At 45.6% G+C, this 287500-nt stretch overlaps 3 protein-coding genes across 20 annotated transcripts in view; 2 read left to right on the top strand and 1 right to left on the bottom strand.

Moving 5' to 3' along the window:
• The window catches only part of LOC137539166 (lamin tail domain-containing protein 1-like), a 201067-nt gene extending 152936 nt beyond the window's left edge, over window positions 1-48131 (top strand). Inside the window, exons 4-10 of the mRNA XM_068261667.1 lie at window positions 6758-6944; window positions 13547-13666; window positions 16995-17152; window positions 18981-19093; window positions 32486-32532; window positions 45708-45864; window positions 48022-48131. Coding sequence (XP_068117768.1) covers window positions 6758-6944; window positions 13547-13666; window positions 16995-17152; window positions 18981-19093; window positions 32486-32532; window positions 45708-45827 — 745 coding nt within the window. The 3' untranslated portion in view covers window positions 45828-45864; window positions 48022-48131. The remainder of the gene's footprint in view (window positions 1-6757; window positions 6945-13546; window positions 13667-16994; window positions 17153-18980; window positions 19094-32485; window positions 32533-45707; window positions 45865-48021) is intronic.
• A 26555-nt stretch (window positions 48132-74686) lies between these two features.
• On the bottom strand, window positions 74687-198662 carry LRRC56 (leucine rich repeat containing 56). 14 transcript variants are annotated; one of them, XM_068260291.1, is made up of 15 exons: window positions 156189-156358; window positions 146695-146798; window positions 146106-146201; window positions 140199-140349; window positions 140000-140105; window positions 132452-132512; window positions 125525-125621; window positions 119459-119656; window positions 109862-110033; window positions 105217-105429; window positions 103030-103094; window positions 98875-99005; window positions 96055-96245; window positions 76953-77283; window positions 74687-74984 (listed from the first exon to the last, which is right to left on the bottom strand). In XM_068260291.1, the coding sequence occupies exons 4-15, from the start codon at window positions 140340-140342 to the stop codon at window positions 74798-74800; spliced, it is 1896 nt and encodes a 631-aa protein (XP_068116392.1). In that variant the 5' UTR covers window positions 140343-140349; window positions 146106-146201; window positions 146695-146798; window positions 156189-156358; the 3' UTR covers window positions 74687-74797. The 14 variants fall into 14 exon arrangements, with proteins under 14 accessions (XP_068116392.1, XP_068116396.1, XP_068116395.1 ...); XM_068260295.1 differs by lacking the exons at window positions 146695-146798; window positions 156189-156358 and adding an exon at window positions 198644-198662; XM_068260294.1 differs by lacking the exons at window positions 146695-146798; window positions 156189-156358 and adding an exon at window positions 179476-179549.
• A 17837-nt stretch (window positions 198663-216499) lies between these two features.
• Window positions 216500-287500, top strand: part of HRAS (HRas proto-oncogene, GTPase) — a 125874-nt gene continuing 54873 nt past the window's right edge. For 2 of the 5 annotated variants that reach the window (XR_011024964.1, XM_068261727.1), the window contains exons 1-2: window positions 216500-216732; window positions 255080-255116. The gene's annotated coding sequence lies outside the window, so the exon portion shown is untranslated. Of the gene's footprint in view, window positions 216733-237875; window positions 237912-238331; window positions 238385-246131; window positions 246190-255079; window positions 255117-287500 lie in introns of those variants that run through there. The other 3 variants (XM_068261728.1, XM_068261729.1, XM_068261730.1) reach the window with 3 other exon arrangements.

Here is a 287500-nt window from a genome sequence, read left to right on the forward strand (position 1 = left end):
TGGTGGCCTCCTGTTCACAGAGACAAGACAGAATCCCTTTTATTGTCTCTGCATTGATGGAATACTCAGGGCATACAGGACTGTGAGCACAGTAAAGCCCCATACACACGGGGTACGGCCTTCGCCGCAGCCACGTGGCATGCGCGTGTTGCGGCGACAGGTCGCCCGTGTGTATAGCGCGCGCGCCCCGAACCGTCGCCCGTCGGAGCTGTCGCCAGGCGATTGACATGTTCAATTGCCGGCTACAGCTGTCGCCGCGACTTCGGCGGAACTGTCGCTAGTCCCGCGTGAGTACACGGGCTAGTGACAGGAGACCTACGCGAGTGAATGGAGCATCCGGCCGCGGAATGCTCCATTCACAAACAGCTTCCGCCGCGTCTCTGCCTTTCTGGTGAGACGTGTGGACAGCTGTCGCCGGCAGGGAGCTCTCGCTCCCTGTTCGCGTGCGCGCATGCTACGGGGGACAATTGTCCCCCGTGAGTATGTAGCTTTATGCTACATACACACGGGGGACAATTGTCCCCTGTTGCATGCATACACGCGACCAGGGAGCTGTCAGGGAGCGACAGCTCCCTGCCGGCGACAGCTGTCCACCGTCTCACCAGAAAGGCAGAGACGCGGCGGAAGCTGTTTGTGAATGGAGCATCCCCCGGCCGGATGCTCCATTCACTCGCGTAGGTCTCCTGTTGCTAGCCCGCATACACACGCGGGACTAGCGACAGTTGCGGCAAAGTTGCGGCGACAGCTGTCGCCGGGGATTGAACATGTCAATCGCCTGGCGACAGCTCCAACGGCCGACGGTTCGGGGCGCGCGCGTCTTACACACGGGCGACCTGTCGCCGCAACACGCGCGTGCCACGTGGTTGCGGCGACGGCCGTACCCCGTGTGTATGAGCCATTAGTAGCCCAGACAGTTGTGGTTATGCTATAGAAAGCATTGCAATTATTTGCCTTCAGGGTGGCTGCACTGAAGAGTAGACTTGCCCCTCCCCTATAGAAACACAATCAATTTGCATATGAATAAAAGAAGTATAAATGTCTACCATCCCCTTAGGTAGTCGGCTCTTTAACATACAAACGTCTAGAGAAATTAATGCTAAAAATTTCATTAAAGCAGTTACCAGAGTCCAACCACCTGCAAGTAAATGAGTCCCTCCATGGAACCTATCTTCAGTTTTGAACCTTTTAAACACATACTCCTTTGAGGCACTAAGTGGAGCCTGTATCAAACACCAAACTCTGAGACCGCTTTTGGGGAAATCTCACAGGGAACGGGGCAGTGGCGAAGCTAAAAATTATGGGGCCCCATAGCAAAATTTTCATGGCGCCTTCAGAACTAGGCACTCTTGAGCACTGTCACCTTGTGGATATGAGGTGATTTGACAATTTACATTCCCATGCAAGTACACTGTGTATAGTGAGCTAATGATTGAAATACACAATGAGTTTTTTGGCAGATTTACTTTCTGATCGATTTTCTGATAGTTTTTTTGACCGATTTTCCGATCATTTTTCTGATCGATTTCCATTCATTCCTATGAGAAAATCGATCAGAAAAACAATCAAAATCAGATTGGACCTGTCGGAAATTATCTATCAAGCCATCTATCTGCCGAAAAAAACTGATAGTGTATTAAATTAGAGACAAGGTCAGAGGGTGGAGAGACAAAAGAAAGTTAATAGTAAATTTTATAAGTACCACCTGGGCCCCCTTTTCTCCAGGGCCCCATAGCACTTGCTATTGGCTGCTATGGCTAATGCTATGCCCCTGGAATGGGGTGAATTTGTACACCATGTGAGGTTCCCATTGCAAACAGTCAGCTGCTGTCAGCTCGCTGTCAGCTGGTGTGTGTGGAAAATGCCCACTAAAAAACAGAAACCATCTGTGAAAAACCACAGCCATTTGCTGCTGAATCACGTGTGATCCCTCCCTCAAAGTCCCCTTCCTGGTGGCAATCACTACTACTTGAAGGGTGTGGACATCCAAGCCCACGGCTCTAACCATTTATGGGCGCGCGGACGTAAGCTTCACGTAAGCTCCACGTCAGCTTGGGGGGCTGTGCAGGCGATTGTGCGGGCAGATGGCAACAGATGGGATTGGCTGCAGGGGACAAAAGTCCTCTGTGCCATTTCGTACATGTCCGCCGAGAATATAATCTCATTTATGAATTCATAAATTGGCCACAAGATGTCCCCGCTGAGCAAAAATCCTATTGGCGAACTTTGCACGCTACATAGGATACAATGTGTTGTTACACTGTAACTAGGGAAGTGACGCAGGCTTCTAATTTATTAATTCATTAATCTCCCAGCCAGCACTGTGATCGCAGGCTTCCAATGGAAGCCTGCGTCACTTCCCTAGTTACAGTGTAACAACACATTGTTGCTATAACAACACATCCTATGTAGCGTACAAAGTTCGCTAATAGGATTTTTGCTCAGCGGGGACATCTTGTGGCCAAATAGTAAAATAAACCTACTGCCTTTAGGGGGAAAAATAATAATATTTATGTCAAGAGGGCATATAATTATTAAATAATGGGCTCAAAATTAGTGATGGATGTGAAACTGAAAAAATGCACCTTTATTTCCAAATAAAATATTGTCACCATACATTATACTAGGGATTTAAATTTAACATTGCCATAACCGGGACAAATGGCCAAATAAAATGTGTGGATTTTAATTATTGTAGCATGAATTATTTCAAAACTATAATGGCTGAAAACTGAAAAATAATGATTTTTTTTTAATTTTTTTCTTATTATTCCCATTATAATGCATTTAAAATAATTCTTAGCATAATGTACCACCCAAAAAAAGCCTAATTGGTGGCGGAAAAAAACAAGGTATAGATCATTTTGTTGTGATAAGTAGTGATAAAGTTATTGGGAATGAATGGGAGGAGCGCTGAAATTTGAAAATTCCTCTCGTCCAGTGCAGAGCCGGCCTTAGAGTACGCGGGGCCTGGGGCAAGTGTCATATGCGGGGCCTAAAGGGATAAGTGAAGGCCATGTACCGTACCACCACAGTCACGGGCTTGTCCACCTCTAAAGCAGTATGCCTTATTATTGTTTAAAAACTTGTTAAAGGCCCCTAAGCCAACCAATACAGTAACAATTACAATACGTAATGTAATAAATTTGTACCTGTCCCTCGCTCCCCAGCCAGCCTCTACCTATCCCTAGCTTCCCATGAAACCTAGCACCAATCCCAAGCCAGTCTGGAAGCTCCAGCCTGAGCCCCCTCTAGCTCCAGTCCATGCTTGACTGACCTAAATGCCCCTGGGGCCCTCAGGCTGAGGCTCTTGCACGTCACCTTAGTCTGACATTTGGCAAGTTTCATGTCAGTGCAGAAATTCATTACAAAAATGCAAACGGCATAGTACAGTAAAGCATGCTGAAGACGAAAACCTGAGCAATAAAATGGAGGTTGGTGCAAAATATAAGGTGTGTAAAACAAAATAGGAAAATCTGAGTATTTGTAAATGACACACCGCATAGAACACAAACAGCTAGACTTCTATAGACCTTTCCTTCACCATCACCACCAAAATGAGCATGGTATGGCGGGCATGACATGCGGGGCCCTCTTCATGTGCGGGGCCTGGGGCGATTGCCACACTTGCCACCCCCAAAGGCCGCCTCTGGTCCAGTGGCGTACCTAGGGCATTTGACACCCAGTGCTGGGTATTATAAGACCCCCCCCCCCCCCCAAAAAAAGCGAAGGGGCAGGTGAGGGAGGGGGGGGGGGAATTTCCCCCCTCCCCGCCGCTATCTCTGCTGTCACCCCTCCTCCTAGCGCTGCTCTTCCCCTCCTTAGTCAGGTGTAGGGGGGTCGTGGCGACACCCCCCTGGCTGTCTGGCACCCGGTGCGCCACGCCCCCCTGCGCCCTTAGGTAGGAACGCTACTGCTCTCGTCCATAAGGTGAAAAATACAAGCGGGCTGAAATTGTTAAAATACAGAGTATAGTTTTTAAACTGCAAATATTAGAGAATGATGCAATGTTATTAAAAACGCTATATAACCGAAAATAAAAAATATAAGACCCATACTACACATACAATTCATTATATCATAAGGTTTTCACTTCAGTGTCACTTTAAGCTCTCTATGTGGTAGTTCATCTGGACTAAGGCAAGACCACACATACCTACCAGAGGTAGTCTCACGGTTTTATGGGTTTCAGGAGATTGTAGTACCATCCTTTTCCACAAACCTCTGAAACTACAAATATATGCAGCTTAGTACATTAGACATTAGAAGGCAGACATATTTAACTTGGAAAGAACGCAACTGAGACAAATATCCAGTGATTTATTTCTTATCTCCAGACCTGGTAAAAGGCTCCAGGTCTTGAAAAACACAATAGCTAGCTGGATAAGAGAACTTATTACCTGGGCATATTGTCATTCTAACCTCAAAACACTATCAAATGTAAGTGCTCTCATACCCCAAGGGCCCTGGCAACTTCCTGGGCAGAAAGACCAGGAGCAACCCATGAACAAATCTGTAAGGCAGCTACCTGGGTAGGGCGCTCAAATTTTGTCAAGCATTATAGAGTTATGTTACTGTAAAGCCAGGATCGGGGATTCAACCAGAAAGCATTTTACAGGAAACCCAAAGTGAAAACAAACTGATGAGATAAACAATTGTATCTATCATCCTACTCCTAGGACCTATTCATGCATAGTGGTTGCGATTTGCATTAGGATGTTTAGTAATTTTGCCACAATTGCGTCTTGCAAATCTCATTCCAGTGAATGAGAATTGCAACTCAATCACCTGAAAAATGCTGCATGCAGCACGTTTGCGGAAATCGCAAGTGCACCGCAAACGTAGCAGTGAGAGTGATCCCTTAGGTTTACAGGTGTTGCAGTACTGATGATCAGCAAAACGCAGGCTGAAAGTGCATAAATGGGGCCATACACTAGCCGACCAACCAACCAATCGACTATCAAATTTGATTATTATATTCGAATTGGATGAAAATTGGTGCTGCCAAGTGCATGCCCGACCGACAAAGCGACCAATTTCGGGACAGAAATTGGCTGCACGGTCGATCGCGCATGCTGGAAGATGTCAGGCCGAAGTTGGTTGGTCAAGTGTGCGGCGGTACGGCGGCCGAATGCGAACGAGCGATAAGGCGACGAAACCCCCGCCGCTGCCCCCAAAATGTATAAATGTATGTAGTGTAGTGCATTTATACATTACCTGTCCTGTAGCAGCTTCCGCACGGTGTCCGTCCATCTCGCCAGGTAACAGCTGCATACACGCTAGCAGCGCATAGCGTCTGACGTCATCGCCGGGGACCGGGACGGAGCTGCAGCGAACGGCTGTGTGCAGAGCTGCGGCGAGGGACATGCTGGGAGCTTGGGGCTGGAGGAAGCCCCAGGTAAGTAGCGCTAGTTTTATTAATATTTGCCTGATAACTCCTTTAAGTGTGAATTATTTTGTAAGATAAAACAAAAGAGGGACACCGAGAGCCCAATATGGTGTAGCATGTACTGGTAGTAGAGGAAGAGAGGATAGAGTAAATACAATATACTCACAAGTCAGGGTTACATCTCAGTCAACCACTGGTAATGCAGGTGGGGAGATTAGGCCTGACCTCACTAAGGATTAAGAAGTCACTCTCTATAGATAGGAAAAATGGGTAAAAAACACCCCTCCACCAAGGGTGGACTTGTACAATGTTATAGGTATACAGAGGAGCCAAAAGAATACGGTATCTAAAAAGTTTAAAAATAGAGGAGGCAGTGGTGGACTTACTGTATCTCCTCCAAGCAGACACAAGGTAATATTGATGTAATATCAATAAAGAAGTTTATTTATACTCTCTTGGAGTGTATAAATAAACTGCTTCATTGATATTACATCAGTATTATGTTGTATCTGCTTGGAGGAGGTAAGTGCACTGCTGCCTCCTCTATTTTAAAACATTTTAGATACTTTTATTCTGTTGGCACCTCTGTATACCTATAACTACTGAAAGTGGGAATTAGACCTAAAAATGACTTTTTTTTAGAATCTTTCAGTTTTATTGTCTTGTGTATCAGCTAAGAAAATAATGTTTGATGTTGTATTGTCTCATATGCTGCTGACATAGTCTTTCAGTCTCCCAGAAGCTAAAATATATGAGCTACTGACCATTTGTTTAATCTATCCCCTGCTCTCAGAAGCTGTTCTCTGCCAGAAAAGTATTTTATGGCTGTAATTCCTTATCAGTGAGGGTTACGCTATAGTCCAACTAAGTCCTGACTGAAGAGAAACAATTAGTTGCTTGGCTGAATGTTAACACATTTTGGCAGAAAGCAAAGAAAAGGAACACTGCATAGTTATCTGTATGCATGCTACTGTACATACACTTGTGTATCTCGTCATGTTGCGTCTCCTCGGGTATCCTTTAAGCAGTGACCCCCCCAGATAAATTATTTCCTTGTCTCAAGGTGCAGTCATAGTCAATAGCCCACTTACTTACCCATAGCAGTATTTTGGTAGGCTATTTAGTTTCCTACTCATGGTGATTTTGTTTACCTTTATCTAGTTATAAGGTTAAGCTTTGCACAGTAGAGCCTCTTTTCTCTCCTTATGAACTGACTACATAAGAGGAAGAGGGACATTTATATTTCTTTTATTAATATGCAAATTGATTGTGTTTCCATGGAGGTAGGCCAGTCTACACTCAAATGCAGCTGTCCTGGAGAACTTGCTGAAATACTGTTACCAGTAAGTAACTGGGATTTTCTCTTTATAGCTCTCCGTGTCCTTTGAAGATTGCTGAAGTCAATCCTTTGGGCAGCTTCATCAGATTAGTAAATTCATCTCTTCATGAAAATGTTGACATAAGTGGCTATATCTTGTGGCAGTTAGAAGGAGGACATCCTGTGTCTATGTATCGCTTTCCTCAGGGTTTAACCATTCCTGCTTGTCAGCAAGTTACGGTAAGAAGGAGGTTATTATTCTTCTACTGAATCCTCAGTAAAATGTAAAGAGACCTCAGATAATGGTGGGACAAGTAGGCAGAAGAAGAGTTGTTTTCTCTACAGATGCAGGCAGTATCATAAGCAGTCAAGTCACCTGGGTGTTCATGTGTATGCCAATGGAGCAGAGAGGATGAAAGTAAAGGGAGTGAAATGAGATGCTTTGACATTGGAAAATGCAGGGCAGAGCTGAGCCAGAGGCAAGAGAGGCACCACCCTTGGGTGGTGGAACATTTGAGGGGGCACATTTGAATCAATGAAGCTACTGTCAGAAGCATTTGCACTGCAGAGACACTGGTACATAATACAGAATTGGAAGGCATAGTAACTATAGTGACAAATGTAAGGTGACGAACAAAATGTATATCAAATTCCAAGACCAAAGGGTTGAGAGAACCCTTCCCTTGTGAGCTTACAATCTAAAGGAATAAGGAGGAAAAAAGAGGCGAGTTAGTATACAATATGCACAGTAGTATACAATATGTATAGCTAGAGCAGGGGTCCCCAAACTTTTTTAGTCAAGGGCCGAGTCAACCTACTTTTGACTGCTGGGGGGCCGGAGTGTACATAAAATGATGTAGAAAAACATTACATTGAACCTAGGTAGTGTAAACAACGCCTGAAACACCATTCCCTACACGCAACGCAATTAGTGTTCAAAATACATATTTACAAAAGTCCCCCCAAAACAACCCCCTTTCCCCAGTAAAAGGACTGGTTGAACTCGATAGACATATGTCTTTTTTCAACCAAAATAACTATGTAACTATGTAACTATGACTGCAAATTATCCACCACTACACACGCACACACACTGCTTTTAAATTACCTCTAACCACCCAACCCCCCCCCACCCCTCCCCACCACTACCACAATGTTTTGCACAGGAGACAGTAAAGCATACCCAGGTGACAACCTGCCATACAATTGGGCAGCAATGCCACCTAATGCGGAACTGGATTCAAAGCCAGCTGGCTTCCATGTGGAAACGTGGTGCCAGCACTGCTGCCACATCTATAAGTAACACATTTTGTGTGTTGAGAGCCGGTAAAAAAACCTCAGGGGGGCGCATTCGGCCCGCGGGCCTTAGTTTGAGGACCACTGACCTAGAGGCATTGTGCTTTTGGTTATAACTTTGAACAACTTGGCAGAGGTTGAAGGGGAATACCTAGTACAGTATTTGATTTCAAGTTCACCAAAGCTGCTTCTCCTGGTAAATAACAGCAGGGCAGGTCTTGGGTAATGATATTCTCCTAACATGCAAATCTCCACTGGTATTAAAGGTATTAAATTCAGCCAATCAAAGCCTTCAGCTGATGGCTAACTAATTGACCGCTGTTGACTTTGATAGGCTCAATTCGTTTCTCCTCCTAGGCAAGTGGAAGTTTTCCTGGTAGGAGGATTTTCTTAATATTTCCATGGTCAAACCTTTACACTACTAAATGCTATTATATAGCCCAAAGTGAGAACTAGACAAATTAATTCATCACTTAATACGAATGTACTGTATTTTCTGATGTATAAGACTACTTTTTAACCCAGGAAAATGTTCTCAAAAGTCGGGGGTTGTCATATACGCTGGGTGTCGTCTTATAGGGCGGGTGCTGAAACTTCCGAGCCGGACTGGAGAATCTGCGGTTGCCGAATATGGTGGGGGAGTTAAAAAATGTCTGCAGCCACATCCCCACCGTATGCGTGGACCGTATGAAAGCAGCAAGGGCCATGCAGTACAAGTATGGTAGAAGAAAATCCACTCACCAGGATTCGCGGAAAGAAGTGGCTTAACGCAGTCCCGGTGACGAGGTGAGGGGGCACCTCACTTGGAAAGTGTAAGTGAAGGGCGGAGCAAGCTGCAGGCACCCGAGGTATGGAAAAAAGAGAGCGGCACTGTGCCCAGAAAAACACGCCTCTTTCATCCATCTGGCCTGGCCTTACATCCTATTACCATACCTCCTTCTCTGCCTCTCAGATCTCGCTCCTGAGGACCGCAGTGAAGTGGCGCAGGTGCGCATGTGCGAGATCTTAGATGCAGAGAAGGAGTTAATAGTATACAAGGGCAGGCCTGACGAGTAAAAGAGGCTTGTTTACACTTCCGCTCTGATAGTCTTGGAGACTAGAGATGGCCCGTACCTCCGATTTTCGGTTCGCGAAACGGGTTCGCGAACTTCCGCAAAAAGTTTGGATCGCGCGAACTTCCACAAACCGCAATAGACTTCAATGGGGAGGCGAACTTGGAAAACTAGAAAAAATTATGCTGGCCACAAAAGTGATGGAAAATATGTTTCAAGGGGTCTAACACCTGGAGGGGGGCGTGGCGGAGTGGGATACACGCCAAAAGTCCCGGGGAAAAATCTGGATTGGACGCAAAGCAGCGTTTTAAGGGCAGAAATCACAATGAATGCTAAATTGCAGGCCTAAAGTGCTTTAAAACATCTTGCATGTGTATACATCAATCAGGTAGTGTAATTCGAGTACTGCTTCACACTGACACACCAAACTCACTGTGTAACGCACCGCAAACAGCTGTTTGCATAGTGACGGCCGTGCTGGACTGGTGCGCACCATGGCCAGAGTGCTCTTCCTCACTCAGTGATGTCAGGTAATGTCTGACTGCCTTATCAACTTTCGATGGTTCTTTCTCTACCATTTTTAAAGCTTACATCTATTTTTGTAAATAGTGAAGAGAGGTAGGAGGCGCCCTGGGGGTACTTATAGACTGTTCACTCTGGATATAGTAAAAAGAAAACTTTAATATGGCACTTTTAAATTGACAACGCGTTTCGCGGTAACCACCGCTTCATCAGGTCGAGTGAAGTGCTTAGTAGTGTGAAGTCCCCGGTCTCAGGCGCCTATGCGGCGAACCCAGCAGCGAGCGGGACTAAAATAACTTTACCCGATAGCTCGTAAGAGCAGTAGGCGGGGCTGTGAGTCACTGGACATCAATATTTTTGTAAATACTTGTTCTACTTGCTGTTCAGTACCTGCAACGCAAATCTTATGGAGGGCAAGTCTGCCATTGCGAGTGACCACGGGTAATGGCCGGGGAATCCTGGTTTGATTCCGGTCCGGAGTGGGAGCCTAAGAAACGGCTACCACCCCCAGGCTACCACCCCCACACATCCAAGAAAGGCAGCAGACATTGCTTGCACGTCCCAAGGTAGTGACCAAAAATAACAATACAGGAGGACTTTCGAGGCCCTGCTGTATATTTGAAATGAATTAACTTTAAATCCTTTAACGAGAATCTGTTATGGAGGGCAAGTCTGATGGTGCCTTCACTGCGACTCACCAAGTTGGTCACCTCCTCAAGGAGGCGAGAATTTGTTATGAAGGGCAAGTCTGCCATTGTGAGTGACCATGGGTAATGGCCGGGGAATCAGGGTTCTATTCCGGTCTGGAGTGGGAGCCTAAGAAACGGCTACCACCACACATCCAGGGAAGGCAGCAGGCATGGCATACACGTCCCGAGGTAGTGACCAAAAATAAAAATACAGGAGAACTTTCGAGGCCCTGCTGTATATGTGAAATGAATCAACAGGTAGGTAGGTATATGCAGTAATGAGTATTACAAATCACACAGACAGGTAGTGGACAGGCACAGTGACACTAAGTGCGCTCACTTAGGTAGGTGGGTGCACTGTGAACAACAGGTAGGTAGGTTTGTGCAGTAATGGGTATTACAATGTGCACCTGTCACACAGGTAGTCACTGAATGTGCTGGGCCTAGCAGTGGCACACACACAGTATGAATTAGCAAGGCTGTCTATGCAACACAAGTGTCAGTGGGACACACAGAAAAAAAAATAGATCACAAGAACAAGATTAGCTCTCAAAAGAGCTGTTGTGGGGTGCTATTTTAGCAATAAGAATCAGCCAGGAGCAAGCTAAGAAGCCTACAAGAGCCTAACTAATCTTTCCCTATGAGAGTCTGCCAGCAGCTGTCCCTTCTCTCACTACTGCAGGCACATGAGTGAGTGTAATGGCTGGCGCTGCCTGCCTTTTATAAGGGGGGGAGTGGCTCCAGGAGTGAGTGTAGCCTGATTGGCTACAATGTGCCTGGTGACTGTGATGTAGAGGGTCAAAGTTGACCCTAATGGTGCACTATGGGGGCAAACCGAACTTCCGGAAAAGTTCCCTGTTCGCTGCGATCGCGAACCACGGAAGTTCGCCGGGAACCGTTCGCCGGCGAACAGTTCGGCCATCTCTATTGGAGACAGGGATAGCTGACCAATCCAAGCAGGCTTTGTATACAACAACCAGCCAATTGCCAGTAAGGTACATTGCTTGCTTGGTTGGTTGTTGTATACTGGGTACCACATACAGTACAGCACAAGTATCTGTACCTGTTTATACAGTATAGCACCAGTACATACAGTACAGTATACAAATGTCCAACAGTCAAGAGAGGTAGTCTTATACTGCAAGTATATCACAAAATTTACATTTTAACTGGAAAAGTTGGGGGTCATCTTATACGTTATTCCGTATAAAGGGAAACAAAAAGAACAATATCCTCTACGGTGTGCCACAACACCCACATAGACTTTATACCAATACAAGGATATGAATATGAAAAATATTGAAGAAACTTGAAGAATTTATATGCAAAAATACAAAAAGTCTTTATTGAAGACAACACTTGTGCAAACATTTTCATAAAAGGTATTCTTCAGGAAACATTTTCCATAGCAAAAAATGGCGAACATACAGCAGTGATTAACATCAACATTAGTGCAGTTGTAAATATTGAGGAGACAACGTTGACTTGTTTCGGGATAGGACCCTTCATCAGGCCTCCACATATAAAGACAAATCTGTATTGTTAACACATGTTCTTAAAAGACATCTGGACAAAATGAAGCCAGGTAAGACCACTCATCCAATTTTCAAACACAGGAACTGCACATGGCAGGGAGCTGGAGGAGAATGGCCATGTTTCCTGAAGGATACCTTTTATTATTATTATTATTATTATTATTTAGTATTTATATAGCGCCGACATATTACGCAGCGCTGTACAGTGTATGTATATATATATATATCTTGTCACTAACTGTCCCTCAAAGGAGCTCACAATCGAATCCCTACCATTGCCATATGTCTATATAATGTAGTGTATATGTTACGGCCAGAACCCGAAGTTTGGCCACTTCTAGTTCTGGCCGGCCACTTCGGGTTCTGGCCGGCCAATGCGCGAAGTGGCCGCTGCGCTGCGGCCAATGTTAGAAATGGATTGATTCCTCTGAGGTTAATGTATCTTCTGCGCCGCAGCGCAGCGGCCAAACGTATAACAACTTCGTTAATTTATTGCAATTCAGCCGGCGGCAATGTAACAATTCAAGCCGCCGGCTTTTTTTTCTGCCTCTCTCTCTCCTCTTATGGGCAGCCGGCGGGGACATGCGTGTCCCCGAGAGTCGTTCGTGGCGCCAGGGCAGCAGAGCGGGGAGGCTGCAGACATCGCTTCTGCCAGCACCCGCTCTGCAAGAACGGCAGGATAACCCTGCCGCGACGAACGACTCCGGAGGGGGGACACGCGTGTCCCCGCCGGCTGCCCATAGAAGAGCGAGAGAGGCGGGGGGGAAGGAGGAAAGAGAGGCGGGGGGGGGGGGGGGGGAAGGAGAGAGAGGCAGAGAAAAAGCCGGCGGCTTGAATTGTTACATTGCCGCCGGCTGAATTGCAGTAAATTAACGAAGTTGTTATACGTTTGGCCGCTGCGCTGCGGCGCAGAAGATACATTACCCTCAGAGGAATCAATCCATTTCTAACATTGGCCGCAGCGCAGCGGCCACTTCGCACATTGGCCGGCCAGAACCCGAAGTGGCCGGCCAGAACTAGAAGTGGCCAAACTTCGGGTTCTGGCCGTAACATATACATTGTAGTCTAGGGCCAATTTTAGCGGGAGCCAATTAACTTATCCGTATGTTTTTGGAATGTGGGAGGAAACCCACGCAGCCACGGAGAGAACATACAAACTCTTTGCAGATAGTGCCCTGGCTGGGATTTGAACCAGGGTCCCCGCGCTGCAAGGCGAGAGAGCTAACCACTACGCCACCGTGCTATGAACATTTTTGCACAAGTGTTGTCTTCAATAAAGACTTTTTGTATTTTTGCATATAAATTCTTCAAGTTTCTTTAATATTTTTGATATACATATCCTTGTATTGGTATAAGGTCATTTTATACGCCCAGTCGTCTTATACTCCGGAAAATAAGGTACAGTACTTTTTTTTTTTTATGTTAAAATATGTATATGTCGCTCTTGCTTTCTCTCTTACCCTCTTTTTGTCTTTTTCCTTTATGGACCTCCTTCAAAAATGTTCTGAGAGTGTAAAGGTACCCACATTCATAGCCATGCTGTTCAGTGATATTCCCTGCTCAGTATGTTAGGAATAATACTTGTTATACTGTAACTTGATGTACCTATCAGACATACATCTGATTACAGCATTGTACGATAATTTTTTCATTTGACAAATGTTTGTACTAATATCTTGTTGGAACTCAATAAACAGATTACATATGTGTATTAGGTATAACCTTTCATAACTTTTTACATACATTAGGTTTGGGCATCTGCAGCAAAGGTTTCCCACAATCCACCTACAGATTTGCTATGGAAAGGACGAGTTTACTTCAGAAGTAACATGGATTGCATCACTGTTCTCTCGCGCCCAAACGGTCAGGTATGGAGTATCAACTGTAAATATATATAAATACAAAATATATTGCCGTACTGTAGTTTTATGCCTGCTACACGATGCAATTTTCTGTAAGATTGACGGTCAAATCAATTATTTCCAACAGGTCCGATCTGATTTCCAATAATTTTTCTGATCAATTTTGTATAGAAGTGTTTGGAAAATTGATCAGAAAAATGATTGGAAATTAGATCAAACCTGTTGGAAATAATCGATTCGACTGTCAATATGACGGAAACCTACATTGTGTGTACCAGGCCGAGGCGTCACCAGGGTTGGTGTTACACGGTGCGGAAACTCATGGTGTCACTCCCCTCTTACCCCATTAACTTCCAACTTAACCAGGTACCAACGTTGCTTGTTATAGGGGGATGTTAAGATGATCACCATGTGTCCCTGGTGGCCACTGAACTCCGTTATCAGCTCAACACAGAGCAGCCAGAAGGGAGAAGAGCAGGAGGGAGAAATACATCAGGCGCTGGTCTGTATTTACATAGCCTACTCCACTCTCCCTTAGCCTGGAGCTTGGTGTCACCCCCTCTGCCGGTGACACCTGGTGCGGACCGCACCTACTGCACCCCCCTAGTGACGCCACTGGTACCAGGTATTAGGGTATCAGTGACTAGTGATGCTTGTGTGTATGGGACCTCATGGAGAAGCATGTGTTTAGTTTAATCAGGTGACTAATTTGCATGGCTATGATTTGCTAGTCATGATAATGTGGTAAATAGGAAGTGATCAAAGCAAACCAGAGCCTTGAAAATGTATCAGCTGATCAAACCAATTACCTGCTTCTCTAGGAGTTCACTTCTCATACATACAAGTGTCAGAGGTGCCTGGCTCATCTACTGACCACATATGCTATTGCTCCGTTGTTATTGCCTGATGAAGTGGGATCAAACCTGTGAAACGCGTTGCATTGTCCCCCGGAGTATGCAAATAAATTTGTTGTATTTGACAAACACATTTTTTGTGTCTGCTTGGAGGAGGTGAGTCCACCACTGCCTCCTCATGGTTTAAACTTTTTAGATACTTTTATCCTTTTGGCACCTCTGTATCCATACTACACTATAACATTAATAAAGGCCGTATTAAACAAAATCTGATGTATGTGTGCGCATACTCCAGTTTCCCACAACATTGTTCATTATCAATACTAAAATCCTTTTTGCTTTTATTCCCCTCTTAGATACATACCACACGGCTTTTCTCTGGTATAAAAGAGCCAAACTGAATTCACTTAAAAAATTCTCTGAACAGTTGCAGAAGTTAAAATCCTAAGCATGTGTTACATAACATCACGCATCCCCATGTTCCCTCCCAACATGCATGTCTCTTTCTGTCCCAATTCACATTTATAATGCAGAATCAAGAACACTACATTTTCTTGTGAGGGTTGAATTTCTAGCCAAATATACAGTACATGCAACAGAAAAAAAAGTATGTGGTTGTAGGAAATGTATATTCTCAATAAAATTATTCTAACTTTAAAAATTAACTATAGTATGCATGAAAAGTAAGAACGGAGACAGAATAGCTACTGATACATCAGCAAATGACCACATGATGCAGCTTTTAAAATGAAATATACTGAGGCAGGGAACAGAAAAAGAAACAGAAGAAAGAGAAAAAGACGAGGTAAAATGTAAACTCCTTACTAAAGCCTGATTGATAAAACTGAGTGAACTGCACGGAGTTTGAAATGCACATCTGTGTGCATCAAAGAGTCCTGTAGTGTTACAATGCTATAAATTAAGACTTCCATGTGAGATCAGGGTACTTTCACAGGCATTTATTAATACTGTGAAGGTGAACAAATATCGCTATCATTATTAGAGGCAATATAAGGAAAATGTGATAGAACAGAACAATTAAGCATATTAACCTCCTTGGCGGTAACCCCGTGTGTGACACGGGGTAAGCCGCCGGAGGGTGCCGCTCAGGCCCTGCTGGGCCGATTTACATAATTTTTTTTTCAAACACGCAGCTAGCACTTTGCTAGCTGCGTGTTTGGTCTGATCGCCGCCGCCGATGCGCCGCTACCCACCGCGGATTCAGGGCCCCCCTCCGCATACCCCTTGCGCAGCCTGGCCAATCGGCGCCAGGCTGCGCTATGGGGTGGATCGGGACTCCCTGTGACGTCACGACGTCCATGACGTCGGTGACGTCACGACGTTCGTCGCCATGGCGACGGGGGAAGCCCTCAAGGGAATCCCGTTCAGAACGGGATTTCCTTATGGGCAAGCAGCGCCGGCGGCGATCGGGGCACACGGGGGGACGCCGCAGGGAGGGGGGAAGCATGTAGCTAGCGCTAGGCTAGCTACATGCTAAAAAAAAAAAAAAAAAAAAAAAGGTGAAAAAACCCCTCCCGCGGCCGCGCAGCCGCGGGAGTCATACCGCCAGGGGGGTTAAAGCAACAGTATATGATTATTTCTTCCTGTGATACAATGAGAGCAGCCATGTTCTATTTGTAATCATTACACACAGGCAAGCTGAACTGCATCTCCAGCCCTCAGCCCGTGAAAACTTCACTCTTCCAGCTCCCCTCTGCCTCTGAAATCTCTGGCTAGTAACACCTCTTCCTCCTGCCCAGACTGAGCTCCCATAAGCCCTTGCTACATCTGTCTTAAAGTGTCAAGGCACTGAAGCTGTGGATGAGGCTTGTTTAGTTTATAGGGAATTACAGTATTAAAACAAACAAACAAACAGACAAAAAAAGTATTGGGCTTGAAGAATGCCCTATAAACTATATGAAAGGAACACAATTATGCAAACAGTAAAAGTGTATCTCGGATTCACTTTAAAGGGAACCTAAACTGAGAGGGATATGAATATTTCCTTTTAAACAATACCAGTTGCTTGTCAGTCCAGCTGATCTCTTTGCCTGCAGTAGTGGCTGTATAACACACCTGAAACAAGCATACAGCTAATACAGTTTGACTTCAGTCAGAGCACCTGATATGCATGGGCTCATTCACACCAATGCGCTTCTGTCTGCTTCTGTGTGCTTTTTTTCATCAATATGTAATTAACATTATGTGCTGAAAAAAAGCAGACAGAAGTGCACAAAGTATGAATGAGGCCTTATTTTGGTCACATTATCTGCCATACTGAACTGCAATAGGAATTTTTGTAGTTAGTGTATTCTGCCACCTAGTGGAAATTCTGCAAAGTTATTTCGTCCATTCTGAAGCTAACCATGCATCTACATGGAACATGGGAACTACCCAAAAATGTCACGTTTAAACCACCTCTTATGCTGCAGTATTTCATTACATATATACAGTATATCACTCTTTATCTCTGGCTTCAGCCTGTAGCTTCTTATAAGACTGTGGAGCCCCGCTCTCTGCATACCACTGTAAGAACAAGTGTATCTCAGAATCAGAAAAGCAGACGGTGGCCTGTTGTGGACCAACAACATCAAAACAACTCCAGCTCACCATCAACACCAGCTGCTCTTCTTCCCAGGTAAATCTTCATGTTGTGGTTATGACTGAACTAGTCAGACTTTTATTTATCATCTGGCTTCTTTCTGTCTGCTTACTGGCATAACTGTTCCAAGTCAGAAGAGATATGTAGTGATACTTCACCAAGATGACTTTAGCTATCCAATCAGATGATCCAGAAGAAAAAGGTCTTCTGTGAACATGATTGGACTTTGAATCCACAATATCACTGGAAAACTCTCTTAATACACCATGAGCTTGATTCACTAACCGGCGCTAAGCCAGTTAGTGAGCCTTAATACCTAGTGGGTGCAAACCACGGAGTTAGGTGGTTTGCGCCCACACATCGCACGCAGCGCGGTGCGCCAGTAATAGTGCGCGGTGCGACAATAACGTTGCACTCGCTGCCCTGTAAACGTCACCAAAAAAGGCAGTATCGGGTGCCCCCTGAATGATCAATGCAGGGCAGCGGGTGCAACGTTATCGTCACACTGCGTACTTTTACAGGCGCATGTGCGGGGTGCTGTGCGCGAAGTAGCTTTGCTCGGCTGTTAGTGCGCGCAAAGCTACTTTTGGGGCACTAAGTGGCTTTTCACCCCGGAGCTAACACTTAAGGTGGCCACACACGATACAATAAAATGATCCGATTTTACAGTAAATCGATAAAAACGATCGGATCTCTAGAAAAAATCGAAAGCTTTTTTTTCATTCGACTGAAAAATCTGATCGGATTTCCCGTTTTGATCCGGAATGCCAGATATTTCTCTTCAATTTCTACTAAAGATTGTATGGTGTGTGTTAGATTGTTAATTTATTATATACACACCCTAGCAATTTTCTCTGAGTTTCCAATCATTTTTATCATAATTGAGGAAAAAATTGAACATAGGTGTGTGGTATATTGGTCATATTTTTGAAATGTTACAATCAGTCAGAAAATTTATTGCAATTCTTAAATTGAACAGATATTTAAAAAACTGTATGGTGTGTGGCCACCTTTAGAGCCGGTTAGTGAATCAAGCCCCATATGTAGTGGCTCATATAGGATGAACAGCTCAGCCAAAGCTCTAGCAAAGGTGGCCACACACCATACAATTTTTTAAATATCTGTTCAATTTAATAATTGCAATCAATTTTTCTGACTGATTGTAACATTTCAAAAATCTGACCAATGTACCACACACTTATGTTCAATTTTTCCCCAATTATGATAAAAATGATTGGAAACTCTGACTCTTCCCACTCAGGATTAAGACATCAATCTGTGTAGATTGGAAAAATGGGTAAAAAAACACCACTCCACCAAGGGTGGACTTGTACAATGTTATAGGAATGCAGAGGCGCTAAAAGAATGAAAGTATCTAAACTGTTTAAAAACAGAGGCGGCAGTGGTGGACTTACCTCCTCCAAGCAGACACAAGATAATATTGATGTAATATCAATAAAGCAGTTTATTTATACAACGCGTTTCGCAGGATTGACCCCACTTCTCCAGGCAAGGATGGAGCATATACAAACAGGCTTGTAATTCAGCCATACATAGAATACTTTTAGAATACCCAGATAGCGTTTAGTCAACTCTGACTCCTAGTGACCATATGTACTTCTACACACCAGGGCCCATATGCAATTAACTTTTTCTCTTGAGTTATCTCCTGGGAGATAACTAGGAGTTATTGGTTAGAGTTAGGTTACAGTCCCATTGCAGAGAAACTGTCAGAGCCCTGGATTGTTAACCCTTACTATGAGACAAAGGAACACAGTCAGCCTGTCCATACACGTTTATCTCATCATGTCACTTGTCACTTTAGATACCCTTTAAATATCTATTCACAATTTCTGCTTTATAGGAGGCACAGTATCTCTGCTACAGCCTGTCAGAGTGGCAGAGCACCATGGAGGATGTCTCAGTCTCACCCAGTGAACACTGCACAGCACATCTCTCCCATCTTCAATCATACAGGTATCACTCGATGGATACTGGTATATTATCACATGTATAGATTTCTAATTTGAAAAAAAAAAGAACCAAACAAAACGCTCTAGCTCATACATTGGTGATAAATATGGTAGTCATTTGGAGTAGTAAAATCTAACTTCAAGCAAAAAATATATTATACAATAAATGTAACATGCAAGCATTGCCAGTGTAACCCAATTTATCCGTTAGCACCAGGCACTCGGCTGAGTGGACTCGAAATGATCAAAGATTTATTTGTGACTTAACCGTGGTCATGGTAGAAATGAATCAACCAAATACACTTCAATGTCACAATACACTTTCCTTGCACATCAAAGGTCACATAATACAATCTTCTGGTCTTCACTGCCGTTGCACCGGTAAAAGCTGCGGAATAAAAAGGTTAGTTACACACCAAGTATTTGAGCTACAAAGGTCTTCTCGTACAACAATCCACTTTACAGCATATACAATACACAGTACCGTTGTTGGGCGTGGGCTTGGGGTAAGGGGTTAGTCTACTGAGCAATTCAGTTCAGTTCCTAAACAGTTCTCAGTCCCTTCTAACCAAGCCCAAGCTATATTGCTCAGCAAAACCTTGGGGGAACTCGTGACAGTTCTTGAGATGGTACTGAAACAATTCACAATTCCGATGGTTGGTTTTGAATAGGACGTTCAAGTTGTTCACAGAGCTGTTAGGCTCCTTACTCTTTGTATGGTCACACTCAATTTACTTTACCCCCAGACACCTCCCATTGGGATAGGGCCTCCCAAAATAACAAAATAAAATATAAATCAAATAATCAGAAAGGGTTAGAACAAAATAAAAGTAAATAAAATAAAATATAAAAGGGACCGATGCACCCCTCTATACCACCAATATTACCCTCTCACAATAGAACTTTGTTTAAGTGCACTTTGACGTCAAGGCTGAATAAGCTCTAATTTAGAGTTGATGCAAAATGTGTACTCCAACTTAGTTGACACTGTATTTCGATCAGGTATCACCTGGTTTCTCCTGCAGCTTTAGTATCACAAGATGCAATGTAACTCTTCCTCCACTTATCTTCTTCAATACTGTTCTCTTTAAAGGGATACTGTAGGGGGGTCGGGGGAAAATGAGTTGAAGTTACCTGAGGCTTCTAATGGTCCCCCGCAGGCATCCTGTACCCGTGCAACCACTCACCGATGCTCCGGCCCCGCCTCCAGTTCACTTCTGGAATTTCAGACTTTAAACTCTGAAAACCACTGCGCCTGCGTTGCCAAGTCCCCTGATGTCACCAGGAGTGCACAGCGAAATCACAGACCATACTGGGCCTGCTGAGTACGCTCCTGGTGCCATCTGCGCGGGCACAGGATGTCTGTGGGGGACCATTAGATGCCCCGGGTAACTTCAACTCATTTTCCCCTGACCGCCCTACAGTATCCCTTTAAATCTCAAACCCTCTGTAATTCTGCAGAACACATCCACTGAAGAACTTGTAACTTATCACTTTAACTCCTGACTTGAAACGGACTTGACAGGAACAATGCCTCTCTATATCCCAGGACTTAATGCAAAGCGGTGGCTGAGTTAGCTATGCGGGTACTTTAGGGAGGCTACAAATGTCTCTCAGCAGCAGCAAGGCCTGAACACTCAATGTACTTCTTATAATCAGCAGTAACTTCTCTTAGCACAATTTTGCTGTGTGTGGAAAGCTTTCTCACACTAACAATCTCTAGTAACACCACTTTAAAACACACTCTGTGGCTTGTAGTTGGCCCTCAGGCCTGTACTCATCTGTCTGTGTCCTCCGATCTAGCTCGGGTCTGGGCAGGGTCTGCCGCCTCCGGCCTCCGGTCACTATCCAACCTGCTGCCACTGTCTTCACTGGTCTGCGCTGGTCACCTCTATGGCCGCCGAGTCCCCTCTTACTCTCCAGGCGACTGCTATGCCCTGTGTCTCTGTCCACCTCCTTCCCGCTCCGCACCGCTAGCTCCTTGTCCAAGTCCTGCCCTTCTCCTCACTCTCTCAGGCGCTCTCTTCCAGTCTCAGCCAGTTCCCTCCGGCTACACCCATTCATCTCTGCCCCCTGTGCCTGCGCAATAGCTCTCTGACAGGCCGCGCGGGGCTTCTGGAAAGTTCCAGCAAGTCACCTGCTTTCCATACTCTTGGTCGCTTAGCAACGGTCTATGCAACCATATAGACGCTTACACTCCCTTCTCATGCGCCGTTTTAGTTCCACAAACCTGGCCTCTGAGGCTCAAAGGCGCCACACACTTAAAAATACATTAACACTTTGTAACCCTCTTTTGGGGGGTTACATCAGCAGTCAGAAGTTATATTTCCTCAATCTGATTATAAAAAAAAAAAGAAATTTGATTGGTTAATATAAATAGCATTATTATTACTTATGTTCCTGAGAGGAACAGTACTGCAACATGTATACTTACCTGGAACCTCCCCAAGCCCTTTACCGCCCTCACGGGTTTCTCTGCTGCCCCACGGTCAGCTTTGGTAAGTCTGCCAGTCACACTCCTCGCGCATGTACTGGAAACGCGCACACCCACATTACACTCCCGTGGCCGGTGTCATAACAGCTTGAGCTGCACAGGCATTTTTTCTGCTCCATACAGCTATGTCGTCACGTTTTTTGGTGCACATGCACCCTTAGAACTATGTCAACTCCTAATTGATGAAAGACATGCAATTCACTGCACATGTCTGAATTTCTGCTGCTCGACAGATGACAGTGTTCAGCCCCCACCAGCGACACCTTCACAGACCCCAACACCGCTAGGCTCTGCCCCCCGCTGCCCTTATACAGGATGCTCCACAGTGTTCAGCCCCCTGCCAGCAACATCACAGACCCCACCACCTCTAGGCTATGACCTCCACCCTCATACACTGCCTCTGTGCAATCTATCATCCTGAAAATGTATTAAAACAAATGGCCGGGCGGAGGCAGGCAGGGACGGCGGTAGCCGGATTCTATGATGTTGGCAGGGGCGGACATTGAAAATACTGTGTAGAGCAACAGTATTTGACACATGAGCACTAATTTGTCCATTGCAGAAGACAGATCATCAGTGCATGATGACGTTTCAGCAAAACATGCTGAGCAGCATATGGGCAGCGCACGCTGATACTATACTGACGGTTTCTGGCGCAGGCACAGAACGCTCTCAGCTGCGGGAGCCTGACAGGGCCACGCATGCGTGACGGAGTGCGACTGGCAGAATTACCAAAGCTGACCACGGTACAACACCTCAGCCTGCATGGGGCTAGCCGCTAGAGGAAGCCCCAGGTAAGTATAAAATCTTCAGCACTATTCGTCTCAGGTACAAAAGTAATAATAATGTTATTCATATTATCCAATCAGTTAACGTTTTTTCTCATTAGATTGACATTGCTGGCCCTGCTTGTCTGACTTTCCTATCCTCACTAGTGGGTCTAACCATTAGTGAGGAATTTCTGAGAGCTGTCACCTACTCCCTAGGTGATCAGTCTTTGCAGCTCTGTCTGCAACACTTGCTTCTCAAGTGTCTGCTAGCTGCAGTAGAGTCTTAATCACCTGCTCCTTGCAGCTCAGTCAGTGGTCCCTGCTCCTCAGGTGTCCACTGGCTGCAGTACAGTCTGAATCCCCTGCTCCTCAGGGGATCCCTGGCTTTAGTATAGTCTTAATCACCCGCTCCTCAGGTGATCATCCTTGCAACACAGTCAGTGGTCCCTGCTCCTCAGGTGTCCACTGGCTGCAGTACAGTCTGAATCCCCTGCTCCTTAGGGGATCCTTGGCTGTAGTGTGGTCTTAATCACCTGCTCCTCAGGTGGCTATCCTTGCAGTACAGTCAGTGGTTCCTGCTCCTCAGGTGCTCACTGGCTGCAGTGCAGTCTGAATTCCCTACCCCTCAAGGGATTCTTGGCTGCAGCATTGTCTGAATCTCCCGCTTCTCGGGAGATCTCCTCTTTCATTACTGTCGCACCAAAACACAATTCCACATTGGTTGTCCTGTGTCTAGCTATACTAGTGTTATTGGTGATTCTGCAGATCACCACATAATCAGGTATAGCATCTGTATTGTTGGTGATTCTGCAGATCACCAATAATCAGAAAAATCTGCGTTGCTGACACCAATCGTTACAGAACAGCAGACCAAACATTATGGACGCACTGCGCAGCCAAGTTGAAGGCCTGGTCACCTCGGTGAATAACCTTATCGGGGTGATTGATGCCCAACAGATTCAGATCACACAACTGTCTGGGTCAGTGCAGGTCCTTCAAACGGCTGTTAATACAGTGCGATCCCCTCCAGTCACGGACCTTCGCATGTCCGTACCTGAGAAGTTTTGGACATAGATCTGACTTTCAGAACTTTAGAAATCGGGTGCTATCTTATTTTGAGTTGAGGCCTACCTTGTCAGGAACTGAGCCTCAGAGGGTAACATTCATAAAGACCCTTTTGTCAGTAGATTCTGAAACATGGGCATATAGCCTTCATGCAGAGCATGAGGCGTTATAATCAGTTCAGGAATTTTGTAAGGCCATGGCCATTATATATGATGATCCGGATATTGCTTCCACTGCTGAAAGGAAGCTTAAGACTCTCAGGCAGGGTCGTGATCCGGTGGAGGTTTATGCTGCGGAGTTCAGGAAGTGGGCTGTATCAGCTAGATGGGGAACATATGCACTGTTAGAGTTTTCTGTCAGGTTTATCTGATGCAGTTTCTGATTTGATGTTAGGACATCCTGAGCCCAAGTCCATAGACGATGCAATTTCTTTAGCAGTACGGGTAGAACATCGCTTACGCTATCAGAAGCAAACCCCTGGCAGAAATGCTGTAAGATATGTCTCCTACGCCTCCTCTCCATCCTCGTTGCCTCCGCCTGACCCGATGCAAATCGGACACTCCAGGTTGACGCGGGTGGAAAAGAATCGCAGAAAATCAGAAAAACTCTGTCTATACTGTGCTGAGGAGGGTCACATGGTTCAGAATTGTCCTAAGAAGTCGGGAAACGCTGCCGCCTAGGTGTAGTCAGAGGTAATACCCTAGGCGAGCAGTCTTTACCTCTAAATAATAATCGTCTGCTCCTTCCATGTTCTATTACATGGGAAGCTCAGACTATATCCACAGAAGCCTTCGTGGACTCCGGCTCTGCAGCCAATTTTATTGATTATAAGTTGGGGATTCCCTTACTCCCTCTAGACTGGCAGATTCTGGTCACAGCAGTGGATGACTCTCCATTACAGAGTAGACAGCCTCTTTCCCAAACCCCCTTATTAGTGTGCAATATAGGGGTATTACATAAAGAGAAATTACAGTTCCTTGTCCTGCAAATGGCAACCTCAACCATTATCCTCGGTATGCCCTGGTTGCAACTCCACTCCCCTCAGATTGACTGGGCTTCAGGTCAGCTACAGAGCTGGTCAACCCATTGTCATCATCATTGTTTGGAGAGAGTTGCTATTTGCACTACTAAGATACAGGTTAAAGGAGTGCCAGTACAGTATGCAGAATTCGCTGACGTGTTTTGTCCCAAATCTGCAGAACAACTCCCGCCTTACCGAAGTTTCGATTGTCCCATAGAGTTAAGATCCGGTTGTATGCCTCCTAGAGGTCATCTTTATAATCTGTCAGGACCTGAGAAAGTGGCAATGCAGACTCCTGAGAAAACCTAGCCAAAGGCTTCATCCGTCCTTCCCGGTCACCAGCTGGGGCTGGCTTCTTTTTCGTACAGAAAAAGGACGGTGGGCTTAGACCCTGCATTGACTATCATGGTTTAAATAAGATCACAGTAAAAAATCGTTACCCGTTGCCACTGATTGACGATTTGTTCAGGTGCTCAGGTGACCAATGCCAGTATCTTCTCCAAATTGGACCTACGAGGTGCATACAACTTAGTGCGCGTTAGGGACGGTGACGAATGGAAGACGGCGTTCAACACGCCCGACGGGCACTACGAGTATCTGGTAATGCCCTTCGGGTTGTGTAATGCCCCTGCCGTCTTCCAGGAGTTAATCAATGAGGTTTTCAGGGAGGTACTGGGGAGGTTTGTGCTAGTGTATCTAGACAACATACTGATTTTTTCTCCTAATTTGATAGAGCATCATAAACACGTCAAGTTTGTGTTAAGAAAACTAAGACAGAATTCGCTGTACGCAAAACTAGAAAAGTGCCTCTTCGAGGTCACGACAGTTCCTTTTTTGGGATATATTATCTTCACTTCTGGTCTCTCCATGGATCCAGAGAAAGTCTCTGCTGTTTTGGAGTGGCCTCAACCTGTAGGATTGAAGGCACTCCAAAGATTTCTTGGTTTCACCAATTACTATAGAAAATTCATCAAAGGCTTCTCTTCTGTAGTGTCACCTCTCACCAACCTTACCAGAAAGGGGGCTGACACTTACCACTGGTCGCCAGAGGCACAGTCCGCCTTTGCCACACTGAAAAAATTGTTCTGCTCTGCACCCATCCTGAGACATGTGGATGTCACCTTCCCCTTCATAGTTGAGGTCAATGCCTCAGAAATTGGGGTTGGGGCTGTACTATATCAGCGCTCCGGTTTGCAAGGCAAACTACACAGATGTGCCTTCTTTACTCGTAGGTTCTCTCCTGCCGAGAGTAACTACGATATTGGCAACCGAGAGCTTCTGGCCATTAAGTTAGCCTTTGAGGAATGGCGCCATTGGCTAGAAGGGGCAGAACATACCATTACCGTTTATACTGATCATATAAACTTGGAGTACATAGAGGGGGCCAAAAGACTTAGCCCTCGACAGGCCTGTTGGTCCTTATTCTTTTCAAGATTCAGATTTGTCATAACGTATACACCAGGTAGTAAGAACGTCAAAGCAGACGCTCTATCTAGGTGTTTTGAGCCAGGGACAGTTCAGCCTTCAACCCCTGAGACCATCCTACCTCAAAAGGTGCTGTTGGCAGCTACCGAAACCTGGGAGGACTGGACGGCTACGCTAGAGCCTTATCAACAGGACATTCCAGAAGGGAAGCCTGAGTGGGTTATGTTTGTACCACTTCCTTTTCGCCTACAACTTTTACAATTATTCCATTCTCATAAGAATGCTGGGCATTCCGGGGCAACTCGGACTCAGGATTTATTGGCCAGATGTGTATAGTGGCCTACACTGGCACTTGATTGTAAAGAGTTTGTGAGAGAGTGCTCAGTTTGTGCTAAAAGTAAGCCCTCTCGTCAGGCATCAGTGGGTACATTACAACCCCTACCAGTGCCAAATGATCCCTGGACTCATTTGTCAATGGACTTTGTAGGAGAACTCCCCAGGTCTGAGGGCAAGATGGTAATTTGGGTGGTAGTTGATAGGTTCAGTAAGATGGCTCATTTCGACCCACTGAAAGGACTCCCCTCGGCTCAAGAGCATTCCGGAGAATGTGGTGTCAGATAGGGGAGTCCACTTTGTGTCGAAATTCTGGAGAGCCTTTTGCCATCAGTTAGGTATGGACCTCTCGTTTTCATCAAGCTACCACCCACAGACCAATGGTCAGACCGAAAGAGTTAACCAGTCCCTTGAACAATTCCCCAGATGTTATGTGGCAGATGCACAGTCAGATTGGGTAAAGTTCTTATCATTCGCAGAATTTGCACACAATAATTTGAAGAGTGCCTCTTCAGGATTTTCCCCTTTTCAGGAAGTTTCGGGAAAATCTCCAAAGTTTTCTCCATTACCTGTGGCATCTACCCCGTTTCCGGCCCTGGAGGATTGGAAAAGAGCATTAAAGGAGATCTGGGTCTTGGTTAAGAGGAATTTGGGAAAAGCTTTCCAGATGCTTTAAGAGACGGTCTGTAGAGTGGACGTTTTCTCCAGGGGACATAGTGTGGTTATCTACGCGGCATTTAGCGTTAAAACAACTGTCACCTAAGTTAGGACCCAGATTTGTAGGCCCTTACCCGGTGTCCAGAAAGATTAATGAGGTCACTCATACGATTGATCTCCCAGCCAGTATGAGAGGTGTGAGATCATTCCATGTTTCCCTGTTGAAGCCTGTGGATTCCTCTCCCCCCCCCCCCCCCTGTGATGGTTGACGACCAACCTGAGTATGAGATCGAGAAGATATTGGATTCTCGATTAGTGCAAAATTCTGTACAGTATCTGGTCCATTGGAAGGGGTATGGTCTGAAAGAGAGAACTTGGGTGCCAGATTGTCGCATGCACGTGCAGGAATTAAAGAATGAGTTTCATGACTTACACCCTGAAAAGCCGGGTAGGAAGTGTCCGGGGTCCAGGGGTCTAGTCCTGGGAAAAAAGGTGGGTGGACTCTACCCCGACACTAAAAATGGGCGTGGCCATGCAGCAGAATGTGGGCGTGGTCATGGTCGTGGTCATGGGTGGGCCATAGTCCTGGAAAAAGTAGTGAGTGGGCTCACCCCAGCCACGGATGCCACCCCCCATACTCCCCACCCCCCCAAAAAAGGATATATACAGTGGGATTCGAAAATTTGGCCAACCTTGTTAATTGTCAGGATTTTATTGTACAAATCATTGGTTGATAGATTCGATAAAAAATGTCAGTTAGATATAAACCTTGAAAGCTTTAAACTTTAGGAGACACACAAAGCGTGATATCTGAGAAGTGAAATTAAGTTTATTGGATTTACAGAAAGCGTGGAGTAATTGTTTAAACTAAATTAGGCAGGTGCATAAATTTGGACACTGATGTCATTTTACTCATTCCAAAACCTTTACAAGTATTATTGGAACTCAAATTGGCTTGGTAAGCTCAGTCACCCCTGCCTACATACCCAGGTAAATCCAAATATGAGAAAGAGTATTTAAGGGGGTCAATTATAAGTTTCCCTCCTCTTTGAATTTTCACTGAAGAGTAGCAACATAGGGGTCTAAAAAAAACTCACAAATGACTTGAAGACAAAGATTGTTTACTGTCATGGTTTAAGGGAAGGAGACAGAAAACTGTCTGAGAGATTTCAGCTGTCTTTTTCCAGTTAGGAACATGTTGAGGAAATAGAAGACCACAAACTCAGTTCAAGTTAAAGCTCGAAGTGGCAGACCAAGAAAAATCTTGTATAGATAGTAGCGCTATATGGTGAGAACAGTCAGACATTTCTTTTTTGTGGTGGCCAAGTGTATGCACCAGCACCTGCCTACTTTTGTTTAAACAATTATTGCACACTTTCTGTACATTCAATAAACTTCATTGCACTTCTCAAATATCACTGTGTGCGTCTCCTATATGATATATTTAACTGACATTTTTTATCGTAACATCCAACATTTATGCAGGAAAATCATGACGACTAAGGTTGTCCAAACTTTTGCATCCCTCACTTATTTTACAATATATCTGGAGACAGCAGGTCACTTTTTAGACAATATGTCTGGAGACAGCAGGTCACTTTTTAGACATTATATCTGGAGACAGCAGGTCACTTTTTAGACAATATATCTGGAGACAGCAGGTCACTTTTTAGACAATATTTGTGGAGAAATTAGGTCACTTATTTTACAATATATCTGGAGACAGCAGGTCACTTTTTAGACAATATATCTGGAGACAGCAGGTCACTTTTTAGACAATATTTCTGGAGAAATTAGGTCACTTTTTTTACAATATATCTGGAGACAGCAGGTCACTTTTTAGACAATATATCTGGAGACAGCAGGTCACTTTTTAGACAATATTTGTGGAGAAATTAGGTCACTTATTTTACAATATATCTGGAGACAGCAGGTCACTTTTTAGACAATATATCTGGAGACAGCAGGTCACTTTTTAGACAATATTTCTGGAGAAATTAGGTCACTTTTTTTACAATATATCTGGAGACAGCAGGTCACTTTTTAGACAATATATCTGGAGACAGCAGGTCACTTTTTAGACAATATATCTGGAGACAGCAGGTCCCTTTTTAGACAATATATCTGTAGACAGCAGGTCACTTTTTAGACAATATTTGTGGAGAAATTAGGTCACTTTTTTTACAATATATCTGGAGACAGCAGGTCACTTTTTAGACAATATTTCTGGAGAAATTAGGTCACTTTTTAGACAATATATCTGGAGAAAGCAGGTCAATTTTTAGACAATATATCTGGAGACAGCAGGTCACTTTTTAGACAATATTTCTGGAGAAATTAGGTCACTTTTTAGACAATATATCTGGAGAAAGCAGGTCACTTTTTAGACAATATATCTGGAGACAGCAGGTCACTTTTTAGACAATATTTCTGGAGAAATCAGGTAACTTTAGACAATATATCTGGTTACAGGTCACAGGTGGTCACTTTTTAGACAAAAATATCTGGAAAAAGCAGGAGGTCAATAATATTATCAGGCAATATATTACACTGACACTGGTCTGACTGGTGGGTAATGGTATTATATCTGGCTGGACTGGCACTGGCAGGCAGAGTTAAATTAAGTCTCCTGAGTCCTGTCTGTACTAGCAGGCCTGGCCTGCAAGAGCAAGGTGGTGCACAGTGCACACACACTGTCTGTGACAGTGCTGCAGTCAGTCAGTCCGGGTGGGCTAAGAGAAGACTCTCTGGAGTGGACTGGGTGACGGACGGTCACTCTCAGACTCAGAGTGACTCGTCTCAGGGAGCAAATAGGGCAGGCTAGCTAGCCTAGTAGGTAATGGAGAATCCGAATGGAGATCACAGATCAGATTTCGCACTAGAGCTCAGCTCAGGAGCAGCAGACTGTCTCTCTGTCTGTCTGCTCTGCCTGTGTGGCTAAAATGGCGCTGGGGGCTGCTGGGCTGGGCTGGGCTTAGCCTGGCTGGGCTGGGAGGTAAAGACGTCACGCCGCATCACGCGAGCGGCCGTCATTACTCTCCGGCTCCAGCTCCACCCACTAGAGGAGGGGAGAAGCCGGGAAAGAAATGCCCAGCGTGCTGAGCGGTCATGTGACTAAGCTGTCACATGACCGCAGCGCCTGCGATCACGCGAGCTCAGCTGCCGCTCCGGCTCCGCCTACTAGAGGAGGGGAGAAGCCGGGAGAGAAGTGCCCAGCGCGCTGCGGCTGTTCTGCGCAGTCTAGCCCAGCCGCCAACCAGGAAATGGGGACAGGGTGGACGGCGTTCACGTTGAAGAAAAGGTTTGTGAACGTCGTCCACCCGCGTTCACGCCCCACTCGACCACTGCCGGGGTCCACTCCTCAGGATGGGGGGGGGGGTACTGTAAAGGATAGCGGAGATACCACCGCATGGCCAGCCGGCGTCCTCTGCCGCGCAGCTACATGCTGTTGCTTTGCCTGGTCCTTCTAGTGCACATAGATTGAGAGCTGCGCACGCCAGGCGACAGGACCTTTATGCAAGTAAAAGAGGAGTCAGCTGACTCCAGTAGTGCTCCGGATTTGCTGAGTGACTGGGGCGGCGCTGTGGAGTGCTCTGAGTATATATAGGACCTGCCTGTCAGTTGCTGGTTGTCTGCTGTTGCAAACGCTAACGTGCAAGCGCTCAGACCTTAGTCAGATCTTACAGTGTGTTAGAACCAGCTGGAGCTGGGAATTCACACTTAACCAGTTTCCGTTGATAGCTTAAAGTACTAATTGCATTGTGATATCTGTGTACTATTCTTTAGTCTAGATCCCAGGTGTTGAAACCAAGGACTTCACACCTAGACTAGGATATTGCTATATTGCTACTATTTATCTGTTATGACCTTCTGCTTTCCTGACTACTCTCCTGTTTGCTGATTCGGTACTTCTGCCTATCTGATTACTGTTGCCGACACTGCCTGAACCTTACTCTGAATCAGCCTTCCGTCTTTGTACCTTATCTGTCCGTACGTTGCTGACCCTGCTTGTCTGACTTTCCTATCCTCACTAGTGGGTCTAGCCATTAGTGAGGAATTTCTGAGAGCTGTCACCTACTCCCTAGGTGATCAGTCTTTGCAGCTCTGTCTGCAACACTTGCTCCTCAAGTGTCTGCTAGCTGCAGTAGAGTCTTAATCACCCGCTCCTCGGGTGATCATCCTTGCAGCTCAGTCAGTGGTCCCTGCTCCTCAGGTGTCCACTGGCTGCAGTACAGTCTGAATCCCCTGCTCCTCAGGGGATCCTTGGCTGTAGTGTGGTCTTAATCACCTGCTCCTCAGGTGGCTATCCTTGCAGTACAGTCAGTGGTTCCTGCTCCTCAGGTGCTCACTGGCTGCAGTGCAGTCTGAATTCCCTGCCCCTCAGGGGATTCTTGGCTGCAGCATTGTCTGAATCTCCCGCTTCTCGGGAGATCTCCTCTTTCATTACTGTCGCACCAAAACACAATTCCACATTGGTTGTCCTGTGTCTAGCTATACTAGTATTATTGGTGATTCTGCAGATCACCACATAATCAGGTATAGCATCTGTATTGTTGGTGATTCTGCAGATCACCAATAATCAGAAAAATCTGTGTTGCTGACACCAATCGTTACAGTGTGTGTGTGTGTGTGTGTGTGGGGGGGGTATGACTAGAGGTGTGGGGGGGAGGGGGCAGGTATGACTAGGGGTGTGTTTTAACCTTTTAACGACCGCCTAACGCCGATAGGCGGCGGCAGGTCGTTAGTGGTTTTACACTTCCATGTCAGTTCACGGAGGGTGTCTCCGTGAACAGCCTGCAAGCCTCCAATTGCGGCTCGCAGGCTAATTGTAAACAAGAACAAACAGGGAAGAAATCCCCGCTGTTTACATCATACGGCGCTGCTGCGCAGCAGCGCCGTAAAGGAGATCAGCGATCCCCGGCCTCTGATTAGCCGGGGATCATCGCAGTCTGATAGGCTGACGCCTATTAGAGGTGGTGCAGGACGGATCTCCGTCCTGCGCCTCCCAGGGGAAGGAGGGGAGGGAGGGAAGCACAGGGAGGGCGGAATTCGATGCGGAGGGGGGCTGTGAGGAGCCCCCCCCCCCGCTAAACGAAAATAGCCGGTGGCGATCAGACCCCCCAGCAGGACATCCCCCTAGTGGGGAAAAAAGGGGGGAAGTCTGGTCTCCCTGGCTGTCTGCTGATCTGTGCTGTGGGCTGGAGAGCCCACGCTGCACAGATCAGCGCAAAATGGCCTGGTCCTCAAGTGGTTAAAGATGTCCCTCTTTCTTATCTAAGTTGGGAGTTGGGAGGTATAGTGTGTAAAAAAGGTTGTTACGTGACTAGGAAAAGGTATTGGGAGGAGGAAGTATCCATGTACCAGTGCTGAGGAGCAAGGGGTTTTCCCCATCACTGTGTCTCCCAATAAAGGAGTCGGGAATAACTGGGGCTTATTGTATGTTAGGCTGCAGTCTCGCCAGATCACACATCGGTAGCCATCCTAACAAGGAAGTGCAACTCAATTTCCAATCTAACGCTTCTGTATCATATCTGCCAATTCATGTAACCCTCTCTACCTCCAGCAATGTATGTAAGTACAATTTGTAATGTGTTACACAGCCACAAAATGATTTCATGCTTACCTTTACAGGATTAGCCAGCTCTGGTCCTTCCCCACCATGTGTAACCTGGCATCCGGTAAGTACCTACATACTAACCTTCAGCTTCATCCATGAATGTGTTTCACACAGTAACACTCTGCATCATCCTGCCACAGACAGCTTCAACTTCTGTGTTTGTAATGGAGTCAGTTTCATGCTGAGGTATAATAGACCCAGTAGTCGCAGTCTTCACCACGCCTGGATTTACATCACAGGAGCCTGTAGGCACAGATGTCCTGGTGCCCAAGACTTCGCCCTCCATCAACCTACAAACTCTCGCCGAACCACTGCGCAAGTGTGCTGGCTGTTCCAGCTGTCACTTCTCCCTTACTTCCCTTGCCTGTCAGAGGTAGCTACAGGTGCCCCTTATTATTAGGTAGCCAGAGGTACCCTCAGTATTAAGTTGACCTCATTGAAGGGAGAACTGGTCAGTGGAATGCAGATAGCTGGGTGAGTAACCTCTCATTTACACTCTCATCAGGACTCTGCATAGGAGGAAGGGAGGCACTACAGGAGGGAAGTGAGCAGTCTTCCCATCATCAGATGCTTGTAGGCATGTGCCTACAGTGCCTTATGGTAAATCCAGCCCTGGTCTTCACCTATTGCCAAGCTCCCATGCTGACACACTGTAATCTGGTGCTTGAGAGATGGGGTCTCACTGCCTCAGACAGTCAGCCCCGTTTCTATGGCGTGCGATACGTGCAATTGTCCGGGACGCTGGATTGTGTGGCAGGAGGGGGGCACAGCAGTGGGGGAGCGGACATAATAGATATAACTCACCTTTTTCAGCCGATCCCCCGTAGCTTGAATGTCCTACCTCTCCTGGCGTCCGACACATGGTAACAGCGCCCCGTGATGACGTACCGCATGTCATCACAGGGAGCGCTGTTACTAATGAGACAGATGCCGGGAAAGGATATTGAAGCTGCGTGGGATCGGCGGGCGGAAGGTGAGTTATAACTGCTATGTCCGCTCTTCCCCTGCACATATCTATCTAACCTATACTGCGGGAACCTACCTATCTAACCTATACTGTGGGAACCTACCTATCTAACCTATACTGCGGGAACCTACCTATCTAACCTATACTGGGGGAACCTACCTATCTAACTTATACTGCTCGAACCTACCTATCTAACCTATACCGCAGGCACCTACCTATCTAACCCATACTGCAGACACATACCTATCTACCCTATACTGGCACCTACCTATGTAACCTATACTACAGACACCTACCTATGTAACCTATACTGCAGGCACGTACCTATCTAACCCATACTGCAGACACATACCTAACTAACCTATACTGGCACCTACCTATGTAACCTATACTACAGACACCTACCTATGTAACCTATACTGCAGGCACATACCTATCTAACCTATACTGCAGGAACCTACATGTCTAACCTATACTGCAGGCAGCTACCTATCTAACCCATACTGTAGACACATACCTATCTAACCTATACTGGCACCTACCTATGTAACCTATACTGCAGACACCTTCCTATGTAACCTATACTGCAGGCACATACCTATCTAACCTATGCTTGGGGCACCTACCAATATAACCCATACTGGTTTCAACTATACAGGCTACCCTATACTGGGCGAACCTACGTTTCTAACCTATACTGCAGGTACCTACCTATCTATCTTATTACCTTAACTGACATGTTTTGCAGGAATACTTCCTCATGTCAAAACTGAGTGCCACAGTGGTACAGTATCTGGACTAAGCTTCTCTGTGATTGTGGTACACAACTTTGACCTAAGGAAAATGGATTGTATTCCTGCAAAACATGTTGAAAGGGAGGAGCTGAGAGGAGGCATCGCCCAGTTCTTTCCTGTGATCACAAAGCTGGCCCTGCCCTTTCTGTGCCCCAGAGGAGGTGGAGGGAGGAGGTGGGTGGGGTCAGGTGGCAGTTCTGTGTAGAGGAGGAAACTCCCACTCTGCTGGCAGCTATCTTTGAGTCACATGACTGACTTTTCCAAAGAGAATTTCTCTTTAATAGCTGCATCACTAATGGCATGGTCCCCTATACACCTTTTTTAACAAAAGTATGGAAGACTGAACTATTTTTTGATTATTTTTCAACTGTTTTTATCAATTGGTATATAATTTCTCAATAAAAATTACATATTCTATTATTTTGGTCAGTTTGGTGCTGTTTTGGTGTACTTTCCCTTTTTTGATTTACTATATGTTTATTATCCTTAGCACATTCTGTACCTTTTTCTACAGTATACTTTATATACAGTGGCTGGATAGTGTAATGGTTAAGGGCTCTGCCTCTGACACAGGAGACCAGGGTTCAAATCTCGGCTCTGCCTGTTCAGTAAGCCAGCACCTATTCAGTAAGGAGTTTCTTGGGCAACTCTCCCTAACACTGCTACTGAGTGCGCTCTAGTGACTGCCTCGCAAGCGCTTTGAGTCTGACAGGAGAAAGGCGCTATACAAATACTGAAATTATTATTAAATTATTACTTTTGTTGTTATAATTTGTAAGGTGCTTTTCTGTTCCCCATTTTTTGTGATATCTCTGTGTCACATGACTGCCTTTTCCATAGAGAATTTCTCTGCAATATCAAAATTGTGTGACTACTGTAATAGCACAGTCCCCTATTCACCTTTTCTTTTTTTTTCAAATTCTTTATTTATTCATAATGAAAAAAGATTCATATACAAAAAATTCCCATACACTCTAAAATAGATAATATAACCAACAATCATCTCTTAAGCTCATTCTATAAACCTAGTCAATTTTCCTAACAATATTCGTTCATTATACAATATACAATATGCATATCAACTCTCATTTCTAAATTCCATCAACATCTAAATTCCAGCAAAACAATACACTTCTATCCCATAGATATAGATTCTTTACATAAACAAAGAGAGATGAGAGACCAAGCTACCATACCTACCCAATCATTCACCTCACACTTCCATCTTTATTCACATCCATTCCCTCACACTTCACGACCCGGATCCGAATCCCCTTTTCACAGTGTGCTGTTATGTTTCTACATTTGTATCCCTCCCTCTTGTCTGTGGTCACAGGGCCCCCATTATCCATTTGTATTCATCTAATTTAGTAAATTCTTCCCATTTGTCCCATATATCTTTAAACTGTTGTTCTTTACCTCGCAGCACATAAGTCAATCCTTCCATGCGTTGTATATGGAGGATCTCTTGGAACCATTCAGTTAAAGAGGGTGCTAGATGTGACTTCCAATTTCTCCCAATCAATATTCTTGCTGCGTTGATCATATGACAATTTAATGTTTTCCTATATTTATTAACACTGTACTCATTATGATGTATTAAAAAAGTGGCTGGTTCGTCTATTATTGTTGTATCTGTTATTTTAATTATATACTCTTTAACAGCTTTCCAGTAACCTCTTATCCTTGAACAGTCCCAAAAGATATGGAAAAAAGTACCCTCGTCCTCCCCACATCTCCAACCAGTGGCGTAGCTAAGGAGCTGTGGGCCCCGATGCAAGATTTACAATGGGGCCCCCCAAGCACTCTATACATAACAATTGATACGGCACACCAAAACCTGCCAATAGCAACTACAGTGTCAGAGGTGCTAGAAGGGAATGGGGAGCAGTTTGTTAATGATTACCACTATTCAAAGCATCTATAGAAGTGATTATTATGAGCACAGGACCAATAGAGAACTAATACTGCAGTTAAGGGAGGGCCCTTTGGGGCCCCTCTGGCCCAAGGGCCCCGATGCGGTCGCAACCTCTGCAACCCCTATTGCTACGCCCCTGTCTCCAACAAATCCCATCCACATCCCCATATATCTTATTTAATTTGGTTGGTGTCATATACCATCTAGCAGGCACGTGCAGAGGGGGGTGCTCTGGGTGCCCAGGCACCCCCCCTTTTAAAACCTTCAAAAAAAGGCCCCTCTCGGCACGCAAAATAAGCCACGCCCCCGACCGCGATAAGCCCCGCCCACCCGCGGGAAGCTCCGCCCCCGCCTGGGACACTTTGCAGTGAAGAGGCCCAAACAGGAATCCTAGTGTGGCATACTGACCTCTCCCTCCACCTAGGACCCATACTGACCTCTACCTCCCCCAGCACCCATAGTGACCTCTCCCTCCACCTAGTACCCACAGTGACCACTCCCTCGCCTAGCACCCACAGTGACCTCTCCATCCACCTAGCACCCACAGTGACTTCTCCCTCCACCTATGACCCATACTGACCTCTCCCTCCCCAGTACCCACAGGGATATCTCCCATCACCTAGCATCCACAGTGACCTCTCCCTTACTCAGCACCCACAGTGACCTTTCCCTCCATCTAGGACCCACAATGACCTCTCCCTCCACCAAGCACCCACAGTAACCTCTCCCTCCCCCAGCACCCACAGTGACCTCTCCATCCACCTAGCACCCACAGTGACTTCTCCCTCCCCCTAGGACCCATACTGACCTCTCCCTCCCCAGTACCCACAGTGATATCTCCCATCACCTAGCACCCAAAGTGACCTCTCCCTCCACCTAGCATCCAGTGACCTCTCCCTCCACCTAGCACCCACAGTGACCTTTCCCTCCACCTAGCACCCACAGTGACCTCTCGCTCCACCTAGCATCCACAGTGACCTTTCCCTCCACCTAGTACCCACAGTGACCTCTCCCTCCACCTAGCACCCACAGTTACCTCTCCCTCCACCTAGCACCCACAGTGACCTCTCCCTCCCCAGCTCTAGCAGTGATCCTGCCTACCCCAGCACCCACACTGACCTATCCCTCCCACAGCACTCACAGTGATCTTTCCCTCCCCCAGTGGCTACCTTCCTGTCCCCTGCAGCACCCACAGGGACCTCCCAACCCAAAAACAGCACCTCTCCCATTGCCAGCGCCCACAGCGACCTCTCCCAACACCCAGCATCCACTCCCTCCTCCAGTAACTACACTGACTATCCCAGCACCCACAGTCACCTCCCCTTCCTCCAGCACCCATACTGATCTCTTCCTTCCACAGAACCCACAGTGAATTACCCTTCCCCCAGCACCCATACTGACCTCTACCTCCCTTAGCAGCAACTATGCCATTCACAGCAGCACCCATAGTGACCTCCCCTTCCTCCAGCACCCACAATGACCTCTACCTCTCCCAAGACACACAGTGACCTCCCCCAAAGGACCCACGGTGACCTCCCTTTCCTCCAGCACTCATATTGACCTCTACCTTCCACAGCACCCACAGTTACTTCCCCCCAGCACCCACAGTGACCTACCCTTCCCCCAGCACCCACACTGAGCTCTACCTCCCCCAGCAACCATACTAACCTCTACCTCCCCTAGCAGCAACTATGCCATTCATAGCAGTACCCACAGTGATCTCCCACCCCCTGCACCCACAACAATCCCACCAATATTCAGCACCCACATTACACTCAACCAGTAACTCCCACTATAGCAAGCACCCAGTATTTGCACCCTGCACCCAATACTCACATCCGGCCACAATATGGCACTTAGTACTTGCATCAAATAGCCACATGACACCCAGTACCTGCACCCTTTCACCCTATAGCGGACACCCAGTACTCACACCCACACCACATGGCACAGTACTTGCACCCAGTCCCAACATGGCACTCACTACTCACACCTGCACACCGCCTTCACATGGCACCCACTATCTGCACTCACATAACTAGTACTAGCACCCAAAGTACCTGCACACAGAACCCACATAACACACAATGCCCACCCATAGCTAGCACCCAGTGCAGGCATGGCACCAAGTATTCGCACCTATGTGATACCCAGTACCTGCACACAACACCCACATGCTTCATCTGCAGTAGTTTCAGTTGCACTAAGTGCCCAGTACAAACACCAAGCACTCACCTATCACATCCAGTACTTGCACCCAGAACTCACAAGGGACTGAGTACCTGCAATCAACACCTTCATGATAGTTGATACACACCCATAAAGCCAGAATCCACATGACACCCTGTGTCAGCACCCAGAATCCACATGGCACCCAGCATCTGCCTTTAGCACCCACATGACAACAAATACCCTACTATCCAGCATCCATCACCCATATGTCACCATGTACTCACTCCCAGTACCCACTTGGCACTCAGTATTTGTATCTAAGACCCAAATACCCCCATAATCAACACCCACATGGCACAGTACTCGCACGTCACCAAGTTCCAAAGCCATTATATGCACCCAGTACCCGTCCATGGCCAGGACCCATATAGCACCCAGTACCCATCCTTGGTCTGAACCCATATGGGAGAGTACTCTACCATGGCACACATCCAGACCACACATGACACTCCCTACTCACTCATGTCCAACACTCACATGTCTCCCTGTACCAATTAGCACTCACATGGCACCCACTATTGTTTATCAACATCTGCTACTCATTCAACACCCAATACTGCATAGCACCCACTGCAAATAAACACCCAATACAAACTGGACCTTGGTACCCACAGCAGCTTGACACAGACTGTACTTTGGCATCTCATCACCCACTGCAACTTAGCACAAAGTGAACCTTTGCATCTTACCACCCGCTGCACCTTGGCACTTACTGCAGTTTTGCATCTACTAATGCTTAGCAACCACTGCATATTGGTAACCACTTCTTCTTTGCCTGAAAAGAAGCTTGGGTGCTGATCAAGAGGGACAGAGGTCCCAGTAATGAAAGGTGAGTCTGTGCCTCCACTGTGGGCTCCACTGTGCCCACTCTAACCCACTAACAGTGGGCACCTATCACTGCTGATTTGAGGGTGGTGGCGCCAAAAGAGTTGGTTGGAAGGAGACACAAAGTCTGCTTGATACTGCTATAAAGGTATAAGTATCTGCACCCATGCCTAAAATTGCACCCAGTACTCACACCTGCACAGAGCCTCCACATGGCTCCCACTATCTGCACCAAGCACCCACTTAACCCGTACCCGCACATAAAGTACCAGCACCCATGTCACATCCAGTACCTGCACCCATAGCCAGAACCCACATGAGACTCTGTACTCACACCCAGAACCCACATGGCACCCAGCATCTGCATTCAGCACTGTTGACAACCAATACCCCCTAGCCAGAAACGAGGAGGGGGGCATGTGGGGGAAGATGTTGCCAGGCCCCTTTTTTAAATTTGAGCACCCCCCACTTAAGGACCCTCTGCACGGCCCTGATCTAGAGAGTACCTTATAACCAGATTCCTGTATCCTTGCTGAGATTGAAGTTCTATATGATAACTCTACTATTTTCCTCCACTGCTCATCTGAAAACGAGCAATTCAGGTCTATTTGCCATTTTTGTCTCAATGGGATCGTCTGATCTTCTTTACTCAGTAATTCTCTATAAATTTTTGTCATCACCTTTTTAACCCTCTGCGTTGATCCACACATCTGTTCCATTTTTGTGGGATTTCTGGAGAACTCACCCTTCTTCCCCTTTGACACCACAAAATGATGGAACTGCATCAATTTCCACCAATTTAAATTAAGGGATGGGAATTCTTCCTCTACTTCTGTTAGTGTTTTCCAATCCTCTCCTTTCAACAATGCACCCGCTCTAATTCCAAATCTATCCCTACCTTCTATTCCCCCTGTCTTATCACATCCTAACTTAAAGTCTGGGTTATTTATAATTAGCATGAGTGGGGAGGGGGTGGGGGCGAGAAGATTTTTATCTCTAAACTTATTGAATATCTTTATTGTGTGGTTCACTAATAGGCTTGCCGGATGTTGACTCTTATAGGGAGAGGTGTACCATAATATGTTATATAATGGGAATTCTACCATATTCTGTTCAATGTCTATCCATCTCCTCTCTTCAGGGTTCCCATGCCAATCAACTGCTCTTGCCAAGACCGCTGCATTATAGTATAAATATGGGTCTGGGACCGCCAGGCCTCCCTTGTTCTTAGATTGAGTTATTCTAGTAAATTTTTGTCTTGGTGGTTTATCCATCCAGATAAATCTTGTAAATTCCCTTCTCATATCTGCGAAATACTTCGCAGGTATAGGGATGGGTAGTGTTTGAAACACATATAGGAGTCTTGGCATAACGTTCATTTTTAGTATATTAATTCTTCCAAGCATTGATAGCTTAATCTTTCTCCATTTTAACAGATCTTTTCTTATATCGGTCAGCAAAGAGCAGTAGTTTAGCTGGTATATTTTTTGAATCTCCCCTGAAATTTTTACTCCCAGATATATAAATGCCTCCCCCACCCATTTAAATGGAAAATTTACTTTTAATTTATCAATTTCTATCGATGGTAAGTTAATCCCCATAGCCTGGCATTTTTCCCAATTTATTCTAAAGTTTGAAATTTCTCCATATCTCCCAAACTCCAACATCAAATTTGGGAGCGAGATGTGTGGATTTCGTAAATAAAATAGTAAATCATCCGCATAAGCCGCCACCTGATGTTCTTTTTCTCCCACCTTTACCCCCATTATATCCCTGTTGTTCCTAATTGAATTCAAAAATGGCTCCAAGACAATTGCAAAGATCATTGGTGACAGTGGGCATCCCTGGCGTGTCCCATTATGGATCTTTAAGGGTTCCGAGAGGACCCCATTAACCCTCACCCTAGCTGATAATCCCCCATACAGGGCAAGGATCCAAGTCCTCATGTTCTCCCCCAAGCCAACATGCGTCAATGTCGCTTTCAGAAATTCCCAGCTGACCCTGTCAAATGCCTTTTCTGCATCTGTTGACAACAACATGACAGGGTCAGCTGAGGACCCGACCCACTGCGCAAGATCCAGCGTTCTAATGGTATTATCACGCGCCTCTCTATTTGGCACAAACCCTACCTGGTCCGCATGTATAATCCTATGCAGCCAGGGAGACATTCTGCTTGCCAGTATCTTAGCATATATCTTTAAATCCACGTTTAACAAAGATATTGGCCTAAAGCTAGAACATAAGGAGGGATCCTTACCCTGCTTGTGTATCACCGCTATATGCGACTCCAGAGAATCTCTACCCCACTTACTCTGTCTTCCTCCCTGCTCAACCAGTGAATTTAAAGCCCTTAACCAATGAGGCTCTAGTTCCTTACTAAACTGTTTATAGTATTCCAGGCAAAAACCATCTGGCCCAGGAGCTTTACCATTCGCCAAACTCTGTATGGCCACTCCTAGTTCCCTAGCCGTGATGGGCGCCTCCATTTTATCTATCTCCCTTTGATCTATTTTTTTCAAGCCTGAGCTTTCTAAATACCACGTTAGTTCTTCTTCACTAGGTTTCTTTGTTTTTAAGTTGTATAATTTTTCATAATATCGCCTAAATACTTCAGCCTGGGCTTCACTACTGTGATGTTTTATTCCCTTAGGATCGCATATGTATGGGACATAATTTGCTGTCTGTTGATCCTTTAGGGCTCTGGCCAACGTCTTACCCGCTTTATCTCCATGCTCATAGAAATGTCTTCTACATCTCTGTGCTGCATAGCGTGCCTTTACAAACATCATTGATCTCAATTTCTCTCTTTCCGCCGTCAGATTGCCCAAAATCTCAGGAGTCTGCATATTTTTATGTTCTCCCTCTAGAATAGTTATTTTATGTATGCTTTTCCGCATATCTCTCTCACGTTCCCTCTTTACTCTACTACCCTCTTGAATTAATATCCCACGGATCACACACTTATGTGCCTCCCATATAACTGTAGGGGGGGAGTCTTCCACATTATTAAAATCAAAATACTCCTCTATTTCCCTTTTTATTCTTTTAGCCGTTTCCTCCCTTCCCAGCAAGGATACATTAAGTCTCCAGTTACTGCCTCTTTTTTTCCAACCTGTGTTTCCCATTTCAAGAAACACCGGGGCATGATCCGCAAAGGTAGTTACTCCTATTGCTGAATCTATTCTCTCAGAGAGCAGGTTATGTGAGACCAAAAAATAGTCCAATCGTAAGTAAGTGCCATGTGGATTCGAATAGAAGGTGTAGTCTCTCCCTTTTGGGTGCTGGACGCGCCATATATCTATCAGCTGTGATTTAATCAATCTCTGCCTTCCCCTGCGCACAGCCGCCAAAGAGAGACTAGACCTTCCAGTGGACGTATCGACCCCAGGGTCAAGAGTAAAGTTAAGGTCCCCCGCTATAATCTTAGAGCCCTCTGCAAACCCATCCAATGCTTCCAAAGCTCTGTCCATAAACGAAATCTGAGCCACATTCGGAGCATAGATATTCCCTAATGTTAATTTCTGGGAGTTAAAAATTCCCTTAATATATAATATTCTACCCTCCCCATCAACATAACTTTCAATGTTTTCAATTCTTACTGATTTAGTGATCAAAATTGCCACTCCCTTCGTCTTAGAATCCTGGGAGTTGCTATAATAGATGTATGGATATCTTTTATCAGTCAGTCTAGGATGCACTTGTCCCCTTAGATGTGTCTCCTGGATAAATGCAATATGTATGTGGGCTTTATGGAGATACTGCATCAGCATCGTTCTCTTTTCGGGAACATTTAGGCCACAGACATTTAGGGATATCATCTTAAGTTGGCTCATTTATCACACCATGGATCATCAGAGATAATGCAAGCATTGGGGGGTGGATCCCATTAGTCGTGTACTCATACCAAAACATAGCCCAGCCCCATTCACTCCCCTTCACATTCATTCCAGGTATTGCAAAAGCCAACCAACCATTCCAAGTGGATCACATCCACTCTGTCCCCTATGAGGACACTTGAGACCATATCTCTCCATGGGAGGACCTCCGTGTCCTCCCATAAAACCCATTTTCATGGTTTCTGAGGGTAAGAGTGTACCCACGGTTCGGCCACCCGTCCATCCCACCGGTCCCGCTCCTCCAGCTCACTCCCCATTATTTCTCATCTCCCCCCCCCCGCCCCCACCGCCAGCGGCCGGCAGCAGACCCCCGGGGGCGTGCGCCCGACCCGCGCCGAGACAATTCTCCCGTGCGCGCGCCGGCCGCAAAGCCCCCGGGGGACCGCCCCGCCGGCCCCCGGCGCCAGGCGCAGGGGGGGGGGGGAGCCCAACGAACCCCACCACCACCTCCCCATGGAGGGGGACTGCGGTGTAGGGGGGGGCGGGCCCGCCCCCCCCTCCCGCCCCACGCAGAGCGCCAAGAGACCACCTCCATCACAGAAATCATCATCTCACATATCCCTCCACATTAAGAATATATTATTGTCCATTAGCCAAACATGTGGAAAAAATTCTTATTAATACTTATCAAGCATATACGTGCATATATTATCATATCATCCTTCCCCAACCTATCCCTCCATCTTCCCCTCCCCCTCCCTCATCTCAGTGCACTTATTTTATATATCTATGTGATATTTTTTTTTTTTCTCTATCTGTGCCGATCTATTAAGAATAATAATTCACCCTACAGCATTCCTCTCTTAATACCGTGTTTTCATCCTAATTCCGTGTAGACTATATATTCAATTTGATGCCCATTAATAACTATATCTTTCTTCAAGTGCACCCCTATTTGTTTCAAACCTATTAATCTCACCCTAATCTCAGTGCGCTTATTTATATCTCTACATCATTTCTATCCATATTCGCTTAATAGAGTTATGCTATCAATATTATTTCACCATACAATATTCCTCTCTTAGTATGAAATATTCATCGTGTTTCCGTGCTCATAGTACCTATACATCAACACAAAAAAAAAAAAAAAAGAGAGAGGGAGAGAGAAAAAAACAAAAAAAAAAAAAACGAGAAATAATCTCCCGCTTCAAGAGTCTCCAGGCGTCCCCCCCCCTCCTATCTAAGAATATATTCTCCGGGTTCCAATCGGGCAGTTCTATTGCTGGCAGCTCCATTGTCCTAATCATTTCTGGCAGATCAGATGGATGTTTTAAAGTAAAAGTCACAGGTCCCCTACGTGTTATCAATGAAAAGGGGAACCCCCATCTGTATGTCACTTCAGCTTTTTGCAGTGCCTGTACAAGCGGGCGCAATGCCCTTCTCTGCCTCAGCGTGATGCAGCCATAATGCTTTCCTTATCTGAGTAATAGTGCAAACGGCATATCACATCTCTCGGTTGATCAACGTTCCTAGAAGGCGGTTTTAATGCTCTATGTACTCTGTCCATCAAAACTTGCTGCTCAGATCCCCTTCCTAGGGCGCTATTAATTACTTTCTGTAAAGTGTCAGCCAATGAGTCAGGGCCCACCGACTCAGTTAGTCCTCTGACTCTAATGTTATTTCTGCGGGATCTGTTTTGTAAGTCCTCCACTTGCGTACATAATGTCCCTGTTAACGTTTGTTGCTTCACTTTTTCCCTCTGGATATCCGCAACCTCCTCCTGCAACTTTTTAAAGTCCTTCTCCATCTGTATCGCCTTGTTCTTAATCTCCTCCACCTCTATTCTAATAGATTGGACATCCTGCGTAGTAGCCACTAGTATCCTGTCCATTTGTTCTGTTAGGTCCTGCTTTGTGGGAAGATTTTTTAAATACGTCCACACCTCCTCTAGGCTGTGCCCCTCTCTATCTGCCGCTGCAGTTTTTGGAGAGCCCCCCAGCCTGCTGAGTCTTTTTCTCTGACATTTTGGCTGGATTAACTGCTGGGCCTGGGGAGAAGAACTCAGCTGCTGAGCGCTGTGTACCTTTTGCTGTGCTTGCTGTCTGCTGAGGCGAGGCCGGTGCAGCGTTCTCCACACCCTTCTTACTGTTCTTTCCTGCCATCAGCTGCTCAGTTTAGCAGGACGGGTCTCTCAGTTCCTCCTCCAACAGCAAGGGCATCAGCGGCACCAGCGGCTAATCACCCGGGGGGTCCACCTCACACACACCGTGTCCAGGGGGCAGAGGCAGCGGACACAGAGGGCAGAGGCATCGGCAGCACAGGCAGTAGGCCGTCCAGAGATTCACCTCACGCCAGCATTCACACGCTGCTGCGGAGGACACGGAGGGCGCGGACCAGCGGGTACGTGGACGAGCGTGCCTATGTCATGACGCTCACTCCTCCCCTCATCATTCCCTCATCATATTCACCTTTTCTAACAAGATACGGAAGGGTGAACTATAGCTATAGGGAACATACTGTACATGTCCATTTCAGCATTTTGACACAAGATCCTTTACAATCAATATTTACAAGAAAAATTCTTGTCATTTGCACTGTTGGTCATTTGATTTGAGAGTGTTCAGATTCACACACATGCTGCAATGTTATTGTTCTTTTTTACAGCAGCGGCTGAATACAAGTAGCCCCCTGGTAAAGCTTGTGGCCCAGAAGAGCGCTCGCTCCAGGCATGGATTCAATTTCCTCAGCTATATACCCTTCACATTTGACCTCCTGCGAGTTTAGCACTGAGAAGATCATGTCTTGTCTTCCTGTGCTGAGGGTAAGTCAAAGATTACTTACAGTCCAATTCCAGGAAAATGTTTCTTTTGGTCTTGGACAGTAAAGTAAATGGTTAGAACCTCTTTTGGATATTTACTGCTGTCCTGTGTTTCCATAATTTTCTGTCAGACAGCAAATGGAGAACCCTCTCCATGAAATATACAGATAGCAACAAATAAACATTTTAGCTATATACAGTAATTCTGTTTACCCCTATACCATGGGGAGGCATGAAGTATAGTGGTGGATAGTCCTCTCACCTTGTTACCTCAGCATAGTTCAGATCTAGTTTAGGACACTATCTGCATGGAATTTGTATGCACTTCCATTGTTTGCATGGGTTTCCTCTCACATCCTAATAGCATACAGACAGGTTAACTGGTCCCCATAAGCTGCCCATACATCAGACGGTGTATGGGCAGATCAACCAAGAGACAGATCTCTCTCTGATCGAATCTGATGCTGAAATCGGCCTTGTGACGCTGCATCCACCACTTCACCAGCCCAACACTGTCCTCCCAAAGTTTAATGTGCCCCCTTCAGGTGCCCAGTCCACTATATATTACCTGTCCACATACACAGCTGGCTCCATCCTCTGTTCATACACACATGGTTGCCAGAGTAACGTGAGTGCATGTGTAACGTTGCACACGTGCACGCCAGCAACCACATGGAGCACGTGTATGGACAGAGGACAGCGCCTGGAGCCAGCACTGGACACGGACAGGCAATGTATAGTGCACTTGGCCTCAGGGAGGGGAACATTGAACATAAGGGAGGACAGCGTCGGGGGTTTTGCTGCATTTATTCCTTGTCCCAATATCACTCTGCGTTACAGTCGTGCACCTGACCAACCATAACGACCCGACCTCTTGCAGCATATCAGATCGACATGCTCGGCTGGAAATTGGTCACATCGTTGATCGGGCATGCACTTGGTGGCATCGATTTTCATCCGAGTCGCTAGATGTATGGGTACCTTCAAACTACAGTAGCTACATAAAACTATGTTAGGGAGAGTTAAGCTACCCATACATCTAGCGATTTTGGTGTCCGATCTACCAATAGACAGATCTTTCTCTGATCGATCAGGATGATTCAGGATCAATCTCAGTACAAAATCTTTTGGAAATCGGTCTTGTGATGCCAAGGGGCACGTATGTGACATAACACACGCGCCTCATGTGCAATGCGCCAGCAACCGCCTGGGGTGGGAATCCTTAAGTGGATTGTGGACACCTGACAGAAAGTATCAATGCAGTGGCATGTGTAAGGGGGGGATAGGTACATCTACATTTGGGGGAGATGCGACCGAGGGGGGGGGGGGGTGCTTCCGGCGTGTTTGCAGCTTGCGATTATTGCACACCATTACCCACTCGGGCATGTCAGCCTGAGATTTTCCAGCATGTCCGATGGATACATGTGACCAATTATGGTCAGAAATAGGTTGCATCGTCGGTTGGGCATGCTTTTGGAGGGCGGAAAGTACGTCACTGGGATTCCTGTTGTTCCGCACATGTGTGCTGCTCTGCTGCTCTGCAAACTTACAGCATCAACCGTGGACTTTCATTACTGCATAATCCGCGCGCATCATGCGGTAACGCGCTGCAGACTTTGCATGCAGAGATTTTGCTACTCCTGGCACACCGCGTTGCAGCCCATGAACTGTGTAAGTCTCCATAGACGTGCATGGCCCCTGAGGCAGGGAGGCGCCAGGGAAGCATAGTGCAGTGGACGGATCAAGACCAAGTTGCGCCTGGGGCAAGGTCAGGTTCTGGTGCCTAAAGGTCAGGTTTTAGCGCCTAAACTGCCATTCATTTTGCCTCCTTTTTAAGAATTCAACAAACTGCGCCTGGGGCAAGATACCCGTTCGCCCCCCCCCCCCCCCCCCCCCAGATCAGTCCCTAAGAATTCAACAAACTGCGCCTGGGGCAAGATACCCGCTCGCCCCCCCCCCCCCCCCCCCCCTAGATCCGTCCCTGAGTGCAATGCAGTCTGCAAGTGTGCAAATGGCCTGAAGGCAAATACCTGCTTTCTTGAAAAAAATAAAGTGTACACAAAGCCAAAAAATTCTGTTCCCATAACCCCTCCCCCAGCTAATTTAGCTTGGGCTTACAGATATATAGTATGCATTCTTACAGCGTGTTTTGTCTTACAGGTATGTGTTGCCATCAGTGACATCATGCTAACATCAAGAACAACCTACATATCAGTACTTAAAGTGACTCAATTCTGTGTAGTAAAACAAATTGTAAAAACACTATAGAAGGAGTCATCTCATTATTGCGCCATATCTGACTATCTTTCCTTGTCCTGTCTTGGAGTGAGACTCAGGCTTGAGTGGTAGTTATGCCCGCCCCTTCCTTCCTCACTAGGCTGTTCCTATTGGCCAACTGCAACCACCTTGAACAGCTTTTGCTGTGAGGGATTAAAATGTCAAAGCAGGTAAAAAGGGAAGTGGAGGTGCCCTGGTAAAGATGGTGCCGCCATAGTCAGCAATGTTAATAGCTGCAATTTTGTCGGGAGGTGCCCAATAAAAAAAGTGGGGCCACCTGCTATGTAAATTGTAGCTATAAATAGTGGGGTCCTTAGGGTTAGGCACCGGGGGGACTGGAGGTTTTTAGTGTTAGGTGTGTGCGGAAAGGTTAAGCACCACCAGCTGAGTTTTGGCACCACTGGGGGGAGGGGGGGGGGTTAGGGTCAGGCAGCACCAGGCAGGTCCTTAGTGTTAGGCAGCACCAGGGAGGTCCTTAGTGTTAGGCACCACCAGGGAGGATCGGTTGATGTTAGGCCCGGTTCACACTTGCGTTTGCAGCCCAAACTGTCAGTTGAAACGGATCCGTTGAGGTCCGTTCTGTTCTGGCTCCCTTCCGGTTCTGTTCAGTTTCCGTTGCATGTGTATCCGGTTTTTCATACGTTCTGCATACGGTTTAGATCAGTTTCCGTTTTTTAAACAGATAAGATACTGTATATATACCAGGGGTCTGGAAGGTGTGGAAATGCACTGTGGTCATTGTTGGAGAGAGCCTGCTGTGTGGACGTCATCGTTGGAGACAGAGACTGCTGTGTGGACCATGGATCCAGTGTATTTATACAGCATCTGGCTTGGAATAGCATCATTGCTGATATTTATCTACTACTATGTGGGACGTAAGCGTGCTACTCGCAGGAGATGGTGGGTGCACCCTCTACTAATGAGAAGACAGAGGAAGGGACAGTTCCAGACGCTGTACCGGGACCTGAGAAGACACCCAGAAAAGTTCTACAGCTACTGCCGGATGTCCATATCCCTGTAAGTATCCATACCTAAACACCCCACAACCCCTTTATCCATATCTAAACACCCCACCCCAACCCCCACAACACCATTACCCCTTTATCCATACCTAAACTACACACCCCCACCCTCCCCACAACACCCATACCCCTGTATACATAGCTAAATGCCCCACCCTTACCCTCCCCACAACACCTTGTCCCACAGCAGAAGGATACCAGGATGCGGAGAGCTGTCACACCACAAGAACAACTATTGATCACTCTGAGGTTAGTAAAAACATTTTTTTTTATTACTTAACAAAAATTCCAACACTTCCAGCATGGAAGTAAACAACATTCTTCCAACATGGAAGAGATCAAACAAAATTTAACAAATTGTAGATAAATGGTACAACAAATGGACACAATTGTCCTCGGGTGTGGGTACAATGGGCCACAGAGCCCAACTAGTGCAAAGAAGGGACACTAGTCCCTGGATAAAGTGTACAAAGTAGGTACAGAGCCCCTTGGACATGGCCTTCTAAACCAGGGCCAAAGGAAAGTCAACATGACTTGACAAGGCCAAGGTACCGGTGGCCAAGCCATGTTGTGCGTTTCCTGCGTCACAGGTTCTGAAGGCCATGTCCATGGGAGAGGACCAAGTGCTAAATGAGTACAGAGCAGCAGATGCAGCAGACAGTGGTTGCAAAATGGGCCACAGAGCCCAACACTACTAGTGCAAAGAAGGGACACTAATCCCTGGATCATAAAGTGTACAATGTGGGTACAGAGCCACTTGGACATTGACTTAACCTGGGATACAGGAATGTCAACATGACAAGGCCAAGTGGCCAAGTCATGTTATGTTTCCTGCTTCACAAGTTCTGAAGGCCATGTCCAAGGAGAGGCCAAGACTAACAAGTTCCTTTACAAGGGTTCTGCACCAGTTCCATGGAAAAGGTTCGGTGAACTTGGGAGGTCAGGAGTGTCAGGGGTACTAGCCGTGGAAGTGCTTGAACCTGTTCCTATGTACTGTCTTTCCTCAAAAGCACTCCCTCTATACCCTTGATAGCTTTGGGAAGTTGATTGCCAGGTGACAGGTGGAGGTGCTCTGTACATGGGCTGTTGGGTCTGAAATTGTGGGTCCATGTGAGATTTGACGGCCTCTAATAAACTGTACTGGCACGCAAGTATGCTGACACTTGGGACTTTGTCCACAAAAGGAAGAAAGGACATGAGGGTGTGATAGGCTGGGTGCGATTGCTGTCGCAAAAGGTCAGCACTTTGATTTTGCATCTGCTGCATCTGCTGCTGCAACTGTAAAACTTGTTGGTGGTGTTGCATTTGCAGTTGGTCAAACTGTGCTCGATATTGTTCATGCAACAGTTTCAATTCATCCTGGTAGTGTGTGTGCACAACCGCTAGCTCTTTTTGTAGTGATTCGATATGGGCACGATAACCCTCCATCAAATGACTTCTGTTCCCATCCTGCAGCTGCCTAGTTAGGATACTTTCCTGGCTTCAAAGTATGCCTAGTAGGCCTGATACTGCCTACTAGGAGACTAGGAGCTCTACGCCTACTTGCTGGAGGGGTGTCCTCACTTGGTCGGACTCTGGTTTGGGAGACTTGGGTGGGAGTAGTGCGAGGGGGTGCAGGTGCCTGTGCCAGTGGAATGTCATGTGTGGGTGGTTCAGGGTCAGGAGTACCATGGAGTACAGGGGGTGGAGTACCAGGGAGTACATGGGCTGGAGTATCAGGGCGTATCAAGTCCTCACTAGACCTCCTGGAGTCAGATGACTCTCGTCTTCCTGGTGGAGCGTAGTCTTTGTCCAAGACAGGGTCATCAAGGGTGTCATCCTCAAATTCTTCCTCACTGTCCTGTAGATAGCCCACATTTCTGTCCATGTCCACATTCTCCATAAAACTATCTTCATTCCTGTAGATAATACAAAGGAGAATGTTAACATCATATACCATGTGTTGTCGGTGAATGGTCAAAGTAGTTGAACTTAATCTCTAGGGTCCACAGAAGATTTTAGGAAAGCCAGCTGTCTCGCGTAGCAGTAGGTTGTCCTTTTTGAGGAGCCACTTCCACTCCGCTGTTCTTTATCCGAGATCCTCAGATCCTTTACGTAGGCATCACGAACACTTCGCCATTGGGTTTTGAATTTTTCAACTGCAAAGAAAAAAAAATTAATTTGATTATTTCTCTCCTAGGTTCATCGCAACTGGACAAACATATGCATCACTACATGCAACATTCAAGATAGGGAAGAGCACGGTGGCAGGCATCATTGTGAAGACCTCCAGAATCCTGTGGAGAAAGCTGAGGCCCACATATATGCCTGTTCCGGACACCCAAAAATGGGAGGAGATCACAGACCTATTCTGGACCCAGTGCAAGTTTCCTAATTGTGTTGGTGCGATCGATGGAAAGCACATCAGGATTCAGAAACCATTGAGGAGTGGCAGCCATCAGGGATGCTCGGATGTGCCTCATCCACGAATTCGGCAATCCGCGTGGTTGCAAAAAAAAAAATCCGCATTCGGCCCCGCCGCATGCGGATTTTCGTCCGCGTCCACGCAACCACGCGGATTTTCTGCCGTGAATGGCGTAATCACGCGTGGATTCCCGCCCGGAGGCAGATTTTCTTTTAACGTTAATAACAAAGCCCCCATACATGCTACAATCCCCCAAATTGCATGGATTATCGAGGTGATAAGGGGCAACATAACTTCAACATAAAAAATTCCCAAAATTTTTTTTTTTCTAGAGAAAATGGATTTTAAAGTGAAATCAACACTTTAAATGGGGCTATTAATTGGTAATAAGTGGTTTTAAAAAGGGATATACGCGTTAAGCAGTCAAAGAGGTGAAGGCGAGTTCCAATGGCACTTGGCGGCGAAGGTTCCGCTGGAGGAGGATGAGTGGCTGACGCCAAAAAGGCCCCAGAGAGGCAGCAGCAATTAGCAATGACATCACAGCAGAGTTGTCAGTGGACACGGGCAGTGTGAACGCAGAGTGCAGTGGTGGTAGCGACTGAGTCAGGAGAAGGACTATGCGGGCGGTCAGTTCAGCAGCACAGAAGGACCACGGCAACATACTGGTAGTAGTAGTAGCAGCACAGCGTCATAGTGCTGGCCAAAAAATTAAATGCACCCGGTGACCCGGGCAGTGTGAACGCAGACAGAGTACATTGGTGGAAGCGAGTGAGTCAGGAGGAGGAGGACAATGCGGGCGGTCAATTCAGCAGCACAGAAGGACCATGGCAACATACTGGTGGTAGTAGTAGCAGCACAGCGTCATAGTGCTGGCCAAAAAATTAAATGCACCCGGGCAGTGATAACGCAGACAGAGTACATTGGTGGAAGCGACTGAGTCAGGAGGAGGAGGACAATGCGGGCGGTCAGTTCAGCAGCAGCAGCACAAAAGGACCATGGCAACATACTGGTGGTAGTAGTAGCAGCACAGCGTCATAGTGCTGGCCAAAAAATTAAATGCACCCGGTGACCCGGGCAGTGATAACGCAGACAGAGTGCATTGGTGGTACCGTGGTAGCGACTGAGTCAGGAGGAGGAGGAGGACAAAGCGGGCGTTCAGTTCAGCAGCAGCACAGAAGGACCATGGCAACATACTGGTGGTAGTAGTAGCAGCACAGCGTCATAGTGCTGGCCAAAAAATTAAATGCACCCGGTGACCCGGGTAGTGTGAACGCAGACAGAGTGCATTGGTGGTACCGTGGTAGCGAGTCAGGAGGAGGAGGACAATGCGGGCGGTCAGTTCAGCAGCAGCAGCACAGAAGGACCATGGCAACATACTGGTGGTAGTAGTAGCAGCACAGCGTCATAGTGCTGGCCAAAAAATTAAATGCACCCGGTGACCCGGGCAGTGATAACGCAGACAGAGTACATTGGTGGAAGCGACTGAGTCAGGAGGAGGAGGACAATGCGGGCGGTCAGTTCAGCAGCACAGAAGGACCATGGCAACATACTGGTGGTAGTAGTAGTAGCACAGCGTCATAGTGCTGGCCAAAAAATTAAATGCACCCAGTGACCCGGGCAGTGTGAACGCAGAGTGTAGTAGCGACTGAGTCAGGAGGACAAAGCGGGCGGTCAGTTCAGCAGCTCAGAAGGAGGACCATGGCAACTTACTGGTAGTAGTACCATAACACCAAAAAATTAACCAAGGTAGGCACTAGGCAGGTAGTAACTGTCTTTATAAAGGCAGGCATAGTTAACAACAGCACATGCAGCAGCCACTTCATGTCCCCCTGTGTCCGACAATAGGGGCCAGGAACTCACCTTCCACCCAAGCCTGGTTGATTTTCAGGAAGGTGAGTTTGTCCACAGAGGCGTGGGAGAGCCGAGAGCGCTTCTCTGTGACCACGCCACCGGCCGCACTAAAGCATCTCTCTGAGAGGACACTGGAAGGAGGGCAGGATAGGAGTTCCAGGGCGTACTGGAAGAGCTTGCTCCAGATGTCCAGTCTCTTGACCCAGTACTCCAAGGGGTCCACGGGGCTGTCGGTGTCATTAGGCCGCTGGATGACCCCATATAGTCAGACACCATGGTGGTCAGTCGTTGCTTGTGCTGGTTGGTGGTGGATGCTGTGGCGGGCACCTCTGTTCTGGGCTGCTGCACTGCATACAGGCTCTTGCTTAGGCTCTTCAGGTCTCCGGGGCGCCAGTTGCTGCTGCTGCTGATGGTTGTTGTTGTGCTGCTAGTGGCAATGGCAGGCACCTCTTGCTGGCTTGGCAGAGCAGTTACAGTGGGGGTGGAAGGCTGGGGGAATGCTTCCAGTAGTCTGCGCACAAGGGCCTCCTTCAACTCCCTTGTGCGTTGCTCGGTGGTGGATGGCGTCATGAAGTCTCCCAGCTTCCCCTTCAGACGGGGATCAAGCATCAAGGTAATCCAGATGTCCTCCCTTGAACGCATCTGGATCACCCGGGGGTCCCTGCGAAGGCAGCGCAACATGTGCACAGCCATGGGAAACAAGTGGGCCCTGCCAGCAAGATCTTCCTCGTCCTCGCCATTGTCCCATAACGCATGCCTGTCCTCTTCCTGTGCCATGTCGTTGTCCTCCTCAAACCGCCATCCACGTACAACGTAAATTGTCCATTGCCTGCTCCAGTAGACAAACCAAGGGCACCCACTGGCACACAGAGGCCCGCTCCTCACTGACCATCTTGGTTGCCTCCAGGAAGGGACTCAGCACCAGGCATACTTGCTGCATCAGTGTCCACTGAGTGGCAGTAATCATGGGGACTTGCTGGTTGCTGGGGACACTTGGGTCTAGCATGTAGGCCCTAAGAGCCAGCCTGTGCTGACACAGCCGCTCCAACATGGCCAGAGTCGAAGTCCAGCGAACTGGCATGTCGATGATCATCCGGTGTTGTGGCCTTTCATACTGCTGCTGTAAGAGTGCAGAGGCAGTGGCTGACAGGCGGAAAAAGCGTACCACCGCCCGGGCATCCTGCAGCAGCTCGCTCATCCCCTGGTAGGTGCGCAAGAAGCGCTGCACTACAAGATTGAGCACGTGGGCCAAGCAGGGGATGTGCTGGAGGTTTCCCTGCTGCACTGCTGCCACCAGGTTGGCCCCGTTATCGGCTGCCACATACCCCACTTCCAGGCCTCTGGGGGTCAGCCACCTCCGCTCCTGCTTCCTGAGGGCGGCCAGGACGTTGGTGGCCGTAAGCCTCTCCTTCCCCAGGGTCACCAATTTTAAAAGGGCTTGGCAGTGCCGAGGCTTGGCGCTGCTGCTGCCGAGGCGGGCTTGCTTTCCGGGTGCAGAGGGAGTGTCGTGACAGGACCCTTTTGCATCCCCCCTGATCCCGCGTGGTGGCACCACTAGCTGGGCTGATGCGCTCTTGTCCTCCCTCCCTTCCATCAGTGTCACCCAGTGGGCCGTAAAGGACAGGTAGCGACCTGTCCCAAATCTGCTACTCCACGAGTCCATGGTCACGTGGACCCGCTTGCCCACAGAGTAGTCCAGGGAACGGGCCACGTTTTCCACCGCAAACTTGTGGAGTGCTGGGATCGCGCTCCTGCTGAAATAGTGGCGACTGGGGACTTGCCACTCGGGGATGCCAAATTGGAGCAGCGTCCGCATGGCGCTCCCCTCCTGCACCAGGGAGTAGGGAAGCAGCTGTGATGCCATGGCCCGGGCCAGCAAGCCATTTAGTTTGCGGATCCGCCTGTGGCTTGGAGGCAGAGGCTTGGTCAGACCCTGAAAGGTGTCGCTCAGCAGGGTCTGACGACGCTGGGATGCAGGGGAGACAGAGGAGAGAGACGAACACTGGCTGCCAGCCTCAATGTCTGTGTCCTGAGTAGCCGAGGTGGAAGAGCGCTTGCGTGCTACTACTGCTGCTGCTGTGGGGGATTCACGACCCTGAGGGAGGGATGATGCTGCTGCGCTGGTGGGCCTTCTGCTCTCAGGAACCCCTGCCAGCAGTGCCTGCTTCCTCTTAAAGTCCGCATACTCGCGGCAGTGGCGGCTTCTCAGGTGGCCCTGGAGGGATGAGGTACCCATCTTGCTCAGACTTTTCCCACGGCTTAGTCTTTTGCTGCATAACCTGCACACAGCATACCTTTTGTCATCAGTACATTCCTCAAAGCAATCCCACACTGGTGACTTTAATTTACTGCGGCCCCCACTAGCAGAGGGTGCAGCGGAACAATGTGTGGTAGTAGTTGCCGGGGGTTGCATGGTGGTGGTGCCGGCTGAAGCAGTGTCCTGTCTACTTCTTCCACGCCCACTGCTGCCGATGCCCCTGCCCCTGCCTGACATATGGCGATATCCTTGCCTAGGCCGAGGTGACTCGTCATCCTGCTCTGCCTCTGACCATTCTTCCACGGACTCAGCAGGCTGCACATAGTTAGGGTCCACAACGTCGTCATCATCAGCAGCATCATCATAATCCAGCTCTTCCTCTGACTCCCCTGCCTCCTCTTCTGTCCCTACATCCCCAGACACAGACCCCTCTTCTTCATCACCAGAACTCAACAACGCTTGTGATTGTGGCCCGATCTCAATCTCTGCCACATCAGTCCCCAGTAAGTCCTGAGCTTCTTGCATCAGCAGGTTCCCAGAAGCCGGACTGAGGGACAGAACGCTGTCATCCTGGGAGGGCTGCTGACCAGTGGGTGCTGGGGTGGATGTCACAACAAGCGTGGGACGTTGGCTGCTGCTGCTGCTTGGAGTGGTGCTCACAGTAGAGGTCTGGGAGGAAGTCATGATGTCCATGAGTACGTCAGGTTCCATTTGCTCAACCACCACACGGGGACCAGAAACTTTAAAATATTTGGACAATGGCGTCCGCTAACTCGGCCCAGGCTTTGCTGTCCCCCTTTCTGCTGCATCACGACCACGTACAGCTGGGCGTTCTCTCCCTGGACGTGGAGCAGTCCCAGAAGTGGCTGAGGCAATTGAACTCCCTTTCCTCTCACCCCGCGAAACCCTGCCAGACATGTTGCTAGTAATGAATCACTGGATGCAGTGGGCACAGTACAAGGTCACTAAAGGATGCACCAGGCACAGTACAACGGCACTGAAGGAAGCAGTGGGCACAGTACAAGGTCACTGAAGGATGCAGTGGGCACAGCAGTGGGCACTGGATATACAACTAGGTCACTGAAGGATGCAGTGGGCACAGTACAAGGTCACTGAAGGATGCAGTGGGCACAGCAGTGGGCACTGGATATACAACTAGGTCACTGAAGGATGCAGTGGGCACAGTACAAGGTTACTGAAGGATGCAGTGGGCACAGTACAAGGTCACTGAAGGATGCAGTGGGCACAGCAGTGGGCACTGGATATACAACTAGGTCACTGAAGGATGCAGTGGGCACAGTACAAGGTCACTGAAGGATGCAGTGGGCACTGGATATACCACTAGGTCACTGAAGGATGCAGTGGGCACAGTACAAGGTCACTGAAGGATGCAGTGGGCACAGCAGTGGGCACTGGATATACAACTAGGTCACTGAAGGATGCAGTGGGCACAGTACAAGGTCACTGAAGGATGCAGTGAGCACAGCAGTGGGCACTGGATATACAACTAGGTCACTGAAGGATGCAGTGGGCACACAAGGATGTCACACTGTGTAATGAGATGCTCATATGCCAGCGAGCGAGCAGCAATCACTCACTGACTAGCTAACTGTGTACAGTATAAGAGCAGTGTTAGCAAAAAAAACGCTTTGTTTTTAAAGGGATACTGTAGGGGGGTCAGGGGAAAATGAGTTGAACTTACCCGGGGCTTCTAACGGTCCCCCACAGACATCCTGTGTTGGCGCAGCCACTCACCGATGCTCCGGCCCCGCCTCCGGTTCACTTCTGGAATTTCAGACTTTAAAGTCTGAAAACCACTGCGCCTGCGTTGCCGTGTCCTCGATCCAGCTGATGTCATCAAGAGCGCACAGCGCAGGCCCAGTATGGTCTGTGTCTGCGCAGTACACTCCTGGTGACATCAGCAGGAATGAGGACATGGCAACGCAGGCGCAGTGGTTTTCTGACTTTAAAGTCAGAAATTTCAGAAGTGCACTGAAGGCAGGGCCGGAGCATCGGTGAGTGGCTGCGCCAACACAGGATGCCTGCGGGGGACCATTAGAAGCCCCGGGTAAGTTCAGCTCATTTTCCCCCGACCCCCTACAGTATCCCTTTAACACAATAAATGCACTTGCTCAAACAACAATGGCCTGGAGATAATCCTCTCAGCACCACAGTCTAGCAAGGACAGAGCTTTTCCATCATGGCCGCCGCTTTATATTCAGGAGGGGAGGGCATAGCTCCCCTCCTGTGATTGGTTGCTAGGGCCTGGCTGGGGCACTCTGATTGGCCTGCAATGTGTCACTTCCGCATAGTTTGACGCATTTCCGCAAACCACGACTTCAGCGCCGGGTTTCACGAGCGTGAATGCGGATTTCTGTCCACATTCACGCGTAGCCGAAGCAGATTTTCGTGGTTGAAAATCTATTCACGGATTTTCGTGTCCGAGGCGGAATGCGTCAAAATGGTCGTGAATCCACGCGTAAGCGTGATCACGACCTGGCGGTGAGCACCACTGGCAGCCATTACTTCAATTATAAAAAGTACTTTAGCATTGCGCTAATGGCTGTGGCGGATGCGGACTACAAGTTTGTGTACGTGGATGTGGGGTCATACGGGGATGCCAATGACTCCGGCATTTTCCAGCGTACGACCCTGTACCAGCGGCTGGAGCAAGACCAACTACAGCTACCCTGTGACAAACCGTGGCCTGGGACGAGGCCACCCGCCTAACCCTTTGTGTTTGTGGGAGACGAGGCTTTTGCCTTGTCTACCCACGTAATGCGGCCATACCCGGGACAGGGGCCTCAGTGAGAAGCAGACTCGTTTCAATGCTCGGCTCAGCCGTGCTCGGCGAATGGTGGAGTGTACATTTGGAATCCTGGCGTTAAAATGGAGGATGTCCCACACACCTTTGCTGCTGAAACGCTGTCCACGTTGTCAAGGCAGCATGCATTCTCCACAATTTTGTGCGCCAGGAGGAAGTGGACGTTCCTGAACCTCCAAATGTACTTCCACTTCAGCTGATGTGGAGGTTTGCTACAAGGTTTGCTACAAGGAAACAAGGACAAATTGGCAGACTATTTTATGTCCTCTGCTGGACAACAATAAAAACTTTTTATTTTGTTCATATACATTTGTTTAGGTGACCTGTCAATGTTGTTTTTTTTGTTGTATTTTTAATATTTTTAATACATTTTTGGTTCTACATTTTGAATGGACATCCTGTCGGTTGTGTGCACAGAGCATGCGTGTCTGGCAGGCCTTGCGCCTGCGGCCCAGACACACATGGATGGGACATAGGTGGCACAGACATACGCGGGTGGGACACAGGTGGCACTGAACGTGGGTGGGTGGGACACGGGTATACACAGAGCGTGCGTGTCTGGGACGCAGGCCTATAGGCCTTGGGCTTGCGGCACAGACACACATGGATGGGACACAGGTGGCACAGACATACGTGGGTGGGACACAGGTGGCACTGAACGTGTGTGGGTGGGACACAGGTACACACAGAGTGTGCATGTCTGGGCTGCAAGCCGTCACAGGCCTATAGGCCTGCGGCCCAGACACACATGGGTGGGCAAGGCCTGCGTGCTACATATTCAATATGAAACCCACCCCAAACAACAAAACACAGATGCAACACCACAAGCCCCCATATTCAATTGTTGTAAACATACCTTGCGCAGATTTGCGCTTCCCATTCAGTTCATCGAATCCCTCCACATAGATTTTGGCGATTTCCTCCCACAACTTCCTGCACTTCCGGAGGTTACTGTGATCTGGGTGCCCCTTATCACAAAGGGCAGGTTGAGCCTGCACTTGGACAATCAGGTCCTCTATGCTGTATGGTGTGATCTCTGCCATCTTCTCCAAATAATCGAGCACGGACTGGGAGGAATCCCAGTCAAACCATGCTGGGCACATGTGTCAGCAAACAAAGATGGCCGCTGTACCATAGAAAGCATACAGGAAGAGGGCTAGAAAGGTCAGTTTTTATAGGCAGTGTGTCGTCAACTTCCGTTTTACATTAGTTCCTATTGAGCTGCAAAACCTTACGGATCAGTTCCACAGGGCACAACGTTCCGGAAAAATAGGATTTTTCCGGACCGGCTGCCGGAACGTAAAAACCCGGAAGGAAACGGATCCAGTGGGACTGACGGATGTGTACGGACCCATAGGTTAACATTGGATCCAATCTCGTCCATTCCGTTTGTACAATATACGTTCCGGGTCCGGTCCGGAAAAAAATGCAAGTGTGAACCAGGCCTTAGACATCAAGAGGGAGGGCTAGTGTTAGGATAAGGTTAGGTTATACTGAAATATTGGTAAGATAACCATTAGTAGTAAATTAACTAGTAAAATATTAGAATATTTTACCAATATTCTACTAGCGGCTGACTCAGGTGCCCTTTTTACGGGGGGGGGGGTTAGGAGCATTTTTTACATGTACTGCGTCTGCGTGCTGAAAATGTAGCCCAGGGCTTCACATATGGGAAGCATCTTTGTTCGTTACCCATAGCACCGGGTTATTTTTCTTGTTTCAGTTTATAAATCAGTGCTGTATGATTACAAATGGAAGCAAAACAAATGTTTCAGGAGAACCAATAATAATTTTCACACACACTGAGGAAGGAACTGAGAATTACAATAAATAAAATAGAAAATATACAGACCACAAATAAGAAAATAGATTGTAGGCAAGTCCTTATTATTAGTACATGTTGCCTCATTTTTGACTAAGGCTGTATTCACAGTGGGACGTTGCAGTTTAACCACTTGAGGACCCAGCCTTTACCCCCCCTAAAGGACCAGCGCTGATTTAGAATATCTGTGCTGGGTGGGCTCTACAGCCCCCAGCACAGATCAAACAACAGGCAGAGCGACCAGATCGCCCCCCTTTTTTCCCCACTAGGGGGATGATGTGCTGGGGGGGTCTGATCGCTCCTGCATGCGTGTGGGTGGCGGAGGGCACCTCAAAGCCCCCCTCCACCGCAGGATTCCCCCTCTCCCTCTTCTCCCTCCCTGCCCCGGAAATCGGAGGCTGCACAGGTCCTGTGCAGCCTCTAACAGGCTCCTGCCTGTCATGTGACAGCGATCCCCGGCCGCTGATTGGCCAGGGATCGCTGATCTAGTACAACGCTGCTACTGTTAACAGCGTTGTAAAAATGTAAATAAAGCGGATTATTTCCGCTTGTGTTTACATTTAGCCTGTGAGCCGCGATCGACGGCCCGGAGGCTATTCACGGAGCCCCCCGCCATGAATTGACAGGAAGCAGCGGCTGTTTCCTGATTAATTAGCCTGCAGCCGGCGACGCAGATGTGCGTCGCTGGTCCTGCAGCTACCACTTTGCCGACGCACGTTATGAGTGCGCGGACGGCAAGTGGTTAATGCGATGTTAAAGTCGCAACGTGTCTGCGTTTAGAGGCAACACACTGCAAGCAGTGAGTTACCACAATGCAACATTTTTAACGTGACTTTAACGTCGCACTGTGAACGGCCCATAGGATTAGCATTGCAGTGTGGTGACCTGCGTTATAAGACTTTATAAGGTGCTACCATAACGTCGCACTGTGAACGGCCCATAGGATTAGCATTGCAGTGCGGTGACCTGCGTTATAAGACTTTATAAGGTGCTACCATAACGTCCCACTGTAAATGCGACCTCAGGCTCCTTCTACTCATATCACGTTGCCCCGTATTGTGTTACCCTTTTTTACCACAAGACGCTGCAAGGCTGCTAATGAAAGTCTATGGTGCCTTGCACACTTAATGCGTCGCGATGTGACAGAAATAGGTAAATCACCTCAAGTCTGCATTGCGTTGCCGCATGGTCCGTGCTTATCACATGGAAGATTCAGCAATGATAGCCAATGGCAACGTGATATGTGTGAATTGTCAATCGCGGTTACAGTGCAGCGTACATGCGAAGAGCGATCATAATCCAGTGACATACTTCCTGTCCCATCCTATGCAGCAGGGAGCACTTCATTGAGCGGGGGTATTGCCGCAGGGTATTGTGCAAGGAGAAATGGTGCGGTGCAATTGTCCTGTGGTGGGCTCTCATGAAAATCGCACTGCACTATGTGTGAAATAACAGCCTTAAAGTAACAGCCTTAAAGTGAACCAGAAGTGAAAATAAACTGCTGATATAAACAATTGTATATATCCTCCTACTCCTAATTTTTTTTTAGCTATCCCATGATTCTATTTTATGTTTAAAGATTCACAAAGTAGTTCACAGTGCCTCCTTTAGTCAACTTTGAAACTCTCGGCTATGACCAGGATCCACACCTAGAGAGAGTAGCTTTGGATACACTTCGTCACTCTATCCCAGCCTACAAACGTTCTAATACCATTTTGTCACAGGCTGTCAGAGTGTGGCAGTGTATTCGTAGACAATACCTTGAAAAGAGACTCAAAGCACATACCCCACTATGGGACAATCCCCATCTCCCAGAATTTTTGACAATCACTGATCATCATTTCTGGTCCAATAAAGGCGTAATAGTACTAAAACACATAACTTCAAATAGTAACAACAACAACAACAACAACAAATAACATTTGTAAAGCGCTTTTCTCCCGTGGGACTCAAAGCGCATAAGCATGGCTCCGACCATCGTGGTACAGAGGAAGAATTTTATAAATCTGGAAATGCCAGGCTAAACAGGTGGCTTTTCAGTCTGGATTTGAATAGCTCCAGGGATGGTGCTGTCTTTACTGGGTGTGGTAGGGAGTTCCAAAGAGTAGGGGCAGCATGACAGAAGGCTCTGTCTCCAGATTTTTTGAGGTGCACTCTGGGAGTGACCAAGTTTATAGAACTTGCTGATCTGAGGTTGTGAGAGGTGTACTGCAGCTTCAGCAAGTCCTTCATGTATCCAGGGCCCAGATTGTGCAGGGATTTGAATGTCAGCAGTCCAATCTTGAAGAGTATTCTCCATTCTACTGGTAGCCAGTGCAGTGAGCGAAGGATTGGTGTAATGTGACAGTGGCGAGGCTGGTTTGTTAGCAATCTGGCAGCAGCATTCTGCACTAATTGCAGGCGACGCAGGTCCTTTTTGGGGAGGCCAGCATAAAGGGCATTGCAGTAGTCCAGCCGTGATGTGATGAAGGCGTGGACTAGGGTTTGAAGATCCTCTGGGGGAATCAGATGTTTAATCTTTGCAATGTTCTTCAGATGAAAGAAGGAAGATTTAACTACAGATGAAATTTGGTTTCTGAAACTCAATTCCCCATCGATTAGTACGCCAAGGCTGCGCACAAGGTTGGAGCTGTTTATGTCTGAATTCCCAATCCTGATTGGTGTTGCTTTAGGATAGAGCTGTTTTGATGGCGAGCACTGGCTTTGGACAAACAGGACCTCAGTTTTGTCAGCATTCAGTTTCAACCAGTTAACATTCATCCATGCCTGAAGCTCAGCTAAGCAAGAGTTTATTTTTGGGGTAGGGTCTGTTCCACCAGGTTTGAAGGACAGGTATAGCTGTGTGTCATCGGCGTAGCAGTGGTACGTCAGGCCATGTCGTTGGATAAGTGTACCGATTGGCAACATGTAGATTGCAAACAGCAGAGGGGATAGGATTGATCCTTGTGGCACTCCGAATTGTAGAGGTGCAGGTTTGGACATTATAGGTCCTAGGGATACTCTCTGTGTTCTGTCAGTCAGGAATGATCTGAACCACTGGAGGACTGATCCACTGATGCCACAGTACTCCTGCAGTCTGTTAAGCAGGATTTTATAGTCAACTGTATCAAAAGCAGCTGAGAGATCCAACAGGATTAGGATGGAGCATTCCCCTCTGTCCCTTGCCATGAGCAGATCGTTGCAGACTTGGATGAGGGCTGTTTCACAGCTGTGGTGTTTCTTAAATAGTAAGCTGCTCTCCTTTCAAGAGCTCTCTTCCAAATACAAGATACCTCCCTCACAAGAATTTTGCTTTTGGCAACAGCGTCATGCCTTTAACAAGCAATTTCCCCAGACCCCTATAACCCTTTATTACTCCCCTATTCTAAAGCTGATTCAAGAAGGTCCTACCAGACACATGATAGGAGAACTCTATAAAACTCTCCTTGACCATAAAGCTTTAGACCTCATTGCCCCTTCACGCACAAAATGGGAAATGTCCGGAGTTACTGATATTACTGATAAGGACTGGGATGATGCCCTTTTTATAGCAAAAAAAGTCTCTCCCTGTATAAAAGACAGAATTACACAAACATACATTTTACACCAAGCTTATTTAACTCCTAATAAAGTAGCTAAATACAACCCTGCAACGTCAGATGTCTGCCCTAAATGTGCTGCTCCATCACCCGCTTTTTTTCATCTTATATGGACATGCCCGTTTTTATTTAATTTCTGGAGACAAGTCATAAAATTTCTCCATGACAAAATGGGCTGTCCTATAGAACCTGACCCAATACTATGTATTCTAGGAGTCATTCAGGATGAAGGGATGGAAGCTCCCCCAAAAAACGTTCCTACAGAGTCTTTGTTCATGGCTAGACAAGAGGTGGCGTACAGATGGCTTGCGCCCACGTCACCTACACTTGCTACCTGGGTTAAAAGAGTGAACAACTCCCTTCCATATAAAAAATAGGTATATACAGTGGGTTGCAAAAGTATTCGGCCCCCTTGAAGTTTTCCACATTTTGTCACATTACTGCCACAAACATGCATCAATTTTATTGGAATTCCACGTGAAAGACCAATACAAAGTGGTGTACATGTGAGAAGTGGATCGAAAATCATACATCATTCCAAACATTTTTTACAAATAAATAACTGCAAAGTGGGGTGTGTGTAATTATTCGCCCCCCTGAGTCAATACTTTGTAGAACCACCTTTTGCTGCAATTACAGCTGCCAGTCTTTTAGGGTATGTCTCTAACAGCTTTGCACATCTAGAGACTGAAATCCTTGCCCATTCTTCTTTGAAAAACAGCTTCGGCTCAGTTAGATTAGATGGACAGCGTTTGTGAACAGCAGTTTTCAGATCTTGCCACAGATTCTCGATTGGATTTAGATCTGGACTTTGACTGGGCCATTCTAACAAATAGATATGTTTTGTTTTAAACCATTCCATTGTTGCCCTGGCTTTATGTTTAGGGTCATTGTCCTGCTGGAAGGTGAACCTCTGCCCCAGTCTCAAGTCTTTTGCAGTCTCCAAGAGGTTTTCTTCCAAGTTTGCCCTCTATTTGGCTCCATCCATCTTCCCATCAACTCTGACCAGCTTCCCTGTCCCTGCTGAAGAGATGCACCCCCCGAGCATGATGCTGCCACCACCATATTTGACAGTGGGGATGGTGTGTTCAGAGTGATGTGCAGTGTTAGTTTTCCACCACACATAGCGTTTTGCATTTTGGCCAAAAAGTTCCATTTTGGTCTCATCTGACCAGAGCACCTTCTTCCACATGGTTGCTGTGTCCCCCACATGGCTTGTGGCAAACTGCAAACGGGACTTCTTATGCTTTCTGTTAACAATGCCTTTCTTCTTGCCACTCTTCCATAAAGGCCAACTTTGTACAATGCAAGACTAATTGTTGTCCTATGGACAGAGTCTCCCACCTGAGCTGTAGATCTCTGCAGCTCGTCCAGAGTCACCATGAGCCTCTTGACTGTATTTCTGATCAGCGCTCTCCTTGTTCGGCCTGTGAGTTTAGGTGGACGGCCTTGTCTTGGTAGGTTTACAGTTGTGCCATACTCCTTCCATTTCTGAATGATCGTTTGAACAGTTCCGTGGGATGTTCAAGGCTTTGGAAATCTTTTTGTAGCCTAAGGCTGCTTTAAATTTCTCAATAACTTGATCCCTGACCTGTCTTGTGTGTTCTTTGGACTTCATGGTGTTGTTGCTCCCAATATTCTCTTAGACAACCTCTGAGGCCCTCACAGAGCAGCTGTATTTGTACTGACATTAGATTACACACAGGTGCACTCTATTTAGTCATTAGCACTCATCAGGCAATGTCTATAGGCAACTGACTGCACTCAGATCAAAGGGGGCCGAATAATTATGCACACACCACTTTACAGTTATTTATTTGTAAAAAATGTTTGCAATCATGTATGATTTTCGTCCCACTTCTCATGTGTACACCACTTTGTGTTGGTCTTTCATGTGGAATTCCAATAAAATTTAATCATGTTTGTGGTTGTAACGTGACAAAATGTGGAAAACTTCAAGGGGGCCGAATACTTTTGCAAGCTCAAAAAAGATTCCATCTGGTGTGGGATCGCTGGAAGAACTGCCCTAACCTTCACTAAATTATCATCTAAAGGTATCTCTCTCTCGTGAATGGAGCATTACTATACACTGTATAATGTGATCTATAATTACTCTCTCATATATTGCCATGCATTTTTCTTTTTGCTGAACTCATGTACGTTCCTCAATATCTTTCAATAGTCTCTGATGTCATTTAATTTCTATATGTAACTAAGTGATGCCATATATGTTCCCTTGTTCCCTGCTACTTGGATACCTTGTACCTTCCACTATATATTTGGATATATACATGCAGTGTTATAATATTTATTCTCATCTTAAACGTTTTGTATTCCCTTGCAACTGATTTAATAAAATTCTGTTTGGTTCAAAAAAAAAAAAGAAAAAGATTCACAAAGTAGATTTAATGTCAAGTTTTATAGCTGTGTATTGTGTATGTAGCCCTGCCCTCACACTGATGCATAGCCTAGACTCTTTAGCTATGCAGAATTTGCCTATTAGAGCATTCTGGGAGATCGGGCATTATTTTCACTGGCTTTGGAATTCTCAGTAAATGAACATTCTGCAGAGATCACCTGACAACAGTAAAGATGTCGCCACCAGTGGTCAATTTCAGGCTGTAAATCTGGGAGGAAAGATTTTACAGTGGGCAAACACTGAACAAAATATGCAATGTTATTAATTATGTTACATTTAAATAAGTATTATCCTCATTGGATGTCATGCTTAATCTTGTGCACTTTAAATGCAAATATATATGTAATTGATGACAGCTGCAATGAATGCCAATTAGCTGAAGAAGATTATGCCAATGTACATCAAATAAAGTTAATAAAACAAACACAAGACCATGAACTCATATTGCTCTTATAAATAACAAAATGGCTTTATTAAAACAAACAACAGTAGAGTAGAAAAATGATTGTCTTGCTTTTCCATTGTAAGAACAAAAGTACATTATATACAAATGCACATTTTTCGTGTGCAGATATGTTGAACATCAGAGGAAAAAAATGATCTGTTGTCAATGTACAAATTAGAAATGAGAATTGTGTTAGGAGACAATGCAGCAGAATATTTAGTTAGTATGATGGCTTTGTCTGCCTAAAACACACTGTTGCTAGGAAGATGTCGGTAATCGATGTTCATCACTGGCTGGTTAGTAAAATGTACTAAGACTAGGTTCACACTTGTGTAAAAAACGTATCTGTGGCTCCGTTTTGGAGCCTGGACCAAAACCGGAGACACTGATACTAATGTTAAAAATAGCAGCAGTCTTGACTCACTTTCAAAACGGATCTGTGTGCGTTCCCGAGGATCCGTTTTGAAAAACCGAACGGATGGTCTGGATTTGCACGATTTTCACGGACCCCAGATACATGGAGGGGTAGTGAAAACCTATGCAAAAACGGACCTCCCTCTACATAGGCATCTATGGAAACAGAAACAGATTTGTTTTCTGTGTCCCAGCCCTGCCTGTGGGTGGGGAGAGGGCCACCATTCTGGAGGGGGTAACAGGCAGGCAGGGGGGCAGCGGGCACAGCGGCGGGGAGGGGAGTCGCCCCCTCCCCCTTCCTCACCTGGGTCCCCCCTTCCCCGCTCCCACTCCAGCTAGTTTACTTAAAAAATCATTTAAAAATCAATGTATAAGCAAGTGACGAGCGGGCAACTTACTCACTTCCTTGCGTTCCACCATTTACCGCGTCACTTCCTGCAATGCCGCCCAATGAAATACAGAGGGCAGCATTGCAGGAAGTGACGGCGATAGGTGGAACACAAGGAAGTAAGTTCCCCACTCGCCGCTTGCCTATACATTGATTTTAAAAATAAACTAGCTGGTGGGGGAGCAGGGAAGAGGCAAACCCAGGTGAGGGAGTGGGGGGGGGCAACCCCCCTCCCCGCCACTGTGCCCGCTGCCCCCCTTCCTGCTTCCTACCCCCTCCAGCGTGGGTCCCCCCCACGGCTGGGGATATGTGTCCACGGACAGGAAACGTAGGCTGCAAAAAGGGCTTTTTAAAGAAAAAACAGGATCTGCAACCACACAAGTGTGGAGCTAGCCTAAAGGGACATCCAATTAGTTAAGCTCATAGAATAACACTAGGTTGTGTGAGTGCCTAAGGTTAGTACAAAGGTATGCTCATGTTGGATCCACATAACTGCGTGTTGTCCATTTGTACACACGATCCTCCTGGTCTTATAAGTCACTCCTAGAAAATGTGACTCTTGGCTCTTCAGACAAGAAAAGGCAGGCTAGCTGCCATGTTACCTCCCATTCCCTCTTCTTCCATGCCCCACTCACATCCCTTAAAGGACCACTATCGTGTAAAATGTAAAATACATGTAAACACATACAAATAAGAAGTACATTTCTTCCGGAGTAAAATGATCCATAAATTACTTTTCTCCTATGTTGCTGTCACCTACAGTAGGTAGTAGAAATCTGACAGAACCGACAGGTTTTGGACTAGCCCATCTTACAAAGCATTTAGCGAATTACAGTTGCTTCGGCCAACTGCCAAAGTGTATGGTGAGTAAGGAGGCTGGCCAGCATCTTTGTATAAGTTCTTTACAGGGACTGTCTTTATAAAAAATAAAGTCCATGCTGAGAATCCCCCATGAAGAGATGGACTAGCCCAAAACCTGTTGGTTCTGGCAGATTTCTATTACCTACTGTAAGTTACTGCAACATAGGAGAAAAGTCATTTATGGCTCATTTTACTCTGGAAGAAATGTACTTCATATTTGTATGTGTTTATATGTATTTTAAATTTTATAACATGTCTGGCGTCCATGCTTGTGACCATTATTTAAAGGCACTTGTATTGACCTGAAGAAGCGGGTTGAGACCCGTGAAACACATTGTCCTTTTAATCATGCTGAATAAATAATTGAACTTTTTACATTAACCCTGTGTTTTGGGTTCTTCTATCTGGAGTGGTAAAGAACTCACAGCTCTAGCCATATTATCTGTTTTTTAATGTTCTCCTTTAGATGGGATTGAAGCACTCTTTCTAGCTAGCTGGCTGACCAACCTATTTGAGTGAATTAGGAGAGAACAGATAAATGAATTATTTGAATTGAAACTTTAAGGACAATAAAGCCATCTTCAAAGAAAAAAGGTTGTGAGCTCTGACTAGGTGTACATATTATTGCACAGCTGGGTGGTAGGTTGAAGGGTGAGCCAAATGACGGCTCACCCTGCTGCCGCTGAAATTCCCAGCGCAGTTAAATACTATTCCTCCTCCGAGTCATAGCAACTCAGGGGGAAGGGATGTAATTCAGGGTCTGGCTGTTGTTGGCACCCGAATTGCTGGTACGCAGCAGCGGACTTTAGTATTGCCTTATACCAGACACTATGCGGCGCTAAGCTGAGCCGTTTCCCTAACTAGGATGTGTGGAAACAAGCTTCTAAATCTAATGAAACTCTCTCCATGATACACAGAGTTATATTTGTGAATATAACAGTGAAATATTTCAAAGCATGAAGCACATCCTGAAGTACTTCTTTAAGAACATAAGTTCTTAATGTGTGGTGTGAGTGGAGTATGCAAGCAGACATGGCCATAAAATGCCAGCTGTGATATATACTCATTCTTCGATTGCTGCTACTGCACCCTTCCTTCATTGCACTTAGCTAGAATACTACCTGGGTGTGTCAGGATTGGCTTTATATTAGCTCTCTGCAATCAGCAGCACATGAGCTAGGGATGGGCTTTTAACTGAGGTACATTGCTTATCTGCAAAGTAGAAACTGATATTTACCCTGCAACTCCTCCAACACAAAGACATCACTGAGGAAAGCAGTGCATCTTGTGTGAGTGATCTTAGGGGCAGTTTTTAGGCTTCCTTCAGAACATAACATAGATCTGCTCTAAGGACTGACTGGGCTGACTACAAATCATTTGGTAGATAAGTCACATTGCATACCGTCTTAAGGAGCTGTCTGCTACGAAGAGACTGGGGCTGTTGCTTTTAGCAATGATGTTACATTTGGGCTTCAGGTCGGGTCTCCACTGGCTTCTGGAGTACAGCCTGACATCCCACCATTACTGAAATAGGGTCATAATACTCGGTACAAGGAATTATAAGATGGTGTGGTGTCAGGACAAATGAAATGAGCAGGAGGACCCAGGCTGTCTGGAGAGGGAGATCACATGATCATCATAGTTAATGACTCCAGACTCATGAAGTGTGTGTGTGCGTGCATGTTTTGGGGAAAAGGTCAGGTGGGGTTGTGAATAAAAACTTTCCTAAGAACATTGTCAGATGTGTCCAACAGGATTGCTGTAAACCGGGCCTGTTCAGACTATCTGCGTATGAAGAATGCGTTTAAAATCAAAGAAACGCAAGTTGAAAAACGCATGCGTTTTTCTTGCGTTCTAATGCGTATTCTATTGCGTTTTGCACACACACGTGACCCAGGGGAAAAAAAAGAATTATGGGAACCGCAGAGAAAAACGGACGCAAAAAACGCAATAGTACGCGTTTTTGATACGCGTCCATAGACTTTCATTGCGTCCGTTTCTATGCGTGACGGACAGAACTGCGTGCAGCAATGCGGATAAGAAACGTATGCGTCTCATACGCATACATGTGAACTAGCCCATTCAAAAGCATTAGGAGCCGTTTCTATGCGTTTTTGGTACTCGTACGTGTTCCCTGAAAACGTCTAGGAACGCGCATAGTCTGAACAGGCCCTAAGGGCAGAATATGGGAAGCCTCCTCCTCCCTCCCCAAGCTACCAAAGCTGTGCTGAGCAAAGTCAAAAGTACTAGTTGCCTTGCTATGTAAAGAAATAAAAACAAAATAAAATAAATGTAGCCAACCTTCTAGCCACAGCCAAATGTGTGTTGGCAACACCCAAAAGCTGGGTTGGAACTAGGAAAATGGGCCAGAATGATGGCAGTCTCACGAGTAGTGTTCCTGAGAGATATCAGAAGGTAGGTGGGGCAGGTCTCTATCAGACCACATGAAGGCACCAGAGGACATAAGTAACACAAGCTCTGATGCCTTTAGGTAGGTGTGGTTATTCTTTGGTTACAGTCAGATGTAATGTTAGTATTCCAAAAGTGAAAAGATCAGGATTAGGATAGGGTGATGTAGGGGAAAGGCATCTAGCAAAGTACAGTTTACATTAGTGTTAAGGTGTCCACCGGCAATACAATCTTGATTGTACAATCGTAAACCCTGTCTATTTAATATGAAATATTTTGAACGGGCACCTAGAGTGCCCATTCAAAATATATTCACTAAGTTTGCTTTTCTACTGCATAGAATTGCCAAGATTGTACAATTAAGATTGTATCTTCAATGGGCACCATCAGGCATGGATGTAGGGGAAGGCTAATGTTAGGTTAGGTTCCATGGAGTTAGATTGATCAGTTGGTGGAGAACAAGGTTTAGGGATACTGGGGATAAGATATCCCTGTGCTAAGATATGGGGCCTGATGCATGAAACTGTTGTCATATTGCCGTGCACAGACATCACACTGCAATGTTAGTATAACCGCGAGTTCAGGGCCGGGCCGAGGCAGAGGCGAGAGAGGCTCCAGCCTCAGGGCGCAGTGTAGGAGGAGCGCACAACTCACTCAGCTATCATTCCCCTATTATGTTTGAAGTAAAGAGAAATAAGAAAAGGGGATACATAGCAGTAACTGCAAGCCAGATAACTAGATATTAAGGTGTTAAGGGCCCTGGGGCGCCTCTTACTCTAATAGCAATCAGTGTATGATGGCTGGGGTGGGATGGATGGGGGGCGCTCTTTGGTGTCTCAGCCTTGGGTGTTGGAGGACCTTGTCCCGGCACTGCGCGAGTTATACTATCAGCACTGTGTACCGCAAGTTATACTATTAGCATGACCTTTAGTACTTGACTAGCGCAACTGCGGCTAAGGTATTGCACGCTATAAACGGTAACAGTAGTTAATAACGTGCATTACCATTGCAACAGTAGCGCTAGTTGAGTAGTACTGTGGATTGCGCTAATAGCGTAACTTGCAGTACACAGTGCTGATAGTAAGGATAAATTTGCAGTGCAATGTCTGTGCACGACAATATTACCTCGATTTGGTGCATCAACCCCATTGTCACTATAATTAATGATGAGTTAACATTTATAACAGAAATATCAGTTTTAATTGGACTGACAAGGGCCGGTTCTAGACTTTTTGCCGCCTGAGGCAAACTTGTGAGGATGCCGCCCCTCCCCAATAGGTAGTATAATTTCCCCCAGTATAGGTAGCCTGGAGGGGGGAGCAGCCAGGAAGGTGGAGCAGCTGACACAGCAGTAGTAAGGGGAGGGGGTCAAAACCCCCCCTTTCACCTGGGGCTCCCCCGTCCGCGCTCCCCCTCCAGCTATTTGTGCAGCATTTAATTTCTGTCAGGCAGTGGGGGAAGCAATGACTCACCTACTTCTGTGATCCAGCGCTGCGTTCCACTGCTCACATCACTTCCTGCAAAGCCGCCAACTGTACTGCGGAAGTACAGTGGGTGCCATTGCAGGGAGTGATGAGAGCAGTAGAACGCAGTGCTGGATCATGTAGTAGAGTAATTGCTTCCCACGCTGCCTGACAGAAATTAAATGCTGCGCAAATAGCTGGAGGGGGAATGCGGACGGGGGAGCCCCAGGTGAGAGAGCGGGGGTTTCTGACCCACCTTACTACTGCTGTGTCCGCTGCTCCCCCTTCCTGGCCGCTCCCCCCTCCAGCTCGGCGCCCCCCCACCAGGGCCGGGCCGAGGCAGAGGCGAGAGAGGCTCCAGCCTCAGGGCGCAGTGTAGGAGGGGGGCGCAGAATTCATTCAGCTGTCATTCCTAATTGTGTTTGAAGCAGAAAGAAATAAGAAAAGGGGATACATAGCAGTGACTGCAAGTCAGATAACTAGATATTAAGGTGTTGGGGAGGTTGTGGGCCCTGTGGCACCTCTTAGTCTAATAGCAATCAGTGTGTGACGGCTGGGGTGGAAGGGATGGAGGGGCGCACTTTGGTGTCTCAGCCTTGGGTGCTGGAGGACCCTGTCACGGCTCTGCCCCCCACCCACAGCCAGGCGGGCGCCACCTCCCCACTTCCGCTGCCTGAGGAACCTGCCTTACCCCGCCTCATCGGCAGCTCTATGCTGGGATGGATCCTTTATTGCTACTTAAAAAAATTGTTCACATAAAAGCCGACACCTCCCTATGAATACAGAACAAGAATGCAGATCAGGACTACTGGCCACAGAGGGGGATTCTGACACAGCAGCAGGCAGTCAGACATATGACGATCTCTATCTCCTGGCTACAGGGTCAATTTAAAGCCAGCTCCAAATAATATTCTTTTGTTTTGGAGATGGTGATGGATAAAATCTCTACCACCTTGTTTTGGGCAAATGAAAATTGGCATTTCATTTGCTTTTGACTCTGCTTTTTCTGTATGTTTACATACAAAAATCATTTGTGTTTGAATACTGCCTAGTTTAAGCCATCCAATGAATTTAAACCAATCAGCAAAGCAATTACATTTACAAGGAATTCAAACACACTATAACAGGACAACTGATCTTTCAAAAAAAAAAAAAAAAAGCAATACAAATGAAGTACCTGTAGGTTGATGTTCAAACTTTGTGGTTAAGATTCTTCCAAAGTGCTACAGAAACACAAAACAAAGTGCAATAAACAAACACTTTGTCCACAAGCTCGTATTACTGTCTGAAACGTGTGACGAAAAAGAAAGGAAAAGTTAGATTCTTACTTCAGTAGATGGAAGCCTTTTAATGATCCAGAGACTTCTCTATTCCCCCATCCCCCTCTGCAGTTCACCAGTACTCTCTTCTTCTTTGCAGCCATGCCCCCGTCTGCTTGCGAGCACCACTTTACTGTGCAGGTGCAAGAATGGGCCATACTTATGTGGTCGGGCTCGTACACAGATGGAAGCGGGACCCTCTGAACATACCGGACAAGCCTTTGTCAAATATGTTCAGTGGGCTCCTACGCTGGATCCATGGAGTTGAGGCAGATGGGGAAAATCTCTGGACTATCCAAGGCTTCTCTCTGCTGAACTAAGTATTCAATTTTCACCTTTTTATTTGGCTTAAAGGGATACTGTAGGGGGGTCGGAGGAAAATGAGTTGAACTTACCCGGGGCTTCTAACAGTCCCCTGCAGACATCCTGTGCCCACGCAGCCACTCACCGATGCTCCGGCCCCGCCTCCGGTTCACTTCTGGAATTTCAGACTTTAAAGTCTGAAAACCATTGCGCCTGCGTTGCCATGTCCTCAATCCCGCTGATGTCACCAGGTGTGTACTGCGCAGGCACAGACCATACTGGGCCTGCGCAGAATGCTCCTGGTGACATCAGCGGGATCGAGGACACGACAACGCAGGCGCAATGGTTTTCAGACTTTAAAGTCTGAAATTCCAGAAGTGAACCGGAGGCGGGGCCGGAGCATCGGTGAGTGGCTGCGCTGGCACAGGATGTCTGCGGGGGACCATTAGAAGCCCCGGGTAAGTTCAACCTTTTTTCCCCCAACCCCCCTACAGTATCCCTTTAAGGTACACTTTAAGAGATTCTCGTTACTTCCAATCTCAGATGAAACTATAGGAAGACATGGGATCTCTGCAGTGGGGATCCAAAAGAAATCAAATCTAAAAGTGCTTCTAACCTTTCTTTACACAACCAAACAATTATCGTTTGTTGTTTTTGCTGTCTAGGCACCTCGTAGCAAGAAGAATCCTTACTCCCTGTCCCTAATGATACCAGAGGAAGTTATCTGGAAGCTTAATTTACCCTGAACAGTTAAAAAGTAGTCAGCACATCGATTCATCTTGTTTGCATATAGAGATAGCAAGAATGGAACAATCCCATACACTACAACCTGTAGTATATGAAGGAGCACAGTCACAATACCCTTTCAGCATATGCCAGTCTATCTGTTGGATGTTTTGCTGGCTGTTAGCAGAGTCGGTCTATTTGGCAGTCTTTGTAAGATGCTGTTTGCTGTAACCGGGCGACTGATGTGCGGTGGGGATGGTCTCTCAGGTGTTTTAAAGGTGGAGCGAATGACTGGTTGATGGAAAGGAACAAATGTAGATCTTGGTCCCTCAGCTGTAGACCTAGACAGGAAGAATACAGTGATTTCACAAAGTGATTATCCAGTATTGACACTAAAGAAGAAAAATAGAAAAATAGGAATGTCATCTGGAGATGAACAATCTCATCTGCTGCCAGGATGGGAATCTGGCTCAAATAATGCCAGTTAGATAATGACAGATGTATGCTATAAATTATAGCTCCTCCTTCTTCTCTTGACATGGGGTGTGGATTTACCTTCTAGGAAAACTGTCATTCACCCTCTCTCCACCAACATTGTATGGATGTAGGACATGGCACAGGCTGCCTCTCACCCTCCCCTCTATCAAAGATGTGACAAATGGAGGGGTTGTGGCCAGACAGCAAAGCTTGCAGAGAAAGCTGGATGGAACCTGCCCACCCACCACATAAAAGCATCCAAGCAAAGGTCATTTATTGCACACAGATCATGCAAAATAATATGAAAACACTACCATGCATGTATAACGCAGGATGTAAGAATCTTCCAGATTCTTGCAATCTAAATCCCTCATTTACTTTATAGAACCACTGTTTCAGCAAGAAGACTATATTCAGAGTTCTCCCTTAAGAGATATTCTAGAGAAACATACCATAATTCTGACCATTTTAGTAGTACATCATGCTTTGTAAAAAAAAACAAAAGTTTGCTTTCCTAAAACAGAAAGAATTTGCGATAATTCAGGTTGGAGTGAGCTTGAGATGTCTCCCAGAGCAACACTGCTGAATATATGCAAATTAACCATTGTACCCTTAGAAGCTAAACACACCTCCAGAACCGCTGGAATGCAATGATGTGTCAGCTTGTTAATTTTTACAGAGCCATAATAATCCAACATGCATACAGACTGTTTCGGATTGTTTGATCCTCATCAGTGCATGGCATGGATTAATTTGGCTCTATGGAGTAGGGCTTGTGAATCCGAGAGGCACAGACTAACCAGCAAGCTCATGGTGACCCAGAACTCATTGGAGTGTGTAAGGGACTACAATGGTCCTAAAAGCCCCCTTACTAAGATGTTAAGAAAAACAAAAGTTTGCTTTCCTAAAACAGAAAGAATTTGCGATAATTCAGGTTGGAGTGAGCTTGAGATGTCTCCCAGAGCAACACTGCTGAATATATGCAAATTAACTATTCTACCCTTAAAAGCTAAACACACCTCCAGAACCGCTGGAATGCTTTGTGGAAGGCCATTGAGCTTTATCTACTCAAATGCACAAACAGCCAGGCACTATCAGGGACTAGAAGTGTAAACACATTACCGCATGAAAATAAACATAAATTTCCCAGAATTCTGGAAGAACTCCAGTTATGGTCTGGAGCATCTGGACCTGCATAGTAGGTATGTTGTCCATCACATTCTCTTGGAAGCCAATAGAATGTTTGTAATGTGATGGACAGCTGTCACACACCCACAGTGCGGTGTGCCTACTTAACACTTGTTAAGCTGGAGAGTTTTCTGTATATAAGATGTAGCCTTAGTTTATAGGTAGGAATGGTATTACCTTGTCGTAGCTATTTAGAGCTGATGTACATTCTGCTTATCTGTGTTTTCTGCCTCGCTGCTTCTGTAATTGAGGCAGTGCATTATGAACTGTGCAATAAATCTTTAACGGACTTGGAGTGTCTCTGGTCTGTGTACACAGCTACAGCTGTGTGAAGGTCCAGCTGATACAAGAGTATGTGCGGTCTTATTAAATGATTGCTGGTGCCGATTGCCAAGGGCTACCACTTAATCAGTTTTTATCAGAGGGAATGACGGGCATAGGTTACTATTCAAAAAATGTCCTTGATTTTAACACCTGCAAAATGTGTTCTCAGTTGTCCGTCCTTTATTTTTACGTTGGGGCTGAAAACTGGATTGGAAACAAATCACAAAACACAGCAAATCATGTCTAGTATAAAAGTTAATGTTAATGTTCTGATATCAACTGTTCAGAAAGCTATCTCATACAGACATCTGACTACCCACCTGGGATACATAAAACCTTCTGGTGATTGTCTAGAGCCAGATCTTCTATCGATCATTGTATGTTGTTTCCTGTGTGACAGGGTTGGGGACATATTGGTTTTGTCATCCAAGTCTGTAAGGAGAAAAGCCTCATCTCCTAAGTATGTACTCGCTGCTAAAACCCTTGCAGGAAGGCTTGTAGTCTGATTGGTGCCTTTGAGCAAACGTTTGGCCCTTACGTCTGCTCCCTTGTTGAGGCGGGAATATCCACTCACTGAGGATGGAGGGTGTGGTGTAACTGGAGGGGATGGCTGATGTGGAACTTCCTGTAAAGTCATTTCTCCAAGATGACCTGTCGAGACAAGAATAGCCCTTTTATATTTAGCCTAGGGAGATCACTCATCTTCTGTCTCATTATATTGCTGAACTACAAGTATTTACAAGTTATTAGCACTGGATTAATAAGATCCTTTGGTGATAGACCTACATGAGATGTGATAGTTGACTTTTTTAAAAGTTCTGTTTCTTGACTTTAATCTTTATCATCTTCACTCAGTGGTCTTATTGCTTTGTCGGCCAGCGACCTGGACCAAGCACAAGGTCATCATTTCTCATTTGAATGCTTCATTCTATGTTATGGCCCATACTCACGAGGGACTTTTGTCGCCTCAACACGCGGCGCGCGCGTGTTGCGGCGACAGGTCGCCCGTGAGTATGGGCCGTCACGCGCGCGCGCACCCCGAACTGTCGCCCGTCGCCATGCGATTGAAAGTTTCAATCGCATGGCGACAGTCGCCGCCGCACCTCCCCCGCAACTGTCACTAGTCCGCGTGAGTACGCGGACTAGCGACAGCAACCTCCATTGTGGTAAATGGAGCTTCCGGCGGGGGGAGGAGGAACGTCGGCGACAGCTTCCGTCTCACCGCTGGTCCCTCTTCCGCGTGTGTACGCGGAGGGACCTGGCGAGGAGCTGTCGCCGGCCTGTCGCCCACACGCTCACGTGTGCTGGCGACAGGCAACATTTGCAGCCCGTGAGTACGGGCCATTAGACTCTTCTTAAATGTTTATTGCTAGTTTAACAACAATGAGAATAATAAGCAATGTGGCAAAGTTAGCCATAAATGTTGAATGGCTACTAGAAACATCAGGAGAAATGAGTGATCACCATATCTATGGAACATGAACTGCTTCATTGCCTCCAGCATATACAGTACACTTGTCATTGCTAGAGCATTCCTCCTGCTTATATTGGTGAACCCCATTCTTGGATCATAGTCCCATTGTAGGGTACTCAACCTGGGCAATTTTGGTATTATTTTTTTCTGGATGGGAGGGGCTTTATTTGAAACAAATATAAAAGCATAGATACATAAAAACAAAACAACATTTTCAACAACAAAATTTTTTTTTTTTCCTTCATTTTGACTTGACAGATTTTTAAAAGGCGATTTTTTTCACTATATCTTGAGCGTTGAGTGTAAAAACAACAGACGTGATGGTTCATTTCCTTTAACTATAGCATGCTGCGTCTATGGATTGGGCTGGTGTGTGGATCAGTCAGGTCTGACCATGTAATTCCCAAAGTAGGCGTAATAGAGACAAGAGTACATTTCCCAGCTTTACAGTAAAGAAAAACCTAGCTAAAGATGATGCAAAGGGAGGTGACAGAGGTTGTGACAATGGTGAAGAATAGAAATTATTCTTACATGTGTTTGTTTAGCGGCACAGTTCACTGTCCACCTCAATTATACTCAGTTTTGTATTCAATAGATGGGTGGAAGCTGATATCACAATGCAAACGTTGAATCCTCACTCTAGCACTCTGGAATGATATACCAGAGAGTCTTACCGGAAACCCTGACCCAAGCATAAGATAAATCCACAGAATCCAGGTGAATTCCTGGATCTGTGAATTTGTCTGGAAGCTGGTGTCAGTCACTATGCTGGCACAGACAACTGTGTTTCATAGGCAGGTAATCTCATGACTTTCTAAACAGATAACCTACAAACCACAAATGTCTTGCCTGTGAATGGATAGGTGTACAGCTGAAGACATGACCAGATCTCTGGAAAGGCTACAAAGGCTTGGGCCTAGAGTGGCTGCTGGTCAAGTGGGGTGGCAAGACATGGAAAAAGGGTTGCTGCATATGGAAGAGGAGGCTGCAAATCGGGAGCAACACATGGAAGAGGGGAGGTGCTGCACAAGGCATATGGATAATAGGATAACAGAGGCGCCAATAGGATAAAAAACACTAAAAGAACTTAAAAACCCATCTTGGTAATAGAGGAGGCAGTGGTGGACTCACCCCCTCCAAGCAGACCACACAACTGTGGATTTTCAGTCAAAACAATTTTATTGGCTACTCCAAATAAAGTGCAACGCGTTTCACGGGATACAAACCCGCTTCATCAGGCAATAACAGATAGGAGTAAACAGCTGTAACAGAGACAATAGAGTAAATAAAAATGTAGTGCTTTGGCAAAATTCATTCTGATTATTCGGACATTGATTTGGCTATGAATATATTTCAATAGTGGCATAAAAATACGTTGCATAAATCTGCATGCATATGCATGAACCTGTGTTTGAAATACATGCAATCGACAGAGAATTGTGGTATACAATAGCAAAGATTATTGAGAAAAAAAAAAAAAAAATTTGCATACCTATACATAAACCTGTGTTCGACAAACATACAATTGACAGAGGATTGTGGCAGGAATTAGTATCCAAACTATTGCTAGTTTTAGTGAAAGTATGAATCGCACAGTGAATTATACGTTCAAATTAAATAAAATATATATATTTTGTTGCATAAATTTGTATGCATATACATAAACCTGTGTTCAAAATACAGTTGACAGAGTAGATGGGGTAATGGGCAGGATTCAATGGGAAAAGGCCACGGTGGACAGAAAGTGCATTCATTTGGCTATGAATATACCTCAAGAGTGGCATAAAATACGTTGCATAGATTTGCATACCTATACATAAACCTGTGTTCGACAAACATACAATTGACAGAGGATTGTGGCAGGAATTAGTATCCACACTATTGCTAGTTTTAATGGAGGTATGAATCGCACAGTGAATTATACGTTTAAATTAAATAAAATATATATATTTTGTTGCATAAATTTGTATGCATATACATAAACCTGTGTTCAAAATACAGTTGACAGAGTAGATGGGGTAATGGGCAGGATTCAATGGGAAAAGGCCACGGTGGACAGGAAGTGCATTCATTTGGCTATGAATATACCTCAAGAGTGGCATAAAATACGTTGCATAGATTTGCATACCTATACATAAACCTGTGTTCGACAAACATACAATTGACAGAGGATTGTGGCAGGAATTAGTATCCAAACTATTGCTAGTTTTAGTGAAAGTATGAATCGCACAGTGAATTATACGTTTAAATTAAATAAAATACAATAGCAAAGATTTGTAACCGAGATTAAGCTTATATAAAAGGACTACTGAATATGGAATCTAGTAATTAGAACCAATATGTAATAGTACCCAAAAGGTATTAAAATGTGCCTGTAGAGGTAAAGGAAAGATAGGAATTACCATCTGCCAGTATCATCAACACTGAGCGCCTCTGTGCTGGTTGAGGACGCTTTAGCATGTTAAATAGAGGAGGTAATGGACGGGAGCCAATGGGAAGATGCCACAGTGAATCAGGAAGTGACGTCAGGAATGAGACAGCAAAAAAATTAGATGGACTGTGTGATGTGCCGTTAAAGTCGCACCGGCAGTGGATAAGATGTATGGGAAGGGTGCGCCGATAACTGTGCATTAAATTAAAAGAAAAAAGGGTGTGTGTTTAAGTAACATAGGTGTGCACATGTGCACTAATGACCCAGGTAGCCATCTTAGCGGAGGCACAATTGTAAGAAGCAGTAACAAGCTGCCATATGTGTGGCAGAGTAGTATTGATAAATAAGAGGGGTGGCTTGGCGCCCTCTAGTGACCAATTTCAGAATAGTATGTGTAGGTAATTAAAAATAGTGGTTGAGCGATGTGAAGATTTTAATGCACACTTTTGGTAAAATAAATTAGGTACCTATAAGTCTGTACAGTGTGAAGGTAAACAAAAATAGACAAATGCATTATGGAAATGGTGAACATTAAATTCAAAAGCATACAAAAAAACTGATAAGTGTTGCATATTAATTATGAACATTATGTTTGTAAATTGCAAAGATTATGGAAACGCACACTGTATTGTCAAGTAGTAACCATAAAATCAATATTTAAAACATGATATAACATATAATAATATAATAAAAAATGATATATGAAACATAAAAGATAGATAATAAAATATGAATTAGATATTACAATTAAATTCAATTCAGACAAAATATAGCACGTAAAGTAATAAAATCTGATAATTATTGCGCTAAAAAGAGAGGACTAGCTAAAAGGTATAACGGATATTTGGGATAGGATCAGTATATTTTTTCCAAGACTTCATTGAGCCCTTCTGGAACCAGTGTCTTTAGCTTCTGGATCCAGTACATCTCGAGTTTTTTGAGTTTGTTATGAGCATCAGATTCTGTTTCATTAATGGTGTCGATTAAAGTTATGGTGAATGTGTCAGGGTTGCTATGGTGCTCGGAGTGAAAGTGACGTGAGACACTGTGCATGGGGTATTTATTCAATATGTTTCTTTTATGTTGGCCAATGCGGCTACGGGCTATTTGTGTGGTTCTGCCAACGTATTGGAGACGGCAGGCACAAGAAATAACATAGATAACGAAGTTTGATTGGCAGGAGATGAATTTCTTGATTGGATACTGTATGTTGGTGATGGAGGAACTGAATGATGGGGTGTTGGTTACAAAACAGCATGCCAGGCAACGTGGGTGATTACATGACCAAGAACCAGGCATGGACGGGGTTGGGTTGGTGACAGCTTTAGTATGGTGATTTCATAGTCGACTAGGGGCAAGTATGCTTCGGAGGTTTGGTGCCCTCCTATAGGTGATGAGAGGTTTGGGTGGTAGGATGGGTCTGAGAAAGGGGTCCTGTAATAGAATCTCCCATCTGTTGTTCAATATAGTTTTTATGCCCTGATGTTCTCTACTGTAACGAGTAATGAATCTGGGGGGTGGGTTGTTATCAGTACTATTCGTAGGAAGTGGGTGAGATGATGTGGAGAATTTAGCCTTATGGCACGCATCACGGATTAATTTTTTGGGGTACTTCCGGGCAGTGAATTTTTGGGTAAGTAATTTAGATTGCATTTCATAATTATGAATATCAGTACAATTTTTATGGATTCTCCTGAATTGGTTATATGGTGTGTTTTGGGTCCATGGTCGGTTCGCGCACATGTCCCCGCAGCAGAGACACCGCTGAGCGGGGCTGCGGTGGCTGGGACCCGTAGTCCCACAGAGTTTAGAGTGACGCGCGCGCGCGCGCACTCAAGCAGGCCTTATGACACCCGGGAGAGAGTCAGCTGATCAGGCAGGTCAGCTGACTCTTTACTCCGCTCCCCATTGGTCCAGCAATCTGGGAGGTGCAGGGGATGCTTAGGTGCATATATACTGCCGGCTGTTCACTCTTGCTTCGTCTGGCGTTGCGATCACACATGTGGGAGCACCCAGATCCGTAGTCAGATCCTCAAGTGTGCCGGGACCAGCAGGAGCTGTAATCCTACACGTAGGGCTGGTGCACACCGGGCGGCTTTTTGGGCGTTTTCAGATCCGCTTGCGGCTGCGGATCTGCTTGGTCAATGTATCTCAATGGGGTGGTGCACACCAGAGCGGGAGGCGTTTTGCGGAAACGAAAAATGCCTGGGTGAGGCATTTTTTGGATTGCGGATGCGTTTCTGCCTCAATGTTAAGTATAGGAAAAACGCAAACCGCTCTGAAAAACGGCACTTCAGAGCGGTTTTGCAGGCGTTTTTGTTACAGAAGCTGTTCAGTAACAGCTTTACTGTAACAATATATGAAATCTACTATACTGAAAACCGCAGCAGCAATCCGCAAAACGCTAGCAAAACGCCTCATAAAAATAAAAAAAAGCGTTTAAAAATCTGCTAGCATTTTGCGGATCTGCTAGCGGGTTTTGGTGTGCACCAGCCCTTAGATAGATTTTGATAGCTAAAGTACTAGTTTGATTGTGATTATTTGTTATGACTTTTGCCTGCCTCGACTATCCGCCTGAACTCTGACCTTGTACCTCGATATTTCTGATACTCTGTTGCCGAACCTCGGCTCGTTCCTAGACTCTGTTTCTGCCTCCTGATTTTGTACCCCGATATATCTGATACCCCGTTGCCGAACCCTGCCTGTACTTTGACTCCGCCTTTGCCTACTGTATTTGTACTTTATCTGTCCGTGTGTGTACGACCTGGCTTGTCCGACCTCGAGAACCGACCTCACGATTGGAGGCGGTTCCCAGTCCTGTTAGTGACACTTCTTCCTGAGTGTCACTCTCGGACTTTCCTTCCTACTGTCAGTCTGACTCCTCCCGTCTTGGAGAGCTCAGGTCTGCGGAAGGAATCCGTGCAGTTCTCCTTGCTGCACCCAGGCCTCGGCATTTTTGTGTTACTGTTACACCAAACACTACACTCTACTCAGGTGAACAGAGGTTAGCCAGTATATTGGATTATCGGTGATACTGCAGATCACATATAATCTGGTATACGTCTGTATTCCCCGTGACGCTGCAGGTCACCGGTAATCAGACCTCTCTGTGCTTCACCGATCGTTACAGAACGCCAGACCCAAAATACCGATGGAACGCACTGATCCTCTGACTGTGCTTGCCACTTCGGTGGATAGCATTCATCAGTCACTAGGCCAGCACAAAGCCTTAATTGATGCCTTAACAGGCTCTGTGAGAACCCTCCAGACATCAGTTGATTCAGTGCGATCCCCTCACAGTGAGGACATACGTATGCCTGTCCCTGATAAGTTTTCCGGCCACAAGTCTGACTTCCGGAATTTCAGGAGTAGAGTGTTGTCATATTTCGAGTTAAGACCCCGATCCTCGGGGACTGAGACCCAACGGGTCATTTTCATTAAAACTTTATTGACTGGAGATTCCCAGTCTTGGGCATACAACCTGCCCGCTACCGCCTTGACCTCAGTAGAGGAATTTTTTAAGGCCATGGCTATAATCTACGACGACCCTGATCTTGCGGCATCCTCAGAGCGGAAGATCAAACTCTTACGGCAAGGCAGAGGGTCAGTCGAGGATTATGCGGCAGAGTTCCGTAGGTGGTCAGTCACCTCGAGATTTGATAATTTTGCCCTCATGGACTATTTCTTGTCTGGGTTGTCGGAAGAGGTTTCCGATCTTATGTTGACCGTACCCGAGCCCAAGACAGTTGACGAGGCCATTTCATCAGCCATTCACGTAGATCGCAGGCTACGCCATCAGAGGCAGGCTAGGAGTAGTCACCGGGTCAGGGTGACTTCGTACGCTGTACCAGCTGTAGCATCCCCAGTAACCGCAACTCCGTCTGTCTCGTCCTCTCCGGCCTTGCCTCCACCAGAGCCAATGCAAATTGGTCGATCAAAACTGACCCAGGTGGAGCGGAGGAGGAGAATGACGGAACAACTGTGCCTATACTGTGCAGAGGCAGGGCATAGGGTGCGAAATTGCCCCAACAGGGCGGGAAACGGGTCTGCCTAGGAGTAGTGGGGGGTGACACCCTAGGCACACAAACTTCACCCCTTAAAGAGAAAAAATTGCTTCTCCCTTGTACTGTCACATGGGATGATAGGTCTGTTGCCACTGAAGCTTTCATTGACTCCGGCTCAGCGGCTAACTTTATGAATTTTGAGTTTGCTCAGGAGTTGGGTCTACTACTCACTCCCGTGAGACCCCCCATTCAGGTTACGGCTGTTGACGATTCCCCTTTGCAGCGGAATTGTCCTCTGTCACAGACTCCGGTTGTGAAGCTCACCATAGGGGTATTGCACGAGGAGCAGTTACAATTTTTTGTTTTACACATGTCCACCTCCACTATAATCCTAGGCATGCCTTGGTTGCAAGTCCACTCCCCGCAGATAGACTGGGCCACAGGACAGTTGACAGCCTGGTCACCTCATTGTTTCCAGCAGTGTTTGGGGAGACTAACATTGGGTTTAACTAAGGTACAGGTGGAGGGTATACCGGAACAGTATTCGGATTATGCCGATGTGTTTTGTCCCAAGGCCGCGGATAAATTACCCCCGCATCGCCCATTTGACTGTCCCATTGACCTTCGTTCTGGTTGTATGCCTCCTCGAGGCCATTTATATAATTTATCTGGTCCCGAGAAACTTGCCATGCAGGAGTACATCCGTGAGAACTTAGCAAAGGGCTTTATTAGGCCATCCCGGTCACCCGCTGGGGCAGGCTTCTTTTTTGTTAAAAAGAAAGACGGGGGTTTACGGCCTTGCATTGATTATCGTGGCCTCAATAAAATCACGGTGAAGAATCGTTACCCGCTACCACTTATAGACGATTTATTCACACAAGTCACTGAGGCTAGGATATTTTCAAAATTGGATTTACGGGGGGCATACAACCTGGTGCGTATAAGGAGGGGCGATGAATGGAAGACGGCCTTCAATACCCCTGATGGGCACTACGAGTATAGGGTGATGCCTTTCGGCTTGTGCAATGCCCCGGCCGTCTTCCAGGAACTCATCAATGAGGTTTTTCGGGAGGTCTTGGGAAAGTTCGTCCTAGTCTATCTTGACGACATTCTCATTTTTTCTAACAACCTCCCGGAACACAGAACCCATGTCAGGATGGTGTTAGACAAACTGAGGCAGAATCGGTTATACGCCAAACTCGAGAAATGTATTTTTGAGGTCACGTCGGTGGCTTTTTTGGGGTATATAATCTCCACCTCAGGTCTGTCTATGGACCCTGCCAAGGTTTCCGCGGTCCTAGAATGGCCACAGCCGGTGGGGTTAAAATCATTGCAACGGTTCTTGGGGTTTGCGAATTATTATAGAAGGTTTATAAAGGGGTACTCCACAGTTGTCGCCCCTCTCACTAGCCTTACTAAAAAAGGGGCAGACACCACTCATTGGTCTCCCGAGGCCTTACAGGCTTTTTCTAAGTTAAAGGGGTTGTTCTGCTCAGCCCCCATACTCAGACATGTGGACACTTCCTTTCCGTTTATTGTTGAGGTAGACGCCTCGGAGATCGGGGTGGGGGCTGTGCTGTCCCAGCGTTCTGGTCTTCAGGGTAGACTACACCCGTGTGCCTATTTTTCTCGAAGGTTCTCTCCGGCAGAGAGAAACTACGACATAGGCAACAGGGAGCTCCTAGCCATCAAATTGGCCTTTGAAGAATGGCGTCATTGGCTAGAGGGAGCCGAGCACACGATCACGGTTTATACCGACCACAAAAACCTAGAATACATCGAGGGGGCTAAAAGGTTAAGCCCGAGACAGGCTCGGTGGTCGCTATTTTTTTCGAGATTTACATTTTTGATCACATACACGCCAGGTAGTAAGAATACCAAGGCGGACGCACTTTCTAGGTGTTTTGAGCTGGAGACAGCACAGCCCTCTGTTTCCGAGACCATTGTCCCACGAAGTATGGTGTTAGCCGCCACCGAGACTTGGGAGGACTGGAAAGAGACTTTGAGTCCTTTTCAGCAGGATATCCCAGAAGGGAAACCAGACGGGGTGTTATTTGTTCCGTTACCACTCCGTTTTCAGATCTTGGAGATGGTTCATTCCCATAAGAATGCGGGACATCCGGGAGCGTCTAGAACGCAAGATCTCGTGGCCAGATGTGTATGGTGGCCTTCGCTGGCCGCCGACTGTAAGGAGTTTGTCAGGGAATGTGCGGTGTGCGCAAAAAGCAAGCCATCCCGCCTGGCACCTGTAGGTACTTTACAGCCTTTGCCCACCCCGAGTGAGCCATGGACCCATTTGTCCATGGACTTTGTGGGAGAGCTTCCGAGATCTGAGGGCATGTCAGTTATTTGGGTGGTGGTTGACCGTTTTAGTAAGATGGCCCACTTCGTGCCTCTGAAAGGACTCCCCTCGGCCCAGGAACTGGCCGATTTATTTATCATCCATGTTTTCAGACTGCATGGCATTCCAGAAAACATAGTATCCGATCGGGGAGTCCAGTTTGTTTCGAAGTTTTGGAAGGCATTTTGTCACCTAATGGGCATGAAATTGTCATTTTCCTCGGGGTACCACCCGCAGACAAACGGCCAGACGGAGAGGGTCAACCAATCCTTAGAGCAATTTTTGAGGTGCTATGTTGCCGAGACACAGAGCGATTGGGTTAAATATATTCCTTATGCAGAGTTTGCCCACAATAACTTGAAGAGCTCTTCCTCAGGTTTCTGTCCTTTTCAGATTGTGACAGGTAAATTGCCTAAATTCTCTCCTTTGCCAGTTGCATCCACTCCGTTCCCAGCTTTGGAGGCCTGGCAAAGGTCATTTAGAGACAGGTGGTGGACCATTAAGAATAATCTCGTTAAAGCATTTCAGAGTCAGAAAGGTCAGGCTGATAAGAGACGCTCGGTAGAGTGGAGATTTCAACCAGGAGATTTGGTTTGGGTGTCATCTCGTCACCTGACCCTGAAACAACCCTCTGACAAACTTGGTCCCAGGTTCGTGGGTCCATTCCCAGTTACTAGGAAGATCAACGATGTCACGTATACTGTGGATCTTCCCGCCAGCATGCGTGGAGTGAGGTCTTTCCACGTATCACTTCTCAAACCCGCAGCCCAGGTGGGTCCCACTCCTCCTCCTCCGGTGTTAGTCAATGCCCAACCCGAGTATGAGGTGGAGAAGATCATAGACTCACGTACTGTACAGAACTCGGTACAGTATCTCGTACATTGGAAGGGGTACGGCATTGAGGAGAGGCAATGGGTACCTGGGAACCGCATGCATGCGGATGAGTTAGTAAGGGAATTTCACGCTTCACATCCAGAGAAGCCTAGAAGGAGCTGTCCGGAGTCCACTCCTCGGGGGGGGGGTACTGTGAGGAATCGCGGAAGAGCCGCCGCCATGAGCCAGCGGCGGGCGGCTCTTTCCGCATCACACGGAGAGGCAGCCGCCGCTTCACATCATGAGGCGGCTGCCTCCATGCAGCAGGTGGGGCAACGCGGCGAAACCGCCGCGTTGGACGCGGCGGTTCGCGCACATGTCCCCGCAGCAGAGACACCGCTGAGCGGGGCTGCGGTGGCTGGGACCCGTAGTCCCACAGAGTTTAGAGTGACGCGCGCGCGCGCGCACTCAAGCAGGCCTTATGACACCCGGGAGAGAGTCAGCTGATCAGGCAGGTCAGCTGACTCTTTACTCCGCTCCCCATTGGTCCAGCAATCTGGGAGGTGCAGGGGATGCTTAGGTGCATATATACTGCCGGCTGTTCACTCTTGCTTCGTCTGGCGTTGCGATCACACATGTGGGAGCACCCAGATCCGTAGTCAGATCCTCAAGTGTGCCGGGACCAGCAGGAGCTGTAATCCTACACTTAGATAGATTTTGATAGCTAAAGTACTAGTTTGATTGTGATTATTTGTTATGACTTTTGCCTGCCTCGACTATCCGCCTGAACTCTGACCTTGTACCTCGATATTTCTGATACTCTGTTGCCGAACCTCGGCTCGTTCCTAGACTCTGTTTCTGCCTCCTGATTTTGTACCCCGATATATCTGATACCCCGTTGCCGAACCCTGCCTGTACTTTGACTCCGCCTTTGCCTACTGTATTTGTACTTTATCTGTCCGTGTGTGTACGACCTGGCTTGTCCGACCTCGAGAACCGACCTCACGATTGGAGGCGGTTCCCAGTCCTGTTAGTGACACTTCTTCCTGAGTGTCACTCTCGGACTTTCCTTCCTACTGTCAGTCTGACTCCTCCCGTCTTGGAGAGCTCAGGTCTGCGGAAGGAATCCGTGCAGTTCTCCTTGCTGCACCCAGGCCTCGGCATTTTTGTGTTACTGTTACACCAAACAATACACTCTACTCAGGTGAACAGAGGTTAGCCAGTATATTGGATTATCGGTGATACTGCAGATCACATATAATCTGGTATACGTCTGTATTCCCCGTGACGCTGCAGGTCACCGGTAATCAGACCTCTCTGTGCTTCACCGATCGTTACAGAAAGCTATTAATTATTTGTTAAGCTTGGAGGTGTAATCTCCACAGTCAGCATACAACACATAAGCTGACGTGAAGGAGGTACACACACCAGCACAAGGGATCAGGATATCCCCAGTTTAGTGGAGGAGAGGACTGACTCCAATAGGAGATTGTGGCGCACAGAGCCGGTGCAGATCCGAACAGCCACAAACAACACTTTCGTAATAACGTCTCAGCGCAAAGTAGCGCTGAGCGCATAAACCAGGACTGAGGAGATCAGAATAAGTAGACAGAATGAACGCTTGCTAGCTAGCGGCTACTTAGCGACAGCAAGCGTCCAAAACCAGACAGACTGGAATGAGGCAGCCAATGCGTTGCGGCGATGGCGTGCCTCACAAAGACAGGACAGGATAGTCAGAAAATAGCAGGATCGAGACAGATGAACGTAACACAGATAAATATACAATAAGTATGTTTTCCTAGCGTATTACAATTACAGCTATCAATGAAACTCTTTGTAAGGTCTGACTAACATATGTATATATCGGCAATGAACCGATATATGACATAAGCAGGAACGCTGACTAGGACTGGAGTAATACAGGGAACAGGACTCAGAAGGATTCGCTATCTCTTCGCAGAGATGAACGCAATCCACAAACAGAACCAGGAACAGGATAACTAGCTCAGCACGGGTGTTCACGGTACGCGCAAACTACCAAAACGTGCTGGAAAACTGACTAACTGAACACAGGAAATAAACAGTTCGTGTACGTATATATCAGCGACACTGATATATTAACGTAACACGAATACAAGGAAAATAACAAAATGCGCAAGTATGCGTATATATTGGCGATGAACCAATATATGACACAAGACAAGCAAGTAGCAACTTCTAGAACAAGAGCAGAACTAGGAGGACTCGCTGACCCCTTCGCAGGAGTCAGCGCAGTCCACACGGACCAGGAACGAGGTGGGGCACGAGCAGAGTAACAGATACAATCTGAGACTATGATAGCCCATGAGGCATTGCAGGAAGCAGTTCTTTATACTGAGGTCATCCAATGGGAGCAGACCTGCAGATTCCCACACAAGTGAATGGTAATTAATCACAGGCTGATAGCAGGAAAAGGCAGACAATGATATGCAGCCTGCAGGAAAGGGACCGCCCCTCCACTGCAGCAGACAATGTTTGTTTACACAAAAGCATATTAAACTGTCATTAACTTCAGAGCGACTGCAGATAGAATCAGCAACTAGTTTAAGTGCAAACCAAACTATGCAAGCAAATGCATGTAATGACATCAGAACTGCTTGGGTTTGCAATACCACTGCAGTCAGCAGTAAACGCTGCAGAAGCGATCATAACAGTACCCCCTCCCTTAAACGCGGCCTCTGGACGCCTATGAAAACTGACATATTTCTCCTGAACCACCCAAACCAAAAAATCAGAAGTGGGAAATCCAGCAAACTGATCTGACTGAAAATTCATGAAGGTCGGATCCGTCCGACAAAACCAAATTCCCGAATCAGTCTCACCAAAACTAGACCAATTGGAACCAGAACCTACCGAACCATGCCCGTCAGCACTACAAGCCTCAGTGTGACACCCATCAGAACCACGACTTCCAGAAAACAACCCCAAGAAACTCTCTGAGCGATACCCACCGCCTTCCCGGGACTGTCCAAAAACGCCAAAGCCTTTGCAATGCCCACCGGAACTGTCCCCACCAACACAAAACCCACCGTTGAACCAGTCCAAGGTACCAGGACAAGTTTCCCCAGAGATCTCCCAGAACACTTGGAAGCTCCAAAGAGATCCCCACAGGTCAGAACGCCCCTTAGGCTCACATGGAGAACCATCAAGAACCCCTATGGAACCCAGGGCAACTCTAGAGTCAGGGTCACAAGGACAAACATCAAGATCAGGGTTTTTAGGGACCAGAACCATCTCCGGGCATGCAGGCCAACCGGCAACATCAGAACATGTCTCCACTAGGGAAGCGTGTGAGCACGCCAACACAGACACACTTGGGCACTCTGGCATACGAAGCACATCTGGGCACACCGGCACAAGAGAGACTTCTGGGCATGTCAAGGAACTGCAAACCTCAAAGTCAGTCAAGGTAGGACCGAAACCAGGACTGGGCAAAAAAAAATCATCATGACTAGACTTCACAGTTACTGGATTCTCACTAAAAAATGCAGGATCAGACTTAGATGTCTCTGATTCCAGCAAAGTTATTAACAAATCATGTTCAGGGGCATTTACAAGACAGGACAAATCTTCTGATGTATGCACCGAACTAGACAGGGTTTCCATAACTTCTTCTGGACTAGACAGAGACTCATCAAATACACTGGATTGGAGCTCATGAAGGGCTGCAAAACAAGTCAGTAGTGCAGCAATCCCCACTGAACTAGGCAAAACTGAGTAACTCACTGGACAGGAAGGGGACTCAGGAACTTCTGCCACTCCGGCCAGAGAACCAGAATTTTCCAGGATACAGGGCTGGGTTTCAGAAACACTCATTAACCCGGACTGAAATTCTGAGATTTCTATTATTTTTTCCAGCGAGTCAGAATTATCCATGTTACAGGACAAGACTTTTGAAACATTCAGAGGACAGGGCTGGAGTTCCTCGGCTGTTACAACACTGGAGAGGGACTCAACAACATTGGTTAAATCAGACTGTGTACAGGGCAAGGTATCTAACACACTTGCTGACGAGGACAATATTTCAATGGCTTCTGCTTCGCTGGGCAGAAATTCATCAAGTTTTATTAGAGCAGACTGTAATTCTAAAACAGCTGCTAGACAAGTGAATATTACTGCAGCACCAACTGAGGTAAGCAGTGCCTCAGACTGTTCTGCTAGAGGGTTTAAAGTATCCAAAGTACTGGGTGAAGCATAAGACTCTGTGACTACAGCTTCACTGGACAGGATCACCGAACAGTCCACACTGCAGGGCAAAACCATGGAAGCACCTGCTGGACAGCATAATGATTCTGTGACCTGAGTTTCATTGGAGAGATCTACTGCACAATTCATGGTACAGGGCAAGTTCACTGGAACATTTTCTGAACACGGTAATAATTCTGCGATTTCGGACTCACATAGCAGACGCTCTGAGTTATTCATGAAACTAGAGTGAGGTGTAGAAACAGGAAGATCAAAACACAATGTTTGCGCATCTAAATCACCATTCAATTGTGAAATTGGAAAATTCAGATGCTGGGGTTCTGAGATTTCTGGACAGGATTGCTGGGACTCAGAAACTGATGTAGTGCATCTATTGGCATCTGCTGGATCAGACAGGAGTTGAACTTTATTAACACAGGTAATTTCTGCAGAAGTGTTTGCAGGGACAGGCAAGATTTTTCTGGTGTCTGTTTCACTGAACAAAGACTCATGAGTACTGGCTAGGCTGGACTCAGAAGTCAGCAGGACCTCTGGGTCCTCTGCTGAGAAATTTGTGCAGGGCAAGATTAAGGAAGTATTAGTAATTTCTGTCTTACTGGGAAGTAACACTGAGTTATCCATGGTACAGGGTGGAATTACAGGAACTTCAATTTCACACAAAAGGAGCTCTGAATCACTCGCTGAATCAGCCAAAGGTGCTGAAGCAGGCGAGTCCTCAGGAACTGAGGAAGTGGAACAATCTCCACTTGACAGTGTGTCTTCCCTGGTATCAACTGATTGAATCGCATAAAAATCGTCCAGAATCATTCTCCACACATCGATCAATGGAGCCACAAAGTCATACCCACACACACCAGTTTTTATTAGGTTATAGGCAGACTTAATGCATGCATTCAATACTAATTCACTTTTTGCACTGTAAAACTGACAAAATGAACTTGCATCTTTCTTCCATTCATAGACCAGGGCTTCCATCTCTCCTTTCTCAAATGGAGGATCCCATGCATAATTAACAGCTGAGCATTCCGGCTGATCATAGTTTGCAAATGTGTTAGTGGCAGAAACATACATTGGGTTATTTAGCAGGTAATTGGCCGATTTCTTATTCCTAAGGATCTCCAATACCTGTAGCAAGTGTTGAACTGTAGTGTATGCAAATTTCCCTTGCTGCACGAATAAATTGATCTGTTCAATACTCTGTAATATATCTTCATAATCATATTCAGATAATTCATTTAAACAAGAACTTTTATTTTCCCTGGCTAGCAATGAAAGTTCATTAGTAGTTTCATAGGTCCATTTGACTCCCCTGAATGGTGACTGAATTTCATTATCTGCTACTGGCGGAGTCTCATTACAGATCTGATGCGCAGTCACCAAGGGCAACGACTCTGCTGATTGTAACGCTTTTCTTTTGGAGCGTTTACGTTTGGCTTTAGACCCTGCTGCCTTAGCAGAAGAAAAGTTATCAGAACAATTATCTGCTTGCTGATTATTTTTGTAGGCAGTAGAAGGAGCAGCTGATTGACAAGCTGCCAGGAGCTTATCAAAAGGGCTAGGCAAATCGGTTTTGCGCAGCCAGTTATGGATCACAAACGCTAGAAATTCCAGTGGTCTTTCTTTTAAATTGGTATGATCCAAGACATCGTAGGCCCACTGAAACAATCTTCCCTTAAATAAAACATAAACTAGCTGGGAGGCCCACGTTGAAACAGGAGTAGCCTGGAGCTCGGGATTGGCCAGGAACCTGGTACATTCAGAAAAAAACTCATTTTCTGTTTCAGAATTGAGCTTCTCAAATTTCTTAAAGGAACAGGAACCATAACAAACAGTGTCATTTTTGCTAGGAACCCCCCCCACAATGGGGATTGGTAATGGGGCTATCATAATGTTAAGCTTGGAGGTGTAATCTCCACAGTCAGCATACAACACATAAGCTGACGTGAAGGAGGTACACACACCAGCACAAGGGATCAGGATATCCCCAGTTTAGTGGAGGAGAGGACTGACTCCAATAGGAGATTGTGGCGCACAGAGCCGGTGCAGATCCGAACAGCCACAAACAACACTTTCGTAATAACGTCTCAGCGCAAAGTAGCGCTGAGCGCATAAACCAGGACTGAGGAGATCAGAATAAGTAGACAGAATGAACGCTTGCTAGCTAGCGGCTACTTAGCGACAGCAAGCGTCCAAAACCAGACAGACTGGAATGAGGCAGCCAATGCGTTGCGGCGATGGCGTGCCTCACAAAGACAGGACAGGATAGTCAGAAAATAGCAGGATCGAGACAGATGAACGTAACACAGATAAATATACAATAAGTATGTTTTCCTAGCGTATTACAATTACAGCTATCAATGAAACTCTTTGTAAGGTCTGACTAACATATGTATATATCGGCAATGAACCGATATATGACATAAGCAGGAACGCTGACTAGGACTGGAGTAATACAGGGAACAGGACTCAGAAGGATTCGCTATCTCTTCGCAGAGATGAACGCAATCCACAAACAGAACCAGGAACAGGATAACTAGCTCAGCACGGGTGTTCACGGTACGCGCAAACTACCAAAACGTGCTGGAAAACTGACTAACTGAACACAGGAAATAAACAGTTCGTGTACGTATATATCAGCGACACTGATATATTAACGTAACACGAATACAAGGAAAATAACAAAATGCGCAAGTATGCGTATATATTGGCGATGAACCAATATATGACACAAGACAAGCAAGTAGCAACTTCTAGAACAAGAGCAGAACTAGGAGGACTCGCTGACCCCTTCGCAGGAGTCAGCGCAGTCCACACGGACCAGGAACGAGGTGGGGCACGAGCAGAGTAACAGATACAATCTGAGACTATGATAGCCCATGAGGCATTGCAGGAAGCAGTTCTTTATACTGAGGTCATCCAATGGGAGCAGACCTGCAGATTCCCACACAAGTGAATGGTAATTAATCACAGGCTGATAGCAGGAAAAGGCAGACAATGATATGCAGCCTGCAGGAAAGGGACCGCCCCTCCACTGCAGCAGACAATGTTTGTTTACACAAAAGCATATTAAACTGTCATTAACTTCAGAGCGACTGCAGATAGAATCAGCAACTAGTTTAAGTGCAAACCAAACTATGCAAGCAAATGCATGTAATGACATCAGAACTGCTTGGGTTTGCAATACCACTGCAGTCAGCAGTAAACGCTGCAGAAGCGATCATAACATTATTATGTTTTAAGGCTAGTTTCACCCTGAGGCGTTGCACTGCATTGCCTTATAATCTGCACATAATGCAACCAAAAAACAACATTTGCAGTGGCATAAATGTAATAAAGGCAAAGAAACAACTGACCAATGTGAAACTTCATTAACTAACGCTGTGTGCCTCAACCTGTGCGATTCTATCAACGCACTGCATGTCCTGTGTTGTAACAATGGAATCAGTTACATCCCATTGGAAGTGATGAGGTATGAACTGTCCAACAGTCCATAGAATGGCAGCACATTACAGTGTGCAAAACAGTCTCTCTAATCTCAGTCTCTCCAGAACACCCTTTTTAATTTATAGTTCTAGTAATTTTATCTTTACCTGGGCGCCTGTTTACCCTTATACTGTACATGGATGTTACATATGGAGAAAGAGGGGGCTTCACATGGAGTGGGAGGAGCTACCCCCACTGTATATAATACCATACTATACTGCACTGCACATTACACACTATATAACAACTGCATGTTACCTATACTTAATTATATTATACTGTATATTGGTATATCATTTATTTTTTCAAAAATACATAATTTCTGAGAAAATTGGTGGTGGTGGTGGTGGTGGTGGGGGGGGGGGGGGGTTGGGGTTAGGCGAACATCTGGTTTAGATGAAGGGAAGGAAGACAAACTGAGGCTCTTATGTGATAATTCACTTGTTCCACATATGTCTACTCTTGGAATGTGATGAAGATGGACTGTACTCAGATTGTTTTTATCCCCATATATGACTATTACCAACCAGAATTACCATAGCCTATCTTAGCAACTGTCCATAAATCACTGCTCTAAGGATGGGCATGGAAAATAAAAGGAACGGATTTGATAATTGACAACATTTCTCACTTGCAGATGACCGAGGAGAAGGACTAGAGGTGTCTGGAGTCACTCTAACAAGACACCGTAAGTCCCAGTTGTCTTCTAGTTCTTCATCATCACTGGTGTAAGGCAAACTGTCCTCTTCTTCCTCATCATCATCACTATGTGTTATGGTGAGAACACGAGGAGCACGCTCATCCTGAATCCTCTTCAACACTCTGAAAAACATCAGCACAATGTTTGCTGCGAGGTTGGAGAAACAGTTCTGTAGGCCTCCCTATTTCGTCTACGGATTATAAACACGAAATTGGTCCTTATTCATTTTCCTTTTTCTCCAAAGTTTTCTCCTAGGTGGTATTTTTATATCTTTTCAATAAAACAAATTTGAGACACCAGCAAGCCAGAAAATACTTTATAAATACAATAAATAAATAAATAAATAAAATAAATAAATACAAAAAAAATACTTTTAACAGTAATTTTACACCTACTTTGTGGTACTTTTTTTAATTGCAAAGTGCTAAAAACTTATTTTAAAAAGAAGATGAAAAATAACTATTTTAATAAAACTTAGGAGAAAAAAGGGAGTTGAATAAGGGCCATTTTCTCACACACTAAAAGATGAATAAAGTATTTGTAAGTGTAGATTTGGAGTGGTAAATAGTATAAAAACATTTAGATTACACAGATAAACTAGGGAAGCATAGATAATATGCAGTTGTACAGCGCACCATATACAATTGACAAAGCTATGAAACAGCAAGCTGTCTAGAGTAATATGAAGACAAGTTTGAAAGAAGAGGTCTCCTTGGCAACACAAGCTTAGTGTAAGGCCTAGTTCACACAATGGTTTTCAAGCAGTTCAACTGCATGTTTACCAAGCAGTTCAGAGCAAAACCACAAACGTTCCACCATCTCCCCATCACTTATACACATACCAGGAAGAGAGTGTTCACCGAGGCAGTAGTTCGGTGTGGTTGCATGACTTGTCAACTGTGATAGTTTCTTGTGAAGTTCAACACTGTCAGTTGCAGTGTCTGAGGGGAGATGATCAGTAGCAGAGTGGAGTTCTCATTTGGAAAGATGACTGGAAATGAGTGCAGTGATGTAGATAGAGAGTAGCTTTTCTGCTAACATGAGATGTTCATTATGCTTTCACTTTGTTATTAAACATCAGGCTGTCTAAATGTTTTTTTTTAGTTATAAGTGAATAATGTTGGGTTCAATCAGCCACTAGTCTGTTATAACCATTGCAGTGGTAAGCATGTTGCTACTTGTTTCCACCTGCCTAAAAGTGAAATGCCAGCATAGAGAAATAGTTGTGGTTAAATGCCCGCGTACCTGGTGTTCTCTGTCACATTGCAGCACCTGCCAGGTTAGACTGATGTATTTGTTTGCCAGAGCTGATTGCTCCAAACTAATACACGTGTTGGCAGCCTGCTGTATGTCAGGTAAAGAATAGGATGGTAGAAGTTCTGGCTGTAGCAGCCTGCCATTGGAAAAGAGAATACTAAAATCTGTCTGTTTTCTATAAGTGGTATCTGAATATTATACAACTTCAGCATCAAATGGCTTTCCAAAAGTAATCCACCGGTCACCTATCACCATATAAACAAGAGGCTTACAAGACCTGTCGGACGCAAGTTATAAGTTCTCGAGCATTTAATGTAAAAGCAGGATGTTGGTAGAGCAGTAGTGGTGTTAGATATTATTATTTAGTATTTATATAGTGCCGACATCTTACGCAGTGCTGTTCAGTTTATATATTGTTTTGTCACTAACTGTCCCTCAAAGATCTGGTCAGATCTGCCAATAATGTTGTCAGAAACACTTTGGCCCATATGCAATTCATTTTTTTCACCTGAGTTTCCTCCTAGGAGGTAATTTTTTCCCTTCGATTTAAAATCATTTGCCAGCACTTTTCCACCTTTACCAAAAAGTAGGTGATATAGAAGGTGAAAAGTAATATCAAAATTATTTTGAGTATTTTCTTGCCTTCTGGTGGCATTTTATTGACAAAATATCACCTAGGAGAAAACTCAAGTGAAAAAGTGAATTGCATATGGGCCCTGATCTGCTACATGCTTGTTCAGGGTCTATGGCTAAAAGTATTAGAGGCAGAAGGGCTGCCATTGCTAAAAGGAAATAAATCTGGGAGCATCCATATCTCTCTTGCTTTAGTTGTCCTTTAAGGAACAAGTTCTACAAAAACTTCCCACAAGAACCCTCTACTTTGTTATTATTCTCCAGCACTTCCATGGACAAATAACAAATCCAGCCTCTCTAGCAAAGGGCCTGGCAGCACACTTCTAATCTCTCTATAGCCTGTTTTCAGAGGGGTCTCAGAAGTATGATATAATGGAAAAGGCACATTTAGGCTGGCTTCAGACTGTATATGGGCCGCACCGCCAAAAACAGGCCTTTGGGGATTACTGCGCTAGTATGCGGTAATCCCCTTCTGGCTGGGATCCAAACAGGAAGTGACCCTCGCTTACGGTCACTTCCTGTTTTAGAGATACCGAAGTGTGCGGACACGTATTGTAAAAATACGCTTCCGCGCAAGGATGCTGAAACGTCAACATTGTGGCAAACCCTGCGTTGCCATAGACTTAAATGACTTCCAGTCCGCGTGGTAACGTCGGTTTGTATGCGTGGTAGATCGGCGACTTTCGGTGCACCACACCGCATGCTGCATGAAGGCACCCATAGGCTTTCATTAGCATAGCGGTGTGGTACGGTAAAATGACCCACCACTCCGCAGCAGTGTGAAAGGTGTGAAAGGGCCCCCAAAGTGCACTTCATTTTTAATATGATTCATACAGACAAAGGCCTCTGAAAAGTGCTTACTCGTTGTGCTTCTCTCTCCATGATTTCAGTTCAGCAAATACAGTATCCCGGTCTGTAGGAGGCGAGGTCACTGGATCAACCGTGTGCTCTGACCGCTGTCCTCCTGACTGGAGGGTGCTCACAGGAGTTAACTGGAAATGAAATGTTGATAAGACCATAATGATAAGAGGACCACTTAAAGTGTCATTCATTCTGATAAAAAAAAAATTAATAAAAAAAAGCTATAACCTATAAATCTACAGTATATAGGTGTGGAATGATAGTCTGGAATTTGCAGCCATATAACAGCTATAGTAAATGTATACAGGCAAATACTAAAAATCATTTTTATTGACACCTCGGGGGTACCACATTTTCAGTTTCGGCCATACATGCATACAGCTAAAGAACATGATACCGATGGTCAAGTTAAAGCTAAGTCACATAGCTATGGCTTTCACTGACCAATAAGGCTTAAGATCCTGTGTGCAATTTGATCACTCAGTGCAACCCTTAATCTGCATACAAACATGGAATTTGTGCTGCCTGCCAGGATCCAACTCAATCCTGCAGATGACACTCCAGGGTCCCAATGCTGTACAGACGCACTGCTAGGCTGCCTCTATGGAGCGAGGAGGAGAGATGATGGCACTAGGAAGAATGTCTTTCATAGATGGAGACAAAAAGGGGAACAATGGACTCGGCCACCAATTGTCACTTAGAAGTCCGGCATGCCGTATCATTAAGGGACTTTGGCTGAGTGTGGGGGAAACCTGTGCCAACACTAGATTCTGGATCAAGATGGTCCCGACTGGCTGCCTCAGCCAAGAACAGTCTGGCAATAGTATTGGCCTTTAGAACAACACATTGGGCAGATTCACGCTTTCTTCTGCTTTTTATTCTGTACATTGTATTTTCTAGATGCTAAGAAATAATGTGCTCCAGATTTTGGAAGTGAAAGCTATTAATTATTATGTTTTAAGGCCAGTTTCTCACTGAGGCGTTGCACTGCATTGCCTTATAATGTGCACATAATGCAACCAAAAAACAACATTTGCAGTGGCATAAATGTAATAAAGGTAAAGAAACAACTGACCAATGTGAAACTTCATTAACTAACGCTGTGTGCCTCAACCTGTGCGATTCTATCAACGCACTGCATGTCCTGTGTTGTAACAATGGAATCGGTTACATCCCATTGGAACTGATGAGGTATGAACTGTCCAACAGTCCATAGAATGGCAGCACGTTACAGTGTGCAAAACAGTCTCTCTGGTCTCAGTCTCTCCAGAACACCCTTTCAAAATAAAGAGGGTTTACAATACCTATATCACAGTTTATTACTACCGACTGTAAGTGATAGCAACATAGCAAAAAAAAAGTAATTTAATGGATTTCTGGAAGAAGCGTACTACTTACTTGCAGGTGTATACGTGTATTTTAAATTTAAAATGTTTTTGCAATGGCGATCTTTAAAATATCCTTAGCCTAGTAGGGCAAGAAGTATATTGATACATTTGTACCCGTTACCCATTCTTACAAATAGTTAAAGGTAAAAACAAAAAAACCTTAAAAACATACTTAAAAAAAAAAGGATACAACATTTTTACTAAAAAGAATCTTGGTTGACATGTCCTCCAATGACTTCACAGCTACCCAGCATCCCCACCACAATAATGACCAGGAGATCCAGCATAAGCATCTTTGAATTTCCCCCAGGGGTTTCCCAGTGGTTAATTCATCTGAACCAGTGATATCCAGTCTTGCCAAAGATTCTTGCGGGAAGCTCCAGCAGCAAATCCAGCAGCAAATGTAAAGAGTCTTTGGAAAACTTTCCTAAAGAGTTCCATTATGCCCTGTCCACTCTGCCACCATCCTATCTTTGAATGTTCTCTCTGGACCCCTCATTATTCCATTCGGATGAACTAATAAGAATCTCCAGGAATGATTCTGATTGTTGCAGAAGAACAGACCAACAGAAAGCACCAGCAGGAAATGTAAACATGCTTATTATGGCTCTCATTGTTATAGGTCAGTGATGGCTAACCTTGGCACTCCAGCTGTGGTGGAACTACAAGTCCCATGAGGCATTGCAGTACTCTGACAGCTCTAAGCATAACTCGGGGAGGCAGAGGCATGATGGGATTTGTAGTTTTGTCACAGCTGGAGTGCCAAGGTTAGCCATCACTGTTATAGGTAAAGCAAGGATATGTGGATTGAAGGCAGTGACTCTATAATAAAATGCTGAGGGATGTTAATAAATACTTATTTTATTGTGGCATGTATTTTTTTTTAATAAAGTACTTAAAAAAATTATTATATATATATATATATATATATATATATATATATATATTTGCTTTTAACTATTTGCGGTAATAAGGGGTACTTCAGTGCTGCAAATCAGCTTTGGTTGGACACATTTGAGAGAACAGTCTGTACTAGCTATCCTTACTGGCAGAGAGGGAATTTGTGTCATTCATGTATGGCCACTATTTGTGGTGTTCCTCCCAAAATCTGCCATCCCACAGGGAGAGAACAGAGAGTAAGCATACCACAACTTCTACAGCAGGGGTGCCCACACTTTTTCAGCTCACAAGCTACTTTAAAAATTGCTGAGTCCAAGAGATCTATCAACCATTCTACCCCACATGGTGTCCCGAACCCCCCCACCCCAGCATAGTTAGGCAGTCACACAATAACTAGGTGTGAAAATATAGTAGAAAACACAGGAGACAAAGTTAATTGCATTGGGCCCAGGTGTAGTAATGGGTGTATAGGAGTAAAACCTGGGGCTGGTTCACACTGTCAGAGCTTTTTCTAAGGGCTTGTGACTTTAAAAGCACTTGCTAATGTAATGCTATATGTGTGTGTTCCCACTGGAGCAATGGGATTTTATAAAACTCCCCCATAGCATTGCATTAGCAAGAGCTTTTCAGATCACTAGCGCATAAAAAGCTCCGGCAGTGTGAAGCAGCCCTCACAAGTGTGGGTTGCAGGACTTCTTTGTTCTTCTTAAAGGGAACCTAAACTGAGAAGGATATGGATCTTTCCTTTTAAAATAATACCAGTTGCCCGACTCTCCTGCTGATCCTGTATCTCTACTACTTTCAGCCACAGCCCCTCAACAAGCATGCAGATCAGGTGTTCTGCCTCTGACTGAAGTCAGACTGTATTAGCTGCATGCTTGTTTCAGGTGTGGGATTCAGCCACTACTGCAGGCAAATAGATCAGCAGGACTGCCAAGCAACTGGTATTGTTTAAAAGGAAACATGCAAATCCTTTTGAGTTAAGGTTGCTTTTAGGCTGGTTTCACAGTGGGACGTTACAGGCGCACGTTAGAGCAGCCTGTAACGCAGCCCACCGCACAGCAATGAAAAATCAATGGGCTGTTCACAGTGCCCACGTTGCGTTACAGTGTAACGCTGCGCCATAATATAACGTACTGCATGCAGTACTTTGTAAGCGGCAGAGCCGCGTTAGACTGTTTGCACATGCTCAGTAACGTTGGGGAGGAGCGGAGAGCAGCCAGGCACATGGCTAATTAATATTCACTGCACTCAGTGACGTGCAGTGTTTACTTCCTTGAGCGGCCGCTCTGTGCGGCGATTGGCCGGGCGGGACCACGTGATGCTGCATGTGTCCAAGAGTGTGCATCACGGCATCAGGGACGCCAGAGTGAGCTGCACAACGTGGCTCACTCTGACGTCCAAAGCAGAGAGCACCAGGCGTTGCGTTAGGGGCACGTTATGCGACCATAACGTCCCCTAAAACGCAACGTCCTGGTGTGAAACCAGCCTTAAGGTCTCTTTAGCTGGGTCACTACAACCGGGTATTAAAAGTAATATTGGGAGGAAAGAGGCTGTGGAAAGGCAGGTTGTAGATAAATGAAAATAAATGTAGTCATAAAATTAGTTTACTTCAAATGAAGACAGGAACTTGCATGCGGTAAATCATGTTGGTATTTAACAGTTATTTAAGGCAAGCAATTTTTAACAATATATTTTTTCCTATATCCACAACCTACCTTTTGGGGCGCCTCTTACCACCCATTACAAAATATTATTTTGCTTTACAATATACGCTTGCCTTTTTCACTAATGTTTTTCATACATTGTTATGTTGTATACAGTATCTGCTCAACAACAGATGTCTATGTCTAGTGTAGAGAATTACCTCCAGCTTTTCTTTCCGTGTCCGGAGAGCCTTTATTGGATTCCCACAGATAACTTTGCCAATCCCTGCAGCGTAAAGAAGGACTAAGTCAACAGTGCAGCAGCATCATTATAAACAAATTAAGAACTTTACAAAGATAGGATAGCCATCGTTGTAGGAGTAAATCGTCAAAAAGCCAGCATAAAAAAAGGAAGTCATGTGCTTTTATCAAAACATTGGTCCCTATGCAATTCACTTTTTCTCCTGAGTCTCATCTAGGGTATACTTTTTTATCTTGTATTTAGAATAACTTTTCAGCACTTTGCAATTGAAAAAGTACCAAAAAGTAGGTGGAAAAGTACTATAAAAACTATTTTTTTTATTTTATTGCTAGCTGGTGATGTAAAAGGCAATTTTACTGACAAGTTTGAAAATATCACTTAGGAGAAAACTTGGGAGAAAAGTTAATTGCATATGGGCCACTGTATCTTCAATGGAGGTTGAAAGTAGCGAAGTGGTCATGTGACCGCTCAGCCTATCTTCTCTTGGAATCCAGAAGGTAGGCATGGTTATATAAGACAGATAGGCTGTGCTCTTTATTTTCTATGGGTTTAGCATTGAGATTTTGTTTCACATTTGCACACCAGCGATGGTACTCTGGAGCTCTGTCACTAGAGCATTTTTAGGCAATTGCTCCTTAGTAGAAATAGGAGTATACATTTTTTTTTAAGTTCCATAAAGGAATCCATCCAAGGTTTTTCTTTTTGATATATTGCATGGTGCACTGATCTTTTTATCAGGACAAGCGGTACCATGTTACCAGCCACTATATTTTTGCATTTTAACTTAACCACACTATATTCATACAACTCATCCAAGACACAGGAGGCACAGAGAATACAGGTGTTTATCAGCATGTGCGGAGGTGAGAGTGATATGGAGGCTGCTATATTTATTACCTTTTAAACAATACCAGTTACCTGGCAGTCCCGCTAATTTATTTAGCTGCCTAGTGTCTTCAATCACACCCCTGAAACAAGCATGCAGCTAATCCAGTCAGATTTGAGTCAGAGCACCTGATATGCATATATATTTAGGGTCTATTGCTAAAAGCATTAGAGACAAATCACCAGGACAGCCAGGTAACATGTATAGTTTAAAGGAAAAATATGTCAGCCTTCATATACTTCTCACCCCATGTTCCCTTTTAGGAAGCTGAACTTTTTGCTAGTGACTAACTACAATAAGCCACAGGGATTGCCAGCACTCTTGGCTTACAGCACTCTAGAGTATCGGGATAGATTATTGTCCAGGATTTCAGCTGTGTGTGTTGTGTATGTACTCTCCATGTTTGCATGCGTGTCCTCGGGGTACCCAGGATAACTCCCACAACCCAAAAACATGCTGCCAGTTACACTGGCTTCCCAAAAATTGTCCATAGACTGCAGAAGGGCAATTAGACTGAGGGTGTCTTGGAGGGAGTTGATAACTAGCGTTTTTGATAGGGGGGAAAGACAGAAATTGACATCTATAACCAATCTTTCTTAAGATAAATAATAGATATTACAACATGCGATAATAAGACTGGACAAGACACTTTTTGCTTGTGTAATATTTACATACTGCTTAGTATAACAAGATCTCCTACAACTGATCATTTTGTACTTTGAACAGTCATTACAAATTAAATCAGTGGAATTTGAACTGTGGTGATATGTGACATGATGAGATACACATGTGTATCTATAAAACAAAACAAATTAATAACCAGGCTGTTTTACTTGCTTTTTTGTTGTTATTTTTTGCTGCCTGAAAGGGTTCATTTCTAGGCATAGAAGTGACAGCTTCTGTCTTGTCGGTACCTTGCCGGGAATATAGTAACCATTACTGATAAGCAAATTACAGCCATAAAGATTTTCCTGGCAGAATACAACTTCTGAGAACAGGGTGAGGTCAATAGTTCATGTATTTTACCTTTACCTCTGGGACACTGAACAGGCTGCCACTGATCAGAGACAGTAAAAACATTCAACCTGCTCTGTACATGTTTAAATGTAAAAAAAAACAACCCATGGGACACGTAAAAAAAAAATATATTTTTCGCAGTATGAGGATAAATATAATTGTTTATCTCATCAGTTTATTTTCACTTCGGGTTCACTTTGAGTAGTGCAATATAATATGAGAGAATTCTTCTGTTTAGGTCACCATGAGTGAGGTCGCTGGATTCGTCATCAGCTGGGCCATCTCCGGATGCTTCAGACAACACACTTGTTCTGCCACTCTGGAGACCAGAGATTGTTCTCCCTGTACTGGAAGGCCTTGGGGCAGAATGTGGTCTTCTGCTAATTACTGGCTGAGCAGTGCTGGGCCTAATGGTTTTCTTTCTTACAAGACTCCCCACATCTTGCAGTGAGACATCTGTAAAATAATACAAGTCACTCCATACATAACAAATGACTTGCAGTAGTAATTTTCTGATTTGGCACAATATCTTCTGCATACACTCAACTTGATGATGTAGAAACTGATGTCCCCTACAGCTACTAGGCAGAAATGACTGCTATTGATCTAACTATTGTACAATAAAATCTGATTGGTTAATGGTGTTCCTACATTACCAGTTAACCCTTTTGCACACTCACATGCAAATACTTTCATCCGAGCAACCATCCAGGAACCAGTGCTATCCCTACAGCTAAGTCCAATGCTATTCCTACAACTAAGTCCAATGCTATCCCTACAACTAAGTCCAATGCTATCCCTACAACTAAGTCCAATGCTATCCCTACAACTAAGTCCAATGCTATCCCTACAACTAAGTCCAATGCTATCACTACAACTAAGTCCAATGCTATCCCTACAGCTAAGTCCAATGCTATCCCTACAACTAAGTCCAATGCTATCCCTACAACTAAGTCCAATGCTATCCCTACAACTAAGTCCAATGCTATCCCTACAACTAAGTCCAATGCTATCGGAATCCGCATTGAAAACGGCGGAATCCGCATTGGAAGCGGCCCCCACACGTGGTGCTCAAGATACATTGCAAGACAGTTCTGGTGTGGCTGGGACTGATAGTCCACCAGGATTCAGAGTGACACGCGCGCGAGCACAGAGGCAGAGTTTATATAACAGCCAGAAGTAGTCAGCTGACCAGGCTGGTCAGCTGACATTTTCCACAACTTTCATTGGTCCAGCAATTAGGGAGGTCCTGGAAAGGTCCTTGAGTATATATACTGCTGGCTGTTCACTTGTTCCTTGTCTGGCGTGCGATCACATACGTGGAAGCACTCAGATCCGTAGTCAGATCCGCAAGTGTGCCGGGACCAGCTGGAGCTGTAATCCTACACTTAGCTAGATTCTGTTGATAGCTAAAGTACTAGTTTGATTGTGATTATCTGTTATGACCCTTTGCCTGTCTCGACTATCCTCCTGAACTCTGATCTTGTACCTCGATATCTCTGATACTCTGTTGCCGAACCCCGGCTCGTCCTATACCCTGCTTCTGTCTCCTGATTTTGTACCTTGATATATCTGATACCCTGTTGCCAAACCTTGCCTGTACTTCGACTCTGCTTTTGCCTCCTGATCTTGTACCTTATCTGTCCGTGTGTATCGACCTGGCTTGTCCGACCTCGAGAATCAACCTCACTATTGGAGGCGGTTCCCCGTCCTGTCAGTGGCATCTCCTCCTGAGTGTCACTTTCAGACTAACCTTCCTACTATCAGACTCCTCCCGTCTTGGAGAGTCCAGATCTGCGGAAGGAATCAGCGCAGTACTTCCGACTGCGCTGAAGCTTGTTACTGTTACACCAAAACACTACACTCTACTCAGGTGAACAGAGGTTAGCTAGTATATTGGATTATCGGTGAGACTGCAGATCACTTATAATCTGGTATATGTCTGTATTCCCCGTGATACTGCAGATCACCGGTAATCAGACCTCTCTGTGCTTCACCGATCGTTACAACAACTAAGTCCAATGCTATCACTACAGCTAAGTCCAATGCTATCCCTACAACTAAGTCCAATGCTATCCCTACAACTAAGTCCAATGCTATCCCTACAACTAAGTTCAATGGTATCCCTACAGCTAAGTCCAATGCTATCCCTACAGCTAAGTTCAATGCTATCAGTACAGCTAAGTCCAATGCTATCACTACAGCTAAGTCCAATGCTATCACTACAACTAAGTGAAGAGATAGGGTCTTCCTTACAAAAGAATACATTCTCTTAGATAGAGACATACAGCGCACAGAGGTTCCTCAGAATTCATATGTGTCCTAACACTGGCCCTATAACATGCATAGTGCAGACATGCAAACATTCATTGCATCAACCTTTCTGAAGATTAGGTGCAAATATGCTAAGGGCCAGTTCACACTTGTTTTAAAAACGTATCTTTGGGATACGTTTTCAAAGCTCTGCAGAACTGCAGGAAGCGGACCCTACGTTAAAAATAGGACCCGCTTCCACTCGTGCAGAAACATGGATCACATACAGATCCGTGTTGCACAGAAAGAAAATGTAATAGAGAGTCTGGATTTGACAGTTTTTCCCGGACTGGACGGGAAAACGTGTCCAATACAAGTCTTTGAGAACGGACACCATCCGCTCTCACTAGGCTACTCACCACATCCGCATCGCCCATTTCGGCCGCATCCCGCCGCGACATCATACTCAAGCGTCCCGCCGTCCATCACTGCCGCTCGGTCCATTCTGAAGAGCATGGGTATTCTCCATTGGGCTGCAATAGACCAATGGGAATCCTCAGCAACAGAGAGAATTCTCATTGGTTCATGTTGAACCAATGAAAATTCTCCCTGTTGCTAGGCAGAATTGGCCTATTGCAGACTATGGAGAGCCAAGCTTCTGCTGGCCTCCAGGCTGTGGAAGGGACTGAGCAACGGGACAAGTGGTGGGACGAGCGGACGTGTAACGTGTGTAGGCATCCAGATCAGATCCGTGTCAAAAAGATCAGTTTTTCAGAAAAACTGATCCGTTTGACACAGATCTGATCTGGAACCGGGCAAGTGTGGACTGAGCCTAACAGGACGATAGGACCTTTTGGGAGAGATAGTTCATCAAACTAATCTCACAAGGGATGTATAAATGGAGAGGGAGAAAGAAAGCCCTCATGACAAGCACCACAAATTACAAAAAATATTTTATTTCACAATTTAGATCACAATTTAAATAAAGATATTAGGAAACATTATAAGGTTCAACATGAATTAAAATCAATTAAAAAAATGTGGATTCCCCTTTTAAAATGGACTTCCTCCAGTTGATGGACTCGGTTTGGACTCTTGGTGGACTGGAATTTGGCACTCTGGGAACATTATGGATTTGGACCGTACTCTGCGGCCGTTGTTAGTCGGTTTGCGGTCGCTGAGCGTCGTGCATACCCCTTTAACATGGAATATTTATACATGACTTTACTATTGGGACATATACATCATATGGACTGATGGACTCTGTCCCTTTAAGGAGTACTTTTGTATACAGGGAATGTGCCTTTCTATGCATCTAAGTGCTGCTATAATATTGTCTAGTGGTTACTATATTCCCTGTATGGTATTGTATATTAGATAGGATTTCTATTGCTGTTATATATATTCTTTTTTATTTTTTATATTTTTTATTTTTCATATTATATTCTCTTTCATCAAGTGACATGCATAGATCTCTTTAGGTCTTTCTCTGCCATTTCCTCCTTCTGGGACTCTGGTCAACTGGTCCTTTGGTGGTGTCTTCTGTGGGAGTTTCCCTTTCCTATTGTCCTTTGGGGCTGTGTAACACTCACCTGCGGCTTCCTCATTCGCCGCTGCGCTCCAGCGTGGTCTCTTCCTCTTCCTCCAGGCCTGTCTCTGACGACACTGCCCACAATGACGTCACTTCCGGGTGACGCGTAGTGGGCGTCTATGCGCACGCACACCCTCTTTCCAACATTTAAACGCCGTTCTGGCGAGCACAATCTGCGGTGTCCTCTCTCCTTCAAAGCGGGGTGACATGTGGGACAGTCTCGAGGGGTACCGACTCTTCCCTGCCTCCAGCATCTGACTCAACTACTACTTACCTGGGGATAAGTATATTCTCCTTTTGCACAGCTACTTCTTATTCCTCTTTGTTTACACCTAGTTATATAGGCTGCTCCAGCTCTTACAGGTTTATTGTTTGGAATGTCATTTTCACTGTATTTATTCAATATATATTGTTTGCACTAGTATATTTGCACTTTGGGGTATACCCCCCTTATTTCACTTTATTACTGAACCCGGGTTCAAGTATTGGTGGGCTCTATGACAGATGCCCATCATACTGGCAAGTTAATATTAAATTGCTATCGGGTGCTATTTGATTTATTGCTCAGATGTTGGATGTATACATTATTATATGCATTGATGATTGGTTTGTTCAGGGAACAGTCCCTTGCCGTTTTTTTTAATTGATTTTAATTCATGTTGAACCTTATAATGTTTCCCAATATCTTTATTTAAATTGTGATCTAAATTGTGAAATAAAATATTTTTTGTAATTTTTCAAGTGGTGCTTGTCATGAGGGCTTTCTTTCCCCCTCTCCATTTATACATGTATATTTTTTGAGCCCTAGCACGCTTGGTTCTATTATTTGCTGGTGTTGCGGATATTTTTTCTCTTAATCTCACAAGGGAACTAACAAAATACATCCATATGCTCCATATACACATAAACTAGCTAGCCCTAGGTAATCGATTTGGCTTTCTAATCATCTTTTGCTGATGAAAATGACACTGGAACACATGATCAGCAGTATGTATAACTAATTATCTCCTACACTGAATTTCATATAGATTCTACAGCTCTTACCTAAAGGCACATCCATCTGGCTCCCAACAGTTTCCTTAATGTAGTCCTTCACCATCAGCCAGTCCTGAGCATGAGGCGCATTTGTGTTAATCTGGTCAGCTGGGACGTCATCGAGGTACAATAACTGAGGAATTACTTTTTTAATTTCAGCCCGATAATTGTAGTCTGTAGCCTGAAATTCAAAACAAACACTCAAAGCAAACCATAAAATACTGACTTCTAATGCTAGAGCTGTAATGTAATGATACAGATTTCCTTGAAATACTTTAATGTAAGTAATATATAGTCATACCGAATATGTAGCTGATCAAAATACCCACATGAATCTCTGCAAGTTCTCATACACATGAGCATTACATCATACTATTGTACCCCCTGATATTCCAAGGTCTGCAGACGATGTGTTGGGTAGGTCTGCAGACTTTGGACTGTAGACCTTAATCTCATGCAGAAAATGGGCACAATTCACAAAGCATTACTGCATGTGGTAAAGCAGAAGACAAATGATTTTACCAAAACGTTTTGTCCAATGACAATTCACTAATGCTGTTACCGCTTGGAAAACTAAAACTACTGGCTTGTGAGGTCAACACATTTGTGGGGTTAAAGAAGAGTGTTAAGAAGGAGAAAGAATGGGAAAAGAGGAAAGCTAATTAAACTGTTAAGGAAAGAAAGAAAGTTCATTCAAACATTTGTTGTAAAACACAAATCCACAAGATGATTGTGTAGTAATTAAAATTATTAATAATATGCTGATGGTAGTGAGCTGAGACAAATTCTATGTTCATTTTAAGCGGCTTGGACTTGCACTTTACTTGTTAGCACAATAACACAAATGCTATCAGTATCACATCTGGCTTCAATTTTTCACATGGTTCCTTAAAGCCGATCCGAGATGAAAAACTAACTATAACAAGTAACTGGTCTATATATCTTATCTAAAGTTTAGATTTAGTTTACACAGCAAATCTAGCTGCAAACAGCTTCAACAGTATAGAATTATTTCCTCCTGTGATACAATGAGAGCAGCCATGTTCTGCTTGTGATCATTACACACAGGCAAGCTGATCTGCATCTCCAGACCTCAGCCTGTGAAAACTTCACTCCCCTCTCCTCCTCTCTGCCTCTGAAATCTCTGACTGAGCTACAATAAGCCCTTGCTACATGGATCTCAGAGTGCTTAGGCGCTGGAGGAGCTGTGGGGGAGGCTTGTTTAGTTTATAGGGAATTAGGGTATTAAAAAAAAAGGATTTGGCTTGAGGAATGCCCTATAGTGGTGGATCTCAGATCCACCACTATCATGAAAAAAAATAAAATGTAAAATACATGTGAATACATCCAAATAAGAAGTATGTTCCTCCCAGAATAAAATGAGCTATAAATTACTTTTCTCTTATGTTGCTCTCACTTACAGTAGGTAGTAGAAATCTGACAGAACCGAGAGGTTTTGGGTTAGTCCATCTCTTCACGGGGGGTTTTCAGCATGGCCTTTATTCTTTATAAAAACACTCCCTGAAAAGAATTTATACAAAGATGCTGGCCAGTCTCTTTGCCTGACGCACACTTTTTGGCAGTTAGACAGAGCAACTGCCATACACTAATGGCTTTAAAAAAAATAAAGAAAACCCTGAGAACTCCCCACAAGAAGATGGAATAATCCAAAACCTATCAGATTTCTACTACCTATTGTAAGTGACAGCAAGATGAGAGAAAAGTCATTTATAGCTCATTTTAATCTGGAAAAAGCATATTTTTTATTTGTATGTGTTTACATGTATTTTGAATTTAAATTTTTTTTGTGAGAAGTCCTTTAAAATACTGAATGAAATACCACATGAGGTAAACATCTTTGAGAATAGTTAGTGAACTACAGCGGTATTACCGCATGTGTGAAATCCTTAGTTAATAGTCAAAAAAAGTTTTCTGCTCAAGGTAATTTACCTCACATGAAATTGTTTTACCAATTGTGTCAATAGTAATATGAAGGCTGCTGAAGTGCCCAGTGTCCTGGCTGCCAGGGTCTTCCTACAGCTTCACTACAGAGCAATTTATAAATAAACACCTAAATAGACATTAACTATTGGCTAAACATTCCCCCCTTTGTAATTAGCTGAACATAGAGAAGAACTAGGCCATACACGATTACCATCGATAAACAGCAGATTTGATCACCGTGATTGACTCTGCTTTGCAAACGTTGCATGATTGATCTCCATCAGAAATCGAACAATTTAGTAGATAGGACCAGACAGAAATTATTTTAATCTCCGGTGGATCGGGACAGCGTCGCTAACGGCATTCGATGCCATCTGGCCTCCCCGGTCTGGTGCTTTTACTGTGTGGCCTCTTCTCTTCCATGTCATGTGACAAGCCCAAGTTCAAACACTAGAGGGCTGGCAGCATAAATACCGCCCCCTAGTATTTGAACTAGCTTGTCACATGATGTGCAAGAGAAGGGGGACACATGGAGGAGGAAACCCACCGGAAGAAGTGAAAGCACCAGACCTGGGAGGACACACACCGGCCGGACAGGTGAGAGTACTGCTTCTGGCTGGGGCAGCACAGATACGGGAGGCCTGGGAGCGGTGAGGCTGGCAGTGGAGGCTCCACAGATTTTGAATCAATTTCATGCTAAAATAGATGTAAAATCTGTGTACAGTGTCCGTGCAGCCAATAGATCCCTTTCTGATCAGATTCGATTAGAGAGGGATCTATCTGACGGTCGATCTGGTGGCCATCTATAAGTGTATGGCCACCTTTATTGGTAGCTGAGCTCCTAAACACCTCAAAATAGTCATGATAATTCCCTCACCTGAAACAAATGCTCATGATTGATTTGAGAGATAGTCTCATGTCTGAACAGGCGTCCCCCATTGTCTGCAGTTGATCCTGTTTGCAGGAATGGCTGTGTAGGATTTTTGCAGTAAATTCCAGTGCTATTATTTTCTCCAGCAGCAGAAAGCCTCATGCCAGTAATTACTATTTTATTCTAGCATTAGCGCTGCATCAGATTAACCACTAATAACATTGTTTTTTCACTCTTTTTTTCACACTGCATCAGTTTAACCAAAAATAATCTTTTGGTAGTGCATAAGCTTAACCACTAATTACTTTCTTATTCTGTATTTGTTTTTCTAGTAATAACTCTTTTATTCTTTATAATATCTATCTACACCTGCAAATGCTTTTTTTCCCTTAAAGAGAATCTGTACTCTAATATTCTTACACTAAAAAGCATACCATTCTATTCCTTATTTTCTCCTGTGCCCCTCTGTGCTGTTTCTGCCACTCTCTGCTGCAATCCTGGCTTGTAATTAACAGTTTTAGGCAGTGTTTACAAACAAACTAACCAGCTTGTAAACGGGTTAAATATACAGAGTGTGTGAGTCATTCAGAGCCTGTAGGGGGCCTGCAGAGGGTGTGTATCGCTTCTATCCAATGACAAGCAGCCCTGCACATTCCACACATTCAAAGCCTTAGCCCGACAGACACGACAGGGGAAAGATACATTGATTTATTACAGAGACAGTGTAATTAGGAAAGGCTGCAGTAAGCCCCAGCACATTAGAACAGGCATAGGAACTTATAGAATAGAAGAACTAAGGCTGAAAAAATTGTTACAGAGTCTCTTTAACAAACAGAGCTTCCTATAAGTGGATGTTTGATTTACCAAAGATATGAATTATGCTTTTCAGAAGACTGGAAAGGAACTGGAGTCCTTTGCTTTGGTAAGGGAAGGGTCAATCTCTTCAGTTAATGCTTTTTTGCCAATTTATTGTTTTCTGCATTAAGACAGTCTGCTGGGCTAATGAACAGAGAGGGTACTAACAGGGGATGTATCAAAATGAGGGCTGACATCTGGCAAGGATTGGGTCTCAATCTTTTAGGTGACAGTTTAGGGCCAAGGCTGTACAGATGCTTTGCCAGCCTAGAGGCTAATGACACTTCTGTAACTAAGTGTGCAAAGGAGGGATGGCGTGCAGTGCACGGCAAAGTGGCTTTCGGTAGGCGGGATGATTGGGAGAACAGTGTGCTGGCGGGAGGGATGATCAGGAGAACAGTGTGCTTGAGGGCGGGATGATTGGGAGAACAGTGTGCTTGCGGGTGGGATGATTGAGAAAACAGTGTGCTTGTGGGTGGGTGGGATGATTGGGAAAACAGTGTGCTTGCGGGTGGGATGATTGGGAGAACAGTGTGCTTGCGGGTGGAATGATTGGGAAAACAGTGTGCTTGTGGGTGGGTGGGATGATTGGGAAAACAGTGTTCTTGCGGGTGGGATGATTGGGAGAACAGTGTGCTTGCGGGTGGGATGATTGGGAAAACAGTGTGCTTGTGGGTGGGTGGGATGATTGGGAGAACAGTGTGCTTGCGGGTGGGATGATTGGGAAAAGAGTGTGCTTGTGGGTGAGTGGGATGATTGGGAAAACAGTGTGCTTGCGGGTGGGATGATTGGGAAAACAGTGTGCTTGCTAGTGGGATGATTGGGAGAACAGTGTGCTTGCGGGTGAGATATTTGGAAGAACAGAGTGCTTGTGGGTGGGATGGTTGGGAGAACAGTGTGCTTGGGGGTCAGTTGGGTGTCCTAAGTAACTAAAGATCAGGCATACCGGATGTTTACGGGCCATCTGGGGGGCTCCTATAGACACACTAGATTCTTTCCCAAGATGATCTTTATCAGCTGGCCTTGGCCTAGCACAGTTTAATCTAACGTGCGTACAACAAGCTTAACCGCCTCCAGACCACGGTAATTGAAATCTATGATGTTTGGGACCTGTTATCCCTGCCAGGGTGTAGATTTCAATTGCGGCTCCTCACGCTCCCGCTGCTGCCACCAATCTCGTCATTCTCCTGGTGCTGCAGCCCACTCGCTCTGCTGTCGGTATGACAACAGAGCTCCGTAAGCCAGTCAGGAGCTGACTTCATTGACTCCTGACCCTATGATCACTGTGATTGGAGAACAATGGAGTTGGCCAGGGCTTGGATGAGATGATCTGGCAGTCCAGATCTCTCACTGACGGATCAAGCAGATTGGGTTGGGGCTGAACATTAAGGATCCCCAAAGCCATTTCTTTTATCTGTATTACTGCATCTCTTCATATTGTTCTTTAGTGTAGTGTGCTGGCCTCATATCTAGGTTAAATACTGAAATAAAAAGTAAAATGTGGTGAGGGGGGCTTTTGCTGAGTATAGCGTCTATCCTCACTATGTCCTGTTCCATCTTTCTCCAGACAGAGACTCTAACAATGTTATCATCACTTCTGTCTGCATCTGGTGCAGCAGTCTGATCTGATTTCACCTGGGGTGAGATCATCTCCTCTGGTGATCTCATGGGTAATATACACAGCCAGGGCCTCAGTCATTGCTTACATCCAGCCTTAGCTCATATAGAGTATATCAGAGTAAGCTGAAATCATGTAACACAAGTGGCAGGAAATAAAGATTATTTCATACTTGAAATATACTGTATTACTCTAGAAGCATAATGCATCATGTATGTATTTTTTAAAGACATACATAAAACATATTGTAATTTAAAATTAAGAATCTCTAGTTATTTTTTTCTGTGATTTTATACTAGACTAAGTAATCTATTCTAAATGCTCTTGTCCACATGCACCTTACATTATAATAAAATAATTCCATCTAAAGTTAATAAATATACTCAGAGTATGTAAACACATAGGCTATGCTTCCTAACTAGTAGTGTTACAGAGCTGGGATTCCAACAGTCAAATCTCTGTTTCTGTGCCTTTTCACTGAAAATCGCAATGAGCATCGCAAACACGCTGCAATCAACATTTTCTCTTACTCTGAGCGAATTTCATGACATGATTTCTGACGTGAAGAAAATAAATAATTAAGGCACATTGCAAAAGCAGGAAAAATGCTGCACGCAGTGCGTTTGCAGAGTTCAGGATGGCATGGAAAACATTTTAAACTAAGGCCCGGTTCACATTAGCGTTCGCTGTCTGGATTTGCCTGATCGGATCCGGACCGTATACTGTACAAACGGAACGGACGTTCCGCATAGCAATGCAAAGTCTATGCGGCCGTTCACACACGTCCGTTCCGTATGGAACGGAGCCGGATCGGATCCGGACTCCGGACACTTTTCCAACATGCTCTATTTTTGGGTCCGGATCATCATCCGGCCGACGCACCCGGACCGGAGCCTGACTGCACCATCCATGCATAGAAACCAATGGGAAACGGAAAGCACAGAACACACCGGCAATAAAAACCTGACGTTCTACCCCACTTCCTATGCGTTTTCTAGCGGCCATTTTGGATGGGGACACATGGGCCCAGCATTTCTGGAGTGGAGCAGCAGTGACTTTGTGCTGGAGCTGTTTGGCAGTATATGTCAGACGTGGAGGTGAGGCCCAACACAGCGGAGGACCTGATTCTACATGTGCACCTTCTGCTGACCTCCCAGACCCCAACAATATTTATATAGTTTGTTATCTCTTTTACCAAATGGATCCGGATCGCAGCCGTATCAATACGTATGCAAATGGACCCGATCTGGATCCGATCCGGATCCTTACCGGTCATCCGGTCCGTTCTTTACAGAAACGCAAGTGTGAACGGGGCCTAAGTTACACACGTTTGAAGACAACAGGTTAATGGAAATCTTCTGCCTTACTGAAACAGGTGGTTAGAGAGCATTTAAAACAATTGCAGCTGATAACTTGTGAAGGGAAAACGATTTTTTAAATTCCATAAATTGTAAATCTAATTCCCACAGAATACTCGCTCCAATGGCACCTGTAGCAAAAACCTACAATTTGCCCAGAGTTTCATGGCCCAGATCCTGGCGGGGACCCACCTGGCACATGGCTGTGGCCCACTTTTGTCCATTGTCACTAAAGTCTCCTGTCAGTAACAGTGGCACAGACAGCAAAGTCGGACTTCAACCAAACACTCCACTTATACTACCAGGAAATAACAGCAATGCAATAAAGCTTTCAAACGTACCCAACGTTTCCCCTTGGTGCTACAGCAGTCAGCCCTCACTGTATGTAGCGCAGCTACAGACATACAGTAATAAGACTAAAGGTGGCTATACACTTGTGATGGTCGGGGAAGGAATATTCATGGAGGGACGCACAGACCTCTATAGACTCGAAAACACCACCCTGAATTCCTTTTGCTATCGGGATGAAATCCTTGAACCCATTGTCAAAGCCAATGCTGGGGAAGTGGTTTCTGGGTTCTTCCCGATGCATGATCATGCCCTCACGTGGTGACAGTATACAGGCAGTCCCTGGAGGTTGGAGAATTGATACCACTGACTGGCCCCAATGCTTGTCTGACTTAAATTCACCACTGGGACATTATGGGCAGATCTATTCACTTTTTTTTTGTACGTTTTCTCCTAGGTGAATATTTTCACACGATAAATAAAATGCCTTTTAAGCCACCAGCAAGCAATAAAATACTCAAAATAATTTTAACAGTACTTTTTCACCTACTTTTTGGTACTTTTTTAAAAGTTACTTTAAACAGAAGATAAAATATTATCTCCTCAGAGAAAACTTAGAACAAGTGAATTGGATCAGGCATTATGTCTTGGTCTATCCCAGGCATGGGCAAACTCGGCCCTCCAAGCTGTTACGGAACTACAAGTCCCACAATGCATTTGCCTTCATGAGTCATGATTGGGGCTGTCAGACTCCTGCAATGCATTGTGGGACTTGTAGTTCCTTAACAGCTGGAGGGCCAAGTTTGCCCATGCCTGGTCTATCTGATACCATCAGGTTGCATCTAGTCTCAGAGACTGAGGGAGATTTCACCTTGGGACATGCAGACTGTCCGTTAACCCCCTTGGCGGTATGAAAAATACCGCCAGGGGGAAGCGCAACAGTTTTTTTTAATTTTTTTTTTTTTTTTATCATGTAGCGAGCCGAGGGCTCGCTACATGATAGCCGCTGCTCAGCGGCATCCCCCCAGCCCCGCCGATCGCCTCCGGCAATAGGCGATCAGGAAACCCGTTCAAAGAACAAGATTTCCTGGAGGGCTTCCCCCGTCGCCATGGCGACGGGGCGGGATGACGTCACCGACGTCAGCGACGTCGGGACGTCATTGGGAGACCCGATCCACCCCTCGGCGCTGCCTGGCACTGATTGGCCAGGCAGCGCTCGGGGTCTGGGGGGGGGGGGGCCGCGCGCCGCACCGGATAGCGGCGATCGGGCGCGCGGCGGCGGCGATCGGGGTGCTGGCGCAGCTAGCAAAGTGCTAGCTGCGTCCAGCAAAAAAAAAATTAAGCAAATCGGCCCAGCAGGGCCTGAGCGGCACCCTCCGGCGGCTTACCCCGTGTTACACACGGGGTTACCGCTAAGGAGGTTAAGCAGGATTGGAGGGTATCTCTGGGACCAGTGTTCACTCGGATCTGAAAGTATGTACAATTTACACTGCCAGTCAGGTATTGTCATAGTAGTAAACAGATGCAATAAAATGTGACATTTATTTAAGACTCTTTTTCTACATTTTGATGTGGTCCATTAAACCCCTATTTGTGTGCTTATTCTAGTATATTGTATGTATACAAATGTAATGAAACTAGTATGCAGCTTTAGAACTGGTCCAATCAAATGCCTTTCCTTCAGATTTTGATTGGCAAAATTCCAAGCTGCATACAATTTACATTACATTTGCATGCAAGGCAGGACTATTTGCATTCCATTGACCATCTTCCTCTAGTATACATAAACAGTGACTCTATGAGCATGCTGATGACTAGAGGTGGTCAATGAGATTATGCTAATTTTTATTTTATGAAAATCTATGCAGCCTAAAGTAAACCTGAGGTGGGCATTTTTGATAAAAAAAACAAAAGCACGCTACCTGATCCAGAGGTTAGCCAGATCAGGTAATGTCAGTTACCACCGCTCCCACATCCTGCAATCGCCATCAAATGGTTGAAATAACAAACAGACATGGTTTGTCAGAGCACATAGTAGGGGGGCAGGGGAGAGGCGTGCCAGCATGTAGAAGGGGCGAGAGAGAGGCAGAGCGGGGGAGAGGTAGAGTTGGCCAAATAGAGCTGAGGAAGGGGCAGTCATTACACCCGAGTGGGTGTTTTGCAGTAGTGCTTCTCCAGCAAGGGACTCCCCTGCACCTCAAGACTGCCGACAAGCTGCTTGTCCCCATTTTTTGTTGGAGGAGGGTCCACGGCATGGTGCGGGGAGGGGCAACAAATGGCAGGGGGAGACACAGAGGCATGTCATAGAGCAGGGAACATGCTGTGTCCCATTTGCCATCCCCTGCGCTCGGGTACACTTTAAGAAAATAGACCATTCAAGTTCAGTGGCCGATAAATTTGATAGGTCCAATTCCAAACCGTTTCCACTTTAAAATTTGAAAAAAAACGGTTGCATCAACTTGAAATTATTAGCATCTCATTGGCCAGTGCTAGTCTTTATTTAGGCCCATGCCTGCGCTTCATAAGGTTTGGCCAAAACAGCCAGCCTGCAGAAACACGGTATAAATTATTGGGTAGCCAAGTTTATATCATACTTTGTAGAGCACCATGGGAAAAAAGGCTGTGAATAAAGCATTAGTAACTATAGTAATGACATCAGATGCACTACGTACCTGAGTGTAGTCAGGACTAGGCTGGACACATACAGGATTTCCTTCTACAGTGAGAGTTGTTAGATTGTTGCACAGTGCCAGGTACTGCAGTTCACTTATGTAGTCAATGTTATTCCCTTCCAGGTCAAGGATCTCCAGATTTTCCAGCATGCTCACTGGACTGAGGTCTGTTAGGTCATTGTAAGCCAGGTATAGCTCCTGCATTGGGTAATACACCATTAGCACGAAGTTAGTGAAGCTGCAATACCACAACACTAGTCATAACAAACAACATATATACACAATGCCACACATGCTTCTGGCGCACAATTATACTAAGGCGTCACAGCTAAAAATGCAACTTCTTCTGCAACTATTTCCACTGAGGTCAGCATCTATGCTTTCTAAAGATAGCATCACTTCCCACCAAATGGCTGGTATGAGATTGTGTGTTAAGGTGGATCCGAGATGAAAAACTAACTATAACAAGTAACTTGTGTATATATGTAGTAGCAGTAGGGTATTGTACCGTGTTAGCCATCAGTAAAAGCAAGAAGTTTTAAATCAGGATGATACCATTTATTGGCTAACTAAAAAGAATAAGAATAAGCAAGCTTTCGGCTTTGCAGCCTTCGTCGGTCTTACAATCCTGTATGCTTGCAGGCTGATGGTACAGACAAGGGGTTACATAGATTTTTTTCAAGCATAAATACATGTCATTAAGATGCTTTAACCACTTAGGACCAGGCTCGTTTTGGCTGAGCTATGCTGCGTGGGCTCTCCAGCCAGCAGCACAGATCAGGATTGCTGCAGGCCTCCGGCTATCTGCGTGCTGCGGGGGGAGGGGCTCCTCAAAGCCCCCCTCCGCAGCGATTTCCACCCTCTCTGCCCTTCCCTCCCTCTCTCCGCCTAGGACAGGCTTCAGCCTATCAGATGCCGGTGATCCCCGGCCAATCAGAGGCCGGGGATCGCCGATCTGCTTTACGGCGCTGCTGCAGCTGCAGCGCCGTACGATGTTTACATTTCGCCTGCGACCCGCGATCGGCAGCTCGCAGACTGTTCACGGAGACACCCTCCGTGAACTGACATGCAAAGTTTCCATGGAAACCCACTTAACACCTAGGTCCGCCGATCGGCTGACCGTGGTCGTTAAGTGGTTAAGTGAAACAGAACAACTAAATGGGGTGGAAGGTTGTTAGCAGAGATAAGAATCCTTGTTTACACCATGTTCACAGACCTGGGAGTTGGATTGTCACAGAGGCATCGCAAATGTTGAGTTCACAAGTTTAGCTATATAAGCTGAGAAAGAGTTTGGCATTAAATATCCTCAGCCTCATACCAATATAAAAAGTGTTTGTCCTTATTTAAGCCTTTGTCCACTGCTTTGAACCTATTTATAAATTATGTTTCTGCTATTAATCGATCATTTGACGTTTTGAAGCCACCCTTCAGGGCAGTGAAACGAAGATCATACATGCTGTGTGCGTTGGAACGAAAGTGCGTAGCAACTGGGAGTTCAGATTTGGTATTGTTAACAGTGTGCCTGTGTCCATTCATACGTTTGTGCAGAGTTTGTCCCACGTACATAACATTGGGGCATTTAGCACACATGATCAGATATACCAGATTGGTGGATCCACAGGAAAATGTGCCTTGTACTCTGTACTCCTGTTGTGAACCTGGTATCGTTAACCTGTCAGTGGAGTAAATGTGTCTGCAGGTCCCACACTTTTTCTGTCGGCAGGGTGATGTTCCGTTTTGTTGTGGCCTATTCAAAGAACTTCTGGCAATTATCTGTTTCAGATTGTGTGGTTGCCGATATGACAAGAGGGGAGGTTTAGGGAATATCTTCCTCAGTCTGTGATCCTTGTGCAAAATGGGATGAAGTTCCTTAGCAATCCTCCTTAAGATTTCCAGGTGTGAGTTGTAGGTGACAACCAAAGGGACACGGTCCTCTTTCTGGTTTAGCTTATATTTCAGGAGTTCGGTCCTGGGGATGATGGTGGCTTTCCTGATTTGGGCCTCAGTCATAGAAGGACTGTAACCTTGTTTAATGAAAATGTTCTTAAGGTGATCCAGGTGCTTGTCTCTGTCCATCCTCTCAGAACAAATCCGGTTGTACCTTATGGCCTGGCTGTAAATTATAGAGTTCTTAATGTGCTTGGAATGAAAACTGCCATATCTTAGGTATGTGGGACGGTCTGTAGGTTTGCGATACACAGACGTTTGTAGGTTGTCACCCTTGATGTATATGGTGGTGTCCAGAAAGTTAATTTTTGTGTGAGAGTAGGTAAGTTTCAATTTGATTGTAGGATGGAAGGCATTGAAGTTCCTGTGGAACTGGAGAAGATCATCCTCACTTGCGGACCAGATGATTAAAATATCGTCAATGAATCGGAAGTAGGCCATGGGTTTTATGTGACATGCATTTAAGTATTCCTCTTCGATTTTGACTATGAAGAGATTTGCATACTGTGGTGCAAATTGTGAACCCATTGCCACGCCCATCTGCTGTAGATAGAGGTCCTGTCCAAAAGTGAAATAATTATGAGTGAGAATGAATTTGATCAGTCCAGCAATAGGCTTTACTGGTATGCCCTGACCCAGAAGATATTTACGGCAGGCCGCAATACCATCATCATGGGGGATGTTCGTGTACAGGGACTCCACGTCCATCGTAGCCAGTGTGGTTCCCTCAGGTACTGGGCCGATGACTGTCAGTTTGTTCAGGAGGTGAGTGGTATCCTGTATGTAGCTGGTTCTTTTACAGACAAGAGGTTTCAAGATGTTTTCCAGCCACCCTGAGATGTTCTCTTTAAGAGTTCCGCTCCCTGAGATTATGGGCCTCCCTGGGTTTCCCTCTTTGTGGATCTTGGGAAGCATGTAAAAGCAGGCTGTTCTATGCTCTTCAGGGATAAGGGTCCTTACATGTAGTCTGATGTTTGCAGGCAATCTGTTAACCATCCTATAGAGTGCAATCCTGTAGCCTTTTGTGGGGTCCCCCTGTAATTTGGCATAGTGAGTGGTGTTGGATAACTGTCTTTATGCCTCCTGGATGTAGTCACTGGTGTTCATTATGACTATGGCACCACCTTTATCCGCTCATTTAATAATAATGTCCTTATTCTCCTTAAGGGATCTGATGGCCTGTCACTCCTGTGGTGTTTCGTTCTGGGCCAGTGTCTTTCTTTTATTCAGGATCCTGTCGGAGATTCTGCGTCTGAATTTATTGATGTATTTGTCCAGGGTTGGGTTTTTTCCTTCGTTGGGGATCCATCTTTTTTTCTTCTTTTTAGATCTGGTGCGTTTTGGTCCATTATCCATTGTATCACAGGACTCCTTATCATGGTAGCGTTCTTTGCGTCGCAGCTTTCTGAGAAATTCCTCCATATCCCCACAGAGTGCAATCCTGTGTATGGGTCTTGTAGGGCAAAATGACAGGCCTTTGGAGAGTACTGACATTTCATGTATAAAGCTGTCTATACAATCAGCCTGCAAGCATACAGGATTGTAAGCCCGACGAAGGTTGCAAAGCCAAAACCTTGCTTATTCTTATTAGTTAGCCAATAAATGGTATCATCCTGATTTAAAACTTCTTGCTTTGTCTATATATGTTATCTAAAGTTTAATGCATATCTAGCTGCAAACAGCTTCAAAAGTTTATGATTATTTATTCCTGTGATACAATGAGGGCAGCCATGTTCTGTTTGTCACATTGTCACAGGCTGAGGGCTGGAGATGCTATCAGCTTGCCTGTGTGTAAATTCAGTCCCCTCTCCTCCTCCGCCTCCCCTCTGCCTCTAAAATCAATGGTTAGTAACCTCCTCCTCCTCCTGTCCAGACTGAGCTCCCATAAGCCCTTGCTACAGTGCCAAGGCACAAAAGGAGCTGTGGGCAAGGCTTGTTTAGTTTATAGGGAATTTAAGTATTAAAACAAAACAAAAAAAGTATTTGGCTTGAGGAATGCCCTATAAACAATATGAAAGGAACACAATTATGCAATGAGTAAAAGTTTATCTCGGATCCACTTTAATATATAAGAAAGAACAGCATATAACAGCAACAGCAATATAACAGCATATAACAGCAATTCTTACCAAGTACAAGATCAGTGATAAAGACTGTAAAGCCTACTTAAAATTCTTGTGTAAACTGTTCCTTTGTGCAACAAGCCAAGACAAGACACAGAAAATGTATATTGTGTTTTTCTCCTGGCAGACTCAAAGTGCAGCCACTAGGGTGTGCTCTATAGGCAGTAGCAGTGTTAGGGAGTCTTGCCCTAGGTCTCCCTACTGAATAGGTGCTGGCTTACTGAACAGGAAGAGCCGAGATTCGAACCCTGATCTCCCGTGTCAGAAAACCCTAATGTTCTATATTAGTGCTACTCACTGAGTGATGTATCGTCTAGACCAGATTTTCCCAAATCTGCCTGCAAGTCCCACCACCTGTGCATATTTAAAGATAGCCACACAGTCAGTTAATCCACACTGCTGAGACATTTATTACCCCTGAATTAATTCAACTGTGACATTGTTGGATTGGATGTTGATGCTCTGCTATCTGCTAGTATTGGCTATCGGTTAACATTAGCTAGAAAGGTTAGGGTCAAGCATCTGGAAGTGAAGAGAGGTAGGTTAGGATTATGCATCAGGAAAGGGTTAAAGTTGGGATAGAACATTAGAGCTAGGCACCAGGAAGGTATTAATGAGAAGGTTGGAGAATGGGGGTAGGCATCAGAAAAAGGTTAAGGTTAGGTGAAATAAGCGGGCTATGTGTTAGGAAGGTTTGATAGAGAAAGAAATTAGGGTAAGGCTGGCAGGCAATCTGCCCGAGGGGTTAATGCCATGGACGATAACAGCGCAGCACCAGGCATGGCAAGAATCCAATGACATGTAAACCTAGCCTAAGGAAGAAGAAGAGAAAGGGTTAAAGATGAACTTTAACCCAGGATTGAACTTCACCTCAATCAGTAGCTGAGACCCCCTTTCCCACGAGAAATCTTTACCTTTTTCTCCGATAGATCATCAGGGGGGTCTGTATGGCTGATACTGTGGTGAAACCCTCCCACAGTGTGATGATCCTGACAGTTTGCTGTCTGTGAACCTCATTGCATTGTGGGAAATAACAGCTTTTTTCAACTGCCAAGCAAGCAATATCTCCCTCTGTGCATAGAACCTGCGGTAGTGAACATTCCGTACAGATCACCTGGCAGAACTACAGATGTCACCACCAGTGATAAATTTCAGAATGTAAATCAGGTAGAGGAAAGATTTTACAATGGGCAAACACTGACTAAATAATCTATAAATGAATATTGTAATAAATAAGCAATTTTATTCATTGTGTTATTTTCGCTACAGTTCCTCTTTAAGGTTAGATGATAAGAAAGGTCTTTTTCATTGGTTAGTGTTAGCCAGTCTACAAAGGAAAAGCAACAGTCACACAGCCAAAAGCTTATACATGAAGTACCAAAGTATCGGTAATTGTATTGCTGACACTTGGTGCTTCTAAAATAAGTGAAACCATTTCCCTGTATCTAAGTGAGGATACCTGCAAAGCATGTACTGTTAGTGGAATGTGAAAAGCAATGGACTAGTAGACACTTTCTCAGACTTCACTGAGAACTCCTGCAAAACGTATTGCAAATGCTGCCATTTAGGACACCACCTCCAGCCAGGGTGCATGAAAATCACAATGTGTATTCATGGCAACCTAGATACAACATAGAGATCCATTTAAAAAGCAACGGCAGAAGTTTATCCTACACTCTTGCATTCTTACATACTGCAAAGGTGGACATGGTTAGTATAACTGAGTTACTCTACTACGGCTCAGAAATTATTTAAATTAGACAAGGTATCTTGTGTAGCATAATTATTGGCTATATCATTTTTGAAACCAAAGTGGAGCTGCACACTGGTTGAGCCAAATTACTGATTTTAATTAAAAGTCAGAACAGCAATTGTATACACATGGCTACTCTATGAACATAATTACAAACAATAAAGCTTGATGATTTTTGCTCTTGTCCATATTACTGTTTTTGGCTGCATAGTGACACCATGGCCAATCACTGATCAGTATTACCTTTAGGGAAAAGAAGGAGGCTATACCATCAAGGTCTGTAAGACCGCAGCGCGCCAACCAAAGCACTTGCAAATTTGACAGCGATGTGCCAAGATCTCTATGAAAAGAAAGGTCAAATGAACTGTAGTGTAAACATTCTGAAGGTTATGGTACTGTAGTAAAACAATAAATTTGATGTACTTAAACAGTAACTGAATTGTTGAGATATTATTACTTGCGAGAAATGACTTGCCAGTGAGAAAGTCCATAGGGAAACTCCGCTAACATGATTGGGTGGACATTGCCCTCTCAGATTGCCAGGGTTCAGATAGGTTGTAGAAATCTTACACCCACACTATTGAGCCAATTAGCAAGCTTGAAGTTGTAGACGTTGTGTAACAAATAGCGGACCCGCTGCCAGTATGCACGTGGCAGCGGGCTCCGCATTGCAAGCGGATTCTTCCGTGTCCTTACCGGTGGGTGGGGCTGTGCGGGTGGCGGAGTCCGCGGGCTCCGTCACAAGGTCGCCATCTGTGGGGTCGGCCGGTCCCTCCTTGGCCCATAGTCTCCGCAATACGCGCGCACGCGCGAGGAGACAGGAACTTTATGCTTCCAGAAGGGGAGTCAGCTGACTAAGTCGGTCAGCTGACTTCAGTAGGTCCTTGGATTGGCTGGGGCTCTGGGGCGGCGCTGGGCAGCTCTCTGGCTACATATAGGGCTTGTGTGTCAGTAGCAGGCTGTCTGCTGTCGTGAATACTTCGGTGTTAGCGCTCAGACCTTAGTCCAGTTTCCTAGGTGTTGATACCAAGGACGTCACATCTTAGATTAGGATTGTATTTGTATATTTACATGTGTTTTGACTCTGGCTATCCCTGACTACTCTTTACTCTAATCGCTCTTGTACTTCTGCCTATCTGATTCAAGTTGCCGACCCTGCCTGTTTACTGACTCTGAATCAGCCTTCCGTTTCTGTACTGCTGCCGGCTTTCTGTTGCCGAACCTCTGCTTGTCTGACCTTTCTCCCTCCAGTGGAACGTCTCCCACTGGTGGGTTATCTCTGAGGCTTGCCTCTCTGAGACGCCTGCCCTAGCAGACTGTAACTGCCAGAGGCTGAGATTCCTCTCTGGCCTTTTAGAGGATCTCACATACGGGGTTTCCATTCAGAGGTAACCACACCTCTGAGGAATCGCTGTGTGGTGGATATTTCCACGATCTTGTGATTTGTTACTGTCTATATTGTCATTACTGTTTTAGGTGTCCAGAGGTTAGTTACACTTGTATTATTTGTGATTCTGCAGATCATCAATAATCAGGTTACGTCTGTATTGTTGGTGATACTGCAGATAACCAGTAATCAGATCCTCTCTGTTCGCTGACACCTATCTTTACAGAACAGCAGACTACCTTTATGGATGCATTACGCAGCCAGGTTGAGGCTCTAACCACCTCAGTTAATAACCTCATCGAGGTGGTTAATTCGCAACAGACCCAGATCACTCAACTGTCTGGATCTGTGCAGGTCCTGCAAACGGCTGTTACCACAATGCAATCCCCTCCGGTCACAGATCTTCGTATGTCAGTACCTGAGAAATTTTCAGGGCATAGGTCTGACTTCCAGAACTTTCGCAACCGAGTCTTGTCCTATTTTGAGTTTATCAGGTTCCGAGCAGCAAAGGGTGACTTTTATAAAGACTTTATTATCCGGGGACTCGCAAACCTGGGCATATGGTCTTCCACCTGAAGATGTGGCATTGACTTCAGTTCAGAAATTTTTCAAAGCTATGGCGATAATTTATGATGATCCGGATGCTTCGATCACTGCTGAGAGGAAGCTCAAAACTCTCAAGCAGGGTCGGGAGACGGTTGAGGTCTATGCGGCAGAATTTAGAAAGTGGGCTGTGTCGTCTAGGTGGGGGTCCTACGCCTTATTAGACTGCTTCCTTTCAGGCCTGTCAGACGCAGTTTCTGAGTTAATGTTAGGACATCCTGAACCTAAGTCAATTGATGACGCTATCTCATTGGCTGTGTGAGTGGACCGCCGGTTACGCTATCAGCGTCAATCACGAGGAAGGAATGCAGTAAGGGCACTTTCCTACGCTTCCTCTTCTCTTACCCCGCCTACAGATGAACCGATGCAGATCGGAGATTCCCGGTTGACACGGCTGAGAAGGAACGTAGAAGGGCTGAGAGGCTTTGTCTGTATTGTGCAGAGGAGGGTCACATTGCTCAAAATTGTCCCAAGAAGTCGGGAAACGCTGCCGTCTAGGTGTAGTTAGAGGTAATACCCTAGGCGAGCAGAGTTTACCTCTAAATAAGAATAATCGTTTACTCCTTCCTTGTTCCATTTCCTGGGGGATCTGACTACATGCCATGAGGCCTTCATAGACTCAGGTTCTGCAGCCAACTTTATAGACTATGAGTTTGTAAAGGGGCTGGGAATTCCATTACACCTTTTAGATCGACAAGTAGTGGTCACCGCAATTGATGACTCTCCATTACAGTACAGACAACCGCTCTCTCAGACTCCGATGTTGTCCTGCACGATAGGGGTTTTACACAAAGAAAGACTACAGTTTCTTGTACTGCGCATGGCAACCTCCACCATTGTCCTCAGTATGCCCTGGTTGCAACTCCACTCCCCGCAGATAGACTGGGCGTCAAATCAGTTACTCAGTTGGTCGCCCTATTGTCATAGCCATTGTCTGGAGAAAATTGCTATTTGTGCCACCAAGGTAGAGGTAAAAGGGGTGCCGATACAATACGCTGAGTTTTCTGACGTGTTCTGTCCTAGGTCTGCCGATAAACTTCCACCTCATCGGAGTTTCGACTGCCCCATAGATTTAAGATCTGGTTGTATGCCCCCTAGAGGTCATCTCTATAATTTGTCAGGGCCTGAGAAGTTGGCCATGCTGGAGTACATTAAAGAAAATCTGGCAACGGGTTTTATCCGTCCTTCTTGGTCACCGGCCGGGGCAGGATTCTTTTTCGTACAAAAGAAAGACGGTGGTCTTAGACCGTGTATTGATTACAGAGGTCTAAACAAGATCACCGTAAAGAATCGCTACCCTTTGCCTCTGATTGATGATCTTTTTGCTCAGATAACCAAAGCCAGTATTTTTTCAAAATTGGACTTACGTGGGGCATACAACCTGGTACGCATCAGGGACGGTGACGGGTGAAAGACGGCCTTCAACACGCCCGACGGGCATTACGAGTATCTAGTTATGCCCTTCGGGTTGTGTAACGCCACGGCCGTCTTCCAGGAGTTGATAAACGAGGTCTTCCGGGAAGTACTGGGAAAATTTGTGCTAGTTTATCTAGATGATATACTGATTTTTTCTCCAAACCTTGGAGAACATCGTAAACATGTCAAGTTTGTATAAGAGAAATTGAGACAGAATTCACTGTATGAAAAACTACAGAAGTGCCTCTTTGAGGTCACTCAGATTCCTTTCCTGGGTTACATTATTTCGACTTCAGGTCTCTCTATGGATCCAGAAAAGGTCTCTGCTGTCTTAAAGTGGCCTCAACTGGTAGGCTTGAAGGCACTTCATAGATTCCTTGGTTTTGCCAACTACTACCGGAAATTCATCAAGGGATTTTCCTTGGTAGTGGCCCCTCTTACCAGTCTTACTAAGAAGGGGGCTGACCCATACCATTGGTCATCGGAGGCCCAGGCAGCCTTCGAGACCCTAAAGAAATTATTTTGCTCTGCACCCATTCTGAAACACGTAGATGTAACTCTTCCTTTTATTCTGGAAGTAGATGCATTGGAAATTGGGGTTGGAGCTGTGCTGTCTCAGCGTTCAGGACCTCAGGGTAAACTGCACCCATGTGCTTTCTTTTCCCGTAGGTTCTCTACTGCTGAGAGAAACTACGATATTGGTAATCGGGAACTGTTGGCCATTAAGTTGGCCTTTGAGGACTGGCACCATTGGCTGGAGGGGGCAGAACACACTATCACGGTCTTCACAGACCACAAGAACTTGGAGTACATTGAAGGAGCCAAGAGGCTCAGCCCCCGACAAGCCCGTTGGTCTTTATTTTTCTCCCGGTTCAGATTTGTAATTACATTTACACCAGGGAGCAAAAATATCAAGGCGGATGCGCTCTTTAGGTGTTTTGATCCTGAAACAGTGCAAAAAATAGTCCCGGAAACCATATTACCACAGAGAGTGGTTTTGGCAGCTATTGATACCTGGGAGAACTGGGCTATTACTTTAGGTGCCTATCAGCAGGACACCCCGGAGGGGAAACCTGAGGGAGTTATGTTTGTTCCCCTTCCGTTTCGCCTCCAACTTTTACAGTTATTTCACTGTCATAAAAATGCTGGGCATCCTGGGGTAGCCCGCACTCAGGATTTGCTGGCCCGTTGTGTATGGTGGCCATCTCTGGCCTTGGACTGTAAGGAGTTCGTGAGGGAGTGTCTTGTCTGTACCAAAAGCAAGCCCTTCCGTCATGCGCCAGTAGGTACTTTACAGCCCCTGCCGGTACCAAGCAAACCATGGACCCATTTGTCCATGGATTTTGTGGGCGAACTTCCCACGTCAGAGGGAAAGACGGTCATTTGGGTGGTAGTCGATAGGTTCAGCAAGATGGCTCATTTTGTCCCATTAAAAGGACTCCCCTCGGCCCAAGAGTTAGCGAATCTCTTTATACAACACGTTTTCCGGCTGCACGGCATTCCGGAGAATCTGGTGTCAGATCGGGGGGTCCAATTTGTCTCAAAGTTCTGGAGAGCCTTTTGCCATCTGCTGGGCATGAACCTATCATTCTCATCAGGCTTCCACCCACAGACCAATGGCCAGACAGAGAGAGTTAACCAGTCTCTGGAACAATTCCTCAGGTGTTATGTGGCAGATGTCCAGTCAGATTGGGTCAAATTCCTGCCATTTGTGGAATTTGCGCACAATAATCTGAAGAGCTCCTCCACAGGGTTTTCACCATTTCAGGTGGTGACTGGGAAGTCTCCGAAATTTGCTCCGTTGCCCGTGGTATCCACTCCTTTCCCGGCTTTGGAGGATTGGCAGAAAGCCTTAAAGGAGACATGGACTTTGGTCAAGAATAACCTGGGTAAAGCTTTTCGGTCACAAAAGAAATAGGCTGACAAAAGACGATCAAGGGAGTGGAGCTTTTCACCAGGGGACATGGTTTGGGTTTCCACATGGCATTTGGCTTTGAAACAACCATCACCTAAGTTGGGTCCCCGATTTATTGGCCCATACCCGGTTTCTAAAAAGATAAATGCAGTTACATATGTAGTTGACCTTCCCACCAGCATGAGAGGGGTGAGGTCATTTCATGTGTCTTTATTGAAACCTGCGGTGCATGCGACGAGTCCTTCCCCCCCCCCCCCTGTGATGGCTGAAGACCGACCCGAATATGAGGTCGAGAGGATTTTGGATTCCCGTCGGGTTCGGAATTCCGTACAGTATTTGGTCCATTGGAAGGGATACGGGCTGGAGGAGAGGTCTTGGGTACCGGAGGCTCGCATGCACGCCGAGGTTTTAATAAGAGAATTTCACGAGCTGCACCCTGGGAGACCGAGTGGGAGATGTCCGGAGTCCACTCCTCGGGGGGGGGGGGTTGTACTGGTACTGTAACAAATAGCGGACCCGCTGCCAGTAAGCACGTGACAGTGGCCTCCGCATTATAAGTGGATTCTTCCGTGTCCTTACCGATGGGTGGGGCTGTGCGGGTGGCGGAGTCCGCAAGTCCGGCGGGCTCCGTCGCAAGGTCGCCATCTGTGGGGTCGGCCGGTCCCTCCTTGGCCCATAGTCTCCGCAATATGTGCGCACGCGCGAGGAGACAGGAACTTTATGCTTCCAAAAGGGGAGTCAGCTGACCAAGTCGGTCAGCTGACTTCAGTAGGTCCTTGGATTGGCTGGGGCTCTGGGGCGGCGCTGGGCAGCTCTCTGGCTACATATAGGGCTTGTGTGTCAGTAGCAGGTTGTCTGCTGTCGTGAATACTTCGGTGTTAGCGCTCAGACCTTAGTCCAGTTTCCTAGGTGTTGATACCAAGGACGTCACACCTTAATTAGGATTGTATTTGTATATTTACATGTTTTTGACTCTGGCTATCCCTGACTACTCTTTACTCTAATCGCTCTTGTACTTCTGCCTATCTGATTCAAGTTGCCGACCCTGCCTGTTTACCGACTCGGAATCAGCCTTCCGTTTCTGTACTGCTGCCGCCTTTCTGTTGCCGAACCTCTGCTTGTCTGACCTTTCTCCCTCCAGTGGAACGTCTCCCACTGGTGGGTTATCTCTGAGGCTTGCCTCTCTGAGACGCATGCCCTAGCAGACTGTTACTGCCAGAGACTGAGATTCCTCTTCTGGCCTTTTAGAGGATCTCACATACGGGGTTCCCATTCAGAGGTAACCACACCTCTGAGGAATCGCTGTGTGGTGGATATTTCCACGATCTTGTGATTTGTTACTGTCTATATTGTCATTACTGTTTTAGGTGTCCAGAGGTTAGTTACACTTGTATTATTTGTGATTCTGCAGATCATCAATAATCAGGTTACGTCTGTATTGTTGGTGATTCTGCAGATCACCAGTAATCAGATCCTCTCTGTTCGCTGACACCTATCTTTACACGTTGCTGTGATTGGAGAACTCTTCCCTATAGACTTCTCACTGAGTCACCTAAAGTAAACCATACTAGCTCACAAAGCTTGGCATATTTTCTTTAAGATTATATATTTTGTTTATACATTATAAAGGCATCTGTTGCTCTTGGCAATAAATAAGATGGTTGTATTTATTTTAATTTGCTGAAGTCAAGCTCTGATCCACCCCAAAATGATGCTACCTTACGGTATGCCCATTGATGTGAGGTGTGGCCTGAGCAACAGTAAGTATCAGAATGAGGCAGGCCACATTCTAGAGAACCAGGAGGCTCAAGAAATGTCATTTATGGCTTGCAGTCAACATTCTCCTTACCTCAGGGACAGTATCACGCTGTTGTTCAGTTTCAGCTCTCTAAGATTGGGCATGTAAGTGCCTGAAAATGCAAAATAAAATTAATGCAACTAAATATTTGTCAGATTATAAGACACTGTCAAGAAGCCAAGAGCTTCTGGTCACAGCAAAGGTAAACTTCAAAAACGTTCATTCTGTAATCCGCACTACACAACATGTAGCTGCTATAAGACTGACTGCTATGGGTAATACAAGCACTTTTATCTCCCCTGGGTATATAGACCACCTCTCAAGCACTCACTGATCAGCTCAGCTTGAGTTTTGTGGGCAGGGTGAGTAGCTGTGTTAAGAGTATACATCTAATATAAGAAACCTTAGTAATAAGTAATGCATTTATTGTTTTATCCAGTGAGGAATCCATTATATCAGAACCGTTTCATTTCCACTTCATAGGCCACATATAGGCCACATGGGAGATGCTTAAAAGAAAATACATAATTCAATTTTATTTATCTTATTATTTCTAACTGTATCTGAGGAGGTCCAATTTATCCTCCATTATTCTGCCCTGGAGACCTACTCAGCTCTCCCTCTGCTAGAGACTGGCACCAGGCTGACCAGCTATGGGTCAGGTTCAGACAGGAGAGGTCAACTACAATGACTCTTTAGTTAGGTGTCAGTTGTCGGTCATGTAACAAGTTGAAATGTTCTGCATAGGAAGGTGCTATGCTGCCGTGAATTCAAAAATCTATACTTGGAAAGGGGGTCACACATTTCTCCCATCTTTCAGAAGTAGGGTAAACAAGAAAAATGGAATCAGAGGTTCCTGCTTCTGTGCAATTACCTGGAAATGTAAATAATGTGCTCCCAGGAAGATTGGACAACACCAGGAAGAGGCTCACTGGAAGTAGCACAACCAAGGTGAAGAGAGGCCCAGGAAAAACTTTGTTAAAAGCAAAATAAAAATAGAGTAGAGGTGGCTTACCTCTCACACAACACTAATGAGTTAAACTTGATTTTATTTGCACAGGCAACGCGTTTCGTGGGTACAAGCCCACTTTCTCAGGCCAACAAAAGTGCCTCTGAGTCTTTTGGTTATATTACAGCTGCACTTTTATTGGCCTACTCTTTCTATCTTTAGTTTGCATTTAACAAAGTTTTATCTATTCTGAGTGCCCCTTCACCCTTGTTGTGCCAGTTCCACCTCCCCCTGCTAGGGATTGGACTACAGTGGCTCAGCCATCTGCAGTACTAGTGATCTTTTTAAAGAGTGCAACCAATCCTAACCCAGCTACACCTGGAGTGCCCGAGTGGAGACGGGTTATATTTCTCCATCTGCTTCATGTGTTTAGTTGTCACTTGTTGCAACCCACCTTTGTTGTTTGGTTGTCACTTGTTGCAACCCACCTTTTGGGTCATTGTTTCCAAGACTAGAGACATATTTCTGTATTGGGCTCTTGTTGTCTGTTTTTTTTTTCAAAAGTGTTTGCCCACCTCCTCTTTTTCTCCCTGGAAGTAGCACAGTAGTGCTACTACTTTATCTCTCACATGTGCCTGTGCTTGGTCATGTGACCTGCTCTGCTGCTGCTTCTACCAACTTCTCTTTAAAATAACTTTCTTAGCACCTTGGCTTTGAAGAAGTACTACAAAGTAGGTGAAAAAGTACTATCAAAATTAAATTGAGACTGGTCTTGTTTTCTAGTGATCTAAAAGGTATTTTATTTATAGGAGAAAACTCAGGAGAAAAAGTTAATTGCATATGGGCCCAGGAGTTTAGTATAGGCTGCTGTGCTGCTGGAAATGGAATTTTAATCATATCAGCAACAGAAAGAGAAATAGCCTTTGCATTTGCTTTATTATTATGACTAATTGAAAAACTAATATAACATGTGGCACTCTTTAACAAATAATATAGAAAGGTCCAAATCCCAGCTGTAATAAATACTGATTACAAGAGGGCCCTTCCCAGCAAGCTAACAACCTAGGAATCTGACTTTCTAATTGTTAATAAGCTGACCTAAGAATATTGTTATACAATCCCCTGTCAAAAAATGTTTAGCCAGTTCCTGGCAATTTTGATATTTCAGCTGTGTCACTATTGATATAGAAATAACCTATACTGTGCATTACTTATGACACTTAAAGTGACTCTGAGACAAAGTAAAATAAAAGCTTTATACATACATGGGGCTTGCTCCAGCCCCCTCCGCACGGTTCGCTCCCACGCCATCTTCCTCTGCTTTCTCGGGCTCCCGTTAGCAGCCTCATAAGCGTGGCCAGTCAGGGCGCACTTGCCACGTGCGGCACGGCCGTGTGCGCACTCTCCCTTAGCTGGGAGCGCTTTGCACCTGCACAGTACTACGGCGCACATGCAGAACGCTGCCAGCCGCGGGAGCAAGACAGGAGGGTGCACACTGCGCATGCGCTGACTGGCCCTGACTTGCCATATTTATAGTGCTGCTAACAGGATACAGAGAAGGCAGAGGAAGATGGCGTGAAAGCGATGCGTGCGGAGGGGGCTGGAGCAAGCCCCAGGTATGTATAAAGCTTTAATTTTTACTTCGTCTCTGGTACACTTTAAAGTTCACTTGAATGGAGGGGGATATAAAGGCTACCGTATTTATTTCTATTTAAACCACAGTCCTGATCTGTTCGGTTGCTGTAGTGACTGAATCACACAACTGAATAGACATCTGATCTGCGTGCTTGTTCAGAGTCTATGACTGAAAGTATTAGTGGCAGAGGATCAGCAGGACAGCCAGGTAATGTGCATTACTTAAAAGGAAATAAATATGTCAACTTCCATTTACCCCTCAGTTCAGGTGTGCTTTAAGTGATACATCCAATATCCTCGACTATAAGACAAGAAATGTAGGTTTATCTAGCAATATAAAAGTATAGGGGTTAACATATATATGAGTCAGACCCAAATAGCTCTTCTTAAAGCTAGATTGGGTGGGCCACCTACCTCTCTCCCTGAGCCACAGTACTGTTGTGGCTAGCATGATTGATCCGCCACCCCCCCCCCCCCCCCCCCCCCATGTGTAAATAATGCACAGTGTCGCAGCAGAAGCCAATTTACATACCTAGTCCAGCACCAGGCGCAGTGTCCTTCTCTCATCTCACTTACTTGCACTGGTAAGCGTATGTCAGTGTCCCTCTGCATCATAATATCGGGAGCTGAAGGGACACTGACATTTTTTATTGCCGTTTACCATTGTTTTGCAAACACCACATTCCAATCCTGATTTTTTTCCCTGGTTTTAGGTGATCCTGGAAGCTACATCAGCTTCCAAAGTGCTGCACCTCCGTGTCCCCATGTGGGGGTTAAAAACGATGCACCCTAGGATGCAATGCCAAAAGCAGCCAAATGCTTTTCTGTACACTTGCAGAAAAGCATTTGGACGAGACACCACAGGACTATTGTGTGAATTGGGCCTTATACAGTCATGTGAAAATATGAGGACACCGCATGAAAGCCTGTGTGTTTTTGTAACAATCTTGGACATATGGATATTTGATCTCAATTTTAACAATACTGGGTGATTCAAGCAATATAACCAAGCTATTAAAACTGAAGAAAAGACTTCCCAAAATCTTCAGTACAATGCAAATTTACAAAAATGCTAATTTTGGTGAGGACAAAAGTCAATGTGTATCACATCAGGTGCATATGATTAAAACATTGTTATGCAGCATATTGAAAGAGGTCTGCCCTATTTAAACCTCAGAAATGTAATTAGGTGTTCTTCTGACTGTTGAGGTGAGGTCAAACACCATGGTCAGATCAAAAGAGCTGTCTGAGGCCTTCTGAAAGAAGATGACAGCAGTTAATAAGTCTGGTAAGCAGTGGCGTAGCTAAGGAGCTGTGGGCCCTGATGCAAGTTTTACAATGGGGCCCCCCAAGCACTCTATACATAACAATTGATACGGCGCAGCAAAACCTGCCAATGGCAACTACAGTGTCAGAGGTGCAAGAAGGGGATGGGGAACAGTCTGTTAATGATTACCACAGTTCAAAGTATCTATAGAAGTGATTATTATGAGCACGGGACCAATAGAGAGCTAATAATGCAGTTGAGGGAGGGCCCCTCTGGCCCAAGGGCCCCGATGCGGTCGAAACCTCTGCATCCCCTATTGCTACGCCCCTGCTGGTAAGGAATTTAAGGAGGTCTCTAAGGAATTTGAAACCAGCCATTCCACTGTCCATAAAATAGTCTACAAGTGGAGGACTCTAAAAGCAACATGCCCAGGTCGGCCATCCAAGCAGGTTCACCCCAAAAGCAGACCGCAAGATGCTAAAGGGAGTCTCCAGAAATCCTAAAGTTCATCACTGGATCTATAGCAGGCTCTTGCTACTGTTGATGTGAAAGTCAGAGACTGCACAGTTAACTTGCATAGGACCTGTGGAGGAGGAGACCTTTACTCTCTAGAAATATCAAGGCCAGACTGAGAAGACACCTGAAGTGAGAGAGATATGGAGTCTGACATATTTATTTGCTTTAAAAAAAAACACCATTCACCTGGCATTCTGCTGATTCGCCATGGACCACGGGTAGTGTGAAAGGACCATTAGTGCTTTGTAACGATCGGTGGGCGCAGAGAGTATCTGATTACCGGTGATCTGCAGTATCGCCGGAAATACAGATATATACCAGATTATAAGTGATCTGCAGTCTCACCGATAATCCGATATACAAACTAACCTCTGTTCGCCTGAGTAGAGTGTAGTGTTTTGGTGTAACAGTAACACTAGGAGGCCTAGGCCTCAGTGCAGCAAGGAGAACTGCACGGATTCCTTCCGCAGACCTGAGCTCTCCAAGACGGGAGGAGTCAGACTGACAGTAGGAAGGAAAGTCCGAGAGTGACACTCAGGAAGAAGTGTCACTAACAGGACTGGGAACCGCCTCCAATCGTGAGGTCGGTTCTCGAGGTCAGACAAGCCAGGTCGTACACACACGGACAGATAAAGTACAAATACAGTAGGCAAAGGCGGAGTCAAAGTACAGGCAGGGTTCAGCAACGGGGTATCAGATATATCGGGGTACAAAATCAGGAGGCAGAAACAGAGTCTAGGAACGAGCCGAGGTTCGGCAACAGAGTATCAGAAATATCGAGGTACAAGGTCAGAGTTCAGGAGGATAGTCGAGGCAGGCAAAAGTCATAACAGAAAATCACAATCAAACTAGTACTTTAGCTATCAATAATCTAGCTAAGTGTAGGATTACAGCTCCAGCTGGTCCCGGCACACTTAAGGATCTGACTACGGATCTGGGTGCTCCCACATATGTGATCGCACGCCAGACAAAGAGCAAGTGAACAACCAGCAGTATATATACTCTAGGACCTTTCCAGGACCTCCCTAATTGCTGGTCCAATGAGAGCAGTGGAATTTGTCAGCTGACCCAGCTGGTCAGCCGACACCCTTCTAACTGCTATTTAAACTCTGCCTCTCTGCTCGCGCGCGTGTAAGTCTGAATCTTGGTGGACTATCAGTCCCAGCCACACCAGTACTGTCATGCAATGTATCTAGTGCGGGGGCCGCCTCTGATGCGGATTCCGCCGCACTGCCTATGCGGCATGCAGCGTTTTTTCCGCGTTGTGACGCCATGCTGGACGCGGAAACAGCCGCCTCACCTTGAGAGACGGCGGCATTTCCGCGTTTCCTTACATGCTTCCTTAAAGGATACCTGAGCTGACATGATGAGATAATGTGTATGTATAGTGCCTAGCACACAAATAACTGTGCGGTGTTCCTTTTTTTTTCTTTCTCTGCCTGAAAGAGTTAAACATCAGGTATGTAACTGCACTTCCTGTCTGAGTCAGGACTGGGTCAGACTACAGTGTGACCCTCACCAGGGGTGTTGCTAGCCCCAAAGATCAGTGGCACGTGCCACTGATCTATTATGGGGTGCCCTGGATGTCACCCAGGACGAGTTGGGCAGCAGGCGGCAATACTCACCTCTGGCCGTTTGGCCTCCAGATTCTGACACCTTCTCTTCCGGGCTTCTCCCCCTAGTGCAGGGGTAGGGAACCTATGGCTTGGGAGCCAGATGTGGCTCTTTTGGTGGCTACATGTGGCTCACATACAAATCAGTAGGGTTTGATTCACTAAAATACACTGCTCAAGCAGCGCGGCTTAGTGTGGCAGCGCAAATAACATTTTCAAAGTAGGTACACTACTGCTGTAACATGCACTACTAACTTACTCGCGCTGCTCCAAAACAAACGGCTGCTCCAATAGTCCCATAGTCCGGCGCAACGATCGGCGGCGAAGCAGCGCGGAGCGGCAGCGATCGGAATGCACACGCAGCTAGCAAAGTTCTAGCTGCGTGTTGCAAAAAAAAAAAAAATTATGCAAATCGGCCCAGCAGGGCCTGAGAATCCTCCTGCGTGGCATAGCACCACCAGGGAGGTTAAGCCCCTGGGTGACTTGAAACTGGCTATACATGCAAGAAACACCAAAAATATGTCAAAGCTGAAAGCATTCTGCATGAGGAGAACTTTCCTCAGATCGATGTCAGAGACAGTTAGATGGTTACAACAAGTGTCTGACTGAAGTTACTTCAGCCAAAGGGGGTAACACTAGCTAAAGGGGGTAGAGTGTCCTAACGATTTATTCAGTTACAATACACATTTTTGTTAATATCTTACATTTAATAAATAAATCAAAGTTCATGTTTTGTTGTTTAAATGCAATTAAATCACATTATTTTCTAGAGATAAATAAAAACAGGATTAGACATCAATAGGTAAACGTTTCTTAAATATTTAATAAAGAACTGAATATTTAATGGGTGTCCTCATTTTTTCTCATGACTTCAGTTTAACGCTTCAAAGAGTAGCGGTACATGGCCACAATGGAAGTCACTGGCTACATACAGCTTCTCTTTCCGGTGACAGGAACAGCGTTGGCTGGTGAGCCATAACTATGTTTAAATGAATGGTACCTCAGATTGCTTCTTCATCATAAATAAGTCAGTGATTTCAGCACCAATTGCCAGAGAACAAAGACATCCAGAATATGTTCCTCTGCAAGTGGATAGTACTACTACTATCCCAATACTTTATTGGTGAATACAGCAGAAACGTGTAAATAGATCTACATACACACATGTAGTCCCTTGTTTGCAAACATATAAAATACAAACAATCCTCCATTACGAACGTCACGCCGACATGATGATGTCACTGTGATCACCCCTGATACAACTGCCATTACTGTGATCACCCCTGATACAACTGCCATTACTGTGATCACCCCTGACACAACTGCCATTACTGTAATCACCACTGATACAACTGCCATTACTGTAATCACCACTGATACAACTGCCATTACTGTAATCACCACTGATACAACTGCCATTACTGTGATCACCCCTGATACAACTGCCATTACTGCGATTACCACTGTTACCTCTGCCATTATGTCCAGGCAGCAACATCATGCTCAGCCACGTAAGTGTGGGAATCATACCAAACAAAGCCTAGGAAATTGCCTTCCTGTGATTATTGCAAAATGGCTGCATATATTTTCCTGATTGAACCCACTCCTTAACCCCTCACCTAAAAAGCATCCCTCACCAAAATTCCCCAGGGTGTGATCTCTGGTGTCCACACACATCTGCAGGTTCACAACATCTCGCAGGTCATCCACCCCCGTAAGTGCTTTCTGTGGAGAAGAAATCATATTGACAGTAAGAAGTTATCTGAGAATTTCAACCAAATGAATTCTGGATATGAATCTAGTCATGAAGAGACTTACCAGTCTTGTTGGAGACAGATATTCATCTATCAAGCTTTCATCTTCATCTTTGCCTAGAGGGTTAGGGTTCAGTGATCCTTGCCAGCCCAGATCTATCACCCTCACACTTGGGGTACTAGGCCGCCTCTCCCGTGTCTTATCCATAGCATACCTGATAAAAGAACAGTGATGTGCATGTTGTGAACCAGAAAGGAAACTATAGTTTGGCACAATGTCCGGTTAGAAGCCTGTCTCCCAACACCTTTTTTACTGTACAGTTACCTTGCTTGCCTTTTGCTCAAAGTAATGTCATCTGTGTGAAAAATTGAGGGCATTAGGTAAGGCTTGATTTATTGCAGAGACATTTTTTTGTGTGTAAGCTCCACAGATAGCATGCCGTGGATTTTTTTAAAGTCATCTGTGTGGGAAAAAAAATCCACCCTTCCCCCTCACCACATTCAGCTGGTGTGGAAGCAGCCATCTTGCATAACAGTGCAGTATCTAAGCGACCCACTGCTATTTCCAGACAACACGGCATGCTATCTGTGAAGCTTACACACAAAAAAATCTCTGCAATAAATCAAGCCTTACCTAATGCCCTCAATGATCAATGTCAGCAGCCTGAAGAGCTGTGTTGTGAAACTCAGTGTGGCACAGCTCAGTAACTGATACGGCCTCCAAGATAGAATAAAAGTAAACCGAGCAACTTCTGCCACAGGAGACAAGGGTTTGAATCTCGGCTCTTCCTGTTCAGTAAGCCAGCACCTATTTAGTAGGAGACCTCGGGCTAGACTCCCTAACACTGCTACTGCCTATAGAGCGCGTCCTAGTGGCTGCAGCTCTGGTGCTTTGAGTCCGCCAGGAGAAAAGCGCAATATAAATGTTATTTGTCTTGTCTTCATGCTGTGATCTTTATAGTCATCTCTGTCTATTCTCTGTACCCCTGCACTTTGCACACCATGAGAAGCAGCTTTAACCACACAGCTTACGGTTTATACCTTGTTTCAGAACATCACCAGAATTTATAAAAATAATTTTTGCTGCAGGAGCCGTATTCGACTCAAAAAGCTAAGCTCTGAACACTCTACCTACTGAACTATCACAATCAGAAGGCATATTTGGATTTTGGAATGAAGTTGGCTTTAGCAGATGAGCAATCCATAATAAAAAGAATGGGTTCGATCTGACAGTTTTTGTAGCAGGATAGGAGTTATGTGAGTGCAACGCAGGTGTATTAGCCATAGTGAAGAGAGAATGCACAGCCAAGCACCACCAGAAGTGGCAGATGAATCTTTAGTTGTTTGGGTCCACAACAATACTGAGTGATCATTGTAATTTAATCACAGATAAAGATATTCAATGGAAGTTAACAACTTTATTGAAAATCAGATGACTCTTAGCATATAATATACAAACACTAGGGGCTTGATTCACAAAGCGGTGCAAACTGTTTAGCACGGGTGTGCGGGTGTGCTAAACCGTTAGCACGTGAAGTTTCGCGGACTTTTCGCGAATCGCGGCACTTTGCGGGCGCAAAAGTCCGCGAAAAGCACTTCACGTGCTAACTGTTTAGCACACCCGTGCTAAACAGTTTGCACCGCTTTGTGAATCAAGCCCTAGGAATCAATGCGAGAGTCGCAAAGCATACTGTGTAATAACAGTAGTAGTGCATGCATATCCCGTGTTAATAGGGTGTGCTTTAAAGCAAATCTGTAGCAATAAAAAAAAGTGTGCGCTCACGCATGCAGAGTATGTAGCCCCCCCGTCTTTGGGAGCACTTGGGGACATGAGTGCTCCTGAAGCCTTACGAGGGCACACGGAGGTGTATTCAACCAGTTGGTAGCTGTACCAGGGGTGACAGCGATGGATCGAGGGGACCGATAGGGGCCAGGAAAGGATCAATAGGATCCAGAGCCTTCCCTCTCCATAGGTAAGTATTATGCCTAGTACACACCATACAATTTTCTGTAAGATTTTCTGTAATTAGATTATTTTCTGTAATGCTGGGTACACACGGACAGGAGGTAGGCTTATCAATCGAGCCTGATGGCTCGATTGATAAGATCCAACCTGTCCGATACCCCGCCGGATTGATAGTGCGCTCGATACCGGCGGGGAGAACAATGGGAGAAATGAGCGGCTGATTAGCAGCCGCCCGCGGGGATGAGCGGGGATCGATCAACGCGCACGCGCGGACGAGCGGGGATGCGCCGGCATCGAGCCAGGGGCTCGATCCGGCGCATAATCTATGCCGTGTATGCCCGGCATAAAGTACTGGTAGAGACTGGTCATTATCTCTGGTGCATTGTCTTCTGGTTATCTCCTGCTGAGTAGAACAATGCCTAATTGCTAGGCAGATAGATGGTTAGATAGATCATTTCCAACATGTTGGAAATTATCTATCTGGCAGGTAAATCTTACAGAAAATTGTATGGTGTGTACTAGGCATTATGCTGGGAATACACTGTACGTTTTTCGCGTTGGATTCGGCGCGCAATCTATTAGCCATTTGATTCTCTTACAGTGGCTTGCAAAAGTATTCGGCCCCTTGAAGTTTTCCACATTTTGTCACATTACTGCCACAAACATGAATCAATTTTATTGGAATTTCACATGAAAGACCAATACTAAGTGGTGTACACGTGAGAAGTGGAATGAAAATCATATAAGATTCCAAACATTTTTTTACAAATAAATAACTGCAAAGTGGGGTGTGCGTAATTATTCAGCCCCTTTATGGTCAGTTGCCCATGGACATTGCCTGATGAGTGCTAATGACTAAATAGAGTGCACCTGTGTGTAATCTAATGTCAGTACAAATACAGCTGCTCTGTGACGGCCTCAGAGGTTGCCTAAGAGAATATTGGGAGCAACAACACCATAAAGTCCAAAGAACACACCAGACAGGACAGAGAAATTTAAAGCAGGTTTAGGCTACAAAAAGATTTTCAAAGCCTTGAACATCCCACGGAGCACTGTTCAAGCGATCATTCAGAAATGGAAGGAGTATGGCACAACTGTAAGCCTACCAAGACAAGGCCGTCTACCTAAACTCACAGGCCAAACATGGAGAGCAGTGATGCTCATCCAGATTCCAGATACCCGAACTATCCAGATATCCGAACTTTTTTCTGGTATCCGAACCTGGATTCCAGATACCTGGATAAATCCGGAATGCACTATCCAAGCTAACTCAGATACCTGTTAAGTATCTGGAAATCAGTCCAGACACCTAGTTCGGGTACCCGGATCCAGATAGCGTAACTACAAAGATGACGTCCATGACATCACTGAGCCAATTAGAGGGCTCCCAGCTGAAGCCCTAGCAACCAATCACAGAGGGGAACCCTGGCCAGCCCCTCCTGTATAAAAGGTGGGCGCCATGATGAGAATCTCGTCCTTGCTTGTGACTGCTCACTGAGAGACATCTCTAGTGCTATTGGCTAAGCAAATGCTGTATTACTCCTCCTAAACACCTGTACTACACCAGTATTTTATTGTTTTTTTTAGTTAGCTAGCTTGTATTTTGATTTTAGTCAGTGTGACAGTCAGACTCAGTGCTGCAGCTGCTAGGCTAGGCTAGGGCCTGCTGTGTGCACAGGCTAGGCCTGCTGCCAGCCTTAGCTACAATATAGCTTGTAGGGTATTAGGGATTACGTTACTGTCCTACTGCTAGTCTATCTACTAGTACTACTACAACTAATCTACTACTACCAGTTATATATAATTTATTGAGTTAGCTTACTTTAATTGCAGTGCTGTTACAGTGTGACAGATAGACGGACAGTTAGTGTGTCAGTGTGTGCTACTCTGCTGTCACTCCATTAGTTGAAGTTCTACTACTGCTACTATCTACTAGTACTACTGATTTAAATAAAGTACAAGTACCCCACTTCATTTGGACACATATAAAGTTGTACTATGTCTGCTGGCACTGGCAGCCAGGGGAGGGGCAGCATGAAAAGCAAGGGCAAGAGGAGAGGGATCAGCATTGCTGCCACCGTCGGCAGTTCTGCCGCGTCAGTGTCCATTCCACCACTGGCCGTGGATGCACTGGACGCCCAGCTGTTAGGGGGAGTCACATTGCAGAGGTGCAGCAGCGTGTAGCGGCCATTTTCCAGCAGGGTCGTCGGCGCACAATGGAGGAGAAAGACACCAAGCCTGTGATGGAGCTAATGGTGGATGAGGAGGCCACCACCAGCTCTACAACAGAGATCTCTACCCACCACACAGAAGGAATCTTCTGCTGCCAGTCTGCCACTGTCACCAGCTACCACTGTCACCAGCCACTAAAATAGCTGTATTTTGTTGGAAAAAAAAAACTATTTTTTTAGATGTCTGTGTTGAAAACTGTGATGTCCCAGTTGTGTATTGGACACAAATGTGGGCTACACGACTGCTGTCTGGAACATCCTGATGTTAATTTACAGCCATTTCGCTTGGAATCCAGATATCTGGATTTATCCAGATTTTTTACTATCTGGATCCGGAACAACCCAGATATCAAAAAGAGGTATCCAGATATCTGGATTTATCCAGATTTTTTACTATCTGGATCTGGAACAACCCAGATATCAAAAAGAGGTATCCGAGCACCCCTGGAGAGAGTGCTGATCAGAAATGCAATCAAGAGGCCCATGGTGAGTCTGGACGAGCTGCAGAGATCTACAGCTCAGGTGGGGGAATCTGTCTATAGGACAACTATTAGTCGTGCACTGCACAAAGTTGGCCTTTATGGAAGAGTGGCAAGAAGAAAGCCATTGTTAACAGAAAAGCATAAGAAGTCCTGTTTGCCACAAGCCATGTGGGGGACACAGCAAACATGTGGAAGAAGGCTCTCTAGTCAGATGAGACCAAAATGGAACTTTTTGGCCAAAATGCAAAACGCTATGTGTGGCAGAAAACTAACATTGCACATCACTCTGAACACACCATCTCCACTGTCAAATATGGTGGTGGCAGCATCATGCTCTGGGGGTGCTTCTCTTCAGCAGGGACAGAGAAGCTGGTCAGAGTTAATGGGAAGGATGGATGGAGCCAAATACAGGGCAATCTTGGAAGAAAACCTCTTGGAGTCTGCAAAAGACTTGAGACTGGGGTGGCGGTTCACCTTCCAGCAGGACAACAACCCTAAGCATAAAGCCAGGGCAACAATGGAATGGTTGAAAACAAAACATATCCATGTGTTAAAATGGCCCAGTCAAAGTCCAGATCTAAATCCAATCGAGAATCTGTGGCAAGATCTGAAAACTGCTGTTCACAAATGCTGTCCATCTTATCTGACTGAGCTGGAGCTGTTTAGCAAAGAAGAATGGGCAGGATTTCAGTCTCTAGATGTGCAAAGCTGGTAGAGACATACCTAAAAGACTGGCAGCTGTAATTGTGGTTCTACAAAGTATTGACTCAGGGGGCTGAATAATTACGCACATCCCACTTTGCAGTTATTCTTTGTAAAAAATGTTTGGAATCATGTATGATTTTCGTTCCACTTCTCACGTGTACACCACTTTATATTGGTCTTTCATGTGGAATTCCAATAAAATTGATTTATGTTTGTGGCAGTAATGTGACAAAATGTGGAAAACTTCAAGGGGGCTGAATACTTTTGCAAGCCACTGTATCTTCCACTCGTTTTTCTTATCTTTTTTCCATTGACTTCTATGAGAAATCGAGCGGTAATGAATCGAGCGGAACATCGGACATGTCGGAATTTTATCATCGAAGGCATCTATCGGAACGATTCTTAGCAAAAAAAAAGTACAGTGTATTCCCAGCATTAGACTTTTTTTTCTTCCTCGCTTTAGTTTTATCTTAAAGCCCTAGTTCAGGCACCCGTGTTAATGCACGTGATGGTATATTTGCAAATAGTAATGCACATGGGTATTTGCATTGCAAGTCTGCACTTTTTATAAATGCACTTAAAAATACCTTGATGTCTGTCTCCTGGCTTGGTCCTATCATTCCTTGCTGCCAGCAGAATGGGAGTTGCTCCTCCAATGCAGAGCAGGTCTTGCCCACCTTTCCCTGTGTCAAAAGAAATTAACACTTTATCCTTCTTTACTGATCCCGAGGCCAGTAAATAAGACGATATAGTAGAGATGTGTGGCTACACTGTTACTTCTTGGAAGAGCAAGAAGAATAGGGAGTCCTTTTTAGAGCCCTAGTTAGCCCTCTCATATTTTTGTTTGTTATTTAAAGCCACTTCCACAATTTTCATATTTGACGTAGTCTTTCCAGAGAATTTTTGGAAAAGTCAGTCACATGACATAGAGAACTGTGCACAAAGTATGGAGCTGAAAGGAGAGTAGACGTTAATTCCCCAAACAAAAGGCCATCGCCTGACATCTACCACTTCCTCCCTCTGCCCTTTCCAGTGGAGGACTGGGAGGAAGTGGGCAGGGTCAGCTCTCTTTCTGCTCCCAGGGGTAAAAGCAATTGGTGCCCCCTTCCATCTCCTACCTAACTACCTCATGTTAAATCTGTAATAAAAAAAACTACAAAAACACACCCTACTTACCCTTTTGACGACGTGATCCTCCCTCCTAAATCTCATGCATGGAGCCAGGACTATGCAGCTTGCTTCAGGAGATGCGGATATAGAGGGTATCCCTCCATCGCAAGCTATACCAGAGACGAGGAAGGGACACTGTGTTGTTTTGCAGTGATGGGGAAAGTGGGACTATTTTGTCACATGTAAAAATCAAAAATAGCACAGAACCCTGGGGTGGGACCCTGGTTGAGAATCCCTGGTTTATTGTGTACAAGAGAAACTGAATGTGCATCTATGCAAGCACATACTATAAGTGTGAAGTGGCCACACCCAGTATGGTGCTGTCAGGCTTTTCTGTGCAGCCTGCAAGTACCACAGCCACATGGATATTATTCTGCAGGGGATAGGGACTAGTCTGCAAATAGTAAGCTGACTGTAACTGCTTGCCTGCATATCATCTGCAAACTAAAGACCTGTTCACACTTTGCAATAACCACTCTGTCTCAATTCTTCCCACCTCCCTAGTTTGCATGCAAAGCCCAGTTCACAGCACCCACAGTGCAACGTTTAGTAGTGCAAAAAATGCATCTGCAATGGCATGCCCCATTCACGTTATTACAACATTCCATTCTCGGCTGCCCTTACCAGCAATGTGCACCAGTCAGCACCAAAACCTACAGTGGCTTGCAAAAGTATTCGGCCCCCTTGAATTTTTCCACATTTTGTCACATTACTGCCACAAACATGAATCAATTTTATAGAAATCCCACGTGAAAGACCAATACTAAGTGGTGTACACGTGAGAAGTGGAACAAAAATCATACATGATTCCAAACATTCTTTACAAATAAATAACTGCAAAGTGGGGTGTGCATAATTATTCAGCCCCCTTTGGTCTGAGTGCAGTCAGTTGCCCATAGACATTTCCTGATGAGTGCTAATGATCTAAATAGAGTGCACCTGTGTGTAATCTAATGTCAGTACAAATACAGCTGCTCTGTGACGGCCTCAGAGGTTGTCTAAGAGAATATTGGGAGCAACAACACCATGAAGTCCAAAGAACTTACCAGGCAGGTCAGGGATAAAGTTATTGAGAAATTTAAAGTAGGCTTAGGCTACAAAAAGATTTCCAAAGCCTTGAACATGCCACGGAGCACTGTTCAAGCGATCATTCAGAAATGGAAGGAGTATGGCACAACTGTAAACCTACCGAGACAAGGCCGTCCACCTAAACTCACAGGCTGAACAAGGAGAGCGCTGATCCGAAATGCAGTCAAGAGGCCCATGGTGACTCTGGACGAGCTGCAGAGATCTACAGCTCAGGTGGGGGAATCTGTCCACAGGACAACTATTAGTCGTGCACTGCACAAAGTTGGCCTTTATGGAAGAGTGGCAAGAAGAAAGTCATTGTTAACAGAAAAGCATAAGAAGTCTTGTTTGCAGTTTGCCACAAGCCATGTGGGGGACACAGCAACCATGTGGAAGAAGGTGCTCTGGTCAGATGAGACCAAAATGGAACTTTTTGGCCAAAATGCAAAATGCTATGTGTGACAGAAAATTTACACTGCATATCACTCTGAACATACCATCCCCACTGTCAAATTTGGTGGTGGCAGCATCATGCTCTGGGGGTGCTTCTCTACAGCAGGGACAGGGAAGCTGGTCAGAGTTGATGGGAAGATGGATGGAGCCAAATACAGGGCAATCTTGGTAGAAAACCTCTTGGAGTCTGCAAAAGACTTGAGACTGGGGCAGAAGTTCACCTTCCAGCAGGACAACGACCCTAAACATAAAGCTAGCGAACAATGGAATGGTTTAAAACAAAACATATCCATGTGTTAGAATGGCCCAGTCAAAGTCCAGATCTAAATCCAATCGAGAATCTGTGGCAAGATCTGAAAACTGCTGTTCACAAACACTGTCCATCTAATCTGACTGAGCTGGAGCTGTTTTGCAAAGAAGAATGGGCAAGGATTTCAGTCTCTAGATGTGCAATGCTGGTAGAGACATACCCTAAAAGACTGGCAGCTGTAATTGCAGCAAAAGGTAGTTCTACAAATTATTGACTCAGGGGGCTGAATAATTACGCACACTCCCCTTTGCAGTTATTTATTTGTAAAAAATGTTTGGAATAATTTATGATTTTCGTTCCACTTCTCACATGTACACCACTTTGTATTGGTCTTTCACGTGGAATTCCAATAAAATTGATTCATGTTTGTGGCAGTAATGTGACAAAATGTACAAAAACTTCAAGGGAGCCGAATACTTTTGCAAGCCACTGTATGTGATTCAAGTCAAGGCTTATCTTAGGAGTTAGGAGCTGCCAATGCTTTTGTGAAAATAAAAGTCATTCTGGCTTGGTCACAGCTACTGCTACCGGTAAGTAGATACATGGCCGGCCTTTGACCTGAGCAACCGAAGCGGTCGCTCAGGGCGCCGGCTTTCAGAGGGGCACACGTAATGTGCATTTAACAGGCACTGGTCGCATTTCTACCTGCTGGCTGCGGGCTCCTGGTCCATCTGTGGCTGCTGCGAGTGGTAGCTCCGCCCTCTGGTGCCGCTGGGTTGATGGGGGCGAAGACTCCAGGAACCTGCTGCTTCCACTTGCTGAGTCTGTGTGAGCAGTGCGAGCCAGTAGCATCGCACCTCACTCACAGGCAATTTCTGCGCTGCCCACTAATCAGAGAGAGACATGCTTGTCACTCCTGACTCCTGACTATCTTCTGTCCCCAGCTACAAGCAGAGAAGTACGATTCCCCAACTGCCTCCCGGCTGGGGAAGTGGAGAGGGGTGCCTATATAAGCTAACGGGGGATCTGCATGTACTGTATACTATACACTATTTATCTGCCTAGCTATATACACTAAAAGGGGGATCTGTTTATATATACTAAAGTAGGGATCTGCCTATATACACTAAAGGGGGGGGGGGGAGATCTGCCTATATAGTATACTAAAGGGGGGATCTGCATATATACACTTAGGCGGGATCTGCCTATATACACTTAGGGGGGATCTGCCTATATACACTAAAGGGGATCTTGCACATGGGCGTGTGTGTGCGTGCGCGTGAAGACGATGAATAGCGGGGCTCCAAAATCTGGTTACGCTCAGGGCGCTGTGAAACCCGAGTGGATATGTCTCTAATGACAGCACAGAGATTTTGGAATTTGCCTAATTTTGTTTTGTTAAAGCACCACCCATTACAGAGAAGTGATGGAATTGCTACTACAGTAGAGTTTTGGTTATCCGTCACAAATGAGGATTGGCTGATGCCAGATACAGTGCATCTGGAAAGTATTCACAGAGCACCACTTTTCCACATTTTGTTATGTTACAGCCATATTCCAAAATGGATTAAATTCATTTTTTCCTTAGAATTTGTTAAAAGTATGGGTTAAAAAGCGCTGCATACACATATATCAAATTGAAATGATTTTGTAAAAGTCCATAACATAAGCTGGTGCCATATAGATACTGGATTCATAAACACAGTAGACTTCAAAGTGGCAGGTGTTGAATAATTACTATCAGGGATCAAAGCCCCCCTTTGTGTCCCCACTCACTGGACGATGCGGCCTAGATGGGCCCGTGTAAGCCTATGAGGTACTGGCCACCTCACAGCCAATCGAACAGAACTCAGTCTGACGTGTGTAGACCAGGCACCTTGACTTCCCGATGCTGTTAATTCAATCTCCAATTGTAACGATTGGGGAATTATCTCCGTGGTCAGCGCACAAGATGTGCGCCGGCACTGCGGAAATCCTCCACAAGAGTTTAAATAACAGAACCCAGCTTTGGTGCAATGCACCTGTAGAGAGGAATTCCCACCGGCAGATGGAGCTGTGGAGTGCAGAGGAATGAACCCTCTGCACTGCCACAGATGCCAGATGGAAATTGTACGAGGTGAAACAATACAGGGCAAGATAGCCCTTAAAGAAAGAGTGAGCACAGAGACAGAATGTATGTATGTCCACCAATCCAGTCGCCACCCGGTGACGCCTGACATACAACAGCGAAAACCAAAGTGAGAAAGCAATCGCCAGAATGGCGATTGCTAATAGAGTCACAAGATTGAATGAGACAGAGCGTGACTGAGTAGGGAAGACACAGCAACCCTAAAAAGAGAGTGAACATAGAGACAGAATGTATGTATGTCCACCAATCCAGTCGCCATCCGGCGACGGTTGACATACAACAGCGAAAACCAAAGTGAGAAAGCAATCGCCAGAATGGCGATTGCTAATAGAGACACAAGAGTGAACGAGACAGAGCGTGACTGAGCAGGAAAGGCACAGCAAAGAACCACAATCTGAACGTCAAAGAAAATAACAAACGAACTACCTAAACGCGGTCGCTGCACGAGAAGCGCAACAGCGACAAAACACGTTAATGGTGCGGTCTCCGCACGAGAAGCGCAACAGAGACAAAACACGCCTGACTAACAAATGAACCTAACAAAGACGACAGACAAATAACGCGAACGCTTGCTAATCGGTTGCCTCCCACCAGACAACAGCAAGCGTTCGTGCTGGACAAGACAGACTAAAGGAGTAACCAGTAGCAACCGCAGCTAAGGTTATACTCCAAGACAGACAAAGGAGATCCACCGCCACTACCGCCAGGGTGAATGCAATCTAGGAACGAGACCAAACGATTTACTGCCAGCCGCCGCAGGCGACAGACAGTACAATCGCAGGGACCAGACAAAAACAGCACAGGAATAAACAGTACAAATAATACTACGCCTGACTGCACTATAGAGAATGCAAGATGCACTCCCCAATAATAACTACACTAGAATCTTCGCGAATAATCAGCAGAGGGGCTGAAACTCCAGGAAAGTTAGCAGGAACAAACCTTCATGACCAGCAAGGAATTCTGGGAGGAAATGGTATTTATACTGCAAGCCATCAAAGGAAGCAGCTAAGCAATTTGCATGGCAAGTGGATGCAAATTCCTCACCAGAACAGCAACTCTGAAACTTGCAGAATGAAGACAGGTCTCTTTTCCAGGGACCTGCAGCACTCAGACCTAAAAAATGGTCAAAAAGCTGTCTGCCTGTGCAGACAGCAGAGCAGATCATTACACCAATTATAGTGAGCTTGCTGTGACCGGATCCTGGGCTCCTCAGCGCTCCCTCAGTCTGTTGTAACTCCTTCACCCCCCTTGCGCGGATGTCAATGAACTCTGACACAGTAGCTGGTGTGTCATGTCGGAGTTTATTGACAGCTGCGCAAGGGGGGAGAAGGGGTTACAACAGTCTGAGGGAGTGCTGAGGATCCGGTCACGGCAAGCTTACAATAATTGGAGATTGGATTAACAGCATCGGGAAGTCAAGGTGCCTGGTCCACACACGTCAGACATAGTTCTGTTTGATCGGCTGTGAGGTGGCCAGTACCTCATAGGCTTACACGGGCCCATCTAGGCCGCATCGTCCAGTGAGTGGGGACACAAAGGGGGGCTTTGATCCCTGATAGTGATTATTCAACACCTGCCACTTTGAAGTCTACTGTGTTTATGAATCCAGTATCCATATGGCACCAGCTTATGTTATGGACTTTTACAAAATCATTTCAATTTGATATATGTGTATGCAGCTCTTTTTAACCCATACTTTTAATGGATTGTTGGCTTTGCACATAGCAGCGAAGCGCTCTACAGTTGTGATTGTTTTTTCTGATAGCTGACTTATTAGGTTGAGCGCTAGTCTAATTGTTATTTCCTTAGAATTCTACATAGAAAACATCCGATAATGACAAGTTAATTGAGGTTTTGGCAAATTTATTAAAAATAAAAAAATGAGAAAGCACATGTACAGTACATAAGTATTTATAGCCTTTGCCATGAAGCTCAAAATTGAACTCGGGTGCATCCTGTTTACCCTGATCATCCTTGAGATGTTTCTGCAGCTTAATTGGAGCCCACCTGTAGTAAATTCAGTTGATTGGACATGATTTGGAAAGACACACACCTGTCTATGTAAGGTACCATAGTTGGCAGTTCATGTCAGAGCACAAACCAAGCATGAAGTCAGAGGAATTGTCTGTAGACCTCCAATGTAGAATTGCCTTGAGGCACAAATATGGGGAAGGTTCCAGAAAAATTTCAGCTCCCTTGAAGGTCACAATGAGCACAGTGGCCTCCAACATCCATAAGTGGAAGAAGTTCAAAACCACCAGGACTCTTTCTAAAGCTGGCCGGCCATCTAAACTGAGCGATTGGGGGAGAAGGGCCTTAGTCAGGGAGGTGACCAAGAACCCGATGGTCACTCTGTCAGAGCTCCAGAGGTCCTCTGTGGAGAGAGGAGAACCTTCAGGGAGGACAGCCATCTCTGCAGATAGCTACCAATCAGGCCTGTATGGTAGAGTGGCCAGATGGCAGCCACTCCTTAGTAAAAGGAACATGGCAGCCGCCTGGACTTTGACAAAAGGCACCGGATGGACTCTTAGACCATGAGAAACAAAATTCCCTGGTCTGATGAGACAAAGATTGAACTCTTTTGTGTAAATGCCAGGCATCACATTTGGAGGAAACTAGGCACCGCTCATCACCAGGCCAATACCATCCCTGCAGTGAAGCCAGGTGGTGGCAACATCATGCTGTGGGATTTTCAGTGGCAGGAACTGGGAGACTATTCAGGATTAAAAAAAAGATGACTGCAGCAATGTACAGAGACATTCTGGATAAAAACAGAGCGCTCTTGAACTCAGACGGTTCATGGCTTAGCAGGACAACAACCCTAAGCACACAGTCAAGATATCAAAGCAGTGGCTTCAGGACATCTCTGTGAATGTGCTTGAGTGGCCCAGCCAAAACATCTCTGGACGCTTCTAATTCAACCCGATGGAGCTTGAGAGGTGATGCAAAAAGGAATGGGGAAAACTGGCTAAGGATAGGTGTGCCAAGCTGGTGGCATCATGTTCAAAAAGACTAGAGGCTGTAATTGCTGCCAAAGGTGCATCAACAAATTATTAAGCAAATGCTGTGAATACATATGTACATGTGATTTCTTAGTTTTCTTATTTTTAATAAATTTGCCAAAACATAATTTTTTCTTGTCATTATGGGGTGTTGTGTGAAGAATTCTGAGGAAAAAATGAATTTAATCTATTTTGGAATAAGGTTCTAACATAAAAAAAAGTGGAAAAAGTGATGCGCTGTGAATACTTTCCGGATGCACTGTAAGGGCTGATTCACACTACGAAAGCTTTTTAAACACTAGAGATTTAAAAAGCTCTTGCTAATGCAATTCTATGGGGGATTGTTACAAAATCACATCGCTCCAGTGTGAACACTCACAGGCTACCATTAGCAAGCGGTTTTAAAATCACAAAGCGCTCAAAAAAGCTCTTGGTAGTGTGAATCAGCCCTAAGGCCTTGTTCCCATTGCGTTCCGCTCGCCTTAGCGTTGAAGTGTTTTCTGACACAATTTTTTGTTTCCGATTCCTGGCGCTTGAGTGGGCATTGCGTTTTTGTGAAAAGAGCTTTTCTAAAAAGTGCTTTTTCCTGAGCGTTTTTTTAATTCCCTCCCTGACGCAAGTCAGGGAGTGAACTCTTTGACCCGGAAAATAATAAATACAATGTATTTATTCTTAAAAACTCGAAAGCAATCGCTGCACAAAGCAATTTTGTGAGCCTTTTGCGTTTTTCCTATACCTTCTATTGGGGCAAAATCGCCTCAAAAATGGTACATGCAATGCTTTTCTGAGCGGATCGGAAACGAACCACTCAGATGTGAACTCTCTCATAGAGAATCATTGCACAAGCGCTTTCAGGGCGATTTTTCAAAATCGCCAGCGCTTAAAAAAAAAATTACAAAGTGCCTCTAGTGTGAACTCTAAGTGCGCTTTCTGGTTGCTTGAGACTCAATGGTAAAAATAGGCCTAGCTAATATAGTACTATATCTTAATCTATATAGATACCATAAACGCTGTATTAAATGTTGTTAAAATACAGTAATTGAAAGTACCATATATTAACCTTGGGGGAGATGTGGGACCCAGTCGTTCGCCACAGCAAAGCCCACAAACAGCCTAAGAAGTTGGCCTCCACCACTGTGAGTACTGCTGGCCATTTGTGCTAGTTAGTTGAGACTGCTGGTTAGTCGAGTTTCGGATAACGAGGACTCTACTGTACATACCAGAGCTCAGTAATGTAGTCTGGATCTGAAAGGTGCCTTACACATGGCTCAAAGCACCCATTGGCATTTTATTTGGCCTGAGAAAGTGGGCACAGACCCACAAAACGCATCGCCAGAGCATATTACAATTCATTTATATATATATATACATTTGTCCTCAGTGAGGTTTTCCACCTATTTTTTTTTTTCAATTTTACTTGTTTTTAACATAGTTTTATCATACTTGGGCGCCTCTTCGACCTTTGTGAATCTGAAAAACGGTCACCAAAAACCTCCTCCCATACCACACCAGTCAAAATCAATAATAGTTTTACTATAGTAAAGTTAATCGTAAAGTCAATAGAATTGACAAAAAGAATTAACCAACACTAAACGTATCCCAACTACAATAACATGAAAAATCGCAATCACCTTTAGGCTGGGTTCACATATGACATAGCGTGAAAAATCTGCGGTTTTTGAAGGTGCGTGTGCTTTTTGTAATGCATTTTTCATCTGAGAATAGCAGGTGCGTTTTGAATGTGTTTTGCTTGCGTACTGCATACGTCTTGAATGCATTTTTTTCTCTACGTTTTACGCAAAACAACCAGGAAGTAAAGAGGAAGTGGAAATACATCATCAACATTGAAACCCCCCCTCCCCCCAAAAAAAATGCATTAAAAAACGCATATAAAATGCATTAAAACGCTATGCATATGCATCACCATAGACTTTCATTATGTGCCTGCATAATATGCAACAAAACCAGCGTTTGCAAAACGCATACTGTTATCGCAGTGAGTGCTCCGCATCTTTTTCTGTGTCCCATTGACTAACATTGCTGCATAAAACGCAACGTTCTACACAACGCTAGCGTTTCTGCTATGTGTGCACCCAGCCTTATGCACATAGCTTTTATATAAAAAAATAACATAATTAGTCAGAGTGACGCTCCCCCACTCACCTCCAATATTAACACAACTTGGCTTAGTACACACAAGACAATTTATTGCCAACTTTTTAGACAATTTGTTTCTATCAATTTCGGAATTTCCTCATAATGGTCCACCATTAGGAACACCAAGGCAATGCAGTCACACACAATATATATCAGTAATCTAAAAAGTTCCCAAATGAGAAGGCAGGTCTTACATCGATAATTCCGGAAGGATAGGAATTAGATCAAATAGTTCCAGAGTTGCAGAAAATAAACCAGGAAATACACTCACCAAAACCCCCCTCAGACATCAAATCCAGCCCCCCTGCTCTGTATGAGAGGCTGCCTTGTTATAAGAAATTGGTGCGTGATGGCTCCTAGGGCAGCGTGCTGTATTAATATTTATGAGCCAGCTGAAGCTGCGCAGCGCTATGGGATAGGTGTGTATGTGATTTATTACCATACGGGAGGCCACAAGTCCCTTACTGAGAGGAGGGTGAATGGTAAAGAGCCTTGTCTCCTTGGTGATCGAGACGCGAGCTGCAAGTGACAATACAAATACACAAGGCGGAGCGAGAATTCCAGAGGCAGGAGAAGGCTGTGTGAGGAGGAGTAGGATGGGGAGGAGGCAGTGTGGTAAGAGGAGCCGCGTTTCCATAGCAATTGAAGACGCGTGCTGAGAGAGAAGGGAGAAACAGAAGGGGAAAGAGAGAACAAAGTAAAGAGGAATTGAGTGAGAAGAAAGCTAGACTATGCAGAACAAAGTGCAGATTAGAACAGGAGTCCAGACAAGGAGATGAACACAAGGACCAAAATACATGGACCACCGACCACGTGAATATAGTACAAATGAGCGAAAACAAACCTACAAAGTTATGCTCTAAAATTCATTTAGTCCCTCAGGTTGAAGCGCACTTAATACAAAAAGTAAATTTCCCAGGTTTTATAGCCCTTTGCTGGACCTGAAACAGGCTTTACTGCCTTATTAGGCCTGGTAACCATGGACGACAGTGTCCTAGCAACAAAGAAATAGAAATCTTATTAGCATCCATACCTTAGAGGTTATTAGCATCCATACCATTTTCAGTACAATATACTGTATACAAATGTAGATTGTGTTTTTATGTTTAAAGGTAGCAATAATTGTGGGTTTTCTTCTGTTTAAAGGTAGCAACAATTGTCATGCTGGAAATAACAGTTTTTTTGTTTACTAAATTGTGTAGTTTACATGTATATATTTTAATACGAATCACATTAAAGCTAGCCATACACCAGCTCCAACATTTCCTTTAAAGGACAACTGAAGTAAGAAGAATATGGAGGTTGCCATATTTATTTCCTTTTAAACAATACCAGTTGCCTGGCAGCCCTGCTGATCTATTTGGCTGCAGTAGTGTCTGACAGATCTGACAATAACGTCAGAAACACCTGATCTACTATATGCTTATTCAGGGTCTATGGCTAAAGGTATTAATATGGTATGGCTTAATAGGAAATAAATAAGGCAGCCTCGATATCCCTCTCATTACAGGTGTCCTTTAAGTCGCGAGCCAAATTGTTTAAAGCCAATGTGTACCGATTAAAAAAAAAAAGTCAGATACTCACCTAAGGAGAGGGAAGGCTCGGTCCTAATGAGACTTCCCTCTCCTCTCCTGGTGCCCGGTTCCGCTCACGATCCGCCGTTGCAGTATTCGACCAGTTTGGTCAAATACTGCCGCTTCGGAAATCTTCGGGAGCACTCGGGCTCCCGAAGACGGGCCGCTCCATACTGGGCATGCGCGAGTGCCCACTATGACGCACTCGCGCGGGTCTATAACGCACTCACGCGTGCGCAGTATGGAGTGGCCCGTCTTCGGGAGCACTCTTCCGAAGTCCCCCGCAGCGGGGGATTTGAACGGGGGATCCACCGGGCACCAGGAGAGGAGAGGGAAGGCTCGTTAGGACCGAGCCTTCCCTCTCCTTAGGTGAGTATCTGACTTTTTTTTTTTAATCGGTAACCATTCACTTTAAGATTTAACATTTATTGAACAGTCTCAAAATAAGTGGCGTGACTATAGAAACTCCTCCCCCTTCTGCAGAGTACCGCATTGGAGCAGTTTAATAGTTACCTGCTCCAGTGCAGTTTCCAGCGTCCTATGATCTTCCTGACAGCCACACACTCTATAATACTGTATACACACTCTATGCTGCATACCTTAGGCTTCAAGCTCCAGGGGCAAGTCATGTGATCTGATCGGGAGGAAGTGTGGAAGCATAGACCCTGCAGCTGGTGGGAGGAACAGAAGAGACACAATGCATTGCTGAATCAGGTAAATATTACACTTCTCCGCTACTCTGTTATGTGGGGAAAAGGGGAGGGGGGTTAAATTCCAGGAGGGGGCCCCATGCTAGTTTCGCTAGGGAGGACTTGTGGGTTGTCGCTCCCCCCTCCCCGCCCGGCTTAAACTGACAACTCTTAAATCAGAAACACTTTCACCAGTGTGCTCCTCGGGATGGGAAGGTAGTGTGCTATCGTTCTTTTAGGGCTTGTTCACATGTAGGGCATTTCCGTTTTTTAAAAAAAAAAATTGTGCCGGCGATTTTAAAAATTGCAGTAAAAGCGTTCACATCTGAGTGGTTCGTTTCTGATCCACTCAGCAAAGGGAGGCCTGTACAATTTTCTAAACATTTTTGCTCAATGGTAGGGAAACTGCAAAGCGCTTGAAAAAGCGCTTTGTATAGCAATTTCCCCAGCACTTTCATGGATAAATACATTGTATTTATTCATTACCGGGTGAAAGAGTTCACTTCCTGACTGACGTCAGGAAGTGAAAAAACGAATTGCTCTGAAAAAGCTCTTTTCTAAGCGCAAAGCGCATGGAAAATGGGGAGGAAAAAACTCTTCACAAATCGCTCAGCGCTTGTGATGGCGCTGGCGAATTATGCTGTGAACAAAGCATCACTGCTTACAATGATGCACATTTGAAGCCCTCAAGGGCCACATAATATGGCAAGGAAGGAGGGCCGCATTCAGCCCGCGGGCCTTGTGTTTGACACCTGTGCACTAACAAATTGCTGCCCAATATGGAAAAACGATAGATCCCTCTCCAATTGGAATCTGAGATGGATCATTTCCAACCACACACAGCACATAGATTTTCAATAGATTTCAGCAAGAAATGTTTGGGAAATCAATTGAACAGAAGTGATGAAGCACTGCTTGAGTGATAGTTTTCATTGATTTTAAGTAGAAACCAATTTGATTGAATGGACATGTTGGGTAGATTTAAGAGTGGTTGAACAGTAAAACTGACGACCGCATGGCTACCTTAAAGTGGACCTCCAGCTTCAGTTATATTTAGTGGGTCCTCTTCGATAAAGTTATAATTGCCAGCCAGGTCTTCTTCTCATAATTCAGTACCCAGGCTCCATCTCTACCAGCTTCTGGCATGTAGCACCTTATTAACTCCCCCCCATAGAAAAACATCTGTGTTCTTGTAGTCGAGACATAGATAACACAGTGGTGCTTTTTGGCAGGTGCGTGGGGCTATGTGCTGAAAGACAGCAAACACAGCTGGCAATTATAACTTTACAGAAGAGGACCTACTGAATATGTAATTGGCACTTTAAGAAGTGTAAACAGGGTGGGCAGACATAACTCTTAATTTGGGATGCAGGGCCGGTTCTAGTAACAGCGGGGTCCCGGGCATTTGGGGCACTTTTTTGCAACACATTTCCCTCTTGGGCCCCTGAGCAGGCTGCTGACCCTTCCTCCCAATCACCTCCCAACTTAACTGTGCTTCTCGGGGCCCCTGCAGAGTCTTTGGCAGTGTAGTGTCTCACCTGCTCACCAGCACAGGTGAGACGCTGCTCTTCCAAAGACTCTGCAGAGGCCCCAGGGAGCAACAGTTAAGATTAGAGGGCGATGCCTTGGGGCCCCTACAGGCTCTAGGGCCCTGGGGCGATTGCACCTTTGCCTCTATGGTAGCACCGGCCCTGTTGGGATGAATGAGCCAGACACAAAACTGCACCAGTACGCTGTGAAACAGGAAGCATGGAGCAAACATTTGGTTAGCTTTACTTACTGCCTCGGCCCCCTTTGCAGACACAAGCAGGTGCAGTTTAGTGTCTTACAAAATTGTGCTTGCTCATCTTTATTCTTAATTATGGCTACTATCAGAATCCATCAAAAATGAATGAGCACTATATAAAGTCCATTCCTGGGGTTCTGCCCTATGATGCTGTCTAGCAATCTGCTGAAGTGGATTGTTAAATAGGAATAACAAATGAGTGCATTATCCTTTTCACTTTTTCACACTGCAGGATGCCACTTGCTCATGTGCTGCCCATTGTCCCATCTCCTCTCTCTTTATAGACCAGTACATGCTGTTTCACTATAGCTGAACAGCATGTCTGTACAACGTTTGTTCCCTAACTACAGTAACTAACCACGTGTTTGAAACTTTCGACCTGGTGGTCTGTCAAAATTCTGCTGCCAGTAACATTTAGAGATGGTCCGAACGGTTCGCATGCGAACGCGAACTTCGGTGGTTCGCGTTCGCGGTGAACTGCGAACTATATGCAAGTTTGACCCGCCCCCTATACTACATCATTAGGGTTAACTTTGACCCTCTACATCACAGTCAGCAGACACAGGGTAGCCAATCAGGCTACACTCCCTCCTGAAGCCCCCCCCCCCTTATAAAAGGCAGGCAGCGTCAGCCTTTTCACTCATTTGTGTGGCTGCAGTAATTAGAGAAGGGAGAGGAACCTGCTGTAGACATAGGGAAAGCTTAGTTAGGCTCTTGTTAGGCTTGTTAGCTTGCTCCTTGCTGATACTTATTGCCAAAAAAAGCACTCCTCATCCTCAACAGCTCTTTTGAGAGCTAATGTTGTTCTTGTGATCTATTTTTTTTGTGTGTGTGTGTCCCACAGACACTTGTGTTGCATATACAGCCCTGTCAGTCAGTCACAGCTGGCCCTTGGCCCCTTGGTAATTCCTACTGTGCCACTGCCAGGCCCAGCACATTCAGTGCCTACCTGTGTTTGTGACAGCTGCAAATTTGTAATACCAATCACTGCATACCTACCTGTTCAGTGCACCTACCTACATGAGCGCACGCAGTGTTATATACCACCAGTCACTGCACCTGTTCATGGTACCTGTGTGTGTGTGACAGCTGCACATTGGTAATATAGATCTCTGCATACCTACCTGTTCAGTGCACCTACCTACGTGAGCGCATGCAGTGTTTTATACCACCAGTAACTGCACCTGTTCACTGTACCTGTGTGTATGTGTGACAGCTGCACATTTGTAATACCAATCACTGCATACCTACCTGTTCAGTGCACCTACCTACGTGACCGCACGCAGTGTTATATACCAGTCACTGCACCTGTTCACAGTACCTGTGTGTGTGACAGCTGCACATTTGTAATACTAGTCATTGCATAATTGTTCACAGTACCTGTGTGACCGCACACTGTTTAATATACCAGTCCGTGCATACCTGTTAACTGCACTTGTGTGACAGCTGCACATTGCATTGTAATACCAGCCACTGCATACTTTTCACTGCACCTGTGTGACAGCACATTGTATTAGTCAAGTCAGTGCATACCTTTCACTTCATCCCCTCCCCGATATGGACAAAACAACAGGCAGAGGCAGACCCAGAGGCAGGCCACCCGGCAGGTCTGTTCGAGGGCGTGCTGACGTGATTTCGTGCTGCCCTGGACCAAAGTATAGTGCTCAGAAGAAGGCACATCCCATCAACTCCCAAGATTGTCAGGACGTGGTTGACTATTTAACACAGAACACCTTATCTTCTGCAGCCACCAGCGCTACTACAAGCACCACATCCGCTGCATTTGACACTTTGCAGGAGTTATTTGGTGGGGAATTACCGTATATACTCGCATACAAGCCGAATTTTTGACCCCCAAAAAAGTGGTCAAAAGTTGGGGGGTCGGCTTGTATGCGAGTCTTCCCTGGTGGTCTAGTGGTGGGTGGTGGGTGGTCCGCGCCCCGCTCCCGCCGCTGCTATTACCTGCTTAGGCAGCGGCCGCTTCCTAACCCGCGTTCCTTTTCTGAACTTTCAGCGTGTATCACAGCAGCGCGCCCGGCGCTGCTGCTGTGACGATGCAGAGTGCAGGAAAGAGCGGTTCCCCTGGTAACGGCGATACAGATCGCCGCTATAGGGAGCCGCGCTCTTTCCTGCACTCTGCATCGTCACAGCAGCAGCGCCGGGCGCGCTGCTGTGATACACGCTGAAAGTTCAGAAGAGGAACGCGGATTAGGAAGCGGCCGCTGCCTAAGCAGGTAATAGCAGCGGCGGCCGCGGGGGGAGCGGGGAGCACTACCTACCTATGCTGGGCACAATACTGGCTAAACTGGGCACTATACTAGCTAAACTGGGCACTATACTGGCTAAACTGGGCACTATACTAGCTAAACTGGGCACTATACTAGCTAAACTGGGCACTATACTGGCTAAACTGGGCACTATACTGGCTAAACTGGGCACTATACTAGCTAAACTGGGCACTATACTGGCTAAACTGGGCACTTTACTAGCCATACTGGGGCACGATACTAGCTAAACTGGGCACTATACTGGCTAAACTGGGCACTATACTGGCTAAACTGGGCACTATACTAGCTAAACTAGGCACTATACTGGCTAAACTGGGCACTTTACTAGCCATACTGGGGCACTATACTAGCTAAACTGGGCACTATACTGGCTAAACTGGGCACTTTACTAGCCATACTGGGGCACTATACTAGCTAAACTGGGCACTATACTGGCTAAACTGGGCACTATACTGGCTAAACTGGGCACTATACTAGCTAAACTGGGCACTATACTAGCTAAACTGGGCACTATACTGGCTAAACTGGGCACTATACTAGCTAAACTGGGCACTATACTAGCTAAACTGGGCACTATACTGGCTAAACTGGGCACTATACTGGCTAAACTGGGCACTATACTAGCTAAACTGGGCACTATACTGGCTAAACTGGGCACTTTACTAGCCATACTGAGGCACTATACTAGCTAAACTGGGCACTATACTGGCTAAACTGGGCACTATACTGGCTAAACTGGGCACTATACTAGCTAAACTGGGCACTATACTGGCTAAACTGGGCACTATACTAGCTAAACTGGGCACTATACTGGATAAACTGGGAACTTTACTAGCCATACTGGGGCACTATACTAGCTAAACTAGGCACTATACTAGCTAAACTGGGCACTATACTGGCTAAACTGGGCACTATACTAGCTAAACTGGGCACTATACTGGCTAAACTGGGCACTTTACTAGCCATACTGGGGCTCTATACTAGCTAAACTGGGCACTATACTAGCTAAACTGGACACTATACTAGCTAAACTGAGGCACTACCTACCCATACTGGGCGCTATACTGAGCACTATACTGGCTATACTGGGCACTATACTGGCTATACTGGGCATTTTACTAGCTATACTGGGCACTATACTAGCTATACTGGACACTACCTACCTATACTGGGCACTATACTAGCTATACTGGGACACACTGGGGGGCTGCACCAATCCAGCATTTCCCACCCCTGGCTTTTATGGGGGTCAATCATTTTTCCCTGGTTTTTCAGGGAAAAGTTGGGGGGTCGGCTTATATGCGGGTCGGCTTATATGCGAGTATATATGGTAACTGATTCACAGCCATTATGAAGGCTGAACAAGATGAAGGTGCTAAGCAAGTTAAACCACCTCATATGTCTGAGTTAGGCGACACTATGGAAGTAAGGTGTGAGGAGGAGGATTATGAAGTACCTGCTGTTGGTGCAATGTTGGAGGTGTCTGATGCAAGCGAAGCTGGGGAGGATGATCATGATGATACGGATCTCACGTGGGTTCCTAATACAGGGGATGAACACGGGGACAGGAATCAGAGAGGAGTAGGAGGAGACGAGTTCCTGAAAGAAGCATGGGGAGCTCATCGTCAGAAACAGCTGGTGGCAGGGTCCGGCGCCATGTATAGCCACCTATGGACAGCCAGCCAACATGCCCTTCAACCTCAGCTGCTGACGCCACCATAGTGCCATCACCCCAGGGCTCAGCAGTGTGGACATTTTTGTGTGTGTCTGCCTCAGATCAGAGCAATGCCATCTGTTCTCTCTGCCGCCAAAAATTGAGCCGTGGAAAGGCCAACACCCGCGTAGGGACAACTGCCTTACGAAGGCACATAGAGAAAAGGCACGAACTGCAATGGCAAGACCACCTGAGGAAAAGCAGCAAACATAAGCAAAGCCACCCTTCCTTCTCCTCTTCCTCCTTCAGGTGCATCATCTTCAGCCGCTTTCTCCCTAGCACCTTCACAATCACAGCCACCCTCCTCCACTCCGCCTCTCACCTTGAGCGGTTCCTGCTCCTCTGCCCACAGCAGCAGCCAGGTGTCCGTGAGGGAAATCTTTGAGCAGTAGAAGCCAATATCTGCCAGACACCCCCTTGCCCGGCGTCTGACAGCTAGCTTGGCAGAACTGTTAGCTCGCCAGCTGTTACCATACCAGCTGGTGGACTCTGAGGCCTTCCAAAAATTTGTGGCCATTGGGACACCACAGTGGAAGATACCAGGCCGCAATTATTTCTCTAAAAAGGTGATACCCTTACTGTACCATGAAGTTGAAAGGCAAGTGATGTCATCTCTGGCACACAGCGTTGGGTCAAGGGTCCATCTGACCACGGATGCCTGGTCTGCCAAGCACGGTGAGGGCAGGTACATTACTTACACAGCCCATTAGGTCAACCTGGTGACTGCTGACAAGCAGGGAGTACGTGGCTGTGCAGCGGACCTAGTTGTGACATCTCCACGGCTTGCAGGCAGGCCTCCTGCCACCTCCTCTCCTTCTCCTCCTACTCCTCCTGCTACATCCTCTTCACTGTCGTCCTCCTCCTCCTTGGTTGAGTGGCAGTACAACTCTACTAGTGCTGCGATCTCCTCTCCAGCTACACAGCCCCAGCTCCCCAGGGCCTATGCTGCATGCCAGCACGCCATCTTAGACATGTCTTGCCTTAAAGCGGAGAGTCACACTGGAGCAGCTCTCCTGGCTGCTCTGAACAAACAGGTGGATCAGTGGCTGACCCCGCACCAACTGGAGATTGGCAACGTGGTATGTGACAACGGCAGCAATCTCATTTCAGCTTTGAATTTGGGAAAGTTGACACATGTACCCTGCATGGCACATGTGCTAAATCTAATAATTCAGAGATTTGTGTGTAAGTACACTGGCTTACAGGACGTCCTGAAGCAGTCCTGGAAGTTGTGTGGGCATTTCAGGCGGTCTTACACGGGCATGGCACGCTTGCCCGATATTCAGCGAAGAAAGAACTTGCCGGTGAGACGCTTGATTTGCGATAGCCCGACACGCTGGAATTCAACCCTCCTTATGTTTAACCGCCTGCTACAACAGGAGAAAGCCGTCAACCAGTATCTCTACAACTACAGTAGAAGTACACACTCTGGGGAGATGGGGATGTTTTGGCCGAAGTACTGGACACTCATGCGAAATGCCTGCAGGCTCATTGTAACGATCGGTGTAACACAGAGAGGGTCTGATTACCGGTGAACTGCAGTATCACCGAGAATACAGAATATACCCGATTATTGATGATCTGCAGTATCACCGATAATCAGATATAACTACTAACCTCTGGACACCTGAGATAACAAGAGAGTGTAAACTGCAACAGTAATATTTTGCGTACAGCACAGTAGAAGTTCCTTCCGTAGGCCTAGACTCTCCCGGGGAAGGAGCTAGACTGAGAGTAGGAAGGACAGAGTGTGAGTGACACCAGGGAGAGGGTGTCACTAACAGGTCTGGGAACTGCCTCTAACAGTAATGCAGTTCTCAAAGTCGGGCAATCCAAGTCGTAAACACACAAGCAGATACGGTACAGATTCAGGAGACAGATACGTAGTCCAATGAACAGGCAGGGTTTGGCAACGGAGTATCAGAAGAGCGGGGTACAGAATCAGGAGGAAAATACAGAGTCCAGGAATGAGCAGAGTTTGGCAACAGGATATCAGAGATAGCAAGGTACAGAATCAGAGTACAGGAGAAGAGTCAGGCAGGCAGAAGGTCATAACAAATAATACAGTTCAATTTCCTAACGCTGAGGTGTGAGGTCCGTGATCGTCAACACCTTTGCAAACTATGCTAGTACACAGATACAGACAAGGCCTGAGTGCTACCACGTAGTGATCGCAACGCCAGACAACCAGAGAATGACCAGCACCCAGTATATATCCACCTGTGCTCTCCGGCACCTCCCTAAGTGCTGGACCAATGAAATTTTCTGTAATTGTCAGCTGACCGGCCTGGTCAGCTGACCCTTCTCTGATTGCCATAAAAGTTCTGCCTCTCCGCGCGCACGCGCGTCATTCTGAATCTAGGTGGACTATCAGTCCCAGCCACACCAGTACTGCTTTGCAATGTCCCCGCTTACCCATGCGCGGGGTTGGTCGCACCGCTATCTGCACCGGCGGCCGCCTCCCCGCGCTGGGTCAAAGTGTCAGCAACAGGGCCATGCGTGCTAACTGCCGCGTCAGACGCGGCGGTTTTTCCGCGTTACGCCATGCTCTCCATGGAAACAGTCGCCTCACGCTGAGTAGAGGCGGCTGATTTTCCGCGTTTCCTTACAGTACCCCCCCCCACTAGGAGTGGACTCCGGACAGCTCCTTCCCGGCTTCTCAGGATGTAAGGCGTGGAATTCCCTTTTCAATTTGTCAGCATGCATGCGACACTCAGGCACCCATGTCCTTTTCTCAAACCCATACCCCTTCCAGTGCACCAAATACTGCACTGAATTCTGCACCACACGTGAGTCTAAAATCTTCTCTACTTCATACTCCGGTTGGTCATCTATCATCACAGGAGGAGGAGGAGTGGGACCCACATGGACTGCTGGTTTGAGCAGTGACACATGGAAAGATCTTACACCACGCATGCTGGCAGGAAGATCAATGGCATAAGTAACATTGTTGATCTTTCTAGCCACCGGAAAAGGACCGACAAACCTGGGGCCCAACTTGTCTGAGGGCTGTTTCAGGGTCAAGTGACGTGTGGACACCCACACGAGGTCTCCTGGTTGAAATCTCCATTGTAAAGAACGTCTCTTGTCAGCTTGACCCTTTTGACTCTGAAATGCTTTTTCCAAATTATTTCTCACGATCCACCAAATGTCTTTAAAAGACTTTTGCCAGGCCTCCAGAGCTGGAAACGGAGTGGAGGCCACTGGCAATGGGGAGAACTTGGGCAATCTCCCCGTCACTACCTGAAACGGAGAAAATCCAGAGGAAGAACATTTCAAATTATTTTGTGCAAATTCTGCAAGGGGCAGAAATTTGACCCAGTCATTCTGCGCCTCTGCAACGTAACACCTCAAAAACTGCTCCAATGACTGATTGACTCTCTCAGTCTGACCATTGGTCTGTGGGTGGTAGCCTGACGAAAATGACAGCTTCATGCCCATTTGGTGGCAAAATGCCCTCCAGAATCTAGAAATAAATTGGACTCCCCGATCTGACACTATGTTTTCCGGAATGCCATGCAGCCGGAAAACGTGGGTGATGAACAAATCGGCCAGTTCCTGGGCCGAGGGGAGTCCTTTCAAGGGCACAAAATGAGCCATCCTACTGAAGCGGTCGACTACCACCCAAATGACCGACATGCCCTCAGACCTGGGAAGCTCACCCACAAAATCCATGGACAAATGAGTCCACGGCTCACTCGGGGTGGGCAAAGGCTGCATCGTACCTACAGGTGCCAGCCGGGAGGGCTTGCTTTTTGCACATACCGCACACTCCCTAACAAACTCTTTGCAATCTGCTGCCAGAGAAGGCCACCAAGTACACCTGGCCACAAGATCTTGCGTTCTATACGCCCCAGGGTGTCCCGCATTCTTGTGTGAATGGAACATTTCCAAGACCTGGAGACGAAATGGTAGTGGAATAAACATAACCCCATCCGGTTTTCCCTCCGGGATGTCCTGCTGGAAGGGACCCAAAGTCTCCTTCCAGTCCTCCCAAGTTTCAGTTGTAGCTAGCACCAATTTCTGTGGGACAATGGTCTCAGGAACGGAGGGCTGTGCTGTCTCTGGTTCAAAGCACCTGGAGAGGGCATCTGCCTTAATATTCTTGCTACCCGGCGTGTACGTAACAATAAATCTGAACCTTGAGAAAAACAGTGACCATCGAGCCTGACGAGGGCTTAACCTTTTAGCCCCCTCGATGTATTCCAGATTTTTGTGATCAGTGTAAACCGTGATCATATGTTCTGCACCCTCTAACCAATGACGCTATTCTTCAAAGGCCAGTTTAATGGCTAGGAGCTCCCTGTTGCCTATATCATAGTTTCTCTCTGCTGGGGAGAACCTACGAGAGAAATAAGTACACGGGTGTAATCTTCCCTGCAACCCTGACCGCTGGGACAGCACAGCTCCCACCCCAACCTCTGAGGCGTCCACCTCGATGATGAAGGGATAGGAAGTGTCTACATGTCTCAGGATGGGTGCAGAGCAGAACAGATCTTTTAAAGTGGAAAATGCCTGCAGAGCTTCTGGAGACCAGTGGGTGGTATCTGCCCCTTTCTTAGTGAGACTGGTGAGGGGTGCAATGACTGTGGAGTACCCCTTTATGAACCTTCTATAGTAATTCGCAAACCCTAAAAAACGCTGCAAAGACTTCAACCCCACTGGCTGTGGCCATTCCAGAACAGCGGAGACTTTGGCAGGATCCATAGACAGGCCCGAGGTGGAAATTATATATCCCAGGAAGGCAACAGATGTGCATTTTTCCAGTTTCGCATAAAGCATGTTTTGCCTTAATTTATTCAGCACAAACTTGACATGGGACCTGTGCTCGGATAGGTTGTTGGAAAAAATAAGGATGTCGTCCAGGTAAACCAGGACGAATTTGCCTAACACCTCTCTGAATACCTCATTGATTCGTTCTTGGAAGACGGCCGGGGCATTACACAGCCCGAAGGGCATCACTAAGTACTCGTAATGCCCGTCGGGCGTGTTAAAGGCCGTCTTCCATTCATCGCCCTTTCTAATCCGCACCAGGTTGTATGCACCCCGTAAATCCAATTTTGAAAAAATCTGAGCGTCAGTAATCTGCGTGAATAAGTCGTCTATCAAGGGCAAAGGATAGCGATTCTTCACTGTGATTTTATTCAAACCTATTCAAACCCCGGTAATCAATGCAGGGACGCAGGCCACCGTCTTTTTTCTTAACAAAAAAGAAACCTGCGCCAGCGGGCGACCGGGACGGGCGAATGAACCCTTTGGCTAGGTTGTCACGGATGTATTCCTGCATGGCCACTTTCTCTGGCCCAGACAAATTATAAAGATGGCCACTGGGAGGCATGCAACCAGATCGGAGATCGATGGGGCAATCGAACGAGCGATGGGGAGGTAACTTATCTGCAGCTTTGGGGCAGAACACATCAGAATACTCAGAATACTGCACGGGTACACCCTCCAAATGAACCCTGGTTTGGCCTAACTTCACCTTCCCTAAATACTGCTGAACACAATGATCTGACCAGCTAGTTAGCTGACCGGTGGCCCAATCGATCTGTGGGGAGTGGAGGTGCAACCAGGGCATGCCAAGGATAACTGTGGAGGTTGTCATGTGTAGTACAAAGAACTGCAATCTTTTTCTGTGCAGCACCCCTATAGTGACTCCCACCTCTGGTGTCTGGGATAACGGATGATTCCTCTGCAGGGGGGAATCATCCACAGCTGTAACTTGGATGGGTGGTTTTACCGGGGTGAGTGAAATTCCCAATTTCTTAGCAAACTCAACATCCATAAAATTAGCAGCAGAGCCTGAATCAACAAAGGCTTCAGTGACCTCGGTTTTATCTTCCCATGTAACTGTACAAGGAAGAAGCAACCATTTATCTTCTAGGGGTAAGAGTCGGGCGCCTAGGGTGTTACCCCCTACAACTCCTAGGCGGTAGCGTTTCCCGGCTTATTAGGACAGTTTCGTACTCTATGTCCCCCTTCAGCGCAATACAGACACAGCTGTTCAGTCATCCTCCGTCTTCGCTCCACCTGGGACAGCTTAGACCGAGCAATCTGCATTGGCTCGGGTGGAGGCGAGACGGGAGGAGGTGAGGCAGAAGGAGGTGGGGTCACTGGGGTTGTGGCGTAAGACACTACTTTGACACAGTGACTACCCCTGGTCTGTCTTTGATAGCGCAGCCTGCGGTCGATTCGAATGGCCGAATCGACTGTTCTGGGCTCGGGCTGACTTAGCATTAGATCAGAGACCTCATCGGACAGTCCCGACAAGAAACAATATAACAGGGCATAAGTGTCCCACCGGGCTGTAACTGACCACCTCCTAAATTCAGCTGCATAATCTTCGACCGGACCTTTGCCTTGACGCAAACACTTGAGCTTCCGCTCAGAAGTCGAGGCAAGGTCCGGATCGTCGTAAATTACTGCCATAGCTTTAAAAAATTCCTCCTCAGAAGTAAGGGCTAGGTCTCCGATGGGCAAGCTGTACGCCCATTTCTGAGAGTCGCCAGATAACAAGGTTTTAATAAATGTAACCCTTTGGGTCTCGGTCCCCGAGGATCGGGGTCTCAACTCAAAATAGGACAATACTCTACTCCTAAAATTGCGAAAGTCAGATCTGTGGCCAGAAAATCTTTGGGGTACGGGCATACGTATGTCAATGCTAGGAGGAGATCGCACCTCGTCCACTGACGTCTGGAGGGTTTGTACAGACCCTGATAGGGCATCAATTAACGCTTTGTGATTACCCTGCACTTGGTTGATGTTATCCACCGAAGTGGCAAGTGCGCCCAGACGGTCAGTGCGTGCGTCCATATTGTTTTGGGTCTGGCGTTCTGTAACGATCGGTGTAACACAGAGAGGGTCTGATTACCGGTGAACTGCAGTATCACCGAGAATACAGAATATACCCGATTATTGATGATCTGCAGTATCACCGATAATCAGATATATCTACTAACCTCTGGAAACCTGAGATAACAAGAGAGTGTAAACTGCAACAGTAATATTTTGCGTACAGCACAGTAGAAGTTCCTTCCGTAGGCCTAGACTCTCCCGGGGGAGGAGCTAGGCTGAGAGTAGGAAGGACAGAGTGTGAGTGACACCAGGGAGAGGGTGTCACTAACAGGTCTGGGAACTGCCTCTAACAGTAAGGCAGTTCTCGAGGTCGGGCAATCCAGGTCGTAAACACACAAGCAGATACGGTACAGATTCAGGAGACAGATACGTAGTCCAATGAACAGGCAGGGTTTGGCAACGGAGCATCAGAAGAGCGGGGTACAGAATCAGGAGGCAAATACAGAGTCCAGGAACGAGCAGAGTTTGGCAACAGGATATCAGAGATAGCAAGGTACAGAATCAGAGTACAGGAGAAGAGTCAGGCAGGCAGAAGGTCATAACCAGGGCCGGCCCGCTCATGAGGCGGGGTGAAACATTTGCCTCAGGCGGCAGATCTGGGCGGGGGGCGGCACCCGCCTGTCCACGGATGCTGGGGGCTGCACACCAAGCTGGAGGGGTAGCGGGCAGAAAGGGGTATTGAGCCTAGCGGTGGGGAGGGGGGTCGGACCCCCGCCCTCCCTCGCCTGGGTCCCCCGATCTGCGCTCCTCCTCCAGCGTTAAGTACCAGCGTGCATATGATTAAGAGGCAACGGGCGGGGGAAATCACTCACCTCTTCCACGTTCCATTGTGTGCTCCACTGACGTCACTTCCGGCATCGCCGCCCACTGTATTGTAAGTGGACGGCGTTGCAGGAAGTGACGTCAATGGAGCACACGATGGAACGCGGAAGAGGTGAGTGATTCCCCCGCCCGTTGCCTCTTAATTATATGCACGCTGGTACTTAACGCTGGAGGAGGAGCGCAGATCGGGGGACCCAGGCGAGGGAGGGCGGGGGTCCGACCCCCCTCCCCATCGCTAGGCTCAATACCCCCTTTCTGCCCGCTACCCCTCCAGCTTGGCACCCCCCCCCCCCCCCCCTGGGGGGGGGGGCGGCGATTTTTTCTAATTTTGCCTCAGGCGGCAAAAAGTCTAGGGCCGGCCCTGGTCATAACAAACAATACAGTTCAATTTACTAACGCTGAGGTGTGAGGTCCGTGATCGTCAACACCTTTGGAAACTATGCTAGTACACAGATACAGACAAGGCCTGAGTGCTACCACGTAGTGATCGCAACGCCAGACAACCAGAGAATGACCAGCACCCAGTATATATCCACCTGTGCTCTCCGGCACCTCCCTAAGTGCTGGACCAATGAAATTTGCTGTAATTGTCAGCTGACTGGCCTGGTCAGCTGACCCTTCTCTGATTGCCATAAAAGTTCTGCCTCTCCGCGCACACGCGCGTCATTCTGAATCTAGGTGAACTATCAGTCCCTGCCACACCAGTACTGCTTTGCAATGTCCCCGCTGACCCATGCGCGGGGTTGGTCGCACCGCTATCTGCACCGGCGGCCGCCTCCCCGCGCTGGGTCAAAGTGTCAGCAACAGGGCCATCCGTGCTAACCGCCGCGTCAGAGGCGGCGGGTTTTCCGCGTTCCACCATGCTCTCCATGGAAACAGCCGCCTCACGCTGAGTAGAGGCGGCTGATTTTCCGCGTTTCCTTACATTCATGCGGCTGTTTGAGGAGATGACAAACCTGGTGAGTCGCAGTGAAAGCGCCATCAGCGACTTGATCCCATATGCTTTCTTCCTGGAGCGTGCCGTGCATAGAGTGGTGGATCAAGCTGTGGAGGAGTGTGAACAAGAACAGTTACAGGAACAGGAGAAAGAGTTGTGGGATCAATTCTCAGCAGAACCAGATGTTTCCTCAACACCTGCGGCAGCACTGAGGAGGGGGGAGGAGGAGGAGGAAGAGTCGTGTGGGGAAGAGGAGTCAGATGATGAGGAAGGTGGGGGTTTTTTTTGGAGGAGGAGGCGGAAGAGCAACCGCAACAGGCATTGTAGGGGGTTTGTGCTGCTCAACTTTCCCGTGGTATTGTTTGTGGTTGGGGGGAGGAGGAGAACTTACCTGACATCACGAAGGAAGAGCAAGAGGAGATGGATAGTACGTCTGCATCCAAATTTGTGCAGATGGCATCTTTCATGCTGTCCAGCCTGTTGAGCGACCACCGTATAGAAAAACTCAAGGGGAATGAGCTGTACTGGGTGGCCACGCTACTAGACCCTCGGTATAAGCACAAAGTGATGGAGATGTTTCCAAATTACCAGAAGGCAGAAAGGATGCAGCACTTTCAGAACAAGCTGGCAACTATGCTTTACAGGGTGATGTCACAGCCAGTGGTGCTCATCAGGATTCCGGATATCTGTGTAACCTGGATATCCACACTTTTTCACACTATCAGATTCGGATTTGGATTCTGGATTTTTTAAATAATCTGTCTAGTTATCTGCGGATATTTGGGCGCATAACGCGGATATTATTATTTAGTATTTATACAGTGCCGACATCTTCCGCAGCGCTGTACAGAGTATATTGTCTTATCTCTAACTGTTCCTCAGAGGGGCTCACAATCTAATCCCTACCATAGTCAAATGTCTAGAGTAGTGTATGTATCGTGGTCTAGGGCCAATTTTGGGGGGAAGCCAATTGACCTATCTGTATGTTTTTTGGGGATGTGGGAGGAAATCGGAGTACCCGGAGGAAACCCACGCAGACACAGGGAGAACATACAAACTCCTTGCAGATGTTGACCTGGCTGGGATTCGAACCGGGGACCCAGCGCTTGCAAGGCAAGAGCACTAACCACTACGCCACCGTGCTGCGGATATTGCGGATATCCGGATCCAAAATACTGTAACTAAGGAGATGACGTCCTGGAGCCAATCAGAGGGCTCCCAGCAGAAGCCCTAGCAACCAATCACAGAGAGGAACCCTGGCCAGCCCCACCTGACCTCATGGAGCCAATCAGAGGGCTCCCAGCCTAAACCCTGGCACCAATCACAGAAAGGAACACTGGCCAGCCCCCCTGTATAATAAGGAGGGCTGCCATGATGAGACATATCGTCTTAGCTTGCTGAATGCTCACTGAGAGATATGCTCCAGTGCTCGTGGCCTAGCAAGGGGGCTGTATACAGTTATAAACCTAAAGCTGTTCAGTGTTTAACCCCTTCACTACTATCACTACACTATTGTTAAAACGTTAATTAGCTTGATTGATCTCATTGTATGACAGTCAGAGTGTGTGCTCCAGTGCTGCTGGCCTAGCAGTGATAAACCCAAAGCTGTTCAGTGATTAACCCCTTCACTATCACTACTCTATTGTTAAATCATGAATTAGCTTGATGTCATTTGTGTGACAGTCAGAGTGTGTGCTGCAGGCAGCTGCTATGTGTCTGTGTGTGTGCTGTGCACAGACCAGGCCAGCTGCTGCCTGCTGGCCAGCTATTAGCCTTAGGTATAGGTTAGGTTAGGGATTAGGGTATAGGATTATTGTGTTATTGTGTAGTTAGTACTGTAGTATTGCAGTCAGTGCTAGTAGTTGTTAGAGTAGTAGGACTACTGTGTTAGCTTTCTACAGAATTGCTGTGCTGTGAGCAGTGCCAGTGTGACAGTTAGTGTGCACTAGTGTCTTCTCCTCTACTGTCTGACTATCACTCGGCACTTGGCACGTCACTTGGCACACATTACACCTGCTCCAGCTGTCTGTGCAGCTCCCACCGCCAGGCCAGGGTGCCACAGGCCACTGATACCACCTATATTTAACCCAAAACACAATTGCGTAATTTTTTGGAGGTGTCTTGGCTGAAAACTGCCATGTCCCAGTTGTGCGGTTGGACAGAGTGCTAACTGTTAGCATGGCCGTTTTCGCACGATCGTAAATTTTTGCGCGCAATTAAAAGGTTTCACGCGCAAACGCGAATTTTTGGGCGAAATCATTATCGTTTTAGTGCGCAAATGCAATTTTTCTCACGAAAACGATAACGAAACGGCCGTGCTAACAGTTAGCACTCTTTTGTGAATCAAGCCCAATGTGGGCTGCACGACCGCTGTCTGGAAAATTTTGAACTCGGATATCCGACTCGGATCGGATATCGGGGTATCTGGATCCGAATCGGATCCAGATTTTGAAAAGGGGTATCAGAGCAGCACTAGTCACAGCACAACGGAATAAAAGTACCACTGCTAGTAATCCTTCTTCCATGTCCAAGCAGGCAAGGACAGGACGCTCTAGCGATCTCATGGTGATGTCGGACATGCGGACATTCTTTAGTCTTGCCTTAGTCCTTCCGGATCCACCCTCCACCAACGCCTTGACCGACAGGTAGCCGACTACCTGGCCTTAAGTGTGGATGTAGACACTGTGAGCAGCGATGAACCCCTGGACTACTGGGTGCGCAGGCTTGACCTGTGGCCAGAGCTGTCACAATTTGCCATCTAACTTCTGTCTTGCCCTGCCTCAAGCGTTCTGTCAGAAAGGACCTTCAGCGCAGCTGGAGGCATTGTCACTGAGAAGAGAAGTCGCCTAGGTCACAAAAGTGTTCAGTACCTCACCTTTATCAAAATGAATGAGACATGGATCCCCAAGGGGTACTGCCCGCCCAAAGACTAAGTCAGTCCCTGCACACAGCATCTCTGCCTGCATGCCGTGTGACTGCCTGCCCCAAGACTAAGTCGGTCCCCAGTCCCCACACAGCATCTGCTTGACTGCCTTCTCCGCCACCACCAGGATTCCTGAATTTTTAAGGCTGCTTCTAGCAGCGGTCGCTATAATAATGTTTTCTGGTGCGTTTACATGCCTTCCTAATTTTTCTGGCTGCACTGCTGCTGCAACAACAAAACAAAAGGCATGTACATGTGTCAATTCCCCTTCGTGATCATTACCTTGCCGCGGTGGAGGGGCTTGCGTATCACAATGAAGCAATGACCGCCGGCTATATGAGTGTCTCGGGGGGGGGGGAGGGGCACACCCAAGATAATAAGGTCTTTGCTTCATTGTGGACAGACCAAATTCGATCAGCTGGACAGTCACTGTTGTTCGGTCGTCGAGCTACCTCAGCCCGGCGACCATATGGGCTTGAAAACCGTTATTGCCTGCACTCTGGCTATGGTGCGCACAAGTCCAGCACAGGTGCCACTACACAAACAGCTGTTTGCTGTGCATTACACAGTGATTTTGGTCTGTCAGTGTGAAGCAGTACTCTAATTACACTCCCTGATTGATGTATACACATGCAAGATGTTTTAAAGCACTTTAGGCCTCCAATTTAGCATGCAATGTGATTTTCTGCCCTTAAAACGCTGCTGTGCATCAAATCCAGATTTTTCCCGGGACTTTTGGCATCTATCCCACTTATCCATGCCCCCCTCCAGGTGTTAGACCCCTTGAAACATCTTTTCCATCACTTTTGTGGCCAGCATAAGTGTTTCTAGTTTTCAAAGTTCGCCTCCCCAATGAAGTACGGTATATTGTGGTTCGCGAAAGTTTTTTCACTGACTGTATTGCTTCACCGTACCCGACGCAATGCGAGCATAACGTGCAGCACCGATGTTCCGATTCGTTGCGTTCTTACTGTCACAGGGAATGCAACACAATGGCCACTGTAATCATGGCCTTACAGAGGATCTCTTAGGGTTCGTTCACACTACGTGCTGCATTGTCAGTCATGATGCACCGCACATAGGCTACAATTCACAAAGCACTACCGCATGCGGTAATGCAGAAAACACCTGATTTTACCAAACATTTGGTGAAATGTCACTAAAGGTGACCATACACTCGTTAGATTAGCAGCAGATAGATCATCAGATAGATTTCTGATCTATCTGATGTGTTTAGGAACATTTTTTTTACTAGGAACAGATTTCCAATAGATTTCAGTTTGAAATCTATTGAAAATCGATCTGATGGCATTTTTTTGCCATCAGATTTCCATTAGGGCCAATGCAAAATGCTAAGCAATCTCAACAGATCAACCTAGATTTTCCAGCCTGCCAGATCGATTGAAATCTATCGAAATCGGCCGCAAATCGATAGATTGGTCAATCGATTTGCAATCGATTTTGATTGATCGATCGCCCAAAAATCGGCTGAGTGTATGGGCCCCTTTAGGCTGTTACCACATGGCAAACTGAAATTTCCGACTTGTGGGGTAAATACCTCACCACATGTCAGTAACTGTCAATTCACAAAGATTTGAGCATGCGGTAAAGCCAAGAGGGATGTTCTGTATTTATTTCCAGCTTTGATCTGCGGGAACCAAGCAAATAGCATGTGATAGCATTGACAGACAGCAGAGAGCAGAAACCAGAGAGCCAATAGGAAGAGCCTCCCCCTCCTGCTTCTCACCCCATTTGATCCGAAGCATTTGCAGGTGGGACTTCAGAACAGCAGAGCAGAAGGAGTCATTCAAAGATGCTTTTCTGCATCACTTTAGATGTGCAGATCTGTATAGTGATAAACAGAAGAGTGGCCTCTAGTGGCATGTAAGTACATCTAAAGTGATGCAGGAAGCCTTTCCTCTCTAACAAGATGTCACAGTACACAGGAATGGCTGATGCAGACTAGTCCACACAGCCTGCTGCAGAAACCTACTCCACTTTTCTACATACAGAATAGGACTTTGTGAATTAAAGTAACATTTTCTGTACATTACAGAACTTTCTAAAGCACCTACGAAAATCTTTGTGAATTTGTAAAAAAAAAAAAAAAGTCTAAAATACAGTATGCTGTATTTTACCAACCTGATTTTTTTTTTTAAATTGAACAGCCCTTTTGAAATGTAGCAATACTGTGTGATCTGCATGGTAACATGAAAGTCCATAGACTTCCATGTTACTGTTTACAGTACAGCTGTGGGTTCCCGCATGTTGCAATGTAACACACCCGGGAACATTTTATCGCATGACCCACGCATTTTCCCAACAGTTTTTGTGTTGTGACCACCGACATATGTGCTGAAACGCACCACAACACGCATTCTGTGCATTGGGAAAGAATGCATGAAATCGCATACTGATTATTGCAGCAGCTCCATCTACAACTTTAAAAATTGGATTAGACCAACAAAAAGGTGTCTCCATGGCAACATACTAATTGTCAAAGCTCCACCCTGCTTTGCTCCAGTAGGATGTCACAAAGTTTATAAAAGACACCCTTAAAGGAACAATATCAGTTTAAATTACTTTTTTTTTAATACTCTATATTAGGGTACACACTACCACTAGTGCTAGGGGCACTTTATTTGTTCACCCAGTCCTCTCTCCCTCTCTCCCTGCATGCAGGAGACATGAGGAGGAGGCGGATCTGAGAAGGTAACGTGTAGCTAGATGTGCTGTAATATTGCTGTAATATATCTAATGCCGGGAATACACGGTACGTTTGTATCGCTCGATTATGCTGCCGGATCGATTCCCCGCTCGACCTCGCGGGCGATTCTCTTATCTTCTGCTCATTTTCCTTATCTTTTTCCATTGTCCCCCACACGGTATCGAGCGCGGAATCGATCCGGCAGGTGATCGGACATGTCGGAAATGATCTATTCGAGCGGAATACCGTGTATTACCAGCATAATGCCTAGTACACACCATACAATTTTCTGTAAGATTTATCTGCCAGATAGATAATTTCCAACATGTTGGAAATCATCTATCTAACCATCTATCTGCCTAGCAATTAGGCATTGTTCTACTCAGCAGGAGATAACCAGAAGACAATGCACCAGAGATAATGACCAGTCTCTACCGGTACTTTACAGAAAATAATCTAATTATAGAAAATCTAACAGAAAATTGTATGGTGTGTACTAGGCATAACAGGGAGATAGGTATACACTATTCCTGACTGACTGGCTTGCTTGTGACTTTTCACTCCAGGCTGTATCTACTTTGCAGGCTGCTATGCTGTGCTGAGAGGGAGAGATGCTCTTTACAAAGGCATTATTAGGATCTTTATCAGTCAGATAAGCAAAGATAATAAACACACATTGCTGGAATCTTTAACCCCTTACCACCATCTGAATAAAATTATTTCAGCAAGGTGATTATTAAATTATACACTGAGGAGTTGACAGCAACCCCCCTGTGCAGGGACATGGTCTACTGTATAGCCCTTTAATGCTGGGAATACACGGATCGTTTCCGGCGCTCGATTCTGCGCCCGATCGTTTTGCCCGCTCGATTCTCTTATCTTTCGCTCGTTTTTCTTACTTTTTTTCAATTCACTTCGATGACAAATCGAGCAGCAAAACGATCAAGTGGTGATCGGACATGTCGGAAATGATCTATCTAACCATCTTATCAGCTCAGAATCGAGCCATGTATTCCCAGCATAAGAGCCCGACACTTTTGTATCTAAAAATGACAGAGGGTATTACAGCAGAGAGGCGGAGCTGTGTGAGGAAGGAAATTGCTCCTAGTACTTGTGGTAATGTGTGCCCTAACATACAGCGTCTTAAAAAAAGTTGTTTTCATTGATAGAATTCCTTTAACCCCCTCCCTGACATTCCAGTGTGGGTACTGGCAGGTTCATGCTCCGATGCTGTAGCCTGTGCCTCAGGATGCTAAAAACTCCAGTGAGGTGCAGAGCCCTCTCTGGTACTCAGGCATGTTTCACAAAAATATTCTGCGTCCCAATGTCTATCTAAATTATATAGTAGTTCCCGGGAGCCTTATTTGGATTTTTTACATTTTTTTTAGAAAAGGTATGTCTTGTTATTTTGTTTCTGCTCTCTGGTGTTACCTGGTGGTTTCTCTTGCTGTTTGTTTGTTGGTTCAGGTTCCCCAGGAGTTAACTTCCTTCTGCACTGCTATCTTTCTCAGCTGTGAGTCACTCCTCTCCTGCCACCTGTCTACAGCTACCAAGTGTGTGTGGCCATGACTATGTCATATCAGGGCAGAAGTGTCTCGTCAGCCATCTTTAGTCAGGGACATTAGAACTCAGACACCATGAAGTTTTGAATCAGGAATAGCGGATGGTTGTAAATTCTTTCACAGACCAGAGATACAATTACTCCAGTACTCTGACAGAGGGAATGACTTTTAATTCACCTTGAATAAAAAGAATAATTATTTTACTCCAATAATCAGCTTCCTGTAGATGTTAGCCATGTCAAAGTTAACAGACAGGCGCTAAACCCGAGCTGAGGGTATTTGAACCATACAGTGTCGGTCTACGACCTGCTGTGACAGAGAAATGGTTTTATCTGAAATTAAATATGAAAATTCATACCGTATGTGTGTTGGTCTCTAATTAAAGCAGAGAATGCCAGGAATACACCTGTATCAATCTCTGCTGGTTCTAATCAACTGACACAGAGAGATGACCATTTCAGGTGTTACATATTCTTTTTTGCCTGTCACAACAAAAAGGGAGGAGATGGATCATGTGGCATACACTGCCCATCTCCCCTTACAAGCTCCACCCTCTAGCAGAGAAAGGGTTAAAACATGTTGGACACAGGTTGGCAGGGGAGAGTGCCCAGCCATCCATCTAGGAGTGGCTGTTATCCATGGACATCTATTATTATTTAGTATTTATATAGCGCCGACATCTTCCGCAGCGCTGTACATAGTATATATATTGTCTTGTCACTAACTGTCCCTCAGAGGAGCGCACAATCTAGTCCCTACCATAGTCATATGTCCTATGTGTATGTATCGTGTAGTGTATGTGTTGTAGTCTAGGGCCAATTTTAGGGGGAAGCCAATTGACTTATCCCACGCAGACATGGGGAAAACATACAAACTCCTTGCAGATGTTGACCTGGCTGGGATTCGAACCGGGGACCCAGCGCTGCAAGGCAAAAGCACTAACCACTACGCCACCGTGCTGCCCCTATCCACAGTACTTTCCATAACTGGACTATTATACAGAGGATTCGAAAGTTTGGACAACCTTGTTAAACGCCATGATTTTCCTGTATAAATCGTTGGTGGTTACGATAAAAAATGTCAGTTAAATATATCGTATAGACTATAGAAGACACACAGTGATATTTAAGAAATGAAATGAAGTTTATTGGATTTACAGAAAGTGTGCAATAATTGTTTAATTAAAATTAGGCAGGTGCATACATTTGGGCACTGTTGTCATTTTATTGATTCCAAAACCTTTAGAACTAATTATTGGAACTCAAATTGGCTTGGTAAGCTCAGTGGCCCCTGACCTACATACACAGGTGAATCCAATTATGAGAAAGAGTATTTAAGGGGGTCAATTGTAAGTTTTCCTCCTCTTTAAATTTTTTCTGCAGAGTAGCAACATGGGGGTCTCAAAACAATTCTCAAAAGACCTGAAGACAAAGATTGTTCACAATCATGGTTTAGGGGAAGGATACAGAAAGCTGTCTCAGAGATTTCAGCTGTTTCCACAGTTAGGAACATGTTGAGGAAATGGAAGACCACAGGCTCAGTTCAAGTTAAGGCTCGAAGTGGCAGACCAAGAAAAATCTCTGATAGACAGAAACGACGAATGGTGAGAACAGTTAGAGTCAACCCACAGACCAGCACCACAACATCATCTTGCTGCAGATGGAGTCACTGTGCATCATTCAACAACACACTTTACACAAGGAGATGCTGTATGCAAGAGCGATGCAGAGGAAGCCTTTTTATCCACCCACAGCACAAACAGAGCCGCTTGAGGTATGCTAAAACACATTTGGACGAACCAGCTTCATTTTGGAATAAGGTGCTGTGGACCGATGGAACTAAAATTGAGTTATTTGGGCATAACAAGGGACGTTATGTATGGAGGAAGAACAACACAGCATTCCAATAAAAATACCTGCTACCTACAGTAAAATATAATGGTGGTTCTATCATGCTGTGGGGCTGTGTGGCCAGTGCAGGGACTGGGAATCTTGTCGTTGAGGGATGCATGGATTCCACTCAGTATCAGCAGATTCTAGAGACCAATGTCCAGGAATCAATGACAAAGCTGAAGCTGCGCCGGGGCTGGATCTTTCAACAAGACAACGACCCTAAACACTGCTTAAAATTCACTAAGGCATTCATTCAGAGGAAGAAGTACAATGTTCTGGAATGTCCATGTCAGTCCCCAGATCTGAATATAATTGAACATCTGCGGTGTAAGTTAAAGAGAGCTGTCCATGCTCGGAAGTCATCAAGTCATTTGTACTCTTTACCGCCCTAGGCCACTGTCACCAGCCGCCCCCTGCAGTATAGGTAGCGAGATGACCCCTCCCAGTTTCCCTCTAGTATAGGTAGCCTGATGAACCCTACCCCTTAAGTATAGGTAGCTAGATGACTCCCTTAATCCCTCCCTTTCCCGCTCCCACCTTTCAGTATAGGTAGCCAGCTCGCCTCCACACCGCAGTAGCCATGAGTGTCACCTCTTCGCTCTTCTCTAGCGCAGATGCTTCCTTTTCTCCTCCATCTCCATCAGCCGCTGCTGTACATCTGTCCCTCCAACCAGCATCTCTCACTTGTGACTTGCCAGCATGTTACCAGCGAGTCAGATGGGAAGAGGAAGCTTCAACATTGGAGATGAGCGGAGATGTAAACAACTGGCGGCCGGTTGCTATTCCACATCCTCCGCTTGTAACTCTGCAATACTGCCCAAGTCCATAGCTGCCGGCCACAACGCCAACGTGCAGAGAGAGCAGGGCGGCCACTGCACAGGCAGCTGGCAGCAGAGTACCGCGGTCAAGCATTTGCCTGATCTCCCTGCACTGCAGCATTTGCAAGCTTGCAAATTCTGCACCAGTTTAGCCTGCTGCTTTGGTGCCCTTGCTCCTGTGATGCCCTAGGCCATGGCCTATTTGGCCTTGACCTAAATCCGGCCCTGGACGTCATCAAACCTGAATGAACTAGAGATGTTTTGTAAAGGGGAATGGTCCAAAATACCTTCAACCAGAATCCAGACTCTCATTAGAACCTACAGGAAGCGTTTAGAGGCTGTAATTTCTGCAAAAGGAGGATCTACTACATATTGATTTCATCTCTTTTTTGCAGTGTCCAAATTTATGCACATGCCTAATTTTATTTAAACAATTATAGCGCACTATCTGTAAATCCAATAAACTTCAATTCACTTCTCAAATATCACTGTGTGTCTCCGACATGATATATTTAACTGACATTTTTTATTGTAACAAGCAACGATTTATACAGAAAAATCATGATAATTAACAAGGTTGCCCAAACTTTTGCATCCCACTGTATCTTCTGTTTGGACTTACTATTGCAAAGGGCAAGGTAATCTGACACAAACTGCTCTAGACATTATACTCACTTTTATTTTCACTGTTAATCCTTATTATTTTTACTGTATTGATTTGTCTCAATTGCTATATTTAGTTTATGCATTCGTTTTTAAAATAAATGATTAAAAATCATTTGTCTAAGTGCTTGTTCTGAAAGCTCTGCAAAGAGTTTCCGCGTCTCCTGAGGAATGTTACCATAACCGTTTTGTTATTAATATTGTTATGTATTGCTATATCTAGAAAGGTTGTTGAATTAACCCATTTTCCTACAGGATTTAGCTAGAGTTATGCTGGATACACACGGTGCGTTTGCGCACTCGATTTCCCGCTCGATTCCCGTCAATTTGTTTATTTCCAACATGTGTGTATTCAGCATTAGACTTAGCGTATTCTCACACTTAAAGGGAAGGTTCAGGGACTAGCTAAAAAAAATAAAAATCCATTTCCACTTACCTGGGGCTTCCTCCAGCCCGTGGCAGGCAGGAGGTGCCCTCGGCGCCGCTCCGCAGGCTCCCGGTGGTCTCCGGTGGCCGACCCGACCTGGCCAGGCAGGCCGGCGGCCAGGTCGGGTCTCTTCTGCGCTCCATGGTGCGTTCCACGCCGGCGCGCTGACGTCATCGGACGTCCTCCGGGTTGTACTGCGCAGGCTCAGAACTACTGAGCCTGCGCAGTACAGCCCGGAGGACGTCCGATGACGTCAGCCCGCCGGCGTGGAACGCACCATGGAGCGCAGAAGAGGCCCGACCTGGCCGCCGGCCTGGCCAGGTCGGGTCGGCTACCGGAGACCACCGGGAGCCTGCGGAGCGGCGCCGAGGGCACCTCCTGCCTGCCACGGGCTGGAGGAAGCCCCAGGTAAGTGGAAATGGATTTTTATTTTTTTTAGCTAGTCCCTAAACCCTAGTCCCTGAACCTTCCCTTTAATTGTGAATTAGTCTCTGTATAAGATCGCAGATTGTATCGATTGTACATGCAATCGAAATTGTACTGTGTGTGGACTTACCAACCATTCCAAAAGGTTTCTTTTCATGCAGGGCTGAATGCCAGGAATTGGAGGGAGACCTCGCATCCGTCACAAATAGGTTAGAATATTTTTATTACAGAACAATGCTGTGGACAAGCTTTAACCTCCTTAGCGGTAACCCCATGCTGGACACGAGGTAAGCCGCCACGGAGGATATCTCAGGCCCTGCTGGGCCGATTTGCATATTTTTTTTCAAACACGCAGCTAGCTCTTTGCTAGCTGCGTGTTTGGTCCAATCGCCGCCGCTCACCGCCGATCCGCCGCGATACAGGCCCCCCCCCCCACATACCCCTTGCGCAGCCTGGCCATTTGCCGCCAGGCTGCGCTATGGGGTGGATCGGGACTCCCTGTGACGTCACGACGTCGATGACCTCACTCCGTTCGTCACCATGGCGACGGGGGAAGCCCTCAAGGAAATCCCATTCAGAACGGGATTTCCTTATGGGCAAGCGGCGCCGGCGGCGATCAGACAGTACGAGGCGACGCCGCAGGGAGGGGGGAAGCATGTAACTAGCGCTAGGCTAGCTACATGCTTAAAAAAAAAAAGGTTAAAAAAATCATACCGCCAGGAAGGTTAAACATCCCCCCCCCCCCCAAAAAAAACGTATTACTGTGTATTCTGGCGTTCTTTCAGTTTGAAAGAGAGTGTTGCTTGCTTTAACCTTTTTGCAGCCCTGCTCGCATTATCTCTCATGAGATAACTCAGGGCAAGGAATCCTCAGCCGGCTCATCTCGAGCTGCCTAATGCAGCCCGATGCGGAGTGGAAGCAGGGAGCAGTTTCATATTTACCTGTCCAGACACTAAATTGGCTCTCCTCTTCCTCTTTTCTTCCTCCACCCGCAACATCCTATTTTAAGTTTGGATCACGTGCATGATATGACGTGATCAGAACCCAGAGGGTGGTGTCAGTGTTGCAGCACTGTCCAGTGGCGGAAGAGGGATGATGGAAGAGACTCCTCCATGTCATATCATGTGATTGGGAACCAGAAGGAGATGTCGGCATTACAGTGGTTGTTCGGTGGGGGAAGATGAGAGCTGTTTGAGCAAGATAGCAAAGAAATGAACAGCGCTACTTAAAAACAGATAAGTGCTTACCTGCAAAAAAGTGCAAACCCCACTCATGGGATACAAATACACAATGAGCATACACATGACCTGTCTACCACTTGGAGGATGTTAGTTTCCACTAACAGCTTGCATGCAATTTGTTAGGTACTTGTCCCTCCCACTGTCGAAGAAGTCTTTCCTCCATGGGAGGGGACCTAACACTAACTAAATTCTACCTATGCATATGCATAGCCTGGGCGCGCTACCAGTAAAATTGAGAATTGCGCAAAATTGTGCTGATCCCACTTTTTTTGTTTGAGCAAGAGAAGAGCAGATCTAGCATTTGGAACAGGTAAATATGAAACTGCTTCCTGCACCCACTCTGCATCGGCTGCCAGGCTTGAGGAGACACAGGGACACCTCCTTTCATCTTAAAACTTAAAAACATATTTTGAATCTGACCCTTTTCTCACTCATGAGACCACTAAAATGCTAGTGCACGGCCTAATAATGTCTCGCCTTTAGGACTGTTCAAAGAAAATAATCTTAATAGACTGTCACGAATTTGATGTATACAAAAATCATAGCTTAAAAAGCCACCAGCCCAGAGGGACATGGTATTTTATTTTCCTTGTAAGGAAAAAAACAGGAGATCTCAAACCAGTGTTGGATTTAAAAGTACCAAAATTCAAGATAGAGAGCCTACAGTCACTTATAGCAGTTCATCCTGGAGATTAGATGAGCTCACTGAAGTTAGGAGATAAATATTTTCACGTTCCAGTCAATCTGTCATTTCAAACGTATGTCTGTTTTTTTCATAGGTCCCCATCTACCATTTGTCTTCTTCCTCTTCGGCCTGTCCACTAAGAGTAGGTCCACACTAGGCCCGTTTGCAGAACGGAGCCGGCGGTCCTTGTTCCTGGGATTGAAAAACTGAACACAAACGGATCCTTGCTGCCCTTTTGCAGCAAACGTTTTTGATCAGTTTGCGTTTTTTTTCCTACCCCAAAAACGGATGGCTGCAGCCAGGACCCTAATAGGTGTCCCCTAGGTAGCCTGAGGGGGTAGCGGGCACGGCGGCGAGGAGGAGGTTGTCCCCACCCCTTCCTCACCTGGGTCTCCTGTCCACACTCCCCCTCCGGCTATTTGCGACAAAAGTAAAGAGCAAGCGAGCAGGGAAGCGCCTTACTTCCTCTGCCTTGCCGGAAATCACGCGGCGAGCAGAGGAAGAAAGGTGAACTTACCCTCTCAATCACTCTTTACTTTTGCCGCAAATAGCTGGAGGAGGAGCGGGGACGGGGTGGGGGGTCGTTCCCCCTCCTCTCCGCCGCTGTGCCGCCTATCCCCATCCTGGCTTCTACCCCCTCAGGCTACCTGGTGGACACCTATTCGGGTGACGTGAAGGGGAGGAGCAGGCAGTAGGCAATGCGAATCTCCCTCCGTTTTGTGTGCAAGAATAGCCTGTGTAGAGGGAGATCTGTTTTTGCACTGCCCTCCACTACCCCTCCGTGTATCCGGATCCATGTGCGGTCCGTGAAAATGCCGCAAATCGGGACCATCCTTTCAGGTTTTCAAGTTTTTTTGAGTGAAGAAGGCTGCTATTATTAACATTGGTATCCGTGGCTCCGTTTTTGATCAGGGCCAAAAAACGGAGTCACGGATACGTTTTTAAAACAAGTGTGAACCTACTCTTAACCAAGGACATTCTCAAAGTTCTTCTAGGTGTGATAGCACATATTCACGTTCTGGACATACAGATACATTACCTAGATGATATCATGCTTCTGTCATCCTTAGATAATTTTCTTCTCAAGGGGTTTGGAATTTCCCAGTGCAAGCTCTTGTTTACAACATTCTAGAACATAAGCTGTCATCCAAGCTTTAATTAATTTTCTTTGCACAGATTTAAGGTTACTCAGTAGTTAATCTGGGCAGGTCCTCTGTTTCATGTATAAAGAGGCAATGGGGTACGCACAGTGGGTTTTTACTGAAGGATGTTTACCAAATCTTGACATTTATATACCTAGAGGCCAGACTGTGCAGGCAGATTATCTTTCCTGACATTACTTGGACAACAATGCGTGGTTCCTGCAGCCTTCTATTTTTCAGCAAATAGTTCAGGGGTGGGGACCTCTTTGCCGCCTCAATAAAGCACCAGTTTTCCAGACATTATTCCTGCTTTCAAGATCGAAGGTAGTGGATGCTCTAGTTTAAACTTAGAGCTTTTAAAAAACAGGATGCTAACCTGTTGGTGCTTTGCTGTATAGATACAAAATAAAAGAGGCTAGCTGCCCCTGCAACAGTTGAGATTTGGTCATTGCATTCTTTCTTCCAATTTAGTTAACATTGTCAGTGACACTCTTCGTAGCTTAGGTGGTACATAGCATACTGTAGGTGGTACACAGATTAGGTGGTACCATACTATAGGTGGTACATAGATTATGGACCTGAATGCTGGAAAATATATTTGCAGGATGACACTGAGAGGGTGTTTGTCACACCTAGGTCTTTACCAGTGCAGCACGCACGAAAATAAAGAGACTTCTTTGCCGCAATATGCCCCCAAATTGCAGCTCCTGGGATAATCCCAATTAAAACTAGGAAAATCGGTAACACAAATGTGGGAGGACTCAAAGAAGGATATTGGTAGCTGGATGTGGAGCAGGCATACCTGTAGGCAAAGGTCAAGGCAGAAGGCAGTCTCTCTTGGACAGGTTCAGGTAGAGTTTGAGGTACTTGGCGCAGGGTGACGTCAGACGCGGAAGCGGCGGGCGCACCGCTCTCCGCTGGTGAGGTAATACTGCTATACCTGACATTACCCCCCCCCCCCTGAGGCGTGGCCTCCGAACACGCCCCTGAAAACTTTTCAGGATGTGATGAGTGAAACTGTTGTTTTAATTCCTCAGCATGAAGATGATGAGCCGGTACCCAGGATCTCTCAGACAACCCTGTAAGAAAACGGTCTAATAGTGCAAAGTGTTCCCACCTAGACGACAAAGCCCACTTTTTAAATTCTGAGGCATCATCTTCAACCGTATTACGACCCTGCCGAAGATTTTTTAACTTTCTCTCTGCTGTGGCTGCTATATCTGGGTCATCATATATAACAGCCATGGCCTTAAAAAATGCCTGCACAGACGTCAAAGCCTCATGTCCATCAGGCAGATTATAGGCCCAGGTCTGCGAATCGCCATGAAGTAAAGTTTTAATTAATGTTACTCTCTGAGCTTCTGTGCCTGATGATAGTGGTCTCATTTCAAGATACGACATACACCTGTTCCTGAAATTTCTGAAATCGGACCTAAGACCAGAGAATTTCTCTGGAAGTGCCATCTTGGGTTTGATAACACGAGCAGGAGGCACTGAGGATGCAGAGGTCTGAAGTTTGTGCACAGCATCAGTCATAAGATTTAATTGAGACTGTTGCGAAGTGACAGTACGATTTAACTGCTCAATAGCTGTGGTTAGACCTTGAACCTGCTGACACAGTGCCTCCATAATAATATTCGTCTGTTGTTATGTAATGATCAGTAATGGATCTGATAATCAGTACTAGCTTTTTCAGTACAGAAGTCAGTATTTTATTCAGAGTGTGATCACACGTGATTACCGGTGGGTGTACCGTAATAATTCAGTAACTGAGGAAAGTGATAGCCCTAGTGGCAGGGGCTATCACTTTAGCAGAGAGTGGTCATACAGTCAGAGTCGGTAACAGATCGGTCATATAGCAGTACAAAATCGTTAGGCAAAATCATAGTGAGTATACAGGCAAGAGTCGGCAGCAGATCAGATAGGCAGAGGTAGAGAATCGTAAGGCAGAGAGTAATAAGAGGAACAGGCAAAAGGTCATACACATTAATATCAATTTACAAATAATAATAATAATAATCCTAGTCTAGTGTGAAATCCACGGGGTCCTGCCGGATCAAAGCACACACGGATCTTACTAAGGTCTGAGCGCTAGCACTGTGAAGTATTCGCAACAACAAACAATGAGCAAATGACATCTCCAAGCTTAAATACAGAAAGCAAAAATTAAGCTGCCCGCCCAGGGGGCTGAAGCAATCAGCAGCGTGTGATTGGCAGGTTGGTGTCAGCTGACCTCAAGATCAGCTGACCCGTCTCCTCAAGTTATAAAGGTCCTGCCGCCCCGCCCGTGAGCGTGCTGACCTAATCTGATGTGCAGAGGAGAGACCTGTCCTGCCAGAGGCTGCGCAAGATGTCTGAGAGGATGCGGCAGCCGCCAGGGTGACATCAGACGCGGAAGTGGCGGCTGCACCGCTCTCCGCTGGTGAGGTAATACTGCTATACCTGACACAGCCCCTCTGTGCACCGTCATTGGCTCCTGACCCTGTCCATCAATCTGAGCAGCCTATTTGATTGGCTCACAGTGATCACAAAGTCAGGAGCCAATTAAAGCAGCTCCTGACCTGCTCACTGAGCTCTGAGCTGAAATCTCTGAGACAGCTTTCTGTATCCTTCCCCTAAACCATGATGGTGAACAATCTTTGTCTTCAGGTCTTTTGAGAGTTGTTTTGAGACCCCCATGTTGCTACTCTGCAGAGAAAATTAAAAGAGGAGGGAAACTTACAATTGACCCCCTTAAATACTCTTTCTCATAATTGGATTCACCTGTGTATGTAGGTCAGGGGCCATTGAGCTTACCAAGCCAATTTGAGTTCCAATAATTAGTTCTAAAGGTTTTGGAATCAATAAAATGACAACAGTGCCCAAATGTATGCACCTGCCTAATTTTAATTAAACAATTATTGCACACTTTCTGTAAATCCAATAAACTTCATGTCACTTCTCAAATATTACTGTGTGTTTCTCCTATACAATATATTTAACTGACATTTTTTATTGTAACAACCAATGATTTATACAAGAAAATCATGACGATTAACAAGGTTGCCCAAACTTTCGCATCCCACTGTAGATGAACATATAAAGTTTACATCTGGTACATCATATTGGACAGAACAGACTCACATTTATATCTGTAAGCAGCACTTTCTTATTTCTCCTGAAGCTGAAAGCATTGCGCCCACCTCTTCAGCCTGGTTAACTCCCCTGCCCCTCCCTCCCCTGCAGTCTGCCTGGATCAAATTACTTCTCTTTTCACAGGGTGTAGGAGAGGGAAGACACAGGGAAACTGCTGCAGCCGTCTCATCATGTCTGTTTGCTATAATTCTTATTTCAGATGTCTGTCTGTCTGCCTGGTTTAGATCACATGGACATGAGGGGTGGAGTTATGACATCAATCCCCCAGCATCCTTAGTCCCTATGGTTTGGAAAGAAAAAAAAGGCCCAGGGCCCAATTTCACGGACCCTCGGGGTGAGAAATCACACTTTATCATGTGTGAGCTTTTATATATGTTCGCAACTTATTAGGTTTACAGCAAAATGTAATTTATAATGTAGGTACTCTTTAAAGGAAACCTGAGGTGAAAAAGATATAGAGGCTGCCATATTTATTTCCATTTAAACAACGCAAATAGCCTGGCTGTCCTGCTGATCCTGCCCCTTAATAATTGTAGCCACAGTCCCTGAACATGCATGGAAATCAGGTGCTCTGACTGAAGTGTGACTAGATTAGCCTCATGCTTGTATAGGTTTGCAGTGTTGATCGGATACCTCATTATCCTATTCGAGTTTAGTCGAATTCGGATAGTAAACTATCCGAATTCACTCGAAGTTAGATATTCGAGTTAATCGAATACCCGATTCGAACTCGGATATCTGACGTCACTATCCGAGTCTGTATTCTAGTAAAATATTCGAGCTGGCCTTAAATAGCTTTTAAAACTTGTATTGGAGGTCAATGATGCATGAAACCACCTTTTTTATGAAGCAAAACATCAAGTGATTATGTGGTGATGTAGTAGTTATAAAAAAGGTATCAAAAATAGTAAATTAACTTCATGAAAAGTGTTTGCATGAGAAGGTGTGTCCAAAATGGTTGTAAGTTGGAAGTCTTCATTTACGTCGTCTTCATCTTCTTCTTCTATATCTTCTTCTTTTTCTTCTTCTTCTATATCTTCTTCTACTCGAATCTTCTTCATCGTCTACTTCTTGTATCTTCTTCAATCATCTTTTTCTTCTTCTATATCTTCTTCTTCTATATCTTCTTCTTCTTCTATATCTTCTTCTTCTTCTTCTTCTTCTTCTTCTTCTTCTTCTTCTTCTTCTTCTTCTTCTTCTTCTTCTTCTTCTTCTTCTTCTTCTTCTTCTTCTTCTTCTTCTATATCTTCTTCTTCTTCTATATCTTCTTATTCTTCTTCTTCTATATCTTCTTCTTCTTCTTCTTCTATATCTTCTTCTTCTTCTATATCTTCTTCTTTTTCTTCTTCTTCTTCTTCTCTATCATTATATTATGTGTCTTGGTTTTCCTTTCTTTTGTAATATTTTTTTTACTTCATTTGTGGAAATATTTTATTTTAATAACACCATAGTTATATTTGTGTTGATGGCATAATAGGTAGTGGCACATTGCAAGCCACAGCGCCTTTTTCTGTGTACCCTGGCGGTGGTAAAACACAGACATCAGCAGGAGGAGGAAGTAGTTGCAGCTATTGTAATGTGGTAATAGTTGGTAGGAGAGTGGGTGGTAGCAGAAAATAGGTCTTCTTCTGTTCTCCCTGGCAGTGGTAGCAGCACACAGACAGCAGAAGCTCAATGCAGCTACAGGAGGAGGAGTAGTGTGTGTCAGGCAGACATAATAGGCCCTGGTTCCTAGCGGTGGTACCAGGGCCGTAAATTAACATCATGAGGTTCCAGACAGCGGTCGTGAAGCCCACATTGTGTCCAATACACAATTAGGACAGCACAGTTTTCAACCTGGACACCTCTAAAATAATTTAATTTTTTTTCTTTTCAAAATAATGCAGCTATTTTTGAGCATAAATAGCTGGAGGCGCATGGGCAGCAGCACCTTGTAATGTGTTCCCTGGCAGTGGAAACATACAGACAGCAGGAGGAAATACAGCAGCAGGCAGCGTGAGGAGGATGAGTGTGTGGCAGACTGGCAGCAGGCAGCAGGCAGGAGGGCAGGCAGCGAGACATAATAGGCCCTGGGTCCTAGCGGTGGTACCAGGGCCGTAAATAAACACCATGAGGTTCCAGACAGTGGTCGTGAAGCCCACATTGTGTCCAATACACAATTGTGACAGCACAGTTTTCAACCCGGACACCTATAAAATAATTTAATTTTTTTTTCAAAATAATGCAGCTATTTTTGAGCGTAAATAGCTGGTGGCGCATGGGCAGCAGCACCTTGTAATGTGTTACCTGGCAGTGCAAACATACAGACAGCAGAAGGAAATACAGCAGCAGGCAGCGTGAGGAGGATGAGTGTGTGGCAGACTGGCAGCAGGCAGGAGGGCAGGCAGCGAGACATAATAGGCCCTGGGTCCTAGCGGTGGTACCAGGGCCGTATATAAACACCATGAGGTTCCAGACAGAGGTCGTGAAGCGCACATTGTGTCCAATACACAATTGGGACAGCACAGTTTTCAACCCGGACACCTCTAAAATAATTTAATTTTTTTTTAATTTCAAAATAATGCAGCTATTTTTGAGCGTAAATAGCTGGTGGCGCATGGGCAGTAGCACCTTTTAATGTGTTCCCTGGCAGTGGAGACACAGACAGCAGGAAGAAATACAGCAGCAGCAGCAGCAGGTGTAATGTGTGTGTGCCACTTCATGTCCCCCTCTCGCCGACAACAGGGGCCAGGAATTCGCCTTCTACCCAAGCTTGGTATATTTTGAGAAACGTCAGTCTGTCCACAGACTTGTGAGACAGATGAGATCGCTTCTCAGTGACGACTCCACCGGCTGCACTGAAGCAACGGTCTGACAGTACGCTGGAAGGGGGGCAGGAGAGCACTTCCAGGGCGTACTGCGCAAGCTCGCTCCAGATCGGCAGGTGCTTGACCCAATACTCCATGGGATCAACAGGGGCAATGCTGTCAAGCCCGCTGAAGGACCCCATGTAGTCAGCCACCATGCGGGTCAAGCGCTGTCTGTGACTGGAGAAGGATGCTGCTGCAGGCACCTCCTCTCTAGTCCCTGGCAGCTCTACACTCATATAGAGCTCGTTGGTCAGAGACAGCAGGTCTGTGGTGCGCGTGCGCTTGCTGCTGGTGGATGCAGGCACCTGCTGCTGCCTCTGTGCTGGCTGAACAGTGGGGGTGGATGGCTGAGGGAAGGCTTCCTCCAAGCGCTCAACAAGGGACAGCTGCAAATCCCTCATTTGTTGTGCACGGTCTCCTCCTGCAGGCAGGAACTGGCTGAGCTTCCCCTTGAGACATAGGTCCAGCATCATGCAGATCCAGATGTCCTCCCTCTGCTTCATCTGGATGACTCTTGGATCCTTGCGCAGGCACCTCAGCATGTGCGCTGCCATTGGGAAGAGTCTGGCCGCGTCTGCTGGCACATCATCGGCAGCCCCAGAGCCGACAGTGCTGTCCTCCTCATCCTCTGCCTCCTCCACCTCATCCTCTCTCCACCCCTGCACCACTCCAGCTGTGCTCTGCTGCTCCTCCTCATCAGCAGCAAGGTCAGGGACCTCCACCAACTCCAAGCCCTCCTCCTCAGAGATGGCCTGTGAAGCTGCCTGCAGCTCCTGCTGGTCCAAGGCTGCCGCTCCCTCTTCCAGCAGTGCATACAGGGCCCTGTCCAGCACACACACCATGGGGACCCACTCGCACACCATTGCATGGTCCCTGCTTACCATGTTGGTGGCCTGCAGGAAGGGTGCCAGCACTGTGCACACCTGCTGCATGTGCCCCAGTCCACCGTGGAGATGATGGACGGAAGGTTGGTGGCTGCACGCATAGTTGCAGTGATGGCGGCAACTGTTGCTCGTGCAACGTACTGGCTGACAGCCTGCCTTTGTTCAACCAGACGCTCCAACATCGCCAGGGTGGAGTTCGAGCGAGTTGGAACATCGATCATGAGCCGGTGCTGTGGCAGGTGCAGCTCCTTCTGCACCTCTTCCAGGCTCACTACGGCTGCAGCCGAGTGCCGAAAATGACGCACAACCTTCCTTGCCGCCTCAAGGAGTCGGTCCATCCCCTGGTAGGTCCACAGGAACTTTTGGACTACCAGGTTCAGGGCGTGCGCCAGGCAGAGGATGTGGGTCAGGTCTCCCCTGCTGATTGCAGCAACCAGGTTTGCCCCATTGTCGGACACCACCTCTCCGACTCTGAGGCATCTGGGGGTCAGCCAATTCCTCTCCTGCTCTCGGAGTTTGGCCAGGACATGGTTCGCCATGAGTTTGGTCTTCCCCGGGCTAACCAATTCCAGCAGCGCTTGGCAGTGGCGGGGCTTCACGCTGCTGCTGAGGCGGGGGGTTTGGGCTGGTGTGCCGGAGGATGGAAGCTGATCAGAGGAACCTGCTGCAATTCCGCTGACCATGCATGGTGGCACCACCCACTGCGTTGCTGCTGCTGCTGCTGCTCTGACAGTGCCCGATGCTGCTCCCCCCCTCCTCACCCCCTTCCACCAAGCTAACCCAATGCGCGGTGAAGAACAGATAGCGGCCTGTGCCAAACCGGCTGCTCCACGAGTCCATGGTGACGTGGACCCGTTGAACCACCGCGTGATCCAGCCCTCTCCCGACATTGGCCATCACAGAGCGGTGAAGTGCAGGGATGGCCGTGCGTGCAGAGAAATGTCGGCTGGGGATTGGCCAATTGGGGGCTGCACACATCAGGAGCGCACGCATGTCGCTCCCCTCCTGCACAAGGGAATAAGGCAGGAGTTGGGAGCACATAGCCCGTGCCAGCAAGCCGTTCAGCTGACGCACGCGACGGCTGCTGGGAGGCAGAACCCTGACCACCCCCTGGAAGGTGTCGCTGAGCAGGGTCTGGCGACGCCTTTTGCTGGCACGGGAATCACTGGAGGGAGCAGAGGAGGCCACTAAGGACTGGCCTCCAGAACAGGCCTCAGTGTCGGCGGCAGGAGTTGCAGAGGAAGGAGGAGCAGTGCGTTGCTGACGCACTCCTGCTGGTGCTGCTGGAGGAGGTGGAGGAGGGCGGGTGGCTGCTGCCAACGGCTTCACAGTGGTGGCGGGTCTGCCACTGCCAGCTTCCTTCAACTTCATGAACTCCTCATGCTCATGAAAATGTTTCCCTGCCAGATGGGTCACCAGAAAGGTGGTCCTGTACGCAGAGGGGTCCTTCCCTCTGCTGAGCTGCTGGCGGCACTGGTTGCAGGTGGCATACTTGCAATCCACATATGGCAGGGTGAAAAAATTCCAAATTGGGGAGGTGAAGTTTCCCCTTCGGCTCGAAGGTGCTGCTGCCGCTGGTCTCCCTGTGGTGGTTGGGGGAGGGGGGGTTTCTTGGTGCGGCTGGTGGCACTGGCAGAACTCTCCGGATCAGCAGGATCAGCATGCTGTGTGGCCTGCATACCACGCCCACTTCTGATCCTGCCAATGTCTGCGATGCTGATCCTTCTAGCAAGGCCCGCAGACGCATCCTTCTCCTCAGAGCTGATGACATCCCCAGGATCTGCCACCCAGTCTCTGTCCTTCACCCTGTCATCATCATCATCATCCTCCCCCTCCGCAAACATGTCCTGCTGGGATGACCCCACAAACTCCCCTTCTGCATGCATGGGCTGATGGACACTCACCACTGTCTGACTGTCCAAAGCATCATCCCCCAAAGTGCCCATCAGCATTTCTTCCTCCTCCAATTCTGCCGCAACAGCACTCAATACCCTCGCTGTGTTTGGGGTAAAGAAGGTGCTGAGTGACAGGGTGCTGGTGTTGCCCGCTGGGGCTGGAGAACTGTACTCCTCCTCCTCCTCCTCCTCCCCAGGCAGTGCTGGGCGGCTGCTGCTGCTCTTGCGAACAGGAGTGGTGGCGGGGGTGGAGGACTCGGTTCCAGAGCTAATGGTGGCCTGCTCATCCACCATCAGTTCCACCACAGAGTCTGCGTCCTTCTCCTCAATAGGACGGCTACGACCTGGTGGTGGGAGGAACATCTGCGCGACACTTTGCTGCTGTGTCACTGAAGCGTGACTCCCAGCTGTTGGGCGGCCAAGGCGTCCACGGCCAGTGGCTAATGGCGGAATAGCCACTGGTGCAGACGCAGAACTGTGCAGGGTGGTGGTGGTGCAGCTGCCACGACCTCCTCTCTTGCCGATGCCCTTGCTGCTCTTGCTGCCCCTGCCCAAACCGCGGCTGCCAGTGCCAGACATCGTATATTTTTAACCACTTAACATCTCAGTCGTTTTCAGCTTATGCATCCGAGCAATGTTCACCTCCCATTCATTAGCCTATAACTTTATCACTACTTATCACAATGAACTGATCTATATCTTGTTTTTTCCGCCACCAATTAGGCTTTCTTTGGGGGGTACATTTTGCTAAAAGCCACTTTACTGTAAATGCATTTTAACAGCAAGAATAAGAAAAAAAATGAAAAAATTCATTATTTGTCAGTTTTCGGCCATTATAGTTTTAAAATAATACATGCCTCCATAATTAAAACCCATGTATTGTTATTGCCCATTTGTCACGGTTATTTCACCATTTAAATTATGTCCCTATCACAATGTATCGCGACAATATTTTATTTGGAAATAAAAGAGCATTTTTTCCGTTTTGCATACATCACTATTTACAAGCTTATAAAAAAAAATAGAGAGAAATATTTCATCTTTACATAGATATTTAAAAAGTTTAGACCCTTAGGTAAATATTTATGTTTTTTTTTTTTTTTTTTATAGTAATGTTTTTTTAGTTTTTTTTTATTAAACATTTTATGTGGGCATTTTTGGGAGGGTGGGATATAAAAGTGTTTTATTTGGGAAAATATTGGTGTATTGTAATGTTTTTGGGAATTTACTTGTAGTTTTACTTTTTGGCCACAAGATGGCAATCTCGATTTTTTTTACATGACGTCACTCTAAGCGTACAATGTACGCTTAGAGAGACACAGCTTCAGAAAGAGCGAAGCTTCCGAGAGAAGCTGTCGCTTTTTCAGCAGGGGAGAGGAATCAATGATCGGGCTCCATAGCCCGATAAATTGATTCCGTGGCTACCGACTCCGCGGCCGGGAGTGCGCGTGCACGCGCGCGATCGGCCGCGGGAGCGCGCCTGTCCTCCTTGACGTTTTTATACGTCAAGGAGGACAAAGTGGTTAATATTATACAAATGAAAAAAAAAAGTTATGTATGTAAAGGTGGGTGGGACAAGTGGGGAACTTTAATGGGGTGGGACTGGTGGTGGTGGGTGTGTGAGGTGACGGACAGGTGTACTCTACAGCAGAGATCGGTGTAGCGCTAACGAGAGAGTGCGCAGTGCGCACACAAAGACCCTAGCTGACGCTGACTGACGGTGTCCCTATACACAGACTAGAGTACAGTACAATTCAGCGAATACACAATACAAGTAATATAAACAATAGGACGGGTGTAGCACTAATGAGAGGGTGCGGACAGCGCAGACGTGCACTGCGCACACAAAGACCCTAGGTAACGCGGTGACGGACGGTCCCTATACACAGACTAGAGTACACTACAGTACTAACTAAACAATAGAAGAATCTAGCTAAACAATAGAACAGGTGTGACTAGATTACAGAGAGCAGATACAGGACAGGTATAGAAGTAAAGCTGGGCCTTGCTAACTACAAAATAGTACAATACTCTATCTAACACACAAGTAGTACAGTAGAGTAGGACAGGTGAGATCACAGGTAACTAGAGACTAGAGCACAGAGCAGGGCAGGCTGCCTTGCCTAGGCACAGGGCCTAGCTGCTGCAGCTGCAGCAGCACCAGTGACAGTCTCCCTCCCTAGTCCCTAATCACACAAACTAAACTGCCTAAAATACAATCTATCTACAATACAAAGCAATACAGGTGAATATCAAGTGTTGGAGTGTAAAAATGCTTGGTGTATTGAACAATAAATGCACTACTTGCACAGACAAAAAGCACTGGAGCAGTCTCTCTCAGTACAGTCAGTAAGTCACAAGCAGGACGAGTGAGGCAACATGGCGCCCGCTATTTATAGAGGGAGGCTTGGCCAGGCTCCCCCTCTGTGATTGGCTGCAGTCAGAGGGCTGGGAGCCCTCTGATTCGCTTGTGAGGACTCGAGGTGACGTCACCGCTGATGACGCTATCCGAGCTCCGTATTCGAGCTCGGATATCTCCGGATAGCTGATTGCTATCCGAATGCGCTCGGATAGCACAGCCCGGATAGCTAATACAATTCGAGCTCGGTATTCGAGCTCGAATAGTAAAAAAAGAGCTAGGATATCCAAGTATCTCGGTTATCCTAGCTCGGATGAGCATCACTGTAGGTTTGTATAGGTTGTGTGGTTTAGACACTAATGATACTAGAAAGATAGGTTTAGATTGGGGTTTACATTAGGAGAGAGTGCACAGTTAGGTGTTAAGTTGTTTAACATTTGAGTGAAATATTGCTGTCCAACATGCCCACGCTTTTTCTGTAAAAAAACAGGCTGCCCAAATATATATATATATATATATATATATATATATATATATATATATATATATATATATATATATATATATAAAAAGGTTGTTGACAATACATGCACACAATTACAAAAGTACTAATTCACTTACCTATCACCAACCTTCACTATGGCTCAATATGACCCAGGTGAGAGATGCAAACCTTTCCCACCTAACACTCTTTAATAAATCCAAGCCAACTTTACAGAATCCCTTCTGTTCCCAGTGTATTCCAGTTCAGGAGATCATTAGCAAATCAGGCCCAGAGTACCAACAAATCCCTTCAGCCCTACTGAGTACATGAATCACCATCCGGTCAGCTTGTCTTGGTTCTGTAAACATTTATAGCTACATAATAAATCTTTCATTTATGGTACCACTTCTCTACATTCTATTAATGCTGTCTCCTTCTGAGTAAAAGTTTATAGCCATCTCATTCTCAACTAGTCTCCAGCTGCATTACTCATTCTCTAACAGGAAGTGACATAACTGATGGATTGCTCTAAGCGATAAATCAGAAGTTAATTTATTTGGTCTGGTAGATATCTTCTCACCTGACTCAAGTGGCCAAAATTGATTCAACCAAAACGCTGCATTCTCAATTTTTTTCCCCAATAAAAGTGATCAATAGCATAGGAAAACGATGTATGTATGTATATATATATATATATATATATATATATATATATATATAATTTTATTGTTTATTGTATTTATAAAGCGCCAACATATTACGCAGCGCTGGCCATTAATTTAGGTTACAGACAATATTTAGGGGTGACAAACAGCAAATTGACAATACAGGAATACAAGAAAACCAGATCACACAGCACAGTATGAGTACAAGGTAATGCTTAGTCAGTCACTGGAGGGGAGCATGGAGATTAGGCAAGTTAGGTTCACTCAAATGCATAGCATGGGTGCACAGTAATGGAGGAGCATGATGAGGTAGGACACAAAAGGAGGAGGACCCTGCCCAAAGGCTTACAATCTAGAGGGAGAGGTAGGGACACGAGAGGTAGGGGACCAGGGTTCAGCTGTGGGTTTAGAGCAATTGTGAGGGGTGGTAGGCCAGAGTGAAAAGGTGAGTTTTTAGGGCCTTCTTGAAGGTGTTGAAGGAGGGGGCTGCCCTAATGGGTGGAGGTAGGGAGTTCCATAGTGTTGAAGCGGCTCTTGAGAAGTCTTGGAGGCGTGCATGGGACTGGGTGATGCGGGGGACGGTCAGGCGAAGTTCATTGGAGGAGCGGAGTGAGCGGCTTGGTGTGTATCTCTGAGTAAGATCAGAAATGTAGGTTGGACAGGTTTTGTGGACGGATTTGTAGGTCAGACACAATATCTTGAATCTGATTCTGGACTGGATAGGAAGCCAGTGGAGGGATTCAAGGAGGGGAGCCGCCCAGGTGGAGCGGTTACCCATAGCAACAGGGGTAAGACAGTTCATAGAAGAGACAGCAGGCTTCCAATATTGAAAAAGTCAGGCTCCTGCCTGGTTTATTTATGAAAATTAAATAGTTGCCAGTGAATACAAAACAGTTCATCAAACAAAACAAAACCTAGCTCGGCTGAGCAACTACCTGTCTCACTCCAGTCCCTGACTGACTATACATAGACAGGATTGTAGCAAAACATACAAACAACATGGCAACTTACATTGTACATGCAGAGTTTAGCCTTTTCCCCATGTGAGAGCTCTGTTCCCTCCAGAGCAGGGCCGGATTTACCATAAGGCACCCTAGGCACGTGCCTACAGGCGCCTGATTGGCCAAGGGGCGGGTTTAAAGTATGTCCCTTTAAGATGGGAAGAGAAAAAGTAAACACTTAAGCCAGCGCCGCCAGCCTCTTTTTTGTGTCGGATCCGGCGGACGCGTGCTCGGCGGCGGCCTCAACTACAGTGAGAAGCGGCGGCGGCCGGCTACTGACATACTCAGTCAGTCCTTACGTGATGCCGCTCTCCCCGCCCATCGGCCGCCGTAGTCATGCCTGCACGCAGCGCTGCAACTTGACGACAGCTGCTGCGTGCATATGCGGCGGGGGGGGGCGGCGCGATTGTCTCTGCAGCCCGCTGGAGATCTCAGGGCGGCTCTGACTTACCAGAGGACGGCCGGGTGCTTATGCGGCGAAATTATCCTGCCTGCGCCTGTGTGATCATCGGGGACAGAGAGGAGGACGAGTTGTCCTGGTGCAGCCCAGCCACTCAGCCAGGTAAGAAGAAGCTCCGACCCGCCGACCCCTGGCTGTCCATTAAGTTAGCTGATGTGTTGAAGTGACAGGCGGGGAGGGGGCGGAGGCAACAGTAGGACACGGGAGATAGCCCTGGCTGGCTGCACTGTCTGCATAGTTACAGCTCCGCCGGGTCTTCAAGCTGTCCTGCTGTGTGGCATTGTGTGTGTTTGTGGGGGGGGGGGGGGGGGGTCGGGTCAGGTCGGGTCTTGAAGCTGTCTCCTGTGTGGCATAGTGTGTGTGTGTGGGGGGGGAGGGTCGGGTCTTGAAGCTGTCCTATGTGGTATAGTGTGTGTGTGTGTGGGGGGGGGGGGGGGGGGGTCGGGTCAGGTCGGGTCTTGAAGCTGTCTCCTGTGTGGCATAGTGTGTGTGTGTGGGGGGGGAGGGTCGGGTCTTGAAGCTGTCCTATGTGGTATAGTGTGTGTGTGGGGGGGGGGGGTCGGGTCAGGTCGGGTCTTGAAGCTGTATTGTGCGGCATGGTGTGTCTGTGTGTGGGGGGGGTCGGGTCTTGAAGCTGTCCTGTGCTGTGTGGCATAGTGTGTGTGTGTGTGTGTGTGGGGGGGGGGGGGGGGTCGGGTCGGGTCTTGAAGCTGTCCTGTGTGGTATAGTGTGTGTGTGTGTGTGTGGGGGGGGGGGGTCGGGTCAGGTCGGGTCTTGAAGCTGTATTGTGTGGCATAGTGACATAAAGCTCCGCTCTGCTCCCCTCTCCTGTCCTGTTCACAGCCGGCCAGCATGTTTATTGAAGTGACAGGCGGGGAGGGGGGCAGAGGAAACAGCCGTATGGGAAAGCCTTGTCCTGTATAGGCTACAGCTCCGCCCCCTGTGTGTGTATGCTATGGGGGCTTGAGGGGCACGCTGGCTGTATCTGATCTTTCCCATATGACCTGTGACACAAGGGAGAAGGGGTCAGGCCAGGGGCACCCACATCTGCAGTGCAGAGTTTGCTGACAGCGTGATGGATTCCCTGCTGCTTCGGTTCCAGCCTGTTAGAGACATGTCACCTGGCTGCGAGAAACTTCAGCTCAAGATGCTGTGAACGGTACTTTCCCTTCGTGTAAAGTTAGCTAGCTCATTAAATGGAGTAGAGGGAGTGGTGGTTTTGTTTTTTTATGTGTGTGTATGAGAAATGGGATGGGGGGGGGGGGTGTTTTCTGTGTGTATATGATCTGTGTATGTGAGTCTGTACGTCTGTGAGTGTGTGTGATTGTGTGTGTGTGAGTTTAATCTGTGAGTGTGTGTGATTGGGTGAGTGTAAGGGCCTGTTTCCACTACAAAAGTGATGCGAATGCGGCTACCTAGCCGCATCGCATCACTTCCGCATCTCCTGATGCGGAAGTGAATTGAGATGGGACGCTGCTGCAGGCGGATGCGGCCGTACGAGAATCTGCAGAATGCTGCAGATTCTCGGATCGCTCCACACCGCTCCGCACAATATGCACGCAGTGGAAACTCTTCCATTGCCGTGCATGTGTTTTTAGCACACCTGCGTAGTCGCATCGCACCGCTCCTAGTGGAAACGGGCCCTAATCTGTGTGTGTGTGTGTGTGTGTGTGATCTCTGAGTGTTAGTGTGTGTGTGTGGTGTACGCAATGAAAGGGCACCTGAAAATGTGGGTGCCCAGGCAAGCTGATTGTAGAATATCGGTAGATTTACCAATATTTTACTATTAAAGAGTAAAGAAGGAAATGAAAGAAGTATAATATCGGTATGAAATACCAATATTTTACTATAGCTCAACCTACTCCTACTCTCGCACAGAACCATCCACCTGACACCTAACCCTAACATCCCACACTGCACAGACACCTTACTGACATAACTCTATACACCCATTCTGCACAAACACCCTACCTAACCGCCCCCTTCTCGCACGAACACCCTTCCTGATGCTTAACTGCCCTGTCCCCTCCACACAAACACCCTACCTGACGCCTAACCTTAACCGTGCCCCCACCACCAATCGCCACAGAAAAAGAAAAACATGATTTTTCATGCGCTGACATAGACCTATTGTAATAGTGGTACTGAGGAGTAATTTGATCACCCAATGAATATCGGGTACTGGACCGATAGGCTGCTTTTTATCACTCTGCTGCTTTTTCAATGCCTTGCATAATTTTGTTTTGTAACAAAAGGGGGTGTGACTTGGGGTGTGGCCTGTGCCTAGGGGCGGGGTTTAGGGCGCCAGATCCTGTGTGCCTATAGGCTCCTCAGCTCTAACTCCGGCCCTGCTCCAGAGTACAGGAACCAAGTGAGCTCCTTCCTGGTCAGACTGGCTGACCTTTATTTAGCACCTGTGCTTTACCCTGCACAGGTGTAATACCTGGACTGGGCCAGGTGGCCAGGGAACCCACCCACACTTCCCTGGCCAGCTCCAGGACCCTTAACCGGCTTTTGAAAAAGCCAAAATTAGCACACACAGTTTTTTTTGTTTTTGTTTTTCCTGGAGCTTTATTTGACCAAGCACCTTAAACGAGGTGCTACATACGCGCCATCCATAACCTTTCCTATAAGAGTCTGTGACACCCCGTCACAATATATATATGTGTATATATATATATTAAAAAAAAAATATATATATATACATATATATATATATATATATATATATATATATATATATATATACAGTGTTTTGAAAAACTATTTACCCCCTTCCTGATTTCTTATTCTTTTGCATGTTTGTCACACTTAAATGTTTCTGCTCATCAAAAACCATTAACTATTACTCAAAGGTAACATCATTGAACACAAAATACACAAAATGCAGTTTTAAATGATGGTTTTTATTATTTAGTGAGAAAAAAAACTCAAAACCTACATGGCCCTGTGTGAAAAAGAAATTGCCCCCTGAACCTAATAACTGGTTGGGCCACCCTTAGCAGCAATAACTGCAATCAAGCGTTTGCGATAACTTGCAACGAGTCTTTTACAGCGCTCTGGAGGAATTTTGGCCCACTCATCTTTGCAGAATTGTTGTAATTCAGCTTTATTTGAGGTTTTTCTAGCATGAGCCGCCTTTTTAAGGTCATGCCACAACATCTCAATAGGATTCAGGTCAGGTCTTTGACTAGGCCACTCCAAAGTCTTCATTTTGTTTTTCTTCAGCCATTCAGAGGTGGATTTGCTGGTGTGTTTTGGGTCATTGTCCTGCTGCAGCACCCAAGATCGCTTCAGCTTGAGTTGACGAACAGATGGCCGGACATTCTCCTTCAGGATTTTTTGGTAGAGACAGTAGAATTCATGGTTCCATCTATCACAGCAAGCCTTCCAGGTCCTGAAGCAGCAAAACAACCCCAGACCATCACACTACCACCACCATATTTTACTGTTGGTATGATGTTCTTTTGCTGAAATGCTGTGTTACTTCTACTACAGATGTAACAGGACACGCACCTTCCAAAAAGTTCAACTTTTGTCTCGTCGGTCCACAAGGTATTTTCCCAAAAGTCTTGGCAATCATTGAGATGTTTTTTTAGCAAAATTGAGACGAGCCTTAATGTTCTTTTTGCTTAAAAGTGGATTGCGCCTTGGATATCTGCCATGCAGGCCGTTTTTGCCCAGTCTCTTTCTTATGGTGGAGTCGTGAACACTGACCTTAATTGAGGCAAGTGAGGCCTGCAGTTCTTTAGATGTTGTCCTGGGGTCTTTTGTGGCCTCTCGGATGAGTTTTCTCTGCGCTCTTGGGGTAATTTTGGTCGGCCGGGCACTCCTGGGAAGGTTCATCACTGTTCCATGTTTTTGCCATTTGTGGATAATGGCTCTCACTGTGGTTTGCTGGAGTCCCAAAGCTTTAGAAATGGCTTTATAACCTTTACCAGACTGATAGATCTCAATTACTTTTGTTCTTATTTGTTCCTGAATTTCTTTGGATCTTGGCATGATGTCTAGCTTTTGAGGTGCTTTTGGTCTACTTCTCTGTGTCAGATAGCTCCTATTTAAGTGATTTCTTGATTGAAACATGTGTGGCAGTAATCAGGCCTGGGGGTGACTACAGAAATTGAACTCAGGTGTGATAAACCACAGTTAAGTTATTTTTTAACAAGGGGGGGCAATCACTTTTTCACACAGGGCCATGTAGATTTGGAATAATAAAAACCATTATTTACAACTGCATTTTGTGTTCAATTATGTTATCTTTGACTAATAGTTAACGGTTTTTGATGAGCAGAAACATTTAAGTGTGACAAACATGCACAAGAATAAGAAATCAGGAAGGGGGCAAATAGTTTTTCACATCACTGTATATATATATATATATATATATATATATATATATATATATATATATATATATATATATAATATTCAACTCAAATTCCCCAATGTTTTGATCATTTCATCTATTGGTCATTGCAACAAGGGATGCATTCCACACACCCTTAGTCAATGCTAATAAATAATGAGCAGAGTTTTCAGGGTGATTGACTTTAAAGTATCTTTTGTAGAAGTGCTAGTCTACTCACAATTCCTTCTAGATTAAGAAAGGGAGTGTTGTCAGTCACCCTGAAAACGAGTAAGCGCTCACAAAAGGCTTAGAAAAGCACTGCTAGTGGGTTCCCGGCTTACTGTTTAAAAGGAAATCAATATGGCAGCTTCCATAGGTCTCACAACCTTGGGGTCCTTTTAATACAGATGACACTATCCAACATTTTGGGAAAATTCTAATTTGTAGAAAAAGATTGAATAAGGTCATAGCTATGGGGGATTTCATGTATCCAGACATTAACTGGGATATTGAAGCTACCCGCTCTAGTAAAACTGCCAGATTTGTATTAGCATGACAGGACAATTACTTGACTTAGATGGTAACTGAACCAGCCAGGGGGGATGCTTTGCTTGATTTCGTCATTTCAGATATATACAATATTATATCTAATGTGAAAGTTCTAAAACACTTGGTGATTATAATATGGTAACATTTGACCTGTGACTTAACAGAGTTCTGAGCAAGGTGACAACTAAAACTATGGATTTTATAAAGGTTAACTTTAAGAAGCTCAAGGACTCACTAAGTCTGGTGAACTGGGATAGTAAAATACAGGGCAAGGACACTGAAAATAAATGGCTAACTTTCAAAAAGATTTCAATTCTTATTGAGTATTGTAGCATGCACATACCTTATGGGAATACAAATTCTAGACCTAAAGGAAGAGAAGGCAACGTGCCCAGATTAAAGTGTTCCTGAGATGGCTAAATAAAAAGATGTTATACTCACTCACCTGGAGCATCCTCCAGCCCCATGAGCACCGATGTGTCCCCCCCCCCCCCCCCCCCGAGTGAATCTGCTGTGCACCGCTGTACAATATAAATACCGGCTTTTATTTTGGCAGGCAGATCTCGGCAGGGAATGATCGCGCATGCGCGCGCACGTTCCCTGCTAAACTCCGCCCCCAAGGACTTGACAGCGTTAGGCGGTCCTGGGGGAGCCACTCTGCGTCGCCAATTGGCGTAAGGCATTCGCAGAGTTGTTAAATAGCAAGTGCAGCAAGCTTTTCTTTGCACTGTTACAGAGCGATGGATGGGCTTAGTGATTTAAGCCCAAGGAATATAGGTAATCAGACTTGCAAAACTGGAAGCAGAAAAACAAGTCTCTAGTGACATGAAGTCAATAGCAAAAGAAGTTTTACAAATATATAAATAAAAAAAAAAGAAGGCTGAGAATATAGGATTTTTAAAATATCGGGCTGGGAACTTGATTGTGGAGTTGCTTCTGTCTTTACCATTGTAATGCCCATAATACAGCTTGGAGTTGTTCCCAGCCTATCTCATTCAGCATGATTGCCTAAGGAGGGCCCATACGCAGGCTAGATTAGTGTCGCCCGGCGGGGACTGGGACCCGATCCTTTGGGCAACATTGCAGGGCCAACACTGTACAGACGTATCACTACCCTGCAGGCTAGTGACGTGTTCTGTTGCTATGCAATCCAAGTATCCAAGAAAGGTCGGTACACCACACTTTGCAGAAACTAATTTATTGCTCCACTACCAAAAACACAATTGATTGTATCACCAACGATCGTTTCAGGACCACTAGGGGTCTCCTCTGTCAAGGCACACAGTAACGATCGTTGACAATATGATCAATTGTACTTTTGGTTATGGAGCAATAAATTAGTTCCTGCAAAGTGTGGTGTGCGGACCTTTCTTGGATACTTGGACTGACTGCTGCTGCGTGGTCCTGTACCCACCACTATTCTGAACAGTGATCTTTTGCACTGGTAGGTATACTGTTGCTATGTATGTGACATCACGTCAGAGCTGCGTGACTGGGTACAACAAAGCCCTTGGCCGTCGCTCAGCCAAAGTGATCTGCCACGCAGGTCGCTGGTCTGGCAGCTGTTGGGAGTCAGGGTCTGCTGCAAAGATGCTGGATTCTCAGCAGAGGTGGTCGCTATCGGCTGCCTCAGCCTTGCCTCTGCCAAGTTCTATCTAGCCTGTGTAGGGGCTTTAACACAGGAAGGTGTACAGGCATCTTTAACCATTTCAGGACCAGAGGTGTAAACCCCCTAGTGACCAGGCCATTTTTTACAATTCAGCACTTTACAATTTTAAAGCAGAACTGAAGATAATATTAAAATAAACATTTTCACTTACTTGGGGCTACAAGCCCCCAGCAGCCGTCCTGTCCCGCGCTGGTCCTCCACAATCCTCCGTTTCCCTCTGCCACCTAGTTTTGTTCCTCGACTTGCAAGTCGAGAGGCCACTGCACCTGCGCAGCCCTGCCAAGCGTATCCTTTTTCCTGTGTTCCCGTCTGCAATAGCGCTATTGCAGACTTGAACGTGAAGAAGGATACGCGTGGCCAGAGCAGCGCAGGCGCAGTGGCCGTTGGCAAAACCAAAAGTAGCTGTCAGCAGGAGAACGGAGGATCGTGGAGGATTGGGGTGGGACAGAATGGCTGCTGGGGGGTTCCAGAAGCCCCAGGTAAGTGAAACTGTTTGTTTTAATATTATCTTTAGTTCCGCTTTAATGGTTGATTGCTTGGTCATATAACTTAGTACCCAAATTAATTTTACCTTCTTTTCTTCTCATAAACAGAGATTTCTTTTGGTGGTATTTGATTGCTGCTACTATTTTTACTTTTTTAAATTAATCAAAAATAGACCTACATTTTTACATATTTCTATTTCCCCCTCCCTCCCTTCTTCTCCCTCTAAATTTGCCCTACACTACGCTACAAATATATCGCTACGGCATGGATTAGATTGTGAGCCCATCAGAGGGAAAGTCAAGTGACAAGACATATACTCATTACAGCGCTGCGCAAGATGTCAGCGCTATATATTTATACCTTGTTTTTTCTGCCACCAATTAGGCTGTTAGACAGCAGCACACAGTGTTATATATACCAGTCACTGCATACCTGTTCTCGGTACCTGTGTGTGTGACAGCTGCACATTTGTAACACCAGTCACTGCATACCTGTTCATGTTTACTGCACTTGCGTGACAGCAAGCAGTTTTATATACCAGTCACTGCATAACTGTTTGCTTTACTTGTGTGTCTGACAGCTGCACATTTGTAATACCAGTCACTGCATACCTGTTCACGGTACTTGTGTTTGTGACAGCTGCACATTTGTAACACCAGTCACTGCATACTTGTTCGGTGCACCTGCGTGATAGCACGCAGTGTTATATACCAGTCACAGCATGACTGTTCACTGCACCTGTGTGTGTGACAGCTGCACATTGTATTGATACCAGTCACTGCATACCTGTTCACTGCATCTGCTTGAAAGCATGCAGTTTTATATACCAGTCACTGCATACCTGTTCACTGCACCTGTGTGACTGCACATTGTTATACCAGCAGTCACTGAATACCTTTCACTGCATCTGTCACTGCACATTGTATTATACCTGGGAGTCAGTGCATACCTTTCACTTGAATGGATGGCTGACTTGCCCTCCATAACAGATTCTCATTAAAGTCAAGTGGTGTCATCTCTGGCACCAAGCTTTGGGTCAAGGGTCCATCTGACCACATGCCTGGTCTGCAAACCATGGTCAGGGCAGGTACATTACTTATTCAGCTCATTGGGTCCTTCCTTGGATGTGCGGTGGTAGCCGTTTCTCAGGCTCCCACTCTGGACCGGAATCGAACCCTGTTTCCCCGGCCTTTACCCGTGGTCACTATGGTGCAGCAAGTTGACCACACAGTTGAATTAATGGCAGACTTGCCCTCCATAACAGATTCCCGTTAAAGGATTTCAAGTGTACTCATCATTATACAGGGCCTCAAAAGAGTCCTGTATTGTTATTTTTCGTCACTACCTCCCCGATTCGGGACTTGCATGCCGTGCCTGCTGCCTTCCTTGGATGTGTGGTGGTAGCCGTTTCTCAGGCTCCCACTCCGGACCGGAATCGAACCCTGATTCCCCGGCTGTACCCTTTCTTTAACAATGGTAGAGAAAGAACCATCGACAGTCTGAGCAGCAATGAACCCCTAGACTACTGCGTGTGCAGGCTTGACCTGTGGCCAGAGCTGTCACAATTTGCCATCCAAACTTCTTTCTTGCCCTGCCTCAAGCGCCGACCTTCAGCGCAGCTGGAGGCATTGTAAGGGAGAAGAGAAGTCGCCTAGGTAAAAAAAAATGTTCAGTACCTCACCTTTATTAAAATGACGGCCGCCACTACACAAACAGCTGTTTGCTGTGCGTTACACAGTGAATTTGGTCTGTCAGTGTGAAGCAGTACACTAATTACACGACCTGATTGATGTATACACATGCAAGATGTGTTAAAGCACTTTAGGCCCACAATTTAGCATGCAATGTGATTTCTGCCCTTAAAATGCTGCTGTGCGTCAAATCCTGATTTTTCCCCGGGACTTTTGCCGTGTATCCCACTCCGCCATGCAAAATCTCAGGTGTTAGACCCCTTGAAACATCTTTTCCATCACTTTTGTGGCCAGCATAAATGTTTGTAGTTTTCAAAGTTTGCCTCCCCATTGAAGTCTATTGCAGTTTGCGAAGTTCGCGCAAACCCGAACTTTTGCGGAAGTTCGTGTTCGAGGTTCGTGAACCTAAAATCGGAGGTTCGATCCATCTCTATATGTGAATCACACACCTAAAACAAGCTGTCAGACTTCAGACAAAAACACCTTATCTTCATGCTTGTTCAGGTTCTATAGCTAGGAGTATTGGAGGCATAGGATCAGCAAGACAGCCAGGCAATTTGCATTGTTTAAAAGGAAATAAATATGTCAGCCTCCATATCCCTCTCAGTTCAGGTGTGCTTTACTAGTTCCGTACCAGCAGTCTCAGGTCCCTTAAGGACCAGAGACAGCTGGTACCGCAAAACAGAGTTTACAGTCGATTCGCCGCACTGATCCACACGCAGCCTCCACATACCTCTCACTACAGTTGTCCTTTAACCTACCTCTTATTACTAAATCGTTCCTGACAGCTAACTTTAAATTCCTACAACACCCTTCTTCATAGCTAACTTTAAAGAGAACCTGAAGCGAGAAGTATATGGAGGCTGCCATATTTATTTCCTTTTAAGCAATACCAGTTGCCTTGCTATCTTCCTGATACCCTGCCACTAATACTTTTAGTCATAGACCCTGAACAAGCATGCAACAGATCAGGTGTTTCTGGCATTTTTGTAAAATTTGACAAGATTAGCTGCATGCTTGTTTCTAGTGTGATTCAGACCCGACTGCAGCCATAAAGAACAGTAGGGCTGCCAGGCAACTGGTATGTTTAAAAGGAAATGAATATAGCAGCCTCCTTATACTTCTTGCTTCAGGTTCCCTTTAAGTTCTCGCATTAAGGTTAACCCCTTAGTGCCTAACTTTACCTTGTAACCCCCTCCCCCACCACCCCTGATGTGCAGACTATTGGAAGGAGAAGTGACTCACCTCTCTGCATTCCGCTGGCGATCTGCAGTCTCCTGGCGTTCTTGTCTCCATGACTAGAACACTCTCTCTCATTACATGGCGAGTGAGGGTGCTCTAATCATAGAGACGCCGATGCCTGGAGAAGATAGATCATTGGTGGAGTCCAGAGAGGTCACTTCACCTATGCGCCCCTGCCCATATTCTGCATGGCCTACCTACACTGGGGGTTCTTATGGCTTCCTATATTTGGGGGGCTACTACTGGTTACCCTATGCTGGGGGTCCTTCTGCCTACCTATACTGGGGGCCCTCTTACTACATATACTGGGGGGTCCTCATGGATACCTATACCTTGGGGGGGCTACTATTGACTACTTACATTATGGGGTCTCCTGGCTACACATACTGAGTGGGCTTCCTCTAAATATACTGGAGGGGGGCTGCATATATAGAGGTCATAGCTGGGGGGCACTGTCAAAGGGCCCCTAGTGGCCGGACCACACAATGCCTTCCAATTGGTTTCAGCACACAGACCATGCAAGCTGTGGTCGCAATCGGTGCGCAGAAACCGCTGGAATTTAGGCAGCAGACCGACTAGAAGGGAGCATGTGAGTTACGGTAATTACAAATTACACACTATTTCAGGGTATAACTGCCACCACCTCTGTTACCAGGGGACAGAGGAGCCCACTGACTGGCTGAGTCTAGACCTGCAAATAAAAACGGTTAAACACACTCTATTCTGTCTAGCTAGCGACAATAGTAGCGACTCTTCAGAGACCAGGTTCACTTTGTGCGGCTGAATAGCAGGGTAGCTGAATAAACAAAATGACGTTAGTGTCGTTTTATTAAAATGCAATATAAATAATGAATATATACAGAAAATCGTTAAACTCAACAATTATAGAGACAAATAATAGCACAGTATAGAAAATAAAAATGAGGGAAAAAATACTTAAAGTTCGTGGAACTATCTCCTTCTGGGAAAATCTGAGCACATGGAAAATGTCCTTTGTTTCAGTTCAGGAAAATGGCCACCAGCCACATGGTCCTCTGGCTGGCTTGATCAGGTGATGGTACACAGGGGAGGACTGAGGGAGGAGTCCCTCGCAGACACTTTTGAATAATGTACATCTTTGGGTGGAGTCTCAGGTCCAGCCCAGGGGCTGGACAGGGGGCGGTTATCTCCTGGGTGGGTTTCCCATGCCCGCCAAATATGACATTTGTCATATCTCGGCTTACGCTTTCCGCACACACATGACCATCACAGATTCAAATGCCAGTTCATATGCTACCAAACTTGGGCGCGTTTGCATGCCCGGTTACGAAATAGTGGAATACCTCGGGTTCTGGTTATATCAGTGGCCCCAATTTAATATCAAAATATTCACAAGATTCGGTTTCAATAATTTTTATTAAAGGGATTTTCAAGTTTTACAGTCATAATAACAATGACATTATATGATAATTTGTTAACTGAACAGTATAGGAATATATATATATATATATATATATATATATATATATATATATATATATATATATAAGTATAAAGCATATTGAATAGCAATATAATAAAAAAAACAAGATTGCATAATAGTTTAAGTCATACCATATCTGAGTAAGCTTATCTTATGATACATCACCAACAAATAATATTTGAACAAGATATTACAATCAAGAATATAATGCAGATTACAATCAAGATATAGATTGTTCACAACAGCCAATGACTACAGAAAAACTTTTTCAGAGTAGTAGTTCTTCAGTGGTTAAGACTAGTAGTTTTCTGATGCTTTATGGTATAAGATGTTCAAGTGAAGATCTATGTAATCATACGAAAATTTCCTTTTCCAGATGATGAATGAGTATATTAATATACTGTGTATGGGTTTCATCCCTTCAAAATCTGGAATTAACTCAACCAGCTGTTATTTGTTGATCTGACTGAGGTATCTTTAGGCCGCTTCCGGTAGTTGTAAAGGGTTCTTCCTTATTATTGCCTTACTTTAACCAGATAGTTGGTCAACTAAGGATGTAGAACTACACACCTGTTGTTTGTAGGAAATCAGAGGATTGAACCGAGATGTCTGGAAAATGGGGGATTTAACCACCCTACAGAGATTCCAGACATCCTAAGGTTCTGATAATCAGAAAAGGAAGGTGTGTTATACAGTTCCACAACAGGGATTCTTATTAATGTCCTTAAACTATCTCTTATAAACTATGGGCACAGACTAACCAGCAAGCTCATGGTGACCCAGAACTCATTGCAGTGTGTAAGGGACTACAATGGTCCTAAAAGCCCCCTTACTAAGATGTTAAGAAAAACAAAAGTTTGCTTTCCTAAAACAGAAAGAATTTGCGATAATTCAGGTTGGAGTGAGCTCGAGATGTCTCCCAGAGCACCACTGCTGAATATATGCAAATTAACCATTGTACCCTTAGAAGCTAAACACACCTCCAGAACCGCTGGAATGCAATGATGTGTCAGCTTGTTAATATGTACAGAGCCATAATAATCCAACATGCATACAGACTGTTTCGGATTGTTTGATCCTCATCAGTGCATGGCATGGATTAACAATGGTTAATTTGCATATATTCAGCAGTGGTGCCTGGGAGACATCTCGAGCTCACTCCAACCTGAATTATCGCAAATTCTTTCTGTTTTAGGAAAGCAAACTTTTGTTTTTATAAACTATGGGACCGATATACTTAAGAATATTCATCTTGTACCTCATATGACCTTTCTTTATTATGGTTGTTGTTTTGTTGCATCATGTTTATTATTTCAAGCAGACAATAAGGTTCCACTCAACCTGGAAAATGGGGGTCAAAACTTTCCTCCATATGTTCCAGGGGGTAGAACCTCTTAGAGTGTTCTAACATAGCATATGCTAAAGGGTATAATGACATTTAGTCATAGCTTAATAAGTATCCCTTAATGGGCTTATCAGAGCTTTAAGAACTTATCCATTAAGCTCAATTCCATTAACTAAACTAAGATAAACTAAACTAAACTACAACATCTAAACTAAAATATTCTGCTGAATACAGTATTCTTATATATCCAGGGTTTCCAGTAGATTCCTTTACATCTGATAATTGAAACAACATCCAACAGGTGACTCGTGCAGTATGTTTTCATATTTTCCCCAAATGAGAGGGTTTCATTCCCTAAAATTAAGAATTAAGTACATTTAACCATGGATATATCTATACTGTATCTATATCTATATCATTACTCTTTCTCCACATCTCTAGAACTCCAACAGTCTGGACTTAGTATATATAGTGGGCCATAGACTCGCCCTTCTAAAGCTGGCCACTAACGGTCCAATTTCTAGCGAAAAATCGTTCGAGCGATCAGAAATTCTGATCGGATTGGTTGTAAATAATCTCCATTGGTGGACACAATCGATTATGAACGAGTGAAAAAAATGTCGCCCGAATGAATTTTCGTCGAACGAAAATTTGAATTTTCTTGGTGGTCGTGATAGATAGGAAGAAATGATTGGTTAGTTGATGGTGTAGTGAACGATTTTTCGTCCGATCAGAATTTCTGATCGCTCGAACGATTTTTCACTAGAAATTGGACCGTTAGTGGCCAGCTTAAGGAACGGCTGCAGGTTGCTACACTTAATGGCCCAGGATTTTTCGGCTAACAAATTTGATTCCACTTGTCTTAGTATATCATCTATTGTAGGGACAGTGGAGGATTTCCAGTTGCATGCAATTAGATTTTTTATTGTAATGAATATTCACAAGATCCGGACCAGCAGAATGAGATAACTTTCACATCTCTCCTATGAACGGTATTCCTAAAACATGCTAAAGATCATAACTCCATGCTTTCCTAATCTGGCTGAATGGCTCTGGCAAGTCTGCCTTCATGCTGGGACTAGCTCCCTTGGCTCTGAAAAGTCTTTTGGTTTGTTAATTAACATCTGAGTGTGAGATCAGTGTGGACAAACTTTGAGTTTTACACCTCTGGCTAATTAACAATAAATGTCATTTTCTGATCGCTGCCCAAGTTTAACCAGGAAGCGATCAGAAAATTGACAGCGAATCTTCCAGATTCACCTGCGTTTCTCACGGCTGTTCCGTGACAGGCACTACTTCCTGCTGCTGCCTATACTAGTGTGGATGCCACTGGCTACCTATACTGGTACAGTAGTCACTTGCTTCCTATACTGGTGCGGAAACCTCTGGCTACCTCTACTGGTGCTGGAGCCTCTGGCCTTCTATACTGGTGTGGGAGCCTCTGGCTGCCTATACTGGTACTGAAGCCTCTGGCTACCTATACTGGTGCTGGAGCCTCTGGCTACCTATACTGGTGCTGGAGCCTCTAGCTACCTATACTGGTCCGGAAGCCTCTGGCTACCTATACTGGTGCCGGAGCCTCTAGCTACCTATACTAGTGCATGAGCCTCTGGCCTCCTATACTGGTGCGGAAGCCTCAGGCTACCTACTGTAGGGGACCTCTAGCTACCATTACTGGAGGGCTGCTTAAAGTGTAAGCTGAAACCTGGGTCTTTCTCCAGCCCGCTTCCACCTGATTGCTTCCTCGCTGTCCTCTTCCTCCTCCTGGGTCCTCCGAAAGGGTAACGTCCAACAGTGGGTGTAGACGCAGTGCGGTTGCCCGCTCCCCAATCAGGAGAGTTCTGTGTCTGCACAGTAGTACTGCACAGGTGCATACCGCTCCTTTTTTTTTTTATATCATCCCAGGTTCTCTTTAACACTAAAGGGCCGTGTGGGAGAGGGGCACAATAAATTTGTGTGTATGTATAGTGATGTTGGCAAACACTTCGCCAGCGAATAAAACAAAAGGTAGGAAATCTTGCGCTGCTGAAGGACCATAGGAAAAAAAAAACATGCGTGTGAACACACTCTAGCGCCTCCTCAGCACTCGGCTGTAAGTGAACTGGAAGAGAAAGACAAGAAAAGGAGGAGAGCTCCGTAGTGTGTTAACTTTTAGTAAATTAAAAATGCACAAAAATTACATGCACTTACTAGATAAAAATGAATGACAGGCTTCTGATGTGGCATAAAAGCCTAGAAGAATAAGTCCCACCCAAGAAGCAACCTGAGGACTGCAGTGGCCAGCAGCAGTGGTGGTCCAGATGGAATGGTGACCCGAGGTGCCCCGGCAGGGTAATCATGTGCAGGTTAAAACGCTTTTTGGCGTGTCCACGCCTTCGTCAGTCAACGTCAACAAGGTTGACTGACGAAGGCGTGGACACCTTGGGTCACAATTTCATCTGGACCACCACTGCTACTGGCCACTGCAGTCCTCAGGTTGCTCCTTGGGTGGGACGTATTCTTCTAGGCTTTTCTGCCAAACCAGATGCCTGTCATTCATTTTTATCTAGTAAGTGCACGTAATTTTTGCACATTTTTAATTTATTAAAAGTTAACACACTACGGAGTGCTCCTCCATTTCTTGTCTCTCTATCTATATGTATATATATATATATATATATATATATATTTGCATGTATATATATATATATATCCATAACTTTGTTATGGGGCCTCATGATTTCTAGCTACGCCCCTGCACACCCCCTGATTTCTAGCTACACTGCCCTATACAGCAACAGGCTATACGTAACCAGCCATAAATAAGAAGATGCCATATTCGTATAATGCAGCAGCTTTGAGATCAGCATATATATTTACTCTGTCATTGCCCTGTTATTACAAACACTGCAGCTTCCCCCGCTGCTGCGGCACCAACCAACGCTCACTTGAACCGGTGGCCTAGCTTGAGAAGGGCGGATTTTCCTTCTGATTGACGCCCCCCTCCCGGCTCTCTGCACCTGATGAGTGAGGCCCGCTGGAGGGTGTGGTCTCCAGCAGCTCCCTGGGCGTGGCTTGCACACATTGTTCCCGAGCAGAAAGCAGTCAATGCAGCAGCTGCATAGACAGCTACGCCCAGTTTCCCCCCATTCATCCGCACACTGCAGACCCCCATCGTATGGGATCGCCCAGGGTGCTTTCGGATATTGCAGACTGGTGTGGATCCACCCGATCTAAACTTTTCGGCCATCAACTTGTAAGACCATCCATGCCCAGAGCTGAATGCGTCTGTAGTGTGGGAGTGGGAGCCTGCATGCCGCAATCCTCTGGTGAGTGGCCGATCACAGGCGTGATGATAATCTGTTTCACGCTCCCCATGATGGCTGTCTGTATGGACTGGGTGTGTTGTATCTGTCGTGTAATTAGTGGCACAGCACGTGTGTAATTGTTTACCAGTCCTGTAGAATGGGCGTACAGTGTATGGGGCTAGTTAGCTGTACATCACCAGACAGGAGCTCTGCATGAATGAGCTCATACAGTCCTGGTGTGACCCTAGTAGCTGGCTCACATCATGGAAGTGTATTGGGCGTTGTGGGACTTTATTGGGTCTAACTACTGTGTGTTTATATATCGAACCTATAGACTTCCTGTATAGGGGACATTAGTGCATGATGTCCTGAAATCACCCCAGCATTTTCACCTGTGACAAGTCCTGTTTATAGGATATTTATTTATTTTGTGTACACAATCTAATTGATGGTCATATAATTATGCACTATTATACCTTAAAATGTTATTTGTGTGTGTGTCTGTAACAAGTGTTCCATATGTGATCACACCCTATATATGATAGTGGGCACAAAGATCCGATTCTTGGATGTTTCAGAAAATAAAACGACTGTTATCTGAAGGTGCCCATTAATGTTACAATTTTATAGCCAACAATCATGTTGTGGATAAGCTCATTCAGACTGAAGGAAAATATTGTATTTTTTTCAATCCACAAAATTAAAGAATTGAATTTGTGATCAGATCTCCACCAGTTATATCTATGAAAAAAATCAGCCTAGCAAGAAGCATCATTTAAGGAAATGACTGGTAATGTGATTGTTTGGGATTGAATGGGCCCATCAGCTTCTGTTTTTCATGCAATTCGATCTGGTGGAACATACAATTGATTGCTAAAAATTGTACCATTAATGACCTTTAGATCAGTGGAACATAGGTACAGTATTAGCACTCTTCTATATTTTTTTTATCCTATAGCTATTTGCTTAAAGCACAGTAGGTAATATTGCTGTACTGTCATAGCCCATCCCATTTGGCTTTTATTATTGCATCTGTTGTATATAGTAATCCACCTGCCAGTCACAGACATCATTGCTCAAATGTACCTTGGATGCTGTAGAATATATCAAAGGCAGTTATATTTCAATCCAAACTAAAGGGATCTTCTTTACATGGACAGTTTTTTTTTTTTTTTTCTTCTGAAAAGAGAAAAAAAAAAGATGGTGGCTAGTGAGCTCTGGCACCCCATTTATTGTTTTGGGTGAAATAGGGGTTGTAGTCATCATGTCAAATAGTAATCTGGCGGTATGCTGATGGTATCTTCTGTCTTCTACTATTGATGCCGTATCTCTGTTAAAGCAGGATATAATAAAATGGCTTATTCATGCTATAACCTACTTGTTGAGCAAATCCTGTTTTTTATTCCTTGATGATCTGGCATTCTTTGGGTTTTATTTAAGGGGAACCTGAAGTGAGAGTGATATGGAGGCTGCCATATTTATTTCCTTATAAACAATACCAGTTGCCTGGCAGTCCCGCTGTTCTCTTTGGTTGCAGTAGTGTCTGAATCACCCACCTGAGAGGAGCATGCAGCTAAATTTGGCAGAAACATCTGATCTAGGGTTAAGTATTACAGAGGCAAAGGATCAGCAGGACAGCCAGGTAACTTGTATTGTTTAAAAGGAAATATGGTAGCCCCCTATTCCTCTCACTTGACTTCAGATTCTGTTACTGTCCTCCCTAGGAGATCATTTTTCATTGTATCTACAAAATACCTTTTCAGCAACTAGAAATCGAAAAAAGCGAGAAAATTAATATCAAACTAATTTTAAGCATGTTCCTGCATACTGAGGGTTTATAAGTATTTTATTAAGGTGCAAAAACATCTGTGAGAAAACTCTGGAGAAAAGTTAATTTTAAATAACGTCTCTGGCCCCTATTCAGTTAACTTTTCTATTGCGTTTTTGTCTCAGGAAATAACTATTTATCTTAGTTACAATATAACTTTTCGGCATTTAGCATATGAAGAAGTGCTAAATAGTGGGTGAAAAGGTAATCTGAGGCCTGGAACCCACCAGCAGCTCTTTGATTTGAAAAGCTCTTGCTAATGTAATGATATGTGTGATCCCACGTGAGGGATGTGACTTTCTAAAAAATCCCTCAAAGCATTACATTAGCAAGAGCTTTACAAATCACATGCTCTTGGAAAAGCACTGCTAGTGGGTCCCAGGCCTGAGACTTATTTTGATTATTTCCTTGCTTGTTGGGAGTACACGTGAAGTCTCCCAAAAAAAAGAAAGTGAGAATGAAGCGCTCGTGCATGGAGGAAAAGAGTGGTGCACAAGGATACTATTGGACGTGTGCAGACCTTGTGCATGCTCTGTACGTATACATCAGTCCATGGCCAGGAACACGACCAAAAGAAACCTCGTGCTGATTGGAATAGGTAAAACCGTTCCTATGGTAGATTAATGGATTGAAGGTAAGTCTAAGAAGCCTCTGCATCATCCATAGGCATCTGACTACCAAGGGAGGGATACAGATGTACTTTAAAGCGGAATATAACCTTGCATTTCAACTTTGCTCTAAAACATTAGTTACAGTATATTATATGCAACCAGCATTTTTTTTTTTTTTTTACTAGACCAGCATTGGAAGGGTTACACAGGGCTTTAAAGTTCCTGGAGATTTCTGCAGACGCATCAGAAGCTGAAATAGATACATTTTGTTTACATGTATCTAAAGCTGAGTACACACGTACGATAACGATCGTTCGAAAACGAACGATAACGACAATCGGAGCGATAATCGTGCGCTCCAAATTTTCCAACGATCGTTTTTTTGGACGATAACGACCATTATCGTTCAATCCGACCGATCCAACCCGGCGGATTTTTTCGAAAGATAATCGTTCAATCGTTGCAGTGTGTACAAAGATCGTCCGATAACGCATGTTCTTATTGCCTGTCATAACGTCACTTCCGTTTGCGCACGCATTTTTTAATCGTTCGTCGTTCAGTACTTTATACTTCTATCGTTCACGCGTGTACACAATCGTTCATTACGAACGATCTTTTCGGTCTAATTTGAATATCGTGTAAACGTCACGAATCTTTCGTAACGAACGATCTTTATCGGACGTGTATACGAACCTTTAGTGTTGAATGTGACTCATCTCTCTGACTGAGAAGGAGCTTGGAGGACAGCCAAAGAGTGTGTAACATATATCAATAGATACATGTAACTAAATAGAATGTATTTATCTGAATTTCTGCATATCTCTCCACGGAACGTTAAACCTCTGTGTTTAACCCTTCCAATGCTGGTCTAGTAAAAAAAAATGCTGTTTGCATATATTATGCTGTAAATAATATTTTAGAGCAAAGTTGAAATGCAGGGTTATATTCCACTTTAAAACGGACCTGAACTCAGAACTTCCTCTCTGCTCTGAAAGTCATGCAACAGCATAGTAACCTGTAAAGAAAAACATTTTTGTTACAGCTGATATAAATCTCAAGTGTTACTACTTCCTGTTTTCGTGGAGCACAGACCAACCAGCAAGCTGATGGTGACCCAGAACTCATTGGAGTGTGTTTTCGTGGAAGCAGACATATTGTTAAAACAGATCCGAGATGACAAACTAACTATAACAAGTAACTTGTCTATATATCTTATCTAAAGTTTAGATAGTTTACACAGCAAATCTATCTGCAAACAGCTTCAACAGTATATTGATTATTTATTCCTGTGATACGACAGCAGCCATGTTTTGTTTGTCACATTACACACAGGCAAGCTGATAGCATCTCCAGCCCTCAGCATGTCACAAATTCAGTCCCCTCTCCTCCTCCCCTCTGAAATCTCTGGCTAGTAACCTCCTCCTCCTGCCCAGACTAAGCTCCCATAAGCCCTTGCTACAGTGCCAAGGCACTCTGAAAAAGTTGTGGATGCGGCTTGTTTAGTTTATAGGGAATTGGGGTATTAAACGAAAAAAAGTATTTGACTTGAGGAATGCCCTATAAACTATATGTAAGGAACACAATTATGCAATGAGTAAAAGTTTATCTCGGATCCACTTTAACATCCCATGCTTTCAAGTGAGCGTATCTGCTGTGGCAGTCAGGTGACACGGGAGAGATCAAATTACAACTTGTGAGTTAGGCCACATACACACATCAGACCATAGTCTTTTGAAAATGAAAGATCACAGACCAATTTTACCCCCTTCCATTTAGTATGAGAGCCATACCTTCACAGTCTTTTCTATGGAGCTGAACTCCCCATCAGAAAAAAATCTTTGCAAGATGCTGCACACACAGATGCTGTACAGACACAAAAGATCAGTATCTGCAAAAGATCTGTTCCTGCCAAAGATCCGTTCCTGCAAATTGCATTCATAGTCTGAGATCTGCAGATCATCATACACACCTTGTTTAACTGACATTCATCTGCAGATCAGACAATCATCTGCAGATCTGAAAATCCATCCTGGTGGATCTGATCTGCAGATGAATGTCTGTTAAACAAGGTGTGTATGAGGATCTGCAGATCTCATAGACTTTGAATGCATTTTGCAGGAACAGATCTTTTGCAGATACTGATCTTTTGAATGTCTACAGCATCTTTGTGTGCAGCATCTTGCAAAGATTTCTGCCGGATGGGGAGTTCAGCTCCATAGAATAGACTGTGTAGGTATGGCTCTCATACTACATGGAAGGGGGTAAAATTGGTCTGTGATCTTTTATTTTCCAAAGACTATGGTCTGATGTGTGTATGAGCCTTTAGACACACATGAGGGGTAATTAGACAGGCTAAACGCTCTAAATAAATACACGGTACATTTCTCTGTTTTCCTTCTGTCCTGTGCAATAGTTCAGGTCCACTTTAAAAAAAAAAAAAAAAAAAAAAAACTTGATATGAAACATCTCTTATGAGAAAAAGATTAAAGTTAACCAGAGGTAAGAGGGATATGGAGGCTGACATGTTTATTTCCTTTATACAATGCAGATTGCCTGGCTGTCCTGATGATCCTCTGCCTCTATTACTAGGAAACCTAAAGACAAGAAAAATGAGTTTCACTTACCTGGGGCTTCTACCAGCATGCCCTGTGCCCTCGCCGGTCTTCAACAATTCTCCGTTCCTCCGCCGCGGGTTAGTTTCGTTTTTGATGATTTGGAGTCGGAACAGGATGCTATTGTGAACGGGAATGCAAAAGAGGATACGCGTTGCCAGGTCTGCGCAGTGGCCCGCTGGAGTCGGCAAAAACTAAACTAACCCGCGGAGGGGGAACGGAGGATCGTTGAGGACCGGTGAGGGCACAGGATGGCTGCAGGGGGCTGGTAGAAGCACCAGGTAAGTTAAACTCATTTTGTTTATCTTGCCTTTAGGGTTCCTTTAAAGGGACTCCGAGCAGTGCAGAAACTATGGAAAGATGCATTTCATTTTAAAGCTCTCTTTCTCCTCTTTCCAATGATATATAAACCACCGCCCTACGCCTTTTAGTTTTCGCTATTTTCACAATTGAAATGGCCGCGATTTCAATCGCGAAAATAGAGAAAACTAAAAGGCGTAGGGCGACTATTTAGGTGTCGCCAGAAAGAGGAGAAAGAGAGCTTTAAAATGTTATCCATCTTTCCATAGTTACTTGTATTACACAGGACGACACTTTCCCCAGTGTCAGCAGCTCCATTCAGCAGAATGGAGCTGCTGACTTTAGGAAAAAGTCGCCCTGTGTAATACAAGTAACTATGGAAAGATGGATATCATTTTAAAGCTTTCTTTCTGGCGACACCTAAATTGTTGCCCTGCGCCTTTTTAGTTTTCTCTATTTTCGCGCTTGAAATTGCGGCCGCGGCAATTTCAATTGCGAAAATAGCAAAAACGAAAAGGCGTAGGGCGGCGGTTTATATATCATTGGAAAGAGGAGAAAGCGAGCTTTAAAATGAAATGCATCTTTCCATAGTTTCTGCACTGCTCGGAGTCCCTTTAAGCCATGGACCCTGAACAAGCATGCAGATCAGATGTCTATGACAAATCTGATAAGCTGCATGCTTGTTTCAGGTGTGTGACTTAGACACAACTAAGGGCCAGTTTCCACTATAGGAGTGATGCGAATGCGGTTACCTTGACGCATCGCATCACTTCCACTTGCCTTCGCTTCACTTACGCATTTCCAGATGACGTGAATAGAGGAGATGGGACGCAGATGCAGTCGTGTGAGAATCTGCAGCTTTAATCACTCCACATAACCTGCACACAATGGAAACTGTTCCATGGCTGTGCATTGGTTTCAGGACACCTGGGCACCACATATAATGGAAACGGACCTTAATACAGAGAGATCAGCAGGACTGCCAGGCAACTGGTGTTATTTAAAGTGGACATGAACTCTTTCACAGGACAGAAGGAAAACATAGAGAAATGCACCCTGTATTTATTTAGAGAGTTTAGCCTGTCTAATCACAAGTTTATTTCGATCTCTCCCCTGTGTCACCTGACTGCCACGGCAGAAAAAGCCAGATAAGCTCATTTGAAAGCACAGGATGTAAACAATATGGCTGCTTCCATGAAAGCAGTAGAAACAGTGCAGATTTATTGTATGATTTGTATCAGCTGTTAGGGCTGGTGCACACCAAAACCCGCTAGCAGATCCGCAAAACGCTAGCAGATTTTTAAACGCTTTTTTTTATTTTTATGAGGCGTTTTGCTAGCGTTTTGCGGATTGCTGCTGCGGTTTTCAGTATAGTAGATTTCATATATTGTTACAGTAAAGCTGTTACTGAACAGCTTCTGTAACAAAAACGCCTGCAAAACCGCTCTGAAGTGCCGTTTTTCAGAGCGGTTTGCGTTTTTCCTATACTTAACATTGAGGCAGAAACGCATCCGCAATCCAAAAAATGCCTCACCCAGGCATTTTTCGTTTCTGCAAAACGCCTGCCGCTCTGGTGTGCACCACCCCATCGAGATACATTGACCAAGCAGATCCGCAGCCGCAAGCGGATCTGAAAACGCCCAAAAAGCCGCTCGGTGTGCACCAGCCCTAACAAAGAAATGCTTTTCTTTAAAGGTGGTTATGCTGTTGCGTATCTTAGAGAAGAGAGTAAGTCCTTAGATCAGGTCTGCTTTAAAAGGAAATAAATATGGCAGTTTCCATAGGTCTCACACCTCGGGTTCCTTTAGAGGTTATTGCCTCCATCCCACTACATTACATTGAATAGCGGTATGGTCTATTACAAACCTCAGCAGACCAGAGAAAATAGCTATATCCTAAAACTTAAAGTAAACCAGAGATGAATTAAAAAGTTGGCTTTACTTGGGGCTTCATCAAGCAGCACATATTCTGTTAGGTGCCTTGATGCCCTTTTGGTCCCCTCAGTCGGGCCACTGTCAGCCCCAGTAAAGTCCGACAGGCTCAGTCCTGGACTGCTATGCATGTGCAGCCCCAACCATGTGTCTCAATCATGTTTTGCATATGTGCAGTTTCAAATTTTAACTGCGCATGCACAAAATGCTCCCAGACACAGGAGTGCAATTGAGGTGGGCCTGAAAGCAGAACTACAGCGGGGATTGGGAGGACATCGATGGACCTAACAGACTATTATGGGACTGAAAGAAACCCCCAGGTAAGTAAAAGCCAAGTTTTCATTCATCTGAGGTTTACTTTAACAGATACCTGAAATCATGCTTTTAATGTCAGGAATTAAACTAAATCAAAAGTCTAAATAGAAACAACTAAAGCTACATACATACTTAATGTAAGGCTCACTCCTGTAGCTTATTCTGTCCGTTGCAGTGGAGCTGTAAACGGACAGTTCTGGCTTATCTGCTTGCATTCGGTTGTGCATTTGCAATGGGTCTCATTGTCATTTGCAATCGCTCTGCAGTTCTGGGCAGCTCAGGATGCTGTCAGGATTCCTCCTCTATTGCTTGCTGCGGCCAGACAGCCCTGGATTTCCTGCATGCATGTTGTTACATAATTCTGCATGTATTTCTTATGGGGGTCCTTTGCATTCCCATCCAGCAAGAAAATGGTAATCAAGCCAGCTCAGAATTGAGTGATTACCATTCAGCTGTGTGGAGATTTGCATGCCTGCATCCATTGGTTGATGCCAGCATAAAAAGTCTGTATCCCATTTCATACCCTGCCCGTCATAGTGGTCAGTACACTGATCTACTGGGCACCTTGTTACTCTGTATAGTACTGTTGTTGTAGTTCTATGAGTCCTTATTACTTGTGCTTTAGCTAGTTCTTCGTAAATATATATGCAGACTTGCTAATAAATATTTATCTGTTAGTTCAGCAGTTTGTTGTTGTTCTTCTTATTGTGTATTGCCTAGTTCCATGCTTGATGGACGTTCGCTGCATCCGTGGTGGGTCAGTGAAGTCCATTATCCAGATAGCTTGGATTCTGCCATCACCACATTGGTGACTGTAGTATTCCTGCTACTCTAGTTTCTGGGAACGTAACTATAGGCTGCAGTTGCTATTAGTTACGTGTTATCCTGTAGTCTTGCCTGGGTGGATGCTTGCTGGTGACTGTTGTTAGCCTGCTTGCTTTGCTTCTGTGGACGTGATTGTGAGCTGCGGTTGCTACTAGTTACGCTCCAATCTATAGTCCTGTCTTGTACCTGTCTGAAAGCTTGCTATCGCTAAGGCAGCACAGTGCGAACTAAGGCAGCGCAACAATGCACTGCGCTGCCATTGTGTTTTATTTGTAGCGATATCGGAAGCCCAGAGCTGCAGTTGCTCTGGGCAGCCTGTGTAACCTCATTATCCAGCTCTTAGCCTTCTTGCGCTGGGTGGTCAGAAAGTATGACCCCCCCCCCCCCCCCCCCCCCAGCATTACACTTACAAATATTATTGCCTGAAGTGATGTTTTGATAATCACATGGGGTGGGTTTTGTCTTGGCTGATTGCTATGATATTCTGTGCAAGAGACTGCTGTCACAAAAGACATGTTTTTATGTGTCACTTCATTCTGATCGCGGTTTGACTTCTTCTATTTTGTCCCCTGTACATCACCCATATTTGCCATGAAGAAACATCTGGCCTCTTCTGCTCACAGAGCGTTGCCTGGCAGAGCCACTCAAACCATTTGTAGTAATTACATTTTACAATTATTTTGTTTTTTATTATTTTGCTAAGCACAATAGAAATACGAAAAATGGTAAAAGATGAGAAAGGGTATTGCAGTTCCCGCTTACAACCTGGCATCCTGATGCTATAACAAGAGATCTACACTTCGGCTGTTATCACTTTATCCACAATTACAGTATATCTACGTCCTCTGTGACTTAATCTAAGCCACGAGGACGTAGTTATAAGTTGATGTAGTTGAAGCACAGCTGTGTACGTTTGGGCTTGCTCCTGTGCGCGACTCTGGCACTATCTACTGCAGCACTAATTGGTGAAAAGTAATATATGTTCCCTCAACCAATAAACTTGATTTGTACCATTTAAAAATGCTTTTATTTTCTCAGTTCATAGTGAAAAATACACTATTTCAGGATCAAATATCCTCACTATAAATTGTGACAGACATAACTTAGTACAGTGGGATGCGAAAGCTTGTTAATTGTCATGATTTTCCTGTATAAATCGTTGGTTGTTATGATTAAAAAAAAGTCAGTTATATATCATATAGGAGACACACAGTGATATTTGAGAAGTGAAATGAAGTTTATTGGATTTACAGAAGGTGTGCAATAATTGTTTAAATAAAATTAGACTGGTGCATACATTTGGGCACTGTTGTGATTTTGATTCCAAAACCTTTAGGCCTCTTTTCCACAAACTGTTGTTAGGCAGTGAAATGCCTCTCAAACTCACAACTGCTCACTGCTGCCTGGTAACTGCTTGTTCCTGCATGATAACTGCTTACCGCTGCCTGGTAACTGCTTGCTGAGCACACAGCTCAACAGTTCATGGAAAAGAGGCCTTAGAACTAATTATTGGAACTCCAAATTGGCTTTGTAAGCTCAGTGACCTCTGACCGACATATACAGCTGAAACCAATTATGAGAGGTTTTTTTTTTTTTTTTTTAACCTCTTGACAACCAGCTAACGCTGGCGTAGGGCAGATCGGCGATCCCCGGCCTCTGATTGGCCGGGGATTGTCGACATATGATAGGCTGAAGCCTATCCTTCAATGCGCAGGACGGATATCCGTCCTGCGCAGCCCAGGAAGGAAGAGGGAGGGAGAGGGAGGGAGCACAGAAAACGATGCGGAAGGGGGCTTTGAAGAGCCCCCCCCCCCCCCCCTGCAAAGCGCAGCAAGCCGGCGGCGATCAGACCCCCCCCAGCAGGACATCCCCCTGAACGGTAGCAACACGGGGGTCTCCAGACAACTCTCAAATGACCTGAAGACAAAGATTGTTCGCCATCATGGTTTAGGGGGAGGATACATAAAACTGTCTCAGATTTCAACGGTCTGTTTCCACAGTTAGGAACGTATTGAGGAAATGGAAGACCACAGGCTCAGTTCAAGTTAAAGTGAGCCTACTGAGAGGGAATGGGATGTTTCATTTTAAACAATACCAGTTGCTTGCCAGTCCTGCTGCTATAGTGGCTGAATCACACACCTGAAACAAGCATGCACTAATCCAGTCTGACTTCAGTCAGAGCACCTGATCTGCATGCTTGTTGAGGGGCTGTGGCTAAAAGTATTAGAGACACAGGATCAGCAGGAGAGTCGGGCAACTGGTATTAATTTAAAAAGAAAAAAGTGGCAGACCAAGAAAAATCTCGGATAAACAGAAGCGACGAATGGTGAGAACAGTCAGTAAACTCACAGACCAGCACCAAAGACCTACAACATCATCTTGCTGCAGATGGAGTCACTGTGCATCGTTCAACCATTCTGCACACTTTACACAAGGAGATGCTGTATGCAAGAGTGATGCAGAGGAACCCTTTTCTCCACCCACAGCACAAACAGAGCCGCTTGAGTTATGCTAAAGCACATTTGGACAAGCCAGCTTCATTTTGGAATAAGATGCCGTGGACTGATGAAACTAAAATTGAGTTATTTGGGCATAGTAAGGGGCGTTATGCATTGAGGAAAAACAGCATTGTAAGAAAAACACCTGCTACCTACAGTAAAATATGATGGTGTTTCCATCATGCTGTGTGGCCAGTGCAGGGACTGGGAATCTTGTCAAAGTTGAGGGACGCATGGATTCGACTCAGTATCAGTGGATTCTGGAGACCAATGTCCAGGAATCTGTGACCAAGCTGAAGCTGCGCTGGGGCTGGATCTTTCAACAAGACAACAGCCCTAAACACTGCTCAAAATCCACTAAGGCATTCATGCAGAGGAACAAGTACAACGTTCTGGAATGGCCATCTTAGTCACCAGACCTGAATATAATTGAAAGTCTGTGGTGTGAGTAAAAGAGACCTGTCTATGCTCGGAAGCCATTACATCTGAATGAACTAGAGATGTTTTGTAAAGAGGAATGGTTCAAAATACCTTCAACCACAATCCAGACGCTCATTGGAACCTGCAGGAAGCTTTTAGAGGCTGTAATTTCTGCAAAAGGAGGATCTACTAAATATTGATATTTCTTTTTTATGGTGCCCAAATTAATGCACCTGCCTAATTTTGTTTAAACATTTATTGCACACTTTCTGCAAACCCAATAAACTTCATTTAACTTCTCAAATATCACTGTCTCTCTCCTATATGATATATTTAACTGACTCTTTTTTTTTTATCATAACAACCAATTATTTATACAGGAAAATCATGACGATTAACAAGGTTGCCCAAACTTTTGCATCCCACTGTAGTTTTTGTGATAAACTGTAGAAATAGCCAAACAAAAATCTTTTTTTTTTTTTTTTTTTTTTTTTTTTCTTTTTTAAATGCATAAAAAAAAAAAACAGAATTGAAGAAAAAATGCCATACAATTAAAGCCTAATTTGTCTTGGGGGGAAAAAAAATATATATTTTTGTTTAGGTGTAATAAGTAGGGATAATATAAAAGCTGCCATTGCACCTTTGCCCCTCTCCTTTCTATTCTAAATCTCCACTGCAGCTCAGTCCAAATCATCCGTGACAGGCGGTAGTGTGCAGGCTCGCTCGGCCAGGAGCGATCTGTGCATGCGCACTACGTCATATTGTCGTCCTGCCATCAAGTGCGGAGCGCCCCTGACCAAGCACACCTGTGCACTGCCGCTCAAACCGGGCGACCTGTATTGAGCTGCGGCAATTTAAATTAGAAAGGAAGAGAACGGGGGGGGGGGGGGGGGGGGGAGGGGGTGGTGCGCATAAGGACAGCATCTAATACATGCCTGCTTTCCCATTTTTTTTAATAATCCTTAAAGCGACCCTTTGGACTAAAAATCTACTCAGTAGAACTGAAAAGGCTTGGTGTTTCTTTAACAGTTTCACAGCATCAGAACTTTGTTTTTCTTACCAAAGCATCATTTTTAGCTGCATTTTTAGCTAAGCTCCACCCATCAAAGAAAAAGAGCCCGGGCTTTTTCCCTGATGCTGTTCAGAGCATGATGGGATTTCCTATGTTGTTCACGTTGCCTAGCAACTGAAAGAGGTGCTCAGGACAGTTGGAACTGTGTATCATGCTCCTTGTCACCTCCCTTTCAACCAAAAAGATGGCTGCCATCATGAAATCAAACCTTTGCCTTTTCTTTTAAAATCTCTTTATTATATCCATTTTAATTAATATAACTAATGTAACTTAATGACAGTATGTTTGTTTAGGCTGAAGTTCCTCTTTAAGGCCAGTGTCACACTTAGCAGAATTGCATGCGACCCTGGACGTAGTAACTGTCCTTGCTAGGTAAAGTGGTGAATTGCCGGGACGTGCTTACTCGTCCCAGAAGAGGGTAAGTCGTTAACCATGAAATTGCTCCATGGTTAATACAATTATAATCTGCTGAATTCTGCTTTCCTGAAAGTCTGGGGTGCCTTATTTGAGTTTTTTTCTTTTCAGTTGAGTTCAGTTTCCTCACTTTTATTAAATTAACTGTGGCTGGATTGCCAGTGGTCAGTTGCATAACACGCGTTGTGTGTGAACTGCTATAGAGACTGGACATGGACTGTCATGTAAAGCCTGCATGCAGCAAGTTAGAATAATGTATGGGTAGTGAGGTGACATGCAGAATTATTCTGCAACGCAACTTATCACTGTGAACTAGGGCTGCAATTCTATTTTGAATTTTGATGTATACACAGTGAAGAATCAAAAAGATCGTGATTGATGAAGTTTGAAAGTTTCTGTTGATCACAAATTACGTGTCTAAAGCCAGACATCCACTAGGAGTGCTTTTCTGAGCTCGTGATTTAAAAAGCTCTTGCTAATGTAATGCTATATTTTTTTTTATATAAAAATCCCCCATAGCATTGCATTAGCAAAAGCTTTTTCAGATCACTAGCGATTAGAAAGCGCTCCTAGTGGGTTTCTGGCCTAATGGGTTTTTGGAACTTTTCAATCATTTCCTGGCCAGTGAAATATAGAAGCATGTATTTCATGTCCTTTTCTCCTGTTGGAACTGTTTGCTTGCCCAGCTCACTGGGTTCTAGAAAGGTGGGAATCTGATGTGAGGGGTATATGGAGGCGGACATATATTCTTTAATACAGTGCAAATTGCCTGATTGCCCTGCTGATCTTCTGCCACTGATACTTATAGCCATAGACCCTGAACATTTTTGCGACGGCCGATCGGGCACTTCCGTCACAATGCATTGCTGTAAGTGTGCTAGGCCCCAGTGCCTTGCTATTGCATTACCCTGCGGTAAAACAGGGTAAAGCTTAGTTCACGTTATAATTTGCAAGCGCTAAGCACTTTTTTTATTTTGCCCGATTAGCGATTTTATTTTTTTGTAAGCGTGTTTGTTTTGCGAGTTGAGCTTTTCAGGTTTCAATCGGGAACTCTTAGACCTGGAACTGAATATCTTTAATGTAATTTTAAAATGAAAAGCGCTCAAATCACTTTTTCCAAGCGCTTTTTAAATTGCTTTGCAATTTTCCTATACTTTGAATTGAAGCGCACATGCTCAGAAAATTGTGTAGGACCCACGTTTTGCGTTTGGAAACCAAGCTCAACGCTCATGTGAGAACACTTGCATTGGAATTCTTTACGCAAGTGCTTTTAAAAAATGCTAGCGATAAGTAAAAATAAATCTCAAAGCACTCATAGTGTGTGTAATTTTCAGTGTGTTATGCACCAAATAAGAACCCTGCCAGGTTTCTGTTGATGACTTTGTCCCTACTGAGCACATTTTCCTTTATTCCCTGTGACCCTGCTGCTGGTAGAGTAAGGCCCCGTTTACACTTAATCAGTTGCTCTCAGTTATAACTGAAAGAAAACTGATTTTCAAAGTAATGCCCATATTTCCCTGTGGTACCTTTCACACCTAACGCGTTTTAACTGAAATCTTCTTCTCAATGCACTGCTATGGAAAAACCGCATACTAACGCACACCAACTGATTAAGTGTAAAAGGGGCTTTACTTAAAGAGGAACTCCAGCCTAAACAAACATACTGTTAAGTTACATTAGTTATGTTAACCTGCCTGGCGTTCTGATTCCTGCGGCCGCAGAAACGTTTTTTGCATATATATATATATTTTTTTTCACATGTAGCTAGCCTAGCGCTAGCTACATGATTTCCCCCCCTCCCTGCGGCATCCCTCCCACCCCTCCGATCGTCACCGGTGCAATGGCCCGTCCGGAAATCCCATTCTGAACGGGATTTCCTGGAGGGCTTCCCCCGTCGCCATGGCGACCCACGTCGTGACGTTATCGATGTCGTGACGTCACAGGGAGACCCGATCCACCCCTCAGCGCTGCCTGGCACTGATTGGCCAGGCAGCGCACTGGGTCTCGACTAGGGGGGCCCTGCATCGCGGCGGGTAGTGGCGGATTGGCGGCGGTGATCGGGTAAGGCACGCAGCAAGCAAAGTGCTTGCTGCGTGTTTTAAAAAAAAAAAATTATTCAAATCGGCCCAGCGGGGCCTGAGCGGTGACCTCCGGCGTCTCTGGACGAGCCTAGCTCGTCCAGAACGCTAGGGAGGTTAATTAGGTAATCTCTTACCCACCCTGTTTTAAAAGAACAGGCAAATGTTTGATTTCATGATGGCAGCCATCTTTTTGGTTGAAAGGAGGTGACAGGAAGCATGAGACACAGTTGCAATTGTCCTGAGCACCTTTCCCAGTTGCTAGGCAACGTGAATAACATAGGAAATCCCATCATGCTCTGCATAGCATCAGGGTAAAAAAAGCCCAGGCTTTTTTTCTTTGATGGGTGGAGCTTAGATAAAAATACAGCTAAAAATGATGCTTTGGTAAGGAAAACAAAGTTCTGATGCTGTGAAACTGTTAAACACCAAGCCTTTTCAGTTCTGCTGAGTAGATTTTTAGTCCAGAGGTTCACTTTAAGTCCATTTCAATAGAGTTATAGATGGCAGCAAAAACCTTAACCTCTTGAGGACCACAGGTTTACACCTCCCTAGTGACCAGGCAAATTTTTTTTTTTTTTTTTTTTTTTCAATTCAGCACTTTGCAGATTTAACAGGTTATTGCTCAGCCATACAACTTAGCAGCCAAATGAATTTTACTTCCTTTTCTGCCCTCCAACAGAGCTTTCTGTTGGTGGGAACTGATTGCTGCTACGCATTTTTATTTTTTTTATTTTGTTAGTGGCAAAAAGGCTCCAATCTTGTTAACTATTAATACACATGCTAGATGGTTCTCAGCCAAAACTGACGGTTAGGACGGACTCTGCTGAGATTTTAGCATGTGTATAGCTCACCCTGACCACCTTCAATTACTTGGCCAGCGATCTCCCGTGTGCTGCTGACAGCATTGTTCTCACCCTGCCTGCTCAATCAACCCCACCCCTCCACATAGCAACAGAACGCGTCCCTAGCTTGCAGGCTAGCGGCAAACTGTCTACGGAGGGATTGTCTCCCATCCCCCTGGCAAAATGCCTCATACGTGTATGAGAAGTTTCCCCTTTTTTTTTTTTTTTTTTTTTTAATTTCATTTATTTTTTTTAATTGTCACAGTGCTTTTTGGAGAGATCCATTTCCTGTCTGGATAGAAAGGTAAGAAAACTTTGTAATGAGAGCACTAACAGTAAAGCCTTGAAGCGGTTCTAAGCAGTTTCTATTTGTTACTGACAAAAATTTGCAGCTGAATTTCATTCTGACAGCTATTGTGAACAACTATACTGTACGTATTCCTGTGTGGATGAATTGTATACGTGTTCCTGCATGGATAAATATGCGTGTACTGGTTTGGAAAAGGGAAGGGTAAGAATTGTGCAATCTTTTGCTGAAGGAGAATACAGTAGCAATAATACAGGTAGAAGCCACTAGTGCTATGGGTTACTAGTGCTGCGAATTGCTCTAGTTTATCCTTATAAAATGAATGATGGTAACCTTGGCATCTGGAAAGGTTACTCTTCGGGCTCCCTTGAAAGCCCTATGTAATTTGCGAGTTGGACTTGTTTGTTTTGACCATCTCTATTCTTGATAGACTTGTGCAAAGTGGGAAATTGTCTGATTTCTGATAAAGGAGCAATCAGTCGTTTGCTGGATCAGGCTAGTGGATGGCCACCTTGTACTATTTCAGCTGACAGGCTGAAATGAGATGCAGCAAGGCAGGCTATGCATTAGCTGCAGAATGCCATGAATTATCCCTGTTTTGTGCAATATGGCAGCTCCCATGCATGCAATTAGACAGCAGAAATAGTGTGGTCAAGAAGTGGGTGAAAGCATAAAGTGATTTCAAAATGCCATCGCTGCTCTCATTCTGTAATAACTCCGTTTATCCTAGTTTCAGGCCTACAGGATCATTGAACAATTCCATAGCAGTCCCTTCCTGGAAGTTGCTTATCAGAACGACCATTTCCTGCCAGACGTTACAGCTGAAGCATCTTCAGCAGAGACCGAATTCTCCATCTTTCAGTGTCCCAGTATCTATAGCGGCGTGCAGCTTCTTAAACTGCCATTTTTCCAAATGGGAAGTGTCACAAGCTGCTCTAAAGCGCCGCCCTCAGCCACTTATTGATTCTTGCAGCCGAGGAGTATTTCTTGTGCTGAATCTGTGACTAAATCAGAGCAGGCAGTAGTAAGGAGGGAAAGCTCAGTCTACTGACAGCAGTTCCTAGGTCAGGACTGCCATGTACCTAGTTAGGGCTCAGCCACACTATAAGCGCTTTTCTGAGAGCTTTTTAAAAATCGCTCCAATTCACTTTCATTAAAATCACAGTAAAAATTGCCGCAATTGCACGTTCGCGTACGTGAAAAGTCACGGCGATTGTTACTGCGATTTTTAAAGGAATCTCCAGGCAAAAAAAAAGTTTACCTGAAGCTTCTACCAGCCCCATGCAGCCATCCTGTGCCCTCGTAGTCACTCACTGCTGCTCCAGTCCCCCGGAGTCAGCTAGTTTCGTTATTGCTGACCTCGGGGTCAACGGGCTGCATTGCGTATATTTTTACGCATTCCCGCTAGTGCAGGAACATTAACGCATAAATTTTTCTGCGTTAGCAGTGCAACGCCAATAAATTTTAGCGTTAGCATAGCAGATGCTCAGGACAGCCAGGCAACTGGCATTGCTTAAAAGGAAATAAAAATGTCAGCCTCTTTATCCCTCTAGTTACAGGTGTGTGTGTGTGTGTGTGTGTGTGTGTGTGCACTCTCTGCAGCAAGAGGTACATTTGCTGCATGTTTACATGTATGTTGCAGACCTTTGTTGCGCTGAAGAAAGTGGCAGTTTTTAACTAGAGGTGACTTGCTTTTAATCTAATGCTAATTAAATGGATTGTAATAAGAAGCCTTCTTTGATGTGACACATAAAGGTTACAGTAAGCATAATTCCATTTGTCTGCTGTATATAGTCTTGTAACCCTAGACGTGGTAGTTTTTTGTACGGAATTCTGAGCCCGATTACAATATCTGTAACACTATACCCATTTGCTTGGATAATACTGAGACACAAGGCCCTTTCTTTTTCACCTGCTTCACAAAGAAAACTGCTTCAATACTAGTTTAATTATGTGGTGACTTTTCACTCACTTTGGCCTAGTGCACACCAAAAACCGCTAGCAGATTCGCAAAATGCTAGCAGATTTTGAAACGCTTTTTCTTCTTTTTCTGTAGCGTTTCAGCTAGCATTTTGCAGTTTTGTGAAGCGTTTTTGGTGTAGTAGATTTCATGTATTGTTACAGTAAAGCTGTTACTGAACAGCTACTGTAACAAAACGCCTGGCAAACCGCTCTGAAGTGCCGTTTTTCAGAGCGGTTTGCGGTTTTCCTATACTTAACATAGAGGCAGAAACGCCTCTGCAATTCAAAATCTGCAGCAGCCCCGGAGTATGCGTTTTTGCAAAACGCCTCATGCTCTGGTGTGCACCAGCCCATTGAAATACATTACCCAAGCGTATCCGCAGCCGCAAGCAGATTGCAAAGCGCAGCCGAACCGCTCTGGTGTGCACTAGGCCTTTATCCTGAGAGATGAGATACTGGCTTAAAGGGAACCTGAAGTGAGAGGTATATGGCGGCTACCATATTAATTTCCTTTTAAGGCCTCTTTCAGATTGAAGCAGAACTGTGCGCTTGTCAGACAGTTCAGCCTCCCAGCTGCTGCCCACGAGCGGCATTCAGGTGCAATTTAAATGCAGCCAAATGGAAGCAACTGTAACACCATGCGTGTCAAGCGCTTGCATGCAGTGACGTTAACTAAGGGCGGAGAGCCGCGAACAGGGCTATGGCCACTCCTACATGTGACTCCGTTGGAGGCCACCTGTCCAGTGCAGGTACCGAGCGCTAAAAAGCGATCAGCCGGTGCAGGAGAGCAGCTGACAGGCAGTGAGTTCACTCATCTGAAAGAGGCCTCAACAACACTAGTTGCCTGGCAGTCATGCTGATGATGCTGACATCAGTAGTGTCTGAAGTATACACCTAAAACAAGCATGCAGCTAATCTTGTCAGATACATCTTATCTGCATGCTTGTTTAGGGTCTACGACTAAAAGTATTCGAGACGGAGGAGCAGCAGGACAGCTAGGCAACTGGTATGGTTTCAAATTGAATGTCAGCATCCATATCCCTCTCACTTCAGGTTCCCTTTAAAGAAAACCTGTACCAAAAAAAATCTTGAGATAATTGATTTTAGATCTATTAGCAATGGCTAATATCGCCGGGCGGATCGTTATGGAACAGCCTTATCAGTCCACCGACAGTGCGTACATACGCACTACAGTCTGCTGAAAACCCGCCCAGCGGGAGGTGCGACGGACCCTTCGTTGGCTGCTGTCGTGCGTGTGTACGCACCTTAAATAGCATTAAATTTAATGTTAATTCTGAAATGTGCACAGTAACCATGTCAGTATGGTGGAAAAAATAGTTCATTCAGCTCCCAACAAAAACAACTTGGTAATTTATTGTTTTCACTAGAGTTCTTCTTTAACCCTTTTGCTACCAGCCAATTTGTCCTAAGCATGAACATCTACTACCAAGCAGTTTTTAGACATTTTGAACTCATTCGGATTTTTGACAAGAAAAACTACATAAAATAGGACCTATTGTATATCGTTTTTCCGTAATGATTTGGGCTTAAACACTGAAATGAAATGTTGTATGTTTTCTGGAGATATAACAACACTTTTGAGTGAAATGTTTAAAGCCAATGGTTCCCGATTAATTTAAAAAAAAAAAAAAAAAAAAAAAAAAACAGCTACTTACCTCTCCTCTCCCGGTGCCCTCGTCGCAGCGGCAGCTCCTCCGTTCAAATCCCCCGCAGCGGGGGACTTCGGAAGTCTTAGGGAGCAGAGTCCTCCTGAAGACAGACGGTGCCATACTGCGCACGCGTATGGAGCCGCCTGAGTGCTCGATAGAGGGCGCTCGCGCAGGCGCAGTTTGGAGCGGCCCGCCTTTGGGAGCAATCGAATTCCCGAAGACTGCCCAAGCCCCTTTCGGCGGTGGAAGTAGCAGTATTTGACCAATTTAGTCAAATACTGCTACGGGGGAGTCAGCGCTGGAACGGGCACCAGGAGAGGAGGAAAAGGCTCATTAGGACTCTGAGCCTTACCTCTCCTTAGGTAAGTATCTGGATTTTCTTTTGCTGAATCGGTTCCTATTCTCTTTAAAAAAAAAAAAAAGATTAAAAAAAAATAAAAAAAAATAGTGAAAATATTTTTCTTTTAAAAAACCTACATTTACTGACAAACAATTTTCTGTTTGTCAAAGCACTGATTCTGCTGAATCCAGCGATACCGGATATGTATTGGTATCCCACTCTTCCTGTCCTAGAATATGTGTGCCAGTACAGGTAGCCAGGTATAGGTACAGCCAGTATAGGTAGCCATATCGCTGGCTCCATGCAGTGTCCCCTCCAGCAGCAGGCTCCTTTCTGCTCTCCCAATCTGTTTGCATAATTACTACGTGCCATACAGGAAGTAGAGAAGGAGGCGGCTGCCGGTGTGGAACACAGCCATGAAGCCAGCGATCGGGTGAGTAATTGCACTGTGACTGCTGCTACAAGGAGGCAGAGGAGCGGGGCTCACGAGGAGGGAGGAATGGTGTGTGTGTGTGTGTGTGTGTGTGTGTGTGTCTCCGCTGTTTCCTGGGGGTCAAAATTGGCAATAACGTACTAGGTAGGTTGATGGCAGGTAAAGTATTAACCTGCCACAACGTACCTAATAGGTGTTTGGCAGTAAAAGGGTTAAAAGATACCTGACCCCCAAGGCAAAGCTAGTTATGTTCATGCTGGATCTACATACCTCTTTGCGTTGTCTGTCTCTCTCCACACTTTTTTTCAAGTAGTGATTGGAGACCAGTGTAATGGAGTGAGGAATGGACAATGCACAGAGGTATGGATCCAGCATGCACATACTTAGAGAACCTGAACTGAAAATCAAAAATCAAAATAACCATACACAGAACATACTTGCCTCCCGTGTAGTCTACCTATCAATCTCTTTTTCCTCTCCTGCGTCCTGTTTGTCCACTGTGATCAGTGGCATTCTCCGTCCTCCATTTTAAAAATGGCCATTACCCCATAACAGCTTCCTGGTCAGCACACTGTTAAATTACCTTGCACATTCAGTTGTAACTGACAGCTGCTGTTATATAACTGACAGCAACTGGTTTATTTCAGTTCTGACAAAATATTGTCAGAACTTGAAGGGATCACTGTAAGAAGTAACGACTGGACAGCGACATCTTTTTCTTGCTTGTAAGAAGTAAATGGTAAGCTTCTGAGACTGACAGTGAGGTTAGTATGTAATATTCATTTGCAGCGACATCCTATGTTTAAATAATTTTTCTTGCTTCCGGTTCCCTAAAGACCTCTGCCGCGAAAATCTTAAAATGTAAAATACATGTATACAAATAAGTACATTTCCCCCAGTGTAAAATGAGCCATAAATTACTTTCCTCCTATGTTGCTGTCACTTACAGTAAGTAGTACATTACCGACAGGTTTTGGACAAGCCCATCTTCTCACGATCCATAAGTCTCAGGGTTTGCTTTATTTTTAAATGTACTTCGTAAACGGCAGTTGCTCCGTCCAACTGCCAAAGAAATGTACAGTGAGCAGGGAGGCTGGCCAGCATCTTTCAGGGAGTGGCTTTATAAAGAATAAAGGCCATGCTGTGAATCACCCAGTAAGAGATGGACTAGTCCAAAACCTGTCGGTAATGTCAGATTTCTACTACTTATGTGTAAGTGACTGCAGTAATTTTATGACTCATTATACTCTGGAAGAAATGTACTTATTTGTATGTGTTTTTAAATATCAAGATTTTCGTGACCGTTCTTCTTTAACCTCCCTGGCGGTAAGCCCGAGCTGAGCTCGGGCTATGCCGCCGGGAGGCACCGCTCAGGCCCCGCTGGGCAGATTTGCATAATTTTTTTTTTGTTACACGCAGCTAGCACTTTGCTAGCTGCGTGTAACCTCCGATCGCCGCCGCTGCCCGCCGATCCGCCGCTATACCCGTTGCCGCAGCCGCCCCCCCCCCCCCCCCCCCCGACGGCGGCGGCGGCGATCGGAGGGGCTGGGGGGATGCCGCTCAGCAGCGGCTATCATGTAGCGAGACATTGTCTCGCTACATGAGGAAAAAAAAAAAAAAAAAAAAAGGTATTTGCTGCCCCCTGGCGGATTTTAACAAACCGCCAGGGAGGTTAAGGGGCCCATACACAGGTCGATTTCAGCGATCAATGGAATCGATCGGAAATCGATTCTCCCAAACAATCGATTTGCCGCTAATTTCGATAATTTTTGATCTGACGATGGAAAATCTAGGTCAATCTGTTGCTGGCAGCAGATCGATGGCCCATAGAGTTGCATTGGATCTAATGGTCCAAAAATGCATTTAGATAGATTTCCAATGATTTCATTCTGCAATCTATTGGAAATCTGTTCCTACTGTGTGGCACACGGCAGATTCGACTTGACAGGCATCTGACAGAAATCTGCTGGTCGGATCTGCTTCAAATCTATAAGCGTATGGCCAGTTTTATGCTTACCTCGGGTAGTTTTGCCTCTGGTCAGGTGTACTTTAAATTACAATAAATGGCTGTTGGCTAAAATACATTCATGACACACTGACAGCCAGTTGAGAATTGGCTGTGGGTACCCAGTTGCACTGTATGGTGAAGTAATCCTGGGTCATAGTTTCTGCACGCTGAAGTATTGAGCAATCAAGTATTTCTTTACTGTCCCTGTTACGTGTCCAAAGACTTTTGACATCAAACAAAAGGAAACTAGCAAAGGAAGGTAACCCCTCCCATTTGCCATCTCCCCGTTTACAAACTGACTAAATATAGCTGTTCTAAAATACCTTCAGGTGTGACACAGTTACTGTGAGTATTCCCTCAGATTTGTCTGTCGCTTGCCAGTTAAATCTTGATCCCTTGGCACTACTAGTCTAAAAGTCAAGTGTGTGTGTGTGTGTGTGTGTGTGTGTGTGTGTGTGTGTGTGTGTGTGTGTGTGTGTCTCTAACCAGGCAAAAATGCTAGTTCTTTTTAATCAGCGTTCTAGTGGGAACCATGCCAAAAGCCCAATGGTCAACTAAATGGGAGAAAGGAAATTAAAAACACCTCGCCTTCTACTAGCTACTGACTGAACTATGAGCTCTGTTCATTTATATGCTTAACTGTGCTAGAGGTGGGCGTGGTTATGCACACTCACAGGGGAAAATTATATATACCAGGGGATGAGCAGCACAAACCAAATTATATGCAATACTATGCAAAGCATGCACTCATTTCTTATGGAGACTGTGGATCTCCAGTGCTGCGTGCATGGTTTGCATAGTATTGCATATAATTTGGTTTGTGCTGCTCATCCCCTGGTATATATAATTTTCCTCTGTGAGCGTGCATAACCACGCCCACCTCTAGCACAGTTAAGCATATACCGTATTTTTAGGACCTTACAGAGAATCTGTATTGTTAAAATCACACAAAAATAAACATACCAGTGTGTTAGGGGACATCTCCTATTACCCTCTGTCACAATTTCGCCGCTCCCCGCCGCATTAAAAATAGTCAAACCGTTTTAAAAAAAAAAAATGGCCACCAAAACAGGAAGTAGGTCGATGTACAGTATGTCCACACATAGAAAATACCTCCATACACAATCGGGCTGTATACAGCCTTCCTTTTGAATCTCAAGAGATCATTTGTGTGTTTCTTTCCCCCTGCAGCTCACTGAAGAGTTACAAGCTGATTGTTTGTTTGTTTCTTCTTGCAGACAGCTCTGCCCGGTTGTCTGTAATTCTGCAGTATGTGACTCATCTGTATGTGAACAGAGGATTTATCCAGCTTGTAAAGGATAAGAGAGCAGAGAAAAGTCGGCTAATGTAAATAACACACACACACACACACACACACACAGGGGAGTGCATAGAGGAGGCATGCATAGCAGATCACACTGAAAAGTTGGCAGCCTTCCAGACACAGGACGACAAGTCCAACAGGGGAAAGATAAGCTGATTTATTACAGAGATGGTGATGGTAGAAAGTGCTGCAGTAAGCCAGAGCACATTATAATAGGTTTAGGAACCTGTAGGATGGTAGAAAACACAATGACATTTTTGTTACAGAGTCCCTTTAAGACTGTCCTAGATTTAAAGGACAAAAATCAGGGGAATTTTTATTTTTTATCTATAGGATTTAGATATACTAAACCTGATGTGTCCATGGTGCAGTGGCATCTTCTGGAGATTCTCCCCCCAAGCTTCTTATATCAGTGTTGTGAAGCAGAGATTAGACTGTAGGCTAAAAGCTTTGATCTGCCACAATACATTGCACAACAAAGTCCATTGGTACACTAGACTCAACAATCAGTATGTACCAGCCAAATTCACCAATTAATAAATGTCAACCAATAACACATTAGGGCAGCTGAAATAATAATAATAATAATAATATGCTAAGTGCAGTCAATGCATATAATAAGAAACCAGCTATACTCAGTGGATAACAACTAAAAAAGTTATATAAGCATAAATAGCAGCTATAAACAGTGTGCTCCCACATAGGTACAAACATAAACACAATTGTGAAACCACATTACCACCACATGCAGAGAAACCCATCTGTGAATAAAAGAAGCTTGCCCCAGGAAGACCAGTGAAAAGCACTATCAGTGTCAATGCCCCTGCACCAGCCTGTTTACAGTGACAGTGGCAATGGCCCCCGGTGATCCGCTGATCCCTCTCTCCCTCTGGTGCGCAGCGGTGGCAGCCCGTTCGTCACTCACCCTGCTCTGCAATGACAGCCCGTCTATAGTGACAACGGTAACGGCCCCTGCTGATCCTCTGATCCCTCCCTCTCAGCGGTGGCAGTCCGTTCCTCCTCACTCACCCTGCTCTTTCCCGGGTGCAGTGACAGTAGCAATGTCCTCGGGCAATCCTCTGGTCCAGCCCTCCCTCCGATGTGCAGCCTGTTAAGATCACTCTGTTGGGCCGGGAGCGGCGGTTCTATTCTCAATACTTCGGCAGGCACGGCGACATACTGTAGCTAAGGGGTCTTGGTTGATGACCTCCTCAAGCAAGGGTCTCGTAAAGACATAGTATGTCACCATGCCTACCGAAGTATTGAGAATAGAACCGCCCCTTCCGACACCGACTGAGAGTGATCTTAACAGGCTGCACATCGGAGGGAGGGCTGGACCAGAGGAGTGCCTGAGGACATTGCTACTGTCACTACACCCGGGATAGAGTAGGGTGAGTGAGGAGGAAGGGGCTGCGCACCGCTGAGAGGGAGGGATCAGAGGATCAGCAGGGGTCGTTACCATTGTCACTATAGACGGGCTGTCATTGCAGAGCAGGGTGAGTGACGAATGGGCTGCCACCGCTGCGCACCAGAGGGAGGGCGGGATCAGCGGATCACGGGGGCCATTGCCGCTGTCACTGCACCTGAAAAAGAGCCGGGTCAGTGACCCTGATCAGGCTGCAGTTGCTGCACATTATAGAGGGAGGAAGGAGGGGACCACTAGATTGCCAGGGATTCATTTTAGGGGAGGCTTTGGGGCCACATTTGAACCATAAGATGCACCAACATTCCCCCCCCCCTTTTTTTTAAGAGGAAAAAGTGCGTCTTATGGTCCAAAAAATATGGTAAATGAGCGGAGCTCAAAGTTCATTCAGTAGCTAGTAGAAGGTGAGGTGTTCTTAACCACCCTGGCGTTCTGATAAGATCGCCAGGGAGGCTGCGGGAGGGTTTTTTTTAAATAAAAAAAAAAACTATTTCATGCAGCCAACTGAAAGTTGGCTGCATGAAAGCCCACTAGATGGCGCTCCGGAGGCGTTCTTCCGATCGCCTCCGGCGCCCAGAATAAACAAGGAAGGCCGCAATGAGCGGCCTTCCTTGTTTTGCTTAGATCGTCGCCATAGCGACGAGCGGAGTGACGTCATCGCCGTCAGCCGACGTCCTGACGTCTGCCGCCTCCGATCCAGCCCTTAGCGCTGGCCGGAACTATTTGTTCCGGCTGCGCAGGGCTCGGGCGGCTGGGGGGACCCTCTTTCGCCGCTGCTCGCGGCGAATCGCCGCAGAGCGGCGGCGATCGGGCAGCACACGCGGCTGGCAAAGTGCCGGCTGCGTGTGCTGCACTTTATTTCATGCGAATCGGCCCAGCAGGGCCTGAGCGGCAGCCTCCGGCGGTGATGGACGAGCTGAGCTCGTCCATACCGCCAGGCTGGTTAAAGGATACCCGAGGTGACATGAGATAAACCTGTTTATGTACAGTGCCTAGCACGCAAATAACTGTGCTGTGTTCCTTTTTTTCTCTTTCTCTGCCTGAAAGAGTTAGTTAAATATCAGGTATGTAAATGGCTGACTCAGTCCTGACTCAGACAGGAAGTGACTATAGTGTGACCCTCACTGATAAGAAATTCCCCTTTTTACCTCGTTCTTGCTCTCAAAAGCCATTTTCTGCTAGGAAAGTGTTTTATAGCTTTTATAGTTTACATTGGGCTTTTGGCATGGTTAACACTAGAATGCTGATTTAAAAAAAAAAAATGAGCATTTTCGCCTGGTTAGAGTAGGAATCGCCAAAATTGGGGACACTTTGACGCAGTTAGTGAGCTTAAACACGTTAAATCGGAACCAAGAGCCCCTGTCGCTGCTTTCCTGATGTGTGCTGCAGCCCGTGTGTGTGTATGTGTGTGTGTATGTATGTACAGTGGTTTGCAAAAGTATTCGGCCCCCTTGAAGTTTTCCACATTTTGTCATATTCCTGCCAAAAACATGAATCAATTTTATTGGAATTCCACGTGAAAGACCAATACAAAGTGGTGTACATGTGAGAAGTGGAACGAAAATCATACATAATTCCAAATATTTAAAAAAAAAAAACATAACTGCAAAGTGGGGGTGTGCGTAATTATTCAGCCCCCTGAGTCAATACTTTGTAGAACCACCTTTTGCTGCAATTACAGCTGCCAGTCTTTTAGGGTATGTCTCTACCAGCTTTGCAGATCTAGAGACTGAAATCCTTGCCCATTCTTCTTTGCAAAACAGCTCCAGCTCAGTCAGATTAGATGGACAGCGTTTGTGAACAGCAGCTTTCAGATCTTGCCACAGATTCTTGATTGGATTTAGATCTGGACTTTGACTGGGCCATTCTAACATATGGATATGTTTTGTTTTAAACCATTCCATTGTTGCCCTGGCTTTATGTTTAGGGTCGTTGTCCTGCTGGAAGGTGAACCTCCGCCACAGTCTCAAATCTTTTGCAGACTCCAAGAGGTTGCCCTGTATTTGGCTCCATCCATCTTCCCATCAACTCTGACCAGCTTCCCTGTCCCTGCTGAAGAGAAGCAACCCCAGAGCATGATGCTGCCACCACCATATTTGACAGTGGGGATGGTGTGTTCAGAGTGATGTGCAGTGTTAGTTTTCCGCCACACATAGCGTTTTACATTTTGGCCAAAAAGTTCAATTTTGGTCTCATCTGACAAGAGCACCTTCTTCCACATGTTTGCTGTGTCCCCCACATGGCTTGTGGCAAACTGCAAACGGGACTTCTTATGCTTTTCAGTTAATGGCTTTCTTCTTGCCACTCTTCCATAAAGGCCAACTTTGTGCAGTGCACGACTAGTAGTTGTCCTATGGACAGATTCCTCCACCTGAGCTGTAGATCTCTGCAGCTCATCCAGAGTCACCATGGGCCTCTTGACTGCATTTCTGATCAGCGCTCTCCTTGTTTGGCCTGTGAGTTTAGGTGGACGGCCTTGTCTTGGTAGGTGTACAGTTGTGCCATACTCTTTCCATTTCTGAATGATCGCTTGAACATTGCTCTGTGGGATGTATAAGGCTTTGGAAATCTTTTTGTAGCCTAAGCCTGTTTTAAATTTCTTAATAACTTTATCCCTGACCTGTCTGGTGTTCTTTGGACTTCATGGTGTTGTTGCTCCCAATATTCTCTTACACAACCTCTGAGGCCGTCACAGAGCAGCTGTATTTGTACTGACATTAGATTACACACAGGTGCACTCTATTTAGTCATTAGCACTCATCAGGCAATGTCTATGGGCAACTGACTGCCCTCAGACCAAAGGGGGCTGAATAATTACGCACACCCCACTTTGCAGTTATTTATTTGTAAAAAATGTTTGGAATCGTGTATGATTTTTGTTACACTTCTCATGTGCACTCAACTTTTGTATTGGTCTTTCACGTGGAATTCCAATAAAATTGATTCATGTTTGTGGCAGTAATATAACAAAATGTGGAAAACTTCAGGGGGGCCGATTAATTTTGCAAACGTGTGTGTGTGTGTGTGTATCTCTAATCCAGCCCAGAATTAGGCCAATCAAATGCACTTAAGTGTGTTTTCATTGGCTGAAATAAGCTGTCAGTTGTGGAGCAGATCAAACAGCTAATGACTAAGGTCTCTTTTCCATGAGCAGCTGAAGGCGGTGGACACCCCACCCCACAGCATGATTGTTGCTGTGTTCAATTGCGGCATGAGACCTTGTTCCGCTGCCGTGTAATGCCACCGCGCGTTAAATGCAAGACTTGCTGTGTTTCCAAATGCTGCCATTTGCTACATGTAATTGCAGCCGAATGGCATTGGCTGGCAACCGGAAGGTGGGGCTGATCTGCTCAACAAATGAGTAGTTCAGCTGTCTGTGGAAAAGAGGCCTAATGCTGAAGCACACTTAACTCGCTGTCAGTCAGTGACTGACAGCATGATTGGGCCAGTGCAAGTCACGTGGTTGGTCCATTTACTGCATGAGTGACTTTTGTTAGTCGTTGGCACAGTGATGTGTCTCTGCAATGGAGACGTGTGGGTATGCCAGGTCGCCGGCCCCACAACTTCCCCTTGCCAGGCACTAAGCAGGTTCAACCAGGAAACACTATTAATGTACAAGGGTCATCTGGAAAGTAACAGCCGGTTTCATTTAATCCATTTCAATCCCTTTGCTGTAGCATCTTGGGCCCAGTGCACACCAAAACCACTAGCACATCTGCAAAACGCTGGTGGTTTTGGGAGCAGATTTCAAAGCGATTCTAGGCATGTTTAGAGCGGATTTCTAAACATGCCTAGCAGTTTTGACTGCGTTTTTGTGTAGCAGATTACACAAATTGTTACAGTAAAAACTGTACTGAACAGCTTCTGTAACAAAACCGCCTGGAAAACTGCTCTGAAGTAGCATTTTTCAGAGCGGTTTGCGTTTTTCCTATCCTTTACATTGAGGCAGAACCGCTTCTGCAAACCGAAAACGTGCAGCAGGAGGCATGTTTGCGGTTTGCTACAATCCTCAAACCGCCGGTGTGCACCATCTCATTGAGATACATTAACCGAGTGGTTTGACAGGCGAATGCGGCGCGCGGATCGCATCAAAAACCACTCGGTGTGCACTGGGCCATACTCTTCAGATGTGGGTTAGAACAATGTTTGACAACCTATTTATGTACCCCTCCGAGGTCGGCAAGCTGCCAGCGGGGGACTGGAGCAGCAGTGAGTGACTACGAGGGCACAGGATGGCTGCATGGGGCTGGGAGAAGCCCCAGGTAAGTGAAACTCATTTTTTTATTTTTCTTGAACCTTCCCTTTAAATGCTACAATGTTATACAGAAGCCACATATGACAATATCATTAGAACAGATGTTGATAGACACCCACACACGAGACACAAAGAATGAAAAATAACAAATGTTGCCAAATCTGTTCTTATTGGCAAACTTCTGTTCCAGTTTTCACATGGAAAATGCGAGATGTCAGGCTGTACCAGTAAGCCTGGTAAAGGCGTTATTTTGTTTCCGATCTATTCAGTAACTGGCTGCTAGGATTTGTCGATCCTTGTATGATGCTAGCCATACACTAAACAATCTGATAGTTCTCGTAGTTAATATATTCCGGATAGTTTACTACTTAGCGCTAGTCCACACTAGGTCCGGAAACGTATCCGTGGCTGTGTTTTTCAGCCCTGATGAAAAACTGAGTCCTGGATACTAATATTAAAAATAGCAGCCGTCCTCACCCAAGAAAAAAACGGATCCGTCTGCGTTGGCAGGGACCCGTTTTCAAAACCTGAACGGAAGGTCCGGAATTGCTGCAATTTTTTACGGACCACGGATACACGGATGGGTAGTGAAAAGCAATGAGAAAACGCATCTCCATCTCCACAGGCAAAATGGCAACAAAAACTGATGAGAAAACAGATAGCCTGAACTTTATTATTGGCCCAAAAAATCCTCCCACTACCTTCCTAATGATAGAGACGTTTTCTGTCCGTTTTTTGGGGTAAAAAACTGAGCAGAAACTGCACTTTGATCAGTTTGCGGTCTGGTGGTACTTCCTCCCCCCCCCCCCCCCCCCCCCGATCCCGGACTGCAGTGTCCGTCCTGCAACCGTGCCTAGTGTGGACCTAGCCTTAGCACCAGAAGATAATCCAGAAGTCTTCAGCAGATATCTCATTTGATTGAAGAGCTGCAGCTGCTAGCTTTGTACTTTGTTTGATGCAGTACAAAGTTGTTGGAATTTTGACTGTATACTGCTCCTATACAGTGGTGTGCAAAAGTATTCGGCCCCCCTGAAGTTTTCCACATTTTGTCATATTACTGCCATCTAATCTAACTGAGCTGGAGCTGTTTTGCAAAGAAGAATGGGCAAGGATTTCAGTCTCTAGATGTGCAAAGCTGGTAGAGACATACCCTAAAAGACTGGCAGCTGTAATTGCAGCAAAAGGTGGTTCTACAAAGTATTGACTCAGGGGGCTGAATAATTATGCACACCCCACTTTGCAATTGTTTTTTTTTTTTTTTTTTAAATGTTTGGAATCTTATGATTTTCGTTCCACTTCTCACATGTACACCACTTTGTGTTGGTCTTTCACGTGGAATTCCAATAAAATTGATTCATGTTTGTGGCAGTAATGTGACAAACTTCAAGGGGGCTGAATACTTTTGCAAACCACTGTATACTAGCACTTGTTGCAGCCACAGCCGGAAGGAAGAAGTACCGGAGAGATGGAACGGGATGAAGAGCGTAGTGGGCATAGGCGGCAACAAGGGTGAGGTAATCCCCCTTGCCGTGGCCCACTTATGTAAGGGCCTGTTCACACTAGAGCCAAGAATGCTCCAATCTTAAAGGACAACTGTAGTAAGATAGAGATAGACATCTCTCTATATATAATATATATAGAGAGAGATTATATCTATGCTGCCATGTTTATTTCTTTTTAAGCAATACCAGTTACCTGGCAGCCCTGCTGATTCTCTGCCTGTAATACTTTAAGCTTAAGACCCTGAACAAGCATGCAGCAGATCAGGGGTTTCTGACATTTTTGTCAAATCTGACAATATTAGCTGCATGCTTGTTTCTGGTGTGATTTGGTCACTACTGCAGCTAAATGGACCAGCTGAGCTATTAGGCAACTTGTATTGCTTAAAAGGAACTAAATATGGCAGCCTCCATATGTCACACTAGTTATCCTTTAGGCAGAGGATCAGTTAACCCTTGCCACTAACGGTCCAATTTCTAGCGAAAAATCGTTCGAGCGATCAGAAATTCTGATCGGAAGTGAAATATTGTAATAAATCGTCCACTACACCATCAACGAACCAATTTTTGCTTCCTATCTATCACAACCAACAAGAAAATCCAAATTTTGGTTCAACGAAAATTCATTCGGACGACATTTTTTTCACTCGTTCATAATCGATTGTGTCCACCAATGGAGATTTACAACCAATCCGATCAGAATTTCTGATCGCTTGAACGATTTTTCGCTAGAACTTGGACCGTTAGTGACCACCTTTAGAATGGAACGGAAGCAGAATGCACAGTCTTGACTGGCATGATTTTTCCGGAGCCTGCATACACTGCAGAAGCTCACAAAATCAGTGCAAGCCTATGGGAACAGACAGTGTCCATTCTCACTAGGCTGTTTCCCCCTCCATTCCAGGTCTGCTCACCTGTCTTCTGTGTCTTTGGTCACCATTTGGGTCCTCTGCATGCATTTAGTGCTGCTGAGCTCCTGGACAATCCCCGCTATCTAAGTCCCAGCAGAAGGGCTATCAGTGATTTCCAAAGACCAATGGGAATCCTCCAATACACCAGGGAGGACTCTCATTGGATCAAAACGTTAAGTGAGAATCCTCCCTGTTTCTAGGTAGAATTCCCATTGATCTATCCAATGGTAGTCTTATGTTTCTGCCTGGGCGTTTTTTACTTACCAGCAGTGCAGAGGATTCGAATGATGGCGGATGCACAACAGTGGTGTGTGAACATCTTGCCAGACACTGTGATGGGGCTGTTAACACATCGCTGTGCATTAGGTGCTAGTGTGAACCTAGCCTAAAGGTTCTAGTTCTGTTCCAAAGAATTCAGGACAGTGTTCTGAATGCATAAGCTCAACCCTGCTGATGATTGCTCCAGAACTGCAAGTCATTTAGGTACAGTATTTGGAATTTTTCCTCCAAAAATTGCGCTCACGCTACTGATTCTGTGGATTCGTCGGGTGGGTGCAATATCAGGCCAGGTAGGGCATATTCTATCTTGCGTGCTTGTTGTGTGGTTTTTTTGGGGGTGTTTTTTTTGTTTTGTTTTTTTTCTTCTTCTTACTAACCCCCACGTATGATATACTTCTGCACTGCAGCAATAGACATGAGGTGTCCGCTAGAAACTGGCTCACCATTGTCTTAGCTCTGTGGGTACCTTTTGATAGCATATGTGGTACATAACTATGGATTTACTGGCAAAGAAAAAAACACAGAAAGCTAGTGCTTTTTCAGAAGATGAATCATTTTCAGTTATGTTTCCAAGGCATTGGAGAATGAAAGTGAATGCCTGATTGATTGCAGTCGACCTACTGCTGCTGTTATGTTTCACCGGCTTATGTAAACCTTCAGCGATGACTGCAGGTCCTTAACATCACAAGGCGTGCATATACAATCCCTCTGATTGTTGTCCATTAATCCTACTTACTATTAACGGTTTAAAATGTGCCCACCTCAGGAAGCACAGGGCTCGGGGGAATAGCGGGTGGGGCCGTGAGGAAGGAATAGTCTTCCCTGTTGTACTTCCCATGACACACTCTAGAGACATTGATACACGTGTGCAGCTTGCTGGGAATGACAGACATTCCTGGAAGTATGTACATATTGCCAGTCCCTTTTTATATTGTCTTTCATATGTAGATGCCGTTTAGCTTTAATTTTCCCTGTTCTACACCCCCCCCCCCCCCATAGTTGCTTTTGATTACTGATTGCTCTTCCCCTTTTTAGAGAGTGTAGAATAAACTTCTCCATAGCTGTAGGCGTGTGTGTGTGTGTGTTCATATGCATATGCAAATATTTGATAATCTTAACCACTTGGGTACCAGCAGCCTCTGCCCCCTTAAGGACCAGAGGCTGCTGGTACGCTAAAATGGCGCATCCCAACGAATCGCCGCAAAAATCTGCCGTTCACCCTGCTCTGTCCCCGCCACAGGCTGCGCTCTCTGACGTCTCTATGACGGCAGAGCGCTGTGCGCCGGTCATGAGCCGCTTTCATTGGCTCCTGACCCTGTCACTCAATGTAAGCCAGTGGGAATGGCTTACAGTAATGACGGGGCCAGGAGCCAATGAAAGCGGCTCCTGCCCGGCTCACAGTGCTCTGCCGTCAGAGGCAGCAGGGCGAACAAATTTCGGCGGGGAGAAAGCAGCGGGAATGGCGGGGACGCGTGGCGAAAGGGCCGTAGAGCTTACGTCCAGTAAGAACCGCAGCGCCCCCTGCCCGACGTAGATTTGTACTGCGTCGGTCCGGAAGAAGTTAAAGCCAATGGTTACCAGTTCAAAAATAAAAGTCAGATACTCACCTAAGGAGAGGGAAGGCCCGGTCCTAATGAGCCTTCCCTCTCCTCTTCCGGTGCCCTCGGTGCTGCGCTGGCTCCCCCGTTCGCGTCCGCCGCCGCAGGGACTTCGGAGGTCTTTGGGAGCACTCGGGCTTCTGAAGACGGGCCGCTCCATGCTACGCACGCGCGAGTGCGTCATAGAGGGCGCTTGCGAATGCGTAGTATGGAGCGGCCCATCTTCGGGAGCCCAAGTGCTCCCGAAGGCTTCTGAAAGCTCCCTTCGGCTGCAGAAGTGGCAGTATTTGACCGAACTGGTCGAATACTGCTACGGGGGATCCTGCGTGGGACCGGGCACCGGGAGAGGAGAGGGAATACTCTCCTTAGGTGAGTATCTGACTTTTTTTTATTTTTGAACTGGTAAACATTCACTTTAAAGTGATGCCAAGGTGAAAATAAACCATTGTTTATCCTCCTCCTAAATATGACTTTTTAAAGTATCCTATGGTTTTCTTTTATATTTAAACATTTACAAAGTAGGTTGACTGTTTTCAAACAGTACTTGTGGATAGCGCTTCCCAAGGAAAAATATGAGGTTCAAATCATGCGAGACATGATTAGATGTTTTTGACTAATCAGATGTCTAATTGGGCAAAAACACTGTGTAATGTATGGCCAGCCTGACACAGGCATTTGTCCATTATGCTCAGGAAGAAATTGTGCTTGTTGCCATGGAAAAGCTCTATACACTGCTGTTTACAGCTATCTAAAACGCTATTACAAGAAAAGGATTCTATTTGTACATGGTCTGTACTAAGCCATAAGCACACATTGAAGATTTACACTTAAAAACAGTGGATAAATCAAGAGTTTAAGATGTGGTGCCAGGTGATTATTTTGTACGCTTCTCCAGATAAGAAAAAAAAAAAAAAAGCATTTTGGCTTTTTGATTTGAAACTTCTTTATGCAACCTGCAAATTTTGCAGCCAGGAATTTCAAAAATGTCACTTCTGTGTGCCCAGTAAATACCAACCATAATGCACCTACTCAGGTTAATGGTTAGTCATGTAAATCATTCCTTTAAGTATATCTCATATAAAATAATTCTCGGTGTTTATGGTTCACCGTAATTAAAGTTATCTATCCTGTATCACTTCTTTGTTTCCCCCCCCCCCGTTTATAGGATGTAATGCAGCACCAGCTACTTAAAGTGGACCCAAATCTTGCACACCACACAATGAAAAGTTTTTATTCCACATATACATGCTGTAGAAATTCACTACACTAAGCTAGTATATAAAGTTAGAGAAACCGAGAGCCCAATATAGTGTAGTATGTTCAGCATAAATATAGTAAAGATAATTAGTGAGAAGAATATACTCACAGACCTGGGTTACCACAAAGGCAACCACTGTATAGGCAGGTGAGGAGATTAGACTTGTCCTCACTCAGGATTAAGAAGTCGCTCTCTGTAGATCAGAAAAGGGGTAGATCACCCCTCCACCAGGGGTGGACACGGTACAGCAAAAGGAGAACAGAGGCGCCAGCAGGGCAAAAGTGGATAAAACCTTTAAAATTTGCTTGGAGGAAGCGGTGGTCTTACCTCCATAAAGCAGACACGAAATATTTTCTGTATAATAGTAATCACATTTATTATATAGTACCCCAAAAATGCAATGCATTTCGCAGGCCACGCCCGCTTCATCAGGCAATAAACGCGGGGGCAAACAGAATTTCAGCATTAGCAGGAGTAGCGCTACTCCTGCTACTACTGAAATTCTGTTTGTCCCCGCGTTTATTGCCTAATGAAGCGGGCGTGGCCTGCGACACGCGTTACATTTTTGGGGTACTTTATAATAAATGTGATTACTATTATACAGACAGTCTTTCGTGTCTGCTTTATGGAGGTAAGACCACCGCTTCCTCCAAGCAAATTTTAAAGGTTTTATCCACTTTTGCCCTGCTGGCGCCTCTGTTCTCCTTTTGCTAAGCTAGTATATGTTTTGTTTACCTACATAAACGTGTAATTGCCTTATTAGCTGTGAATGAGAGCAAGCCTCTCTGCCTGTACTGGAAAATACTGAGGCTTAACCCTTGCTCCCAGAAAGTTAATCCTGTTAAAACTTTAGCAGTTCTGTAAATTTTAATGACATTTCCCCCCCCCCCCTAAAGGTAATCATGCAGTGCCTAATCTTTTAGAGCAGAGAGCAATTTCTGAGTTTAGATCCACTTTGAAGTCCACCTGAAGTGAGAAGAATTTGGAGGCTGCCATATTCATTTCCATTTAAACAGTGCAAATTGCATGGCTGTCATACTGATCCTCTGCCTCTCCTTTTAAAAACATGCAGGCAGATCAGATGTTTGCCTGGATTTGGTGCAGTCTTGACATGGATCAGTTTTTATTGGGCATCTGGTTGGTTTTTTTTTTGTGTTTTTTTTTTTTTAATAAATTTTGCTAGCACACGGTCAGTGCGATGTGTCCTGCACTCCAGAATTATCGCAGCCTCCTCAATCTTGCGGTTTGTTCGACAGAACGTGCCAAACAGATCTGTTCTAATGGCGCGATGTGAATGGATCCTTTTGATTAGCATATGATCCATTCACCTCAGGAGTTAAACAGACCGTTTTTGGTGCCAATGTGAACCTGGCTTTAAGGTTTGTTTAATAATAGCAAGGGAGTGTCATTGGGAGTCAAGGTGACATGGAGAGCTCAAATCTGCCTTTGTTGCAGTACCTGAGGCCTGAATCTTATGTATTTATACCAGGTTATCCTATTCCTTGTCTTGAAATACTATAATGTTTTGAAATTTGTTTTTGTGTTTAGAATTATGGTCTGCAATTTGTCTGGACCTCCATTTCTTCAAGCGAACTTGAAGGCAGAGGGGTAGCGACGCACCCATATTTATTCCCTTTTTAATACCAGTCCTGCTCATCTGTTGGGCTTCAGTAATGTCTGAATTTGCAATCCTGAAACAAGCATACAGGTAGTCTGATTTTTATCAGAAATGTCTAATCTGCATGCTTGTTCGGGTAAATGGCTACAAGTACTGGAGGCATAGGATCTGGACAGTCAGGCAATGTGTATTAATGTTAATGTCAGCCTCCATATCTCTCACTTCAGGTTCCCTTTAAGGCCTCATTCACATTATGACAGTATGTCTGCTACACTGCATTTTCCTATAGTGGACAAATGTGCAGAAAAATGCCCATGTGTTCCTACGAGCCATTTCACACATCTGTTGTCCATTGTTATCCACTTCTATCCTCTGCTTCGGAGTGTCAGCGGACCGAGGAGCAGTGCAGCTATTCCATACAATATGGAAACTGTACACTTCTAGCATTGTGGGGACCCAGTCTAATGCTGGGAATACACCACCAGTTTTTTGGCAGATAGATTGCTCGATGGGTAATGTCCGATAGGTCTGATCTGATTTTGATCGTTTTTTTTTCAAAAAAATGTTCACAGAAGAGAATGGAAATCAATCAGAAAGTAAATCTGCCGGAAAAAAATTGTGTATTCCCAGCATTAGTACAGCTGATCACAAGCCAAGTTTTAATTTTGAAGTTTGTGTGCCAAGGGCTGCCCATGTCTTGTTACGGCTTACTTACAGGCACAAACCATCTAATGGCTTACAGATCTTATAGTAGTTGCTCAGTCAGACCTGTGCACCTAAAAATCCCACTTTAATAAAAGTTTGCTTGAATGTCCTTAAGCAGCCTAGATAAAGGAGTTAACCCAAGCTATGGATTTTATCTGTGTTCTGGATAATACTGGGAATGGTTGAGACCTACGTTCTGTCCACTTTCTATTGCTTTTCTAGGTTTGCATTGATGGGATTTTCTTATGCTTCCTTCCCTGGCAATAGGAATAGGAAGTGTCTTAAACTCTCCAAACAGGACACCAACAGTAATAAAATCTTTTTGTGGACTAGGAAAGTGTGTGTGTGTGTTTATATTTTGTTTTGTCTTGTGTCCCCACTAAAAGGTGTCTCAGTTCTTGCCTCATTAAAGTACACCTGAGTGGAGAGGGATATTGTGGCTGCCATATTTATTTCATTGGGGACAACAGACAGTAATAGAAGCACAAATGCTATAAACATTCTTTAAAGAGTTTAACAATCCAATTGTAAAACATGGGAAAAACTGTTCCTAAGCCTCGTACACACGCCAGACTGCAGGCAACGACTGATCCGTCGGCACCTTCCGCTGGGCGGGTTTGTAGCAGACAGTCCAGCCTCTCTCTCTCTCTCTCTCTCTCTCTCTCTCTCTCTCTCTCTCTCTCTCTCTCTCTCTCTCTCTCTCTCCTCTCTCTCTCTCTCTCTCTCTCTCTCCTCTTCTCTCTCTCTCTCTCTCTCTCTCTCTCTCTCTCTCTCTCTCTCTCTCTCTCTCTCTCTCTCTCTTCCTCTCTCTCTCTCTCTCTCTCTCTCTCTCTCTCTCTCTCTCTCTCTCTCTCTCTCTCTCTCTCTCTCTCGTCATCGATTTACAAAACAGTAAATCTGCCAGAAAATCTCATTGTGGGTACCTAGCATTACACCGTAATTTATGATATTTAAAATATTAAATATTATGTATGCTAAATATTTATTTATTTTACCATTTTCTGATCAAACACAAATTTCTTTTTGTAGGTCTGGCAGTACTCTGAGAAGATCACTTCTGCGTCAGGTATTCAGTCTGTTGTCTGTCTATGTTGCTAGAGTAAATATTTAAGAAGAAATGCAACTTTCATTTTTAAATGTCCTTAATTTATAAATGCAAACTGCACAAGAGTTTATAGGTTCTTGTTGTATTTTAATTTAAGACTGCTTCAGTCTGTAGTCATCTAGGAGTTTGTAAAATCTGCCAGTAAGCTCAGTCTGCTCGGTTAAGGTACTGTTTTGCCATGAGACAGCTTGGAAATTTTACCTTGCTGCAGGAGTAATTGACTAAAGGGAACCTTAACTGAACGGGGGGGGGGGGGGTAAAGAGTTTACCAGCCCCCTGCAGCAGTCCTGTGCCCTCGGAGCCGCTCTGGAATCCTCCGGTCCCCCGCTGTCACTTAGTTTCGTTTTGACGACTCACCAGTCGGCCGTCCGCCATGCGTATTATTGGACGCATTCCCTACTGCAATTAGCGCTGTTGCGGACTGTAACACGTACAAAAATATGCGTTGCCGCATTCCGCACGCGTAGATATGCAGCAACGTATTTTTGTACGCATTGCGGCCCGCAACCACGCTAATTGCAGTAGGGAATGCGTCCAATAATACGCATGGCGGCCGGCGGACTGTTGAGTCGTCAAAAACGAAACTAAGTGACAGCGGGGAACCGGAGGATTCCAGAGCGGCTCCGAGGGCACAGGACTGCTGCAGGGGGCTGGTAATAGCCCCAGGTAAGTGAAACTCTTTACCCCCCCCCGTTCAGTTAAGGTTCCCTTTAGGCTGGTTTCACAGTGGGACGTTAAAGTCCCACGTTAGAGCAGCCAGTAACGCAGCCTAGCTCACAGCACTGTAAAATCAATGTGCTGTTTCACAGTGCACACGTTGCGTTAGATAGTAACGCAGCACGTTTAATACGGAAAATTGTATACTCACCTACGGTAATTTTCCTTTCCTGATGCATCCATGGCAGCACATTGGGTAGTGGTTCCGCCCCCACTACCTCATTGGACCAGTAGATATTTAAATGAGTCTGAGAGGAGGTGCTCGCTGTTTTTGTAACTCTCAAACTCACAGAATATGGGTGGGACCCATGTGCTGCCATGGATGCATCAGGAAAGGAAAATTACCGTAGGTGAGTATACAATTTTCCGTATTCTTTATGCCTCCATGGCAGCACATTGGGATCTAACTAGTAAATAAATAGGGAGGGAGTCAAAGGTATGCTTCAAAAAAAGAACAAAAATTTTTATTTCACAAGGTAGACATTGAAGAAGAGATAACAGCTCTCCCAAACTCAAGAGATGTTGATGATGATACATCCACTTTGTAGTGTGAGATGAATGTGTTAATGGTGGACCAGTTTGCCGCCTGGCAAATTTTTGACACGAAGACATTCGAGTATGCCGCCCAGGAAGATGGCACGCTTCTAGTCGAATGCGCCCTGACGTCCACTGGTGGCTGTAAGTTGATAGCCCTGTAGGATGACTGTATGGTCTTACCCACCATGATGCTATAGTCCTTGAGGTAGCTGCTTGACCTTTTATCTAGCCTGCTGGAATCACAAACAGATGATCCGACTTCCGTATTGGCTCTTTTGCCGCGATATAGTGCGTCAAGGTTCTAGCCACATCTACAGTAGAGGAAATAATTATTTGACCCCTCACTGATTTTGTAAGTTTGTCCAATGACAAAGAAATGAAGTCTCAGAACAGTATCATTTCAATGGTAGGTTTATTTTAACAGTGGCAGATAGCACATCAAAAGGAAAATCGAAAAAATAACCTTAAATAAAAGATAGCAACTGATTTGCATTTCATTGAGGGAAATAAGTTTTTGAACCCTCTAACAATAAAAGACGTAATACTTAGTGGAAAAACCCTTGTTTGCAAGCACAGAGGTTAAACGTTTCTTGTAATTGATGACCAAGTTTGCACACATTTTAGGAGGAATGTTGGTCCACTCCTCTTTGCAGATCATCTCTAAATCCCTAAGGTTTCGAGGCTGTCTCTGTGCAACTCTGTGCTTGAGCTCCCTCCATAGGTTTTCTATTGGATTAAGGTCCGGAGACTGACTAGGCCACTCCATGACCTTTTTTTTTTTTTTTTTTTTTTTTTTTTTTTTAATATATTCTTTATTTATAGCAAAAATATAATTTTACATATATCATATCACGTAGAAAACCTTTCTTTACATATCATCTTGCTTTCCCATATTTTACTACTTTAAAATCCAGTAATAATTCTTGACTATTAGATTATTTTCAGACACTCCAAAAATCTCTGTTTCTCAAGTCCCAACTACCATATAGCCTTTCTCTTTGCGCCATTTCTACCAAGTACCCTTATTTCCTTTCATTTTCTTCCTCTCATTCTAGCTACTCACTTTTTTCTCATTCATCTGGGATTCCACCCATCTCCATTCGATATCACTTGCACTCCATTCAGTTTTAACTCACTTACATCATACATACCTAGCTCATACACAAGTCAGGGAGAGGAGGGGAGGGGGGGTGGGAGGACCGGGGCCCCATTTTTTCGATTCTCAGTCTATTCCCAGTTAATCCTATTTATTGATCCCTTAAGAATGCCCCTCTATTCCTCTTGTTCCTACGTACTTATAAAAAAAATTTTCTCTTCGGATCTAATAAATTCTTCCCACTTTCCCCAAATTTGTTTTACCTGCTCCTCCTTCTCCCTTTTCTCCTGGACCAATTGTTCCATATCAAATATATGAGATACCTCTCTCAGCCATTCTCCAACTGTTGGAGTGTGGGTCGTCTTCCACCATCTTGGTATTAATATTTTTGCTGCATTGACTAAGTGGTTTATTCCTGATTTCATATATTTCCTTATACTCATCGAGTTAGCGTGTAAAAGAAAGAATCCTTGCTCGTCTGGTAGTTCCCATCCCACTATCTCTCCAATGTATCTTCTTACTTCCCTCCAATAAATTTGAATGTTCTCACAGCTCCAAAATATATGCATCAAAGTTCCTCTTTCCTTACCGCATCTCCAGCACCCCTTATCAGCACCCACAAACATCTTTCCCAATCTGGTGGGGGTGTAATACCACCTACTAACCAATTTTACTCCTGCTTCCTGAATCCTGGTGGAAACTGAGCTCCTGTGCATAAGGCACAGCACATTTCTCCATTCCCTATCTGTAAGTTCTCTTTGTAGGTCTCTCTGCCATTTAATCCTCCAATTTCCCGTTAGATCTTGACCACCATTCAACATATTATATATTTTAGATAGGGAACCTTTGCTATTTCCGCCCTCTATGCACAATCTCTCAAAGGGGGTTAGCTCTCTAGAAAACTCCTCCTTTGTCCCCAGTCTCCTGAGAAATGACCTAAACTGCATAAGGCTCCACCATTCCCTCTCATTGGTCTGTGGATCTTTAAGGAATTTCGTCAGGGGTTCCCACTCCCCTTTCCTCACCAACATTCCCACTCCCCTTTCCTCACCAACATTCCCGCCCTCAATATTTGCGATCCTCTCCAATGTGGGTAGGAATTATTTTGATGCCCCTGTTTAAATTCTGGGTTATCTAATATCGGGAGGAGTGGGGAGGGTCCATTAATCAGTTTACATTTCTGCCTATACAAATATAGTGTCTTTAATGCATTATTCATAAAACCTCCTGCCATATGGTCACTAATCACTCTTTTATTCAACCACGGTAATCCTACCAAAGGGACATTTGTTAAATGCTGCTCTATTTCCGTCCAAATTTTTTCTTTTTTCTTTTTATGCCAGTCTACAATTCTATTTAAAGAGGCTGCAGCGTGATATAGCTGGGGATTCGGAACCGCAAGCCCACCTTTCTCTTTGGGTTGTGTCATTATTTGTACTTCATCCGTGGTGGTTTAGAATACCAGATGAATCCTAAAAAATTCGCTTCTCAGAGACACAAAGAAGGAGGTAGGGACTGCTATAGGCAACGATTGGAATATATATATATATATATATATATATATATATATATATATATATATATATATATATATATATATATATATATATATATATATATATATATATATATATATATATATATATATATATATATATATATATATATATATATATATATATATATATATATATATATATATATATATATATATATATATATATATATATATATATATATATATATATATATATATATATATATATATAGGCATAATGTTCATTTTTAAGATGCTGATCCTTCCAAACCATGAGAACTCGGGTCTATTCCAGCTACTCAAGTCCTTCTTCACTTCCTGGGCTATAGTTTTATAATTACTTTGATATAGTGTTTGAGCATCCGGTGATATATTTATCCCTAGGTATCTCAGTGTAGATGTCACCCACTTTATGGGAAAATTTTCCTTAAGTTGTTCTATTTCTCTCTGTTCCATAGCTACTCGCAGGGCCTCACATTTCTCCCAATTAATCTTGAACCCTGACAATTGTCTATACTTATTGAATTCCCTCAAAAGACATGGCAGGGAGACCCTGGGATTCATTAGGAAAAACAGGAGGTCATCTGCGAATCCTGCCACTCGATGTTCCCTATCTCCTATTTCTAGTCCCCTTATGTCTGGGTTTGCTCTAATCCTTCTCAAAAATGGTTCTAATGTCAACACGAAGATCAGTGGAGAGAGGGGACAGCCCTGCCTAGTCCCATTGTGGATCCTCAGGTGGTCTGACAAGACCCCGTTGACTTTTACTCTTGCCGTCGGGTTTGAATACAAGGCTAATACTCGCGTCGTCATATTCTCCCCCAGTCCTATATGACTAAGGACTGCTTTCATGAAGTCCCAGTCTACCCTGTCAAATGCCTTCTCTGCATCCGTCGAGAGGCACATGACAGGGGACCGGGACTCCTTTGCTTGCTGCAGAAGCATAACTGCTCGGGTGACGTTATCCCGTGTCTCTCAGACGGGCCTGCACATGTGCCTTCTTGAGCAGGGGGACCTTGCGAGCCCTGCAGGATTTTAATCCATTGCGGTGTAATGCGTTTCCAATGGTTTTCTTGGTGACTGTGATCCCTGCTAATTTGAGGTCATTCACTAACTCCTCCCGTGTAGTTCTAGGATGCTTTTTCACCTTTCTCAGAACCATTGACACCCCACGAGGTGAGATCTTGCGTAGAGCCCCAGAACGAGATCGATTGATGGTCATTTTGTGCTCCTTCCATTTTCGAACAATCGCACCAACAGTTGTCACCTTTTCTCCCAGCTTCTTGCTAATGGTTTTGTAGCCCATTCCAGCCTTGTGCAGGTCTACAATTTTGTCTCTGACATCCTTGGACAGCTCTTTGGTCTTTCCCATGTTGGAGAGTTTGGAGTCTGCTTGATTAATTGATTCTGTGGACAGGTGTCTTTTTATACAGGTGACTAGTTAAGACAGGTGTCCTTAATGAGGGTGACTAATTGAGTAGAAGTGTCTAACCACTCTGTGGGAGCCAGATCTCTTAATGGTTGATAGGGGTTCAAAAACGTATTTCCCTCAATGAAATGCAAATCAGTTGCTATCTTTTATTTAAGGTTATTTTTTTCGATTTTCCTTTTGATGTGCTATCTGCCACTGTTAAAATAAACCTACCATTGAAATGATACTGTTCTGAGACTTTTCATTTCTTTGTCATTGGACAAACTTACAAAATCAGTGAGGGGTCAAATAATTATTTCCTCCACTGTAAGGTGTGTATGGCCGCGTTTGCATCTTCCCTAAATACTGGCAATGATAGTTCTTGATTTATATGATAAGTCTTTGCCACTTTTGGTAAAAAATGCTCCACTGGCCTAAGTTGTACTCGATCATGAAAGAAGAGCAGGTATGGTTCTCTGCAACTCAAGGCTCCTAACTCCGAAACCCTTCGGGCCGATGTTATTGCCACTAAGAAACATGTTTTTAAAGTCAAATTCCATAGTGACGAATCCTGTAATGGCTCAAAGGGGCTTCCCGTCAGGAGATCCCACTGTGGATATACAGCTTTCCTTGGAGGCCTGATTTTGATGACTGCCAACATGAACTGTTTTACTAGCGGATGGAGGGACCATCTATAGTCTGTTAATGCCGAGATTGCTGAAATCTGTACTCTGATAGCACTGTAGCTAAGACCCTTCTCTACTCCTGATTGAAGAAAGGCTAGAAGTTGTTGTGCCTCTGGCCGTAATGGGTGGAAAGATGAGGTTGCCGCAAACTCTCTAAATTTTATCCCAGATATTATGATAAGTTCTGTTAGTAGAAGGTCTTCTAGCCTGGAGAAGAGTGTTTATCACTTGTGGATTACATCCTGTGTTCTCAAGTTTCCTCCTCTCATTCTCCATACCATCAGGTTGAGCCGGCCTGGATTGGGATGCAAGATTGGCCCCTGCGACAGAGTCTTCTTGACCGGTATTGGAACCGGACTGTGTGTTGACATTTGGAGTAGTAATGAAAACCATGGTCGTCTTGGCCAATTCGGGATTATGGCCAGCACTATGACATCCTCCTGTTGTAATCTCTTGAGGAATTTGTAAATCATTGGTACCGGTGGGAATATATATGCAACCTGAAAGTTCCATGGAACTGTCAAGGCGTCCACTGCTTCTGTGCCCGGGGAAGGGTATCTCGAAAAAAATCTCGTCAATTTCGCATTCCTGTGGGATGCCATCATGTCTATCTCCGGCTTCTCCCATAAAGAGCATATCATGCTGAATGTCCTGTGATCCAAAGACCACTCGTTGTCCAGAATCTCTTTGCTTAGATAGTCTGCTTCCGTGCTCCTGGGATATATACAGCCTTGAGTGATGTCAGATTCTCCTCCGCTAGCTGAAAGATCTGATCTGTAACTGCCATTAGGGACTGACTGCGCGTCCCTCCTTGTCTCTGTATATGGGCCACTGCCGTCATATTGTCTATTCTCAGTAGGAAACGCTTGTGTTGGATCTGACTGAGGAAAGTCTGTAAGGCGCACAACACGGCTTTCAGCTCCAGAAGGTTTGATGACTGGAAGGTTGTATCCACTTCCCAGCTGCCTTGAGCTACCAGGCCTCTGCAAGTCCCTCCCCATCCTTTCTTGCTGGCATCCGTCGTGATTATAATCGGCGGATCCGGGGTAATTTGAACGTGTTGACGAATGGCAGTGTTGGACATCCACCAAGCCAGACTGTGCTTCATCTTTTTAGAAATTAGTATATGCTGCTCCATGCATTCCTTTTTCTATTGCCAAAGGAACCCCTGTTGGAATCCCCGAATATGCCAGTGGGCCCACGGCAGCATAGGAATGGTCGCTGAAAGGGTTCCCAGCAGCCTGAGGCAATCTCTTGCTGTAGCCCAATTCCGATCCATTGCCGACCGTACCCGTTGCTGAATTGTCTGGATTTTTTCTTCCGGGATGGATATTGAATTTTCCAGTGTCCGAAATTGGGCACCTAGGAACACCATGTCTTGGCTTGGTTCTAGTTGGCTTTTTTCTTTTATCAACCAACCGAATCTGATCAGAGTCTGAACAAGAATCCGTCTGTGCCTGAGGAGAACTTCTCGACTTTCTGCTAACAGTAAGATATCGTCCAGATAATGGTAAACTCGTAGGTTTTGGACTCTTAATGTGGCGATGACTGAGACAAGGATTTTCGTGAAAGTTCTTGGGGCAGTCGATATGCCGAAAGGCAGACCTAGGAACTGGAAATGTAGTTCGCCGACTGCGAACCTCCAGTATTTCTGTAGCTCCGTTTTTATTGGGACATGCAGATACACGTCCTGGAGGTCTACTGATAGTAGCCAATCTCTGCAGAAAACTGCTTGAATTATTGACTGCAGGGACTCCATCTTGAAGCTGTCTAGATTTATTAAGCGATTTAGCCTCTTTAGATCTGGACGCATCTTTCCTGATTTTTTTTTTTTCCCCTGAACAAAGAACCGAGGGGAATAAAACCCCTCTCCTCTTTGCTCCCAAGGAACCGGTGATATGGCCTGTTTTTGCATCAATTCCTCCAGATAGAACAAGATGAGTCTCTTCTGATCTGAGTCTGGTACTCTGGTAGGGATGAAAGTCCTTGGGGGAATAGTTTTGAAAGTCCAGGAGTGGCCGACAGATATTGTCCTGTTTACCCAACATGAGTCTATTTCTGACCTCCACACATCTTTGAAAGCCTTTAAACGTGCTCCCACTGGTGTCTCCTGGACCCGGAAATTGTCAAAAAGACTTCTTTTGATTGCTTGAAGGACCTGCCGACTTCTGCTTGGTTAGAGACTGTAAAGTGCTTTGTGTGCTCTTCCAGTTCCTTTTGAAGTTCTTGCCTGGCCGGTATGATCTGGCATTCCTGTATCTGTTCTGCTGTGAACTAGAGGGATTCTGTTTTGATGGACGTCTGTCCTGCGGTAGTAAACCAGATTTACCCCCAGTCACTTTGGAAATGGCTGTATCCATTTTTTCACCGAATAACGATTTTCCATCAAATGGAATCTTACACCATGCTTGTCGGGAGTTTGGATCGGCCGACCACGACTTCAACCAAAGTGCTCTCTTGGCTGTTACAGAATAGAGCATGGAACGTGAGGCACATCTTACTACGTCAAAAGCCACTTCTCCAATAAAATCAGCTGACAGCTTTAGATCTTCCAAGGCTGAGACAATTGCGTCTTTGTCTACATCTGAATTTATTGCCGCCTCTGTTATCTGTCCATGACCTGACTGCCTTTCCAACTGCAGCTAGAGACACAGCTGGTTTACAAGCGCCCCCAGCCGACAAATATGACTTCTTGAGGTCTAAATCCGCCTTTCTCAGCAGGACATCTCTGAAGGACACACAGTCATCTAGTGGTAGAGTCCTATGTTTTTCCAGTCTTATCACCAAGGCATCAGTGACTGGCACGTTATCTAGTGATTTAGATTCTTCTGTCGGTAACTGATACAGTTTCGACAATCTGTTAGTCAAAGGTGGCTTTTTCTCTATTTTTTTGCCATTCCTCTTTCATCACATCTTCCATCTCTGCAAGGAAAGGAAAGGATTCCCTTGATTTATTTAGGTGGGTATAATATCGCCTTTTCTCAGAATCAGAATCGCTTTTATTCGCCGAGTGCGCTGTTTGGCACCCCCGGAATTGGTTGTGGTACACATGGCAATGGCGGAGAAAAAGACATAAATACATAAATACATGCATTTACAGGAATATTCAGCATAGCATTGGTGCAGAGTGTATTGTTACAGGCAGGGGCTAGTGTCAGTGTTGGCGACTGGAGAACTGCGTTGTACATGGGCTAAGCTTGAGGGGACCAGGTGGGAGAAGTGTTTGGGGGGAGAGTTCAGGAGTAGGACTGCCTGGGGAAAAAAGGTGTTTCTACGCCTCGCGGTTCTGGAGCGGACTACTCTGAAGCGGTGGGCCGATTGGAGGGGCTCAAAGAAGTGGCTTCCCGGGTGGGAGAGGTCTTGGGAGATCCTGCTGGCTCTTTTCATCATTCTGGCAGCGTGGAGGAGATAGAGAGGGGGCAGGATCGTGCCGATCTTTTACGCAGCGCTGATTACTCTCTGAAGTTTGTACTTGTCTCTAGCGTTGGCCCCCGTGTACCAGACAATGATGGAGGAGCAGAGGATGGACTCAACTGTTGCGGAGTAGAAACTGGTGAGCAGGACACGCGGGATGCCAAATTTCTTCAACTGGCGCAGAAAAAATAGCCTCCGCTGGGCATTCTTCTGGATTCTGGTGGAATTTTGCCCTCATCTTAGGTCACTGGTGATGGTGGTGCCCAGGAACCGAACACTTGGTGCCCTGGAGACTTCAGTCTCCTCAATGAGGACTGGTGGGGGGGAGTTTTCTGAAGTCTACAATTAGTTCGACAGTCTTGGATGCGTTGAGGACGAGATTGTTTTCCTTGCACCAGTTACAGATCCTCTCAATCTCACTGCGGTAGGCCTGCTCTTTGTTGCTGCTGATGAGACCGATGATGGTTGTGTCATCCGCGAATTTGATGATCTTAACTGAGTCAGTAGTAGAGGTGCAGTTGTTGGTGTAAAGGGAGAACAGAAGTGGGGACAGTACACACCCCTGCGGTGCCCCTATGTAGGTGGTTCTCACACTGGAGGAGCAGTTACCGAGCTTGACTTGCTGTGTTCTGTTCGTGAGAAAGTCCCCAACCCACCTACGGAGGGATGGGTCGACCTCAAGTTGCGCAAGGTTGTTGAGCAGAAAGTCCGGGTGAATGGTGTTGAAGGCCGAGCTAAAGTCCAAGAGCAGGATTCTGGCATAGGAACCAGGTCTGTCGAGATGCTCTGTGATGTACGCCAGGCTGACATTGATGGCATCCTCAACTGACCTGTTCACCCTATACGCAAATTGATGGGGATCGAGGAGGGCATCGGTGGAGCTTTTCAGGACAGCAAGAACTAGACCTTCATGATGATGGGAGTGAGGGCTACGGTCTGAAGTTGTTGAGTTCAGTGTTTCCTGGTTTCTTGGGGACTGGGATAATTGTAGACATTTTGAAGCAAAGGGGAACCTTGCCTTCCGCTAGGGATCTATTGTAGATGGAGGTAAGGATGGGAGCTAGCTGGACTGCACAGGTTTTTAGACACATTGATGACACACCATCCGGGCCTGCAGCTTTCCTTCGGTTGAGTTTGCGGAGTTGACGCAGTACATCCTCTTCCTGGACTTTAATAGACGCCGAAGCATCGTCGTGCCCCAGAGGGGATGGGTGGAGGGGGGATATCCTCCGGTGTGGTGAGGTGCTCGAACCTACAATAAAACTCATTGAGTTCCTCAGCCAGTTGTATGCCAGGGATCGCCTGTTGGTGGGCGGATTTGAAGTTGGTAACTGCCCTAATACCTTTCCAGACCTCCCGGGAGTTGTTTGACTGGAGACTGAGCTTCAGCTTGTCGGAGTAGGCCCTCCTTGCAGCTTTTAGTTCCCGGTTCAGAGTGTTTCTGGCCTCCCTGAACTCAGCTGGGGTGCCGGACTTGTGCGCCTCCTCCTTGAGTTTCCGGAGTCGATGCAGTTTGCTGGTGAACCAGGGCTTATTGTTAGGGAAGACCTTGAAGGTCTTAGTTGGGATGCACGACTCTTCGCAGAAGCTGATATAGGAGGTAACATTCTCTGTCCATTCCGCCAAGGTGGGTGCCTGCAGGGCCGACCAGTCCGTGCAATCCAAGCATGCCTGCAGCTCCAGCTTTGCGTCCTCTGTCCACTTTTTGACAGTCCTAGTGATAGGCTTGGTGGATTCCAGGAGCCTGCGGTAGGTGGGGATCAGGTGAATTAGACAGTGATCAGAATTCCCCAGGGCAGCTCCCTGGGTAGCCTTGTACGCATTCTTTTGTACTGTGTAGCAGTGGCCCAGGGTGTTGTGATTCCTGGTGGGGCAGGTGATGTGCTGCTTGTACCGGGGCAGTTCCTGGCGGAGGTTGGCACTGTTGAAATCCCCCAGGATGATGAAGAGGGCTTCTGGAAGAGCAGTCTCCCACCTCAGGATGCTGTCGCTAAGAATTTGCAGGGCGCTCTTGGTGTTCGCGTCGGGGGGGGGACATAGACTCCAAAGAGGACAAAGGATGTAAACTCCCTGGGTGAGTACTGGGGCTTGCAGTTGATGGTCAGTAGCTCAACGTCTGCGGAACAGATCTTACTGAGGATGGTGGTGTTGGTGCACCAGGAGGTGTTTATGTAGAAGCATATGCCTCCTCCCTGCTTTTTCCCAGAGAGAGCTTGATCTCTGTCTGCTCGAAAGATGTTGTGGCCTGGCACCTGAAGAGTATTGTCCAGGGTACTGTCCCCCAGCCAGGTTTCAGTAAAGCAGAGAACCGGGGTGTGCCTGCCAGTTAAGGGCTTGCTCCCTAGTAGAAGAAGCAGTTCGTCTATCTTGTTCGGGAGTGAACGCACATTCGCTAGAAGAATGGCTGGGACAGGAGAGCGAAGGCCCTTCTTCTTGAGTCTCACAAGTGCTCCTGCCCTCCTCCCCCTGTGGCGGCGTTTTCCCATGGCGTGGTATGCAACCAGCTTTTTGATGTGGGCATTAACCACATCGCGCAGGGGAGCATCTTCGTTGTTGTGGGCTAGGGGTTCCCAGTGCAGCAGCTCCTCCCTGGTCAAGGTGACAATGTGCTGGGAGAGGGGCTGTTCTTGGCCCATTTCGAGATCAGTTTGGTGCTAGGCCAGGCTGAGCATGCAGTGCAAGGCAAGAGGATAGCTTCAGCGGCGAGCAGAGAGGGGCACGGATAACCGATGGCCGACCAGTCCTAGTTAGTCCGCGGTGCAGAACGGCATACAGAGCAGGCCCAAAGGTAATTATAGGTGCTGTTAGAACCATTTCGGTACCAGTGGCAGACAGTGCAGGCACACTGGTACTAATTTAAGGTGCAAGTGGGTATACAGAACGCAAGTGGGTCATACAGAACAGGCCTAATAGTAATAATCCGAGGAGCCAAGTGGCATACGGGCACAATAGTGTTTCCGAGGTGTGGGCGACATGCAGTACAGGCACAAGTAGTGTTCTGAGATGCAGGAGACATGCAGTTCAGGCACAATGGTGATCTGGGGTGCAGGTGGCATACAGAACAGGCACATCAGAAATTCAAGGTGCAGAAGCATACAGTACTGGCATGAGTGATAAGCTGGGGAGCAGAGTGGCAGACAGAACAAGCATGGTAATCCTAGGTGCAGAGGCAGAAAGAGTTAGCTCACCGTTCAGAGGGCAGGCCCAAAGTGCGTCTCACTGTTCAGGCCTATGGTCCTGGTCCCCAGTGGGTGCTGAAGTGATGCTGGGAAGCTGGTCTGCTGGGGGGTGGTTGGAGCCAGAGGGGCTGCTCTGGCTGGTGGTATAGGAGGAATGTTTGCTGCCGGCGGCTTGTCTGCTGGGACGGCGGGGGCCTGGTGACCACTAGCTCAGACAAAGCCCCCTGGCCACGTGCTGATGTTTTCCTGGGTCTGAGAAGTGGCAGCCGAGGAATGCCCCTCAAACAGCGTAGGTATCCGTGGCGGCGATGGGGAGGCGGCAGGAGGCAGGGCAAAATCAGCTCCGGTAGGGGGGGGCCAGTCGGGTCCACAGCGGAGAACAGCCGGCCGGGATGTGCAGGTCCGGCCTCGTGGAGCTGGTGATGCAGCTTGTAGGGGAGGAGACGTACCTCGGGAGGTTGGGAGAGCAGGCCAGGCCACTTGCCACTTTCCGGCAAAAGAAATCCTGGTGAGCGGTTGCTGGCAGAGGATTCCAGCTGGAGAGGGGAGATGGCCAGCCCGTGCCCGTTAAGGTGCTGGCATCGGATGGGCGGAGAACAGCAATGGCTGCTGGAGTTAGTGAGGCTGCGGGGGGCCGGGGAAGCGGTGGGTCCAGTGTAGCGGCGCCAGGTGGGATCCTGTGTCTGCGGAGGCTGGAACGGAGAGCAGAGCAATGGCGGCAGTCGTACCATTTGCAGAGGACCGATGCGGCGGCGGGAGTCAGAGGTTGAGTCGGCGTGGGGGGGACGATATGCGGTCCGTGCAGGATCTAGTTGTGCCAGGTGAGCGGGTGATCCTTGGCTGATAGGAATAACTAAAGAAATACTAAAAACAGCTGCTAGAAACTACTAAAAACTAAAGAGAAGCCAGGAGCCATGTGACCGAGGTGACCCACACAGGCGCCATCTTGGTCTTCCTCGATGCTTGAAGTTTTGAAGTTCCTTGCCTCACATCATCATCCGATTCCCATTGTATGGCCTCCTTGACTGATTTTACAAATTGTTGCACCAAAGCGAAGTCAAATCCACACTGTAAAGTATCTTCCAATGTAGGGTCAGCCGCCATCGATGTCTGTGGCTGTTGTCCATCCACTTGGGTTAGTGGAAGTTTTGTGATGTAAGACTGCATAGACTCTTGTACCGCCCTTTTAATTGGCTCCGATTACATCTAAAGGAGATTGTGCTGGTTCTCCAGACATTTGGCTGAAACAAGATGCACACACTAGTTTCCCAGGTAGAACAATGTCTCCACATGCCTAGCACCCTAGTGTTTTCCGTGCATGAGGCTCTGGAGAATAGCGGCGTCTAGGTGATCTGATACGTCCATGAGACGAGTAATGATCAGAGCGGTGCCGCCTGCGATGAGAACGGGATCTGCTCCTTGACCGACTTCTGTCCTTGTTCTTTGAGCGGTGCTGGCGAGGTGAAGAAGACTTTTTCGTTGCTTTCTTTCCTTCTGTTCTTGGAGGTGGTCGTTCTCCAGGACTGAAAAAGCAATAGTCATATTATGACTAGTCTGTTCATAAACTCCCAAAGATACACATATACTTACGTTAAATGCACCTACCTATCAACAGTACGCTGGTCTTTATTGAGCGCAGCAGTGTCCAAAGGAAGATCAGATAGATCAGGCAGTGCAGGCAAAGCAGGTCTGCAACAAAACATTAGAAATAGGAAGGATTTGTGAGGCAAAAGTAGCCAGGAAAAAATGTCAGGATAGCAGAAACAAGTTATGCAGTTATTCTAACTTACTGTGCTGTTTGCATGCTATCCGAATCCAATCCCTCTGAATAGGGACCCTCAGAGGCAGAGAGAGCGACGCAGCAGCGTCTGAATCAGCTGAGCCCGACATGGATGCAGCTGCAGAGCGTGACTCCTAAGCCCTGAGGCTTGAAACAGTGTGTGCTCTTAAGCGGCGCGCCCCCTTACCAGAATCGCCGCAGCGACCAATGGGAGACGCGCACGCGTTGTCCAATGGCTGGACGGGATACTCCCTGCGCTGTCATCCCTGGCCCACCAATCGTTCTCATTTCACCGGCGGCCGTCCAATCCGCTATCCATGCGGACGGAAGTACGCCACTGGCGCCGCCTACTGACGTCACTGTGCTCCACCACCGGCTGTTGAGCGCACGCTAAGCCACGAGGAAGACTAGAAGGAAGAAGAAGGTAGGAAAAAAAGGGGGGGGGGGGACACTGCGCAAAAGTACAGACTCGTTTAGAGTCTAAGTAGAGACAGGGTATAGGCTGCATCTTCCCACACACTATTAGTGTGCTCACCGCAAGTCCCCCAGAACCCCCAAGACCAGCAGAACGGGGTGCCCCTCTTAGACCCAATTTATAGGTCGGACAGGGGGCCTTCACACAGGGAAGTACGTGTGTGGGGACTGTAAGAAGACAGTCAGGTAGGTGCAAAAAGAGTAAAAAAATTCTGAGCTTTACACCCAGAATGCTGATCCTATGAGGTGAGGACAAAAAACAGACAGCGAGCACCTCCTGTCAGACTCATTTAAATATCTACTGGTCCAATGAGGTAGTGGGGGCAGAACCACTACCCAATGTGCTGCCATGGAGGCATAAGGAAACAAAGTGCTGCATGCTGTACGTTATACTGGGCAAGCCACGTTAGACTGCTTGCACATGCTCAGTAATGTTGGAGGAGGTCTCCCCTCCTCCACAGCCAGCCACATGGCTAATTAATATTCACTGCACCTAGGAGACTCGTGGTGGGACTGTAGTGTTGTCCGGATCATGAATGAATCGTTCATTTGATCCAGATCTTTTTTGTGAGTCGAATCATCCGGATCATCACAATGAAAGATTTGGTTCACAGTGGATGTCTGTCTGGAAGAAACAGGAACATACAGAATGTACAGTGCAGGGGAAGTCCTGTTCTGCTAATAATTTCACCCAGTCTGCTTCCCTAGTAAAATTATTCAAATGATTTGGTTCAAAGATCCAGATCTTTTCAATGATCCGAATCCTTAAAAAGATCCAGACTTCCTATCACTATCCTGGAGTGGCTGCTTTGAGAGCTGCATTTAACGCAGCTCAATCTGACGTCCAACTTCAACACCACCATGCGTTGCGTTAGGTGCACGTTATGCGACCTTAACGTCCCCTAAAACACAACGTCTTGGTGGGAAAGTAGCCTTAACCCCCTTGGCGGTATGAAAAATACCGCCAGGGGGCAGCGCAGCAGTTTTTAAAAAAAAAATTTTTTTTTTAAATCGTGTAGCGAGCCGAGGGCTCGCTACATGATAGCCACTGCTCAGCGGCATCCCCCCAGCCCCGCCGATCGCCTCCGGCGATAGGCGATCAGGAAATCCCGTTCAAAGAACGGGATTTCCTGGAGGGCTTCCCCCGTCGCCATGGCGACGGGGCGGAATGATGTCACCGACGTCAGCGACGTCGGGACGTCATTGGGAGACCCGATCCACCCCTTGGCGCTGCCTGGCACTGATTGGCCAGGCAGCGCAGGGGTCTGGGGGGGGGGGGGGCGCGCGCCGCACCGGATAGCGCCGATCGGGCGCGCGGCGGCGGCGATCGGGGTGCTGGCGCAGCTAGCAAAAAAAAATTATGTAAATCGGCCCAGCAGGGCCTGAGCGGCACCCTCCGGCGGCTTACCCCGTGTCACACACGGGGTTACCGCCAAGGAGGTTAAAGTGGCTCTTGATAATCATTTTAACGCCTGCACTAATCTACTGACCGGCAGCAGACTTTGGCCCTCCCATCTCCCGGTCTCTGTCAGCACCACTGCAGTAGTGTTACATGCACATAAAAAAAAATCAAGCTGAGATATTAATTTTTAAAAAGAGAAGCTGGTACAAAACTGCCCAAAGAAAGGAGTTGAATTGAAGGCAAGTTCCTGTAATAAGAGGAATAGCCCAAGAATAACACTTATCATATTCCTACTTGTGTGTTTTATGATTAAAATTCATAGTTGTTAAATTTGGACTGAAAAAGAATGTTAAAAGCAATGACATTAGCAGGAAAGTTAATATTTAGATGTGAGGCAGCTGATTTGGGCGCACCGCTGCATCAAGCGTTTTGGTGCCGGCGTTGCATGTCGAATATAGGCGCTCAGAGTTGGTTGGGCACCGCACAAATTGGCAAAAAAAAAGGCAATTTGGCCACTGGCATAAGCCGGTGCCCGAATTATGGTAGCTGTTCATTTTAAGTGGTCTTGGAGGAAGCCGCTATGGGAGTTCTGATGTGGGGCATGAAATCTGCATTAGAACTCTTATCTAGCCTTGTCCATATTTGTTATGTGATGGTGTGTTTTCTGTTCTCCTTTGGCTGTGGGGATGCTGTTCATTCTACCTTGTGCCTAGTATGTTCAAAATGTATCGACCAATTACATTTTTGTCTACTGATTGTTCACTTTCTATTGATATACAATGTCTCGCACCTTCGATGTTATACTGAGCGTGCTGAATCCCTTATGTTGTAATCACCTGTTATGGTGATCTGTGTGTTGATTTGTTGCCTTCAGCAGATGTGTAGATGCTCTCATAAAGCGCCTGACCTTCAGCATCCATCAGAAGATAGGGCTGCATTAATTTATAGCCTAGGCCATTTTCCTTCAAGCACTCTTCAGCACAGAACTGTGCATGATGATTTATAGACCTGATTATTCTAATGGCTTTTTGCTTCATTTGAAAGCTTTCTGCTGTTCCTGTCAACCAGTAAACAAAATGAAGCAGAGGTCCACGGTTATTTCTGCTCAGTGACTACGGACGCCCATCTATCTTGTTCATTCTGCTGTTTCAGGACATTCAAACATCAGTTTATCTTGGTGAATCCGTAGTTTACTTTCTGTTTGTAAATGTTTGGACACCACTGGCCGAATTACAGCTTTAGTAAATGTGACCAGTAAACAACTACTAGGAAATGAGGTGAAGAGCAACACCTCTACAAATTGTTATAGTTTTTGAGTGAACTTTAAAGAGAACCCGAGGTGTGTTTAAAGAATGTTATCTGCATACAGAGGCTGGATCTGCCTATACAGCCCAGCCTCTGTTGCTATCCCAAACCCCACTAAGGTCCCCTTGCAATCTGCAATCCCTCATAAATCACAGCCCTGCTGTGAGGCTGTGTTTACATCTGTAGTGTCAGTCTCAGCTGCTCCCCCGCCTCCTGCATAGCTCCAGTCCCTGCCCCCATCCCTTCCCTCCAATCAGCAGGGAGGGAAGGGATGCAGGCGGGGAATGGAGTTCTGCAGGAGGCGGGGAGAGCAGCAGACTGACAGTATAGAGATAAACACAGCCAGCTCTGACAAGCTGTTTGTCAGCAGCATGGCTGTGATTTATGAGGGATTGCAGAGTGCAGGGGGACCTTAGGGGGGTTTGGGATAGCAACAGAGGCTGGGCTGTAGAGGCAGATCCAGCCTCTGTATGCAGATAATATTCTTCAAACCCACCTCGGGTTCTCTTTAAAGCGGTATTGTCACCATAAAAATCAAATTTCAACAGCAACTGGTCTGAGTGTATTAAAGAGAGTCTGAAGTGAGAATAAATCTCGCTTCAGACCTCATAGATAGCAGGGGCATGTGTGCCCCTGCTAAACCGCCGCTATCGCGCCGCTAAATGGGGGTCCCTTCACCCCCAAATCCCCTCGGTGTAGCGGGGGAGCGCTTCCTGGTTGGGGCAGGGCTAACCGCCGCAGCCCTGCCCCACACGCGTCTGTCAGCGCGTATCTCCGCCTCTCCCCTTCCCCTCTGTCCTCCTTCACTGAGAGGGGCGGGGGAGAGGCGGCAATGCGCCGCTGATAGACGCGACTGGAGGCAGGGCTGCAGCCGTTAGCCCTGCCTCCAGGAGCGACCAAGTCTGTGACCAAGTGTTGCAGTGGGGGGTTTGGGGGTGAAGGGACCCCCGTTTAGCGGCGCGATGGCGGCGGTTTAGCAGGGGCACACATGCCCCTGCTAACTATGAGCTCTGAAGCGAGATTTATTCTCGCTTCAGAGTCTCTTTAAGTGATAAAGAGGCTAATCCTGCATTCAAAACTTGCAAAACTGTTTCTGCTGTTATGGTTTGGAGTTGTCACATACTTTAGGAGCACTGGCCCTAGTGCCAACAAACAGTGCCAAAGAGTTAAATGCTGGGAGTTCTTTTTATCTATATAATATATTCCTCCTCTTCCATTTATTTCCCTGCCTAGCTTTCTTATCTGAAACACCTCTGCTCACTTGTGTTTACAAGCAAGGCTGAGGTGACTCAGCGATTGGAGGATAAGTGTAACACGCGGCGGGGATACCGCCGCGGCGGAGAGCGTCGTGTCCGCCGCCTCCGCATCTCAGCTGGCGGCGATCCCCACCGCACTCTCGTTGCCAGGTCCTTCGGCCGCACATCGGGTAAGGGCTACGCGTGCGCGTGCCCAGCGGCAGGACCTTTATGCTCATAGACGGGGAGTCAGCTGACTCGCCGGTCAGCTGACTCCAGCCTAGCTGCCGATTGGTTGGGCGGCGGGGGCGTGCCTCAGGGACTCCTCGGCTACAAAAGGGCTGAGGAGTCACTCGCAACTAGTCTGCTGTTGCGATTACTTAGTGTTAGTGTTCAGACCTTAGTTAGATCCGGTGTGCTTTGATCTGGGAGGAAACCAGGGATTTCCCACAGTTTAGGATTGTGCATTATACTGTTTGATTTCTGTGTTTGACTCTGGCTTGTTCTGACTACTCTATCTCTCAGTGATTCTGTACCTTTGCACATCTGATCCTGTTGCCGACCCTGCCTGAATACCGTTCTGTCTCTGTCTCCTGAATCTGTACCTTTGCCCATCTGATCTTGTTGCCAACCTTGCCTGTTTATCGTTCTGCCTCTGCCTTCTGCAATTGTACCTGATCTGCCTGTCTGTTGCCGAATCAATTAGTCTGACCTCTCTACTCCCACCAGGGAGCCCTTGTCTCTGGTGAGGGGCTCCGTACTGTTAGTACCCACCAGCTCCTCTGGTGAGGTCTTGTTAAACCTAGCAGTACTAACTGTTTGCACGAATCACTGCATACAGTGCAATAAAGTGTGACTAAGGTCATGGTCATTCCTGAGTGTTGCTATATTTGTATTATTGGTGATTCTGCAGATCACCAAATAATCAGAACTTTGTATTTGCTGACACCAATCGTTACAATAAGACATTGTAGTTCCTAGTATACACATCAGTGGGAGTGTCTGAAGACTCTGGGAGGAGGGCAGCTAATGAATACACAATGAGCAAGAGAAGGGAGGGGGAAAACAAGAGTCAGGGAGGATATGATGTCAGCATTAGCTTGGCAAGATGGCCACTGCCTAGAATAGGATTTTCTGCTTTTCCTTTATAAAATTCACAGGAATCAGTACATGGATAGCACAATACATCTGTTATGTACGTAGAAGTAGTATTTATCTACTTATATATGTGTTTTATATTTCTAGTTTAGCATGGGTGTCGCTTGTTCTTTTAAAACATGTCCAATGGTAATTGTGGTTCAGCGGCACTGCACTTGCATTGCTACTTGATTTTTTGCTATGCAATTCTGATTCCACTAATTATAATGAATAGAATCGCACTGCTTTGTGCAATAAAATGCATGCAACCATGTGTTGGGATTCCGCAGTTCTTCAATCACAGCACCCTCTTCAACATGAAGTGTTCCAATTGGCCAAATAGTGTGGGCATAGTTATTACTACAACCTATCCAAAACCTAAAAGTTATAGAGGGTGCTGTCATTGGAGAATTGTCGAAACAGCAGGCAATCTCCTTATGGTGGCCACTAATAATCCAATCTGTTTCATCCACTCTTACCATTTCTATGCAATAAGGGACTGCCTAAAGTATCCATTCGATATATTCAATCACTTTACTCTTCTACTACATAGATTTGGTAAGATCTGATGAAAAAAAATTGGATCATTAGTGGCCACCTTTAACTGAATTTCCCAATGAGGAAGGGGGCCTATGCTTATTCTGATAAAGGCACCTTGATTTTAAAGCCTCTGTTACCCTTGCCTTGCAAGTAGGGCTGCACGATTTTAGGGAAAATCGAAATTGCGATTTTTCTCTCAGAAATCGCAATTTCGATTTTTTTCCCCATTTTTTTTTTCTTTTCTTCTCCTCTAAACATGCTTTTGCACTTTTTTTTTGGGGGGGGGGGAGGGGGGGCGCGACCTCCAACTATGCCCCCAAACTATGCCCCCAAACTATGCCCCCAAACTACATACAGCTCCGCCTACCGCTGCCGTCATTCCATCGCTATCCAGTGAATGGGAAGGCTGTATGTGCCCGGCCACTCGCTCTAGTGGATCCGCCCCCCGCTCATTAACACTCATACATATTCACTGCTTCTGGCCAATCCGCGCACAGCGAGGCCAGAAACAAGGTACAGACAGCGGACCGAAAAACCGAGGAAACTGACGATCAGCAGATCGTCTTGCCACGAACCGCGGTTTCGGTTTTAAACCGAAAAACCGTGCAGCTTGTGCATTGCATTGCTTTACCCTGTTTTACTGCAGAGTAATGCAAGGTAATGGAGCCCAGCACACTTACTGAGTTCCTGTGTACCAGAAATACCTGATCAGCCCCCAAGCCACCGCAAAGCCATCAGCACGTTAAACTCCTGCGTCAGCGCAGCGGCGGCGTAAGTAATGAAAATTAATGGGAAACTCAATGTTAAATGTTGGTGGTGCGCATGCACAGACTGATGGGGAAACCTGGGAATCCCAGTGATGTACTTTCTGTCCAGCAGGGAGCACGTCACGGGAGTTGTGGCTTGGCTTTATGCATAAGGCCCTGTCTGCGCACTCTGCTACAGGGTCATATGAACCATGTTTTGTGTGCCACAAACACGCTGGCCAGGTATAAAACCAGCCTAAAGGAAAAAGTAGGTGCTGAGGGGAGTGGTCAGTTTACATACAGTTGTTAACCCTCTGCATTCAAGATTTCTCTGAGGTTTCCCACTGGGTCACCTCAAGCATATTTGTGTCCACCACTAAATACCTGATCAGCAATGGGGACGAGGCCTTAGGGCTCCTTTACAGTGCTCAGTTGCATTGAGCACTGTTTTTGTTTTAGATTGTTGCCAATGAGCGATTCTTTTGCCTTGATCAAGGAGCCCTCCAGGTCCCAAAACATTTGCTTCTTTTGCTTTTGTAATAAAATATTCACCTACAAAGAAGTGCCAGCATTTTGATTGATTGAGGTGGAAGGTGCCATCCTCCTGTGTATGCTGAAGCACTTCGATTACAATACAGTTTCTCATTCACTGGAGAGTGTGAGACTATTCTATGACTCAAATTATTCGCCTGGCGCCACTAAATGCATTGCGGCCTATGGAGGTTCCCAATTTACCAGGCGCAGCATGCACCTAATTTACCTGTTTCATCATCGGTCACCCAATTCTAACCAACCTTAGCAGGGCCAGGCCAAGAAAGAGGCTGCACAGGCTTTAACCTCAGGGCGCAGAGCTGCAAGGGCATTCTCCCTCTCTTTGGTGTCCAGTAGCAGCAGCCCTCCTCCTTCCCCCTATAGATTTCCTAGTGGTGGTGGCCCAACTTCTATCCTCCCTCCATCTCTTTGAGCCCCCCTTCTGTCACTGTACTCCTCCCTTACGCATCTGCAGTCTTACAGCACAGCAGACTGGTGTAGACAGGCATTACAACTCTCCTTCTACGGGCACCAACCGCTAGAGGTCCAGGTCCCTTCTGGCTTCTCTGCAACTCTGCTCACGCTCTAGTTCCTGATCTGTTTTCTCTTTAGCACCACTCCTAATTCCTGATTCTCAGAAGGGACCAGGACCTCTGGCGGCTGGAGCCTAGAGAAGGTGAGCTGGCTATCTCTACTGGTCGGGAGCAAGACCAACCCAATCCTGGGGCACATCTGGCTATTATTACGGGGCAGGTGGGGCGCACATGCGCTTTCAGGTCACACAGTGACTGTACACCACTAACTAGAATGTACGAAGAAGCCGGGAGTGGGTAGAGTGGCATGATTTTAAAAGTGGCTGCAGCTGGAGGGAGGTGGCGGCAGAGGAGAGCAGCACGGGCTGCAGGCTGGTCTGGTGCGTGTGTTATGCCTGCGGGTGGATGGCTGCCTCGATCCTGCTCACACCACCAATCGCTGATGCACAAGCAAGGGACTCTAAGCTGGAGTGAGTGAGTAACACTGACTATAGGCAGCAGCACTGAGGATATTGGAGGGAGGGAGTGCAGCCTGCAGCACTATGTATATCGGAGGGAGGCTTGTCTAGGTCATTGCACAAATGGCACAGTACAGCAAAAGGGACATAGGACGACAAAACAGGGAATACAGGACACTGGGGGCGCAGGAGGACACAACAGGGGACACAAAAGGTACTAGGGGGGCACAGGAGGATACAATGGGTACAAGGACACAATAGGGGACATGAGGGGAAATAATTGTAGGGAGAAGATCCGTAAGACGCCCATGCACCAAGGACGCACCAACGTTAGTATTTTTTTTTTTTTTGTTCTCTAAACCTAGGTGCATCTTGTAGTCTGAAAAATATGGTATGTTGTACACACTGTGTAGCAATGCAGTGCATGTTATGTACATTACGTAACCTTTCTGTGAGAACGTGGAAAAGCCGCCGCGTGTGCTGAAAGCAAGGCGGCTGATTCCGCGTCCAACGCGGCAGTTTGCACGCGTAGGCACGCGTCTGGTAGTGTGGCAGAACACGGAAAAGTCGCTGCATGTTCTAACAGCAAAGCGGCTGTTTCCGCGCCCAAGGTGGCGGTTTGTACGCAGCAGCGTGCCTTTGGAGTGGCTGGGTCTGTTAGTCCACATAGATGGATGAAGAGCTACGCGCGCGGGCCAGAAGTCAGGACCTTTATACCAGCAGGGGAAGTGTCAGCTGATCAGGACGATCAGCTGATTCCTGCTGGACTCATGATTGTCTGAGTGGCTTGGGCGGGGCAGCAGAGTTCAGCTACTATATATTCTGCTTGCTTGTCAGTTGCTGGTTGTCTGCCATTGCAAACACTTTGTGGAAGCATTCAGACCATAGTCAGATCCTTACAGTGTGTTTGAACCAGGTGGACCTGGGAAATCACACTGAGCCAGATTACCTTGTACTGTTTATTTGTTAGACCAGTTCCAGTGTGTTGAGAGATCAAGGCCCTCACACCCCAGACTAGGAATACTGTGTATCTTCTGTGTATTCTCTAGCATAGTTCCAGGGTGTTGAGATCTAGGCCCTCACACCCAAGACTAGGGAACTGTTTTATCATTTATGTTATGCTCCAGACTAGTTCCAGGGTGTTGTGACTACGGACCTCACACCCCAGACTAGGATTGTGCTATTACTGTATTACGTTAGCCCAGTCCAGGGCAATACCTTTCATATTAGCTGCAGGGCTTCCTGCAACCCAGCCTCGGTCCCTCGCCCAGGGGTCCACAGGCTACAGGAATATTACCCACAGTCAGGGGTGATTTCCTCAGGAGTCTTAGGCCGCCAGCTTCTCTAGTGGTCTCCACTCAGAGTTGTTACTGTTACACCAAACACTCTCACTATTCTGGTGTCCAGAGGTTAGCAATACATCTGTATTATCGCTGATTCTGCAGATCATCGATAATCAGGCGTATATCTGCATTCTTGGTGGTACTGCAGATCGCCAATAATCAGATTCTCTCTGCGTGCTGACACCAATCGTTACAATTTCTAATACAGTGCTCTATGAATCTTAAAGGGGAACTGAAGAGAGAGGTATATGGAGGCTGTCATGTTTATTTCCTTTTAATCAATACCAGTTGCCTGGCAGCCCTGCTGGTCTATTTCTCTGCAGTAGTATCTGATTAAACCCACAAACAAGCATGCAGCTAGTCTTGTCAGATCAGACTTATAAGTCTGAACCACTGAAACACCTGATCTGCTGCATGCTTGTTCAGGGGCTATGGCTAATAGTATTAGAGGCAGAGGATCAGCAGGGCTGCCAGGCAACTGGTATTGTCTAAAAGGAAATAAACATGACAGTCTCCATATACCTCTCTTAAGTTCCCCTTTAAGTGTGCTGTGTTTATGCACTTGAATTTTGCAGATAATTTGTGAACAGTCTGTACGTTTGTGTGCTTATTGAACATTGCATATGATTTTCTATAGGAAAATCGTATTAGCTTTCAGACTTGGCTGTTTGTATTTTTTTAATTTTTTAAAGGGAACACATTCCATGCAGTAACATGTAGATAAAACCACATTCATTAACACAAACAGACATTGTAGCGTGAGTGAGCCATTAGTCTTGATATAAGGCATAGCAGGTGCTTCTAAATACTGACAAAAAATCTGGTCAATGAAATGCAAGTAATTCTGGCTTGCTTTGTATGTAGCTTTAACCAGCTGAGCGGTCTGGACGAGCTCAGCTCGTCCAACACCGCCAGCGGCTGCCGCTCAGGCCCTGCTGGGCCGATTTTAATGAAATAAAAAGCAGCACACGCAGCCGGCACTTTGCCAGCCGCGTGTGCTGCCTGATCGCCGCCGCTCTGCGGCGATTCGTCGCGAGCAGCGGCGAAAGAGGGTCCCCCCAGCCGCCTGAGCCCAGCGTAGCCGGAACAAAAAGTTCCGGCCAGCGCTAAGGGCTGGATCGGAGGCGGCTGACGTCACGACGTCGGCTGACGTCGATGACGTCACTCCGCTCGTCGCTATGGCGACGATATAAGCAAAACAAGGAAGGCCGCTCATTGCGGCCTTCCTTGTTTATTCTGGGCGCCGGAGGCGATCGGAAGATCGCCTCCGGAGCGCCCTCTAGTGGGCTTTCATGCAGCCAACTTTCAGTTGGCTGCATGAAATAGTTTTTTTTTTATTTAAAAAAAACCCTCCCGCAGCCACCCTGGCGATTTAATCAGAACGCCAGGGTGGTTAAAGAGACACTGAAGCGAAAAAAAATATATGATATAGTGAATTGGTTGTGTACTATCAATTACTAGAAGATTAGCAGCAAAGAAAATATTCTCATACTTTTATTTTCAGGTATATAGTTGTATAGTGGTAGAGGAAAAAACACAGAGACGTCCGGGAGCCCAATCTGGTGCAATATCGTTATAAGATCAGTATAAGTGAGACAGTACTTGAAAATATACTCACAAAAGTGGGTTGCGAAAGAGGCAACCACTCGTAATCGCAGGTGGGGAGAATACCGCCCCCACTCGGCCTTTGACTTTCCGGACGGTCGCTGCTCCGAAAATAGATATATATCAATCGGGTAGACTCTCGACTGAAATCACCCTTAGAATGTAAGGGACTACAGTAATTTTAGAAACAGGTAGGAGGCGCCCGGTCTGGATAAGTCCTTGCAATCGTTGTACTATATATAGATATGTATCTTATATAAATCTATAATAGTTCTAATTCAAAATAAGGAGCATCATTAATTTGTCCTACCTTGATGGTGTGTGGTGGGACATAAACGAGTAGAGGTTCAATTTAGATAGATCAATTTTTATTGTGCACTGGACAACGCGTTTCGCGGCCCGCAGCCGCTTCCTCAGGTCTATACAGTAAGTGCCTTTAAGAGATAAATCAATGGCTTTCAGATACCACTAAGACATAGCATCAGTAAAAACATACAACAGTACATGTATCCACAATAAGTCATAAACATCATTATGTCAATGAAACCATATATTGGTCTGGATTTAATCCTATATATTCAGTGCTCTAGGAGAGGGCCCTGCTGGTATCTAATATCCATATGAATAAACAAATAAATATAAAAAATATATAAAAAATAGAAATAAAATCATTTGCTTAGTCATAATCATAAAAGCTAAAAATAGAAGTTACATGCAGATCCATGATCTGCATTGGCGTCTTCTCTATGCTAGATATAGCAATAGATTGTTCATAGGGACACATATATAAATTTTAATTTTTTAAAATTTTTAGGGTAATCACAGGAACGAGAAGAAGGAATAAAACTGTGTAGGTCTGGGTAGGGAAGGGATGGAGCTTAGTCCCTAGCCAGGGAGGCTACTCCATATGAGTCTCAGTAGTGGCATGTACAGACGTGCGTGTGGCCATCTGTATCTGAGGAAGAGCGGGAGTCTAGCCTTTAGTACGTGGGTGGGGTGCCGGTTGCGTGCGTGTCTAGTACGCATTTAGTTGCAAGCTTCTAAGTGTAGAAGAGGGGCTTACCTGAGATGCCTAATGTCAGAGTATCCGGGCGCCAAGAAGAGAAGCGGCGTTCCCCGGTGTAATTATATTGGTGCGGCTAGTTCCGTATTGTGCGCGCGAGACTCCCGGATGACGTCATTCCGTCTCGCGCGCTGTACAGGACGGTGGTCCAGGAGTTCAACCTGGATTCTGTTAGGGCAGGGTGTAGCGGCCATTTTTTAGAAGACCTATACTAGATATCTAGATGGACATTTTTGGAGGGACATTTAAATGTAAAAATCCCATTGAAATCTATTGGGAGAATTTGTTATGGGCATAACGTTTTGCCTATACCGGTGAGGAAACCTGGGGGACGGCCCTAAATATATATATAACTTTTACTAGCCAATGAAGTAAAACAACCATAAAAATATATACGTAGTTATCTGCTACACGTAGAAAGTAAATATTAATAATAGAGGATCAAGGTAATGGTAATGACAGCGTACTGGCATTATCTGTATAAGAGCCCAAATAGTCTAAAGGTGCCAACATAATTTGTAGATGTATAAAGCTCGCTATTTAGATGAGGGGCAATAACAGTACCATAATTAGACTTAATGAGTTGATATACTGACATTAAAAACATGTATATTAAAAAATACATACATAAAAAAATATATTTTTTTGTGCAAAAATATACATATATATACACACCCCCACACGTCTGTAAGTTCAAAGGTGGTACATTAACATAGAGGGCGAGAGAAACACCAAAAATAGAATTAGTAAATTAGTACATTATTTTTCATAAACATATATATATATATATATATATATATATATATATATATATATATATATATATATATATATATATATATATATATATATATATATATATATATATATATATATATATATACAGATATATGTAGGCTCTCATAAAAACATATGTAGAACCAAAAACAAATATGTACTATTTATGGATGACTTCCCATAAGGGAGTGGGGTGGCGGAGGTGGACGGCAGCTTCACTATTTTGTGTGGTGGGCCCTAACTGCTATACTGTGTGCTATTAATGTGGTCAAGGGCACCACTAGAAAGTAAATGACACTATATTTATACGGAAATGGCCTGTTAACCTAGGGAGAGGATTAAGTAAGGGATTCTATTGCCAGGAATAGATAGTAGGCAAAATAGAGGGACCAGGAAAGGATACATACTAAGGTATCAAGGTGGTGGGGGTATGGTAGATGAGGGGGGGGGGGGAAGGGGAAAGGGGAGGGAGGAGGGGGAGGGGGTTTGTTACTGGAAGCGAGGGAGCAGCTTTAGTTTTTTCATAGATTGTGCTCAAGGCAAATATTAAGGCCCTCCGGTTGCAACGTGTTTAATTGGAAAATCCAATACATTTCCCTTGCTTTTAGGCTTCCCTGTCTGTTTGGAATTTTTTCCGGGATTTGCTCAATTGGGCAAATGATTGTTCCTTCTATGGATTGGTTATGATAAAGCTTATAGTGTCGTGAAAGACCATGTTTCATAAAACCCTTTTGTATGTTTCTTTTATGTTGCCCCCATCGTGTTCCAAAAGATTGAGTTGTTCTGCCCACGTATTGGAGTTTACAAGGGCATGTTATCAGGTATATAATATATTTACTGGAACAAGTGAGGGTACTCTGGATGGTGAATGTTAGTCCAGTTACGGATGACGTGAAACTTTTTTGGTTCTTTTGAAGTTGTGAGCAGCAGAGGCAGCGTGATTTGTAGCATGGTTTGCTTCCTTTTTCTTTCTTCTGTGTGGTTACCTCTATGGTAGGGTCAGTTTGTATTCTGCTAGGTGCCAGAATATTTTTGAGTGTTTTTGCACGACGAAACACCTGCCTGGGTTTATTACTTAAAGTGCTCCTAAGGAAGGGGTCATTGGTAAGCAGAGACCAATGTTTATTCAGGATGTTTTTTATGGATCGGTGGTTGTTTGAGTAACGAGTTATAAAATTGGGTTCCGATTCCTTGTTTTCTCTTCTCATTCCCTGTGGGGCATTCCGTTTTTTCTTTAATATTGATTCTCTGTTAGCTATTCCAGCTCTCCTTTTTGCTTCATTGATGAGTCTTTTGGGGAAATGTTTCTCCTTAAATTTCTTTGTCAGAACTTGAGCTTGGGTATTAAACGTTTTGATATCCGTGCAATTTTTTCTGACTCTTAGAAACTGACCATATGGTATATTTGTTTTCCACGGTTTATGGTGGCAGCTGTGGAAATCAATATATGAGTTGGAGTCGACAGTTTTGAAATGGTTTCTGGATTTTATATGCTCCTTTTCGTGATACAGTACTACATCCAAATATTCAATTTCTTCACTGTTGAGGTTTGATGTGAATCTAATACCCCAGCTATTGTCGTTAAGGTAATCTTTAAAGGTATTGATAGATGTGAGGTCTCCGTCCCAGATAATGATCAGGTCATCTATATATCTTTTGTACAACACAATATTCTTGCAATATGGATTCTCTGGGCCTAACAGGAGGGATTCCAGTAGGCCCATTGTTAAATTCGCGTAGCTGGGAGCAAACCCCGCCCCCATCGCGGTACCCCTGATCTGTAAGTAGGTGGTACCCATAAATTCAAAGTAATTATGTGTGAGGATGAAAGCTATGGCTTGAATGATAAAGTATCTTTGTTTTTGCGGTATTTTTTCACTGGAATTCAAAAAATGCCAGACTGCTCGGAGTCCTATATGATGGTGAATATTGGAGTAGAGGGAACAGACATCCAGGGTCACCCATGTATAGGTATCTTTCCATTTGATGTCTTCCAGTTCAGCTAATAGTTGGGTGGAATCTCTAAGGTATGATGGTAACTGGTGGACAAAAGGTTGTAGATGGTAATCCACTAGTTCTGACAGATGAGATGTTAAGGAATCTATTCCAGCTATGATAGGGCGGCCTGGGGGATTGATAAGTGATTTGTGGATTTTAGGGAGATGGTAAAAGTGCGCCACTGGGGGGTTAGGTGTGATAATATAATCTTTTTCTGTTTTGCTGATCATGGATCTGCATGTAACTTCTATTTTTAGCTTTTATGATTATGACTAAGCAAATGATTTTATTTCTATTTTTTATATATTTTTTATATTTATTTGTTTATTCATATGGATATTAGATACCAGCAGGGCCCTCTCCTAGAGCACTGAATATATAGGATAAAATCCAGACCAATATATGGTTTCATTGACATAATGAGGTATATAGTGTTTTTTCTAACATTGCATCATTCTATAATATGTGCAGATTACACAACACTCAGCATTCAAAATGAGTCTTTCAGAGCAGTCTGTGAAGTAATGACCTCTCCTCTGGCAGAGGAAAAATAAATAGTCCAGGAACAGTTGAGATAATAAAAGTCAGATAACAGCCCTCTCCAAGACTAACTTAGTCGGAGAGCTTAATGGCTTGTTTGCATAGAGATAACTGGAGTTTCTCAACTCTTCCTGTACTGGAAACAATTAGACTGATGTATCTGATCTTAATGTTTTATTTCTTAGCTGTGCTACACATACAAATCATAATATCATCATTTTTTTTTCGCTTCAGTGTCTCTTTAAACTGAGCCAAAATCTGTAGGAAGTGCATGTAACTGGCCCACTTCCAAGCTGCAGGCAGTTTGCTTTACATTTGCATGCTAGTTGTCATTACTGTATTTGCATCTCCTCACCCACTAGGGCTTCCAAACAGTTTCCCTTGCCACAAGTACTAATCAATTATTCTTGTTTTAAAATCAGGAATTCAAAAGTAGCAGTGCAGCAATATGTGCATACATGATTTGACACGCTGCTCCCTGCAATAGCTGTTTACTACTTGTTGCCTTCAAAGTTAACAAAACAGCACAACATAACAATAACAAAACTTTATACCACTCTTTTTTAATGTACAGTCTAAAGCTGCAGATGCTCACAATATAGTTGTAATGGAAACTGATCAAATTCATCAAGAATGAAGAATCTTTCTATTGATAGTTTCTCAGCATAGAATTGATTAGAATAACTGGTAAATTGCAGTTGTTCCACAGATAGGTTTGTGAGCACATACTGAGCAGCTCTCATCAGGTCTTTAACCCATTAGCAGCTTTAAACGAAGCTGCCGGTGCATTCTAAACCTCTGTCTGCATATCTATGTGCCTAGTGCAGCCAAACGAGCAGGTGGCAGGGAGCAGTTATATTTACCTGTTCAGGATGGCTTCTTGTCTTCCTCCACCGGCGGCACTGAACTTCCAACATGTTTCCTGGGTCCCAATCACATCTGATCACATAATATGACATGATCGGGATCCAGGAAACTCTGTCAGCATTGCAGTGCTGCCCGGTGGAGGAAGAGGGGTGATGGCAGAGACTCTTCTATCACCCCTCTTTCGCCACTGGGTGGCGCTGTAATGCTTACATTGTTTCCTGGATCCCAATTAAATGTCATATCATGTGATCGGAACCGATAAGGCATGTCGGTATTATATTGCCAACAGTCAAAAGAGGAATCCGCACACAGTCTTCAAGGAACAATGTGCTTTTATTGTTCCAATGCACACATACAGTATAATGCACACCAAATTGTCTCAGCCAACGATTGTTTCGGGGCCAATTAGGTCCCCTTTATCAAGGCATAAGCAGACAGCATATATGTTGTCTGCTTATGCCTTGGTAAAGGGGACCTGATTGGCCCCGAAATGATTGTCGGCTGAGACTATTTGGTGTGTATTATGTGTGTGCATTGGAACAATAAAAGCACATTGTTCCTTGAAGACTGTGTGCGGATTCCTCTTTTGACAGTTGGATTATCACTGCTACGGGTTCCAGCATGGCTCTACTATAGGTGTGCGATTCTTTCGATTGAAGTGATTATATCGCCGCCGCGGTTGCCGTTCGAATAGGTAACTGAAAGCTCCCTGCCGCCCACTCTGCATACCCTGCCATGCTGGAAAAATTCAGCCCTGCAGCCAAATAAGGTTTTACTTTATGTGGCTGCTAAAGGGTTAAAGATCAGCATTCTATGTGGCCAAGGTGAGGACAATTATCGCAAAAAAAATAATAAAAAAAAATAATGCATATTTCTCCCAGAGTAAAATGTCCTAAAAATTTCGTTTTCTCCTATGTTGATGTTGATGTTGGTTGCAGGAGGTAGTGAGAATCTGACAGGTTCTGGACTAGTATATGCTTTCACCCGGCTCTGCACTGGCTACACACACACACACACACACACGTACACACACATGTACACACACACACGTACGTACGCACACACACACGTACACACACACACACACACGTACACACACACACACACACGTACACACACACACACACGTACACACACACACACACGTACACACACACACGTACACACACACACACACACACGTACACGCACACGTACACACACACATGTACACACACGTATGTACACACACACACACACACACACACACACACACACACACGTACACACACACACACACGTACACACACACACACACGTACACACACACACACACACACACACGTACACACGTACACACACATGTACACACACACACACACGTACACACACACACGTACACACACACGTACACACACACACATGTACACACACACACACACACACACACACACA

Source organism: Hyperolius riggenbachi, chromosome 11, assembly GCF_040937935.1.
Source record: "Hyperolius riggenbachi isolate aHypRig1 chromosome 11, aHypRig1.pri, whole genome shotgun sequence".
NCBI lineage: Eukaryota > Metazoa > Chordata > Amphibia > Anura > Hyperoliidae > Hyperolius > Hyperolius riggenbachi.

Coding starts and splice junctions, on each gene's coding strand:
- LRRC56 (XM_068260295.1), bottom strand. CDS start 140,342: ATGGATAAGACACGGGAGAGGCGGCCTAGTACCCCAAGTGTGAGGGTG. Junction 96,246..98,874: donor TGGAGAGAGAAGCACAACGA/GTAAGCACTTTT, acceptor GATGTTTTTCAG/AGTGTTGAAGAGGATTCAGG. Junction 74,985..76,952: donor GAAGGTTTTATGTATCCCAG/GTGGGTAGTCAG, acceptor CTTCCTGTCTAG/GTCTACAGCTGAGGGACCAA.